Source organism: Myzus persicae, unplaced genomic scaffold (genome assembly GCF_001856785.1).
Source record: "Myzus persicae strain clone G006 unplaced genomic scaffold, MPER_G0061.0, whole genome shotgun sequence".
In the NCBI taxonomy this organism is placed as follows: Eukaryota; Metazoa; Arthropoda; class Insecta; order Hemiptera; family Aphididae; genus Myzus; species Myzus persicae.
This window is the reverse complement of record NW_019103964.1, coordinates 1-205,392: the sequence shown is the minus strand read 5'-3', so window position 1 is coordinate 205,392 and position 205,392 is coordinate 1. Positions and strand designations below refer to the sequence as shown.

General features: G+C 29.7%; 3 protein-coding genes across 5 annotated transcripts; 1 reads left to right on the top strand and 2 right to left on the bottom strand.

Moving 5' to 3' along the window:
- The first annotated feature begins 3,384 nt into the window (after positions 1 to 3,384).
- LOC111036978 (protein VAC14 homolog) lies at positions 3,385 to 8,961 on the top strand. The gene is made up of 14 exons (XM_022319315.1): positions 3,385 to 3,488; positions 3,556 to 3,706; positions 3,770 to 4,000; positions 4,083 to 4,303; positions 5,306 to 5,426; positions 5,499 to 5,625; positions 5,956 to 6,050; positions 6,115 to 6,240; positions 6,322 to 6,545; positions 7,587 to 7,761; positions 8,036 to 8,154; positions 8,287 to 8,366; positions 8,433 to 8,583; positions 8,707 to 8,961. The coding sequence occupies exons 1-14, from the start codon at positions 3,385 to 3,387 to the stop codon at positions 8,867 to 8,869; spliced, it is 2,088 nt and encodes a 695-aa protein (XP_022175007.1). The 3' UTR covers positions 8,870 to 8,961.
- An 8,148-nt stretch (positions 8,962 to 17,109) lies between these two features.
- Positions 17,110 to 186,848, bottom strand: LOC111036979 (solute carrier family 12 member 6). 3 transcript variants are annotated; one of them, XM_022319318.1, is made up of 20 exons: positions 186,755 to 186,848; positions 33,153 to 33,229; positions 30,285 to 30,548; positions 27,351 to 27,536; positions 26,209 to 26,444; positions 25,883 to 26,067; positions 25,180 to 25,341; positions 24,950 to 25,106; positions 23,184 to 23,322; positions 22,745 to 22,998; positions 22,025 to 22,144; positions 21,293 to 21,655; positions 21,006 to 21,195; positions 20,682 to 20,897; positions 20,484 to 20,591; positions 20,290 to 20,346; positions 19,372 to 19,488; positions 19,182 to 19,300; positions 18,947 to 19,086; positions 17,110 to 18,339 (listed from the first exon to the last, which is right to left on the bottom strand). In XM_022319318.1, the coding sequence occupies exons 1-20, from the start codon at positions 186,837 to 186,839 to the stop codon at positions 18,248 to 18,250; spliced, it is 3,267 nt and encodes a 1,088-aa protein (XP_022175010.1). In that variant the 5' UTR covers positions 186,840 to 186,848; the 3' UTR covers positions 17,110 to 18,247. The 3 variants fall into 3 exon arrangements, with proteins under 3 accessions (XP_022175010.1, XP_022175008.1, XP_022175009.1); XM_022319316.1 differs by lacking the exon at positions 186,755 to 186,848 and adding an exon at positions 69,151 to 69,361; XM_022319317.1 differs by lacking the exons at positions 20,290 to 20,346; positions 186,755 to 186,848 and adding an exon at positions 69,151 to 69,732.
- On the bottom strand, positions 46,928 to 48,064 carry LOC111036980 (nucleosome assembly protein 1-like 1-A). The gene has a single exon (XM_022319319.1). The coding sequence runs from the start codon at positions 47,870 to 47,872 to the stop codon at positions 46,964 to 46,966; it is 909 nt and encodes a 302-aa protein (XP_022175011.1). The 5' UTR covers positions 47,873 to 48,064; the 3' UTR covers positions 46,928 to 46,963.
- Positions 186,849 to 205,392: the final 18,544 nt, after the last annotated feature.

Below are 205,392 nucleotides of genomic sequence, written 5' to 3'. Positions count from 1 at the left end.
AAAAGACAAAAAGGTCATATTTTATTATTTTTAAATTTATATTAAGCGTTTGTTACTAGATAAATAAAAGTAATAAGAATCAATAATTAATCAAATCAATTTTATTTTTTTCAATTTTCCTTTTACCAATAATTCTATTATAGGGCCATGACTTCAGGATCTGGGACCAAAATGAGAAAAACTCCGCAAAGGATTGAAACAGTCTGGTGGCGAAAAATGTTTTTGATGTATCGACCTGACGTTTTATAATAAATGACGAGAACCATGAACCACGATTTCTAACTTTAATAATTAAAAATTAATAAAGTAAATTTAAAATGAATAAAACGTGAAGATCTGAAAAACATAATCTATTTATTAGCAAATCAAAATCAAAATTGTTATTAATTAATGTGAGCTCTTATTTAATGCCCACGAGCTTATAATATTCAATAATCCATGTTATGTTCCTATAAATGTAGAGTAAAAAGAATTAATAAATAAATTTAAAAAAATTAATTATTAATTTATGTTTATTGTAAACACGTACTTGTACCACTTATTAAGACTGTAAGGGTAAGAAACAATTATTCTATATTAAACGTATATTAAATAGAAGCCCGAGATATTCTGTAAAGCACTTCTGTAAGTAGTATATTTCAATTGTGTATTATATAATATAATTTCAAATTATATAATAAACTCTACCTACGTATAAGCACCAATGATTGGTGTGATTTTTGGACTCGAAATTATAAATAAGTTGACGGCTATTTGCAAAATGTTAGCAGTATATTTCAATTCGTAGCTCAAAAAGGGGTGTATCGTGAAGTTGCCCCCATCTTATATGTTTCATACATTGTAGGTAATTTATTTGCAAATTCTGAAAACCAATTTGCAAATTATTGGTAGTATCTTGAAACCGCTAGCTACATATTGGGTCACTGCGTGAAGTTGTCCCCCCCCCCTGTCTTATTTTTTTTTATTCCTGGCAGGGAATTTATTTGCAAATTCTGAAAACCAATTTGCAAAATGATAACATAACTTTCAAAAAAATTGGTCATGGTGGGGCAGCCCACTTCACGCACATGGGAGGGCGGGAGGCCATACTACAGCATAGGTCTTCCGTGGTTGAGACGACAACAATTATCCGCCATCCGCGGATTTGTTCTTATTTGTCTAACGCCTAAACGTATGGGACACCTACTCAGAAGATTCCATGTGCATCAATTTGAGCATTTAAGCCATTTGTATTCAGCAGTGAATACTGTATTAAACATTGTTTAACCGATGAAATCCGTAAGATCTGGCCATTATTATTATTGCATATAGTTAACAAAATAGATGTAAATATCACGCTATTGAATGCAAATACATAGCAATTTCTGTTGTTGTAAAAAACTAAAATATTTGTATTGCATAGGTACACTATTTATTATGCATGATAATATTATATGGTCCTGCATCAAATAAATAGTTCATTTATTTAGCATATATTTATGTGTAACCACAATTAAGATATAGGTACATGAATATATTAGCAATATACAATTTAACGTTACTCATTCAATTTAGAGTGTATTAATTATGAAATTCAATATTATTATATCATAACATTGAGCATTACTGGTCAGGTTAAAATATTTTCTTTTATTTATTATTATTTATTTAAATCTAACCTCAGATTTGTGTTTAACTTGTTATTTGTATATTATAATGGGCAGTTTATGTGAAAACAAATAGCAGTGTACATCATTGACATTTGTTTGATCTATTAAATAAATTACATTCATATGGCCGTCGATGAACTTTTCTGTAACTATGTCACATTACATAGTTTCAGAATTATTTATACTCCATGAAACCCAGAAAAATTATGCTGATTTAAAATGTATGATATCTCTATTTTCTTTATTTATTAACAAGATTATGAAATTAAAATGTACCAATATTATTTTATTGATATTGTAGAAAAAAAAGAGTATTATTAATTTCTTTTCTTTTATTTATGTGAAGGGTGTTCATATGTATTTTAAAATGTTGATTTATCGAGTATTGTAGGTTTAGGTGCAGGGGGGTGTGGGTGGCTCTGCCCCATACAACTCTGTGATGCATTCACAGATTTAGCACCCTGCGTTTTAGAGGTCTAGTTGCGCCACTGGTGTACGCTGTATAGTAACCATTTCTAATAGAGAGCACTGACCTAAAAACTAAAAACTTAGTTATTATAAATTAAAATATCGAAAAAAAAATTTATGTGAAAATACAGATAATATTATTATTTTTAAGTGTGATGGTAGGTCAATTCACTCTCTGATTAAAGGTTACACTCAAAATAGGAACTGCCGAACACAAATTTGGTATGTCGTATAAGTTTGTAAGATGGAGAGATCCCAATTTATGATGCACTATAATTGATACCCATTGAACCATTAAATGTATTGATCATTGAATATACATGTTATCATAAGGGTTAAAGCCGTAAAGGGGTAAAAGAGTGCTTGTAAAGATCATCTTTACAAGGAACTAAGGGAGGCAATAAAAGCGTATATGGAGGTCTACGAATTACCTACCATACCCGGTGACATCGACATTTTTACAACTATTCTATATTTTTAGATAAAAAATATATTAAAATCCAACTGTATCAATTTGTATTCAACAAATTTAACTATTTTAAATTTAGACTTAATTATCTCTCATGATAATAACATGTTGAAATAAGCTGCATGTATAAAATTATCAATTTTAAAAAATAAATATTAAATAGTAATAATCATCAGGGCTAGGATTTCCTTGAATTTTTAAAATGCTTTTCCTATAATCCAAACATAATAAGTCCATGATTTGGCTCATACTGAATACAGCGGTTCCCAAACTGTGAGATAAATAATTAAGATAATATCTTAAATCGTGGCTTATTCTGATAATTCTTATCAATTTGTTTTTGATAACTAAGAATTAATCTTAATATTATTTATTATTTAATGTGTTGTCTTGCAACAGTTGCAACTATAATGCTAAAGTTCATTGTTTTTAATTTTAAACTTAATTTTAATATTTTCTGTAATATAATACAATAAATTATGTAGGAATTGTTTTCTATTTTATCTATACACACATACATGTTATGTCATTTATACCGATCACTTACTGACTTAAATATAATACTGTACATATATCAGTTTAGTCATTGATTAAATATATAATATATGTATAATCAATGGTTTAGTTTAAATTAAATTAAATTTATTGGTACTGTAATAGGTTACTTTTAAAATATTCTCTACTCTCTAGAGTTTATATAGTTTTAATCTTATTATCAATATTAACAATATTATTCTTCCACTGTAAGTTCTTTTAAGAGTGAATTTCTATTTCTACATAAGTTAATAGATTTTAACTATGAGTATGGACCGTGATTATGCACCGCTCAGTGCTGCGTGCGTTCGGGCATTGAACGATAAAATGTATGATAAGAGAAAAGCAGCAGCGCTGGAAATTGAAAAGTAAGTGTTTGGCAGTTTTTTTTTGTAATTAAATTAATTTTCTTACTAAATAATTTTATTCGCTTAGGATGGTTAAAGAATTTGCGGCTGTCAACAATTCTATGCAAATACGGCGTTTGTTAAAAGTGTTGGGACAAGATTTTTCTATGTCAAAAAATGCTAATACTAAAAAAGGAGGACTCATAGGACTTGCTGCTATGACTGTTGGACTGGGAAAAGTATACACAGTTGTTTTCATCATATGTTTAATTTATTAATTTGTAAAATTCTTGAATTCTTAGGATTCTATAAATTATATTGATGATTTAATTATACCAATATTGGTGAATTTGAATGACGCCGATTTAAAAGTTCGATACTATGCAAGTGAATCACTATATAATGTTTCTAAAGTGGCTCGTAGTGCTGTTTTAAAACATTTTCCTGATATTTTCAAATCTTTAAGTAAACTGGCCACTGATCCTGATCAAAATGTTAAAAATGCTTCTGAGCTTTTAGATCGCTTAATGAAGGTATGTGTATCTATATAACACATAAACATGTATGAATTCTATTAATTTGTGCATTATAATATGTTTTTAATTATTTTTATAGGATATTGTTACGGATAATTCAAACATTTTTGATCTTGTTGGCTTCATACCATTGCTTCGAGAGCGCATATACACAGAAAATACTTTTGCTAAACAATTCATAATTTCATGGATAACTGTCTTAGATGATGTCCCTTCAATTGATTTAGTGATATATTTACCAGAAATTTTGGATGGATTGTTTAAAATGTTGTCTGATCCTACATTTGAAATTAAAAAAATGTAAGGAAAATTATGTATAATATACTTGAATCTTATCTATTATAATTAGAGACCGGATTTTTATATGCTTAAAATCTTAAAAATAAGATGTTTCTATGCTCTATAATCTCATCAAAATAATCTTTTATATGCAAACATTTTCTTTTTCATAAATATGTATTAAATACTGAACAAATAAAAGCAGCAGCTTATAAAAATTATAAGATAGTGAAATTACCTAATCCTAATTTTTAAAAAAATATTCAAACAGTCATATTTAATCTATAGTATGGTGATATACTGGTGTACTTATTTAATCATATTTAAGATTTTTGGTTGTAGAACATAGTTACATACTTAACATTTCAGATTTATGAATTCAAAAAACTAAATAACTAAATTTACCAAAATACTCACCAAAACTTGACACCTGACAATATTTTAAAACAATATTAAAATTACACTAGTAATTAGTACACCTGACAATAATTATTAGTCCCACATTGAACGCGAGAACTACCACCATGCTTTGTCTGTGGGTATATTAAGCTTAAAGATCTAGAGAATTATTGTGTTTCTTATTAATGTTATTTTCTTAATTTCTTATCAATATTGTTTTGTGTCATTTTCTAATGATATTATAATCAAAATAGTTTTGGATTTTTTTGTAATCCATTAGATTTTTTGTACAAATTATTCTTTAACCTTGAAATATTCTTTGTTATGCTCTAAAAAATGTTTTATATCAGTTCATGGTAAATGAATCGTTGAGAAAGCTTATCCAATTGGAGCTGCATACTCTCAGTAAAAAAGATGTAAAAACATAAAAATCCCATCTCTAATTATAATGTGTAAAATTCTATAAATATACTATGTCTATTTATTTTAAAATTATAATTTATAATAAACTGTTTGCAATTTTATAATAGTTAAATACATAATTTTTACATGTTAATTGACAGCAGTACAATTTAATAAAACTATTCATTTCATGTTCTCAAATAAAATTAAAGATCATTTCAGGTGTGATGCTGTATTAAAAAAATTTTTAGATGACTTACGTCATAATCCTGAAAAAGTTAACTATACAGATATGATAAATACAATTGTTATTTATTCATATTCTACTGATGAATTTGTTCAGGTAAATAAAAATATAATTTTTCTCAATTTTTTCTAACTAAAATAATTAAATATTGATTGTTCCTTTCTTTAGTTTACAGCAATGTGTTGGATAAAAGAATTTATTGACATGTACGGTTCAAATATTTTACCATTTGCATCTAATATTTTAAAAGCTTCAATGGCATCAAATTCGAATCAAGATATTGAATCCCAAATACGTAAATATTATTACTTATTAGTAATTACCATATTAAAATAAATATTTTGATAAAAACTTTATAAATAATTTTAAGTTTTAAAAAGAAGGCTTATGCTTGGTTATCATAGGTTATTTCGACATTTAAATGTCATTTGATAAGTTAATCATTTACTCTAATATTAAAAATAACAGTTTAACAGAACACTCTCAATGTAGATTTTTCTGTCATTCTTTTTTAAGATAAAGAATGTGGGTTTAACATCCTCTTAAAAATAATTCAAATTCTTCATTTATTGGTTATGAATATTATATAAAAATTAATACCTTGTTTGTGTTTTTGAATTATTAGGTATCAAACAAACAGCTAAATTAGTCAATTCAACGCTAATGGAGCTAATTAATGGTGTAGAAGATAATACTGATGTCATAGAAAAAGATGAGGAAGTAATTAATTATAATATTTAGAAAACACTAAAAAAAAACTTATTAATTGGCAATTGAAATTTAGGGGAAAAATCTAGATCTTGCATCAGTTATTACTGTACTTACTAAAGAATTGGGCGGATCTACAATCGAAACTAAAATTACAGTATTAAAATGGATTTATCATTTGTTTATTCATTTACCAAATAGAGTAAGTAGGTAAGCTACTAAATTACAAAGAAACTATTCAAGTACATAATTTTGTTATACATTGATTTATTTATACAAACAGATACTTATGTATATGGAATCAATATTTCCTTTATTGTTAACAACATTATCATATCCTAATGAAGAAGTTGTGCAAAATGATTTAAAAGTTATTGCAAAAATAATTTCTCCTTCAGCAGCTCAAACAAACAACAAACAGTATTTTGACCACTTTATTTTAAGCTTATTGAAACAATTTAGCTGTGATCGAACATTATTAAAAGACCGTGGACAATTTATTATAAGGTTTGTGTTTATAGTATGATATTTATTGATTATAAAAATGGCTTAAATATACTAGGATACTAGGTTATTGCAATATATTAACAGTATACAATATTTTATTTTTTACATTACATTACGGGACGAACCCTTTAAATATATGAATATAATATAATAAGTAATAGTAATTAGCTTTGTGGAAACGAGGCTCAGATTTAGAGGGTGAATGAAGGGTCAGTATTGGTAATACGCATGAGATGGATAATCGGTGAGTTAAAATAGTAGTTTGAGGAAGAGAATGGTATATGGAATGGAACAGATGAACGAGTACGACGGGAGGGGACTTTAAAGGAAATACGAGATAGTGATTGTTTACTGTCAATTTTAGAGGAGAGTAGATTAGATAGAAATTATATGTTTGCTGAGTGACGGCGATCAGCGAGACTTTCTAAGGAAAAAAGGCATTGGGTTGGCGAGTAATCGTGAGGTGGACAGAATATGTTTAATCACTTTAAGGAATTAAAATGATAGCGTAAGGCAGCGTTTCTTAAACTGTGTTCTGTGGAACCCCAGGGTTCCGCGGAGGTCACTTCAGGGTTCCCCGAAACGTGTGGTTTTTTATTCAAAATTTTAAATGTTGACACATACTTATAACTTTTATTGCAAATATTCCTTACATAAAATGACGCATGGAAAGTATTGAAACAATGTAGTGGTTTTAATTGTCGAGCTGTAATAATTTATTGTCAAGAGCTCAATAAAAAAAAGCTAAAAAAAGTTGGGGGTCCACGGTGAAAGTGCACATAAAAAAGAGTTCCACGGATAAAAAAGTTTAAGAAACGCTGGCGTAAGGGATGACCTATACTTGAGCAATTGATCGTACCCTATGCTGCAATTTTATTTTGTTTGATAATAATATAGGCCTATATGCAATAACCTTGTATATTTAAGCCACGGTTACAAGTATAAAAATAAAACCATTGATCATATAAATTGGTATTAATAGTAAAATGTATTAATAAATATTATGATTAACTATCCTGAATTCATATTGTTTTTATCTAGAACAATATGTGGTTTATTAAATTCAAATGATATTTTCCGAGCATTATCTACATTCCTGTTGGAGGAAACAAATATGAAATTTGCATCTGTGATGATAGGAACATTGAATACAATATTGTTGACATCTCCTGAACTTTATGATCTGCGAACTCAGTTGCGAGATGTTGAAAAACAAGTAATTAATAACATTATTTTAATTTGATAAATTGAAACTTATACTACTTGGCATGTAATAAATTGTCAACAATCCATGTCACAGTTTTAATTATGTAAATTATGCTCCAAGTTTCTTTAAAAGTAACATTGGCAAGTATATATTCTTTTGTTGCTTCTATGGTAGTGCATTTTAAAAGTATTCTGTACTTTATAATCTATAGCTAATGAATCATTTGTAATAATTAATAATTAATATAAAATCCAACAATTGTGAATTCTTTTTTTTTTTTCAGGAAAATCGAGAAATGTTTTTGTGTTTATTTCGAACGTGGTGTCATAATCCAGTGGCTGCTGTAGCACTGTGTTTGCTTACTCAAAATTATTTTCTTGTTTGCAAGCTGTTACAGACATTGTATCCTTTTTCAGTAAAATTCAATTGTACATTAATTTTATTTTAGAAGCGCTATATGGTGTCTAATATTATTATTTTTGTATTATAAATCTAATTTTGTTGGAAAACTTTCCTCAACCATTATTATGTTAGCGCATCAATGGATGTTACTATTGACTTGCTTATTGAAGTAGACAAACTAATTCAGCTACTGGAGTCTCCAATATTTATATGTGTGTTTTTATACAACGAAAAAGACATCAGTTATCAGTATTAATATTGCATGTTAATATTTTTAGATTTGAGAATGGAGCTCTTGGAAGAACCAGTAAATCAGTATTTAATTAAAGCACTTTATGGACTTCTGATGATAATGCCTCAATCAGACGCTTTTCATTTACTGCGGCACAGGTTGAAATGTGTTCCTCATTCAAGGATGGGATCTGAAATGTATGTACTGCATATTTATAAAACTATAGAATTGAATAATTATTCAAAGTTATTGAATCTGTAAGGATTGTCTTCAGTTTATCCAATTAATCATAGGTTTATATTTTCTTTTTATTATTTTAGGCCAGCCAGTGAAAATGTTGAAAAAGATTTCAAAGGAATGTTTGACACAAGTACAATGTTAAATCATTTTACAACACTACAAGAAAAACATAGAAATTACCGAATAAGTACCAATTCCATTCAGCAGATTGATAAAGCTATTGCCAAAGTTGATATACAATAGTTATTATTACATTATTACCGTTCAATTTATTACATATAATATTTCAATTTATATATTATGTTATTTCCGATTTCGCCATCATTAATTTTTAAACAAAGACCAATATTTATTTTAAGTGCTTTATTTTTTATTCATGTTTAAAATGTTGTGTATTATTATTTTAATATTATTGTTATTTTATATTTGTTATTTGTTTTAAAATAACAAAAAATGTTTTTAAAAAAAATATTAATTTAAAACTGGGTATTTAATTTAATCTAAAATTGTATACAACTACGTAGTATGTTGTATTTGTATCTACATAATATGATTTATATATTTTACCATAAATGCATTATTTATATTGTGTATGTGTATGTTATTGTATTGAAATATATTTGTGAAATTATAAATAAATAAATGATACTTATTTAACATTTTAGAATCAGATGAATGTATCTAATTTTCAAGGATGTGTGTTTTTTTCTGTTTGTCTTCAACTTTTGCCTTTTGGAGCAGTAAATATTTTTTAATTTTTTATTAGGATAAAGTTAGGTTATCTAATTGGTACTGTGGGGGGGTCAAAACAAAAATTCTTAATAGTTTTCAAAAACTTTTTTTAAAAAAAAAAGAAGAAAATCGGCAATTAGTACTCAAAATCAGTTTTTGATCAATTCGATTTTGGTTTTTGATATAGGTAACTCTAAAAAAGTAACCTTAAATCCGCATCATTTTCACTGAATGTCTATATTAGCATTTTCTATATATCATAAAATATTCAAAATATTTTGAATCTTTTTGAGCCATTTATACTTTTTATAGACAAGTAAATTCAAATTTTTATTCTCAAAAAAAAAAATTATTTTCGAATTCTTTTTTCTAGTCTACTGCGCTCAGCGAATTTATACGCATCCGTGGTGTGTCGGTTTGAATTGAATAGACTACAAGGGCAGATTAGGAAGTGTTTACAATTGTCTAAGATAGATTGATAATGTCTATGCGTATAAGCTCCAAATCATATAGGTACAAAGTGATATGAATCAAGCATGGGCGTAGGTAGGAAATATTTTCGGAGGGGGTTTTTGTCTAAATCCTAAATAATATGCGAGTTAATAATATTCTCGAACAAATTCACAAAAAGCTCAAGATTGTTTTATTTAATTTCGGGGGGTGTTTTATCCCCCCCCCCCCCTTACCTACGTCCATGGAATCAAGTTGAAAATGGTTTTGCTGACGTGTGCAACTGCAGTGAAAGCCAGTAATATTAATTCCTCTCGGGTCGGAGGAACGTAGAAACGACACTATATAATATTTTATTAAATACCTATTAAACTTACATATTCATTATACCACTGACCATCGGTGGCAGATGCAATACATGAAGAAAATATTGCATCCTGGGAGACAATTATATAACTCTATCGAAATAATAGCATTCGATCTTATGTATAACGTGTGAGCAGTGAGCACTCCATTTTTTTTGATTTTAGTCGTTATTTGCGAATATATAAAAGTATACTGTATAGGTATGTTTAAATTTTTGTCTCGGTAGTAATGGCAGATCTCCATAATTACCTACCTACATTTATAATGATATTATGGTTATTTTATTAAATTAAAAAAAATACTAAATTATGTGTATGACTATGCCTATCGAGTTTTTTTTTCAATTTTCTATATTGTTACGTTTTAGACATTTTTATCCAGATAACATTACATAATACATAATATGTTAATAATTAAAGACTGTAATAACGCGCAAAAATAGAATAAACAAAAATAAGGCTAAAATCTGATATTAACCTAAGGTATCTGTATGATTCTCTACACTTATAAGTGCTGGAGAATGATACCAGATGCCAGTATTGAAATCACGTTATTATCTTCCTCTCGAGGTTGCGGTGTATTTAAGAATTTGATCAAATACTGCACTGTACAATAATATTATGTGTATGTGGTATATGTGCATATAATGTAATATAATTCAGTCAAATAATAATATATTTTATATTATTTGTCTTACCTGACTCTCAGCCGTATTTCTCTGGGTTATGCTGTAGAAGTTTTAGGCGACACAAATTAATTACTCAAAATACTTGAATTAAAATAATAAAACACACTGATTATTGCTCGGCATAAGGAGTCCAGTTGTTGGTCGTACGATTCAGTATATAGAGGTTGTTACTCTGTTTAGTGGTGCTCGTGCACTGTCGAAGAGGCGACCCGGTTATGCTGGTCAGAGAGTGATAGGCTGCTTCATCAAAGGGTTGTTTTATGCATACGATTTCTCTTCTGCGACAAGGACCTTTTTTACCATACCTTTTCTCTGGCGGCATGTAAGAAAGCCACACGCCCTACGCTTTACCGCGGCAAACATAGCCACATAGGTACCCGCCGATTTCGTGATCCGTGATCGTATAATATAATTTGAAATTATTAACTAAGTATTTACTATTTATTTATTAATTTTCATACAATTGTAATATAGTGTTTACTAGTCGAGTTGTTAAAACCTAGCTAAACAATAATTGTATCTCTTTTAGGTACTAAAAGAATAATTTTAATGGTATAGTTAATTACTGTCTAATTATTGTGTATTATAAAGTGAATTATATTTCCTTCGTCAATGAACTGTAAATTATTATTCAAACATATCTGATCATTTTTATAGAACATTTTAATTTTTAAAAGTTGATTTATAAATGTATGTTCTTGATAAATTTTTCAAGTTCATATCATTTATAACTATTAGTTATTACATTAAAAACCTAAACTAAATTGGTATCAAATAGAGTCATCTTATATTTTATTGCATTTTAAACCTTTCAAAATATTACCCTAAAAAATTTAACCAATGACCCTCCCTATACTGTTAACCAACAACCATACATTCCATATACATCTTAGAATGATAGTAGTAAATGATGAAGTTATATTTTTCTATAGGAAATGTCACAGTAAACTGCCCCAACATACCAACCATCTTACTAAAAAATTAACGCCCTTTCCTTTTCCCTGGTATTCTAAAAGGTGCTTAAAGTGCACCTGGTGTTGCTATCTTTATAATAGCTAAAATAAATAATAATATTATAAGTATAACATTAATTCACAATAACTGAGTTTAAAATTGCTAGTGTTACCGGCAGGTGTACGGCTTCTTCCATCAAGTTTCACTTATATATATTTTAACCTATTCACAGTTGCTCATGGTTATCTACTGAATAGATTATAAATAATATCAATTAGAAAAAAGTCTGATGAAGTAATTCATGTTTACATTTTCTTGTTGAAAGTCAATGTAATCTCTAGGGAGTATGAACAACTTTAAAGGTTGGAAATGAGCTTTCGCAAGTCACTTAGTTTTAAAATAAATACCTAGATTAATTGTAAACAAAAAACTTCAGCAATTGAAATAATATTTAAAAACATTACCTAAGTTGAAGGAAGCGTAACCGCATGAGAAGTGACTTATATGCAAATGTTGATTATTGTTGATATGCATAGTTTAGGTATAACTGTTTCGTTAAAATGTTATAGATTTTACACAATTTGTTTTATACTCAAGAATTTTCGTAAATGTTAATAATATCATAAATATCGATAATATTATTTTATTGAAACCTTCATTGTTATCAAAATCATAATTGTTCAATAAAAATATATACCTACCTAGTTGTATATGAATCAAGAAATTATCATTTTAATTTTATCTGAACTTAAAGCAAAATTGATTAATTCTGATTATTTTATAAGCTTAGAGCATATTATTAAGAATTTTCCGAGAATATATTTTTAAAACGAATATAAAATATTAGGCTACAATAATAATTATACTACATCTAAATATGTTTATTTGATTATTTATAAATATTCTCTCTGTGTTTTCAAGAACTCATAGCGTAGCTATATAAACAGTACAATCAGTAGATTTTATAAATGTGTCATCTTTCATCTTTGGAGAATTGATAACTGATTTGGAAATAGGTAGTTGTATTTATAAAATTGACTAACAAAAATCATTTTTTTATTATAAAATATTAATCGAGATATGTAAATCCATCTCTGCTGATATATGTACTCGCATAAATCATAAGTGCTCGTACGACCATAACTGAAATGGAACATAAGAATATAGGTAACGCCAACATTGTGTAGTGTGTAGCTATATTGTCTATATGCATTGCGCTAGCCAAAGCACGATTTATTCAGGATGAGCACTAGAGATGTCTTCACTAGTGTGGCGTGTAAATCATTATTTTTTATTATATTCAGAGTTCAATATAATTTGAATTATTTTAGCATTAGAGCCAAAAATCAAAATTTGGGGTTTTCCCCAAAACTTAATAATTAAATATATATTTACTTATTTACGTCTTATTGGTGAATAAATAGATGGGTACACTGTACACATTAAGCTCAAACAATATTATCACATTGATTTTTGGGTATTATAATTTGTAATAAATGCGAGAGGAAGTGTGCCGATGGCTGCTGGATGGCTGATAAACATCGTTCGATACAAAAAAAACATTTACGCCCGCACGAAAATAACCACAACCTGACGATTTACCAAATCGAGTTCAAAAAGAAAGTATTTTTTCTCCCATTAGTGATTAGTATGTACATGTTCGTATTCGCACTTACATCAGCCTTACGATACGACTACAGTTGCAATTGTTTGCAATAAAACAATTTTCATAGTTTTTGGGTTTTTGTTTTTGATATTAGATCTTTCCGTTTCACATCACGTAGTTGACACCTTTTAAAATTAATAATAAATCAACGACATTTTGAATCATACTCTAATACACCTGATTCACACGAAGTCGTTGATATAATATCGGAGTAAACGAATATTAAAAACTTAAGAAAAAACATTTATAATATATGTATATGTTATTATTTTAACTTTTACCTCGTTTATAGCTTACAAGTCGTATTAAAAGAACATAATTTTGTGTTTGTGACATAAGTACTTTCTTGCAATAGGTACTCATTGTAGTGATGTGAAAATAAAAATATTTTCTATATGAAAGCACATTCCACTTTGCAAGCACCAATGTCGCACACATTAATATTATGTTTTTAAAATTAATATTTAAGTAAATAGATATTGCAGTTTTTGTAGTACATCAATATAAAAATGAACGTCATTTTTTTCATTACGTTAAAAACTATTACATAATATTTGACAGGATCGCAGCGAGAGGAAAATAAAAACAATTTTTTTTTGAAAATAACAAACGAATAGTCATAATCACTAATTTTACATTTTTTTTTTTTTGATTTTTCTTTTTACATTTTCAAAAATTCATACATAGGAACAGAATATTAAATTTTTAACAACTTACAACAGTGCGCCAACTACTAACATAAGTGCATTGACACGTATAATTTATTTGTATAGTATAATATATTATTTTATTATTCGTAACTTTGAATATATTAGGTATGTTATTATTATGTATGATATACAATTATTATTGTATTATAGTATATTGTGTATATATAGTACTATTATTGGTTACAGAATTTCAACTGGGGAAATATGTATGTATTTTGTACGTGTTAACTGTATAAGTACTAAAATGACTAAGCATATTGGCACATAAATATTGTTTTAAAAGTATATAAGTGTGTACCTATATTTAAATTTGCATCCAATTGAATCAGGCATGTACAACAATTCCAGTAACATTCTATTCGTTTATTATAAAATACAAAAAAAAAGATTTGATTCAGCCTCCGCCAAATTTTTTAGACAGAAAATTACGATATTTAAAATAATATTTCAAGTATAATCTAATTTTTGAGCTGGTTTTTAATTAATGTATAGTGAAATATCTCAAATACAATCGTTTGGTATTTTATTTATCCAACTCATATATTTATAACAGACTAAGGAGAATTGGACGTTTATTTAGATATGAATACAAAAAAAAAAAAAATAAGAAATAAAAATATAATAAAAACATTACATAATTTATTTTATAGTTCAACGATTTTTCATTTAAACAAATTATTGGTTTCGTTCGGAATACAATGTAATTTAATGCCACAAGAATTATGTTGCATAGCATTTTAATCTGCGTGGGTACAAGCATAAAAACTATATCACATATCAAAATAAGTGAATGAAATTTGTTTATTAGGGGAAAAATTTGTACTATGTTTCAATTTGGAAAAGGTATAACAGATAAAGAACTTTAAAATGAAAAGCATACCTTTGTCGCGAATCTGTGAAACACACATTTGGTAGGCAGGTCAATTATTTAATACATTAAAATATTTAATTTAACTGAAATGTAATAAATGTCTTAGAATATAATAGGCTACCAATGTCCTCGTGGAATTTTAATGTAAAATTCATAATCCAATACATATTTTTTATCGAAAGTCATAAATCTAAATCAGATCGAATATTTTTTTATAAATTGTAACTATAATTACTCTTTTTATTTATTATAAGATTTCAACAATATTTTAGTATTAAAATAAATATAGTTAAAACTATGGCCTAAAAAAAAAATTTCGAAAGTTGGGAACTAAATACCAATGTACATTTTAATATTGGTTGAAAACTTATTATGTACAAACTTTAACAAATTTGTCCTTATGAACTTCACATCGAAACCAAATTTCATTAGTTTTTATATTTTTCGAACTATGAATGTATAAAAAGAAGGATCTCATCTCGATAATTTTAAATTTGATAAGAAATATGTAATTAGATTTCAAACAAAATGATCGAGAAACATAATAATAATAAATATAAGTTAATAATATGATCGCCCAATATGTATATGAACATTATAAATAAAGTTATCATGATAAATTAATAATTGACTTACAAAAAATATTTAAAAATCAAATCTACACTCTTCAGTAATGATCTATTTCGACGACGTCTACGTCTACGTAGCGAATTTGTTAAGTAAATTTATGATTAATTCAAATTGTGTTTTTTTTTTGTTTTTGTTTAAGAGCAAAACGAATTTATATAAATATATAATATGCATTAAATGCGTGTGTACATGTGTACACGTTTTATGCAGAGTATAATATTTGTTGTTAGTATCCATAATAATTAGGTAGTATAACAATTAATAAGGCTGTTTGAGTTGAATTTAAATAATGCTACCTAATCATCATTTTTCCAACTCACTAATCTGTTCAACTGAAAAATGAAAACGAAATTTAAGCCTAAGCAACAAATGTATGTACATATTGATAAACATAAACAGACGAAAGCCAACGATGGCTGAGCCAGTTTAAATATAGTTGTATATCATACGATTTCACTAAAATCTTTCATCATAATAAATATTACGTAAAATATAATAATTATAATTTATAATAAAATTAGCAATACGTACACAGCGAACCTTCATGATTTATTGATTGCAATAATTTCGTTCGCTTTCTGTTATTGGAGCTTTTTCGATTGATTTTTTAGATCGATTGAGGTATTGAGTATTTTGATTCGTTCAATTTTATTGATTTTGGCATTATGTGAATATTTCGAGATATGTGATTGTTGTATGACATAAATATAATAGTAATAATAATAATAATGATAACTTATAGGTATCTATATGTTCTTACCATCCAATGAACAAAATAAATTAAATAACAAACTATAAGCTATTGCAATTAATAAATCATAAAAGTTACATTGCGTAAATTAAACGAACACAACACATTTCGTTTCAAACAAATATTTTGTTAGTTTACACCACCTAATTAATTATAAAAAAAAACAACATACAAGACACATTTCCAATGCCATAACTCGGTTATTTATTTAACAACATAAGGAAATCGATTACTTAACAAATTATGTTTTTTTAACCAATTAATAATATTTTGTTCATTAACATTATTTTTAAACTATTGTTTACATAATAATAACAAAAAAAAACAAACAATAATTATATAAATACAATTTGTTGTTACAATATTCTAAAAAAAAAATAATAATAGTGAATAAATAACCACAAAAAATAAAATAAAAATAAAAATGGTGTTACTTAGGAGATAAATAAAAAAGAAAAAAAAACATTAAAATAAATTATAAACGAAACATTATAAACGTAAACATTTTAATATCAGTAAATATTTGTTTTAACTTTAAATAGTATATTGACAACCATAACAACAATATGTTGTAAAATAATATTTCATTGGAACAACAGTAAATTATTGTGGATTACAAGAAGAATTTTTGTGTTAAGGAATGTCGGCAAATAAAAGTTAAAATGTATGCAACGACTCTATTCAAATAGGCTAATAACACAAGACACAGACGACAAGGCAAACAACAATATTGCTTGTTTGGTCGGTCTTAACGGTAACCATTACAATGTGTTCGTTTGGCGTATTTAACAAGATGGTAATTAATTGCTTGTTACGCATGAAAAACGACAACGTCTAATAATATCGAAGAAACAAAAGTATTCAGATAGTCTCTTTTCATTCACAATTCACAGGTGTTACAGTTGAAATTGGCAGTGAATTATTATGTTTTAATCATATCATAATGTTAATCGTAATAATGTAGGTAGTATGGTATTATGGTAGTGTTAGACATGTATGATATTTCGGGTCGACATGTTTAAGTAGAACGGCCCCGTTGGGTTTCGACCTTAAAATTTAAGTAGAAATACGCGATCGCAACTCAACATTGAAGTGTTAATGCGATTTCATGGTTTTAAAATTTTGAACAGCTGACAAAATGTTATGTTCGTAAATATACTAAATAATGATCGATTTGCCTTAAATATGTACAGCGAACAAAAAAAAAAAATAAACACAGCCTCGTAAAACAATGCTACGCCCAACGCACTATTTATTTAAGTTAATACTATCGAGAAGACGAATCACCAAATAGGCCGAATAAATTCCTACACGCTTTTTTTTTTTTCATTTTTTCTTTTTTTATTCGTCTGCCTAAATTAAACTAAGTATTAAAGCCGATTTTGATAAATTGAATGTAAAAAAGTCCGACAAACGTTGTTGGTGTCGCATTGTTTTTTAAAGGTCACATTAAATATAAACCTATGTAAATACATGTAATAATAATAATAATATATTTATATATATATTATATAATTTTAAGCTTAAGTGCCTATATGAGGGCATACGAGTAAATTATAACAATAACCATAATTTTAGAAAACAGTGATAATGATTTTTATCAAATACAATGAACAATTTTATATTATGTGCAACAATTTGTTTAACGTAATAATACTAAAAAACAAACAAAATATTTGAAATAAAAAACAAAACCATTCGATAGACGCCTGGCGTGTTGAGAAAGTTGCCGGCCAACATAAAATTAGTGTAAACAAGTATAAAAATTCGTACCTGACGGACGAGACGTGAGCTTCAGGTTACTTATGAATAAATTGTGATCACTTCGCGACCACCGCCCCTCACCATCAACACTTTGTCGAGGCCTTCGGTCATCACTTCTAAGAATTCCATGTCTATAATATGATGAGTCAAGGATACATTTATGTTAATTAATAACTTATCTACAAATAAATTGTCATTTGTTCATGATTATTTGGGCACAAAATTATATTTTTATCATTCCATAAAAACTAAAAGAGAAAAAAAACAGTAATACGTATATTTGACAAATCAGATGAGCCATATGGGTTTAAAGGTATTAAGATTTAAGGATAATTTTTATCGCATTTAAAATCAACTTCAAGTAGATTGGTTTCTTACCTTTATTATTGTTGTTTATTTTCAGTTTAATTATAGTAATTCTTTTCATTTTGTCAGACGAAACGACAATTAAGTATTTCTCAATAATCTAAGAAATAACATTTTTTATGGGGTGTAGAAAACATATTTTCAACATTTGATAATTCGTACTTTCGAGTCAAAATAGCCTAACATATATTATTTTAAAATCTGTCAATTTAAAAATATCACAGTAAAACTTTAGTATTTGAATTCAGTCTCAGATATACTATTCATGTAGGTAGGTTTGTAAAAATGTGTTGAAACAAAGTACAACGTTTGCTACTTGCTGTTTATATAATATCATAGTAATAAAGTATTAATTAATTAAAAAAAGGATACAGTTTGATTCTCTCTCTAATTTGGTGTCTTTAGGCGGTCCTGGTAAGTTGAATATAACCAATTGAGCGTCTCTCGATCTACTGACAATGACTTCGTTCAGTTTAACAGCTGTGTGCATTCTCCTCACATTATCTTCGTCTCTGAAAAAACACAGTAAGCATTTTGAACCATGGTGTAATACGTTACCGATTACCAAGTATATAGGTACCTACTATAATAATATTTTTATACTTACGGTCGCATTGTCGATGTAGACGAATCTGTTGTCTCCTTTGGCAGCGAGTCCTTTAACACTCCCGGTTTCTCGCCATTACCAGTTGCTCGTTTCTCGTCGACATCGAATGCATTTTCGGCCTACACGTTAAAGAGTTAGGGTTACTTATAATATAATTCACGTCATACGTTTCCACGATTGATGTACTTACAGGTTTTGATTTTTTCGCTTCGTCGTCCATGCTGGTTTCTTCCTGGAAACGCACTTTAGTAGCAGATCTCCCTTCCGACGCGTCTTTTCTGTGGTGCTGGTCTATAATGGATTGTACCTATATTACCGAAACAAAATGGTTATGATGGTTTGTAGAAACTATTGTGTATCGTTCAAGATGACAAAACGTTTCATGGTTTAAAATGCACAGCTATACTGACAAACTGGATTAGAAAAAACTATGTCAAGTACATAGCACAGCGCACGGTTGAAAACAATATTATAATATCAAGCTTCAATAAAAAATTTACTCTTGCATTAATAATAGCATTATATAGGTACATGATACAGGTAAAATATTATAATATGAAATGACAACAGCTATTACGTTGTAATGTTATTAATAAAACAATATGTTTATTAAACAAACTAAAATAGCGATAATGCATTGGTAGCTATTGAAGAAGTTATGTTATAATAATCACGGGCTTTTATCTAATATAGAAGCATCAATTTTTACATGTCTATTAAAAAAAATGTAAAAAATAAACCTATAATGTAATGTATTCATGAAAATAATTAAAACCACTTAGTTAATGTTGTAATAGAATTTTAATTTATAATACAAAATTAATATATTGATGAACATTCTATTCAGAAGCAATGTTAATAAGTATACAAATTATAAAGTAACAATACTGAATCGATAAATAAAACTTCTAATACCAAAATAATATTTTATACACATTGAAGCATTTAATTTTATGCAATCATATATGTTAATATTTAAAATTAATTATTTGCTTACTTTCTACACTACTCGGGTATACAATTAATATTCATCTACGAATTTCTAAGTATCAACTAAGGACATAAACACTCTAAAGCGTTCCTAGAAGTTAAATAAACTGAAACAAACCAATGGTGTATTCTCTCCAGTCGGTGTTTCTCGATTGAAATCTATGATATTACGCATCTTTTGTAAGCCAAAAAGATAAAACAACAAACCACAAGCCGTGTTTAAAGATAGTAAAAATGAAGGAATAATCGAAATTGAAGATTTATTAATTAATTATAAAATTTAACACACCAAAATATAACGTTTTAACTTACCATTCCAAAGCTTTCTTTCTTATTAAGTCTGAGCTCCCTTAACATTTGATTCCGTTGTTCCATCATGAGTGTTCTTTCATATGTATAAGCTGATATATCATTATTTGTCTGAAACGTAAAAATCGTTTTATTACGTATGTCATGTCCGTTTGAATAGGTATATTTTTTTCGAAACGCAATAGAAATAAGAATTATTACCATTTCAACCACTTCAACTTCTGCTGGTATTCTGAGTTGGTATAAGAACGTCTTTAGATCTTTTTTCATCTGGATGGAGTTGTCGTCGGTCTGTGCCACTGTGAATATTCTCAATTTGCAGTTTTTCCAGGTCCTGTGTTGTTTCAACAAGAAAGGTATGAGCATCAGAATGCCTCCGTCGTGTACGATCCACCAAATATCGATTGTGCCCGACAGCTGTTATACAATTACATACATACGCGTATACAGTTATTGATTTATTGACTGTCAGTCATTAAATAGCTATAATCATTGTTGAAAAAAATGTTTTATTTAAATTTTTACCTTTGTCGCAGAGTCTGGGAATGATCTTATGCCTTTAGGTACAATTAGAGCCATCTTAGCAGCTGTTACGATACGAATGGTGTGTAGGAAAACTTGCCACGATCGGTCGTTCTCAGATTGTTGCCAGCTGTTTGGCCAGCCTAGAATCACGGTGTTGGGTTTTAATCCTCCAAGTCCAGCGATTTGTATCCTATATAGGTACGAGAATAAGATACATGTAATCAAATATAAGAAAAATAAATAAACGACACTGGAGTGTTACTCCGAAATGAAATACTAAAACTCACAAATGACTGAGTCCCTCTGATGTGTTATTCGAGACTAAAACATCAGCAAATCCTTTGACCTTTTCTTCATCCATCAACCTTACTAGTTCTTTTTTGGTAGATTGCACGTCATGACCGGTTTTCTTGATGAAATCACCCTCGATTACGGTTGCGCTCACTGTAAGTCCTTTGCCCGCCTTAAGTTGGGAGACCAGTGAGAATATCTTACGGTATTTTGGTAGGTCCGCGTTGAAGTTGACCAACATGAGAATCTGTGGACGCCAGTTCTTGGTGTGCGGTGGCGCATCCTCCAGTCGAAGCAAACTGTATCTTGCAGCCGACAAAGCTAAACCACGCATACCGTCACCCCATTCCTTTTCCGCTCTGTGATAAAACGTGATTATCAAAACGAATAATACAAATAATTATGATTTATCGTGCACTGTGTATTGCATGCAACTATATATTTTATTTGGTCCCGAATAAATAACTCGCAAAGCCCGGGAGAGGGGGGGGGGAAATAATGTTTTAATGTTTAATACGTTCGATTAAACACGGTTTAAAACCGATAAACCGATTAATAAAAAAATAGCACTGTGGTATCTATATATTTTTATTATGCATGTATCTACCCACCAAATGTTATAATCGACGAAATTAATTATCGCTGTATTTTGTTTTTTCCCCGCGCGTAGGTATAATACCATAATATAATACATAGGTTCACCATAATAATTATTATTTCAAACTCACCCTCGATACTCGATGTATTTGTAAATTATTCCCGCCATACCCAGAGCTAACAGCGCGAAATACCAACTTGACATGAACATGACAGCAATGCACAACACGAGTCCGGTGAACGATAATGTCCTGTGAAACAATTCATACGAATTCGAATTACACTAAAATACATATAGGTACTGTGGTCCACGCGTGGAGTTATAAAATTAGGCTCGTAACCATTGGGGGGGGGGGGGCTCTGTCCATCCAAAACCCACCCGTTGGCACCCTAGCAAGTTTTTTAATTAAAAATGTTTATAATCCTATATAAAAAAGGCACAATAGATGTTCTATAGCCGAACGTATCATACAATTTCAAAAATAAAATAATACTATAATATTTACGAGAAGGTTTTCTCGTTATAAGTTTTTTTTGATGCGGGAAATTACATAATTTTTAATCACTTTTCCTGCAATATAATATGAGTAAGTAATTAATTATATAAATGTATAGCATCTAATACACCGTGGGTAATTTTTTAATAATTTATTAATTCTCAGATGTAAGTGTAGAATATTGTATTTGATGTAAATAAAAAAAAAAAAAAAACAAGGTGAGGTATTTATTGTTTATAATACCTACATCGCCTACTCCGAAATTCTGTTCTCTCCTTCTGGACACCTGGTATATGGTTACGGGCCCGTTTACAACATTGGTTTTCGCTTAATAAGGTTACTCATTATACATACCAGTGATAGTACTTAAACCTAGGTCTCCAGTTGGGTGTGCGCAACAACGTCTGCAAGACGCACGCCAAGTTGACGAAAGCGTAACACATCAACAGGAACATGGCCAAGAGTGGAGCGAGATTGTCAATATTTCCGATCAGTATGCCGCACTGACACACGGCTACGGTTATCAGCAGAGCCCTGGTTGGTTCGCCGGATGCCGAAGATTTGGCAAACGGTCGAAGAAACGGTATGATATCGTCCTTGGCAATGGCCTGTGCGGGACAACACATTTCGAACGATTGTTATTGCACATAATATTTTATTAACATTTGCATCCAATTAATATACACCAAAATAATTGACGGACTCAAGATGACCGATCTCATTATATTTTACCAGGATATCAGATAATAATATGTCCTACTCGTTCTTATTATTATAGGACCTAGTGACTTACCTGCAACAGCCTCGGCGCCCCGGTGAGACTCTGAAGTCCGGCTCCCAATGTCGATAATGTCGCGCCGACCAAAATAACCCATTCGTTTGGCCATGCTATGTTGGCCACAACCAGACGTCCTCCAATACTCTGACCAAACCTATGTACATTAGAAACACATAGGTGCAAGTTGTTACAACTGATTGACATCTCTCATCGAAAGACATTCGATGTCAGAAATGCGTATTTGTTTTGAATTATATTTTGATGTTTAACAATAACCGTCTCACGATATCATCAAATAGGTAATGAATAATATTATGGGCAACTATTAGAATATCATAATTGCTATGTACTGACGTCCAGCCATATATTTGTGTATAATAATTAGGGGAGACGAGGTGACCGAGTGGTCTGACGCGTCCTTTGCGACGCAGCTGGTCGAGGTTCGATCCTCGGCCACCGGGCGGCATTTTTCTACGGACAAGTCACGGTGACCGGAGAACAAGTGCCGCCATCCCCCAACCGGGCATGGCAGAAACCTACGGGTGCCCAATAGAAATTCTGCTAAAAAAAAAAACACACACGTGTAACCCCCTACAGTCCCAAACCCTACAGTACCACAACCTACAGCTATTGGCCTCAGTTGCCGAAGCTTAAATCAAAAAAAAAAAAAAATAATAATTAGATTGGGTATAGGAACGCCATATACGGTAGAACAAACCACATATATATAGTACAATTTAGTTGTTTCGATAAATTAAGTCAGAAGAAATGAAAAAAAAAACAAAATAATAGACCTATAGGTACCAAATCTAATGGCATGTAAGACACCGAGGAAGTTCGTTTAAAATGATGATTTAATATATTGTATCTACATAATAATTAATAGTTATCATATTGACGATGCATTTAACGTCTTAACCTAAATGTGGTCTGACGTGCTTAAAACATTCACTGTTTGTAACAGAGCCAGAGTAAGACATAGCCGAGTCACATACAACATATTGCAATATAGTTTTATTATATTATATTATGTATAATGTATTTACTTTCTATTATACATATTATCATATTCAGGCTCTACCCGTCAACAACTGTCCTAACTATATCCCAACACCCATATAGAACACGGCTGTAGATACCTACGTCAATATTTAACGTCGACGACGTAGCGGATTTAGTTTGGTAAAATGTTCTTCAAAGTTGGTGATTTGAATTTCCATCCATGTACGATAAGATAATGTCCGACGCATTATTATTTATTGAATCGACATTGTGCGTATATGGTAGAAACTACAAAGTGGACCAGACGTTGCCACAGTTATGCCTCACTTTAAGAGTCTAATCAAATACGTGGAGTATTACAATGCGTGGCGATGCTCGAAAATATTATTGTTTTTTTCTGAAGTATACAAATAATATAGTCCTTTTCAGACAGCTTATGCAAGAAAAAACAGCATATAAATAAAAATAAAAAGGGGATAACAACAATCCTATGGTACAGTATAATATAGTCAGTTCTTTTAGGACATTCAACTAAAATTATGTTCTATTGAATAAATATTGACCTCATTTTCCCTTCTTTTCATCGGTAAATTTGTTTTCATGCACCCAGTTATTTGATTGATTTTGAATACACTTGGAAATAATGATTGTAGGAAATGTATTTAAATTGAATGACATCAACACCAGATTAATATTCATTCAATTTTTTGATTTCAATAAAATAAGTGGTAAATGATATTGCGAGAACAACAAATTTAATTTTCGTAGAGTATGCTTACTTGTCTCTTAGTAGTAAATTATCAACCGTAGCTCCGAATAGTAAGACGGCAGACAGGTAAACCGATGATGTACTCAGAATAGCTAATATTGTACCAATAGGAATTGATTTTTGTGCATCTGCTAGATCTCCGGATCTGTTAGAGCCGGCCATGATTCCTAATTAAAAATAAACGAACAAATAAAGGTTAGAAGTTATAATGAAAATGATAATAGAAAAAAAAATACTAACCGGTTACGGACGGAAAGAATATGCCAATAAGTATGGTGAATGTTGTAGTGATATCTACCATTACCATATTATACGTATTCTTACTCGATGCCAGGATATCTTCTTGGAGATGACCTCTAGCTATGTACTGTCCTTTTTCCAAAAAGTTACCAAAGATATTTTCTGTAATATGTAAAGCATAGTTTATAGTTTACATAAATAATAATGATGATATTATTTTTATTTGATTCAAACAAAATAGTTAGGTATAAAGAGCCTAACTAATTATAATATCAAATAGATGTTTTTTTATAAACTGTTTCAAATAAGTGCATATCGTTAAGGCATAATAACTATATAAATGAAATATCTTAGGTTATTACAATTCACTTTTAGCGTATGTTTTACTTTTAGTTTATGAAAATATTAATTTAAATAATCGAAATTGATTTTATTTAAGTAAATAATGCTAACAATGTGTAAAGTCGGTATTTTTGCGTAAGTATACCGAGGTACCCGTTGGAGTCGAAACGTTTTACTGTTTACTTTGTAATTTTAGGAAATCCATACAAATTGCGAGTAATAGGACAGTAGGTTAGGTAGTGTTACATTATGGATACCTAACCTATAATAACTTAGGGACTAATAGGTAGATAAATAATATTACTCAATGCGAACTGCAAAATATGTTATTATTATTAATTTTCCGATAAAAAACACCAACCAAAGAAAACACCGCTGCTGATGCCCCGAATGCCTTTCACAATCGATGTATTATGCTTGCTGAAGTATTCGTCGCACGCTCCTGTTCCATTGGCGCAGTACATGTTGTACAAGTAACCGCCTATCGCCTTGTTGCAGTGTTTCAAGTCCATGTCCTTCAGCAGCCGATTTCCCAGCGAACACATGCTGAAAAGCGACACGCGCACGCGTACAACGTTAGGACGATCACAATTTTATGGTATATATTATGTTAATAGTATAACGATTAAAAAAAAAAACCGCGGTGACGGGCGCATGGCGACCGGTTCGGTATACTTAGGTGCTTACTAGAGTTTGTCGCTGCCATGGAAGTTATAAAAAATGCCTACGTATACAGACAATATGGACAGCAGCACACAGGCCAGGGCCACGGACGCGAATTTGTTGACGAACTTCACGCCAACGTACACGATCGAGCTCATGACCATCAGCAATATTGTCCCGTACACGCGGAAATTGTTGTACATTATGCTGCTGTCTTTGGAGAAGTCGCCGAAAATCGATAAGCTTGGCGCCATGTACGTCTGTCGAAACATAATAAAGTTCGACGTTTGAAATAGAAGCTGTCGTAATTTTCGCACTCATGTGACTTACAACATACGATGATATTATAACTATATTGATATTTTTGAAAAAGCGTTATTGTTTCGCCGTTTCTTTTATGCGACGCTTTAGCATCGATTTCAAATTGAAACAATAAATATAAATTATAAATATCCATTCGCACCAGAATAGTTTGTTTAGTTTTACCATGCATTATATACCATTAATATAATAGATAGCTTACTTATTATGCTTAGTAAATTATATGTGATATGGTAATCAACGGTTAAAGCTCCAGAAAGGGAACAAAATCCAACTAATACTTAAAACTTACATTTTCCATCCCCTTTAGTTCTAACCTGATCATGAGTTGTTTAGCCGTTGTTAACCTACTTAAAATATTAAGTATCATAGATACTTTAGACAATTTTGACAATACTTATACTTTTATCCAATTGTTTTTAAAAGTGGAAATTATTATAATTAGTATTGAACTTTTTAAAAATGTGTAGGTTATAATAAAGTAGGTAATATCATTATATTATGTCATTATATCAAAGATAATTGGAAATTGTATTGTATGAAAAATATACTTATTAAAATGTAATTTAATATTTTTAAAATAGTAATATTACCAATTACTATTAAATAACATTAAAAAAATTAGGTACTCAAATTGTTTACCTATTAATTTCATAATAAAATGTTCATAGCATTAACTTATTAAAAATGTTTATGGCGAAAAAAAATAATGGGATACTAAGTATTGTTTATAGGTATTAGGTATTTTGTAATGAATGCGAATCTCATGATTAGTAACCTTGCACATTGTCCCTCTCGAATTTTTCCACATTTTATCTAATTTGACTTAATGACGAGTTACTTACAAGTATGATTTCAACGGCCCCAATGATGTACATGGATGCGGCTAGTGTGATACCGGTGTAGAAGAGCATTCCGACAGCTCCTCCACACTCGGGACCCAATGACCTGGATATCAAGAAGTACGGTCCACCAGCAGGCACAACTCCGTTCGTGGCTATGGCACTCATCGAAATAGCAGTCAACATTGTCTGAAAAAAATTTAATTCCATTCGTTAAAATGGGCTGGGGATGAATTTGATTTAAAAGGGTACATGACCGGTTGGTGGAGGGGGCGGTTTTCGCGTCGCGTAATGCATTACAACTACGGCGTGTTGACATCGGAGTTCAATCTCCGAGAGAAAGAAGAAAATAATCGTTAAAATCATTGTTTTGTTATGTACGTTTAAGTAATTGGACGAGTGTAAAAATAAAGCGCTGCATACGCATACAGAATACAATAATAATGTATTATAATATGCATACTCGCGTTGGTGAATGGCTCAGAAAACGCACATATATATATTATATACATACATACATACGGTATAGTGCATAATGGGTTGCATTAAGATAATTAAACCATAAATGTAATAGGGAGTGATATGAGCGTTATGAATAATGGTTGTAAAATGATCCCTTCGTACGTATCACGGTTGTTAGATTTTCCGTTTAACCTATAAATGTAATGGTTTGTGTAACGAAATCTGAAAAATCATAAACGTTGCTTTTTAATGGCCGTTTCAATAGATTTCCGTACAGCGCGTCTAATTCAATAAATCCGTTTTTGCATACCCATCTTTATATTTATTTTTTAAAAATACCAAGCTTCTTTGAACAGGAAATTTCGAAAAATATCCTTGTATAATAATTTCTAAAGACAATCGAAAATGGGCAGTATCCTGGTGCAGTGTTTTATGGAATGGTTTATCTAGAGGCGAAACTAGAATTTATTTTTGAAGGGGATAATATGTTGAGTACAAACTATATTGGTATGGGAGAACTGTTTCTTGGCCATTTTCAAATATTAGAATATACCACGCATTATAAAACAAATTGAAGGGAAGTAGTAGGAAAACTGATTATATAATAAATCATTAGCCTATAATTATAGGCCGGGAATAATTTGTGTCCCATCTTTTGTGCAGTACTTGTATGTATGTGTTACACTTTTACTAAAATGATTTCAAAAAAAGATTTGTTTTTAAATTAATTTGAAACAATCATTGTTTCGATAATATTACGTTGTTGGTCTGCACGTCGTCGAATATTTTGATCACACGTAAAGACTTTTGACCTCGGACCTACTCATTTTCTCGATGGAATTAATGCGAATGTATACCAATCTGCCCTGCATATCATATAAAAGCGAGGAAAAACTAATAGCAGAAACTCGTAAGTATTTAATAGTAGCAGCGTATCATAATGTCTAACGTATGGAAAATATGCGTCAGAGGATAAATTAATATTTGAAATATTCGAAAGACGCCGCGCAGTCTTAACGATGTTCAAACCTGTAATTATTCATAAAGAATAACTTTTGATTAAAATACGAAATTCTGAAGCGTATAGAGTTTATAACGGCATGCCGAGGCGCATATAGAGACATCACGCTTGTGTGAACTTAATTCGAATTCTGTACACCTACTGCGTACATTATAACAAACAAGTTTAAAGAATCCATCACCCTGTCGTTTATGAGCGACCTTTTTAATTTTTTAGCTATAATAATAATGCACACGGGCAGAAATAAAAATTTCAGTCAAAACGCGCGATAACGTTCCTCTTAAAAGGGTTTAATATACGTATAACGAGCACGCGTTGGTGGTAAGTATACTTTTCGTAAAACGACTGAAGGGGCGGAGGATTGTATAACGGCTATAAAAAAAGCCCGTTAATTGATCGTTAACAACACAAAACAGTGGTCAGACCAGCTTGCGTATTCGAATAAGCAGCGTACCAGCTGTTTTGTTAGACTATAATTTTGTAACATTTAACAAACCGTTCGCCTGAAAACTAAAATGATTTGCAGAAGCAGTCAAATATGAGCAAACGAAAATAAAAAATGAATAAAGTTATGCAAATTATGAACAATTTCGAAATGTATTTGTTTTCCCAGAGTCTGTGAAAATGCATTACTTTAATAGTACCTATATAACTTTATAACTTTATGTGTATGAATAATTTATAATATTACTATGCAGTATTAATAATTTATTGTACATACAAAAAGGTATTTTTGAAGTTAAAACGAATAGATCATATTGTCAGATACGATTACAAAATTTTTAAAACTTAGACAGGCTATTCAATCATATATTTCAAATTTGAAAGCAACTACCAAGCACCAACCCAGAATCTTTGTATTACAGAATCCTAATCCAGCCCACTGATAACGATGTCAATACCATAATTTTTTTAATTATTTTGTTTGTAATGATTTAACTGTTTTCCATCCATGCAGTTGGTACTTGGTACCTATATAATAATAATAATATTTTTTCATGAGCTATAAGATAACAGCCGATTGCCTAATAAAATATTGTAACGGTTTCAGTTTTTTTGGTGACATTGAGTACATTAAAGGTATCTTTGTAGCTATTTAATAATAATAAAAAAAAGGTGATAAGAAAGGTAGGCGTATAATAATATTAGAAGATGAATTAGGAAGTGTTATTATTGTAAAGTCGCATGAGATAAATATTAAGGTAGTTAGCCAGCTGGTGTTGAGAGAAAGATGGAGTGATGTGGGTATAAAAGAGAGCAACGATTCTAGTAAGACGTGAGTGGGGCTGACGAAGTTAACAAGAGGTGGATCATTTTATGAGCTTGTAGAGTTACTGACGATTTGCAATAATATTCAATTACCACGGGCCATTTATTTCTTGCTGTAATTATTATTGTTGGTATTGTATTTTATATTTTTTTATATATATTAATTAATATCATATCGGACTTACCACGCAGCAACAGGTGAACACGATTCCGAACCCGTAGATGACTCCCGCCGTGCCAACCACCCACGACAGTCGAATGAACAAAATGACTCCGAAGATGTTCTGCACGCAAGGCAGGTAGACGCCGACCAGCGTACCCATCCTGGACGATCCCTGTTTGGCAGTGGTCGACTTGGTGTCTGACTCCGCCAAATTCGGGATGGTGTTCGAGTAATCGGCGATCGAGTTGAGGAATGTGGGCACCCGCGGCCGGTCATCCATTTCATCCTGCAATCAGACCGTCACACAATGATAAGAGCTCGTAATGTTATGTGTAGGTAGGTTATTAATAGTTATTATTATTTTTCTATTGCCGTAGTCTGGCCGATCATTTGGGCTGACTGTATAAGATGATTTTTTCTAAAAATAATTTTTGTATGGACGTTACACATTATATGTATACGGTATACCAATGTCGTATCAGTACACAATGATTTGAATTCGGTTTAAACGATTCCAAACAACTATTAAGGGAATGTCACATCTGATTTTGTGGCCTCCCTCTTACAAGATGTGCTAACATAACAAATTTACGTTTAGCAGTTCACATTTATCATTGATCGTCTCAATATAAGTGGTCATTTATCTGGTTTCAAACTTAGAGGCAAATGGTTTTTCGTGCTTGTACGTCATGCACAGTTTTTTTATGCAAGGAATTTTAATTTTTAAGCGCGTTATGAGCTTTATTAAATTAGATTATTTTATAATTTTGTATAACCTAATTGTATGACTAAATGTACGGTGCTAATCACAGCAACCACTGAAAAAATGTCTCCATATGATAAAATGAGGACCCATAAAGTCATACATACATTTATCTTTATATGCAACACCTCAATTGAAAAAAGTTTTTAATAATTTTACTAATTGTGTTACTAAAGGGTGAAGTTTGACTTCTCAATTCACTTAAACATGAAAACTGCTATAGCGAAATACAAACTTCCGAGCGTAAATTTGGTATGCTCTTCATTTGTAAGTCGGAGACAACAAATTCGGGTGTGGCAATTTAGTTCTCTTAATACACATGATTATCACAAATCAGATTTGTACTGAACACAGTAATAATTGATAATTTATGGATTTGTTATATTCATTGTATTTAAATAATATTAATGGGAGTTCTGTCGTTCTATAATAATACCTGGAAATATGAGCGGGGTTTTTAATATCCACGGGAGATCATTTTAAAGATTTAATTTATGTACTTAAAGTTTAGACCCTGTGCAGAATTTCATATTATTTCTGATACCAAGTAATCATTAAATATTATAGGTATCATCACATTTTGAGTCTCTTAAATTTTAGATACGGATTATTTTGAAGTATTAATTAGTAAATGGTAATATCATTTAAACAAAAATATAATGGATAATTCAAATTCCAAATTCCATTAATATATAGGTATAGCATCTGTGTGTATAATATTTGATACACATAATAATATGTGTGTTAAATGTAAATGTAAGCTGAAAACGTATACAGTAATAGTATGGAATTCAACGATTTAATTTCAAATATAATTAGAAATATTTAACATTCAGCTTAATGATTAATACAAAACTAGATAAGTGAATTTATCAATTTGTAGTTAATACTAATAACAGACCTTCTTTTAAGAAGAACATTGTATTACTATCAATTAGTTAGTTTTGTTCTATAAAAAAAATGTACTTAAGACTATAGTTGTAGGTATAACACTGTCATTACCTATGAAATGATATTATGTACTAAAAGGAAATCCAACCAATTGTATTCTAATTGAACTGGTACAAAATATTTATGAAAATTCAGCGAACAGTCTTAAAGAGTGATCTAGTTAAAATGTTCGAGGTGTCGTATAAATTCTAAAAATAAAATTTAAAAATATAAAATAAAGACAATATAAAAGGAGTAAAGCGTGTCCAAGCCTTGAAATATGACTTCGAAGTGTTGGGTTATTACGGTTTTTGGCAATAGAAACAACTTTTTTCATGCAATAAAATAAAGTAACGACTCCTGACTATTGATGTAGCCATGTAAGTACTTTAATTTTTCAAGATTTGTAAAAGGAATTAAACATTAGTTGTTCAAAGTATAGCAGACAAACAATAGTAAGTATACAATTTAATAATATGTATATTTTAAATCATTCAAGGAGCAAATTTAATGTGTAAAAGAATAATAATTTTGATGACATTTAACTTATTTAGTTAACATTAACTTATTTGGATATGTATAGTAATAATTTATCAGTAGGTATTATAAAAGTTTTATACACCACAAAATACATGAGATTTCATCTATATTCTGTGTGCGTACACTGTACATATTATATGTTTTTATTATTTGTTTGTCAATCACTTCTGTATATATTTCGTAATGTATAACATAATATTATTACTTGCATTTCAAAATTGAGGGCTTAATATGAAATTTCATTCAATTTTTAAAATAATAATATAGTTTATGATAAATTAAATAAGATGGTACTTATAAAGTCTTATTTAAATCAATATTGTTTTTTTCTGAATTTCTAAATATATTTAAAGAAGTTTTAATAACTTTATCGATTACCACAAGAAAAAGTTATGTTTATTCAATCCACTGTTTTCATTGTATTTTTTTTTATTTATTGGGACGTATACAATTTGGCGTATTAGCCCAGTTTCAAACAATGTCCCTTTAAAAACTAATTAATTTCTTTTGGAAGTTTTCCAACAATTATATTATCAGTTTTGGTACTGGTTAACTACTAGATTTTTTTTAGGTCCGATTGTTTAAAAAAAGATGTATAGTTTAAAATATATTTTATGGTTTTTACTAGAATATTTAATTTTTTATATTTATACTTACAGAATAGAGGTATAAATTCGTTTCATATCCAGAGTTTCTGTTATTTTCGGACGAGTACGTTTCATCTTTAACATCACCTGCAAAAAAAATTATTTTTATAATTATTGTTATTGAACATACATTTAAAAAAAAATTTAAAAATGTATATTTTCATAAAAACTGATATAAAATAGGTATGTGGATTATGTTGTGTGAATATAAATTTATTTTATAGTCACTAAATGTATTTAGACAACTTTCAACAAATACAATATAATATTTACAACTAAGTACAATTCGTATAAGAATAACATAGTTAATAATGAAAAAATATTGTACAACAATGTTTTATGATGTAAACGGTAAATGTTGTTTTAATAATAAAATAATGTTGTTCATTTATATGAAATAATAACACGTCTACATGAATATAATGTATCATGCTAAATATTATCAAAAACCAAAAAAAAGTATTTAACTATTAAAATGAATTCATAGGTGCCGTTGCTGCATAGCTCCTATACCACCAATTATTCATGTGAAACTTTTGTTTATACCTATGTATCAAATTGAACTATTGTTTTAGTTAACAAATTGTAAATATCTTTATAAAAGAAAAAAGTAGTTATTGCTTTATGTACTGATATGATGGATTTTACCCTAGGACTTTGAGAATATAAATATTATAGATTTATACTAGTGTTAAGTAAGGATTTACAAATTGATACGATAAGTGCTGGAAAATATAGGTTTTTAAAAATGTACGAACGACAATTTATTTATCAACTATAGTAAACAAAATACAACACCCACGGTCCATCGATTTAAGCCATTCAAGTGAGAGCTGGGAAATCTTCATTTGCGCCCTGACCCATTTTTGCAATGCCCGTTATTGTGGTTAGGGAGTGAAGGACAGTGGAAGCGGTTCTATTGATTTGCACTTCAATAAAAATGTAACGAACGTTTTTTTTTTAAAACTAGGGACAAAAAAGGCTTTTTACATTTTTTATTTGTATTTATTTTTATTGTAACTTTTCCCCAACCACAATTCACATAAAAACACCGATTACTGTCGGCTGATTACCAAATGGATGAATACAAAATAATAATAAACAATAAAACAAAACAACGAGAAAAAGATTTAAAAATATCCAAGCAAAATCCAATGGAGTAGGTATGCACATTGTACACACTCAAAAATCAAATGAGTAAAAAATGCAATCACATCTATAATGTGTTAAGTAGGTACTTAAATTAAAAATAATGTTTTGTTTTATAGCTATTGATTGTTTTTTTGTTGCGCAAAAGAAAAACATTATACAGTTAAATTTTTAAAAATGTTTTATGTTAATAAAATTATTTGTTTCGATTAATACTAATTGAAGCCCCGTGACTTAAAATTATTAAAATAATAAAGCAAGTAAAGTAGTGAAATTCAGTTAAATAAAGAGTTTAATGTTAAAAATAAACACATTAAATACTCATTACAGTTAATTAAAATACACTATAAATTATGTAAAATCATTTAGTTTCTAAGAAATAAAAATATCTGTTTAAAAACTTACAAACAAAATAAATTGTTCTAAAAGTCTAATTAATTCAAATATATAATACAAACTTTTCAACTAAAATTATAACATCAAAATAAGTCGTTAAATAATATTTTGTCTGTAGTTCAGAATAATGTTAATACATTTATATTTATGATGATAGAGGTTAATACAATTGAAACAATAGACTCACATGAAAGTAAAGTATAAACGATTCTTTAATTAAAGAAATAATATGGTACAGTTCCAATTGCTTGCCCTTGGTAATATATCAAGTATTTCCGTTACTGTATGTTTATTTTTTGATGAATTATCAACATTTTCGTTATTTTACTGCATAATGTTGTATTTTGATATTGCAGGCTGCAGCATTTAATTACGATGGTTAGGCATAAGTTATATAACCTAACATTTATTTATAATATTATTAATATTACATTCTATGTAATATTTGTAACGAAAATACGTAAGTTTGTAAATGTTTCTCACAAACGCATATTTTATGTATATTTTCTAAAATGTACAATTGTATAGGTGTATGTATGTACTGTAGTACCTACCTATTAACATTTTATACACTAGTTTTATATTAATACACCAAAGTATAGCAATAAATCATTACTTCATGAGTTTACGAAATATAAATATTTTTTGGTTATTGTTATAGTCGGAACAAATGTGATGTCAACAGCAGGAACTATAACCATTTTATGGTACAGAGTGTGTGTAAATATATTTCGATTGCCCTTGTTCAGTATTTCGTCGAACTATTTTGATCAATCGCTAAGCATTATTGGCAATGATTTAATTAATTTTCTTTCGTTAGCGCGATGCTATTAATTTTGAAATTATACTAATTAAACCGAAACGTTGCTATTTTGTTTACACGTCGTCGTAAACGTGAAATGCGATCAGTATTAATTGTTTCGTCCTTGGAGTACACGGATGTGGTTTCGTTGTACCTATACCTACTTACACACCAGTTGGCGAACTTTTAAAAAACCGTCAGATTCATGCGTTTGTCAGTGCCGTCATAAACTGTCTCTCCCAATTATTACACACTACTAATTATTTGTCACTTTTAGAACCATTATTGTAAACGGAATTCAACTCGACAAGCAAAAATATATACCTATGTATACCTAACGTTTGAAAGACTTGAGGTGCAGTAGCCACTCATAGTCTCCTCCGCCAACGTCATCGTGGCTATACATTAACAACAGTAGGTATTCGAAAAAGTCACATAAAAATAAAATATCTTGACGCAGTAGAAACTGTTCACATTTTTAAAAACCATACTCACGAGTCACGGGCGACCGTATATACGAGTAAATCACGCACGTCATCTCTATCGGAAACAGCCAGCTCTCTATCGGAAACAGCCAGCTCTCTATCGGAAACAGCTAGCTCTCTGTCATAAGTTTGGTTTTCTTTCACTAGCAATATGAGAACATAACTTTGAAGTTTTGTGAGTCGATTATAATAATAAACAAATCACGACTCGGATAGGGCGACCGTACTACATCTTTTCTCGAAGACTATACAGTCGGCAGTGGGCGTCACAAGTATATACTCACAACCGCATTTCGACGAAATCGTGGTCAGGTTTGTGGTATACGTGTTTCACGCCCTACCCCCCTCTCCCATGCAATCACGGATCACCAATTTCCGTCACATTAGTAATCTTTGTCGTGACAAACTCCGCTTGGTGGGAAATATAGGCGGATGGGTGGGATCTATGACGTGCGATTCCATCCGGTTGTGTACTCGTGTAGGCGACTGCAGTCACGAAAAATACATAAATATTAATGTCTGACTTATAAATAAATATTACAAAATAACGGGTGAAATGAGTATAAATCCCTCGGCCCACTTATTATAATTATGTTCAATCGAAAGAGGGTAGACACGAGGGAAGTGATAAAATATCCCGAAAAATAATAAAATAAATAAAATAAAAACTACCCAAAAATGAGAGAAAACATATATCCAATGCTTGGGGGAGTTTAGCACGACTTCAAACAGCCGACCGAAGGATGGGGTGTAGAGGTGAACGGAATACGAAAAATATATTATTTAAAAATAAAAAGCTTCAGGGATCCCCGTTACTCTCAGTCACCCCCAATACATTATATTCACTGGTGCACTGACGTTCACGCGCTTTTGAAATTTATTATCGCCGTTAATGACGACGACGGTACATTCATATTTTATAGTAGTTCATATAAATTATACCTATACAATATACAATATACATAATATATATAGCAGGTATATGCACGCCTATTATTATTATTTATTTCATCTATATTATTATTGTTGTCGTTGTTATTATTATACCATACTCAGATCGAAGTCTGTGCGGGGTGGACAATTATTATAAAGTGAGGCGGTGGCCCTAACCGAAATCGTTTGCACGACGACGGTGCGAGTTTGATATTACATATATTTTACTATAGGCGTACAGGTAAACGACGTACAAATAAATTATGCAACGTCCCTCGGTGGTAATTCGAGATTCCGATGTTTACCGTGCAGTCTTCGACTTTCAGTAATACACGAACGTACAACATATGTAATATGTGTGTACAAAACAAAATGAAATAACATATTCGTTCGACTTGTTTTTCTCGTGTACATACGTTCGGAAGGTAATAATGAGTGTACCAGTGCGGTGATTTACAAGGAGTAAAAACAACACTTTTCAAACAGAATAATATACTCTATTATTTATATATAAGTACCTACCTATATATACGAGGGATGTAATAAATATTAAAAATGCTGTACACGTTTCCCGTATTTCCCCTTATCTTTCCATAAAATTATATTTGAAAAATTGGACGTTTTATTGTTGGGGTTCTCTGCGGTCTAGAAATTCGGTATAATTTCATTTTCATACTATATTGTGACGTCGGTGTACACTGTACAGAAATAAATTGTATAGATGAGTACTCTCTATAACTATTTGCTTAAAACCGCCTATATGGTTTGTAGGTATGTACAAAACTACAGTATTATATATTATACTATTATTATTATAGGTACCTTGAAATTGTATACTTACGCACCAAGGATGGATTATAGAAAGCGCGGTCAATTAGATTAAAAATGTCTTACCGAAGGTTAGTATTCATTATTAATACATAGCTATATTATAAATGCAGCATTTTTAACCATATCGAGTCTGAAATCGTCCCAATATATTATTATATGTACAGGTCCGTTGAGTTAGCTGTCCAAGTTCTAAATTATTAGTTCAAGTTCAGCTCTCAATGATTAGTAATCAATTTGTAAGTTGTATATAACGCATCGAAGATCGAAGAATCGTGTTACCCATCTCTTCTAATTTTAATATGTTTTACCTATATTCAACTTCTCAAGTTGTGTGCACTAATAAAATTGATTCAAAAGCTTTTAAATTTCGTAAAATATTAGGTTTATTAAAATCTATTTGAATAGGAACCATTTTGTCGATACATTTCGATACATTTTGTACTTAAAAGTCGTACTTAATTGAAAGTTATTTTAAAGTTCAATTTCTCGATTTAATTTTTGCTATAGCTAAAATTTAATGGCAATATTAACAAAAAAACTTTTTTTTAAAATTATATCATATGCATTCCATTTTATTGTATTAACAAATCAACTATTTACTAACAAAAAAATCATCTCTTTTCATTTTTTTAATTCCGTCAAACAATTTGAATGTGTAAGTTTCAATAAATGGTTAATTAGACTGACCTTTAAAGTAGACCTCGAAATATCCAATTTATGCTTCTACGCATCTCAACGGAAAAATCAATATTTTTAATGCGCTTATTACATATGGAAGGACAACTACCTACTATTTATAAAGACACTTTGTAGTACAGAAAATGTTTGCAATATTTTACTTTTTCCTGGTTTTAAATTAGTAAAATAATAACAATCTCATAAACTTTCATATGTATACAAAAGTAGACCAGTATATTATATAAGATTTTAATTAATGAATGTTTAGACCATCTGTTTCATAATATAATTAGTTGCAGGTATTGTACGTACCTACAGCATCATATTAAAATATTTTATTAGATACGAGTTAAAACAAACCAGATGTAGATAATCTTAAACACTTTGATACTGGATATATTATTATATAATGATTTGTTATTTAAGTAAATTTTATTGTTAAGAGTTATGACAAACCACCAGAATAGAAAAATTTCAATAAGCTTATTTAAAACGGTGCTTGCTGACATACTTTCGATGTTTATAGTTGTCTGTATCTTTTCATAAGGATTAAAAAAATAATTACAAAATGTATAAAAAATTGTCGATCTAAAAGTCATTTTAATGAAATGTTTTGAACTCTTTCTACTCGAAATTGTTCACAGAACAAGACATTAATAGTAATAATAAAAAAAACAATTTACATCAAAATAATAGTGACGCATTCGTTAGAGCTCAGTCAAAATATAAAGTGTAGGTAGGTAAGGTGATTAATTGCATTGCATACCCTTAAAATATATACTATGTATTGTTTAAATATATAATTTAACTGCAGTTGACGTTTTTTTACATCCTATGGTCTATACTATAAACGATTTTTCAACTGTGTTCACTGAATATGTATGTGTCCACACTGTAGAGTGTAGGTATATACAATATGAGTTGTATATTTTTCTATAAAGAAAGTTTTTGAGTTTTTTTTTCCTGAGCGACCATGAAATAAAACGTTTTTTTGGGACACGTCGGAAAATCTACGGGGTTCCGGGATCGTAAATAACGGTAGCTCATACGAACGCCCTTCTCCAATCCTCCTACGTAGTGTTTAAACATCAAGGGCTTCCCTTCAATAGATTTATTACTTTTTTTTTGTTATTTTTTTTTTGTTTTGTTCCATTAAACAAAAAGGTCTTGCAGAAACCTGGGCAACCATCGGTGTGCTGGATGAACGCGTTGTGTACTTCTTTTAAAATCTCGGGTTCGAATCACTGACATACGCGTGAAGCCCGTCATTGGGAACGGGGCTTCGAGACGTAAGCATTCACTTGAAACTGTTTATCGAATAAAAACAACTCGTATGCAGATCATGTGTGTGTTTGGGGGGGCCCAACGATTCGTGACGATCGCATTAATTCGTTTAGAAGAACATATTGTAGTTAAGATCAAGATAAATTACAAAATAAATGAATATATCTGAGTGTTATAGCGCTATGATTTGATTTTTTAACCTGATTGAATAACATACAAATATTATAATGTATTGGTACACAAATACGATATTACCCGATTTACATGTTATATTCAGCCCCGTCGATTTCTGTTCATTTCTACAAAACGGTCATATTTATTACTATACATAATGTTACAGTCAACAGTCAACACGATTACGTCTTCAACATATTATTTTTAAATGTATTTCAATGGAAGAGGATCTATTAAACTGTTTGGTATTTTGGTCGAATTTTTTCATCCGTAAAGTCTAATGTAAATATTCAACAATATTTCTATAGCAGTTATATACACCTATGAAAACTATTGATTTTTGTTTCAAAAAGTTTATTATGTCTATGTAAGGATGTAATATGCAATACACTTTTATCTTAAATAAATAAGATACTTATATCAAATTAATGTTTATTTGGTTAAGCTTGAAATTCGTCAGCGAATGTATAAAATTGTGTGTGATGAAATAGGGATCTCTTGTTCACACTTATGGTTATTGAGGCTCTTGCTGTAGGTACCTCACCATAAAATTCGTTTATTCTATAAAAAAGCAAATGGCATTTTTCCACTTTATAAGATGTGAATTATACAAGTCCTCGAGGGCGACTTTAATACATACCATGTAGTGCATACGGTATTTTCATTTAAAACCAAAAAATATACAATGGTAAGTTAACTAGGCTTTGTTATTCTGAAAAAGTTAGCTCAGTATTATTATTTTGTGTTCGTGATGAAAGACAAATAATAACATAACCGCTGGCGGCTTGAATATTTTACGAGATCGCCATTATAACACCAGTCCCTATAACGTTTCCTGTCTTTCTCTTCTACGCCTTTTACCTGTTTCAAGTCCTTTATGACATTTTTTTGTATAAATGAAACAACCATGGAAAAGAGAAATTTAAAAAAGTCCCTTAATTAATCCTTAATTCGCCAGCCTTCCCGCGTTGAATGAATTATTCAACGTTTGTTATAGGGACGACTGTTTGTTCGTCGCCAAAGCGCGTTTGGTCCCCCTTCTTCATCAAAGTTATAACTTTGTTAGCAAAAAATTAATTATTTTCCATTGTCTTGTACGTTTTTCTTATCATATATATTTGTCACTCTTAAACTGGTATCTCGCATCCACTGTAATGTCCTACTAATCAGATACAACTGTGGCGTTGGAAATGAAAACAGGCAATTAGTTATTATACACTGACAAGATTCTTATTAAAATAGAAACATAATATTTTTATTATGGGAATAGATTTTAAAAATATTAAATTATTATTTGTGATTATAAACATAAACAATATTCCCATATTATGAATAAATGTATTATTAATCTATACCAAAATTAATTATATTCAAAATTCTGCTTTGGATTTCATATAATAGATCCCCCCATGAACTTTTTTTCAATGTTTGAGAGGTGATAATTATAAATTATATTTTTGGTCATCAAATAGGCAATATAACCCCCCCCCCCCCTTCCCCCACTTTTTATAAAATCAGAAGACCGCCACTGATTTCATATTATACTTTATATTTTAAAAACTTTATACTTTAACAAAGTAAAAAAACTGTTAAAAATGAAGATGAAATAAAAATGTAACAAGTACCTAATGATAAAATTAAGTTAAATTAATTTAAAATTTTGTACAAATTAATAAACCACTGTGGAACTGATCATTGTTATATGATATTTTCACATATCATTTAATTGATTTCTAAAATATATATATTGTTTTTTATTACCTACCTATGTATTGAAATTTCGTTAATGTACCTCAAACTGTTTTATAATGATAAATGATAAAATAATAAGTTAATACAATACACATCATACTTATATATTCACATTAAATTTTGTTTAGCCAACCTTATGTTAGGTATCATATTATCTTATTAATAGACCGTTTAAGCAATCCAATCAAAAACAACGGAAACAATTCATTAAAGTTAGTATGTAAGTATAAATATCGAGCTATTATTTTAATAAGACCAAAATCAAATTGTGAGACGAGCAAAAGGAAAGAGTTAATTGTGTTTGACAGAGATAATGAGTGTAGGTACTTATTAAAAGTTATGGACCAGTATAACTTACTGAGCAATTATAAGCTTAATGTAGTGCAAAACAATATTTTTGAAATATTGAATTTATTTATATCAAATAAACATCTAAAAATAAAGTTTTTTTTTCCTATTAGTCACTTATATTTAAATACGATTTGTGTTTAAAATTTTAAACATTTAATTTCTATACCTATGTGTTTACTATGTATACCTACTATACTATCGCAATAAGTACCTACCTTGTGATGTTAAAAAAAAACCAAAATTAATTATTTATGATAATAGTTGAATGTAGGTACTATGCAAGTATGAATATTACGAAATGAACATTTAACATGATATTATAGAGTTCAAACAACAATTGATGTTCAAGCATGTTATATATAGAGATAGCCTTATATATTATTCATTGTCAGTAGCTTCATACTCAACACATGTTGGCAATGTTCCGAGGTTAGAATCAAAAACAAAAGTAGAATGACACAGATTTTACTTTAAGATTCAGTCATTATCGTCAAACAGTTAAATAATATTATGTACACAATACTTAAATCTAAATTAGATTATATCTATCTAATTTAGATACTAAAAATAAAAATAACGGTAGAAAAATATTACCTAAAAATTAAAACTATGTAATTTTAATAAATTATTAATAGTACATCTATACGACTTGTATAAACTTTATAACAGCTAGATTGAATTTATATTAGGTAAGGTTTTTTTTTTTGTCTGAAGACACTTTTTATAATAGAAAAATACTTCGATTTTCAACTTTCATATATATTTTTTGATTTGAAAGTAAATCTAGTTTGTACGTATACAAATTATTAGTAATTGTCTCAATAATTGGAAAAAAACCAAAAACAATTTAGGGAAAAACGAGAATTTTCTCATTTTGTTGTAAATTAAAAAAAAAAATTATTTTTACAGATACTTGACATTTTCAAAAAATATTTAGATTAGCTAGTATATTTTATTCATGATATAATTTTAAAATTATTTTGAATCTTTTGAGCTAATCATAGATATTCGATATTTTTGACTTTTATATTATTTTTTCAATTTTCACCAATAAAAAAAATGTTACTGCGAAAAAAGCTAAAACATGTAGTATAAGATTTTTCATAAGTTGTGATTAAAACTGTAAAAAAATATTTAGTAAGATTCATATGCATGCTGTTTTTTATTGCTGCTTGAAGTTAAAATTCAGACAATTTCAATTACTTAGTTGTAATTAAAAATATTATTCATCGTATGACTAGTTTCTTAAATAAAGAATAAATTGCTTTAATAACGATATTAAAAAAAAAAAACGTATGAAATATACTTAGTAGTAATATTGCCTGAATTAATTTTGCCCTTTTTCTAAAATTTAAGATTAACACTTGCTAATAATTGTTTAACATATTATTATCGGATTGCATGAAAAATGTATTAATTTTATCGGTTCAATACAATTTTATGGACCAATAATTATTGATGACTAAATCATGATTCATGGTTAAAGCATGGACCAAAAACTCAAAATTGATTCGTTAAATATTAAGTAATTGTTTATAAAATATGGCATAAGTCTGCTATATCAGAGTTTAAAATATTTGAAAAAATTAATATATTACTATAATATTGAAGAAAGTATTAAATATTATTTGCTTAAGTATTTTGTCATTTAGTATTTTGTAAATGAAATCATTGGTATATTGATAATGTCAGTGATGCCTATTCTACACCCAAATATTTATGCAGGACATTTTGAATGTGGTAACTGTAATATTGCAAGGTATTCGTGAAACAAAAGATCAACAACTTTACCTATGGTAAACGAAGATACAAGGGTATTAGATAATAATAATATATTCAATTTTCTGATTCAAATGAAAATAATAATAATTGCATTAAGTTTAATAACAAGAGCTAATACAGTCTCCATGTAAATTACCATAACACAGATTTACCAAAGACAAGAAAGTATAATATCCTCGCACGTGGCCTAAATTACGCCACTAAATAATATAATACTATGGTTGTAATTAAGATTACAGGACGTGACTTTTGTATAAGCCATTAGGTATTTTAACGGAACAATATATGGATAGTATCTAGGTAATAATATATGGGATATAATAATATAATATTATAAATTACTTATTTTTAATTGTTTCACTCTCGAACGAGTTGAATATAGGTATTAGCCAATAACCTTAATACAAATAAGTGTCGTTATAAATTCGAAATCACCCAGTGTGTAGTGTTAATATAACTTCTAGCACAAACAGTATTTTATTTTATTTTTTTTTGATACTGAGCTCAACCGCAACTTGTGTGTTCAATGTGGTTGATAAATCGGCCACGTGCGATATATAATATATTATATTACATGGCGGCCAGTACGATTTTTTGGAGCAGAAAAGTCCATTTAACCATAAAAACTGTGTATATATATATATATGTTTGCCTATAAAATAATATGTACAGCTAGACGATCTAACGTTATAATATATACCTTTTCGCGGGGTTTGTGCGGCGTGGCCAGAGAAACGTGCGAAAACTGGGGAAGCGTAAGCCCCGAGGGTTGAACGGTCGTCACGTCAGCCGGAGACCAAACGAATGGTGTCGGTTTAGACGTACACATAAAATATAAAATAAAGGTCACTCGTCCTCTATGCACTAAGAACGCTGCCGAAAGTGGTCTGTGGTGAAAATTCGCCGAAATTCCGAAGTTGGGTCACCGGTCGATGACTGACGTAGCAACAATAATACTATCATTTATAATAATAATAATTATAAATTGTATACTATAATAATCCACACCTGTTGTTGTCGGCCCGTCCGTCTGTCGAGCTCGTGGTTCTCAAATTATCGCCATCGTCTATACTCTATCGATTAATAATAATATTATATTTTATCGACTCACTCGGCGCCTTTGTGTCCGAAAGGGTTTAGGGTCCGTGTGTGACGGTTAATACGATAATAATGTTATTATTATTACTATTATTATTATACAACGCGAGTGAGTCTGCACTCTGCAGTCATCACATTTTCCAGTTTTTTCGTGTTCTCCCTGCGAAAAATCACGGTGGCTCAAGTCCCAACCATAATAATAAAATATGTGATATGGTAAATGATTATAAACTCAACAATTGTTATTATTATCGTCACGTTTCCGGTTCGTTGTTTACGAGAAGGTATGTAATAAATCTTAATACCAAAATCATTAGTCCAAGTAATATAACATGTGCATATTAACGTAAAACGTTGATTACTCTTACTGTTCATGTGGTTTTAATGATAAGAATATAAGATACAGTATTTAATACGAAATTTAAAACACTCGAAATTTTAGAGACAATGTCATCGTAACATAATATTGACATTGTACAACGTCGTATGCTAATAATTAAGGCAAAACACCATAATTCGCATATATTTGTTTTCGAACGGCATAACAGAGTTTATGATATACATACTCATTTAATATAAAGAAACACAAATGGGAAACTACGTATTAAAAATTGGACTAAAAATCTCAAATATTCCAATTAAAATTGTGTTTCCGCATGTAACAGACGAATGCTGCAGTGTCCTAACCTTCTGGTTTCTGGCCTGAAAATGATATATTATTTAATAAAGGGGCCTGTCAGTTCCGCCAATATAACATCGATTCTGCCAGTACATCGGTATTTTATTAGTCTTCAAACAACCTTTTGGTCAATGGTTGTACCAATTTTTATTGTTGACCATCGTGGTTGCTCCTTAATTATATTACTTAGTTAAATATAAATTTAACAACATTTTTTTTAAGATGTGCTAATGAGAGAACAATACAATTGTTAATTTCTATACAAGTTTTAAGCAAGTAATTTTGATCTAATATGAAACATAGGTTTATATTTTTGTGAATGATTTCTCATATCTATATAATATAGTCAATATAGATAAATAAGAAATAGATAATAAGTGTATCCAAAATGTACAAGTATAATATTAAAAATAATAAATCAGGTATGATCAGTACATCAGTTTATAAAAATTAAATTTGATTTAGTTACTAAACATATGAAATTAAAATGTAATAATCAATATAATATTATTAGTATAAAATCAATAATAATAAATCATAGTTGACAATTTTTTATGAATTATTTTTAAAAAAAATTGAATAATTCTCAGTTTTTACAGTAGTACACTTAAACCAATAAAACTATATGAATATAAGATAATATCTGTGAGTTAAAAAATAATTGATGAAAAAAGGCTTACATTTTTATTCAGAAAGGATATACCTATTTCCATATACCGTTCTGGTCCCGTCAAACTTACAATTTACAATTGACGGAATTTATTAGTTGTTTCAAGACTACCTGTACTGGTGAGATCGATGAATTCCTATTAATACCTATGATTATTCAATATCAGTTATAAAATATTAGGTATACCTACGTAATCCGCGAGTCGCAGTTTTTACTTCGTTAACCAACGACCTGTTCGTAGAATAGTAGGAATAAAAAAAAGAAGGAAAAAATAAATCAGAAAAAAGTGGGCAGGTACCCTATCTGTTGTTCCGATGCATTAACAAAAGAGTTTTCGTCTGTTCACGGCAGAGTTGCGTTTAAAAACGTGCTTATAACGCACACCCACGGGACCAATCATCAGCTGTTGTCCGGTCACGTGGTACTGCCTGCAGGTCTTTCACATAATAACTATGAATTATGATTAAAGCAGGTAGGTATGTCAGGTACTCAGGTGTGTACAAACAACGTGACAGACAGTCATTGGCACGATGGGTAAGTACAAGTGCGTGTTATTGCATAAGTTTGAAAATTGAATTCATATTTTATTTTATTTTATAATCTTTTATTTAACTTTAACACATAGAAACATTATAATGTGTATCTTACACGTAATTTTCTGTTGTTTGTAATATTTAAATAATATACATTCAACCGAGTGAGACCATTGTCTCAGATAATACTTATTTCGTTAACATAGGCAAATTAAAACGCGTTATCAATCCGTCCCTTCAAAAGAATCGGACACTTCTGCTTCGTTATCGTCAGAAAAATAACAATTAATGGTTGGGTCTAAATAATATTCTACAGCATTAGCAATCATCTTTTCGCAGTATTCGTGATTAAAATATCCTAAAATATTCGATAAGGTTATGTTTTCATAAGTGTTGAATAATTTGAAGAATGATGGACCCTTAACAGTTTCTGTCACATTTTTCCCCTCATTCCAATGAATTTCACAGCCTGTACTCACGAATATGACTTTTTCTTTATGTGGTAATAGAACATACTGAATATTATGAAATATTTTGTGCAAATATGTCTCTTCATACGTAACGACCAACACGTTATTGGTGAACCACTCATTGGGTGCGAAGTAGAATTCCATAGTATACCCGATATATTTTTCCGACCGATTAACTCTGATATCTGTCAAATGACTGAGTATTGGTACATCGTGAGGTTGTATTTCACCCTTGTGCATATGAACTAATGAATTCCTCGTGAAAGTAAGCCAAAAGTTGGGAATCCCCGGCACTGTTTCTTTTTTGGCTTCGCGTACCATTTTCCGTCCTTTGTCATGTCTAGGAACTAGTTCATTGCCACCGTCTTCATCTGTAGATGAACCGTATTCTTCTTTAACAGGTTCATACTTGCCTTGAATTAGATCCCTTCGTAAATTAAAAAATGGCTCGTACTCTTTTTGAAATTTGCATTTGAGAAGATGAACTTCAGCATTAAATTTTAATTCAATTTCAACCTGCGCTGTAATAAGATTTTTTAAAGCACGCACCCGTCTTTTTATTAACGGTGAACTAATTTTTAATTTTGAAATCCTTTGTTTCTTCTTCAGTAAAGGATTGGAATCAATCGCTGAGCCATCAAAACTATCTTCTTCTGCAATCATTTTTCACACGACGTATTTTTTTATTGGCTTTTGTCAAAATATTACAATTAATAGCTGACAATCTATCGGTATGGCACGCTCTGATCACTAATAATATTAATATTACTTTCAGAAAAATAGATGGATCAAATCAAACAGAACACAACTTTTTGTAACCAAAATATTTTTATTATTATATTATTTATTTAAAAACAATGCATTTTATGTTGTCACAGTTATAATGTTCATGTATGGTCTATTGGTCTATGGGTATAATAATAGATATTATTTTTTTTTGGTAAGAGACAAAAAAATACCTCTCAAAATGTAAAAGTATTTAATTATTATAGGTATTTATAAATCAACTAGATAATTGGTATATTTTTATAATTTCGTACATTTCGGAAATATAAAAGAAGTAAATTCTAAATAAGACTATTTGGAATTGGAAATATTATATACAAACTGTATCTCATATTACAACATATAAATATTAAATAATATACCGTAATAATTAATAGCTATAATTTAAAGTTGATTGTATAAATAAACTAATTTAATAACTATAGAAGTTAACTAATAATAATATTATTATTATTATTATTATTTAACCCTGCTCTTACGCATTAGAAATTAATTTTTACTACATTGAGTGTGATTGTTTATATTTAATTGTATATTTATAATTTATAAGCTATTATTTTTTATTCATTGCGGCTTTCGTACATATTTTGAATTTCGTTAAAAGTTGTTTTTTACCGCTTTTAAATCGGCATCTCTCATTTAATCTGCAGGAATTCACGCGTAATTCTTTGGGTACCTAAAATTTCGGATAATTGGGCCCACAGAATATTGTATTTTAATATTTCGTATCACAGGAGAGACATCCACGTTTTGTAAGATGGACGAATAGTGTCTATTGTGAGGGAAAGATAAGTCTGTGCTTTCGACAGTCGTAGGTAGTAGTGGTGGACAGTTATCCAAGCACTAAAAAAAACGTCAAAACGATTCTCCGTCATATGTTTGAAATTTTAAAATTTTAATTTTATGATACCATGTTACTATGTAGGTAACCATTTGAAACTTGCTAAAATCAAAAAGACAATTTTATCTGACAGCTAACTGACTAGTAAAATATTCTTTTACAACCATACACACAACACACAGTACCTACACTATTACACACTCATAAAATATATTACATAATTATATAGACGCATCTATGTTTATACATACTACTTGGGTGTACCTACTTTATATAATTATTTTAAAATTTTATTCATGTTCCTCGTATGGTGTTACTTAGGTCCTTAGAGCCCAGTTAGAGGTAGTAAATTAACCAAATTTGTGTAATGTTATTAATTATTATAATACTATAATTAATAATATAAACATATTGACGTTTATGACGAGATATTTACTATGCTGTATATACAGCTTAAAAGTCAATTAAGCAGCCGATACATTAATATTAATGGACTGCCATGACAAGAGTTGCAACACTTAACATTAGACCAAGATATATAGTATTAGATCACAGTTCTGCACTATACATGTTAGAGTATTTTATTTTCCGACAACAGATATTATGGGTTTCTGTTTCCGGAATCCAATACTTTTCATTGGTTGTTTTACTTACTACACTTATCTCTCTTTAAAGATTCTAACGTGCTTTTAGCAGATGAAATCCGAGTATAATAGTGCACCGAAAGCGAAAACTAACTTCCACAAAGTTTCGTTGATCCTAAATGAACGGTCCAAGTTTTCGGTATCTTAAAACGTGCAACACCCATTAACAAGTGCTATTTGGGACTTTAGTCAATGTTTTGGTATGCTGGCTATGATGTTGCTGCAGTGAGTGTAAAATCGTATAAGGTTTATGATTATAGTTAATGTTCATTTTATGTATTTTATGTATTTATAGTAATTATGTTTCAAAAGTCAATAGAATATTACGCACAAATACACTCTAATGATTAAACTATTAATTTTAAGATAAATATTTTTGATGGAAAACTCGCTAGAGGTGACTGTTACCTACATTATTTCAAATTAACTCAACATTTTTAGATAGCATAAAATGATAAGGTAATAAATTTATCAGTTCTAACATCTTAATATTTTGTGGACGCTTACGATCATTTATTATCATATCATTTTATTTTAAAAGCTGATAGTATTGCAATCATTAGCAATCATTCTTAAATGTCGACATGTCATGTAACAAAATACTATGGAATTTGAATTTTAGGGTCTAAAAAATGATTTTGTTTGTATAATATAGTTTTGTTTTTTGATAATAATATAAAACATGTGAAATGTAATGTACTTATAATGTATATTTTTATCGTTTAATTATTTCATAAATACCCATGCATAAAAACAGAATTATGAAAAAATAGATTTCAGCGTCACAATTCTTATTCAAAATTTTTTTTATTTCGAAATTTGGCAATTGAATTATATTTACAGCAATGTTCAAAATTCAAAACCATAAATAAACTTAAATATTGGTAAAAATGGTGCTGTAAATGTAATTTGTTTTTTTTTCAAATATTATACGGAACTATGAAAACATTCATATTTTAAATAAATGAGTTGGTGAACATCGTCAAAATTATAAAAGGAACATTTAACGAACAACTAGTCATAAATAGTTTTTAATTTTTAGAACTAAAATATTATTTTTATTGTCGGTAACATTGATTTGTCGTAAAAAAAAAATAGATTTAGAGAATGTACGTGTGTAATGTATCATTAAAATACAAACGATCGGAGACACAGAATATATTGTATGTATTATAAAATATACTGAATAATAAACTTTACTCCGAACTGCGCGTTATCGTTTAACGCGAAATGCATTTGATAATTGAAAACCGTAACTATTAAAATTTCGTATTTTATGGCTAAAACGATATATATTGGCACACACAACCATAAAAACGAACAAGCACACTCACACTCACACACACACACACACACACATGCACACACACTAACGCACACACATAATGGCGTCTCTCGAACATTTTTGATTGATCATTCTCTGTGTGTGTGTGTGTGTGTGTGTGTGTGTGTGTGTGTGTGTGTGTGTGTGTGTGTGTGTGTGTATGTGTTGTGGTATTAGATATACCTATTATACATTATATTATGACGTGTGGGTATATTGTAATAATATATCCGGTGTGCCTCGACCTGCAATATATTATTAATATATAATATTTTATAAATAGCCGGGCATCGTCATAAATGTATCTCTGTGTAAACGACCCCCCCCCTCCCCCGTTGCTCTAAACGCGCATTATAATATAGAGACATCGACCACACCGGGATTTGATCGAAAACTCGATTCCCGCCGAGAGTGTGGTTGTCCTATTATAGCTAAATTATATGGTGCAACTGGCGTGGCTCGGACACATTTTAACACGGGCGTGCTCGCGTATTGCGCTTTGCGCGGCGAGGCTGTGTGGCGATGACAGTAATTTTCCGCTTTCATGTTTTTCAATGACAGTTAATTTTAGACGAGTGGGGGGGAAGCGGGCAAACGTGAAATATTTTGCACGCCCGTCGACCGTATTTTATTTTTAGATCGAATTTCGGTACGGGTGGAGTTCGGCTAAGCACCCGCCGACGTCGGTTTGCCAAGAAACGAGGAAAAAACAAATATTATATAAATATATAATATATATAAAATGTATAATATGCACAAAATACTATACAGGGCACACGAGAGTAATAAAGGTGCATAATATGGACGCCGAAATGATCCAGCAGGTGTAACAAAACGCCCAGAAATATGTTTAAATAATGCATTTGCCTCGACGCTCAATATCTTCTGTCCATTAGTTAGAAAACACATAAAAAAACAACAGTAACAATAATAATAACAAGGCTGGTAGGAGACGTTTAATGAAAAATTTAAAATGATACCCAAACTCTCTTCTTAAAAATAATCGGCGACCGGCGTACCTAGAAGTATTTCACTTTGTATCAAGCTCGGTGAGTGTTTTTTTTTTCATCACAAAGTAAAGACATTACATCTTGATTCTTGACCAATAACCACGGCTGGTTATTTTAAAACGCACATCAAAATTCATATGTATTAAGTACACGTTTAAATGGCAATGGCAGGGTTATGATAGTAGGTAAGAATTTTAATTTTTCCAAATGAACGACAAAGGCGTACAAATATTTTGTGCCGTATCCTCGGAGAATTCCTTTTTGATTATTTTATACCTCAATCAACTCATGATTGACATAATGTAAATTGTATCGAACACTAAAACATTTCCACAGGAAAAAAGCTTGACCGGAATTTTATTTTTCAGGGGCTACATAATTTGAAAATGTTCGATTAATTTAACACATTTTATTTTGTTTTTGATGTGATTGAGTGATAATATGATTGACTTTCTCGACCTTTAAATCCATCACATTCTTAAGTTCATATTAGGTAATTTAGTTGGCTTAAAAAAATAATTTTGGAGTCTAAAAGAGAATACATATAAGGCCATAGTGAATTATAGGTACAAATACTATTGTTGGTCAACAATTCTTAGATAATCTTGGTCTTACTCTTACACGTTACAAACTTAAGAAATATTATGTAAGCTAAACAAATTTTTATATTTAAAACTATAAAACTTAAAATATATCGAAAATACTTTAAATTTGGTTTTCAAGTGTTAGTACTTAGTAGGTATTTATAATTTATAAGTTCTTGAGAAAAAAAGTAAAATTATTATAATATAACATATGTACATGCATAGATAATTATTTTTAATACTACAAATAATATTTGCATAGGTTCTACTAATAACTAATTATACTTGAATTGAGTTATATATATTATATTTATGCTATAATTATACTGCTGGTATATTTTATAATGACGGCATGTCTTCCATGTGATATTTTACGGGCGATTAAACTTTGCGATATTATTATATCGATTTTGTGATATTTAAGTGGATATATTATTTTGTCGGTATATACTGAAAACAATATTTTATATTTTCGTTTTATCCCTGTTGTATTATGTAAACAATCCATATAAATATGTATGATGATGTGTAGTCTCTCTCTTTACTTAAGGGGGATATCTAGATAAATAAAAAAAAAATTATTTTTTTTTAAAGTTGTTACGTTATTTTGTATGATATAATATCTGTACGAAAATAAAAGAATCCCTCTAGAACCACCCGTTTTATTTAATGGTTTCATACGATTATCAAATTTGAGATATTCGACGTTACACACACACATGTGTGCACACACACCTATTATATGCATACAAACTGTATATAGAACCAAGACGCTTAATCAAGTGCTAATAAAAGTATGAGTATGTAGAGTGCATAATATTATTATAGGTACCTAGACATCTTATAAACGCGTCACCGTGGCTGATTTCCTATTTGGCCTCGGGCCCAACACCTGTTCCACGCGAAAAACTCGGTCACGACAAACGGATGGCCTGCTGTTCTTTGGACGCTCGATTGAAATCAACGGTCCTCGCCTGCATGACCGGCGATGTCATTTCGAAGCGTTTCGGTGTACACCGCTGTCATGTTTATGATTAAATTACATACGACGAGCACATCGATGATTCCGTCCCACGTCGCACTCACTGAGGAGAATACTGCGCGATGTAAGGGTCAGACCCCCTATGGCCATTTTCTTTGATATTATATATGCAATTTTGTGAAACAATGTATTTTATTATAAAATAATTTAGAAATATGAAAATGTTGCTTGTATGAAAAAATTTTTATAATATTATATAGTTTCAGTGTTTCACATAATATTGCACTATTATTGTACGTATAATACACGGCGCACGGCGGCAATTAATACGAACGTTGATAGTAAACTGCGATATTCCGAACATTCGACTAAAGTAATTATTGACTAATCGGCAATAGAGAATATTTAATTTCATCGTTCAATTATTTTAGCGATAAATGTTGAAACAAAATGATGCAAAATATATGTACGTTTTATCACAATGCACGGGTCATTTATATAACAACTTAAACATAGGCGTTTGCGTAACTAGGCATTTGAATTCGGGGGGCTGGAGTTTCATCTAAAATTATTTTTACACACTAATGACTTTTTTTTGTTCACTTAGTGCATTAACTATGTACGATACTTAGACCGCCTGTTTTTTGACACAGGTTAGTTTTTTTAACATTGGTACACACCACTGTCCACCACGTATATAAAACGTGTACGTGGTCATAGGGCGATATAATATTTTTCAATGAAAATACGAGACACGTTTGCTTTCACTGTAGATTGTCCTTATATATCCTATTCCTATGTTGTAAATGCGATTTTATCACCACGCGGGCATATCACTGCCGTTTTGCAAATAAATGACCACCGTATTTTATCATACCGGAGTTTTTTATGCAGCTCTTTTAAACAGCTGCCCTTTTAAAGAAAATTAAAATGTTTTCGTTCGAAAGTTCACTGGGTATAATAATTACACCACTACCCCTGCGTACGTATGATGGGGGTGGGAGGGGGGGGGGGGTTATATATTTTTAAACGTTTAAAAATAACTACAGACAATTATTTGTCGAATAATCGATATTATTTTTAACACCGGAATTCAAAAAAAAAAAAATTGAAAATCATTCGATCACCTTGTATTTTAATACCTATAAGTAATGCATATTAGCATATAAAAAAAAAACTTCAAATTAGTCTGTGATAAATAAATACACACATTTCGCTAAAATCACAATTTACACATTCTATACGCACACGAGGTTAAGTATGTATTACATATATATAATACATATTACACTGTTTGGCACAGGGAGTACAGCATAGTTTTTGAACTGGCCGAAGATATATAACGAACGAGGTTCGAGTGACCGTTGCCGGGAGGAGGTGAGTGGGGTCGTGACAGAAATGCGTATTATATCGTAAATACGAGCGAAACGTAGTGGACCGAAAAAAGACTCTGTGGCGGACGACGACCGCGTTATTCGTCTTTTGGCTAAATCAAACGGAGACGATAATCGGACTAACAGGAGGCTTACAGCAACTGCAGGCTTCGCAGCTATAGACATACAATATAATAGTGTATAGGGATGGATATGGTGCGCGCGTATTCCAGGGATTCTTTAAGGCAAAGTTTTAGAGCTCTGCAGTTCGCCAAACGGCATTATAGGTATTATTATTATTATTATTGCTATTATCGATACATCAGACCCTTATTCTGCATCGGTTGTCAATCGCAAACCGTTTTTACCAAGTCAAACTGACATGCACTCGCATTTTCCTATATCCGAGAACTCCAATATTTTTCACCGACACCTCCGACTGTTGCATGTATATACGTACGTTTATATACGTAATCACGCGTAATAAATTGTCGAAAAATCTTTCGTTCGATGTGTGACAAAAACGGTGGAGATTACTTCGGGTTCTCGCATGCTCGCTGTCTTTTCGAAATCCACAGGAAAATATTAAAAATTTGCACATTATGCTGTCGTTTAATCAAGAGGGACTCAAACAATTATAACGAGAAAAAATATTCGAAATATTGGGTCACAAAAAAATTATCATCCAATCCTACTGTCGTGGATCTATATTATTCTATTTATTGGCTACACAACTACTCGTTCAAAATTCGATTGACAACCATACAAATTAAGAGAAAGAGGTTGGTTCTCGTTTGAAAAATAGTAGTTTGTATCGCCACATACAGGCACTCATTTAATGGTATACATATAAAGAATCCAGAAATTGGAAATATAGTCCAGCCGAATATTTAAAATATTGCCAAAGATCTGAATTTGAAACAATTGATTATATTAATGAAAAATAAAAACGCGAGTGAGCGTGTTTTGTGAATCAGCCTGTACCAATATACAGATGGTAGGTATATACGTATATGCAGTATATTATATACGATGGACGGATTTCCGTCATTAGAGGCAGCCGTGCCACATTAACTGCACACAGGGTGTTAACTGCAAAACGCAATTATCTCCGTTCGAGTGTATACACGGTCGCCGCAGAAATGTATATATCACCCACGTATATAATTAATAATTTATTATATAGTACGTGTGCAGGCGGCGGAGACCTCAGATAAGTACAACTTTGAGCATCTGTAAAGGTGTGAACGACATAAGCCGCGTGCGTGCGTGCGTGTCCTTTTTGGATGATTAAATGTTATTATTTTGGTTCGCATCGAGTGCGCCTTCAAAAGAGTCGTCGGACGAAAATACGAAAGCACACGGGTAGTAGGTACCTATAACCTTATTTTCAATCCGTTTCGAGCCCGTACAAGACCCGCCGGAAAACATGCACCGCTGCCCTTCCCATTACATAATAATATAATATAATATAATATATAATACGCGTCTCTTACGGCTTACGAGAAATAAACGTTTATCGCATAATCCTTGTCCGTTAATAATTGCTTATTTTGTGTTTACAGGCGGTCTGTTATCGAGTTATCAATCCGATGACATGATTAATTTAAATTAAGTTTTATTTTTCCATACAGCCGAGGTTTTACGGACAAACTGATGATTAACCATGATGATTGCAATTATGACCATGATGCAATAATACGTATAGTGTAATAAGATTAATTTACTATTGTTTAGATAAGAATAAATGCTGAGGAAATAACTTACTTTCAGGTTTACGATTTTTTGATTTGTTCATATATTAGTTATCAGTTTATCACGGCGTAAATTTTACTTTAAACAATAAAAAAAAATTATGAATTTGTTGATGAACTTCTAAATTATGATACAAACATTATTTTATTACTTAATATTTTTTAAATGACTAGGTACCTACTTTAATTTTCATCTAGAATTCTTTTTTTTTATTAATATTTTCAATATTAATAGCTATCATGACGTATAAATTGATGTACAATTTAGTTACGATGTTAATATTATGGTTGACAGATTTTAATAACTCTTGGAAGTATTTATGGCAGAAATAAAAATTATGCGTTCAATATGGCTTCTTCGTAGGTTATTATACACAAGCTTTAGTGCATGAAGCTTATTTTTTCCCTCTAAATATTGGAGTTTCAAAAATTGAAAAAATCCACGACGTGTATTATATTAATTTTCTAAGTTATAGGACATAAAAAACGGGGTTAGAAGAAAATCAAACCCCGGCGCCTGCAAGCCGAAAGTAGGTCAGTGAATAATTAAAGCAAGGTGGCGAGATTTTAAACAACCTCCCCCGCTGATCTGAAAAACTGGTATTTTTAAGAACCCCGGTTCTGCGCTTGACTGTAAATATAGTCGACAAGTAATTATATCTGAGAGCTTCTGACCGCTCGTCATCTGGCGCCAAACTGGTCGTGACTTAAATGTTTTACGTCTTTTGCAAAAGAACGTATAATTTCGCAATAGCACACATCGCTGAATGCAGAATGTGCAACCATATTATTTTGAGACTATCAAACTTCTATACGAGTGACCGTGATAATTATTGCGAAAATATAATCATCGCTGTTATTTATGGTTTTTCGGAAATAGCGAAAAATGGCTCACAACGGCCTTACACTAAATTATTATTTATTATGAGCACACACCGCGTATTTAAATTTTAAATTTCATACTAAAATAAAATAAAATTTATTTTCGACAATACGATAAAAAATAAACGAGAACAGCGTTCTTGACCCTTGAGTATAGACTACAGAGCATAGGGTAACATTAATGATATTCTGCAGGTTAATAGAATGATTGTGGTTACAATTAGTAGGTTTAGTCGTAGTTTCATATTTTAATGAATAGCAATCGTGTTATTTGTTATATCCGGTCACACAGAGTTTATAAATAAACAAATTCGATTAAATTACTTAAATTACTAATTTTATCAGCTGCGTTAATCAAACAATGATTTGTGATTGGTTCTATGTACATTGTAGAATGTAAATAATACGGAGACAACCAGATAATGTTAAAAAGGAAATCTCATAATATTCATTGAATAGGTACAATCACGTCGAATAATTACTTGTATAACGATGCGAATAACATTAACATTGCGAGTGACGATTGTTCATCTATATTATAGTTTTATAATATTCGTATTGCATTTCTTATAACTTATAAGAATATAACATTTATAAGAATACGTTTTCAAAATTTGCATTTTGAATGAATTTGTTTAGATAAAGTTCCTGCAGTAAATACATTAGCTGTGTATATTTTATAAGGATGTAATTTTATTATAAAATATTTAATTCATTAGTTTAAAAAATGTTGAGTAATAATTAACTTGTATCGAGGTTAGGTAAGGTGTAGGTATGTTAAAAATTAGTAAGTATCTTCTAACGTATTTATTTATGAATAATTTTTGAAGAATTATGTAACGTGATCGCGTTTAAACTGTTTGATGTGTAAGTCCTCGGGGTCCTATTTTACGGGTTGAGCATCGTTATAATATTATATATTTATGTGTACGAATTCGTAATAATATATTGTAATACCTACCTATATATTGTATACATTTATAGATATATTTTATGAGGATCATTTTGGGAATGCGATTGTAAGCAAATAAAAATAAATACCTACAAAATATTTGTATGTACTAACTGTGTAGGTACCGCTACTACCTACAGGGTATTTTCATATAGCATAATATGTTCAGCAGACTATTTCGATCAGCTATAGTGTTTTGTGACTAAAGTGTTACTCGTTATAATGTTACCATGAAGACGTTTTAAATAAAATAATTAATGAAAAATTGAAAACTGATTGTTCAGTAACTAAATCATTTCTGTTATCAAACCGGCCCGAGGCCCTATGATATTAACGAAGGTCGGTATTAAAAACGTGTGGAAGTTGAATGAGTATTTTTAATTTACATTCGCGGATCAATGTTAATTGTACACCATATTTTTAGTGTTTAAAAATTAATTGACTCAAGGGTGTGCAGTGTGCACTATTTATAATGTAAATGCGAACACATTTTATAGCGTTTAATGTTCATTACGATGAAGAGATAATGACAATTGTTACGGTAATAAGGTACGGTTAATAACGCAACTTGAATAATTAACTTATTTTTTGAATCTATAATTATTATAGATATAATTTTAATTGAAAGAAAAACATTGTTAATAAATGTTAGTATCACTGTGCTTCAATTTTTTTACAATAATTTAAATAGCTAAAAATTATTTTTTCGTTTATATATTTTAATTCATTTCCAAATGTAGGTAACTTAAAACTTAAATTAAATAACTTTTGATATAATTACTAAATATACATTTGTTTATTTATAAACACATTTCATGTGCTTTTAGTTTGATCGCTAATTTTTCTATACTTATTTTTCAAAATTGTAAAGACTTGTATAAAAATGTCATTAAATTAAAACATTTTATAAAGTCTAAAACAGATGGATTAAAAAAATTTAAATTAATTCACAAAAAATACCGTTGAACGAGTTTAACATAATATTGCACTTAAGTCAACGTCCTGCTCATATTTTGTATTTAATTGGAGTCATTTTAGAGATTTTAAAATATTTTACCAATAGTCCAATTTAATTTAAATCGAAAAATCGATAGGTAGGTAACTCATATTATTATAATATTACAAAGGTACAGATAGAAGCGAATAAACAAAATGTGTTTCACAAAAATTGGAATTTTTAAAGCTAATAAGACGGTTTATAGTCTATTGTATATTTTTTGTATAAAAAATGCAAACAAAAAAATCAAACAAGCAAACCGACAAACAAATAAACGAACCAACATCGCGGGACATTACCTACATCTATACGTCGATTATTTGGGCAATTTAATATTACTGCGTGTACTTATATTATTCTTGTGTGTTTTACATTTCATGTTTCTATATACACTTTGGTAATAAAAAGTAGGTATACAACATAAATACGGTTAAAGCACTATATAGTTTTGCGACGATGGTGCGGATATTGACCACAGTCGTATACAGAATCGATGGAATTTATGAGCGTTATAACATAAATTGTATAATATTATATTATATTCAATGCACGCACGGAGAATGCGTAATGCATGCACATTTAGTCAGATACCTACTTTTTACATAGGTCATACACTCATGCCGCATTGGTATAGCTGAGAGTTCCACTTTGACCACCGAGGATTAAAATTACAAATTAAAATTATGAAACACCAGTTTAAACGGTTTCCAGTGCTATATATATATAATATATCTGTACACAGTTGTACATCAATACAGACGAGCGGTAATATATTAATTTCAGGTTTTAGTGCGTTCCCTATACATATACACAATATAATATATACTTTATAGTATAATACACAGTTTGCGCGACAGTTCTGAACGATGGCTCGATTTAATTTCCATGTATAATTTAATATATTATTATAATTATATGGATCGATTGGCTTCCGTCCAGTTCACGCATTGTTCTCGCGGCTAAACGGCAATAAATTTAAAGTTTTGATTTGGGCGGTTAACCGTTTTGGCTTCTCGTCGTAGTAATCGAACGCCGCCACACAGTCGATGATTATTATTATTATTATTGTTACTAGTATTATATAAATGAAGCGCCCCCGCCTGAGAGATACAATTAGCGAACACATTTTGCACTAAAATCGACATCGTGGACATAGACCGACCGTGGTTATTTTTATAATTTTGTAAATCCACACTTATTCTTATTGTGACGTCGTCCTAACTTTTCTTCACCTTTTTAGTTTTATTTTTAAAAATATTCTCTGAATGCAAATTCGGCGATAGGTGTGTGCACTACCGTTAATTTTACTTTCTGCGCCATACTATCTCTACGAACTTTTCATATTAAATCGAATTAAAAAGAATAAAATAAGCAAAGAAGGAAAATAAGGCAGAAGAAAAACACCGAGGCGAAAGTTTTTGGCAGTGTTTTACGGACCGCGAACGGAACAAAACTAATCGTATTGCGAATGTTTTAATCCTTGAAGTTTGATAAACAAAAGCGACTACGTATTATGTAATAGTAAGTCTATAATATTATACATTATTGTCGTATAATATGTGATGAAGATTTTTCCTCATTCGTCACTCGACATTTGATACATTTCCGGTTGCACAGTGATTACTATTTACGTGTAACCATACAAATATTATTATCATGAATCACGATTATTATTATTATTGTTATTATTACTATTATAAAGGACAGAAGAAATAGAAAATTACAGGAAGCAAAGTAAGTAATTTTTAGTCGGGATGAACGTATAAAAAAATTTCAAATAATAATAAATATATATTATTATAGTTCTTCGATTTTGTACCAGATTTGGAACTCTGTTGAATTGTTAAACTGCACACTATCCGATCGTTATTCCATCATAATATAATAACTAGGCAAACAATTTACTAACGAACAGTATGACGTCCACTCTACATGTCGTATAATTATTATACGAGGATTCTGACTCCGTGGTTTCCATACGTAGTTAAATTTAAAACGAAATATACTAATCATCCAATAGCTGATAATGTTTTAGTAATAATATAATGTTAATATTATAATACATACCATTATGTTCAAATTTACATTACTAAAACAGTATATATTACAAACGTATGCAAACAACGCTTGATAAATAGTGGTTGCCGTACGAATTACAGTAGACGATTTAATTAATTTAATGACAGTAAGATAATAATAATAATGTGATAAAGAAAATATGACTTTGATAACCTCTTGCGTTCTCAACATACACAAGTATAATAGTACTCTATGGTTCTCGACTATAACGACATGACTACAGGAGTAGTGGGCCCACATAATTGTGGTGATATGAAAGCGTTTAATGTTTGTATATTTTTGTTTTATATAAAATAAACTCGAATTATATTGGCGACCACAGCAATGAAAGTCGGTGCGTCGGACGAAACGTGGGCATATAATCATTATTAAATTGCAAGGTGGTACAAAATAATAATATGTATAATGCGTGTAGAAAGATCTAAAACGAAATGTTATTTAATAATTAAATTACCGTTTCAGTGTCATAATAACACTATTGTTTTAAAATCGTTATGCATTTTAATAATGGTCTTATGCAGTGTTCGTCCTGTTCCTATGTATTTTTCTGAAACCGTTACGGTGCCAATTAATTAGTACAACCGACTTAGACAATTTATAGTGACGTTGAAACATTTCCTATTTTAATTGATTCCCAGCTAGAAGGACGTCACGACGTAATTACATTCGATTTTTTTTCATATACATAACATAAGACGTAAGTAGTTAATAATATTGTGTGCGACCTACATCGTTTTTAAAGGTTGAAAGATAAAGATTTTCAAACCTATCAATATCATGTTGACAGCTAAATGATGTACAAGCAAATAACAGAATATTTAAACGGAAAGTAAAATACTATACAGTAATAATCGTTCAAATGATATTCCTAAAGAAGGACGTTGGGGCTGATTAACATTAATCTAATAAGTGCGATAAAAAAACCCATAAGTCATTAAAGTGAATCCTTTTCAAAATAATTGTATGTATAATATAATATAATTGCTTAAAAGAAACATTGTTAATAATACAAACCGAATACGATTGAAACTATACGTCTTAATAAGTCTTGTACTTCCAAAATATTAAACATTCAAAAACCTTACACGCCGTATAAGCGTAATAATTATTTTAATTACTTATTTACATACAGCCACTAAATTATGATCGTCCAATTTCGGATTTGTTGAACCTAAACGTTTAGAGAATGTCCGATAAATGAAAAAACACATTAAACGTAGACCCGGTACACTATTTTTTTTTTTTATGATCCTGTGGTTATGTTAATCGCTGGCACTTAGGTAATCCCTCGTGTGACTGCTGGTGGGTGTCCGGGTTGGCGAGCACGGTTAAAACGCAATTTACATTTTGCGAGGCAAAAACGAGATAAATTCCCTGGTTACACCTTTTTTCTTTATTTTTTGAGGAGGGATTGCAGGAAAGGTTTTTTTGGACCAGTGCCCGCATTTGTCAGTTTACTGCAGATTTCGCTTTCAATTTGCTTCCAAAGCGCTCATAATACGTACAACGAGAAACCGCGGTAGTACCTAACTGGCCTTTTTCTGGCCGTTAAGCACGCTGTTGTTTTCCCGGCCGCCACCGGCCTATCCGTTGGCTGGGGCCCAGTAAAATCCTTCACTCCCCGACACCACCCACACCCAAAACCACCCTTTCGGTGGTACCCGGTACCGTACCACCGACACTTGTCTGCTGTAGTAGTATAGTTATACGACCGAAGGAGGAATTGTGTCGGTGCGTGGGGATTTCATCTCGACTGTTTTTCTCTAACAACCACGACCAAAAGCAAAACTCAAAATCATTTGCGGTTTCCTGCCACTAGCATTGATCGACGTTATTCATAGCGTAGGTTTAATATTGTACAGAATTTTATAATGTAATATGACTCGTCGATATTATTCTGTACACAGGGTTGGGTTGGCTCGTATGCGTATAAAACGCACGATGAGATATAGTTCAATGCATCATATCGATAGAATTTAGTGATATTTTTATATATCTTGTCGATTAACGAGCCTCAGCCAAATGTCAAGGTTTCGAGTGGTCATATAAATTTATCGATGTGAAATCCGCAACCGTTATACGTAACACAATGTAACACAACTAAAAATGACTGTACCGACTGCTGAATTTGCATAGTAAATTCGACTATTGCTCGTTAAAATTTCGGAATGAACTTAATTAGTATCGTAGTGTACTTGTGTGCCTATGAATTGTGTGTTGCAAGCATTCGCGAATACTGTTTGATTATCCAGTAGTTCATTTCGGGTTGTTTTAGTTGATTTGTAACAATAGTAATATTATACTGAGCCAAAAATATAACATAGGTACGTCAAAATGTGGATAATTGAATCCCCAAAAGTCCATTTTCACATTTGGTAATAACAGCAGAGGGTTTAATACAATTTATACAGGCGTATAGCTTTTTGAAATGTATATCTTTTGTAATGACTATTATTGTTGAGTCATTAAATACAGACATTTCTCGCTTGACGGCTTTATTTTATTACTGTAGTAATACGTTATTAAAATTCGATCTCAACAGCGAACATTTTGTTTAAAGTACAATTATTTAATCTCGAATATAATCATAAATTATTATGGAACTAATTTTTTTTCGAAAAATATATTTTTACTTTCATATTGCTGTCTCAGATTTTTGAAATAAATGTTTTTTTTTTATGAACCTAAGTGTATTATCTTATAGTTAGGTATAAGCATTGTAATTTTCTATTCAAATTTATTGAAATCCGTAAATTTATCAATTGTTTATAATAACGTAATTTAAGTTTGAATTCTTATTTTTTAAATTATCCAATATATTTTTGACAGTAAATTATAATAATAGTTATATAATTCATACTTAAAAGGTAAAACAAATTCGACCAAGTACAAACTAAATATCGAATATAAAAAGGTTTTGACCTTTTATTTGTAACATTTATCTTAATGGGTTAAAGAATTTTAAGTAAGTTTATTATTTTGATCTTAAAATTATCCAAACAATATTTTTAAAGATCTTTTCTGACACGAGCTGTAAGATAAGATGTACTTGTGGCCAAGTAATTACTATTGAAGTTGTTAATGCCATTTACTTGCTTACTGCACAGCGAATACCCGACACTGATATAGGTACATCATTTTCTCTGATCAATAATGATATTGATATGAATTATGGTCATTAATCATTAGTCATTACTCATTACTTTTAGGGATTCATTTTACACAACTCCTAGAATGTTTCTGGATTAATTTAAAGCATAGATATTATGAGTCTGAAACCTCCCGTTGTAAGTTGTAAGCTTCAGCTGTAAAAGATTAAACTTATAATTACTGGCGTTTAAACCAGCAATTTACTGTGCAATACATACGATTTTTTTCTATAAAAATCGTATTTTTTGTTGATTACCGGTACTTAACTTTTACGATATTTTTTTAAAATGTAAATTAAAATGATAAATTAGAAAGTATCTAACAAATGCTTTAAGTATTTTAATTTTATAAGAAACTATTCATAAGTTATTGATCGTATTTGGTATTAGATTATGTAATATGAATTTATTAATAAATAGGTGTATATGTTTATTAGTTCATGTCAAAATATGAATAATATTATAACTACTTATACTGGTGAGTAGTTATGACGGTTATAATAATCACTTTGCTAGTCATCGACGTCACTAGACGTCATCGTCTATAACTATAAATAAACTATAGGGAATAAGGGAAATAATTTAATAATATCAACATTTATAACGATGGGTTAATTACCACGGACGGGCGAATAACGATTAATTTATTAAAATGTTGGTTACTAAAATATATATTTCATAATTTTCTGATTCTTTTAATAGATAGAAACAGTTATAAATCTAAGTAGGAAATTATGAAAAAATGTAATGGATTGATAATTATTACCTAAATAAATAAAATATCTAAATAATAGTTGAATCGAATGACACAGATAAATTCTCTACCAGCAAATATTGGTACCGGTTCCTGAGAAAATCAAAAAAGGGTTCAGCTCAACAGTTTTCAAAAGCTTGAGAAGGTTCCAGTTCCGGTATTTTTGATTTCGGTTAAGAGCTTTGAATTCGTTTTCTATCAGAATATTATACTTGAAAAATAATATTATACACTGCAGTTAAACCCACTACTTTGTGTACAAAAATTTATATACCTATCCAAACTTATTACTTTTTATGGTGATTTAGTTTCCAGGAAATTGTAACTATAGTTTTTGAAGTATAGAATGGATTGGATTCCAACCATATACCTAATATTGACAGGAATTTTTTTAAAAATTAAAAATTATCTGTATAGACATTTGACAACGAATGTAAAATACTAAAATAGTTTCTGTTTAATTGAAATGTATTAATTGATCGGGCGAAGCAAAGCGTATGACTTAATAATCATGTGACAATTGTTAGTTGAATTTTAAACGAATATGCGTGTCGTACAATTTTATCCACAAAAAAGTATGAAAATGTCCACATTTTTTTATTAAAACTGTAATTGACATTTTTGAATCTTTCCTAATTAGATATAATTGTAACTTCATGTTGCAGTTATTGTTATAATTTATATTAACGCTACCAACTGACATAACAATTAAATGGTATAAATTATTTCAGTTTTTTAGTCACTGAAATTTTTTTAGCTAAATATGTTTTGTACTTTAAAAATACTAATATAAATATATTATATTATATGGTTACAATATAACCTGTTATAATATAATATTTTGTTTAAGGTAAAATTAGGAGTAAAATGGAACGGAATGTTTTCATCTTACCTATAAATAATGATTTTATTCTTTAAATATTATGATATATTTTCACCAATCTAAATTGAATAAATGTTAGTAAAACATATTAACTGTAAATCGCAACTACTTTTTATAAATCTTAAACATATTATTTAATATTTTACTACTATAAAAATGATTTTTATTAGTAATTTTCAATAATTTCGTGTGAATATGCAATCAAAGAAAAATTAACATTTATTTTTCCATTGATCACTATTAGTTTTGACTAACTTTTTTCGAATTTAAAAATAATAAAAGTTATTAGAGAAATGTTTTAAAATTTAAAATTATGTTGAGAACATATTTTGATTGTATTAAACAAAGTTAGGTTTGAGCAAATTGAATTATTATTGAACGTCCTTTAGTCTTATTATTCTTTGAAGACTTAAACAATTTCCTTGGCTACAAAGTTTGAATTTTGTTAAAATATCTTTCCTGCAGTTATAATGCTGCGGGCACTGGTTTATTGATGTTACATTACATTCGGTAATTAATTATTAATTGAATTAATATGGGTTAATGTTTTTACCACAATTGAATTGCATTACATGTAGGCAGGTGCAATAATAAAGTACCCTAAGTCCGTAACAATGAATAATTTCCCGAAAACTGTCCGCAATTTGCGAATAAATTGTACAAATATTAAAGATGACAAATTGGCATTTATACTATTACCTGTTGTAGACCATAAATGATACGAATTTTTGTAATATAAGTTCGATGGAGCATACAGACAAGTGCTACACATGTCATACTTAGATATATGTGTAGAATAAAAACCATGTTATTTCCAATTAAACGATTGTGTCCGTTTAGTACAGGAAGAACAGAGTAGTTATACCTTGTACGAATAATGTGTAATTATATAATAGTTGTATCGATATTGTAAATCATTATTTTCACACTTGTTTGCAAACGCCAATCGCGAGGGTGTAATTGAACTATTTAAGGACTAAACATCATAAAGCCTATTCGAGAAAGATAGTTTTTATTATATTAATTATACGTATAAATGTATCCAAAACGTCAAGTGTGACGTGTAAATTGTAGGCAAGTACATATTTTTTACTGTAATTTGCATAATTGTATCAAATTATTATATATATTATAGATGAACGGTTTACTTCAAGGTTTTCGGCCAAACATCGTTACAAGTTTGTAACGATAACTTTATATTTTTACTATTTACTTATACCGAGAGAACGGTGGCGGATCTACGAGGTTAATAGGTGGAGGGGATGGGTAATGGGTAAAGTGGAATTTGCCTCCCCGGACAACTTTATTACCACTCTTCACCAAAGTTATGTGTTTTTTATCTCTTATTGTATTTTCCTAACCACAACGGAATATCAACGAAATACTTCGCTATATTATGTTTTTAAAGTTGTATTGTTTATGATGAGGGCCCCGGATATCAGTTTCAAAAATATAGTTTTGACTTTTAATATACTTAACCAATGTGTTCGGTTTCTTAAAAAAAATTCAACTTTGTTGTATTGTTATAGTAGTTTAAATTTAACTGTAATGTCGTTGTCGATTATCTAATAATACGCTTGTTTATGTTATATTTTTGTAACACTAATGACACGGGCAATACAATTATTATGCATATAGATAAATCTATACAGACTATATTATTATAAGTACATGTAATCTCGTGATTTAATATCATAAGGTGATTTTTCGTCTTGACGCGTATCTCTCCGACCGTTCTCGGAAGTCTTATGGTGACATCGCAATGCGAACACACTATGCGAAATAATAATAATAATAATAATAGTAATAATGTATTACTTAACATTATATTATAATATTATGACAGCGTGCCAATCTACGCGACGGAGTATATATTGATATGAATGTGTGTAACAACTAATATTATTATGCGACGATATCAGCGTAATATCGGTGGTAATAATAGCAAATTTTTTGATTTAAATTTAAAATATTGTGCCAGCACGACGACGGCCGTGGCAATGACGTCGGTCGGATACGGAATCAATCGATACAATATACGCATACGTGTAATATATGCGTACAGGCCCTTTGCGGAGACGATGATGACCGCCGCGATCGCATGTAATGTAATATAATTTTATTGTTATTGTTTTGTCGGTTGTGTTACAGATTAGCCGGTAAACTATATGATATTAATACGTGCACACGCTGTCATCTTCCCGGGCTGTTTCGACGGAAAACAATATTAAAATGATATGGTACAGTCGCTGTATAGCAGCTGTGTACAGTAATATAATATTATTATCGTCGAAGATTCTCATTACTATTGTCCGCCTCCGTTCCAAAGATTTTGCACAGTTTTATAATATACCCAATAACTTTAATAACAACGACGTTTTCTCGAGAAATTCACATCAACTTCATATGAATGTTGTTTTAAAAAGTAAATAAATGTAATCATTTCTCTCGTTTACGGACCACCGATCGCTATTAAACGGTGTGTTTCACCGACGCCACCGACATATACGACTAAATTCTGCATGCGGCCTTTGGGAACCAGTTCGACCCAATAATTTTGACTTAACTATAAAAAAAAATGCCCCCAAAAATTGTTAAACGGTTTTTATGATTTAAAATGCATGTAGGTATAAAATTTGCCTGTTGGTCAGGATGTGCAGTTGGAAAGAGTGACATTGTGGAATACACCAATTCATTATACTTGTCCCATGATTTATAATTGCTCACAGCAGTTGTTCGTGGACACTCGACGTACGAATACCGTTTTTTATGAGTTTATAACAACTACCTATTGACTTTGGTTTGGTTTCTAAATAAAGGGATGATCCCCTGGTATGGACACCCCAAGATAGGACTGCCTTATGCCTTACAGCTGCGGTGTTCCTATATAGATATATACTTTGGTGTCATCGTCATTATGATAACTCGCCTGTCTGGCGATTCGTACCTCTCTTCCGCGGCGTGTCCGGCGACGGGACGACCGTGGCCATGGTGGCGGGCGAACCACCGTTCTGGTGCTGTCTGGCCGGTGACGATCGGGAACCCTCGTCGAGCTGCTGCTGGTGCGGTACCGGCACTGGCGCCTGCGGCGTGGCTTCGGCACAGACCGGTTCGTCGGCAGTGGCGGCGGTGTTGGCGGCACCCAGATTGTCGGACATGTCACGCGCGCGTACACCCTACACGGCACGACGACGACGGCGAGTAAACGCGATGGTGAAAAATGCCCAGCGATTAGAACGTAAATCGGTACAGGGGATGGATAGAAACGTGTTCGATTCCGGTATTATTTTATTGATAAATATTATATATTTATACATACACACACGTTGACGTAGTATATTATTTTATAGGAACACGCCTGATCGATTGCAATATTATCAGTATATCATATAGATCGCCATAAACGGCAGGTGTTTAGTATCAATCGGCGTTTCGGCGCGCGCGGCGGTGTCTCGTCGGCGAGACGACGACGACGACAGCGGTGATGGGTCGCGGGCGTCTGTGTGTCGCGCACCGCACGGCCAGACTGCGTATTCGTTTATCATCAACACCACGCGCGGCGGCGGCGTCGGCGGCAGCGGACGCTGGGGAAGCGCGCAGCACACGCTCTGCCTCGCGCGTCCCGCCCCACTCCCCCGATCGCGGTGGTCCCTTCGCCATCGCCCGGCGGTTCGCTCTCCACCGCCGTCCCCGGCCCGCGCCGCGCCGCCGGTCGACGCTCGCCGCGTTCGCTCTCTCGCGGCCCAGGCGCGCCGTAGCGAGGCTGCGGAAAGCGCGCGCTTCGCCCCCGTCATAAAGGTTTCGGGGCCGCTGTTCGATAATTCCGAGCACCCCTCAGCCGCTACCATCCCGCCCGCCGGCCTATCCCGTCCACCGCCCGGCCGCTACGCCCGCTGCCACCACTATCACCACCACCGTTGTCGTAGTCGTAGTCGTCGTCGGAGTCGTCGTAGTCCTCGTCGTCGTTGTCGTCATCGTCGGTCCCCGGACGCCGTCGACCGGACTATGGCCGGGGGTGTGAGGGAATGGTCGTCGGGGCGGAGGGAAGACCTTTTGCACCGGAGGTGGTGTCGACTGCGGCGGCGGCGGCGGCGGCGGTGATGGTGGCGGTGGCGGTACTAGAACGCACCACGCCCGCTCTCGCGCACAGCATCCGCCTCCTCACCCCCCTCCCAACACACAAACCGCGGTACACACACGCACGTAGACTTATAATAGTGCATACAACCGTCCGTCGCGTGCTCTGCCATTACCACTACCATGGTATGCGCGAGCGCTCGTGTGTGTGTGTGGTGATTTCGGTATACAGTGTCGGCGATGGCGGTGGTGTTAGAGGGGGGGGGAGGCGCCGCCGACTGACCCCGATGAGTGTTGTTCTTCTCGCGCGCGCTGCCGCCGCCGACTTAAAGACGACGACCGGCGAAGAATCATTTTTATTTATTTTTTTGCTCTTCTCGCGTGAGACACACGCCTATATACCTGGATGCCGATTTTTCGGCAAGTCGAAGGTAGATCATCTTTTTCATCTCACCTCCTATCGCATTGTTAACTCGGTACCTTTCATACATTATCATTAATCAAATTATATAGGCACCACTCACAACCACCGAAATCTTTATCCAGTGCGTTGAGGACGATTTAAAAAATATTATACGACGGTAGTAAACGGCTATGACGTGTTTACTCGTCTATCTCCACCACTGCCTCCATTTCGTGATTTGTCATGAGCTACGTGACAGCCACGCGGGGGATTTCCCCGGAAATGATTTCCTTGTCCGTCGATGCAGGGTATCAACGTCACGGCGCTCGATAGTCATGACACGTGTCTACAGACACGGATCTACGGCGATGTACAATAATTAATAGTCATCCATACTGCGTATAGATATATCGACGGACGAAAATCGAAATTTTCGATTGACATAGTTTCCCCCGAGCCTTTAACAGCTGCAGTAATCGGTCCGATTTACGTTTCCGCAGTATAGGTATAGGTACCATCGTCTATATAATATCCATTTATTATCGTCTGTAAATTGGCCATTAAAACCATTACTCCGTCGTACGTACCTACGTATTTTCTGCCAGTCTTCACTATCTCCAGTCATCGGTAACTCCGCAATTTTATTTCCTCACGATAAATGTTTTTCGATTCTACCTCCTCGCTTTGCTCCCCTCGACACCTTTAAGTGGCCAACGGTGTTTTCCCCCGAGTTCGACGAGTATACACCAACTTGATCCGCGATCATCGTCAATCCTTTACAACCACTTCATTGCTCCTTACAATTTTTTTTCGACGGTGCACTTGGAATCTTTCGTACTCTTTATACGTATTCCCCAGCCTCACTTGTATTATATTATTTATGTACCGTGCCAATGCGTAAACGAAATTGCACCTTTTTTTTTATTTTAGGCTTATGAAAAATAGGCGGACATCTCCCGTCATCGTGCGTTCCTCATTTTCAACATCAACCTGTCGTAAAACGTAAAGGTTATAAATGTAAGAACCGGCCGCTTATGTGCGGTGATGGGTTTGGCCGAATCACTCCTAGGTTCTCATCTGAAAAGTTCTCTTGTAAATGCCATATAATCCTGTTCCGCGTGCAGCAGTTTTGTACCTGAATTAAAACAGAGCTATACCTCGGAAGTCGTTAAATTCCCCGTTTGTACTTTTACCTTTATTAAACGTGACGAATGATCTTGTATTCTCATTGTGTCCACCTGTCACTGTAATTTCGGAGCATTAGATATACTGTTTGTAAGATTCCAACTTTAATTTTGTGTAAAAACATAGTCACCTAAATAGTATATATAGTATTGCACGATACTTTATTTGTCAGTTGTCACACACTTCCACGTACCTATTATTTTTGTTGTAATCGTAATAAATAATAGACTATTTCAACAATGACATATTGTTATAGTTAAATCAATTTACTGTTTGACTATTATCATATATTAGTTCACAGTACGTCATCTATGCTGTAATAGAGAAGAGATTTTTATTTAATCGTATACTACTATATGTTGTTTAGATGTGTTTACCTTTGTAGTAATGTCAAAATTGAAAACGTATCGTATTCGATTAGGCAACATAATAACTTTAATTACTGGAGATATTTCATTATTAATGGACACATAAATCACGTGCAGAAACCGGGGACTTACACGGGGCCGAATGTAATTTTTCCCGATTCTTGTTTAAAATAATATACGTTCACGTGTTGTAGACAAACATAACAGACGTAAAAAAAAATTTGGTCATTTTTCGACTGTGGTACCTTGACGTTTATTATTCGACGGAAATTTATGCGCGTGTTTTCACATTTACCTAAGCTTCTTCTCTTTACCGTCAGTTTACAAATCGTTTTTTTCGTAAATATAATCTCATCCGTCGTGGATTAATAGTGATCCCACGTATTTTATATTTCTTCGGAATAGATTCTATCTTCAGAATTACGAAACTGAGATAATATTTTAAAATTATTGCGTTCGCTTATACTAATGGATTTTTGTACATTTAAAATTATATTTTATTTCATTCCTGGAGTTGTTGGTTTTTCGTATATTTCCGTTAACATTACTTTGTTTTTTAGTAAAAACATTTTATTCATCGACTATAATTATATTTTTTAGGGACAGAAATTTATTTTATACACAGCTCTCGAAATTTAATCAATTTTCAATGTATAAATCTTTAACAAGTCGAATTTTGTTAGACGATAGTACATATTATATAAACATATTCCTTTTTTTACTTATTGGAGTTTCTAACAAATACATTATATTTATTGTCTATCGTATAAAAAATATTTTAAATATGATACGCCATGATCTCCTATTTATGCGAATTAAATTTGTTAATAAATTATTTAACTTTGTATACGTTTTTATATTATGGCTATTAAAAATGATTATAAACGTGAAACGAACAAGAGTATATCAAACGATATGAAATATCTACTTTTACGTTATCTTGAATACAATTATTTTCAACTCGAAATGTTCTTTTTTTAAAAAATGAATGTAATAAATTGAATTTTTGACATGTACAATTTTTATTTCATTTCCTAGACCTTTGAGGTATTGAAAGTACAGGGATCGTAATTGAACTTTGTTCTCACAATATTGTACAATAATTACGAACACTCGATGGACTCATGAATATTATCGAAATATTAAGGTAATGTGGTAAGGACAAACTTTTCTAGTAAAAGAAAATCAAGCACCCAGATTGATTTTTATGGAGGTCAACTTTTTGATTTTCTCTGTAACTTTTAAAGGATATACGATTAAAAAATAGATTGAGTCTTGAGTGTTTTTGACTAAACTCTGCTCTAATCAGATAATCTATATTCAAATGTTATAATTTATCAATACTTAAACATTCAGAAATTTATAATTTATTGCTCAGAGGTAAATTTGCTCAATCTGCAGTTATATTTTGTACTTTTGTGACGAATACCCGGAACGTGTGATATTTGTATGTTTTTTGGATTTTCTATAAAATTATTTAATGCGTCATGGTAGTTCTCAATTTTAAAAATACAACACGAATCTACAATACTTGCCTAAATGGCTTAGAATGCTTGGTTCTCAAAACTAGTGACCTATTTCACGTACGAATTTTTTATTGTGCGGATATTTGAACGCTTATTATTTTTTCATCGAAGGTCCAGTATTATCTTCTAACGCTAACTGTGTATATCACGTAATAAGTAAAGATAATAAATCGTATATCCAAAAAAACACGGTACGCTCTATAACTTCGTTACTTGTATATTACTCAGTACCCTACATATTATATTTTTGAATTATGCTTGCGGAACATGAGACTAAACTATTGGATCATAAATTTCTTAAACTTAGATAACTAAACATTTTTAACTCTTGTATTTTGAGCATGCGCAACTTCTCTTTTCTGCAGTGTACCCTGTTTTTGCGGACATATGGTATTAAAATATTTAACTAGTTGGATATTAAATGTTATTTGCAAATTAAGTTAACTAATATTAAAAATGTGTTCAATGATATAGAACAATTTTAAGTTGATAAAATGCAATACTAAAAATATGAAAGGCATCTCGTGCATAGTATGTACATTTTAATTTTATTCTTGACCATTTCTTAGGCGTGATGGGCTGTCGTTATCGCCTCTGTTAATACCTAGTAAACACGATCATCAATCATAATCGGTTTTCAAAATTAAAATCCGTCAAACTAAATTTCTGCAGTTTTGTCTGACTTTTAGTGGTATAAATATCACTTTTTTAATTTCCTAGAGTCTTCTTAACACATTTTTGTATTTATAAGAGGTAATTATTAATAACCAATATATCCACCAGTCATCACATTCTTCCTTGTGTCGTAGAAACCGCGTGGTCGACTAACTATAGTTTCAATATGGTTTTATTATAATATAAGAAAAATAAAGTACATGTGCGTAACTTAATACCCAATTTCAGGTCAGTATTTTGTAGAAGATAAATGAAATACCTAAGCACAATAGACGCTATTGTATATTTAAGAGGAACACTAACCCGACCAATTTTATATAGCCACCGTCGTACAGCAAATTATAAGCTGTATTGAGTCGATAAAATAACATAATAATATATTATATAGGTAGGTATCTACATTGTGTGTAATATAGTGTATGCGACGGGTATTGTACTCGTATATTTAAAAAGATAAAAAATTACCAGTTATAATATACAGGTAAATAGAGGCATACCTTCACATATTATTTTATATATATTTCAATATGTCGTTGTCTCCCATATAAATGAGACCATATTATTATTCCGAGCCAGTCAAATCGGGCCAATCGTCAATCGTCAAACGCCTCTCTCGTCTATCCATTGTCATAATATGTCAAACCAAATGGTTTCCACGTAACTATATATATTATAACACCCAAAACCCAATATATCCTAACCACCCTAAACCATGATCAGCATCACCCCGATAATTTAATAATTTAAATAATTTCCATTATCATATTATTTGTTATCTACGCCGCATCCCCTACATTCGGTTTCCACGTTCCACAGCAAAAAGTTCACATAATCATATATCGGCCGGCCATCCGCTGCAGCAACTTTCCACGCACGTCTGCACGTCTGCAGGTCTATAGATCATATTTTATCGACTTTTATAGTGTAGCCTCTTTCGTCGCACGAATTCCTTTCCGAGATTCTATATATTAGGATACAACTATAACTATAACTTTGCTTTGTATCGGTTTTCATCTACAGAGGAGAAGAATTTTTTTTGTCCAATAAACAGTGCCGTACAACATTCTCATTCGGTATCGTTGACACGACCCCACGACAATACCACTTCGCAACGTTATAGGTATGTAACGAGTATATGGCAGAGTTTGATTTAAGTTTTTCTCGGTGGTATTATTTAGACTTGTCGGAAGTGACACGAACAGAAAATAGCACTTATTACCAACTGACACACCCAGCACACAGGCCCCGTGGCTATTTGTTAATAATAAAATATATCTTCTTGAAAAGTATTCCTAGGAGTTCAATTATTACAGATATTGTTAAAATGTTTTTAATAGTTTTATTTTATTTTCTTATTTCAAAATATTTTTTTGTCAATTCGTCTAGGTAATATATATATATTTGTGTGCAATGATACGACATTTATGAAATTAATTAAATCAAATATACTCCATATTCAGTAAGAAGGTGGATACATTTTTGAAAACTAATTTTGTTTACAAATATATTATACTAGATATACTATCAGGCATCAGCACAGTCATCTATACGTATAACAATACAAACCAAACAACCATAATAAATTTCAGACGGTAAGTTTTACTTATCTATATTTACTTTAAACTTTAGGCAATAATAATAACCTATAAGTAATAATTAATAATCATACAGTAGGTATACAGTTGTATGTATAGCCAACAATATCATAGTACGATGAACGGTACTCCGAACAATTTAAATGTTGTATTTTTTAATTCAGTTTTAATTTTAATGACATTTTTTTTTAATATGGCATTATAAATAGCATTTTATACCGCACAACAAAAATAATTATTTGGTTAATTTTTAATATACGACAGCAAGAAATAGTTTTCAACGGGTTAAGTAATTTTTGAAGTAGGTTTTCTGGAATTATTTAATTTGAAATATTATTAACAACATGCCATTTTTCTCTGCGAGAATTCCGCTTAGCACTATACCTTCAAAGACACTTAAGTAAAATGATGATGTCAACTGTAAATTTCCTGTAATCGATAATACTTATTTTCGTTTTCTTCTAACAACTTCCTTTGACCTCTGTAACTGCGTACTTTAGAAGCTCGTCCACCGGTATTTAATTGGCGAATCACATTTCTACCATCTTGTAAAGGCTAACTGCCTTTGGGTCGAACGAGTTTGCAATCCAATTTTCATTCTTATTTTCTCGTAAATGAGTTCAGCTAAGGCGAGCAAACTCATTATCCTCATTCCGATTGACTATATTCACCGGTCGTCGAGAGAACTACTGTCAAGGCGCATAAATGGGATCCATCCTGGTGAGATACCAATCATCTCAAGGGTAAAAGTTTAGGCGATTTCTATGTAAGTATTTGGAAAATCTACTCATATAACTTTAAAAAAATACTTTTGTTAAATAAATATCGGTTAATGTTTTTATTGGTCTATAAAAGTAACACTGTGACAGTCCTTAGCGGTTTACAAAAAAAAAAATAAAACAATGCCCTATAAGGTTTTTATTTGATTTGAAGTTTTTCGGGTGTTTTTTGTTTGATTGCACAGTAAAGTACAAAACAGATATAAAAGCGCCGTGCTAATTATTGTAAGCACGAATTATCATAACGAAAACCATCGAATTGATGTGTACACAGAAAATACAGTAAACAAATGGATTCCTACAAATTGTCTCACGCACATGTTATTATATTATAATATCTTATAGTTAACTTAAAGTTATGGCTAACAAGTCGGTTTCAGATGAAGTGAAATGGGTTTAAAATTACTTCGGACTTATGGGTATATGATATATGGAGGAGAACTAAATGCACATTCGTAAATTCGCTAAGCTAATAATAATAACTATCATGGAAAAACGACCATAAGGGGCGCTGTACCGCAGACGCCGTTTTTCTTCGAGTGTGCACGTCGGTATAATGTACGGAATATTTATGTAGCTATATTTATATTTTGAGGGCTTAAGTTGTAAAGTCGTGAAAGTTTTGAATAGAGCTTTAACACACAATCAGAATTTAGGACGATTATAGTATAACAATCAGTACACTCTTCCAGTTCCAGAAACCTATTCAGATGAACACTTTTATTCTTTTGTTTCGAAATTCGTCAACTAACTATTATATTATTATACATCAACTCGTAGCTTTTGTTTATTAATTATTTTATCAAATACTGGTAGGTATTATCTATTTACGTGGAACTTTATTAAAAACTTAAATAAAATAAGTGCTCATGGGAATTTGAAGTGCAGGTAGGTACTATAGTGTATTAAGCATGTGTCAAGTTCAATTTTACATTTTAATCCGAACAAAGAATATAATAGGCGGTGGATAATTATTGGTCATAAATTGTAGTATGCACATTTTCTTTTGTCTGTAAGCTTGATTAAATTCAAAAATTTTAACAATATTCTTTATAAGCAGTTTAACATTTTCGACTTAACAATACGCAACACTATTTTATTGTTACCAAAATGATTACAATTACATCAACCGAATTCGGTATATAGGTGTAATTATCATTCGTTCCTAATGATTTTAAAGTGTATGACATGACTGGTTATGATAATTGGTAATTTCGTTGACTATAGATAGTGATATCGCAATAAACATATATATTTTATAGACTACATCACTTAATTTTATGATGATCTCTAAAAAATGCGATACTAACAAATTGTTATCATAATTCAATCAACGGGTCTATTTTATGCGAATCAAGGATCTAAATATGTATTAGGTCAATCAAACTAGATAATATATGTATTGAAATTTCAAAAATATCAGCTACCATAGGGTATTTTACTATACAGTATGTATAAGTATAGTAAACAAATGAAAAGTAAAAGAGTAATCTATTTAATATTCATGATTTATAGATTTTTTTCGGTGTGATAATTTTAATGTAAATATAGGTACTAACATACATTATAATAATGTCACGTAAAATCATTATGGTTAATAATTCATTGAGGCCCAGACTTTAACTTTAGAAACCTAAACAATATCCTTAAAATTCTTTAAATAAATTAGGTATATATTTTTATTTTTTGTTGTTGATTATTATAATTAGATTTTACTTTAGAAAATTGAATATTAAATGTAATATAAATTAATTTATTTGTTTTCAAACTTTTATAGAGTATTCTAATATATCAATTAAATTACAATTTTTATACGGGTGTCAAATTGACATAGTCGAAGAAAAATTTAAAAAAAAACATAGAAAAATATGATAATATTTTTATCAATTAGTTAAAAATAGTTAAAAATTACTTAAAAAATACAAAAAAAAAAAATTAATTTCAAACTGTCAATTAATGAAAAATTAAAATTAGTTACATAGATTTTTGTTTTTGAACTTATTTTAGCTGGTTTTGGTAGCTCGTGACTCTAAAAAATGCAAACTCATCAATATCTGGATCTTCAACATTAAATATATAATTGTCAAGTATAAGAAAACATTTCAAAAAACAAAAATTATTCAAAGGCCAGATCTGCATACTTCAATGGTCTGCACACTGCAGCACACATTCTTATAATTTAAATAAACAGTGAATTGATGAAAATACATTGAGTTTTACCTAAAATATTTTAGATTTTGAACAGGAAAGTTACAATTAATAATAAATAATTTATCATTTTAAATATTGTTTGCAGCATTTTAAATGTATTAGTATGTATTTTAGATTACAATACTCAGTAAAATGTTTTTTTTATAGGGATGCGTAGTTCAGCCACAAGTTACTGCATAAATATGAAGAATAATAATTCATGATTAAATTTATGGTTGCTATTTTAATTTAAAACCCTGTATTGTGTTATAGGAAATTAGAAAAAAATGAATAATTCAACAAAAAATAAATCTGCATACGTATAGTACACAAAAGAACATAATCTATAAGGTATATTAAGTTTGAAAATGAATTTTTTAATATTTTCCTTTTCAAAATTATCAGATGTAACGTATTTTTTGTATGGTTAAGAGATACTTTTTAGAGAGCGCCAATTCCATTAAGTTTTTTTAATATTATTTTTCAGTCGTTAAAAATTAATTATAATTTATTTTAATTGATGATTACAACATTATAAGCCTCTGGTTTAAGTACCATAATATAAAATATATTATACATTTCATGTTACATAATAATATATTATACAACTATTATTAAGTATACTATTGCTAAGCTTGAATTTAAAATATAATATTATTATGCGTATTCTCCAATCGATTTCAATGGGCAGTACAATATATTTCATACGGTAGGTATAGACTAAATATAATGAATTTTTTTTATGAGCGTACAACTACCGAAATTATATTATGTTCATTACTGTATTGGTGGTATGGATACTCGAGCCGATTTTAAACTGTGCATTACGTAGGTGGTTACCCTTAAAATATATAGTTGACGGGTTTCGCACTAAGTCTCGCTGGGTCAATCAATGAAATGAAACACACACACGCACACACACACATACGCTCAATTAATACCGATATTATAGATACGTCATGAGTATTTTTTTTAAACAGTGAAGAGTTTGGGTTTAGTACTTATAGAGCTAAGGGGCCGGTGTAATATTCGAACACAACACAGGAAATCGATGTGAAGTAAAATATTCTCGGAGGCTCTTCTGGTTACACGAGCCATTTTCAGAACGCACAGTATAATATACGGCATATGCTCTCGTGTGGTTGAAAAAGCACATTATTTTTTTCCCTCTTTGCGGATATTCCACTTTTACCAACGGACTTTGTCCCACTTCACCGTGTAGACCGGACGCTTTCCGGTACCATAAACGCTTTTTCTGCGAACCGTTAATGACGCTCATACGATTCGGCTTGGCGCCCTATTCTAATATGGGCAAAGCTCGGGTAGTGTTTGGGCGTTAAACAGTCAACACAAAAAAATAATAAAGAATTAATATAGGTGCCTACACTATAAGTTCGCTTTAAACAATGAAATGAAATAAATTAATGAATGCCAGTGCACTGTGCACGAAAGCAAATGTATCGCACAGTTTTAATTTGTGTTTTAGATTTTTCATTTATGAAAACAAACCTATACAAGTAGGTTTATTATATACATCATTTAATTCAAAAAGTCAGAAAAAAACCTTTCAGACAATATGCTCCAACAATAATAATTTAAGTATTGATCAATAATTTTATTTTAATAACATACGGACAATAGCCCAATACAATTGTAATATAATGCTGGGAATTAAAATTATAATTTATAAGCTTATAAAAAAAAGTATAATAAGAAAAGATATTTATAAAGATAATTATACATTTATACATTCGGGATATATGTATATAATATCAAATATATATATATATATATGCATGTTCAATTAGAACATTCTTTAAAACTTTAAAACAATTTGACATAATTTGACGAAAATGATGTTACAAACATTTACAGTGGACTGTAATAATATACTGCTAATTTGTATGAAAGTAAACATTGATAATCTCGAAAACAGAAAAGTATTATCGTTGACACAGGGGTAAGCTGAGAATTGTTGGTTAAATTACTCCCCTTAGTCCACTCATTTAAACCTTAAAATCTAAAAACTTAAAACTAATTAATTATTACTGGTTTGAAGTTCGATTTTTATCCATCAAAATTCTCAGTGAAAAATATTCTGTTTCATAATAAAAAAAAAAAAAAATATACGCTATCATTCAAAAAAGTAATTACCTACTTAAAAATGCGACAATGAAAAATAGTAAACAAATTACTTTCTTAAAGACTTCAAACATTTTTAAAAACGTTAATACTTTTTGAGATAATGAGTAATTTTTACTGTTAAAAGAATCACTCGGTGTAAATCTCATAAGTTTTTGTTTACAGAATAATTTCCGTAAACGATTATTAATACCAGAGACCGCGGAGTGATTATATTTAATACAATATTAACATCAATTTTAGCTGGTAACAAACGCCTTACAAGTTACATGTTATATTCAATATTTATCTGTGTTGGGATTGCTATAGAATAGATGACGTGATATTTCGAAAGCAATACATGGAATCTCCTATGCATAATATTAAACTTACCAATTTAATGTGGTGGTATGTTAAAGACATTTGTGGTTCAATTTGATACATTAGTTAATACTCATGAGATAGCTACTATATAATACGAATAAATATAACAATTGGTAAACATTTGTTACAAAGAGAGTGAAGATTAATACCTCGTTATATTATGTAAGACATAACACTAATAATATTTTACTCTTATAAATATTATACAACTATCTATACGCTGCTGTACAATATTATGTATTTCAATTATGTATTTCATACTTATACTGTCATTGTTGAATTATTTTAAGGTACCAATTATATATTATGTGTAATTTCTAGTCACTAGAGAGAGACTATACGTACATATAATTATATACCTAATGAAACCTTTTGGTGCAATTATTTCTACTTAAAAGTATAATTACTAATTAATAAACATAATATTAAAAATTATATTAATAATTTCATTGCTCTACTTAGAATATACAATTATATTGTATTACATCAATATTTTGATAATATTATATTTTCAGATTAATTAAGTTCAGTATTGCGGTATTTTCTTTAACGTGAGCTTATGAAAGTATATAATTTAAGGTTGTTAACATTATGTATGGAACCATATTACCAGGAAAGGTAGTAGTTAACTATATAGTTTATTTTTTATTATTATTTTGTGTGTTTTGATTGTTATCATTTAGATTAAATTCAGAGTTCAACGATTCATAGTCTTACGTATATATATATTTCGGGATAGTCGAATTGCACTTATTACCTACAAATGAATGGTCGAATTGCACTTGGATTAAAAAAAGGTAATGGTCGAACTGCACTCAGGTAAAAATCAGGTAGTAGTCGAACTGCACTCGTTCAAAAAAAAAAAATTAAAATGGAAAACCCGTTAAAAATATTGTGAATCGAAAATAACGCTACGGTGTACTTATTTAATAGCATTATATATAAGTTCGTGCTATTTAGATAACGCATATAAGATTAATACTTTTATTGTATACCGTATGGCGTGAACTATGTGTCTATGTAGGCTTATGCAAAATACAATTAGTACACACTTTTACGTAGCTGTGTAAATATGAACAGTTTAAAAATTATTAAAAGTGAACGAGGCCGTGACTTAATCGTGTATCAAAATTATACATTTTAAAAAGAAAAATATATAAATGATAGTGTTAAATGGCGTTGTATCCATCGTAGTTGTCTTTCAAAACTATATCTAGATGAATTTTCTTAAGTAATTTTTCGGTCTGAATTGATACATATTCATGAAGAACCACTTAATTTATCTCGGAGAATGATTTCAAATTCAGCAAAGAAAAAAGCCCATCAAATGCATGATAATTTCATTAAAATACTTTTTTGAGCCCAAGTGCAGTTCGACCACTACCTGTTTTTTACCCGAGTGCAGTTCGACCATTACATTTTTTAAACACAAGTGCAATTCGACTAAAATAAGTGCAATTCGTCCATACCCATATATTTCAATCCATAATCAAAATGCATGATATATAATAAATTAATTTTGTTACATTTGTTACCTAATCATTTTTGAATGTTTTATTGGTGTGAATAATTTATTTGATTATCAAAATAATGATATGCATTAAGCCATCATTCAACGAGTACCTATATCATTTTATCACCAACTGCAGTCTACAACATTGACAATGACATTCATACACAGCTACAATAATACTTACAACTTCAAACTAGTTTAACAGTTCCATTATCAAAGTAAGTTCTTGTGGGGAGTAACAAAATATATAGGTACTTATCAAATATCTACTGAATAAAGTTTGCAAATTATTCAACACAAAATTTGATGCGTGCTCGTGATAGTAGATAAATTGTTTTGAGAATTGGATTATATAACATCTAGCAAGAATAAATTTTGTTTATAAACTTCTACACAATTATGATTTACTGTATACTGAAAGTGTATGTATTATGTATATTATATTACTTTTGATTTATAAGCAAGGCGAGATAAGGATTATACAGTTTTACGTACACGAAACATTAAAACGGGTGAATTAACGATTTATAAACACCAACAAGTTTTATCAAACTGTTAATTGATATTGTATTTCACAAACTGTACTACAACACTGTTTTGCTTATTTATTTGTTTTGTAACTTTCAAGGCTTAAAGTATAGGTACCTGAGTAGGTATATAGTAATATGTTTTACCATAATTAATTGTTAGTTTGACGAATTGAAATTATTATTTGCGTAAGAAAAATAACGTGTGTAGTATATCGAATTATATTAAAAGGCTATGGGCAGTTAGTTGAGTTGTATTTTTTATTGAAATGCATTCAAACTGAAAAAAGTTCATGTTCAAATTGTCATCAATAAATGCACACATTGTTATCTCGTAAAAAAAATAAAAGCTTATAAGGAATAGAATTGTGTCATAAACCTTAATCAGAATTTTATAAATAATGTTAGAATATAGTTGGAGAACATATTATTTGTGGCTTGGTATGGTGCATTGGCTGCTATCAGTCGTGGAATGCGACTGGTGCGATTGGGAGTAAGTAACGGCCACAGCTACTAGCTCCCGGATGGGTGACCACCCGGGTTCATAGTAGTTAAAAACCTTGCCTCACCTACACGTGTTTGCTATTTACCGTAACAACTGTAACAATCGAAAAAACAACTTACCATACCAACCTCACCCCTACAACAGTTCATCCCTACAGCAGCTAATGGCCTTAGTCTCCGGGCTTAAGTTCAATAAAAAAATATATTATTGTTAGATTATTAGAAAAGATTATTATTGGTTGTACAATGGAAATCACTTTTAGAGGTGTAATTTTCTAGGGTAATGGTGTATAAACTTTCACGCAGCATCATTAAAGTTTAACAATTTAACATAGATTAAGACCCTATTATGTCATTATATTATATACAATATAAGCTTAATCTTATTATGCGTGAACGTTGATTTTTAACTGTTTTTCCTGCTTAAGTTAACATTTGTAATCGTTAACTACGCTTATTTATTTTTTAAACACTGTTGCAGTGATGTGTTCATTTAAATAAATGAACTACTTATTGGCACTCTTCAAGTATTAAGTTGTGACTGCCGAACACTTTTCTAGGAAAATTACATTCTTACAAGCTCAACTTAAATCAAAAATCATACATTTCATGAAACCAATAACCTATTGGAATCTTATAATAAATTATCCGGTATAGAAATCGTGTGCAGTATAACCACAATCTGTTTTAATTCCTAGTTCAATAGGTCTAAAATAAGTGCGGTTCTTCAAACTACTACTTTACTCGCTCGAGAGACATAATTAAAACTCTTGATCCATTGTACATAATATAATTGGATTATTATATAGTTAAAATTAATATTAAACGAGAACATAATATTATATTTTTTTTATGTCCACAAGTCTTGTTGGTGAAATAATAGAGTAGGTACAAAATGATAGCTTAGTATATGTAATCGAACACTTCTAGTAATATTCCATTTATGTTTCTGTTTGCTCGATTCTACTTTCACCTTATTTATGTGACTACCTATATAAATACTACAACTCTACAATATGCATTGTTAAATAGTTTAAGTATACAAACACATATTATCAGTGGTTTAAGTGGGGGGGGGGATACGGAGGAATGACATCCCTCTACTTTTTTGTATTTACATTTTTCATCCCTCTACTTATTTTGTCTAAAATAACGCATTCCTCCTAAGACTTGTGTTTTAAAATGAAATAATTATTATGATTTTTATATTTATACCTATGTATAAGAAAACTTTTTATTTTTCGTATAGGCCTAAATCTGAATTGTAATTCATCCCTCCCCTTATCTTGAGCCATTTTGACCACTGCATATTATCATATTAAACAACACTCTCGTGCGATATTAAATATGACACATATTATTATCAATTGATTACATTATGATAATAGGTACCTATTATATAGTATAATGTTAAATTATTAAGTACAGCAGAAAGAACTTTGAAATATAATAATTATAAGAAGGAAAATAAGTCAAATTAATTTTAATATTTATATTGGTACGTACCTAACTAGAATAAGTTAATGAATGAAACCGTATTTAAAATAATAACTTTTTTCAGGTAAAATAATATAGGTGCTAAAGGTATGTATTAAAGTTATTAGATACTTTATTTGAAATGGTTTCAAAAATATTTATTCGGTTCATAGAAATATTGTAAAGTACACTTAGGTACAATATAATAATAGACTACACAAATATCGCATAATGCCTATGGTTTAAGGAAAAGTTTTAATGGGTTTAAACTTAAATTACCCTTAGATATAAATATAAAAAATTAAAAGTTTAAGCAAAAACCAATTGAAAATAATATTATGAATTCTTGTATATCTAATAAATAACTAGGCTTTGACACGTTTAAGAATCATCGTTTTAAATTCATTTTCATGATTACAATTCGTACATATCAACTAACATACCTACATCAGTTGCATACTTTCATCGTAACTATTTTAAATATATTTAATATATTTTATGAATTTTATACTTATGACAATCGAATTAAGTGCAACTCTCATACAGCAAAACTAAATGATAAAAATAGTGATATAGGTTACATATTAGTATTATAAATATATACTCTTAAATGCTGTATAAAAATAAAATGAATATATTAAAATTTGCTCGATGATATTATCTGTTCTGAATTTCAGTTTTTAATATCCATCATATAATAATATATATGTATCTATGATATATATATATTTATAGTATATATTATCTATGTTTGTTTAAAATATATTTTAAATTTTGGTATCGTACCTTTATCCGTGAAAAACATTGAAATTTATAAATAAGTGTACTTATGTATTTTTAAAAGGTAAACGTTCTTTTTTAATTTGACAGCGATTATTATCGTATTATAAATGGGTTTTCAGTCAAATTGTGGTTTTAACTTATTCCATGTTATTTTTAGGAATAACCAAAATTGTGTTTCCAAACATAAATATAAGTTTTAATGATTGGAGATGACAAATATTCGTATCATTCTTAATCCATTAGCTTAATATTTTTATAGGTAGCGAAATCCGATACTTCCTATTAAATATTATTATTTATTATATAAAAAAAACCGGACGAGAAATACTTCGTTTCATTATTTGTACATTAATCGCGTCGTCAACTTTCAATGTCAATATTATTTAAAAAGTCGTTTGAATACAGAAAAGATATTAAAACCATAAAACTTTGATGTCGCAATCAAAAATCTCTTACGTACGTCGACGGATTTATATATACATTATACATATATATATTATATACACAAAACTCTGACAGACGAAAGTTTTATTTGCGTGCCATTAAAATCTGAAGTTATTAATATAATATTATTGACATAAAGTGAGTGGATATTTTTTTTCAAGATATTTATACTTTGTGCGGTATAATAAAAATAACAGTCGATATATAATACCATATAATATATATGTAATAGTTGATATACGGAGTGTTTGCACAGTTCATCCATGTTTATCAATTATTGCAGACGTACTTTGAACATACCGTTAAAAATGATTACACACTTGTGCATAGAATATTATATTTCAAGTAAAAATATATAGTTATTTCAGATTTGTATTCAATTTATTAGTGAAAAAGTTACCAACTGTAACGAGTCCAGTGTAAGTTTCTTAAGTGTGCATCATTCAGATTATTGTTTAATATTGTTCACCACATAACAACAATTCATTACTTCGTCATCTAAACCGGCCCTTGCTGGCCGATAGACGAGTTCAAGCAGACATATCGGTTTTGTCCAAATACTTGTCGATGGTCATATCGACTCACTTGTCGTATTATTAACTCAATTTTGTACTCCCGTAGTTTTTTCCTTTTCAGATGCCTTTTTGTTCTGCAAATATCCTATTCTATGAATGACGAAAATAACGAACGAGGATCAATCGTTCGTGAATGGGAATTAAACCTGTCACTGCTATGTAACTAAATATATAAATAAGTATGCACATAGCCATATAGGTTAACTGATGCGGGGCAGCGTATAGAAAATATACAGTTCCTACCAGTTTGCCAAATTTTTCGATGGTTTCGTCATGAGCGTTGCGGTCTACCGCTATCTGTTAAACTACCTAATTGACAATTTGACAACCATAATAATATCGCCATAAAGGTCGGACGAGAGTAGAGTTATTCACTAATAAAGACCTTTGGAAATACTAAAGCAGTGTCGAGTATACGACTGAGATTATATCAAAAAATAAAAGGTAACGATATTAAATATAAACGATAATACCTAATCTACGGGGATACGCATGGATGTCTTGTTGGAGGCGACATAGTAATTTTCGAAAATATTTTAATATAACTCGCGAGAGATATTATTGATTTCTCGTTTACTCACTATTATTATGTATATATCTTATGTCTCATCGTGTATGTCCTTGTGCGTGCCGAACGTTAACTTTATGTATATACTCTCTTTTTGCCCAAACTTTAAAACTTCCATAACTATTTTAATATTAATGGAAATAAAGGTAATATTCAACTTTTAAAATGTTTTAACTAATTAACTGCTTCGGATTTTTAACCAACACAAGCACATATATTTGAACCGTTGTGTGAAGTTATTAAGCTTAAGTTAATGAAACTACCTGACTAGAGTAGTTTATATCTACCTATATCAATTGTGATCCTCTAATAACATCGGTCAATTATTATGAAAACACATGCTTCAAAAATAATAATAAGACAACTACTTGATGAAGGCAAGACTGACTTGATCGTACGAATTATCGAAAATATATCATAAGTTCCATTAATCAGAACACTGAAATTAGTTCTATAATAATATTGTATTAATATATTATAGCGTATACGTGCAATCTATTGCATACGCCACATCATAAAGCCACAGTAGAAAAAATTATAGAGCACCTCGGTCCACTGTCACGGTATATTAGAGTATGGGTCTGGTTTAAGGTACATACCCAGTAGCGTAGCCTTAGCCTGTGGGTATATAACAAAAAATGTAGCAATATATTCCAGTTCGGCAGACCAATGACGACGGTGGCTTGGTGGCGTTCGTTCGTCAGTTCGCGGAGAAATGAACAACATTCGCGGTTTCTCCGCCGTCAAACCGCAGCTATACATATAACCAGAGAGTTTAAAAGGAGACGTTAAGGGTGTGGTTTTCGGGCTGGGGCTTACGGACCGCCAACGTCACCAAGTAGGTAGTTTAAAAGCAGTTATTAATTAGACCGCGAACAGCGGTGCATTATTCACTTCATCAACCCGGCGTAAGGGCAAAGCCACCGCCACTGACGCCACTGACACACTTGCGAAAACGTTTCTTAGCGTGCAGACTTTTTTCCCTCTCAAAACGGTTGGCTAGTTTGCGAAATTGCAGATATTGCCCCCATCTCTATCCTTCTTGGCCAGTTTCACTTCATCAGTCCCTTCCCTAAAGACGCTCACCAAAGTATTCTCGAAAAACCTCTGCTAATAGGCAGTATAATTTGTGGTCTCGCTTTTCGAATTCAATAGACAGTTTCTTTCCGACGGAATTGCACCTTAGCATCTCTCTCACTCTCTCTTATTACTCCACCAAACTTTTGTTAAATCCAACCACAAGAAATGGATACTTCTTAGAGCTCTTTAAATTAATTTTAATCGCTAAGGTAAGATTCTGGGTACGTAATACACATATAAAGTTGCGAAGAACACGCTTCCGGTTATCGTTACACTTACAAAATTCTTATACTTGGTTATTTGATGGTTTGCTTATATACAACTCCATATTTTGAAATTGATGAAAATAATTTAAAGCTTAAATTACTCACATTTAGTTTTTATACATAAAACTTATATCATTAAAACAATTCATTCAGATACATGCTCGTAAAATAAATATTTAAATCATAAGATGATTTTATAAAATGTGTTTATGTATTTTTATAGGATAGGAAATAATGTGGGCAATAGCAAATAAAGACTAAAGAATAGTACACAGACGATGCATTAAGTATCGTACCAGCTAGACTAGGAAACTTTATATAAATTTAAGAATAATATTTTAGTAAATGAAAATCCATTGAATGTTTTGTTTGTTAAATTATTGTTTTTGAGCCAAACTTGGAATGTCGGAAGATTTTTAAAAAGATTTCTCGTCTAAGATAACGTCTAGAAAACCTTTATAAAAAACCGATGGTTGGAAAATATTTCAAAATCCTTCAATTTATTCGAGAGGAAAAAAGATAATAATAAATAATAATGGATTTTCTTTGTGTAACCGAAATTGTACTCTGATGTACTTTTTTTGTTCTTTATTCCGTAGTTAAATCATTGGAAGACAATAAAATATATTACAATATCCAATACTTATATGTAGAGCTAGGATTTATATAAAATGTAAAATAGTAAAATAATATGCATTTCATTTTGTTCAGATATGTTAAAATATACAATAAAACATCAGTTAATTTACCAATATTTTTTAAATTCTAATTTAAGTGAAAGAATCTTATGAAAAAGAATTTTATAATTTAAATTATTTTGGTTACTTTTAAATAAATGTACAGCATTTTTAATACATTTTTACCTTTTTTTTTGTCTAGAACAAAATGTCTGGTTTTTAAAATTGAAATCAGAAGCGTAATAAAGGTAAATGTGGCGTCTAGTTTTTCAAACTACGTTCGTTTAAATATATAATATAACTTGCATCTTTCATGTTTATACATTGTAAAATATGTATTATACTTGAAATATGCAAGCATATAAAGCAAAATATAAAATAGATAATGCGTATCAATATGAGGACATTCTTGAACACACCAACAACATTTGCAAAAGGGCGCTACAAAAAAATAACATACCAATGCAAATAAAATTTAGCCTTAAGGTTTTTACCTTTTTTTACCTTTGAAAACATGTTTTTTTCGTTTCTTGGATGGAACAGTTTTGTTGAATAAATCATGTATGGTTTGATATTATTGAAAATTATTTATAATAATTATTGAGCAGAACTTATGATTTGTATAATATAATACTACCAAATTAAAAACTACAACATTTCGTTTGTTAAAATTATTCTATGAATCGGAGTAGAATGGGAGGGAGGCTAAGGTGGCTATAACCCCGCTCCAGAATTTTGTTAAGCAACCTCGGAATTCGAAAGAAGTTCCGGCAGCGTCGTTAATACCACAAAGAATAACCAAAGGCTATACACAACTCTCCCCCTTTTTTAAAAATTTTTCACTATATGCCTATGATTCTATGCACAGCAAAATTGTGTGAACGACGAAATAGAGATATAATAATTGGTTTCTGTGAAAAACTATTTTGTATATTACAAATTAAAATCAATAATATATAATAAAAAATATGTTTAAGTTATAAGTTATAACTATTGTTATTTTAAAAAAAAAGTGCTAAAGATGAAATTATTTCATATAAATACAAATATAGAAGTTGTAATAAATTAGTTTTGATATGAGCTTCGATGGTGAATTATTTGACTGGAAATGTTGTGAAGTTATTGTACTTTGAATTTAAGAAAACGAGTACCAAAAAATGTATGAAAAATAATTTATCTAAATATAAAGGTAATATAATAACATATACATAGACGTGCTTGGAGTTTATTATTTGTTAGTGTTTTGTAAATTTTTTTGTACAAACAATAAATTTGTTTACAGGAAAATAACGCTTAAGACATTCTGTTGTGGGTCTGACTTTCAAAAAACGCCCGTCACCTCGGATTACATACATATTATATCGAAATAATAAATTAACATAATTCGTATAATATAAGGTCATAAAAAGTATTATAATATAATATATTATGAGGTCGGTAAATAATTGCAAATCATGTCAAATAAGACTATAGTATAATACTTTTTATGACCTGATAATAAACGAATTATGTTAATTTATTATTTCGATATAATATGTATGTAATCCGAGGTTTTAGATTTTTTTTATACATACACAAATTGGATAGTATTGATTTTGACTAAAAGTCTAAAAATAAAATATTTATCCGTTGTTTCATCGAATTAAATTTTGGAGGATTCATTAAAATAAAATAAATTTGCATAAACTCGTATTTTTTTTCAATATTTTTAATTTTCATGAAATATTAATTTTGTTTAGATCTTTAATATACGGTATAAGTATATAAATACTATTTTTTATTTACTTTCGTATTTTTCAGTAAACTGTTAATACAAAATATAGTTATATAGTTTAGTATTATAATACTTATTATTTAAATATATGAATGGGAATATTATAAAAATAAATTGGACTAGCAAACAACTATAGAGTACCTATATTTAAAGAGTAAAAATTTCACTCAAATTGTATGGTTGGTTCTATCAAGGTTTTTTTTAAGTACACAATAAAGATTAAATATCATATTGTATTATACTTCAGTAATAATTTGTATTACTTTGTTGTTATTTACTTTCTGCATAATTTTATGACATTAATAATTAAACACATAATGTTCTTAAATTTGGTTTTGAATATACCTAGTTGGCTTTATTAAGTTTAGTAAATGTAATTTTAAAAGTATTCCAGTATTTAATTATAGCATTGAAAAAAGTATTAATCATAACAAGAAGAAAATCGTGAGAATAAAATATATCTCCTTAAATCATCATTAGATTTGAAACCTAAAATTATTATAATATATAAAACAATGATAACACTTGTCTGGATTCACAGAATTAAGATAAACATTTTTTTTTTGTTTTTAAAGCTTTAAAAATATTTTGCATTGTAACTGGCACTAATGGGACTCTTCAGTCCTCAGTATATAATAATTAATGCAGTTATATGCTATAGTTTAAGATTTAAATTCGAAAATAGTAAATTATACTTTCAAATATAATTTTCATAGTATAAGTACTCAAACTTAAATACTTTTATATCTATCACCCAAATTTTAGTGAGTCAAAATCGAAAAATAATCTAATTTATATTATTTTATTTGATTTGAGAGTAAATATAATAAACTATTGCTCCAATGAGTAAACGGATGTAACTCTCAAATGAGGAATAAAAAGGGCAGTTATTTGATAGACCTATCGTCATTTTTTTTTATTATAATAGGATATTAACTGAAACATATCAATCTGCTCAGTCTATGGAAAATAAAATGCCATCAAGAACAACCCTCTAGCTGCAGCTTACTAATGTTATTAGATAGACCTAAGACTTACACACTGTTCAAAAAACCTACCCAAATAAACATCTCATACCTCCGTATGATAATTATTAGAAATATCAACATTAAGATTTCTATGTTTTTTGTTATTATTATTTTTTATGCGATTTCGATAATTGAAGATTATTAGTTAATGCACGTATATTTAATATTTATAAAATGGTTCCTAGAAAGCAGTTACTACCTAGTATTGTTTGAGATCAATATGTTAATCAAAAGCAAACCGACTTCTACAATATTATAAAATTATACAATATATCTTCGTTTAAAATCTATAACTGAAAATAGTTTAGTGGATATTAGAGGAGGAATATTGAATATTATTTAATATGTGCTTCAAATAGTATGGGATAGTAAGCCATGAATTCATAAAATATTTGTTAATATTGGAGGATAGTAGGCTATTTTTTGAAATATGTGTTAATATCAGTTAAATCAGACGAAAATGTAGTCTATGCCCTATTGTACCTATGTTAATTTATTAATCATGATATATTATGATTATATTTAGTCACTGAGAAAAACGTAAAAGAAGTAGCTACTATGATTATATATGAGTAGGTATAATAGGACTATTGTATTAAAATTATAAACCACTGAATATTAGTTACAGTAATCTGGTCACCATTGTTCATTTCAAAAACAGAAACAACAGATTCTCAAATAAAAATGCAACTATAAAAACCATTATTTATACAACTTAAATAGCCTAGAAGAAGTAATCAAAAATAGTAAAATACTATAGAAATAGAGATAAACTAACAAAAAAAAAAAAAACTTTTTGGTGCCGAACAATAAGCGCTTTCTGAATCTATATTCGGGCCTACATAGTATAGATTAAATTAATATTACGCTTATTATACGTTTTTATCACTGTAATCAAAATCTAATTTTTAAATACATTTTTTTTTAAATGTGTTAATTAAAATAATACATTATTTATAATCCATACAAATTTAGTATAATGAGTGAGTCTGATGACGTTAAATTTTACAATGACATTTAGGTTTAGAATATAGGAATTCTTCTAGCGGTGTCACCTGGCAAGTTTAGAATTATAGTTAAAGGCCATCATTTTTTAATACTTGATATTTGTTGTATCACTCTTTACAATGCGGTGCGGAGATACTAACTTTTATTTTCTGAAGAACAAAAATGAAAACTCTCATTTTTTGCTGTAAATTATACAGCAGGCAGTTTTTTTATTTAAAATTTTGATGTATCTTAATCAGCATTTTAACGATCAGTTTTTAAAAGTATTAAGCATTATGTACTTTTTAGTAGAATAAGTTTGGAAAGCATGGTTGATATATATTATTTGAAATTATAGTTTTTTTTTTATTGCTCTAACAACATTTTATTGTTTGTCAAAATATAATTGCTCGAGTATAATAAATACTTTATTCAATAAATTATTATCTATTATATAATATTTTTAAGGACAAATATCCTAGTGTACCTTTTATTAAGTGAGCAACTATATTTGTTCAAATTTCAAAATGTTCAAAAAATGATCGAATGAATAATTTAAAAGTAAAAATGAGGTGTTCTCATATGAAAAGCAGAAGAAAAATCTCTAGTATATAGAGGGGGTGGGACATGCTTACCACTTGGTGAATCGATCTGGTACCAAGTTATATCATTTTATATTAAGACATATACAATACATAATTGGATATACTGACATAACTTGAACACAACGAATGTTGTTTCCGTGTTTCTGCTCTCTGTAGCATTATAATATTTATACATAGTACACAGTATCGTATTCTGGGAGTGTTCGAAGTGTTGAATCACCCCAAACGACCGTATTTATGCAAAAAATATATGTTATTTATATACTTCAGATTTCTACTGATTATTTTGTCTAATGGTTCTATTTCATATTTTATACGTCATAACTCATAAATATGAAGATTAATGACTGCAATTATTAAGAGTGTGTTGATCCGGACACTACCTGATCCCTTACTAAATGTTATGTACTTTAAACACACAATTTTTTTTTTTTAAATAATTTATTTAAAATCTATAGGAACACGGTGTAATGGGGTAAGTCTAACTTAAAATTGGACGATTACGTTTATATTCAGAATATATGAAGGATTCCAGCTATCCAACATGTTTATAAAAAACATACAATTAAAAACAATTCTGGTTACTCTTCGGATTGCGCAAAGCATACAATATACAACTATAAACAAAATAACCAGATATTAGGTATGACAACCCTTGGAGATGTTATACTATATCGTTGAGCAGGTGCATCAAGGCCAAACACACTATCGTCGTATCACATAAATCGGCGAGTTATACGCTCGAGCCGGCTATAATAACGATAAAGTATATACAATCATCATATCTCAACAACGCGTTCTCGTTAATTCGAGTGCGGACAATAAGACAAGGATTAAAACACACATTGTGCACAGCGAGAATACGATGACAGCTCCTTGCGTACACACATAATAGTATACGATTCACAGAGGTACCTACAAGCTTAGTGTTTGTCCGCAAAACCAACACGGCAGGTCAAACTTTTGAAGGGGCTTCTTACTCACACGTGCGCGAGCGCATATTATTATGTTCGTATGCATTATATGAGTGGAGAACTCGCCGATTCGTAGCGTACCGATACAATAAATATATTGTACATTATTATATTATTATCATTGTACGATATACACAATACGCGGTAAAGTAAGTCCGATGGTCGACGAACACGCTCCATGCTTTATTTGCTTACACGTCAATTGAAGATTTGCACTGATTTGATTTTCAAACGATCGGTCAGTTTATTGTAATATTTCTTCATAAGGGTGTAACTGAGTAAGGTGCATCAACTGAACATGTTGAATAGCCAAAGTAAATAATACCGATAATATAAATAATAAGCATGTCACAAAATATAATATAACGACGATAATGAATAATTATATATATTGCTAAACAAATACGTGCCTACATTGTACATAACCCAAACCGAATTGGATTGTAGTCGTTAGTAGGTAGATGTGTGACTCGAGTAACTAAATTAAACAGTATACCGTTATTTCAAAGACACACTGATGTGATGATGATTACATGGCGTACCTAATAGAAAGAACTGACAAGTAATTAATAATAACTAACTAACTAGCTAAATAATATGTAATAATGTTTAATCAACTTGAAAAAAAAATTATAATTTGAAATTATTATAATTATTGTTAGGTAACTGAATATTTTAAAAAGCAAATCAAATATTATTTTTTATTAAGGAAAAGAGTTATTAAATGGTAGTTGGTTTATGAAATTGTTAAATTTGTATGCAGTCATTTCTGTTAGTTATGTCCTTTATAGCTTATATCATGGTGAAATTACCTATAAACGATTGCTTGTACTATAATATATCATTTCCATACCAACAGCTATTCGGTGGTATTTCTTTATTCCCGGTTTTTGAATCGTTATTTTGTCACCATTTCTAATATTATATTATGATTAAATATTAAAATATGAACATTCCCCAACAATACATTTTACCCTTTTATAATTGTTTAAAATGAAGAAAATATAAATAATATTATTAATAATAGCAGCAGGAAATATACGCATAATTGTTATCATAGTAAAACTAAATTACCAACAAATCACGATGATGGCCAAAACAAATGCTGAAGCTTCTTTTTCAACAGTTGTTTTGGAAATAATCGTGTTCGTAAATCGATAAACTTATCTTCATTTTTCGTTGAATAGAAAATGTGAAAATATCTTACGGTTTATAGTAATTTTAAGAGTAAAATATCATATCAGCTTATATTATAGTATTTTATGTACATATATTTAAAAAAAAATTCAATAGTGGTTTTGAAAAAAAAAAACGAAATTTAGCTGATTCAAGAGTTATTGTGAATCTTCAACAAAGCTGTCTATCATCTGTCCAATTCCAAGCTTTTCTACAGATATAATATAATATAATAATATATATATAGGTATATATTTTTATATACAATTCACGTTGCTATGAGTACTTTTTTATCCACGACTTTCGTCATATGAAAACTCTGACACTTATAAGACGCATAGAATAATATTATTAAGTTATATACAATATCTCTAGATGCGGTTAGGTTATCCACGAACGTTCGGATGAAATGACCGTCGAGAGAAAAGTTACAGTTACTTCCACAGACGTAGGTAAACGGTTTATAATCTCATCCGGAGTTTTTTTCGGAGTACGCCCAAATGTTCTAGGTCAGTGTGTGTTTTTTTGTACGATTCGATATTTATTACAATGCTTAAATAAATGAAATATGAATTCCGATAAAGAAACGATGGTAGGTTTTGCGTAAATAAAAAATCGATGAGCTAATTGGTTATTACACAGTATAATCATCGACAGACAACAATCCAGAGCACGACAGTTGTTTTCAACTATAAAAATAAAAATGTAAAAAAGTGTGACAATTTAAAATATCTATAACCAATTCAAAAAGTGACCAGCTATTTCGAAAATTATACATAATTTTTTGGTATAGATTTCAAGATCATAAGGGTTTTTTTTAAATACCTAACAACAAAATAACAAAAATAAATTTTGTCAAAAGTTGATGTTTTCTAAATATTCCAGTTTTTTTATTATTTTGTACTAGTTTATTTGAAAAAGTATCTGGAATTTTTACTTTTGACCTATCAAAGTAACAACTAAATCCAATTTTCTAGCAGAAACCACCTATGTACTTGGATATTAAAAAGTTTTTACTGTTCAAAAGGGTGATAAATGGAGTATAAAAAAAATGTATTGTTTAATTCAAAATCTACTAATATGGTTATATTTACAAGTTTTAGACATCATTACATGTATTATTTACATAATATTAAGACAAAACCATAGGTTATTACTTATTAAAAATGTAAGGTCTTAAAAATTGTAAAAAAAAAAAAAATGTCACAATATTATAAGTATTAGTAATCCATAACGTGTATGTTTTGATTAAATAAATAAATTTGACACCTACAGTCTACATACTTTTCTTGAATATCATGTAGATAATTTGATCAGAAAACTCAAAACAACATATTGCCATTCATATATTATTATGTTTGCACGTTTTTTGTTTGTTAAAAAAATATTTTGGAAAGAACAAGGTATTACAGTTTTAGATTTAATGTAATATCTTTAAATTTTCATAAGTCATTTTTTACTTTATAAATTGTATAAGTATACATGGAAAGTGTAATATTTAAGTACAAACAATTCTACTCAACATAAAATATTTTTACTTACGTAATAACTGATTGGATAAAATATATGTTCTTCAAAAATACATACCTGTAAAAACAAGGTAAAAAATATAATTACAATAGTTTGGTAGTGATAATTAAAAATAATACCAGCTATCACATGTAAAAGAATATGAACATAATAATATAATATAATATATTTTATATTTATGATTAAATAACGGATAACATTTTTTAAAGAATTTTTGTTGAAGTTTAAAATTGAGTAATGTACCTAAATTTGAGTTCGACACAAAGTAGTTTGTTAAAAATACTGTTCCTTTTTTACAGAAAGCAGTTTTTAGTCTTATTTACACTTATATAAGCACATTTCACGTCAAAATTTAAATTAAGTATTTAATATTCGTATAAAATAACTTTTATATTTTATACAAAAAATAACTGCTACAAAGTGAATATAAGTTTTAATACTACTCAATATGGACATTTTACTTAAATACCAAGTTTGTATTTACATAAATTATTCAAATGCTTTCCTTACTTTGGTATTAAAATTTGAATAAACATAAACTTGTGAAGTATTTGTTACCATATATACTTTACTTTGTGCTCAATACGTTATTTTAATTTCCAGTATAATTCTTAATATTATCAACATAAAGCATTTTTGTGAGAATATTTTTATCAAACAATCTCATTCATAAGTCAGGACATACAATATCTTATTCTCTTTGCTACAATATAACTAACTTGTAATATGCTAAATAAGAATTTTAAGTTTAATTTTATCATCAGATTTTTCAATATACCTTATATAATATAAGGTTAAACTTGTATTTATATTTAAGATAGTTGCTATACTCATATTGTATAATCAATTGATAATCTATTTAAACAAGTACCTATAGATACCGATGGTAGAAACTGAAGTATATGTATTTATCGGTAAGCTACAAAATATTTAAAAATAATATTTTTGTAAAAATTAAATTACTTGTACAAAGACACACAACAAAAAGAAACAAAAAAAAGACACGATTAACAGTGTGAAGATGAAGAGAAAAACTTCCTCAAAAAATATTATTTTATATCTACCAGAAATTTTATTTTTAAATTTTTACATAACTTCAAAAATTAATCATTTTATGACTCGAATTGAGTCGACAGGAATTATTTTCATTTTTTTTTTGTCATTCCTTGTTCGTTAAAATAAAATTAAAGGTAAATGCAGGATTTAACGTTGATAAATAGCCTGAAGTGATTGATATGTTGATAATTTAAGTACTTTAGTACAGAATGAGACTTCACAGTCGATAAATCGCTTTAAAAAAAAACCATCGAAATTAAACGAATTTCTTCTTCGTCAAAAATTCAATTTCATCGGTGTTAACATTAAATCATTAGTTAAAAAAAAGTTTTCTATCGATAAACTCATTTTAATTACAAGTTAGTAAATAAATTAAATTGATTTTATCGATTAATATCAACATTTAAAATATTTGCTATTTATTACAACAAATTCCGCATGTACTTTACACATGTTGGGTATAGGAAAGTACTTATACGCTGTACAGTGTAGTACTCCTAAAAGGCTTAAGAGGACTCCACATCCGTATGTGTTGTCTCAATCTTACAAATGTAAAACATAGCAAAAACTGTTTCATGGGGGAAAGGACCGAGAGGGCTACATTTATAACTAAGAAACCAAATTTTCACTATGAATTGAAGAGAATTTTAAATGTGTCGTAGTGGTTTTTTTTTTTTTTAATACGACCAATATATCAAGTTATTTATGTTTGGAAAAGGTAAAAATTTCAGATGTTTAAAAGTATTTTAACTCTTTCTTATTAATATATCAAAAAAATAAAAACACTTTACCTACGACACAGACAATTTTACTTTCTATATTTCATACAATTTTGGTGTCTCTACTAGGACTACTGACTGTGTGGTTCTATCCCGAACAAAACAGATTTTACTATGTTGTACATTTGTAAGACAGAGACAACCTTTGCGGGTGTAGCGTCCTCTTAAGAACATTTTTATTTTTGAGCTTTATTTTATTTCATTTTCTAATTTAATGAAATAGCAATTTTTATTCATTTTTTCCAAACACCTGCGAATCATCTTTGTTGTTTTTGTAAATTATAATTATTGCTTAGAAGTGTATGACAGTTATGTATCTTGTAATTTTAACATAAACTGTCAGCGATTGAACTGCAGGTTTCTGAAGAAGACTTGAAAATAAATAAATACCTATTCATGCTGTCTTAAAGATTATATTTAAAGAATTAAAACGGTTGTGAATTTGTTTTATTTTTTAGAGTGTTATTTTATTTTTTATTTATGTTGATATTATGAGCTCGAATCTTATATAAAATACAATTAATGATGTGCAATCAATGATTGGATTGAAATATACATTCGGATGAGTTATCTTATTTGAACATTATTGTTCTTCTGGGTTATTGGACAACTCGTTAGAAACTTCGAGTAGGAATTAAGACATTTGAAAGCCAAAACTATGGACAAGAAATTATGTTGTTCAATAGTTCTAATGGTAGACGCTAATACATGATTGAAAATAGTCTGCTCATTGTTTTTGTCCAAATCTCCTTTTTTGTTTAAGGAGTATAATCTGGTTTGCTAGACAAAATCCGTTCCAAAGGTTTGAGTTTTGACTTTACATACGAACACATATTTTATTAGAATATGCTGTGTGTCTTTATTAAGTCATATGTTGACTATAATATTTATCGATTTTCCTACTTTATGATTCAAAACTTATTTTTAAATTATAAATCAAATCCACTGTATTATACAGCATTTTATGTCATAATTGATATGCGTATAATAAAGGGTCGATGTGAAAACATTTCGTGCTTAAGATATTTTTATTTAAGGCTAAACTCAATTATCTAATGTATTTAGCAGACCATACATTTTTGAAAAGTTAGTTAAAGCCAGCAAGATGTCATTAAATTTGTATAATATTTGAAATATCATAGGTCTGTTACAATTCACAAATAATTAACAAAATTTACTAAATCAAAATTTAAGTAGTTCATGGTAAAATAAAATAAAATCAATGAACAGAAATTATTAATTTGTAAAAATTAACTCGAAACAAACCATCATAGTTTTGTGAATACAGCACTCATTGAAGGAACTAAATTTCTATATATAACCTATAGCTATAAATTCAGATAAATTATTATTCATCGTGGAAGTCACTTATTGTTATAACTACTATATAAGTCTCCGCCGTTCCAAATTATTATTTTTGTTTTTATAGTGATTATTTCGATATCGCTAGCCGGTCGTTTGCCTATACATTTATGTTATGCCGTCGACTACTGCATGCGGTTTTGTTTCTTTAAATGCAGGAGTCCAACAATATTGTGGACAGATACATCCGAATTTTCTGGTCAAGGTGTAGTGCGTTGATCACATACGTGGCAGGACATGAGGGGGCGAGTGGTCCATCAACGCACAGTTTCCCAGAATTCGGTTTCTCGATCGGTCCGCACATAGCCTCAACTTGAAGGACCTGACGACGATCCCATGAGAGCGAGCGGAATATTATTTTGTATGCCGTCGGCGATAATGATTTATTATTGTTGCACCCATCTCGTACCGTGGTTACCGTGTATTATATAGATCGTCGGAGATCGGTTGCGCATTGTTGAGTGAAAATAGGAAAATAGATCGTTGGCCGGCGATGCTGATGCGTGATATATGGATGAGCGCACGATTCATATACCTATACAGTAAGGTTGGGAGTCGAGGGTAAAGTGGCTTAGACATTTTGTGACTTATCGTCCGCTGCCGTTTTTTTTTTTTTATCTGAAAGGACGTTATAGGTAACCCCGGATCCAGAATTGTAAATAAACTAAAAATAAAAAACAAATGATTTTTTTGTGGTATAAATTGTAACATGAATACTAAATAATATATTCAAAAACAGATAGATATGTATCATTTTATCTAAAATATTATGTTTCCACTCTCTTCGAACTCAAAATAAGCAATATAAAAATAGTATATATATTATGATATATGCGGCTACATGTATTTATGAACTGTATGGATATATATTTTTGTTATCATACATTCGTATACAAAAACCAACTACGGAGATGTCATAGTATATTACCACCTATACAATACTTTGAATTGGAATTTAAATTTTTTTATAAACTTTGTAGGAATTTACCCCTTGTAGAACCTCTAAATTCAAGGAAAACCACTCGTGAAACTTGGCGATTCTATTTGATTCGACATCAGCGTCCCTTTCGAATCAACTCTAATGAGTTTCTACCGGCCACACACTTTCTGTTTTAAGAATTAATATTATAAGCAGTAATCGTCTTCTATTCGCATAATGGTCAGGTAAACTTACTTCCCAACCAGGGCGGAAATTCCAATCGAGTCAATAAGCGTTTGTCACAACGCAGTTGCCAATGTACAATATATATACCTCCACAAATGAACCCTTCCATCAACGCAGAGCTGACGCTGCTAATTCACAGATTTGCGCGATTGCATTTTAGACGACCCGTCCAACTATTAAAGGTGTAGGTACCTGTATTTTCAATGATGGAGGGTTTCTCGAACTTAATGACGTATCACTTATTATTGAGACGCATTGTTGACTTTTTCTCGCGCATCGTCTCATTCGGGTGTCAGAAAGCACATCACAGCTGCTTGTCTCATTTTCAGGCCAACTCTAGTTTTACTTATACGATATAATATCGTCACATCTATCGATCACGGTGGTCTGTATCATACTTGCAATTGTTTGTCGGTCGACCGTTTCACCAAAGAGGATGTTTACTGTTTTAAACTTCCCAGTGTAATAGGGTCGGCTTTGCAAACAGATAGTGCGTGACTTGACAGAGAAAACGGGTCCAAATTTGGTCAGTCCTTGAACGGCATTAGTTTTTTTCCCTCCATATATAGTTATCCTCGATGTAAGCAGATGGCAACGTTTTTCACATGCCGGTCAGGTCACACGGTTCACCGGGGCTCCGGCTTAGTTTTTAATCGGCAATCTCGCTATAGTTGAGTGTCAGTGACCGGCTGACAAAATCTAATGGTCTGTTTGGACTCAAGGACCTAGTGACCACCGACGGCATTTTGTCCGTTCCGATTTAACCTATTTACTGAATTCCATCCTGTAGTAGTGTGCGTGTAGCTGTGAGGGTTAGGTTAGGTATAAGTCCGTCACCAAGCTCAGAAATAAATTGTTATTTTTTTTTATTTATATTTTATTATACATCGGTCTGCGTAATATATATCACGGGTCTGCAGGTCTCGGTTGTTTGTTCGCAGTGTTTTTTCATATTTTTTTTTTGTTTTACCCCTCCGACGACAATGATTTAATACCCGAGAAAAACAGCGTGTTTTGGTGGAATAATTTCATGGGCATTCCGTATAAAACTCGGCGGTAGCTGTGCAAAGTTTGCGCACGAGGTGCGCGTGGCATTGGAGCACGCGGGCCGGTGACAAAAACCGCAATCTTCCTCTCTCTAATACATCTCGTCGGCTGATTGCGGCCACGGAGAGGTGGCCGATGGGGGTGAGCCGACGTTTGCGGTGGCCAGAGGGGTGGCAGTAGGGATCCGTATAGTAGGGAGGGAGGGATGATGGGTGGATGGGTGAGCGGTGGCGCATGGACGACCCGGCAGTGTTGTTATTTACGATTCACCGTTTTGTCTTGCTCGTCTAGAACAGGCAAAGCCTCGCGAACCGCCGATACAGAGCCCTTCAACTTAGTCGGTTTTCAAGCTGACTACACCGTAATTTCAACAATCAACAAACATAATATAAGATAAGATTAAAAAACATAAAAAATGTGATCTCGATTGCACATATAATATTGAATACGTATATAGACAAAGCGCACATCACGTATTAGCCTATAAATACTGCTAAAACCTGCTGATAGCAGCTCGTACCGAGTCTTCATTTGCTATCTCGAACTTGTATTTTTGTCCGAGGCCGCCGTATGTAATTTCGTGTTTGTGAAGCCAATTAGTCACCATTTATGATACAACACTGCAATAATAAGTGGTTTTCGTTTTGAAAATGGATGCTATTTTTTTTTTGTTCGGTGATTCTGCAATGCAATACGTTTTATATAGTGTTCCATTTCGTAATTCGATTTCAATGTTCAACTCGAGTTCGTATACAATTATGGTACATTCATAATGTTGTCATGTATCGAAACATATAGGTAACCTATATATTATAGTATATACCTGCACAACGGTACAGTTACATTTCGTTCGATAACAATATTCACTCACAACGTTATAATATTATGTAGATGAAGACTGTTCAGGAAAAATAATATACACTCATAACGTCATTACAAATTCGTTATTTTCCGATATAAATGCATGAATAACGTTACAGGTTCATTATACGTTACTGAAAGCAGCTCATACATTACGTAACGGATTTTTACAAACACGTTTTTAAAATTGTATTTTGGTCACCAACAGTGTATTTTGTTTGTTAATGAAATGTGAGTATATTTTTTTAAAAACATTATGAATTTATAATTTTTTTTGAAACGTCATTAATTTATTTTATTTATTGTACAAGAAATTATATAACATAGGAACAGGAAAAAAAATTGTCAAGTATACTTTATTAAAACAAAACGTAACAAATCAAATGCGTTTCAAAGGAATCGTTTTGTTATGTTAACAATCTCTGACTTAAACAGATTGATGGAAATTTGTATAATATATACTTTATAAGTCGCGTTAAAGACTTTTTTTACAAAGCAGTAGAAACCCGGTAATATTGTGGTATTCAATTTGAAACTCTAAACAAAATAAATATTCTATAAAACTATCGTAATATAATTATTCACCCACGTTTAAAATGTATTCAATAATAATAATAATAGCTTTTTATTTTTTCCAGTTATATAATACATTGTATCTGGAAATATGTTATTCCTATACAACTTACATCAACACTTACGTTATTATCAAAGCATAGCTCTATTGAATTATTCAACAAAATAGCAAATATTTTATTAGGCACCTTGAACCTTTTTTAACATTCTTGGAATAAATATAGTATTTCTACAGAAATGTATTGTATATATATTTCGATTCAATCTATTATGGTTTACGCTAACAATTTCGACTTGAAACTACCAATATATTTAATAATAATATTGAGCATATAAGTTATTTTTCCAAAAATGTCACGTACAGTGCCGAGCTATTAAAGCTACAAATTGATTTCCTCTCAGTTTTTAACTCTTTTGGCCATTACTGTGAGAATACAAGAACACGCTTGGCTAAGTGGTTTATGCTATACTCCTGCAGTTACATTTTTCCCCCAATTTATTTGAGTTTGATTACTTTTTTTATAGGATATAGACCCATCAAAAACAATTATAATATAATTACACTGTTGTCATATTATAGAAGATACTTTAAGCGTACACGAAAAATGGAACGTAAATAAATGTGGATACAAGAGTGAAGTTAACACACGCGGTACTTGTAATGTTAGAGTAAGTAACTATAATATAATAAAATTAATTTTTCTTTTGGTGTAAAAATACGGGTAATTTGTCTAGTAAAAAATGTTTCAGTCATTTTAATATTTTTTAAGTTATGCGCTCATTAAAAGAAAAAATTGACGGACTAGTGCAACGTGAACTAGTACCTATTTCTGTTGTAATGGAAGTCACATCAAAAAATATTTATAGATAACTTGTTCCCAGAAATATGGGATGATAAAAATCACCATTCACCGTTCATTCGTTAAAAACAATAAATGCATTGCACGTATCTGACAATCAAATCATTATGTATTGATTGTTAACGTGACGAGAAGACGGATTCAATCAAAAACACGCAACTAAGTTTATAATATTGTATTAACGCTTACATTTTAAAATAATATGTACATATTTTAAAATGCGAATTCGAAATAATATGTCAACGATAACAGATTGGAGTGCTTCACATTGTAGTTATATAGAATTTTTTTTCAACAATGAATGTCAAAAATATTAATAAAAGATACATACAACAACAGACACTCAATTAAGCGGCACACGTATATAATATAATGTATTATTTAGGTATACAAAATAATATTTACACTTGTATTTTTTATAAAAACTGCGTGTGTGTGTGTTAATTTAACGAATTGTTTGATTCCAGTGAAATGGTATACAGCAGTAATTAATACTGCAGATACATTTGTGACCCATTTACGTTTGTTTTGAGTATTTCGGGATTCGAATAATGGAACATTAGTTTAAACTATTCCCAGTGTACGGGGATTATATTACATATACCATACCAAACAAAAGCCAAATGGACATCTAGAACAAACAGCGTTTGTGTTAATATTTGGATAATCTCTAATGCCGCAGAATAATGTGATTTCAGGGCGGGTAGAAGATGACGGTGTTTGAACAAGATCGGCGAAGGACGTTTGAAAAATATGTAACAATTTAATAGCGAGACTATTGATAGTGGTATTATGGTAAACATAATGGTATTGGTATCAAGAAATACAAGTTTCGCGAATCAGCAAAATTCAGTTTTACACAGAAGATCTGTAATATTGTTTCTGTACTGCGGTGTATTGGACAGGAATTAAAATATAAAAAAGCGAATTGTTAAAATGTTAATATATTTTTGAGCAATTCATGAGAATATCTGAAAAATTATCTGTAGTAGTATCTGATATTTTTTTTCTTCAACAAAACCCGTTTAAGAGTTTTTAGGACCTGATATTATGACAGTTAAATATTACTTTTGTGTTTAATTTTTAATAAAATCAAACGGCAACTTGAATATTATACATACAAACATATTCGTATGACGAACGTAATAATGTATTTTATATGCTTTAAGTAAGTATAGGCTCGAATAAGCTGCAAGAATAAATAGGTAGTCAAAATTACTTAAACTGACTAAAAAGAAATAAAACATGTTTAGTAAAAAAAATAAGAAAATAAGAAATATGTTTTTTTCTCTTGAAAGTAGTAAATGCAGTAAATGCAGACAATTTTAACAAACTCAGTTGTAGAATACAAATCATTATGTTCCTCTCCAGTGGTCAGTGGATTAGTTGATGCCTAATGGGTGAGCGCAAACAGTATAATATTAAAATATTAAAACAAAATTTAAAAAATATAGTAACTTATAATACCTAGTTATTTTCTCAGAATAGCTAAACTTTTATTTATTTTTGGTGTATTCAAATACAAATTTACTAAGTTATATCAGTTGATACAAATAAAACAAAAAAATTATACTGTTATTAGATTTGTAGGTATAACTTTGGAACTAAAATATTATAACGAGACAAAGTTGGATCAATATACATGATTCATTCATCAGATCACTTTAAGAATATAAAATTAAAAAATCCACAAGAGCTGTTTGTAAGTTGACAAAATCGAACCCACCAACGTCAAACAATGAGTTTAGTTCACTGAATGTTCAAAAAACCATTGAAACAATAGAGTCAACTCTGGGTATTGTACCTAAATGTAAGTATTTATTGTGTTACATACACTACACACTTTAAAATGTGTGCATGGTATATCTGATAAGAATACTTGTTAATATGAACACATTTGTGTAAATATAAACTTGCAGCGAAAGTGGGTAAAACAAAAATTTTCAATTTCCCTCAGCCATGTCTAGATGTTGTTTTTATTTAATTGATATTTCATAATTCTGTGATTGCACTAGATAACTTGAAATAATCGATGGTTCGAAATTTATTTCTATAATATTCTGAACTTCTAACTAGAGTTGACTGTACTTTATATTATTAAATATTCAGTCTCTAAATACCTATTATATTCGTTATGACGATACTTTGCTATTTATAAAAATAGCCTATTATGGAATTTTACAAAACGTTGGTACTTATATGGTGATGTGACCAAAGTACACACATCACTCTTATAATCATCACACGCTATATAATCATTATTGTTTTACAATTAAATTATTACTTTCGGAAGAATATTCATACTTGGGTTTGGTTTAAAATAAACAATTCATTGAAAGTTAATAAAAAAATTTGATTAGTTAAAATTCCAATGATTAAAAGACTAGTGATATTATATAGTAGTTCTTATTATGATTTATTATGATATGTATGTATCATAATATGTACCTATAGCTGTACCGCATAATAGGTTAAACGAAATATAATAAAATAAAATAATGCATAATATATATGGACATATTGCTCCAAAAAAAAAAAATATTTTAATTTCAATGTGATAGAAATGTATACAACAATTTATGATTTATGAGTATGTATACTATATAAATTGTAAAATATAATATTAACATACATAGGTACAATAACAGTTTGGTATATATCACATGCAAAACACAATATTAGGTACAGTGTAGATCATAAGATTTTGTTTTTTAAGTGAAAAAAAAACTAAGATTATAAAATCCAATGAAAAGGTAGTATGAATTTTGATTTATCGTCTATAAATGTATATATTATGTATAGGTTAGGTGCACTTGTATAGGTATTCATGGTCTTTTCATTGGGAAAAGTCAAGTAAATTGCGTCACGTTTTTTTTTCCCAAAAGGCAAGTGTTGTAGCCAGATTATGCTGTTAAAAAATGACCGGAAACAAAGACGATAATTAAATGTCAAGAAAGAAAATAGATGATCTTTCTATACATATAGATATAATATATGTATGTATATCAATAATACAAAAAGTGACAGTTATAAATAACAATAATTCACAAGAAAGGTTTGATTAGGTAGTACAGTGTAGGTAGAATATATTTGAGTTTTTTGTATTTCACATTAGACACGAATATTGGTGTCTTGCATTAACAACTGCCATATGTTATCATCTACATGAATAAACAATGTTCGGATACCGAGAATACGAACAATATTAAAATAATTGATGATCTTATTAATATAAAGAATTATCGTTCCTTTCACTCAACATTTGAAAACAAAAAAATTAAAAAAACAATAGAACGATTTTACCTGGGCATGAGTTGTGTGTCTTTCTTTAATATTAGGGGAAAGTAATTCTTACTGCAGCGTACGACACGTTTTGCAAGTCTTTGGACGAGTAGCGTACTCGAGTGAGTCGGGTAGAAATCGAAAAGGCGATTGCCAAAGAAATCATCGATTCCCGATATAAGGCCTTATGAATAAAAGTTACACGACGCGTAATGGATCGCATTATTTTATCCAGAAAGAAGCGAACTCCGGTTGAGGGAGATGGGTATAAAGACACTGACAGAGAGGGGTGGAGAGAAACAGGGATAAAACAGTTATTTTCCACGTGAACAGTATATATTATAAAGAATCTATATTACATTGCATATGCGTATGTGCGCGATGGAGTTTTACGTATTATAATAATTTAATGTGTACCTATTGTGTATTGATTTCAGTAGTGTTACCTACTCGACTGAAACATGTACCTCTGTATACCTACCACGTCGGTGACCTAAAAATAATTGTGGGAGGGGGGATGGGGGTAGCAAAAAATCCCGGGAAGTAAACCGCGGCGGTGACGGTCGAAAAATCCGTAAATATAGTGTACACACGCGCGCGCGCCAGCCCACACACGCGCACACGTATATACACACACACTTAAAATGGGTGTGGTGACGACCGCTGAAGAGTTCGTACATTTATGTATTATAGGCAGTGTGTATGAGAGAGAGGTTTTTCAGTTATGTTGCGCGCGCGCCTTCGAACATTATTCATTCATCCTGTTACATATAGGTACCTGCCATTTTAACAGCGCACACACACACACACACACACACACACACACACACACACACACACACACACACACACTGCGAGGCTACGTTAATTCCGAACAAAGATACCGTCACCGTGCATGGAGGTAAACCGTATTATTATATAATCTGTACACACGCACGCACTCACTTCCGCCTCCACTGTAGTATACAACAACAGCCTCGGCGAGAGCCTCCTGGGAAAATTATTGTGTTTTTCTTTCGGCCGCCGCGCACACAATACCTGCACCGACAACACTTTAATATAATCTAACCGCCGACGGCGACGGCTCTGTACATAAAAGGAGGTACACAATATTACGTTTCGAGTATGTTAAATATGTAACGAACGAAAAAATAATAACTTTCGTGGTACACTCGTGACACTACTTGATATTTTAGGGGGCCAATGGGCAAAAATTCACTGTGTGCTTTTTATTCTTAGCCCCTCGGTTATGCGTTTGTTCAAAAGTATTAGTACCCAATGTAACAATAAATGATAACCAGGTATACAATATCTTTGGACGGGAAATCAAAAAAAAAAACTCATTAAAATACCGAGTGTTATAAACACGAGCCTCGTACCGGGGCATTTGAGAAACCCTTTAACGGAAGGAAGGAAAAACTGTGCCTACGATTGATTTCGAAGAAACGCCCTGAAACTACGGCGGTTCCAAATTATTTACAAACTCTCAAATTGGTTTTCATAGAATTCTGTTGTAGAAAAATCCGTATAAGTATGTTATACTATGACACTATGAGCTGTATACTCGTACATTATCATAACTTATGAGGTATAAGTTTAATATACAGAACGTTTTTCAAAGAGTCTAATCACGGGGAAGCACAGTATGACTGTGATGTATAGATAAACCCGATCGAGACGTATTTTCGGTTTCAATCGATCTGTTTCAATTCCAATCTGAATAATAAATATTTTAAGGAATAATTGCATAAAAACGCTGAGAGGGCTTAGAGTTTTTACTTATTAACTCCTCAGTTAACACTAAACCCAAAGCCACACAAAGCACTAACACTATATAAACGATTACTTAAAATTCATTTTACTAATAATTAATTATTAATACATACATTATTTAAAACTGCGTTAGGCCCGTTAGGATGTTTGTAGTATAAAACATAAAATTATGGATTTATTTTTAAAGAGAAATATTGTATATAGCTTGTAAATCCCTACTATTTATATTATAATCTATACATTATAAGTAGGTAGTATATCATTAAATATTACATAGATTATTCTATTATTATTTATTATACATATATCACACATATATTATGTACAAAATTAATTAAATTGATAGGACTTGGATACGTGCATTATATAATTATAGGGTAATGTAGTGTCATAGGCAAATAATATATCTGTACATATAGTCCATATATTGAAATTGAAATTGAAATATTAATCAATCATAATATTATAACATTAATATTAAAATATTTTAATGTTAAAACATTTGCAAGTATTTTATACACAATTTAACTGTGCAATACATACATGCATGGTATTTTTTTATTTAGTATTTTTAATGACAGTGTTTTTAAACTTCAAAGTTTATGTATAATTTGTAGTTTATACCAATATCCTTGAATAATGTTTGTTCAGTTTAGAAATGCATTTAGCTATTATATTATATTATGAACTTAAATTTCCAAGTTAGGCACTTCTGATTTTTGCTCTGGTTGATGTGAACTTACCACTTACTATGTCTTTGTTCTCAGTTAATATATTTTAAACAGCTACATGTTACTTTGGATGAAACTTTTGTGAACCTGTCTAATCGTCAGCTCTAGATATAACTACCGGGGATTGGGTTAACCTCGATTCCTGTGAAAATCTAAACTAGACGTTAATCTTCTTGAGTTTGGATACGGTTCGTTTATGCATATCTGGTGATTTTGTGTATGTACAACAGTGTATAATAACGTCAAGATTATAATATAATTATATATCTAAATTTAGAATATTCGTAGAAAGTGATCAATTTCAGTTGGTATTAATATAAATAAAATTAAGAATATTTGACAGAACTGAATCGTTACAAAATAAAAATGAGATTTCTGGTTGCACTACTTTAGTTAGTAAGACATAATAAGTTATGACTGATGTTTTTACTTCTGATGTTATAAAAACGTGTTCAAGATTTGGTGTTCGAAATATTTGACACGTAACATGTTACTTACATACACTACTGTCTGCAAGGCTGAATGATTAAGTTTGTATGATCATAATACCTAATTCGATAATCTATTATGTTAGTTGTTATTATATCGACCTTGGGTTTCAAAAGCTGTTTTTTTGATAATTAAGTAAGTAAATATGTACAAATATCAAAGAGGTAGAAGATATAACGATACATTAAAAAAAAATATTAATTCTAATTATTTTATATGGATCTCCAACAAAGAATAAAAAACATACATTTACACATTTTGAAGAAAATGTAAGAAAATATTCCTATCATTAAAAATATCAAAATTTCATCGTAAAACACAGAAAATGAACTTTGATATTAAAAGTCAAACTAAGTTCCAAGAACATATTCTAACCATGATCTATACATTAGTTTGCATCAAATTATAAACCGAAAATCTATGTTCAAACTTTGGAGAAGTTATCGTTAAAATTATAACTTTCATACGCTAGTATCTACTTATTAAATTATATAATATTATGTATGTGAAATAATAAAACAAAATAATATTTTCACTCGACAGAATATTTTATTTTTTTCAGAGTTTTATTTAAACTACGAGTATAGCATGAAGTATATTTATTATTTTGAAAAATTTTCCTTGGAGTTGTTTATATCAATATTTGCTATTATTTTTGGCAAAACACTAATGTAGTTCGACGCACGTCACAGTACTTATATGTATACTCAAAAATACAATGTATTAAATATATGTTTTAAAGAAAGTGAATTATTTTTATTTAATAATTTAATATTTTTTTTTTACCTTCTGTACGTCATAACGAATAGGTGCGTCTAATGTTTGTTTAGTTAATGAAAAGCATTAGCAAAACTATGCATTTAAAGTACATACATTTAAAAATTGTACGGCATATCATCTTTATATTATGATATTATGGTTAAACAATATTTTTTATATTTAATACTGTACTCTTTGTATCAATATACATTTTGTGAAAATAAGGTAATTTTAACTCAATTCCTCATTTTTAATTCGTAAAAAAAAATTGTGAAAATTGTAATATACATTGGAGTTGATGGCACGACATTTAATTGAAATATTAAGCATATTATAATATTGAAATTTCCAATAGGTGTATACATTTGTTGAATATAACTTTACGTGATAAAGTATAATGGGTTTCTTAAAGGGACTTTATTTAATATAATAACTGAATATAAATTAGGTTCAAGAACTTTTTTAAGGTAACTATTCCAATGATTTACTTTTGTTTGAGTAAATTATCTTAACCACTAAAATGTATGAATAACGAGAAATTTCATATATTATTGGAATTCAAAAATAAAAATGTTTAAAAACATATAACCATGACCATAAAAATGCCTTAAGATTGATAGTTAAAAATTGTGTATTTGTAATATAAATAGGTTTTGTACTGCGGCCAGTAGCCATTAGTTCAGCCTTTAATTTTATTGTAAAAATTCAAAATGAATTCCATTATTTTTTTTTGTTAAACGATATTTATATACAATATTTATATATAAAACCATGAATAACATCAATTATCATATGATTATACTGTCAAAAGTTATATTAATAAGAGTATAAAGAACTAAAATATCATCTGTAAATGTTCAATGGGGTTAAATACGTATTTTATTCTACCTGCTAACTAAACCGACACTTTTTAATTAATTACAATTATTGAAAAATAATTGACGAAATGAGCTTAAAATATAGAATGTATGATTTTTTGCATTCACGAAAAGTTTAACTTACACATGTTAAAGAAGAATGTTGTTTCATTATAAGAATAAAGAGATGTTTAAAAATTAAAACAATAGATGTTGTAACTTTTTATTTAATCTAGGCTTTGGAATTTAAGTGGAATTTTGGCATTGTAAACATCAATACTGAGTCTCTGGGGATTGCCATACAGGTTGCTAATGAAAAACTAAAAGGACTTTTTATAAATAGCAAAACATGATGAAGTGGGGCACACACTGTTTCTGATACATACATACACGGGGGTGGTATATTTTTGGGAAACAGGAGGAATGTGTTCAAGAACTAAAGGAAAGTTTTATGAAAGTCGATCAGAGGACATTGAAAATAATGCTATTTGATGAGAAAGTCCCTGGGAAAGATAGAATATCAAATTGAATGATTAAGATGACAAGATGTTTGCAGAGAAGCATTTACGCTAAAGAAATTTAATGCATATTTGGTACACAGTTCTTTTCAATCAGCTTTTTAGTTCACATAACTTTGACCAGAAAAGGAATCAAACATTGTGAACAAAAGAACTCTTTGAGGTTACTCTGCATATTTAATACGATGAATAAAGTAATTTATAGGTTGATACTAGACAAAAAGACCATCAGAGAAAAATTTGGAGAGCTCGGAAGTAAACACAGAATCACTTGGAGGTGAGATTTATGTGTACCTTCGTAGCACTAACCGTATGAAATGTATTCGACACAGTATCCTGGGAGAGGATAAACGTGACACTAGTAAGTTAGTAAAGTATTTCCAGGGTTCCTTTCTAGAAGTATTGGGGACTGTCTGAACGAAAGTTTGGTTTAGCCCGCCTGAACTGGACAAACTATCTTGGCAGTTGGCCCTCAACAAATCTTAAATATTTTTAAAAAAAAAAAAAAAAACAGTGGTCCGAAGTATATTTTTTTTCAATATAATATTATTTTTAGACCGTTTTTTCTTTTAGATGGTTTTAGCCAGAATCATACTTACTGGATGATGAGAGAGTGAGAGTTACTTCAAAAGAGGAAAAGCAAAATCGGGGAGATTAGCAATAGATAGCTGGCATGAAAGTTGGATACAATGAACCAAATGTAGTCATATCGTAGTCATGACTCATGGATATACATACAAGCTCTTATCAGTCATGAAAAAAATTGACTTAGAGTCACTTCTATATTGGACTTGAGTGTGTCACCTATCATAAATAATCAGCTGGCATGAGTGATTCTTACATGACCTGTACCAGTGTAATAGGTCATAATCCCTGGTGTTTACGTACTGCATGAAAACAGAACTTCAAGGTGGAAATGGCAAAATCGGGATAACGATGTACTTTGGACAATTAAAATCAATTATTTTTCTCAAGAAGACCACCGGTGGTAAGGAAGAATGGGGGATGATCACGGACTTTGATGGGTATGGTCGAATTGCACTTATTTTAGTCGAATTACACTTGGGTTTAAAAAATGTCATGGTCGAACTGCACTCGGGTAAAAAACAGGTAGTGGTCGAACTGCACTTGGGCTCAAAAAAGTATTTTAATGAAATTATCATGCATTTGAAGGGCTTTTTTCTTTGCTGAATTTGAAATCATTCTCCGAGATAAATTAAGTGGTTCTTCATGAATATGTATCAATTCAGACCGAAAAATTACTTAAGAAAATTCATCTAGATATAGTTTTGAAAGACAACCACGATGGATACAACGCCATTTAACACTATCATTTATATGTTTTTCTTTTTAAAATGTATAATTTTGATACACGATTAAGTCACGGCCTCGTTCACTTTTAATAATTTTTAAACTGTTCATATTTACACAGCTACGTAAAAGTGTGTACTAATTGTATTTTGCATAGGCCTACATAGACACATAGTTCACGCCATACGGTATACAATAAATGTATTAATCTTATATGCGTTATCTAAATAGCACGAACTTATTTATAATGCTATTAAATAAGTACACCGTAGCGTTATTTTCGATTCACAATATTTTTAACGGGTTTTCCATTTTAATTTTTTTTTTTTTTGAACGAGTGCAGTTCGACTACTACCTGATTTTTACCTGAGTGCAGTTCGACCATTACCTTTTTTCAATGCAAGTTCAATTCGACCATTCATTTGTAGGTAATAAGTGCAATTCGACTATCCCGACTTTGATAAGCACCTGATTAAAAATAAAGGGATCGACGACCGATAGGGCTCATATGTAGAAATAAGACTAGCTAACTTGATACGTATGTGTACCGAAGTTTTAAGTTGGTAGAGGCAGAGCCCTCAATTAATTGATAAAGTTGTTGTAAGGGACTGGTGAGGGTGTGTATACGGTCATGTACTACCTAAACCAATGTTATGTTTATTCTCCCCGTAGGGCAGGAGATAGTAATGGACACGTACAATCGATTCCTGTTTCTTGAACAAATAAAAAAAATATGGAACATAGTTATTTTAAATTTTTAGTCGAGTTTATATATACTTTAAATTTATTGCTCAATCAATTTAGTTTTTCACAAAAACCTTCGAATATTGTTATACGTATCGAAATACTTGCGGTCGTGGATAATGTATTCGTGAAGTAGGGATGTAGGGATATATAATGATAACCATGGTGCGGTATTTTAGGTTCCATAACGAAAAAGATTTTTGACCATAGTGATGTATGTCAAATGACATATTAAATGCATAATATAACCAAAATGTGTTGAGTATATAAGTGCAGAATTGCTTAGCGTTTACTGTCTGTTTAGGTTAGGTAAGTTAAATACGAATCTTATTCAATGTCATAAACTCATAAAATACGTTTCATTTAATTCCCACGATTTAATACATGGCTTTGAATTAGAATAAATTGTAAAAATCTTTTAGCCGCCTGTTTACTGCTCCAATTTATTTACATAATATTCGTGACAGAAATGGAAGAGTCCGATTTGTAGAATGGACTGTCCGAGATACTTCAATATTTAACTTTGTTAAATTAGTTTTTATCTTATACATATTGCATACACTTAAGGTTTCAAATAAAAATAACCATAAAAAATAAACAATAGAAATAAATGGCTGTGATAGAGGAGCAAAAAAAGTAATGAATGATTTGTCGGATGGTTTAGTAAGTTGGCTGAAAAGTGTTGGGAATAGATGATGGAACGGTCCCTTGTTGAACATTATATTGTATTTTTCTTTTATTTATAATTTATAAAGCTTGGAAAATACAACAATAATTTAAAAATTGTAGGAAACTATTGATTTTTTGATACTTTAATCCAAAAAATAATAATACCGGACAGACATAAAATCCAATGAACATTTTTCATTGTTTACAGAGTATTATGTAACAGTCATTATACGCAACACAATATCAATACCTATAAACAATTGCAATGTATTTTATTTATTATGGCTGTGCTTTTTTTTGTGAAATTTGTAGTAAGTAAAATTTTCGTGCATTATTTATTCATTTAAATATTTTCATTTTAAAACATGAATATTTATACATTTTAACAATAATTTACACAATCAACATACAATTTCAAATAATAATATTATATTGAGCTATTTAACTTTTGAAATACAGTTATTTTTAAATTAACATTTAAAATTTAATTTTAAGATAAAGAATTTATTTATTCTACAACTATAATAATTAAATAGTTATGTTCAAATATTTTAATCGTCTGTAAATATATTATATATTTGTATCACAAAGGAATTATTCAATTAGTGAAAATTCAAGAACTTGAACACTAAAAAAAATGGTCTGTAAGATAGATATTTAAATTTAATGAACACTTTTAGATTTAGAACCAGTGAATTTAATGTTAAGTATTAAGTTAAGTTCACTTTACTTAATATTTATATATATATATATATATGTGTTTATTCTGTACTATTTATTTGAAAACTATGCTATATAATATTTTTATATACTCGATTAATAGATTAATCACAATATTCGGAAGATCAAAAATTAAATACAAAGTGTTTCGTTTATTTTTTAATTAAACTATAATACCATAATTGTTAATATTATTGCTGTCATAAACTTGAAAATATATAGGGAAAGTTTTAAAATAAAAGTTGATAACAATTTTAAACTATTCTAACTTATATTAAATTATGTTGATAGCGAACTAGTATGCAAGAAAATGTCTAACATTTTCCATTCATCAAAATATGACCAACACAATTCTATGGAAAATATCGCCTGTTGGGTTTACAAATGTGCTGTGAACTTTATTCGATTAGACATAAAAGTTTTTACTTATTTCAAGCCAGTAAACAATGACCTGTTCTTGACCAACAGCCAAGAAAGTCAAATTTATGTTTATAGTGGTCTGACGATATTTTTTTCCAACCCAAACTGTTTTTCTAAAATAAAGAAAATTTAGTATATAATATATAATATGGTATATTATTTACAGAAACATGGCCTAGTGCATTTAATCGAAATTTATTGTTCAGCAATACCTCTCATAATATGATCAATAATAATGTTATCATTACTGTACAAATATTTTGGTGGTTATTTGGTCAGTTTCCAGTCAACCGCTATTATCATTGTGGCATCAAGGTAATGATATGAATAGTTAAATTTTTGAAGTTACTGTACAACTACTTATTAATACACATATTTTTTTTTTTGGATCACCACTTAAACTAGCGAACTTGTGAAATATATTTTATCATCCGTTATTATAGCCTTACTATAGTTACTACACAATCGTTGAGTCACACAAGTGCAAAGTTAACGAACGTGGTAGTGTGGGTTGGCCAAAATAATAATCCATATAGGTAGATTATTGTGGATAGTGTGGGTCACTTTTGAAATGGAGAGATCGCTTATACAAGAAAGTGAAAACTTAATGATATAGAAAAATAAGTTTCTGTAGAAAAGTTTTACAGTGGAATATCAAACGATCAAATTACACGAAGCTAAAATGGGGAAAGTAATAATGCCGAAAACCATTTTTATATTCTGCCTGTAGGATCAATAGATGCGTGTTTATATTTTCCCAAGTGATGAATTTTGTGGTTTAAAGGTGATTTTTTTTAAGAAACCATTTGGAAATTCTTACCAGGAAAACGGCCAATAATCGACAATTTGCCTGTAATGACGTTTAATAGCCAGGCGACAACACTAATAATGGGACGTCTATAGAGAGATCAAAGTTGTGTAAAAAAGTTATTTTAGATATTACCATCTGAACATTTAAGTAACGTGCATGATTTTAAAAACTACGAAATATTTAAGTTTTAGCTGTCGTAATGAAAAACAAAAAAATACAGTTTTTAAAATCTCCACAATACAGTTAAATTCATACTATTTCAATTTTACATAAAAAAAAATTAATAAAACATTGATTTGATTGAACTAATAAAATAATGTTTAGACCGGCTGATTACCGTAGAAAATATTAGTTATTTAAAATGTGGTTACTTTAATATCAAACAAATAATGGTACATCTATATTGCAATTGAAAGAACTTTATATTTTATGAGTAATCATAAAATATTTTATAAGAATATAAATATAAATTTCTTCATGATTTTTTTTCAATTTTTAACATTCATTTATTATGCAATCAATAAAATATCGGTTCAATAAAACATGTATGTGAAAATACTAAATTCCAAAATTGTTGTAACTGTTTGAAAATAGAAAGTTTTTACAGCAACAACTTAAAAAAAGTAACAAAAATAAATCACGAATATTTCCTGAGACACAGTCTAAGCGGGATTATAAAAAAAGAGATGCGTATTCTCTGTATTATTAAGAAGTAAGGACACACAACGTACATCATGTGACTGTATTTCAAAACAACGATGATCTATGTTTTTGAGTAGCCAAACTATTTATTTGTACTATGATTTATACTATTTGTACATAAAAAAATAATATTGCGTTTATTGTGTTTTTAGACATCTTGTTATTTTATCGAATGTACAATATGTCATGTTTTCTTTTAAAACAATACAGTTTTTATTGACCCATTACTTGAAAAAACAGAACATCATCAACTATTATTTATAAGGGATTATTATTGTTTATACACATTTAATATTTAAAATCTGATTTATTGTATTCACTTATACGGTAACTAAAATACCCATTATCGTATTAATCTAGGTTCTAGATGACAATAAATTCCTGTATAGGTACTTGTGAGCGGTAAAAATAAAAGCGTCTCGAAGTTTGTTTTTACTGGCCAATTCTTATTGTTATTATTTTTGATTAGTTTGTTCAAAGTTAATATTTAATGTCTGATAACACACACATTTTTTATTAATGCTTTGTCATTATTTGTGATGTCGTTCAATGTTTTATCCCGAGCTTACTTCTCTGTAACGGGAAGTACAAAATTTAGCTGATAAACGAAGAAGAATATTTTATTATTTTATCTACTGTTATTATTTGAACCATTTTTGTTATAAATTAAATTATACTTAGTAAATATATTTTCGACGAAATACATTGTATATTAAATTTAATAAAAAAATATGTTAAAATATGTGTATAACTATGTGTTATTAGGATTTACTTATGATCATTAACATTTAATTAGGTATAAGTAAATTTACCCTTAATTTGCTTACCTAGTTAATATTAAACAATAATACATATTATTTTTCATAATTCACAAATATGAACTTTCCGACCTTTTGCAATGTAAATTTATCAAACTCTGTTAAATGTAAATGGGGCTCTTTCAATTTGCATAATTAAATTTTAATTATTTATATTATTCACAACCAATGGCCTAAAAGGCCAGAAGTCAGAACTTAATTTAACAATAACAATAAAGAAATAATTATTTGTAATTAATCTAAAATATTTGATTATTATTGAGAAATTAGATTTAATTATATACATATCAAATCATAAAAATAATCTAAATTAAAAATATATAAATCTCTTGTAAAATGTATGTGTTATAATATGAGATCTTTCATTATGACTCATATGCCATACAGTTAAAATTAATACTTATTGATTGACAAAATTTAGTAGTAGATGTTACGTAGTTGTTTAATATTATAATAAATATGTCAAATATAATGACTTCACACTTTCTCTTCACTATGAACAAATTTGATCAAATATTTAAAATATTGTAAAACGTGATAAATGTATTTCGCCATTGACCTTTTGATAGATAGATTATCCGAACAGTTGTATTTTAAAAATGATGTTTTATCCATGTTGAGATTAATTAATCATAACTTGTGTCTTAAATGTAACTGAGTATTATTATTTTGACGTGTCATAGTACGTATATTTTGACACTAAGACTCTAAGTATAGCTTCTTTTCGTGTACGCATGGAAATGTCATTATAGGTAGGTATACACAAATATTATGCAAACTATGATTTTGTTTTCCGATAAATGGCATAAATTACAAGAAACTTTTAAAGCTCATTAACTATACTGAAATTACTGTTCTAGAAAAGCATAAACTTTCAAAGAACGTATCAGCATCGTAATAATTTATAGATACCTACTAGTATTTCATTTCAAAATATCCTGCCTTAAGAATAATATTGTATTTCAGACTACAATCTATCGTACTACTATTATTAGGTACATAAAGAAGTAATAATAATCCAGCATTTTCAATATATTCGTCGTCTAATTGTTACTTAGAGTACCTGGATCAATACATTCCACCATTTTCTTAATTTTGTTATATTATATTTAAAATTATTTTCTCTTTTTTACTATGTACCTAAAATCGGCGGTGTTACGCCTTGGTTAACTAATAGATGAATAGAATAACTTTTTTTAATATATAAAAATTAATACTTGGAAAAGAAAACACATACTATTGCACATAAACACAAACATGTACTCAAATCTTCTTGAGGGTTCAGAAAAATGTTCTACAAATGACCCTCATAAAACAATTTTAACAACTTTCCATACGTTTTATCGGTTTGTCCATAAAAATAATATTTTATAGATTTTGAACCGAGCATTAAATGATATCTTTTAATAAATGTGTTTTTAAAAATTTGATTTTAATTTAATTTAAGAATACATTATATTTTATAAAAATTAACAGTTATTGATGATAGATGTTTTGTTATAAAAATGTGTTTTGAGCCACGGAGAAGTAAATTGAAATCATCAGATTTATTATGCCATTTTACTCTTCAGTAAGCCTTAATTTTAAATGTGTATTAATAATAATTTAGTAGATGGGAATTTCATAGAATGACCGATAATCTTAGACCGAATGTGTCTGAAAAATGTTCTGCCTAGTTGGGAAATTGAAAATCAAGGTCTGTAGTTTAAGAAATAAAATATCTAAAAATATAAAAAAAATAAGGTGTTATTTCTCAACAATAAATGATGTGATGTCAAAAATCGCTATATAATAATAATTTATATACTGTACAGTCGTATATAATATAATATATAAATAAACACGTACGCATACATGACGTTTATTTGTCCGATGCAGCACTACCTATAATACTATTCCCGTGCCGCACGAGTGTTAACGTTAATTGGGAATATGATTGGTGGATTTGACGGTTACGAAATCAATCAAAGTGAAAAACCGTTGTCACGTGACGTGTGCAAACAGTAAGTACCTACATTGAATCAATAACTCATAAGTCATAATATATTGTATGGGCCGTATTATACATACAATAAAATATATATTATATTGTATAAACCTATACGATGGCAGGCTAGAACGCGTACAGGACTGTCAACGATATCACGCCAAATCGTCTATGTATTATTTATATTGCGTAGCTCAAACTGAGAGACGGAATACGAAATTATTTTTCGCACCCACGCCCCCGTAATGTGTCGGTATGGCGCTCCCGATATATTTTTATTTTGAACTATACATTTTCCAAGACGACTCGCAACTGTTTGGTTAAACCCGACTTGGTTGCGGCCGTGTCGGTACGTGGTGATGGTGGTGGTGGGGGGGGGGGAGTTGATGGGGCGAGTGCGACACAATAAGGTCTACCATTGTATTATACACACAGCATTAACCACCCCCTGAGCATCAGCATCGTTGACGGTGACCCGCACGCTGCTACCGCGGGGTTAATACCACGCGTATAATACATAGGTACATATATATACATAGGTATAGCGAATTACGGCTGAGACGTGGAGTTTTTGTTGTTCTGACACCAAAACGCGTGAGGGAAAAAATGCTTCCGATCGAATTGATTAATGGATAGAACTTTTAATCCCACTACGCGAGATCAACTTTTCTCTTGGAGAAAAAAAAATGAATTACGAACAAACGACAAACACATATAACCGTTAAATGGAAGATTAAAAGCCGGGATTATTGTTTTTAGAGAAGTCCTTCTATGTTTAATTAAGAAAATACGATTGATACGAGCCTGGTGCCGAGTAGGCGCTTTCTGATAATAATCAGAACAGGTACTTAGTTTAAAATGAAAAACCATCAAGCAATTGTTTGTAGAATATTCCAATGCTCAAAAAGTATAATTAAACATTATGATTACAAATGCAATTTGATATTATATTATCAAGTGTAATTTAATAATTAAAAACTATAAATATTTAATATATAGATAGTTAAAAAATGTTACATAATTTAAAAATGTTATCTTACCACTTCTTATAATGTTCCACGAATTAAATATAAACATTATGCACAGGGCTTAGAAAAATATAAATCATAACATATATTTACTTTATATAATATCTTCTATAAAAATGAAAATGATTATTTGTTTGTTTGTTTGTCCCCTATAGATTCAAAAACTACTTTGCTGTTTCTAGTAAAAATTACATAAATAGGTTTTTAAACTGGGAGACAGATTAGACTCATAGGGTGGGTCCTACAGCTGGTCTCATCTGTCTTTATATTTTATTTTATTTATCTTATTTAATAATATTCCATAAATTGTTATTTTAAAACATATTGCATACAAATATTTTTCTTGAAATTTTGAAGGTGCTTGTACAGCTTATTTTTTTAACTCCATCAGGTACCTCACACATGCATTTAGTTTTGGCTCAAAAAAAAGTTGAAAAAATATTTTTAAAAGGTTGCTATTGGTTACAGATTATATTAATAATATAATTAGAATAAATAAGAAATCTAAACATATTTTAAAAAGGGTGGAAACCACTCTGTTGTATAGTAGGAGTAATCACTATAATTTTATAATTCTATAATATTATATTCGATTTCAACAGAAGCTAAACGGAAAGATATCGGAAATCAGTGAAGCGAGAAATAGAGCTATAATAAATAAAAGGAATATTATAAATGTTAAGTTATAACTTACAACTTATTACCTAGTAATTTGATTTTAGACCAACGCTAACATAATTTATTAGTTACTAGTGTAATTATATGAATTAATTATATTTTACAATTTGACTTTATTATTTTGAAAAATCTACAAAATTTTTGTTGTGTTCTGGGGCACAATATTTTTAGTTGACATGACGTTTAGGGAGTTTTAACGTTGGATAATAAGGCCTTGGGAATATCAAATAATATTTAAAAAAAATATATATATCTTTATATAATCTTAAAATTGTTTAAAGATTAAAGTATAGTACTGTAAGACTTTAGCGGAAAGCTATTATATTTATAATAATATCTTTTAAATTGTTTGAATATTCAACTATTGCAAATAAAAATCAAAAATATTTTAAAGTTTAAACCCATAATCGATAAATATTGAGTTTTGTATTACAAGAAATAAAATGTATAAAAGTGGACATTCTTGGCATTCAGTTTGAAGTGTTTTATAATTAAGGCTAGTATTTTATATTTAAATCAATGTTTTTTTTTGCTACATCCAAATACTGTTTTGGTTAGTAATGTAAGCGATTTGCATCGTATATAAATAATAAATATAAATGGTATGATTTTTTTTGCATATTTTTGCATATTTTGAATGTACTGCTTATTATATTTGCATATTCCACCAAAAACTCATATTTTGCTAGTTTCTCTGTTATATTTCATATGTTAAGTGAAATATTCAGATATACATAGATATACTCTCATAACTACTCATCAGTGACACACAGACCCAGAGCGTATTTTTATTTATTATAATTTGTATTAACTAAATGGTGATATAGAGACTGAGTAATTTGAGAATAATTTGATAAGTTTGAATTTAAGTACTTATTAAAATTGGATGTTTAGCTAAGATTCCATAAATAACAAAAATGCCATTGAATCTTGATAAAAAATATTTAAATTAGAAAATTGTAGAACAAATTTACCGTAGTTTCCTATAATTCGTTTGATTTATAACAACTTACTCTTTACTTCCATCAGTGATTACTTAACAAATTTTCTCTATGCTCTAATACACAATGCAGATAAATTCATTGACCTTATTGTAACATGTCATTTTGACTCATACTCTAGTTTTATCCATATACTATCTAAATATTATTATATAATGGGTGATTTTTAACAGAAAACGATCAATATTTTGAGAACATGCTAGATTATTTGGATTGTTTTTGATGTGTGCCAATTCTAACCTATTATAATGTCCTTGTATTTTTCACTCTGATGTTGGTTGGTAAATCCATAAACAACTTTCGATTTTAAATATCAACTTAAAGATGATTTATTTAATATACCAGAGCATTCTATTTTATTTTACTTACGTGAAGGTAATGTTTTTTTGGGTGCACTGAATATTGAACAAACAGATTTTATTAATCATTATTTATAACTGAATTTAATAGTGTTTAGGACACCAGTCCAAACTCAAAAAATATTAATATTATTTATAAAACGAATTTATGTTATATAAAATAATTTAATTCAGACTATAACCCCAATTTATATACTTAATTATTGAAAAACTTAAGAATGTTTGATGTGTGCAATATGGAACACCTAACACAATATTTTTGATCTGAATGCAAATAACCATTAAATACTAATTTATGTAATATATTTTTTAATAAATACAGTATTTATGAAGATATTTAGGTACTTATTTACGAAAGTAAACAATTAAGACGCAGAACATGTTATTTCAATATAATTGGCAAGAATTTCGGCACATCGTGATCATAAACTTACATAAAATCAGTTTGGTTGACATTTTAATTTAATTTTTAATTATTTTCATATATTTTGTATGTATGCTTTATTGATAAAAAAAAACGAGTCTACATTTAACTGTGTTTATAATCGACTAAGTACATATACCTACATAATATATTCAATATTTTAGTAACCTTATAATATATACTTATATATCATATATTATACTTATACTTTAAATATCTATAGTCTTATAAAAATCTAGACATCATGAACACACATTGATATATTGTATAAAATACCTTTAAGAAAAAAATTGTTTTCACATAATCGCATCCATAATATTACTGTCTAACATTATCTGTGAAATATAAACACTATTTTGCAGTATATTATTTAATATGTACTAAATACTGGCTTTGAACAATAATAAATAATATATGATACGTCCTTATACCATCATAAGTTCACTATAGTTATTATAACAGTCATAACATTATACGTTTGCTTCTGAGATTGTAGTTTGTGATTACGGAAATATTACACGCGAAATCTAAGTGGGTTTTAAAATTTAAATACTCAAACATTGCAATAAATATAATATATTAAATCGATTTCAAGATTGCAAATGCGATATAAAACGTATGACACAGTGAACAGTATAAAACAACTAACAAGTAGGTATAATATAGATTTTCAGCAAAATGAAAGTTGAGGGAATTTTTTATTGTTCATTCTTTTTTACCAACCAAGTGCAGAATACCTAATAGCATGCGCCCATTGTGTTCATTTGTCATGACATTTGCTGACACGGGTTACCAAAACCATTGTTGATTTTGCTATATTATTTTTTATTCTACACTCTTGCAGCAGCTATTATTATCTCTAAAAGTAGGTATGGTACCTGGTATATTGTTTAGTTTTCATTAAACTAATTAAACATTCTACAATTATATTTTGAAGGGCTCAACTTTACACATAATATTTATCAAGTGCTGTTTCGACGTGTTTACCAGTATAGCTGTGTCAATAGGAAACATTTTAACACTAATTAATGGCTAAACATTTTAATTTTAGAGTATGTATAAGTCTGGTTCGAAAAAGAGAAAATTAGCATGGTCATAGAGTGTGATTTTACTTGCTTGCATTTCCATTAAGTTAAGTTTAAAACTAACTACTGGCATTTGGTATTTACTATTAAGTAAGACAATTTATACTTTGTATAATTAACACCAACAGTATTACATATTTACAGATAACATTATTATTATATGATGGTTTTAAGGTTAGCAATAATTTTAGATTTTCAGTGTAGCGGTGGAATATAATATAGTGTTATTTTTTTCTTTACTAGTTTTTATTTTAGAAAGAACGATCAACAAGTTGATTTGTTATCTATCAATTTAACAATATCTGCAGTGATTAACACATTTTTTGTAAATCACTCCACAAATTTGTAAGTAAAAAAAAAAAAAGAAGTTCATATAAGACGTTTTGTATGAGTAAAAATTACTTTTTGCTTATTCTGAAATATTATAAAAAAATACTTATGAACCCATTATATCTATATTTATCGTTAAAACTTCAATGTAAAAACTTAAACTTGTTAAATTGATAGACATTGTTTTTTTTTTCAAAACTAATTTTGATTTTATACAGTAAAGTTCATGATTAGATTCTGAATGGAGCAAGAAATATTAATTAATTCCCATTAATTAATTTATTAAACTATTTAGTTTGAGATATTGAAATGACTTGGATAAGGTTTATGTATAGCTACTAGCTAGGTGTAATAATATTATAATAGCTTTCAAAGAGTTAGATATAAAAAAAACTTTCGTAAGATCATAATTGAAATCATTTTTGTACATATTTATTTTCTTATACAGGGCGATTCTCCATCGATTCCTCAATTTCAAACGAGCATGATTTGTGAATCATGCTGTATATTATGCTACATTTAAAATAATATACTAATTTAATTAGCTCGTGTGTTAATCGATAAATATATTAGGTCAATAATAATGTGGACTGAATAAGTATAACTTTATAATATTTTAATAATATCAATGAGCATTCAATTATAACTTATAGATATCAATTGATTACATAATGTCAACTAGACTGTACAGTTGGCGAATATTCTATTATTAGCTCGTAGATATTTTAAATCACTAGTGAAACGGAGACTTATAGTTAAAGAGTAATTGTATACAGTGTGATTTGCTTCGATACCAGGATTAAACCTTAGAGTAGACATGATGCGTGACTCAAAGATTGGCCTTTTATAAATAATCACAATAAAAAACAAATTTTAATTTAACGACTTTCTTGAATGGTCAACTTTTCTAATATACTCGTTTACTCTCCATGCATAAATAATGAGGAAAAAAATAGTAATGAATATTTACCACAGCAAATATGGTCTGCAATATAATCAGGTTACGTCTTTATTACTTATGTGCTTCTGTATTGGGTTGAGATAATTTTGAGGAAGAGAGAAGGATTATAACTATTTGCGTGATCTCGTGTAATTAGATAAAGGGAAAATGAATAGGGTAGTTATTATTAAGGGTTTCGATAGATTTACAATAAGCTTTAAAATTGAAAATAATAGGATAATAATATTAACTTTTCAAATAAATTAAGTTTTCATTTCATTTTTCATAAAATATATTATATTTCAATTAATTTATCCGTTATAATATCTCAGTATTCTTAATGGTATACACGACTATTCGTGAGTTAATATTAAAAATGTATAGGTAATTATATACCTACTAATTATTATAATATTCAATTTTAATCGTTATCGTAATCTATGTATAAAATAACTTGTCCTGGCTGACTGATTCATCATCACTTAGCCGGAACACCCTGAAGCTATGATCATGAAAATTCATCTGCAGTTTCTTTTTATGATTAAAGACCCACTAAAAAGGGATTTTCCGACATTCGCATTTCACAAAAAGGTCCACGAACAAGGATTTTGAGATTCACAGTTTAAAATGAAATTTTTTCGCTTATGAACGATTGCCATTGGTTACTCACGGAGATGAGATAAAAGTATTCATAAAATCGTTAAGTTTACATGGCCTCGATAAAAGAAACTATATTATATTAAAACATTTAAAACTAAATGTATGTTTATAGCTTATATACTCAAAAACTACTCGATTGATTTTAATAAAAATCTCAGAGATTTTTCTTGAAGATATACAAGTTTAGAGAGAAGTTTAAACCACAAATTGACAAAGTTCTAAAGCCAAAATCCACGATTTGTGGTTGTCCATCTAGATCGAATTATATCACACAGCTAGGCCCATTAACTTCGATTTGACCATGAACTGAGATACACTCAAATGAGATACACCATACAGTTATTATTATTTAAATAAACGAAGTTTTATATTTTATATTTGTTCATTTTTTACAGGCTGAAGTCAAGGTTTACAGCTAGCATAGTATGTGGAAATCGTGAATTATAATATAAGAAATAATGTATTTAGTAACACGTCTACAAGAGGTTGATTAAAATAAATACAAACCATCTGATATAATAAGAAATAATTTATTATATAATTGATAAATATTTTGAAATGTTGAGTGTTAAATCTTTTAAATCTTTTAAATCTTTGTTCGTACCAAAAATATTATTTCAATTAATTCAAAATCAATCATTTAAGGAGAGTGTGAAGTAATTTTTGGTTTAAAATCAGTATTATATAATATTATCATTTAAAAAGTTTAATATAATATTATAATTATAAAGCGTAATGTACCTTTCTACATTGGTTAAAGTGTATTCTTCTAGGTATGGAGTAAGGTAATGCAGTGAGAAAAATACGGTTTTCAACATTTTAAAAAGCGAGTGAAACATCTGTGCCTAAGTAAATTTACTTGTTAAAAAAATAACGGTGTTCCAATTCAACCATATAGTAAACTTTTTGAATTGCATGTGCTGAAAAGTTTTTTGGCACAATCTGTATTATTATTTTATTTTTATTTTTATTTTTATTTTTATTTTTGTATTTTTAAACGAAACTGTTCGTTTTGGTATCGTTTCAATTACGTTTCACCCGCCTGATGGTTTTTAATTAATTCCCACTATTTCCCCTTTGCCTACAAAGTGTTTGGCAGCCAGTTAGAGTCAAGCTCCTCCCAGAATTTTCAGTTATTGGTTTTTTTTTCTTAACCACTATTCCTTTTAACCACAATTTAACCATATTTTCAAATATGAAAAGTTTCAATTATGAGAATTTAGATTTTAGTCATTATTTAGCCCGTTCATGTTATCACTTATGGATTATATTTATTCTTTTAAGTATAAAAAATATACAATAATAATGCAATCATGTAGAAATGAGAAATAAAAGAGGTAATCATCAAATTAATGGTTTGTATTTTAAATGTAGATAGACACCTTCTAATCTCTCTAACCTTTAGAGAAAATTATTTTTTAATTTTATTTCGACTACATAATATACTCCAGGGTTGTGGAAGTTGAAAAAAAAAACATTATAAATTGATTAATTAAGTAACAATTCATAAATGGAAATGATTTTCTATTTTTAACAAGTACATCCTGGTAGCTGACGTATCATGTTAATTACAATTCGAGGAAAATAATAATATAGTCTGAGATAATATTCATCACATACTGAAATTTAAATCTTAAAATGTATATAGAGTTGGTTATTAAATATTTGTGAACACTTGAAGACTTATCGTACGGTAGGTATTAGTTATTAAACAAAAGTACTTACTGACGAACTGTGTGTATATATATATATATATATATATATATGTTAACAAGCGAATTTATTTAAACGAAATGCCGTAGTAAAAGTAAATAATAAATATTTAGAATTGTTAAAAAGTACGTTCCCAAAAACTACAACATGCTTAAGTTCCATTAAATTATGGGTACCTTTTTTGGAACACAATACCTTTAGTAATACCTACCAAACTATATATCATGTCGACAAATATATAAATAATTTTGGTAGATCGTTAAAAACCGTATAAAGCTTGTTGAACTATTCAAAAAGGACTGCTGAAGACATGTAAGTGCATCGTTAGTCGAAAAAAATAAAATGTAGTTATTTCAATAGGATTTTCTCTTACGTCACATTTCATCCATTGTCATTGCCAGTGTATCCGATATGATTTAGAATTGAATTTAAAATCAAGTATGTGTATATATTACAATATTTTAAACATTTTTTTTTCATGTATGCTTTAAATGCTATACAGCATGCAAATATGTAAAAGAATTAATTTTGACAACAAAAAATGTATTATGATTTATATACGACTTATATACGTTTTTGTTCAGGTAATTTGTGTATATTTCAATATATAGGTAAGTTAACAGTTCCAACAAACATAATTTAATATTTTACCGTCCTTGACGTTCTTATATTACTTAAAAACAATATTTAATAATGTTTTCAGCGACATACTTTGTGACAACTATAATATAATATAGTTACTGTGCGTTTTTCGTCTCATGATAGTGATCATGACCAAACATAATAATATTATATTATTTATAAAAATGGAATTTAATACAAAATATAATTGATTGTACAGTATCATTTGTAATGTAGGTATACGTGATAAACCGAAGAAGTAATAATTATTTAACAAGGTATGCAGTATTGTAGTACATGGATATTATAAATATTAGGTACCTATACAATATATATTTTAAAGGGTAATAAGTTTTAAAATTCCATAGAAAAATATATTAAAAAATGAGATATTCGAGAGTTTTTTCTTCGCGGATGGACTCCGTTAGGAATAAGCGGCGTACATATTATTATTATTATTATTTTATTATTATAATACTGTATAACGTTTCGGGAAATTCTCGAGCAATAATCGGCATTACATTGGGGCTTGGTGGTAGCAAAATTTAAATTGTTGGCAACGTTTTCCAGTGCCGCCGCAATGTTATTATGTCCGCCCGAGCGAAAACACAGTTCGGTGTGTTGTACACAGCACGACGTCGGTCTCTGCACGGGCGCGCCACAATTATGGCGGACGGGTGTCGTGGAGTTGTGGTGAAGGTCGCGGTTGACGTCTCCGGAGTCCGGAGATACACTGATGCGTTTATCGAATGGAATTATAATAACCTTCGGAGACGGAAATCGTGTCAAATTCTTTGGCACCCGAGAAAAACCATCATCGTATACGGCAAACAGTACATAATAATAATAATAATAATAATAATATATTATATTATATCGGTCAGGTTCGAGTTACGCGTGCGGGAATAATATATTATAATGATATGTTGTTAATAAACTCAAAAACATAATATTATTATGACGTTTATAATACCATGTATTCTTATTATAATATTCAATCGATAGCTCCGGAGATGTCCCCCCCTCCCCTGGGAGACGAGATTACACACATATAGGTACTCGATATAATATATTATATCATATCGCATTTTGCAATTTTCATAATAATATTATAGTCGTTCGTACACGCACGTTTGACGTATTTTATCTCGTCGTTATTATTTTACGTACTCATTTCGTTTTTATACCTTTCGTTCATGTTACGCACGCATATATGCACATTTATGTGCCGTACATACACATGGGTGTCACGGAGAAGAATATAATAATATACAATATAATATGTAAATCAAAGTGACGTTTCGGAATCGCGACGTCGTTTTATGTCGTGTTCGATAATATACACATAGTAATTTTTGCGTGTGTGTAATGTGTATGTACATATTATATATGTCATTGTAAGCCGGCGTTCGTGTGTGTGTGTGTGTGTGTGTGTGTGTGTGCGTGTGCGCGCGAGTGTGTGTGTGTGTGTGTGTGTGTGGCTCGGAGGGTTTATTGATCGAGGCCAGGCCACGCGAGCTTTACTGGCGCTGCTGCCGGTGGGCGAAGGGTATGGTCGGGCGGATGGGGCACGGTGACGGGCGGGGGATGGGTGGTTTTGCCGTAAGATGAACCGGGTGGTGATGGTATGGGGGTGGTGGTGGTGGTGAAAGTTTCGGCGTCGTCGGCAGCCCCGCGAGAAGGGCGCGCGCGTTGGGGACGACGACGACGACGACGACGACGGGGACTGCGAGACGACGCGGACAGAAAGGAGTAAAAACCGACTAAAGGTTAATGGCAGGGAAGAGGAGGTACGCAAAGGTGGTATCGCGATATCGTATAGCATTATAGGGGCACATCATATTTTTACAGCGGTTGTCGGATATACGAGCACTCGGCTGTGCAATATAATTGACGTAAGCCGACCCCGTGGCGGACTGCTGCACCGGTGCATTGGACGTTGCACTGCGCTTATTTCCCGACTAAAATTTCCCGCGATGGAGGTTTGATGACGGACAATACGCGTGTTTAGAACGTATAGAATCTCCTCGGCGAAAATGTCATATTATCCCTCGCCGACCACCAGACCGCCGCGGAGGTCCCGGACTCGAGGCGACGAAAAGCCTCCACCGTGTGACGCTCGTTGATTTCCCCGCACATCCGGTATCGCTTGACGTGAGTGATGCGAAATCGATGTTAATGACAACGCAACAATAATATGATAATAATAACGATAATATTATGAGCCCGCGTAAATAATCACATTGCACGTACGATATTGTTATGTGGCGCATCACTCGTTCCGCAACAGTTCCTGTTTCGTCACGGATATACGAGTGGGTAGGTAGTAGGTGGGTATATAGATTATATTATTATATTGTTATATGCCGTGTTATTTCAGAATTTACGATCGGCGGTCCAGTGCCGTAAGGATTACGTTTCATCGGTTGTCGTTTCAACACCTCCATAATATATTACAGTAGGCAATTTTACTATCCACTTGATGTGCACATTATAATATATAGGTACGTTGTGTTAGGTCGATGTAGCCGTCGTTAAAGCTGTATCACAGCTGCAGCTTACGATACATGTGTATTATATTGCAATGCGCCATCGTCGAATGCGATGATTTAATATTTCATTTTTACTGTTATAACGTATTGTAGCAATTACTAAGGTCGTTTGTTGGAAACGAAAATATCGTACGATTTACCTACAAGACAATATATAGTCAAGGGAAACACGTTCCGCGTTGTCGATTTATCGGTATCGTTATCCTTAGCCATTTATTTTACACGCTCGTCGAAAACATCATATCGTGCCGGTCGTAGGTACTTGTTCATACTAAAATATAATAGGTATATCTGACATTTGAGTCAATCGTTTTAATACGCACGATGAGAAATAACGGATATTTAAATATAAAAATATGAGGTTAACTGTAAGTTGTACGTAGACGTGTTCAAACATTATTTTTGATATGCCTGTATATTTGCACACCAGAGAAATTGAATTGCAATGATTTTTGAAATGTTTTTAAGTGTACAAATATCAATATAATATCCATGCAAAATTTGATGTCTTTGTAATATTGAGTCATATATTATTTTATCTGACACGCATAATAATATTACGCTATTTCGTCAAAATAAAATTCTATTCTTTAGATATTTCTTATTTAAACAACAAAAACAAAATACACACATTCACTTTGTTAACGTTTTTAAATTAACTTTAATTGTGGAAATTAAAATATCTTCTTTTTTAAACAATACTCCTACTTACACAAAATTAAAGCACACACAAATCGTTAGGTACTTACTAGTACGACCATAAAGTATATTTGTTTCACGAAATGGAATTCAAATATTTAATTTCACAAAGTTTATCGTTTGAAGCAATTAACGAATTAAAGAGGTCACGAGCTGAATTTATTAATGAGACTCTCTCGCATTCAAAAATATTTTCTGTAACTTGTTATTTTAAATTTCCCAAACATTTAGCAATGGTATTTGTGCTTTTCGTGGAAAACAAATATTTCACTTTGTCTTCTATAATTTAGTATTTTGTAATTTTACGCTATCTTACGCCTACTTTAAAATGTCGATTCTGATCAAATTTGAACACTATTCAAAAATTTGTTGAATAGGTAGTCGTGTCCCCATATAATATACACTCCATACGATTTAATAAGCCATAGCGATATTATGGTTGTTTTAAATAATATATTAAAAAGTATACTCCGATACACTGTATTATACTTTGTAGGAGCGTCAATACTTACAAGGTTGCGACGTTTTATAACTTAAACTGTTTGTTTCGATGTTCTTACCTGAAACAGAAAATATACAATTACATAAATATATAGTGTAATGGCATTATTATTTTCAGTAAAACAAAACAAAAAGAAAACAAGTAGCTGCACCGCCATCAGACGAATATAATACTGATATTGTTAATATGGAGACACTGTGGCGGCGGTGTCCCTTTATCGCCGTAATAACCCCATCGAATAATCATGATAGCCATGTCCTTGCGGTCTCTCGTAGTGACTGTATATTATGCGTTATTTTATCGTTTAAAAAACTTGGTCAAGAGGTTACCGACGCGCCGGCGCGTATTCAATCGGATAAGTCTCCTCGCGTATTCGAGCGTTCTCGTAATAATATAATAATACGATGCGTATAATTCGTACGTATATATAATGTACATATATATATATATATATGTATAATATACCAATTGCTGGTGTACTTCTCTAGTTTTCCGAGCGTCGTCGTCGAAATCGTCGAGTGGAATTTCGCCGTAATAATACATTTTCCGTTGACTTGACACACTCGTGATATTACAGTGTAATGTCACCGGCGACCCCATGGCCCATTACTGTCCTCTCGGGATTAATATAGCAACACCATTGCGCACCAGCATTATTATTTTACGGGCAATATATATGGAGGCGAGGCTCCAGTCGGTCGAACCCAACCCACTAATCGAAACGAAAAGTGTAAATTGTTTCCAACGGGTACCCGGAACGGCGTTCAACTTAAGCGATAATTTAATCACGTGCCCGGTGCCCACCCGATTACGTTATTATTAATTATTGTACAATGCTACTGTGTGGCTACAGCGTGATATTATAATAGCATTATATCATTACTATCATTATTATTACACCTCCCCCCCAAACCACATTGGCCTCATCACGGATGACTCTTGTCGGGCATCGCGTTGTCCCTGCTTATTGTTTTCCGCCAAATATTTTATACATTTTATTTTATATCGTACACGCGCACACATATAATTGTGCTCATAAAACGTTGCAAGTTTTTTATGATATTCGAGTGTCGAAGATTATGTATGCTTCGACGTGATTACGTCATAAACACGACAGTCTGAATACTGCTCGTATACAAATATATATATTTTAGTCAAATCTAACGAAATGCAAATAAAATTCGCTGTCTGCGCAAAATCCATCGTATGAAGAATAATATGAAATGTTAATATAATAATATAGGAAATCGAATGATTACTTTAGGTGTACCACCCAGATTGATGTTTCCTGACAATACAGTAGATACTACAATGTTGATTGTTAATCATTAAAAGCGCTGCTGCTATTGACCATTTGATCATTTTCATAATATACTAATATTTATTTATGTCCAATGTCCATACTGCAGCTTTTATAATCCACGCAAACAAATCAGGTAAATATTAGATTTCTGTTCGAAGCGGATGAGCTGCAATGTACTTGTTTTTTAGTAGATATTATGTAATTTTTTTTCTGAAAACTCTTTTTTTAATAGGTACATATTTTAATAAAACTATATTTAAGCGATTTCATTTTAAATTGCAGTACCTCATATTATCTACCTTGATTATTATAAATTATAATATGCATTTTAAAAACTGCAAGATTTCAAATTTTTTCGAAACTACGTCATAGCCGATGATAATTTCTTCTCATACGACGCTATTGCAATTTTTTATAAATGTCTTTAATCTTTAGTCGACAATTTTTTTTTTATGCATATTGTGCTTATTACATTGAATTTTTAACTATACGAAACAATAAGTAAATTGACCTAGATCAGATTAGGTTATTCGAATGTGATGATTCATTGTTGCTTTTGAGTGTACAATATTTTAATATATAATACACTTTCTTGTGCTAAGGCGAACAAAAAATAATGTAGTGCTTGACATCCATAGTTTTTCTATACATTTTCCGTACTTTTTTTTTCAATTAAAGATTCAATTTCGAATGAATATATTATTTAAATTGTTATCACTTAATTGTTTTTGTGTATGTCAGACCTCCATTGTTTCTGATTGCATTTGAATAGTATTATCGTCTTATTTTTCAGACATAAAACAATGTGATAAAATTTAAATATATATATATATATTTCTACTTAGTAATCTCTCTTTTTTCTTTTTTTTTTAAGCTACTTTAAATTCTCTGCACGGGTTTTTTTGTGCGGGATAAAATGTGTAATTATTATGGATTTAATAAATTAAAAAACAATTCATGAATTTAAACATGAAATTGCCATTAAATGTACTTTAGTAAAACAATTTATAAACCTAAATAAGCTAATCCGCGTTGTTTAGAAGATGTATATTATTTGTATTACTATACAAGTAGCAGCGAGATAAATACATAATTTATAATTTACATGTTGGAAAAAGCATTAAAAATGATTAAAGAAGTGACATGTCAGGTGAATTAAACTACTGTTGAGATTTCAGATACTATTATACATTTATACCTATACAATATATACGCGTAGGTAGGTTGCTAGACCAAGTTATAATTTATAATCTTTATTTTTTTATGCGACAACAATTCTAATAACTATAATACTATATATATAATCTTTGAGTAATTAGTAGAGATATTAAGTTTTATTTCTATTCAGTGATGTTTGTAAATAAACAATTCCAACGTTTTAGTTTGCCATTAATGAAAAAAAAAAAAAATCTGAAAGAAGTTCGGTGGATTTTAAAGGTTGTACGTAAAATAAAATATTAATATTTCAATTAAATTCTTATTCACGTGTTTTTTAAATTCAAGAAAATAAAAACGATGTTTGCTATCACTTGATTCTTTTTCATGAAAAAGGTTTAGAGTTTCATTTTATTATTTACACAGATATTTATATTCTAAGATACATTCATATATACCTACATATATATTTGATACTATAGTACCCCCAGAAATATATTCTTTAACACTAACTCTTTCGTAAAATACTCGGACAAAGCAATAATATAGAACCCTCCAGAAAGTACAATCAATGCGAGATACAACGTCCGGTTTCTGTTTGAAGAATAAATAACAATCACATAGGTACCATAATATTTGAGTACATATTTTACACGGAACTGAGCTCAATAATAATAATAATAATAATAATAATAATATTAATATAACGTCGACGACAATAAACATCTCGTTCACTATGAGTGCTGTGCATACACGGTGTGCGGGATAGCCGGCATTTTGCCGTTTATTTTCTATTCGTAAGGTGGACCGTACGGTAAAAAGAAGACGGGAAAATGGTCAAGACACGGTGTGCAGCACTTCACGTGTTTGCATATCAAAGTAGGCACTATGACCTTTTATTATAGCATAATATATTATTATACAACGTACATATGCTATTGATTAAGCCGTAGGCTGACGTATACAAAGCAAACATCTTAACCCGTTGCGGTCCATTATAATTATTATGCACTTGACTACATTGCTAGTGCGGCGGCGGCGGCAGTCGCAAATAAGACCTGATAGTGTATTATGCTATTATATTATACATGCTTGAACGTTATGGGTTGTGGGAGGAGGGGGTGGCGAAATAATAACAAGTTATTATCTGCAGACCCGTTTTTGCGAGTGGATTTGTACCTCCACACTGCTGCCGCACAGTAATGTTTTAGAGCACACTTAATTCGTCGTATAGCGAGGTGTTTCATAATTTATTTTAATGGTCATAAAAAAAGGACAGTGTAAAAAAAAATGTCTATACACAGCTGTATTGAAAGTACGAAAGTCGGATTTTGGACGACGGTACGGGCTACGCAGCATTATATAAATTGGAAAAAAACGGCATAAATCACTGCGTTCAAAGTAAAAAAAAAAAATACTATTCCGAGAAGAGCTCGATTCGTGCAGGAAAGTTCTTGTCTTGTCTGTGTCGCTGTTATACGTTTTCGGAATCCGAAATAATGAAACAAACGCTTCCCTACCCCCACCCACACACCAGGACAATGAAAATATTTACATAATATAATTTAATACGCAGAAACGTAAATATAATTCAAAATGATTTTTCGCCATTATATCACATTATATTACTGTCGTAACGCGGCACATAATATTTATTATAATAATTATTATAAGTATTCTTATAGTTTGAGGTACGATTTATGGTATTACAGCGGTTATAATTGGGTCGGAATATTGGGAGGAACCATCAAATGGCATGGTGCGGGTAGGTGTACTTACCTATATTCAAAAATTTCATGCTAACGAGAGGATTGCGAGAGAATTCTACATTACCGTGTACGTTTACATTAAACCAGGGTAAGACATAATATATTTTCATCATAGACAGCTTTTCACAATTATACTTACATTTGCAAAACTACCTTTTATAGCGCCGTATAAGCAAAGTCTACTTACGTTTATAAAATTTCGATATCTATTTCAATATTGGATATCGTTATACTTTGTATCCAAAATTATTGTACTCAATGGTTTGTTAAAATTGTTTCGATATTTATTTATATCTATTAATACTCTGTATAACATAAAACTATACAAAACGGCTAAACTAATATAAAATAATTCTTTCAATGTGAGTATTTCATTTTGCATAAGGGTGTTTCCCAATATTTCACCCAGAAGAGTCAAGATGTTTGCCATTTTACTCGATAGTAATAATTTTTTGTTCGATAAAACGATTTTAAAACGTTTTCCGTATAAATATAACGTTTTAAACGAGTCCGAGTAATCGTCCGACCAAAGCAACGGTTGTTGGTATTTTTAATTGTTTTTTTTGTAACCATTAAGTAATTTATTTTTGATCTTGAGAGCGTCGCGCTAAAATTACTCCCTCTTTTATTCGTAAAAATAATATTCTAATGGATTTGCGTTAAAGAGAAACGATAATAAATTATATATATTATACAAACAACAAGTGCGCTGATAAAAGCCGGCCCGACTGAAATAACTGTAATATTGTGTACAAATGACGTCAAAAGCGGGCACAAGAGAAAAATAAGAAAAATATTTTAAGCCGGTGCACAGAGAGTCAGAGCAGTGTCGCTAAATTTGCTCAAAGGGTCACCGTTAAAATACTAAAGTACACAATGACAAAAACGACAAAGAGAAATTGTAAAAATTTAGAGTGAAAAAATATATCAACGATGTGTGTTGCAACAGTGTTGTTATAATGTAATAACACAATGTTCGTTAAGAGCATGTCGCGTACCATTTGTTATCTCTCTCTGGACCTCACACAACGCACCAAATTTGCGTTCAGTAGATCCAATTTTGTGTCTCAGCATTAATAATAGATCAAATTGTTCTATTATAAAACAACTCGAGAGTAAGAATATTTTTATCTAGACACCTCTCAGGTTTTTAATGAAATTTCAATTTGAAAGTGAATTAGAATTAGAAAATATACAACTTTAAAATGCCCACGACTTGTTTTAAACAAAATTATCAATACAAGTTTAGGATATTGTGCCCTTGATATTATTTTTTCAGTTTGATAATATTGATAATATAGGTCAATTCGCTTAAACCCAACACGAAATTAGATATGCTGAACCAAAAAACGCTCTACTTATGTTGCGTGACAGGGAGAGAAATAAAATGGTGAACTGACATCATTTTATATAAAATATGTTTTTTTAAAAATAATTTCAAAAATTACCTATTCAAAAATGTATGTAGTTACCTAATTCTAATACCATTGTTCAGCGACGTCTCCGAAGTGGGCGCAATTACGGCACCTATTTATGGTTGTCGGTCTTCGTTTTAGATCCCGAACAACAATATTACTGTGTAGACGTTTGGTTTTACGACGTTATTATTGCGTTGTTCTTTTTTTATGACATTTTTTTCTCCGATAAGCGTTTATTGACTCAGAATAAAAAAAGGTTATGTGCAAAACATCTACAGAGGTTGGAAATAGTGAATTTAGAAATTTTTTTTCTATTAAGAATGTAATTTAAAAAAAAAAAACTTTTATATAGTTTTTCAAAAACCTCAAAAACATAATATTTTTACGTTATTAATAAAACATTTGTACATGATTTTTACTCAACAATTTCCAAAAAAAAAATTTGATTCTTCCATAAATCCAGTACTAATCTTAATCATTTGTCGAATAATATTTCTTTCAAATTAAACGACGACCGCCCACTTTTCAGAGTAGATGCTCAACTACTATTGTATCACATTGTGAAATTTATTTTACTTTATGGACATTTTATATTTTATAAACGTCACTGTTAATAAAATAGTTAAAATGAGACGACCGGAGTATATACCTCAACGAGGTCGTTTGGCTCTCAAGTCCATTCCAAGTAGCTATGTTTCGGAACTACATAATTTACAATTAGCAATTACACAAAACGAAATAAAATTAGGTAGGTACTGGTTTAATTATACGATTGTAGATATGTGCTGTATTCATTATCAATCTGTATAATATAAGGTTAATGGTGGGGTATGGTGGTTAAGCCTGATTGGTTAGTTTAAAAATGCCGAACACGTCTATCGATCACTCGAGACTCCAGTGACTATTAAAACTAATTTTTAACTCTGTCTGAGATATTTACAACACATTTTATCTTCGGAAAGTTTTGATTTCGTCGGAAATGATCGTCACAGAATAACGATATTCTATTGTCTTTAACTTATTATCGGGTCCGTAATTTATGCGACTGATTGTGAACTTGATGTATCTATTAGTTTGCGTTTGACATAAATAATAAATCAGAAAGTATAGGTAATGTACGTAGATTATTTACACCTAAGTATATTTTACTACTAAGTAAATCATTTATTGACGCTTATCGTGCTTTTGAATAATAGCCTTTTAACCATCACATTAAGTACCTATACGTTTTTAGTACTCATATTGTTGTATTGAATTTACATTTCTTGATCTACCCACACCAAAGTTGAGTTTGTTTTCTTACGACAAACCCAAGTACAAAAGTTCAAAAGAGCTAAGGATTTACAGTAAATGTGTAAGTTTGTAATTAATAAATTAACGCTCGACGTTATATGTATAATATAAATCAACAAAAGACAATAATACTTGTCAGACAAAATTACACTATAATATTATATTGTATATTATAATACATGAGTCATATAAATATATATAAAAATATAGACACTCATATCATCCTTTATTCAAAAAAAAAAAAGATTATTATGTGTTTGATGAAACTTTAGATTGCTCGATATATGTGTCGTATTCACATAGTGTAATCGAACTTTTCAAGAAATGGATATCCATCTCAACAACTTCGATCATAACATGTAAGTCATTTTAGGTTCATGCAAGGAACACAAATTTCAACCATTTCATGAAATGGAAACCATTATTTTATACTGTGTTATTTCATTTTTATTTACACAATAGTATTGTATGTTTAACTTTTTGTTTACTGGTCATCGGGAAATAGCAAGTGCAACTGCAGTTTACAATCCCACCCAGTGCAAATCAATTTAGTTTTATTATTACTGACATAAATAAAAACGATTTTATCCTAGAAATATTTTACTAACTACATATGGTACGTCATATAATACTCATATGGGTAATATTATAAAACTACATACAGTTTAATATAAAAGTCGCAGGGATAATATGCAATGGTCTCTTTGAGACCCCTTTGTGGGTCCCCTTGGGAAATAGCATTGTGTTAATATAGCAAAATTATATACTAATGTACTAATATTTATTAGTACATGAATGATAAATGTAATGTTTGAAATAATGTCATAAGTCTTATGCATTCATGACGTAATAATTAAGTTGATAATTATTAACATTAATAAAATACCCACACATATTTTATTTGTATTCAAGCAGGTGTCTACTATGCACAAACTCCTTTTGATTATAAACTAATCAATAAGATATTTAAATACGAGTATGCAGATGTATACGTGTTTTCATGTTTTCGACATTTGCATCCTTATTCTATTTTTTTCCCAATTCCAGCACTGCTCTTCATAATAAATGTCATAAAAAAATAAACAGTTTTTTTTCGTTTTAAATATTCTATATTATTTTTACACATATGATAATTTAACCATGCAGTGAAATATGATTATAATAATAATAAGTATCATGTTTGTATCACTCGAATAGTATAACACTGTCAGGATTGCATGCCATTTATTTGTCAAATTATAAATTGTTTTCGTCACAAACACCGTGTATGAAATAGCACGTGATATTGTATTCTACGTCTATCGTTTATAATCGTAATATGATTCATAACGGTGATTCAAATTAATTTTGTATGTACCGCTGGCTGAACAGAATATTCATCGGAGTGGAAAATTAAATTTAAACGTTATAATATTATACGATATAAATTGGATATATTATGTTATAATATGACTTAAATTCAAAACAGTTTTTTATGGCTATCGTCTTTAAGACATACAGTTTTAGGGAGGAGTATAATTACAATATCTTTTGAAACACTAAAAACTACTGTACTCGGACGCTCAACGATATTAGAAACTGTAAGGATTTTAAGCTTTTTTATCCAAAGTTGTCTGCTCAAGAGGAAACCAGTAAACTTTTTATCTTCAAAGGAATATTAGTGTCATTGTGTAGATGGCAGCTTTAAACGACTTTAGGTCTGAAAAATTGTGTTAGTATGAAAAAGTGCTCAATTTTGGATACGCGGCATTTTTTAATAATAACTAAATATACGAGTACAATATAGTAGGTACCTATATTTATTCAGATAATAAAAATAAAATTATAATCGTTCTTTTTAATAATTTTGTAAAATGTTTAAAATATATTTTTATACATTTTAATTATTTTCTTTCTCTAAATAAATAAATTAACTCAATTTTTTATTACCTACATAATTCAATTATTAAATATTGATTTTGCTGTTAATCAAATAACTACTTGTATTAAATATTATTAAAGTCAAATTACATAAGAAAATACAAAGCTTGTGTACGTTATCAATAACTAAAATACTCGATTTATAAAACAGTAACTTAAAAATAATCAGTTAAAAATATACTTAATTTTAATTTTGCGGCATTTGTATTTAATTAAAATTACTTATATTTTATTCTTATACAGTATACGAATGTATACGAATTTAATTGAATTCATTGATCATAAAAAAACACTTAATTTTAATACCAAGCAAGATAAATAATTATCTAAGTTAAATAAAATATAATTAATTTAGTTGTTATCTCGAGTCAAATACTATTACAGTTACACGCGATTTAGAATCACTCTTTAGTCTTGGTTGCTTTACAAAATTGATGCAATTAGTTTCCTATTGGACTTACCATGATTAAATAATCAAGAATATTTACAAGAATAAAATTAATTTGAAGACGAAGACAACGTTAGGGTGCTCGATTGACAGATATTTTATAGTTAATGGTATCGGGATCAATGCTCGACGTCGTTAATTCGAGAGAGGTTGAGTAATTTGTTATAAATCTCCAAAATGTTATGTACATTTTGATTCATAATTGAAGCGAATTGATTATTGGAATAGTGTAATTTACCGATTAATAACCAAAACAGTATTGTATAAAATGTGAATAAATGTCAGTCATAAATAATAATAATATTATAATAATGGTTTAAAAATAAGAGTGACACAAAATACTTTTATTTTACATAATATAATTTTTGCGCAATACTTGGAATATTAGAAATTCATTATTGTTATAAAACATTTTATCATAATTTTAATAATTTTAACGAAAGTGGACGTTTAATCTGTGGACAATAACAAGCATTACCTATTTTTGAACGATCAATTATGTAAGCTGTCCTAGAAAATAAAACCCAATATGTCAATTCGTTTTCTGAAATCGCTCATCAAATACAGAGAAAATAGTATACATGGAAGTATTTTTTATAGCAGTGAACATACATTGAATACCAATTAATGTTCTACATCACTACACCAATAATAATTAATTACACGTGACCGTACCAATGTTGACACAGAAATGTATTGGCTACCATTACGCATTATTGTTTACAGTACGCAAAATGATGGAATTGCGTCAGTTTACTTATGTGAATAAAATGTAAAATTAACATTGTGCAGACAAAATAGGCAAAATGGCACACTTAAAGTGTATGTAATTTACTTTTTAATTTTATCGTTTGATCGAATCGAATCGAATAGACTGTCAGTTATTACCTTTATGACGTATATTATGGTATGGGACTTGTCACCACACATCATACACTTATCAATGACTATAATCGTATGTTTATTGATTATGTAGACTTCACTATTATTTTACCAATAACTTATTCACAACAGTAAAGTTTCAACAACATGCAGGCATAGGAACTAAAACCTTTACGATCTACATATTTTTATATTGATATATTTGAAAACAAAATAAAGTATTTATGAAAATCAAAAATATCCATTGACATTGGTTTATTAAGATAGTGACCATTCAATACTTCAGAATCGTGTGTTTTCGACAGATTCTGATGCCGATACATTACGCTGTTTTGCCTTCGATTTTCTTGGGTATTCATAGTTTTTTACTATCTCCAATGTGCCATATTGGGCTAACCTGCAGACTACATCGTCTGCAGCATCACAGTGAACGATGCCACTGCTTATACTCTAGAGTTTCAACTACCAAATAAGTATAATATAAATGTACGTCGTTTTTCCGATTAAAATTATTTTATCTGACTGCAATCATTATTCATTGTCATTGCACTTCGATTTCGGAAGATTATAACCATTACCGTTATGTTTCATCATTTCCAATCTCACATGATCCAATAATTTTCAACTCCCATTTTATACGATATGAACGATAATCGGGTCATTCCTCCCGTGAGACTTAACGAGCATAGCCAGTATGTGCCAGTTTTACAATGATGTTTGTGTTATATTTAGTTATGGCTCTATACGCGTGGAAAAAGCTAAAACGTTAAACGCACAGAAATTGAAACCGAAGAGGTCATTTTTTTCTTGATCGTTACTCGGAGCGTAAATAAAAACTATTGTACCGACAGCCGTCGAAAACATGAAGAAATGCAAGCGACGCGGTTTTGTACAAAAACAGCGTTGACGGAAATCTTACTAAAATTATTTTTTTAATTTGCAGATGATTTATCATAGTTTACGATTTTAATACTAAACAGTGTACACATTGCTAATATATATTTATTTAGTACGTTGGAGAGAGCGGAAATAAACGAGAGCCTAACACGCCCAGAACCTCTCTATATTTCTGCACGTCCGTAATTGTTTATGTATCTCTAAATCGCACCTTATTTTCTTACTCTTTCACTTGACAAGTTCCTATATATATACATGTGTACGTTTATTGTCCATCTCTTATATACTCAAGAAAACCCGCTTCTCAAGCTAATTTTCTTTCAAAACCCTTTTGTTTCATACGCTTCCCGGTTATCTGACGTATCTTTAATTAAATCTATAGTTGACGTTTTTTTCTTCTAGAAGGCGCATTTCGCTCTAATGTATTGTTGTTTTATTCTAGTTAATTTTTTATCATTTTGGTTTAAGTTTATCTTACCTTGTTCATGAGAAAAGTAAGTTAATATTAAGTGCTCACTGAAAAATGTACGAATAAAATATGTGATAGGTAATATTTAAAAAAACCACATTTTACAATCAAATATTAAAGCGAATTAAAAAATAATAATATCCTAATTATTATATCAAACGTTAATATCTCGAATTTTCCGTTATCTCGAACACAATTGAAACCCCTTGAAATAATTACCATTAAAATAAAACTTGATATCTCGAACTTAATTCTGTTCCATTTGGGTTTCTACCTAACAGTAGTTAACTGTGTTATACTTGTACAATAATGTTTGTTTGTATAATAAAATCAAATATACTGAAGGTATATTATACTATAGAATGCATATTTATTATAGATGATATTATTAAAAATGTGGCCCATAAAATTGAAAAAAAATAATAGATTGCCCACCTGCTCAAATATACTGAACAATTCTTACCCTATAGAATAATAAAACAACATAGCACGAATGATATCGAAATAATTTAAATAATATAACACATCCAAATCTTGACCATCACAAAATAATTTTGTTATGTTTCCCAGAAAAAAAAGGGTTAAAAAAAATTGATGTCCTAAAAAAGTTACACACGAAACAGTATTATAGAAGTTTTCGGCACGATCAGAAAATTAATAATTTATTATTTATACATAGCTTATTTTCTAAGAATCTAGATAATAATATTATGATCTATTACCTATTATATCGCCGTAGTTACATAATATTATTTTTAACTCAGTTAATGTTGTATAATATTATAATATTTGATGAATGTAGGTATTGTTTTTTTTCCTTTTACGAACTGCCTGCACAGATGTATTTATATTAATAAGGTAATGCGTATAAGCTTAGGGTGACATGGCGTGGTGGATTTTCTCATCACAAAATACTTACGAGATATCTAGTTGCATACGTCATGATCCCACAAGGAAGACCATCTGGGAGTTTCAACAGAGCACTAACCGTATTGGTATGGTTTAATTGAGCAAAGGCTAAAAAAAATATTATGACAATTGGAAATGAATGATATACCGAAAACGGTAAAAGCAGTATTAATAGAGTATTAAGTTATTACCGTCTCATCATATCTAGTGTTGGGGGATTTAAATAATGACCGTTTTTGAATATTAAAATATTCATATTCTGACTGTCAAAATGTCATGATTATTTTGACCTTCACTGACTTGTAATGTTAAATCAATATTAAAAATACAACTTCACCAAATAATGGATAAAAAAAAATAGTTTTAATGAAGATGTGATTCCATTTTTTTTACAGCATAGGTAAGTAGATCTGATTTGTGACAAATACATTTAATAGACAGCATCCAAATTTTGCGTCAAATAGATACATTTTAAAATGCAATAAAATATTTTTTATTACTTAAACATGGTTAGAATTAAACTATAGACTATATTTCACAGTGAAATTAATTATTAAATGAAAACATGGGAGTGAGCATACTTGGTGAATCACCCTGTATAATATATATATGATTTGTTTAAATTATTAATTCTTGACGATAATGCTATATTTTGTGTTTTGAAATGAAAATATAATATGTTGTTAAAATATTAAAATATTTTTATACTTGAAATAATTACCACAATATTGTGTACGTGCCATTATTTTGACTGCTATATTTTTACCTCAACATTATAACGGTTTACAGACGCTATGCTTAAATTGATGAATATTGATAAAACCAGTATAAAAACTTTCTACCTATTATGTTATGCTTGTACATGATCTATTAATGGAAACGATATTGAATATTAAAGTTGGAAATCAAATCCTCCACCACTCTGCATTGATAGTAATAATAGTAATGCATAATCCATCATTCTATCGATGTCATACGAAAATTGTATGAGAACCTCTTATCATTTTCACTTTTGACCTGGTATTTTTTTGTATTAAAAACAAAACATAATTTTAAAAAGGAAGGAAATTTGTTTTTATTTTAACCTCCCAACAACAACGCTGTCAAACTCCGTTGGGAAATCAAAATAGTTTGCTAACAAACAAACAAACAAACAAACAAACAAACAAACAACATACTCACACACTTACACGGTTACACAAGTACAATACCTCACACATATTATATTATGATGGTTTATTTTCTACATATAGAACACAATACTTTTATGTTAAATTATTAAACAAAAAAAAAACAAAAAACATAGGTAATAATGACCTAAATCACATTCAAAGTTACGTTTAACAAACGAAGACATATTTATTTGTGCAAATATTGTAATTCACATATTTGTTGCTTTCCGAAAAATCTATATACCCTTGAAGTATGGACACATTTTTTATGACAATGAAGTAAAACAATACTGTATTAATATTTAAAAGACCCCAAAACATGATTATTTTATTTGTTTTTTTTTAAATAAATCACAAAACTGCATACATGTAAATTGTAAATATTATAAGTATTTATAAGTTATAAAGTCCACTAAAACATTCGAGGGATTAGGTTCATATATATTATAAATCTAATATACATAGTGCGTGAAAAGTTATAAAGTTAGTTTTTCACATGGACAGTTCGACTTGATGAATGTAAGTATAGAATATAGATGGTAGAACAATTGTCAATTTGTTTAGGTAATTTGTTCATTGTGCATGATTATAGAATAATGTATATATTAAAACATTGAATAACATTCCGATACGGGATTTACATTTGAATAAATTTCTATAAGCAATATTTACTAACAGATTTGCTATATCAAACTTATTGCTAAGGAACATTTATATATGCGTTTTGTATTCGTAATAAGACCGTCATATCTTTAAGTGATTGTAAATTTATATAGGTAATTAATCAGATATTATAAATTAAATGTAGGTTTAAGCGGGTTGGTTAAAATTATTTAATATAAATAAAAGAAATGAAAAAAAATATCTCACGAGATAACAACGTCTCTCGTCATGTCACTTGAATATGATGCAATTTAAAAAAAAAAATGATAAAAATTTAAACGCTGAAACGACGAGATAGGACTCTACAGTCATCGCGGACTAGACAACATGGCCCGTATAATAGATAAAAGAAAAGAACGCAAATGAAATGACTGAACTGCAGTGCCAATATAACAATATGAGATATACCATCTATATAACACGATCTCAAGTATTCATTTTCTCAGACGATTGAAAAAGTAATATGTTTGAGATAATCCTATATATATATATAAATAATATATTTATTTGAATTTTTATGTGGAACTTGAATTCAAAAAAAGCGTATCGCGTGTGCCGAAACGCGAAAAAATATCTGCTTCGCAGCAGTATGTTAAAAAACATTATTAGGTGTTATGCGTTCGATTGGCACCGGAAACGCAAACATCCGTTACCGTCAACGATAGTGCAACAATCGTTGTACACCTTCACCGTCGGGACCGTCTTCTGCCTCTTACTATGTATACGAACATACCGTTTTTTGTACCTCTAAATGATTTTCAAACGACTAGATCAAGCGTCAAATCTCAAATTTGGGTCATAAGACATGTGCGTGTTTTTTTATTGCAGTGTGCAACCGGGTTTCATACTCAATACCGATGCGTTTTATAATAATATATTATACAAGTATCAAATTTATCTCTTTTTCAGACTTAGGAATGTCGATCGTTAGACATCAATGTAACACCGATGTGGTTAAAAATAGTACCCACTACACTCATTATTTTGTACTGAGTAAAATATATTCATGTCCATTGCTTTTTGTCGTTTTATTTTAAATTTTTAACTTATGACAGTTAAATGTTATAGTCGCATATACAATTTTATCAAGATATACGGATAAAGTAAATAAAGGAAAAACCCGTGATATTCTATTATTATTGTTAGTTATCATTAAAGCCACACGCAACTCGGGTACGCCAAAAATAAATCTCTAGTGCAAATCAGTAGTGTTATGATTTTTAATCCTTATACGCCACACGAAAATGTTTTCATCATACGGACGGGCAGTTTCCAATACTTAAGCTGAATGTACGAATATATCTATAGGTACTTTAACTGCAACGACATGATTATTATTTATCGAAACGAGTGGTTATTATCGTATCGATGACGTACCTGCCCGACTTACATTTTTTAGCCAATCAAACATGGACGGTAAAACATATTATTATTTTACTCGGGCTGGGTAAGCGTGTTCGCACAGTTGGGTATGTTACTCGTATATTTGTCTTCGGTGTCGTGGTAAACGCGTTAAGCCACGCCGGATTACAATATTTGAAAATGTCTGAGTAGGACAGCAGCTGTAGGGATTTGTGAAATGCATTCCTCCTCTCAACCAAAATATTCGAACTGCATTCCGATAAAAAAAAAACAGCTATAGTCTGGAATTGCACTCGATCCGATCATTCCTTAGAACTTATAAACACTGATTTTTGCTGACAGTCACATGTATGTGTGTGTGTGTGTGTGTGTATGTGTGTGTGTGTGTGTGTGTGTGTGTGTGTGTGTTGACCGACTTAGTACTCTAAATAAAAACACAAGTTATTATGCACGGCTTAACCATAACTTAGAAATAAACGTTAACAATTATCTTTTGTAAATTGTTACTATTTGTTAGTTTTGAAAAAATTAACATATTTTTAAATAATAATTGTAGTTATATGGCCTACAAATGAGTAATTATTATAGTAAAAACAATAAACTTTAACATATTAAAGATATAAATTATTCTTTTGAGGGTCGTGTGATATTATAAGCTAGTACATGGGTTTTATGTTTAGTGACTGGAACGAGTAAAATTTGAATACTACCTTTTTATGCCCCGAGTGCAATATTATGCTAACTTAAACCTGATGTTATCCCTTTCGCCATTCTTATCAATACAACAACATTTACGGAGTTCTCTGTCTTGTCCAACTCCTCGTAACATCCTCACCAAGCACAACAGCCAAATTAAATTGTGTTCCATAAACAGGTTCACATAAAACGCGTATCACACAAACTCAATCTCACAGCGAATATATCCTATATTGGTAGTGTATTACGAATAACAATAGCCTGCTGCGATGTATATAGGCACACGACTTGAAACGAATCTCACAAAAAACCGATGATGTTTCATGTCATAATTATTATATTATTTATTATAATTATGTGACATTGGTTGGCGTTGGGCTATACAATTTTGAGGCTATGTTATTTTCTTCTATTGTGTTGAAAATGTACTTCGTGAGAAAAATGTATTTAAGGTACCACTGCTTGTTTAAATATTATTTTTATTTTTAATTCTTGATCAATTTTAGAGCATTTTTTTTATGGTTTTTTCTGAGATTTTTTCAAGGGTTATTTTTTTTTTCTTCAAATTTTAATTTTAATTTTAACACTCGTCAATCGTCGCTCACCGTTCTCGTGATACTGACGATACTGTGATACGTATCTAAAAATAATTAAAGTGGCGATAATAATATTAAATTTGTATTACTTATAGTTAGTTAACTATTAGTTATAGTTTTTCTTACACATGCGCTATATGTTGTAGTTTTTAAGATCTTATAGAAATACACTAAACATTTTTTATGAATAGAAAGGTTTAAGAAATTCCAGCCCACATGAATTCACCTACTGTGTCGTAAAACGGCGATGGATAAACATCACAGCGACCTAGCTCGTGTAATGATGATTAAAAAAATGCAGAATATTATTGGTTGCGATAAAGTATTTTTTAACTGTACTCGGAAATCTGGAAGTCACATATTATGCATACAGGTTCAGGGACCTCTTAGTTCACTTTAAGTTATAATGAACTACATGCATAGTATTGTGTTATAAAAATAACTTGGATTTTAATGATATTTCAAATCGTAAAAAAACCCTTAAAAATGCAGAGGTGCCATAAAAATCTCAAAAACTGAATTATACAAATCCGTTTAAAAATGTACATAATGCAAACGTGTTGTATAATAATGAATTGTTTTTCTAGAAAACAGTTTTGAAAAGGTACCGATGACACTAAGATAGATAAATTTGTATCACCCCTTTAATTATTTGTAAATATATATGTCAATGGTGGTCAGCGTATGTTGTACAGCACTATTAAAATATGTACTTACCTCTATAGTTTCTACTTACCGATGTTTGTTTTTTTTACAACAATACATTTTGTACTGTTCGCTACGAAAATAAATTGTGAAAAGTGTGCAAATAAATTTCAAAATTCCCTAAAAACATCTGTAAGTTTCATAACATATTTTGTCGAAAATGACAATTAAAAGTAACTTTTAACTTTTAAGTAATCAGTACCGTCCAAAACAAATTTTTTATTTAGAGCCTCGCGTTATACGTTATAATATGGCAAAAGAAAAAAATGACATAACATAGAAATCCTAGCACTAGATTACTAATAATATGATGCATCCTGTTTAAATCAGGCATTTCAATCACGATTTCTACGCTTGCGGGATACTGTTGTTTACCACGGCCACGTGCTTTAATAATAATATTATTATAATACATAGATGATAATAATGATGCCCTAATACGGGTTCGGGCATATTAAATTAATCAGCTATAATATTATTTTAATTTCGGGTTAGTTGTTCGGGATAGATAAGTATTGGCGTTTGATGTGCCTACGGCCAGATTCAATTTTATTCCACATGTACGTATTATAGGCGCCCATTGACGTGCAGTGATTGCACATGATATGTGCAATAAATTGCATTAGCAAACCAGACAACGGGTTAGGGGAAATAAAACAATCGAAACATTAAACAAACAAAGTAATCGGAAGATAATATTATATACCGAGCGATGAACGTACATGAGGTGTACGAATACATATTATTATTATTATATTACTATGCACACAAACTGCACATAATGGGTCGAGTAATGTATACGACCGAAGTTTCCACGGATAGAAATATGAAATATTATATATCTCTTTTTTTTTTTAAATAACGGATTTAATAACAAGTAGCAAGAATAGACATGTATTATCTTAATTGAATTTCCTAGAGCTGGTATTAAATTTCAGAAATTTAACTTTTGTGAAAATGAAATGTAAACATGTACAATGCACGTCATTTTTGGTACACAACTTATAGAAATTAAACAATTAGCTAACTGAATATTATGACGTGTACCCTATTATTCGCTGTATAGTATTTATGTACGATAGGTACCCATAGAAAAAGGATCGGTATTGTTTTGGGGGGAATTTCCAACAGTCAGGAATGCGGACTAACATCACCGCTACCTGTATGTGCTCGTAACACTGTATTGTCTAGAACACAATATAGTGTCACCACTAACACTGTTATGGTAACAGCAATAAATCTGTCAACACCTCAGTACTCGGGTACCAACAATAACTCTGTAAAGCGCATACATCATCGATGATAGAATATTATGTATTATTATGGTCTCGCCACAACATGACACATCAACGTGTCGGGAGTTTAAGTCGAACGTTATTATACGAAATAATAATATAATAACCGTCTGTATTGTGTGTGTTGGGATTGCAATAAAAAAAAATACGAATGACTCCTACGAGTACCTACGCCATAATAACAATATCATTGTGTACTATGGTGCCGACGTGATTTATATTATTCCGTTTTTGCATTCGGCTGAATGCACGCACGCATGTAGGTGTTTTGCATACATAATGCGCCGTCCTACTCAGTGTTAATAATAATAATAATAATAATATTATTATAATAGCCAGTGTTCATCGGAGTGATAAAATAATTATTATACAGATATTAATATTAATAATATCACGATGATAATGTAATCGGTTTTGTGTACAAGTGGACGTTCGGACGTTTTAAATTTATATGCAAAATAAAGACACGTTTGGTTTGTATAATAATAATAATAATAATAATATAACCATAATTATTATTCATTAATCAGTCGGTATTGACGCTCTTGGTAAATATTGATATCCCTCTATAGAGATGTACATCAAGTTATACGTATGATTATCCCATTTTATTTTAATTTTTAAAATTTTTTTTCGTATAAATCAGAGCAATAACTAATAACAAACATATTTTGACGTACATTATTATGACAAATCAATATTTATAATTTGTTTCGCTTAGCCGGGAAAATTCGTTTGTTGTTTTTGGACGAGCTCAATAATTTTTAGTTGTTTTTAATTTCTACGAATTATCTATCTTTTTGAAATAAACACAATTTTAGTAGACAAATTCATCAATCGATAATTCATTTTCAATACTGCGACAATATTATATGTCCGTCCACGAGGTTATTATTACGAATTAATGCATATTGCATGTATAGAAATCCCATGACACTGAGCAGGACAGAATATTTCACGGCACGTTTTCCATGTGCTACATGGTTTTTGTTTAATGCAATATGGATACATAAGTATAATAATTTGATAAATTCACATATTTTAATCCTGATAAAACACTTCAAAATATATTCTGTCGTTCTATAGATTTTAGCAACTATATCACGGTTGGTTTTATTGTATTCTAAATAATTAGGAGAATTAAAATGAAACACCAGTATTGCTGTGTCCCATTGATCATGGTGAATTATTTTAATGAAAATCTAATGCTAAAAATTTAACTAAAATTTCAATTAACATCTGAGACTTTTTGAATGGCTCGTGAATAGTAAGTTCTATCTCGAATACAGAACTTTTTGTCGGATACGACTTATAGCATTGGTTTTATTTTCATTATCATCACTCTCTCATCTACTCGAATGGGTTTTCCGAAACAATGCACACTGTGCGTTGAGCAATTATGTAAATTATAAAACAAAAAAAAAAATACGCGAAATGTAAATTATACATGTAAATTCGAATACATTGTAAGTAATTCTGTACATAACTAATGGTTATAACGTGAAGTTACTTTTTTCGTTTATAAATTACATTAGTTTTCATTTAATAACAAAGTACTTTTAGTCTATTTTGTCAATGTATAAATAAATCTGTGTTCTCAATCTTATTAAAAAATAAAAAAATAAAAACTAAGATAAAAAAATACAAGCGAAGTTTGTTTTGTTATTATTATTTTTGTATTTGATATGACGTTAGATTTATGTGAATACTTTGTACCCGGGATAAATGAAATGAAGAAAAATAAGTGTTTGGTATACAAACTTTTTTATTTTAATAAATATAATATTATTAATATTTTATATTTTATACTTAAATCTGCTGTTATTAATATTTTGAATAACGGAATTTATACGTAAAATATAATAATAATAATAAAATTATATTTATATTTTTCTAAAGATTGATTATTACCATTCATCGCATGAATACATTAAACACAAGTTATTGAAACTTATTTTTTTTAGTTATATACAATATTGTCATGGATGGTTTTATTTCACATAATTAGTTAACAACAATTTATCGTAATATAGTACAATTTAAAAGAAAACTTGGTATAAAATTAAAATCACTAACAAATACCGCTTTTTAGTTGTGTATAATTCTATGTAAGGACTATATACAATATACGCCTTGCAGGAAAACAATTAAATTTGTACGATCAATATATATTATATGTACATATGAATCAATACACTTAATAAATAGGTTATTTTTCCCAAGAAAATAATGATTTAACATAAGTTATAAAGAATAGTTTGAAATGTATTTAAGTAAAAAGTATAAAATTAAAGTTATGTATGTAGTGCATAGTTATTTTTTGTTGTAACGTTAAAGTATCGTTATAGTTTTCCGATGTAACTCTGTAATAATATTATATGCACAAACAATCATTAATGACGAAATGCACTAGAATATACTAATAATTAATAGATTATACTTAATTTAAAATTTGATTTCTATAAAAGTCATATATTGTATAGACGTTACTCCGATTGTAAATACTTATACCAATGTTAAATCGGACGTGTGTATACATTTTGACCAACTATTACCCAATATCGTGTTATTATGTGTACGATCCATGATTTGTATTATATAGGTATACGGTATAAACAACAATTAAATACGCAGCGTATATGCAATCGTGTATTTGACATCATAGTGTACGCATACATGCTAATAATAATAATAATTATAATACTAATAATAATTATTATTTAATAATAATATATGATATTCAGTGTAGACTAGATGACTGTTGTAGCGTGCACGGTTTCCACACAATTGCACGTTAAACCGTACACACCATCCGAGGATTACACAAACGTTGCGAATTTCAAACACGACTGTGGACTGAATCCTTTTGAGAATTGAGCCTGGGTAGCCCTTGGTCACGAGACGGTTGGTGGATAGGAGGTGGGTGGGAGGAAAATAATACTGCAGACAAATCGGGAGGCCGTAGTTCTCGAGATTGAGAATATAATATGATCGTCTCGTGGTGACTACAGAAATAACTTTTTGGAAACCGGATTTATACGGACTGTTTTTTCTTTTGCATTGTTGCGATATAATTTTTATACGTCACACACAAATCAATTAAATTATCTAAAGCTGACACTCTAACGATATATCCCAGATTTTTAAGGAAGAACTCTGTCCTCCGAAATGTATCAAACCTCGGTAATCAGTTTCTTTTATTCCAGAAAATATAATAATATAATAGTACGCACTTACACTTGTTAATAAATAACAGTATAGAATAAACGCTCAATGGTGTGTTAAAAAATGCAAATTTCATATTTTTTTAATGAAAATAAATTGTATTATATTATACTCCAAATAGTTTGAAACATTGTTGCTATTGATAAGCATACAAAATATATTTTTTGTTAAATTTAAATTTATTTTAAGTATTGGTATTTAGTATTTTAAGTAGGTGTTTTATATTTTGTAGTTAATATGTACACAGGTTATTATAACGTAAAATGTTTTAGATTATTACTGTTACTATGGCATTGGTAGAATTTACATTATTTAGTAAACCAAAGACATTCCATCAAAATATCTACTATTTTTAATATTATTTAATATTACTTTATAAGACAAGAAATCGGCCAGCTATATTACATTTTCAAACGAATATATTAAAACAGGATTGAAATAAATAAAAGTGGTTCGATTAAAAAAATGCATTGACTGAAAACCTTAATAAAAAAATAATCCATATCATGTTGGAATGTTTTCTATGTAGTTCATATTTATTTGTTTCTTTAATATAAAAACTCCCATTATAAACTTCATGTGTAAATTAATATTTTGTGAATTGATTTACATATATTATTTTATATATTTTGTACTTACAAAAATGTTATAATTTCTTACAGACGTGTTGGATCATTTATAATAAATCTGAAGATTATTTCATCTCAATATAATAAATTGTATATTTTTAAGCTTATTATAGATGTGGTTGACGACGACACGGGTAATAACATGACACTTTTCATTCTTTATCAAATCGTAATTATATGGTACGGAATTTTGATCTTCAACAAGTATATTAATAATGAACACAATTGCATTCATGATTACAAATATTAATGGTGTTTGAAGTTAAACATAAATGATTATAAGTGGTCACTTTTTTTGTCTTAGAAATATCGTTTGACCAACCTCACGATACTTGTACGGCGTTTAGAGAAGAATACGAATACATTTGTGTGATTGGTATTTAAATAGCTCGAAAATCATCTCTCGAAGTTATACAGAGTTTTGTGAAAAAATATTAATATCGAATTACATAGAGTGGAAGGTAAAACGGAAACGGTTTGCGACCCGCCTAGGAAAAGTTTTCAGTTTGCCAGCGACACAGACGCGCGAACTGTGAGAACTGTACGGAGAGCCGAACCAACTTTTATCGAGGTAAATTTTTACCACTGTCGAACCCCTTCCACTTTACCCTCTCAGCTAGCAGCCATTCCTTCCGAATTTCACTCTTTTCAAACCCAATTCTAATCCTGTTCTTATCCTACTATATATAGTGACATATTATACTTGCCAAAACGAATGCATTGACCTCAACGTATTCCATCACCCGAGTATATGACTTTTGAAGGAAAAGAGCTGTATTCACTTTAAGGTTAAAAAACAAAAATAATAAACGTTCGGTTCATGAACACAACGTGTTAATAATTTAATAAAATTAATTTTATAGCTATTATTGTAATAGTCATAACAAAAACGGACATGTTCTAAGAGTTTGTGTAACCTACTAATATTTTCAAAATTACTTCTTGGTCGGCTATTGTGTCGCAGCAGTAAACAAATTACAATAATACAGTAGAACCAAATATTTTAATAATATCCATCCTTTATAATAATGATGGTCATAAGTCATTATTAGGTAATATTATAATTATTAATATGTACCTACTTAAAAATATACATATTTCAATTATTACTAACATTTTAGTTTTAAAAATTGTTTTTTCAAACGATTTATTATTAAGAAGACACAACAATAATATAGTAATTATTATAAATATATATATATATTTTTAAACAAATACTCAAGAAATAAATATTAATAAGTAACGACTACCGTGCATTAGTAAATACCTAAGCGATATTATGTTTATTATCAAAGTATTACTATTGTGAAAATGTTCATTTATTATTTAAAAAGCGATTGAAATAAAATTATAATAAGTTTCTAGTAGTCAAATACGTTATAGTTTAGACTTTAGACTTTATTATAGAGAAATATTTTAAAATGATTTTTTTCTCCCTGAAATATGCATGTGATAATTTATAATTTATATCTATATAATGTGAAGCAAAATCCCAAATAAATCAATAACTGTGGACTATAATAACCCAATATATAACTCATATTTTGTGAGTACATAAATTCATCACAAACCAATTTTTGTTTTTAGCAAACTGACCAATTAGGAATTTACCATATTTCAAATAAAATTTTAATATAAATACGAAATAATATGTACAATTAGTATGCCTAAATGAGTAAACTAAACAAATTTAAAATTGTATATTTTATCCCGAAGATGAATTAATTAGTGTAAAATAAATAATAATATTTTCTTTTAAAGTTTTTTTAACTCATTGAATATAAAAAAAATATTTTTCTATAAATAAAAGATTTTATATACAAGTATATAGTTATATAACGTAAGTTATATTACGTAATTAAAATATATTTATAGTACACATGTATATACCTACTGATAATATTATTGTAATAATTGCATTCAAACATTCTTTATTTTTTATTATTTATTTATTTTAGTTTTAGTTTTATAAAATCAACGCAAAACAAGATAAAACTAAAACGGAAACATAATAATCGATAGTACAGGAGCCTGTAGGAGGAGCTTAATAAAATGGAACAACTAAAAAACGGATGAATCAAAATTACTGTAATGTTGACAGGAAAAATAGATGAAAAGAAACAGATTATTAGGGGAAGGAATTATTATTAGACTCGGGTACGCAGAAATTCGATCGCTATCCAGGTTGTTTTAAGGACTTAAGAGTAATAATACTATACCTACTATAGAATGTAGAGATCACAATAATTATTATAATACGATAAACTTGAAAGGCAAATTGAAGTATTTTAATGACCTTAGTAATAACCTAATTTAAAAGAGCTATAGTCGGACCATTTAACTGCATGACAAATTGTTGAAATTACTTTCCATAAAATACTATGTTAGTATCATATTATATTCATTTAAATACAAACATCTAGAATAATGTTTGAAAAATAGACATGGGTTTTTTTACGTTCTAGTTGTGTGCCTTTTAAAAAAAATAATTACCATTCACATATCTATCTTAGAAACTATTTCATAACTGAAGCTGAAACGACGTTCTCAGCTTTCAGTAGGTAAGAATATAATACTCCAGGGTCGGCTACATATCCCGCCAACATTTTTTCCATGTACATTTTGGAATCTCAAATTATTATTTTCCGATTTAAATAACATACAATTGCTTTTTGTAATGACAAACTTTAATGTTAAATTGACTTTTTTAATGTCATTCAATATTATTATTCAAACTTTTATAAATGTTACTCATATCATAATTTCTGAATAATGTATTATCCTCCGACTGGAATTTCAATAGTAAAAAAAAAAACACACCCTGATAGCAAAATTATTTATACATTTTTGTTAAAGTACACGAAAAAAAGTATCAATATTACATTTATTAGAAGTCCATAATATTATATTATATTGATTTAATATCATATTTCATAAGCCAGTTTAAGTGTTCTTGACTGAAATATATATTAAATTGATATACAACGTGATTAACAAAAGCACCCGTCAATAACAATGCAAAAAAAATAGTGTTGATAATATATTTTTACGGACATTAAGTCTATTTTTATGACGTATCTTCATTCAAATAATTATGGTTGTATAAACATTATCATACTCGGTAGGAATTATAATTATGTTCTACCGTTATACGGAAATACGTGACACTGAAATCAAAATGAAAAATTTGCCTTGTCTATAAAATTAATTTTCCCTCAATATTTTCTTCATTTTTACTATTCATATTTTCGTCAAATGGTTTAAATTGTATTGAGTTGAAATAAACTTTTCGACAGACCGTTTATATTCATAGGAGCTTTTGTTTATGGTTGGTGAGTGGTGACTGTTCATTCTATCGTAATATACCAAGACAATCGAAGCTTGTAATTCGCTGGTATACGATTTTTCGAAAGAAATGTTCATGTTTCGCATCCAGTCGACCGATTTTACAGCAGAGAAAACCAAAAGGTCACTATAGTTTTTTTATGATTCACAATCAAAGTCTTAAGCCATCTTATTTAACTCTTGTATTTATATATTTTCTTCTTGTAGTCTGTTTCGTAATCTCTCGCCTTGTCTTTCCTTTTAAAACATAAAAACTGACTGAGCATATCTTGTTTGCGGTAGGTGCCTACCAACGTTTTCCTAGTAATATTATATTTTATACCTTTGAATACAACGAAACGTTATCAAATTTTTATTTATCAAGACTACACGTATTTACATCATTTCTCGAATAGATTTATAGAGTGGATATTATGGTATTACCCATAGCAATATAGTTGTCTTAACTCTTAGTTTTGAAGTATAGACATAATTCACGTTTTATTTGAATCAAAAAGAAACAAAAATAACAATGCAATAAACATACTTTTGACTACACAAAAAGTATACTTTGCAATGCCTTAACAGTTAACATAATTAATTCTAGGTTCTGAGAGTAGTGAAAAATATTTGGTTTTACAAATTACAACACGAACGATTCATTATCTTAAATTAATTTTAATAAAAACGCTACACAAGTTCAGTAAGTTATTATTTACTTTAATTATTGAACAATTTTTGACTAGGGATTAATATTTTAGGGTTTTGATTATTTATACATAGGTATACTACGAGTAAAGTAAGTTTAAATTGAAACATTTGAAACATATACCTGAATACCTCTATTGGATGTTTGGTCGTTGTACAACATTTTATGGAAAAGTATTTTTGTTTTAGATGTATGCAAAGTAATGTGAGTAAAAAATGTCAACAAATCATAATTTAAAGAATCTAAAAAAAAACTTTTATCATAAAAAGTATGCATATTTTGTTGATACGCAAATATATTATAAAAAAGTATATATATTATATTACTATACACTGTTTGAAAAACCTAACTTTAATAACAAATTCTTATACATAGATGTAACGAATGTATTTTTGTTTAAAACATTCCAAAATATTTTTTTAAATAGTTCATTATTTCATGTTTCATTTTAAATTATATTGCATTAATAACATAGTACACTGATGTGTTGTAAAAGAAGTTTTGTACTTAAGTAATTTTGTTACAACCATGTTTAATATGGTTAAATTAAATAAGAGTACATATTAAGTTACGAAGAGAATATTAAAAGAATATTTTAGTGCTTTTTAAGTGAATATTAAAAAAAAAAAACTATTTTAGTGATCCTTTTAAGTGCACATTAACATTATAATATTTTATTTATTTAACAAGATCAGTGTTTTTTAGTAAATAAATGGTCAAAATGTGTTTTATATATTAATTTTGTATCTGAGTACTTAGTAATAATATGACAAAAAAAAAAATGTGAATAATTCAATATTTTATTTTTCATCATGAACATAATACTAAATTTACAACGGTTAAAATAATATAGGTAATATGTTTAACTGCAGATAACAGAATATTTTAAGTAAAGCCTATAGTCTTCAATATTTAAATAATGTACACGGAAGTGGAAATATTTAAATATAATTGCACAATTGTTAGTTTCATTAAATACTATAAAAACATTTTTTTTAAATATACAATTCAAATTAAAGTATAATTAAATACTTGTATAAAATACTCTTACGATCATTAAATAACATTTAAATATTATTCGTAATCGTTTAACAATTATTGTTATTATTATTAAACAAAACTCACTTTAATATGACTTAAGTGAAGTGGGTTTCAAGTTTTCAACAAAATTTAACTTAATTAATAATTATATGGGTTTATTGATTTGTTTATTGATTCAATCACTATCCAAAGTTAATTGCGTTGTTCTATGTTATGAAAAAGTACTTATACAATTTCTTTATTTTGTGATATATTTTACTTATTTTGGGTACTTCATCTTTGTCATAATTTCATCTTGCTAAACATTTTTGGAAACAATAATAGTTCAGTAACTATCTGATCAATTATCCTTTCAAACTTGATGTATCTATTTTTTAATGTAGATGATTTAATTTTTAAAACGGATAAGTTTATGTTAATTTATATGTTTATTCATTTTATATTTTCTGCATTCTGTTTGAAGAGTTCTACAGGATATATGGGTACACGATTTTATTAGCATTTTAGCATTTGTGCATAAAGTATAAGTAAACATATTGTTATTTTTTTTATCGGTTTTCAAACGTTAACGTTTATTTTTCATTGTATTTCAACACAGGGAATATCACATGTTTACATATACAGCTTAAAAGGATTAAAAAAAACTCTAGCTGAATCGATAAAAAGGAAATTTTTTATGAAATATTACCCAATATTCTGTTTAAACTTAAATAATTAAATATGATTAACGATTTTTGGTTTGGAATGTTTAAAAAATAAAGTGTATATATTATAATAGCATTGCAGTTACAGGGGCCAAAAGAAATGTTTAATGCTTAAATAATAAAGGTTTAAATTACCAAATGGAAATAAAAGTTGAAACTGAAAAAGTTGTAATTTTTTATTTGTAAATAATTACACAGCGTAAGTATCTAAATAATGTATGAAGGTGAATAAATTGTTTATTTCGGTGGTGTCCATTTTCATTAATGATTTAATAGCACGATTAATACTTAATACTCAAACATCTTATAAATTATAAAATGCCTATGAACAAGCCACAGATTACTGTATACAAAATTGTATAATCTGTTCAAGTCGGCTAGTCAGCTATGTTTACGATTACGATAATACTAATGTTATTAATATTTAGTAGTTATAACACGATACGACGACAATACAATTTCAAAAAATTTAACTAATAGCATAATATAATGTATTTATGTAGTATTAAGATTTAACTGTACAAAAGCAACAATTTCATGATTTATGAAATTATAGTGCATGAAAAACACTTTTTTAAACTCCAAGTAGTATTGCTATCATGTATTTTTTTGAGGGAAAAAATTATGTTATTAGATACATATTATATTATAATACATTCGTTAAACCCCCAATCATATTTTAACATTACATATGTATTCGAGAAATTAATAATTTTAAAATATTTCGATTATAGAGTATAATATAGGGTTTTAAAATTGTTTTAATGAAAATTATTTTACTTATGTTTCAATGGTGATTCCCACGAAGATATCATATTAAATTAATGGCAATTTTAGTGTGAACACGGTTGACAGCTCCCATCCCCACTTTTATCTTCGTCAGTGTACACGTGACTTCTGATCATTGAATGGACGGCGATAGAGTTGTAATTATTATTACAGCCACCGACCGTCGCGTCGTTCGCGATACTTATAAATAATTATTATAATAATGACAATAACAATAATAATAATAATTCGACTGAACTGTGTACGTGAATTGCATATACGGAACGCCGCGTGACCGATTAATTTTGTCATTTGAACCGACAGCACGCGAAACGTTTAAACGCATCGTCACACACTCACACCGATGGCAGACAGCAGAAACGTCAAAGTTTATATTAAAAATTAGGACCATCGACCGTAACAGTAAATGCTATATATTGCATAGTAATAATAATAATAATAATAATAATAATAATAAGAAGAAGAAGAAGATGAAGATAAACTCAAAAATAGTTTTATTAAAATCTGACGGCGAAATTGTTTTCAGGATATATTACTGTATGACTGGGGCTGGAGTTCCGGAATTTTCCGGAAATAATCAGAGGCCTTATCGAGCAGCGTTATCCTCCGATTGATTGTTAGTCTTTTGCCTTCTAATATTTTGATCCGTTGTCGTATTGCTAGATGCTCTACATACGTAAGGCGAGCACAGACATTTTTAAAATCGACAATTAAAAATGGCCACTACTTCAAGATCTGTTTTACTTTTTTAAATGACGGTTTTGTTCCAATACTCATCTTAAGCTGCTCTAGCCTTGCAATAACTCCAATTTATCAATTCGCTTAAAATGTTTTACTTTTACATGTAAATGATTACATAGAAATATATTATTATAACAAACGAAGTAATATCATTTTAATTACGATCAAATGTGTTTTCTGTACTCTAAACACTTGAAATTAATTCATATATTTTATTTCACAAACGTTATGGCGTATCAGTCTACGGGAAAACATATTATATGAATATAAAATAGATTTTATGGAATAACCATCGGCCATGGATATACCTTAACTATATATCGATGTCATCAAAGACGTACAATTTCATACCTTAAGCGATTTTGTTGCATAATATAATATTGATTTTAACGACGGCGGTGCTTTTTTCTTCCTCAATTAAAGCTGCTGACAAACATGTGTTGTAAATATGTACACGTTTTTATCACATCATATGCCACTGTAAAGCTTTTCTACGTTGTCATATCTTGCACGCACGTGTGTATTTAATGGTTTAAGGTATTTAAGCTATAATTTATTATATATATTTTATTATTATTATTAATTCCCAAAGTATAAGAATTTTAAACAAGAACATTTTTTTTTCATTTTGTAGAATAATATGTTGTATAAGTATAATATAAATATACTGTGTTAAGTTTTATAATATTTTGTACTATATGCAAGTGTATTACCTATTTATTACTCTTAGGCTTTTATACTATCTTTTAAATATTTTAAAACCCATTAGTCTTCTACGTTAGCTGTTAAAATAATTTGTATATTATAATTATTTCATATCGTAGTTCATCATATCTGTAAATTAATTATAATTATATTCCACCTTTATTATTAAAACCGATCCTAATACTACTTAAACCTTATCAAATAACCCACCAGCTGTATACTATATTATACTATGCAGATACCTTTAGGATGTAAGATATAATCTTGGACCCTAAGACTGTTGGCTTCCACCACGTCATGACGTAACGTCACCTCTCTTATCCAGGAAACGCTCTGTATTTATATCGTTTAAATCGTAGTCGAGTCGAGCTTGCAAAGTTTCCTTCATTATTGAGGCTTATGAGACATACGTGGTACACGAGGTCAACCTTTATACTTTATGGCTTAACTCTATGTACATTGTAAATAGTTACTGTGCAGACTTAAACAAATGTATAATATTCATATTAAAATACATATTTTACTCATCATCACTGAACTAATACCTACTGTTTAATTTATTATTATTACATTAAAATAAATTAGTAAATTATTTTTTTTTACAACAATAATGGATATTTTATTGTAGTTTTCCAAGGCTCAAAAAATTCCATCGCTTCCTTAGGCTACGTCTTATAGGTCACCTGGTTCCACACTTTGTCTGGACTGATCTTGCATTTGGTATCCATGTCTATTGACAAGACTATTAATTAAAAGTACTTTCTGAAAATCCTACGTCGTCTAACATTGTCACCATTATAATTGTGTTTGTCGTGGCAGAACTGCAAAGTTATGTATAATACCTCAATGATTGGAGTAATTTATTAGGATTTCACCACAGTTATAATTTGCATCCTAAAATAACTATAAATATTGAATTTGAAATAAGTTATATTTATTTATAGTTTTGACTAACTTATATTTTAAAAATTTAAATTTAAATTTATAATTAAAACTAGAATATACTCGCTACTCGTTTTACAGCGCTAGTCACATTATATAATTATTAAATTGTTATTTATTTTCATATGTATTTACTTTATTTTGGGTTAATTCGTTGAGGTCTTAAATAAAATCATTTGAATAGATTTAATCTTCATGCGAAATGAATATTCCTATTGCGCAATAAGTGGACTGCGTTCCGAAGACGGTTGGCGTCAAAAAGTTTAAGTTTTATTTTTTTTTTTTTCATCACATCGTCATACTGGTTTTTAAACTTGACATATTAGCTTGATTATTTCGTTAAAAAAGCTGCTGCAAATCATTAAAACTACATCATACAAGTTACAACTACGAACCACACAGAGCCACAGCTGCCAAAGTGCAGTAAGCTGCAACAGCAAACCAAAACAAATAACAATTACTTATAACATAGTGATATAATTGCGACACCTACATATTATTACATATAAATATTGTGGCGAGTTCTGCGTATGATGTGGAGGTTTGAGTGTGAAAGAGAGAGACAGAGCGTCCTTATAAGGTCTTTCGGCAATGAGGCCGAAGTCTTTTGGCGACAAATATACATGAGAAATAAATCGTTTATCATTTGGTATGCGTAGCTGAAAGTTATTCAATCATTGTTTAGCGTGGTTCGACAGATTTTTTTAAAATATAAATTTAAACGCCGTTTGTAAATTGTAAGTATATTTATTTATTAATATTTATTATAATATTAGGTACGCACTGGATAGATATATACCAAAATTTGTAAGCAGTCTGTGTTGAAAACCTAATATATATTGCAAATTATACACGTTCAACTAATGCCAACTAATGCCAATTAATGGTATGTATAATTTAAATTGTACATATTATATAAAAGGGACAGTCGTACTCCCGTTCTGACATCACCTGTTTCATTACATAATATAACGTGTTCATTTGGGAGGCAATTATACGATTTACCAAACGATTTTCAATTAGAAATTCAAATTAAACGAGGACGTGTCCCAATAAATCATTCGGATGAACAATATTATCGTTTAGGAGATTTGAATTTCCAGGATGAATATTTCCTTAACTTTAAATATCTTTTAATAAATTATTATTATTATTTAACTATACGGATTATAATCTGATAACCTACAAAAAACACTTATTTAGTATTCGCATATTTAATATCATGGTTATTATCTATGGCTTTAAAATATTCTCAACAGTAATTAAAATCAAATTAACATAAATTAACTAAAATAATTTTTTTGTTAAGGATATCTTTTAATTTTTTACGAATTTTCGTTATCAGCGTCCAGCCAATTTTTCGAGTGTAACGAAAAATTTCAAAATTAAATTTTATGTTAAATTCAATTTCTATGATTTTTATAACAGTAGATGTACATCTTTTTATAAGGTTGCTATAATTAAGTATAATGTGAAATTTGCGTGTAAGCATACCATTTTTGATTTAGAAATGTGTTAGAACATAAAACTCATAAAGCAACGCTTCAATGTGTTATTATGAACATATTAATAGTTTAAGGGTAGGTATAATAGGTTTTCCCAAAACGTTAATCTTATACTTAGTGAATATAGTTTATCAGCTATTAATCAACTATCGTTCTGAATACATTTAAAGTTGTTGAATAGTGAAAATACAGTGGTGTAATAAAAAAAAAATTCCTCTTGGTTTTCCTTTTTTTTTAAATGTTCTACATAGTATATGGTGATGTGTTATTTAAACATGGCACGAATCATACTATTATTATATTATTTTCACATGGGTAAACGATAAAAAAATATATATTTTATATTTTATATATATTTTTTTTTTTTTTTTTTTTTTTTTTTTTTTTTTTTTTTTTTTTTTTTTTTTTTATAATTTTTATATTTGATATTAGTTCCCTAACAAATCACGGCACCATCNTATTTTTTGGGACGGTAGGGGGGAACACGTGTGTGTTTGTTTTTGGCAGAATTTCGAATGGGGCACCCGTAGGTTTCTGCCATGCCCCGGGGGTGGGGGATGGCGGCACTTGTTCTCCGGTCACCGCGACTTGTCCGGAGAAAAATGCCGCCCGGTAGCCGAGGATCGAACCGCGACAGGCTGCGTCGCAGCGGACGCGTCAGACCACTCGGTCACCTCATCCCCCATATTCTATATTTATATTCATAACAAAAGAGATTATTAAATAAAAAAAGCTTTGATTACCTACTGATTAGTGTTTAGGATGCATACCCATTGTTTTTTATTTTTTTGTTAGATGGGCTGCAAGAGTTATATTCCTGCTGGGACTGTTGAAAAATATAAGACAACAATAAATTTTGTATGGAGTCATACAAAAAAATACAAATAATTAAACAAAATAATGAGACATTTGGAAAAGTGCTTAAGTTAAAAAAAAAAGAAAGAAATCTCGACCGTGCTTTCGATGAACCGATATTATTTGCTTCAATCCGCGTTATTCGAGTACAACAATTGAAAGAAAAAATTGCTTTCAAGTTTAAAGGGTCAAAAACTGGCCTGAAATATTTCATACATGCGAAATATAAACTCGTATCCTTAGCCAACGAGAGAAGTTCATTATTCCGCTTTACGTCTGCGCAGACCAACGCTGTTGTGCCGTATAGCCCAACATAATATTACTGTTATATTAATAAATTGTTACGATAAAATACGAAGGCGTAGTACAAACGGCAACATCACTTATTATGTTGTACAGCATTAAAATATTATATTGTACGTGCGTCATAATATTGTTGCTGTTGTGTTAATAACGGACGTCGAACGGTAGGCATTATATGGCAATGTCCGTGCGTGTATAGACGTTATATTTACAACGGTTTCGACTTACGAACACAATCGTCTTCAATACCTTTTCGTTTGCCTACAACACATTGCAAGTAGATGTATATCGATCGCGTCCGACAAATTATCGTTAGGTGCTATACATACACGATATAATATTATTGTAACATTAAATGATGTTTATTCATTAAGACTTGTGCCTGCGTAATGCGATGTGTGTTTCCTACACGGGGACTTATAATATATTATGTATATTACCTATATGGGAGATCGATAAAAAAAAAAAAAACCAAGTCCGGCTACTCTTTTTTCTTTGGTATTTTTTTTTTTTATATATATACTCTTTATCCGAACACATATATTAGCAGTTTGTTACTAAACACGCTGCGGGCACGTAATCCGCGACGGCGGGCGGGTCGGACCGGCGTGAATTCGTTGGAGTCGAACGTACGCTCGCGTATACGTCGTTCGCGCCCTCGTCCCGGATACCCTACCCACCGTCATCCGTCCGACGGTAGTCCGTCCGGCTCACACTCCGTCAACCCACACCCCTTCAACCACCCACCCCATATACAACCACCCATCCAATCAACCACACACCCACCAGAGCACTCGCTCGTCCGTTCGCGACTGCAGTAGCGGCGTTGTTCGCGGATATAATATTGATTCATTATATACCGGCCGCCCCGGCCAATGATGGGCCTAATAGCACATTCAGATAAATAGACTTTGCGTGCTATCCACCAGCTGCCGCGACGCCTTCCGCCGGAAAGAGGACTGCACTTCTCGTTTCGTAGGATACCACTTAAAGTGATTAAAAATAATGGTAAAAATGAAAATAATAAAACGAAACAACGAAAAATATCCACCCGTGTACCTAAGCCGCATGAATCGATTGATTTGGGTCCGGTGGGATGATTTCATTCTGCTGCAAAAACTACATCGAAAACATTTGCGGCGGAAGCAAATTTAATGATAACAATATATCGCACCTAGGAGAGCCATCGTGGAAATATGACTTTTGGGAACTCGGAGTTTTTGATTTTCCTCTCTGGTATTAGTGTTCTATTTTTTCCTTCTTCGTAGTAAATCGTTATTTATTTGAACAAAACAATATATTCTTTTCAGAATTCATCGTTCAAAACCAATGAATCCAACAAATGATTTTATATTGTTAAAAAAAAAAGGTAAAAGACATTATTTCCACTACTGACTAATGAGTAACAATGTAGTTAGCACGACATGTCAGTTTATTGATACTCGACATTTAACATCTCTACACTGTGTACTCTCCTAACCATAACTGTTTAGAGTTGAAAAAGTGACAAACATGTGTCGCAGGCGTCTAGGTCAAAATGTAGCTTCTCCGCATTGATCCACTTTTCTAAGCTTTATGTGATTGTTTCTACTAATTAGTTATTTAACAAATATTGAAATTCAATAATACCTATAAAGTTATTCGTTACAATGAGTTGATATGATAAAGATGGAGAAAAAGTATCCTGAAAGTCAAAGGTATATAACATGAAACCTATTATAAGACATGTTTTAAGGTTTGTTTCATCCATTTTACTGTTGTACTAATAATGATTATGATTGTGAATCATTAATTTTTGTAATAAATACTACCATAATCAATTACGAAAGACGATTATGAGCAAAACCCGGTGTAATGTAGTTTTTAAGGTTTTGTGAAATCAATCAAAGGACAACAAGTGGGATAGTGGAAATCTCTAGATCAGTGTTTCTCAACCTTTTTTAAGTTTACCCCTTGGGTATAGCAATACATTTTTAAAGGTCCCAAATATGAGAATTCTATAATTAAGGGTATGAGAAGAAAGATAGAAAGGCAGTTGATGATTCGTTAAATTAAAAAAAAATTTAATGATCTAATAATTCATGTTTTTATTTATTTTTTTATATTTCACATATTTTTTATTTGTATAATACTTGTAAATTAATAAAATTATACATTTGAAAGAAAAACTTAATAAGCAATTTATAATTAGTTTATATCAAAAAAATTATTGCTAGGCTTATTTGTTTTTGTAGACATGATTTTTGATTGTTGGATAAAAAAAATGATAGTATATATATTATAGATTATATCGATTTAATGAATCTAGCCGACTGCATATTACTTACTTAAATTGGAAATAGTAACAACGTTAACAAATAATAATACAAGACGTATATCAGGTCCTTTCAAATGGTGTTCTAAAAGGTTTTTTTTTTAATTAGCTGTTACTAATAATTTTAGCCCAATAATTATAATGTAGTAAAAGGTTGGTGAAGACAATAAAGATTAACAAAATATAATGTGCCTTCTCAATCACAAAAAAAAAAAAATTATACATTTGAAAATAATCAAAGATAAGTTATTATGCATTGCTCAACATTGTAGCTATTAGTGACTGCTATAGTTATTATATGGATTATCAAGTATGTATTATTTTTAGGTAACATGTACAACGTTTTTATGTGAACACGCTCACCACCCTTCTTTTGTCCAAAACATATTTTGAGATTTTTGAGATATTTAATTTTAAAGCTTATAAAATTTGGAGATTTGAATCTTTTAGTCATTAATATTAATCTATCAATATTAATAATTTGTAAAATGTGGTAAATACTAGTTCCATACGTTCCAGTATTACGTATATTTTATATTTTTGTTAAAAAAACCATTTTATCCTTACTTCACTGTTAAATTTATTTAAAACATTTTAATAACTAAGAAACTACTCATTCAAATATCAAATTGGGAAAATTATGTATTTTATTACATCAACATTTTCAAAATAAGTTATTCACTAAATAATTTACAGTAAAAAGGGAGAGTTGAAAAACAGACGTTTGTATCACCACAAGACACTCCTCAAGTAGTAGAGAAAAATAATTTGAAAAAATTATCTTTCGGTAGGTATATTAAAAAATTAAAATATCAGAATTTTAATATATTCATTATTTAAGAAAAACGGGGGTGAGCATGCATGGTGAATCACCATACATATATTACTGGGATGTGTACCTATACATTTTAAAAATACGCTGTTTGGTTAGACTATAAAATAACATAAATAACTGGTTTATACAGCATACCTTGTATTACAATAATTTACAATAGTACTTTGCGTTATTATTTATTTATGTTTTTTTGTAATAAATTGGAAATTTTGATCACCTCTCATCATGATACCATATTTATTATAAAGTGTTGAAACAATATTTTTCACTTATTTTATTTATTTGATGAAATTAACATCTAAGCGGCCGTATTTTTCATCTGGCAGTACATTAGACCTGGTACATTCATCACCGTAGACGATCTGAGCTAAACGAGGCTTAAACACCGATTAAGCTCCCCCTGGATGGCCAAGAAGGATAACATAGCTATAATGATATTTACCCGCTATTATCATTTACCATATATTGTTGTTCATAGGTCTTGTCGGATTTTATAAAAGATAAATAGCATACTTTTCGCTCGTTGTAACATGTATATTTAGGTATTTTATTTTCTTGGAAATTTTGAAATAGTTTTTTTTTTTATTATTTAGATTAATATTTCTAAGAAGTTGAGTTATATTAAATTATAATATATATATTTTATTTGTGTAAATACAATTTAATTTAAATTGTTTTAAATTATAACCAACTATACGTATTAAAAACCTTTTGAATAACTTATCAAAATTGAAAATTGAATTAAAAACAGTAGTAAATAATAGTAAAAGAACATGTGAATTTCGAGAATTTCGTGACTTTTATGAGCTTATTAAAAAATTGAATTTCAAACGCATTTAATTCAAACTAAGACTATATATTTATTATTTTCATTAATTTATGAGGACTGTAAAACTTACGAAGAATCATGTATCAAATCTATTTTTGTTGCAAACATAATCAAAAAATACATTACATTTATTATTATACGCAGGAATAGTTAACAAATTTATAGTTAATGATATAAAATTAATCAAATTCGTAAGCCGTGCTTCAAAAGCCAAAATGTATGTTCAACTTTCTCAAATACTATACCAATTGAAAAAACATAATATAACCATTCATCAACCACGTATTTTTAAAACAATTAAAAAAATATTAAAAATAAAAAATAAACATGAAATATAGCCCCTATGGCCTATAGTACTACAAATATTCACCCTTTTCTGTGCCATATCACTATGATATATATAAGTTAAACACTGTGTTCATAAAAATATAATGAATCTGGTGAAAAAAGGATATCCGGTCACATTTTTAATTAAATGGTATACATTTTTTTTTATTCAAAGCAAGTAATTTCATTAACTTTTGTAATTTTTCATGATAAGTACAACATTTAGAGAATACAGTTATATAATATGGAACTCTACGTGACATTATAATAAATACATTACCGTTCCTTTAAAATTTTCTGTTAGAGAATCTATGATATAATATATTTATGGTACACTCGTTAAAGTGAAATCAGCTTAATAAGTATCGTATTAGTTCGAATAAATATGTTTCAGTTTTGTTGAATAATAAAATAAGCTGATGAAATAAGATCATAAATAATTATGTTATCATCGTCAAAACAATATGTTGTTTTCTTATAATACAAGTTATAGATATAGTTATCATTTGGTGTTCTACCATCAAGAAAAATAACCTGAAAACTATTTCTTTGAGACATTTTAGATTTTATGCGGTCGAGCTTTAAATATAAGTTATCATACTAAATTCGAAAACAGCGACCATTATCATCACAGTTTAAAATAGATACAGAGAGGAGTTCAGTTCACTAAGATGTTGATGTTTTTTTTAGACTTTAAAAACTTATGTGAACAAACATTTTATTTTTAAGTTAGAACGACTAAATGTATATGAGTTTCATAAAAATTATCAAAAGTATAATGTTTTCATAAAAGAATATATATAGTTCAAACTTTTAGTCACAAACACTTCCATATACTTTAATTTTAAAGATTTTCTAATTGTTTAAGTTTAAGTTTATACATGTATTTAACAATTCACATTTTACGTAGGTACATGGTATTGTTAAATCTTCAAAAAGTTTAAGTTTTATTTTTTTTTTTTCATCACATCGTCATACTGGTTTTTAAACTTGACATATTAGCTTGATTATTTCGTTAAAAAAGCTGCTGCAAATCATTAAAACTACATCATACAAGTTACAACTACGAACCACACAGAGCCACAGCTGCCAAAGTGCAGTAAGCTGCAACAGCAAACCAAAACAAATAACAATTACTTATAACATAGTGATATAATTGCGACACCTACATATTATTACATATAAATATTGTGGCGAGTTCTGCGTATGATGTGGAGGTTTGAGTGTGAAAGAGAGAGACAGAGCGTGTTGGGGGGGAGGGGGTCATGTATTTTAAGCGAGACTTGTCCAATTATAATTTATGTGGGTTTAAATATATTATATAAAAGCGGACTCACTATTATTTTAATGCTGTGATTTATAGTCGGGTCACAATTATTATTGTCATTTAAGGGACTACGCTTCGGTGCAGCTGGTATTCGAGTTTTCGGAAAGGACGTCCGGATTACTATATAGTGTGTATACAATATAGATGCCTATATGTGGACGCCATTATCGGTACCATTGGCAACTGAATCCTCTACGATTCCACTATACATTGGAGGATACGAGTTTAAAATTTTGATATATATAGGTAAAATTCAAATTAACAACAAATATATTTCAAAAACATAGCTATATAAAAGGGTAGAAGGGCAGTGTAGTTTATAATGTGTCAGCTATAAGTTATACTAGTTTAATTCATTATTATATTTGTTCGTTTTATTTAGGACATTTAAAAGGTGTATAATATTATTTTTATATGTTTAAGGTCAGTTAAATAACATATTTTATTAAAACACAAAAAAAACTGTCACAAAATAAAAATGTTTACAGATACGATATTGGTATTTAGCTGGTGTACTACTACGATCAACATTCATTGTGCCTGATATCGTTAAAAAATATAATGTTTATGGAATCAATGTATTTTTATATTATCACACTTGAAACAAAAATCAAATAATAAGAACATTATTATGTCGATTGTTTTCTATTTTTATTTCAAAACAATTATTTCCACAATATATATATATATACTTATTGTAAATTAATTAACAACGGAAAGGGAGAAATACCAATTAATGCGTTGTATAAGAGATTCTATATCGTCCATTGATTTATTCGTTCCAAAATTGTAATCTCCTTGGGCTTAGAGGACCAAGATCGTGTATCTTATGGATGTAAAAATAAAAATAAACCTATGTAGTCATATGTAGAATATATTTTTGTGCTTATTGTTTCCAACTGACAACACGATATAATGCGTTATTTCTTCAATTGTACTTTTGTAGTTTCTCCACCATACAATTCGATACTTTAAGAAAACGCTACATCCGAATTCGTTGTCCATGACACATAAATGTTCAACATGGCGGAATTAAAGTTCAGTATAATCTATTTAATTTTATTATTGGATTAAATTCATCTACTTCATAAAATTTAAAGCTATATGATATAAGGTATACGGGTATGTGTTACCTCGTCTGATTTTTTCCTATACTTTAATTTTTAACCGAACGATGCGTTATTTCTTAAAATTACATCACTTTACATTCCTACCGATGTACCTAACATACTTATTAAGCTTAATAATTCGTACGGTTCCAGAATGTGGCTGCAGATATTATTACGAGTACGGAACGAATGGAAGTGCAAACACTTAAGACAATATTAGTATAGTGAAAGACGAAATAATTCTCTTCAGTTGTATAAAAAATTAAAATGTTCTATTTTTACGAAATATTAAACTAACATGGCAGATGGCAGGGACTTGGAGGGGTTGGGACTTATACAGATCCAACATCCGCTTTAGACGACTAATACACCAGATACACACACACATTTATTTATGTATTTATATGACATAGTTATACAATATATATATATATATATATATACTGACACGCCAAATAAATAAATAAGCACAACTACGTTGCAAAATCAATAGGTTCGTCGCTCCACTCGGAATTTTTGAATAAGACCGAGTTAAATATGCATGCACAACAGGTACAGCGCGGGCGCGTGCGTCCTGCACGGCGCGTCTAACCGAATTGTATGGTGAAAAGTCACAAGGTTAGGTGCTTATAAATAAACAAAGTACGCCTTTTGAAAAAAAAAAATCGTCCCCGAGCTAACGTTAACGACGTATCCCATAATAGCTATTCCATAATATATACATAAAATATTTCCGTGTCGTTTACGGCGTAATACGTTTTTGCCGAAAAGGACGGGACAGCTCAACCGGCAAGATGACGGCCGGCGCAGCATCTGTGGCGCCGCTTCATATACTTGGATATAATATTTTGTATGACGACGCGTGCCCGCTGCAGAGGTGAATCGTTGGAAAATGTAATATATAATGTTATATTATATACGAGGCGCGCACAGCAGCGTCAATTACGGTACGAGCACACTGCACAAACCCGAGCAACACTGTTCAGGGCGATTTTTTTCCCAAACTTCCACATAGCAGGTACTTGCTGGAATAATTAATTAGGTATTGATTCGCCGGTGCAACCAAAACAAAACATGTTAAGCACTGTTTCCAACGATTTAAATAATAGCTGGTCATTTTCGATGAATACAGATACAATTTGAACTCTGTGCAGGTATATTGTGTAGTTGCAACTGTTGTGCACGTGTTTTAAAACAATATGCTTTATCATTGTACTGTTAAACATGTTTTTGAAACCAACCGTAATTATAATTGACGTTTGATAACGAGAAACAAGAAATGAACAATTTGTGTTTCTAAAATACAAAAGACCAAAATATTTTGTTCAAATAAATTACAGACAATTATTGATTATACATTAATATGAATTAAAATGAATGTTTAAAGTAAAATCTATTTATGTACATTTTCCTGTATAATATGGTTTACAGAATAATTCTATTTGATATTGAAAAATAAGAAAACGAGTGGTGTACAATTTTTTAATTTAAAAATAATATTTCCAAGAATACATTCTAAGCTACACAAACAATTATTACAACTACAATATTCACAACACACTAAAACATTGAATAAATATGGTATAATGTAGTTTACATACTATTAAGATGGTCGGTCATAGATAATGTGAGAATGGATAGGATATGCAACCTTGTGTTCACGGGCATTAATTGAACAATTATTTGAGATCCCAATACACATATTATTATAACATAACATAACAAACGACCCCTTACGGAAGAGATATACCACCCTTCTCTCTGATAGGTACCCAAAAGACCGTTATCCACTGAGTTGCATGCATTAACTTGGCCAATTTATTCTTGTATTGTCTATATGCAGTCGCAGCATAGTTAATAAATATTTCAGAAAATAGGGAACTGAGCAATAAGTATTAATTACACCGGTCTAGAGTTTAAGACACACAGCGAACTAATCGCCTTACCTACACTTGCACTAAGACAATATGGTATAAAATATGTATTCGTAGATTAATTAGTATATTAATAAATTTATCAATTAAATAGCATTACAGTGGTTAAGGGGGGAGGGGGAGCTGGTGGATACCTCTGGTTGCCGCTTAGAAGCCATTCCCGTAAATCGTTCTTCCAACAGTACGCTGAGGTACGCTCAACACTGGTACGCTAGTAAGTAGGCTGAGGCATCGAAGCTTAATCGAAATAACTTTTCTACCGTTAAAATTAGTTGAAAAAAAATGAATAATTTTATATTTTTCAGTATTTATAAGCATATTTTTTTAGTGAAATTAAATATAAAAATGATTGGCTTGATGAGCCTCGCAACTTACTATCAAATTATTATATATTTAACATTTTATGCAATACAGCTTTACTTCCTAAAATAAATATGATAAGAATCTTCATTTTGATAAATGAAGATAAATAGGTTCATATATCTAGATGAGTTTTAACACTGTTTGTGAGTTGTGACATACCACGCAGGTATACGCGAACATTTGGCATTTTGATATAATATAGGCAGCGCTCTAACTTCTTAGCCATAGATATACTATAGAACAATGTAAAGTACATATTTCCATAATATAGGTATAAATTTATTTTCAAAGTTTCACCTTTTTCTTCTAGAATTGTCGTAAATTGCACCTTTTAAAAAAGTAGGTCAAAGGCAAAATTAAAACCGTTAAAAATAACAGCCGTCGAAAATTAAAGTATCGGAAATAGGTAGTTTGAAACTTATTATTATACTGTCCTTATACAATTTGGTTTTAAAAAGTTGCATTGACCTATAAAATATCCTCAAATGTAAAATATTATCGTTTCTACCTTATACTTATATCATGACGGGTAACGTAGAAAAGCAACATTTCAGAAAGTTATTATTATTATTATTTTTAAGTATAATAATTATAAGACAACATCATTTTTTAAAACTGGTGAAAAATATTAAAATATTAATCGGGAAAGATAGACGCTGTTATTTTTACATGATTCAGAATTTTTGAACAGAGTACGGACAATACTGTAATATGTACGACAATTATATAAGTACACGAATTTATCATTGTTGGCCTGGATAAATGATTCGGTTAGTTTTTCCTCCATGAACGTATATACTTGATGATTCACAGATAATACTCACCATCATGATTTATTTTTTTTTTGAAAATTTGTATACACCTAAAATCAAATATATATATTTTGATAGTTTAATTGTATACATTAAGATTGATAATAATTGATAATAGTTTTAATCAAAAAATATAAAATGTATGTAATATTTTGGTGCAGTACTGATTATATCCAAACAACATAAGGTCCAAATTATAAAATTATAATAAATGCATACTAATGAAATAATGAATACAATTTTCAGAATCTGCTTAGTATTGTTCGATAAACGACATTGGTTCGTATTTAAAATAAAGATTTTTATCACAACAGAACACTATATTTTAAGTTGCATAAAAATCTAAGTAGGTACTTATTTTAAAATATGGTTCTCAAGTTAACTTTTAACTCCGTAGTGAATCACCCTTTATAATAAAAATATATAGATACTTTTATAACGTTTTTAAATTTTAATAATAGTGTAATAGACCTAGTAGACGATCTATAAAAACAAAACAACAATTACAAATAGATAGGAAATGCGAATGCGTATGAATATTTCAAAGTTTTGATGTCTTACTCGATAGCAGTCAACTTGTATTTTATTATTTCAATAAATTCATTTAATGATCAAGGTAAGTACTCATGCCTACTAATTTCTCAAGAAATACTAATTTTAATCAATTTGTATATATTTTCTAAAATGTTTAAAAAAAAATAATATCTGTGATTAAATATTCCATACCTATGTGCAATTATACGCAATTCTTTATTATATGTACATGTCGACGTCTATATGACATAACCAAATCAATAATTTGTATACATAATAAAAATAGTTACAATTTTTTTAACTAAAATCAAAATCAAACATTTTTACACCCTTCAAATATAATTTGAAATATTTTATTTTAATTTCATAGTATTCGGAAAATGGTTTTGGTGAAACTATTAAAAATAAAAAAATAAAAAAATAAACATCACTTGCTGATATATTTTTTAAAAACGTATTGATGATCGTTTGGAAGTATTTCCTTGAATAAACAATAGAGAAGATTAAAACAAATAACTTTTTTAAGTTTCGCCATAGCTCGATTTCTGATCTCATCAAATTCCGATTCATAAAACTTTTTGATCACTCTTTCCAGTGAAAAAAAAAAAATAGTAAAAATATATATTGCACAATCAATAAATATATCGCTTTACTCAGATTCTAAGCTATGGTATACAGTCTTGAATATAAAAATAATATATTTTAGATGACTTTCATTGCATATATATTTACCTTCGAGAATCTCATTCAACTATTTATGGAACCATACAAATTAAATCTCAATGTTGAAAGAAACTTACATAATAACCGGAATCTAAATAATAAAATGAAACGTCCAACTATGGTTGTACAATTTTTATTTAAATTCGTTATAATTGGAAAGTATTAAGTGTAAATAATTTTTACAGCGTCATCGGTATTTTTTATATACTAAATCTAATAAGAAGAAAAACTCTCAAAGAGAAAAGGTACTCACACTAATTTAGAACTTAACAAAAAGTTTATTCTAGATGGCTGTTTGAGTGTCTTATTAATAAACTTAATAGATTTTTTTTGCCAAGTAAGTTTCTAAAGATAACATTAAGACGCTATTCACGTACTACTTATGTAACTTCATAAGATATATTCCGTCACCGAACTAAGAAAGGCAGAAAGTTAAGAAGTCATAAAAAAAAATCACCTTGAAAAATTAATAGTATATAGCTCTACGTCAAATAAAAAATAATACTAATCATCAACTATAACGCGTAAGTTGTGGGCGAAGGAGGTAATACTTACACAACATAGTACCCACGGGTTTTAAAAACTAAGTAATAAGTAATAACAATTATTTAAGTTTAAAAAAACAACAAAATAATAATATAATTGTGTATGTAGTTATCCATGTACGGGTTAAACGCTTAGGTGACGTCAGTAAGTCGAGAAAAGACTTTTAGAGTTGAAAATTGATAATCCTGATGTATACTTAAAAATTCCGAAAACCAGAATTCTTATAAATTTGTGATTAAAGAAAAAAAATTGAGTGAGAATGCTTGGTGAATCACACTGTAATTACAAGAAAATAGTTACACGTGTTACAGTCAATATATTTGGTATGGTAGTATTATGTATTATTTTTAAAATATGATTTTAATACAGATAACCTTGATTTTAAAGGAGCGTATTAAAGACCAAAGTTCAATAACCTTAAAATGGGGGATGATCGCAATAAATATAGTATACGCTAGGCGAGGTAACGTGTGATTAGCCATAGCTATTTTTATTTTTGTGTTTTTCTACGTTTATTCGTTTTTGCTCAAATGTTGCTTCGTACTATAGCGCCCTGCAGCGAGTAAGACACACCTGTGCATCCAGTGTTTATCGATTGGTTCATGTGTACCCTTAGTTCCAACGGTTGATTTAGACACATTTCCCAGATAACGCAGAATATACGAGTATATTTACAGTGTACTTGACGTAGATGTAGTTTTCAAGACAATTGTGTGTTACAATTGAAAATGTTGAGATATTGTTTTTTTTTTTTTTAAATTTATTTTAATGATTTATTTGACACTGTCTACATATTTATAAAATATGTTCAACAAAATTACATTATATGCATTTACTAATTTAACAACTATGTACTAGAGCACATGGTTTATACTTATTGACTTAAATAAATACTTATTAGTAACTCATGACTGGTATGGGATATATTTCTGAAAAGTAACCAACACAGAACAGTTAAATAATAACGTTACCTACAACTGTATTATATATTAAAGTGCATACTTCTATTATTATTATTTTTTATTATAATTCAAAATATTCATGAAATTATTTTTATCACCATAATTTATTGAAAGTTCCACTGTAAAATTGAATTTTAAAAAATCTCAAATTACTTTGACATTGAACTTTATTACACTCTAACTTGCAATGACGGATGTACATACTTTAGTGCATATACACTTATTACATTATGTAAAGACAATGAGGAAGAGTGAAGAAGGCTCAAAACATACACAGCTGCACTGAATGAGTAAGTCAGTAAAACAAGTGAAGCGTTTTTTAGAGTTATCTTGGTGACGAAAAAAAAATGATATATTTCTCTGTGTCACTTGCAAATACACTAATACCACTCACGGAGCTTTCTACAAAATGCGAATATATATTACATATAGGTATAATGCATATACATTATATATTATACATACACATTGTATATTTCTGTATATTATATTGTATAATTTCAACACTTGAATGAAATATATTGAGAACTCAAAGCATCACATTTTGCACCCGATTATTAATTCTACTCTAAGTACCTGTTCATTTATAATTTTAAGACATGTTGGTAAAACGAAAATGATAAAATATGATTTTATTGGAAACAGCATTATACATATAGGAAGTGGATTTAATTATACTTTTTTGTATTTACTATTGATCATACATTTCAATATTTATTAAGATACTTATCCATTATAATTTATAAGCCCTCAAAGTAATTATAACTCGGCTATTTTTTTGTTTATACACTAATAAACAGTATAAACACTATAAACGAACATTGGATTATACTAAATTGTATCGTATTGTACTGTATTATGGTAGATGTATAAACAAAGATTTAATTATAGTCATAATAATTAATGTAAATATGAGTTGATATAGTTGATATAAATTATAAAAATTATCAATTTAGCTTCAAATGGATAATGCTAAGAATACTTCTTCGGTCTTCCACAGAAATTCGACAAATAATAATCCACGAAATTATGCGGTCCATCTCTCGACGTCTCCATCTGTCCATCACAATAATATCCCATTGGTTCTATACTTTGAGTATATCTACCGTATTCCGTCCAACGTAATTTATTATATTATTATGCCAATATATTATGATTTATCGTACTGTGAGTAAAACCCGAAATGCTTAAATTGTTGTAAGACCTCCAACAATCCGATATAGTTGTTGATTTTGTATATTGTATTGGTTTATATAATCATCCTTACATAATTATACTTATATAATAATGTTGGCATTTGACCAAAAAAAAAAAAAAAATACAACGTATAATAAATACATTTTATGTCTATTGTATACTATTTTCCATAGTAAGAAATGTAAAAACCAATTCCAGGGTTTTAATTATTTTGCGGACTTATACACGGGTTTCTAATCACTTAAATATTATTGTGGAATGGTTTTAAATTGTTGATAAGATGTGCACGAGCGGCTGTCATTACTCGTTACCTAATATTGTATTCTGTATAATATATTATTTTGATTTTTGGATAGCACAAGTTCCGTTATTAAACTCTATAGAATTCCGGGAACAATATTCAATAATATATGATGCATATTATTTAAATATTATTTATACATATATACATTGCGAAGATAAAATAAGTACAAAATATAACCATGAAAAAGAATACAATTAGTGTGGAATTCAAATAAACTTTCTACAGAAAAATTGAAAAAAGACGGATAAGGTACAAAGATTGCGTGTTGTTCGTTGAAGCGTATGGTGAATAATTGAATAAATTTGAATTCAATGGCAGATAATTGCATAAAAAAACCAATGGTCGTTTTTTTGTCGTTTTTCCTTACGCTTTAAGAGCTAAAAAGATATTTTAGTATAATCTGTAGAGCTTACTAATTAATTTCAAACGATATTGAATCTCAGAATTTTTTTTATTCTGATTAAACTCACTTTTAGTTGAGAATGTTCACCTTTTTAAAAAAAATTGATAAGACATTAAGACAGTAAGTATTAAAATATTAGTAAAATGTGTATCCTTTTAAATAATATAATTTTCAAAAAAAAAAAACAAAACATTGGTTGTTTAACAATTTGCAAGGTAATATGTATGGGTATGTGGTATAGATTACCTATGTTCAACATAAATAGATTATTTAAAACTAAATTAGGCTAATTTATCACATGATTTACAAAAATTTTGCTCAAAATAAACATCATGCAATTTCTACTGTAATACATTTTATTCAGTAATGTATTAAACATAATTTGATTTGTTTACTATATTAACTGCGGTAATTAAAATAATTTAAAAACTAATATACGAAAGTCATTTTGTAGTAACACAAATAAATTCAACGCATAATTTTTCTTGTTGTTCTTGTTTGTTATAAAAAAATTTTATTGTTCATATAATTCATTAAATGTGTTGCTAATGGATCAATTTGATTTTATTATGCTACATGTTTTCCAAATCTATAGTAATTTAAATAAACTGTAGAAATAATGGTTTTTTCAACAACAAAAAAACCCGTAATAACATCATTATGATTTATGCCACAACTATTTTAAAGGCCTACATTTTACCGTACATTTATGTAATTTAATAGAATGATTCTTCAAGTAGATATCCTGAATAATAAAACTGATGAGGCCATTATTATTATAACTAAATTATAGAAAATAAATGGAGAAATTCTTAACGATCGTATTAGTGTATCACTTACATACAATACAATAAAAAGTGAGTTATTTAAATAACCAGTAAATAAATGTCATAGATCATAATGTACCAATAAGTGATTATAAACAATTATCTCATTTGTGGTGATAAATACATAATATACGGTTTATCATAAATATATACGGGTACAGTTATGTTTAAATGCCGCTTCAAATCTACAATCGTTTGTCGAAAAAAGGGTAATTTGGTACTATAATATAGTATAATTTACAGCACGATTTTATCGATTTGTATTCGACTAATTATAATACAACTGTAGTAATAAATTATGTATGATTTTTTTTTATTATTCCAAACAGCTGTTCTAACTATATTATTATATTACAATATATTATGTTGCATTTGGCTTTGTTATTAAAAACGTATAACTGAAATTTCAATGATTGTTTTTCAGCCGTACTTTGGCCTGTTTTTGATATACGGGTCGTGTCGTGTGGTCGGGGAAATTGATTGTTCCGCGGTGCGGCCGCGCCGGTGGTTGCCGCCTTTGCGGGGGGGATGAAATCGAACAAAGCACATATACATGTCAAGTGAAGTGAACCCTTTGTATATTCATTACTCATTAAATTGAGCACGTATATATCTATACCGTTCCGCGACTAGGTACGTCATTCGTTCGACATCTATTACTTAACAGCCCACGAGAAGCTACTAAAGATAATTTGTTACTGCTACAACAACTCCTGTACAGACAACCAAGCCTAACCTAGTGCGGTGTGTTCATTAGACAGGGATTCATCGTCACTGAATAAATATATATTGTTGTCAAAACAAATACGTCCAGGTTTACTATGTGATTCCCACTGCCGTTTTCGGCCATAATCGTCTAAGTGGTACCTACCTGTATACATTATATAACATAATATATACGAGCTATATGTGTATTTATTATAGATACCTAAGTATATTATTTATGGTGCGTGGTGTACACATCAATAACACTTCAAAGGCACATCACTGCATTATACAGTACCTAATTCGTCCAAAGTATAGGTAACTAAGGCGACTCGTAGTACGGTAATAGTAAGTATAGTACCTATTGCATTTTAATTGTAAGAGTTTATACACTTAGTTTAATTTTCTGGACGTCACGGGAGTGCGTGCCAATATCTCATGAAAGGTATCCAGTAGTTCCTGTTTGATGTGTATTTCATTGAACTTTAGTTCGAGAACTATGTGTTTGACCGTATTGGTTGTTCTACATGCAGAGCATCAGGGTGGTTCTTCTTTGGCCATGAATTTAATATTTTATACCCATTTGATTTAGTTAATGAGAAAACCTGAATATTTAATCAATTAACAGAGCGACGTTATTGACCTCATTATATGTATAATATTGTAAAAATTAATCAAGTATCATTTTTGTCATTTTTTATTTTATTTTATAGGAACGCTATTTAATTAGTAATAAAATTATTGACGAAGCTCTTTTAATTAATTTAATTTTGTAAGCATATTTATTATTTAATAAACAATACATTTTGACGTATTTGACGACGACAAAAAAACTACATTCATTAACCCCTCAATAACAAAAATTAAAATGACTGTACATGATAGGATAATTTTTTTCACAATTAATCATCAAATATTAAAAATTTATAATTAATTTAAAAGTACTTATCAATGTTGTTGAAACTAATACCTAATGTAATTGAAACACCCATTTTTACACACATACAATAATTGTGTTCAATATACTTGTTTATGGTCTTGACAAAAAAAATCTTAAAATAATATTATTTTTGTATGAGAGATTTAATTAAATTTTGTTGGTTTTAAATTTAGTTATTTAGGTACAATTATTCTACTAAATGTTTCTCAAAATTAAATAACTACAGTAGTCAAATCGCAATATGCAATGCTTATTAATTTATGGCTAAGTATTTGTGAATTTTACTTACACTATAATCGTCTCAACATGTTATTACTAAGACACATAAAATATACAATTTGTCAATGTATATATTGTCGTAAATATTGCATATAATTTTCAAGCAATTATTCAAACAAATAAATATACGTAAATTGCTGGTGTTTTATTTTAAGCTAACTGAATAATTTCCATTGTTTACCTTCAATTTCGATATCAGCTGGGGACAATATAAGTGGCGTGGCTCCTTGAGATTTTGATCTTTTTCCACTAGTGTTGGTTGTCATTATTTAACACTGTGAGCATAAATAACACTAGGTAATTTAAGCGTTTACATATGTGTATACAAGACAAATTATAATACTATTGAGACAAACTTTAAATTGTACTCGCGCAGTTTGCATTTCAAATAAACTTCAATTTTTTATGACACAACTTATTCAACATTTCAGATTTAAATCTTTGTGGACAGCACTTAATTGTAAAACTAGTCATTAAAATATAAATACTAAATTAATTTGTTAATACAATTATATTCACTTCGTGTATTCAAGTCATGGCTAATCAAATGTACGGCTATTTATTTAACTGCATTGTCTATACTACTCTAAATTTAAATGTTTTGTTTAAACATCACAAGTATAACATAGTATTATGAATTAAATTTAATGAATAAATTAATATTTTATTCAATTTATTTAAATGAGTATTTTTAAACGTGCTTTGAAAATTGTATCAGACCGAACGATTTACATGTAACCTAACCTAACTATTACACAATTACAAAAAATGTGCTATTAAATATTCTGTGTACAAAAATTCAAAATACTAATCTAAAAAAAAATTAAAAAATGTCAACAATAAAATTTAATAAAAATTCGTTTGCTAGTTTTGTAATTAAATATACTGCATTCTATAGGTTATCCAACTAAATCAGTCGTTTTAAGATTAATAAAATTAATTTAATTATGATATACTATATCATAGTATGTGGGTAGCTAAGTAAATAAGTTATTTATTTGATAATATTTTGGTAGGTATACAATCTATTAAGTTTTCAAGTCAGACTTATTAGTTCATCAGGTTAAGTTCTGACGGTTTCAAATTAACCTGTCAATTAGTATAAGTGAATTAGAGGCGTGTATAGTTTGACTGTTCGTCAATTCGCAGTTGTAGCGTATTAAAAATCGTAAAGTTCAAGCGATCGACCTACCACGTTGAAATTTTATTTATTATATGAATAACAACAACAATTTAAAAAAAAAACTCAAAACATTTTTCAGTATCGATAATATTCGATGTAAATATATAATGATGTAGTTCTTAGGTAAATCAACATCACGTGTAAGCCACTTTTTACAAAATAAAATAAATATATTTAGTGTACCATCCAGTCGAAAAAATCGTATGTACCAACACTATTTCTTAAAAGTGATATTTCAACGAAAAAAGGGACGTGACCGACGAAATTCTCGGAAACGCGCCCTGTATAATATATAGGCGTACGTCCTCTTCTCGCAATATATAATATACCTACCTAACCTATCCACTATCTCGGTGAAATGAAATATTTCGTCCGTACGCACTTCGGTATAATTTATGCGGTTGACGGACACTGGCAGTTCATCGCGAGACATTTCCCATTATATTATATTGCACATAGTACAGTCGTGTACGCGTATATTGCACATAACAAAACTGCAAAAGCATCAGACCGGCTGAGCAAAATTTTATATTACTCCGCCACCGCCGCCGCCAGTAACTGCGCGTTATATACGTGTCTGGTATGATACCTATGCACTGTTAATAAACAAATATGTATATTATACACTACGAGGCTAATGTAGTTTCTCCGTTTCTCTGTCTCTATCTCCGTGTTCACATGTGGATGTGTCTCACAATTCTCTTTCCCTCTCTCACACACACACTTCCTCAATTTCTCTCTTTATTTCAGTCTCTTTCAGTCTCTCTCTCTTTCTCGGCTTTCTCTGTCGCTCTCTATATCTCCCCTTTCTTTCCCTATCTCTTAGGTTAGGTTTGCCCTCCCCATCGCTCTTCGCGTTTATTTCCTCGTGTATACCATAATATATGTATACCTACCTACGCTCAGAGTATATACTGCGTTTTTAACCGTTCGCGGCGGTTATTGATGGGGCGTGGCCTACTTTGGTCGACGACGAAAAGAGCTTGTATTACCCTTATCGATAAATGCGAATAAAAATAAGAATGTAAAGGAACAATAAAAAATAAAATTGTTTTAACGGCATCAATGCAATACATGCACTGGACGATGTAATTCTGTGCAATTCCGCGAATTCTCGGACGGTATTAGGCATAAAGTGTTACCTTCTAAAATAGATTGTTTTGAACTGCGTTTACGAAAATGCTTATCATTAAACAGCACATTAACTTGTTATTACCTACCATTTGTGTTATTTTTATGAAATTGTAAATATATTATTGCCTACATATTTATTTTTTTTTTATTATTGATCCTAAGCATCGGCTACTATGGTCATTAGCATTTTGTAGTGGGATTATGGTTGGTAGAGGAACACGTGTATGTGGGGCGAGGATTCGTCACTAAAAACCCAGATTGCCACCTATTCGGGATCTATAGACGTCAGCTGGTGTTTGACCACAGAATATGTTTGTGGCTGAGACCAACCACCGAGCTACAACAGGCCCCAGTAGTACCTATTTATATTTTACAGTAAATTAATTGTATACGGAATTTAAGTATTTGGTGTTTAATACGTCGAAAATACTTCATAATTTGCATAGGTACTTCCGTTTCTTATTTAATTATAATTATGACATTGACTGCATTTTAGAACCAAATAGATACCACCCCAGGTATTTAACTTGAATGCTTGATATTATATGACATTTCGTCCAAAAAATATCAAACTTAGGTAAATGCACATATTTTTATCGGTTTTAAAGTATAAATAAATATTAAATTAAATGTTGAATTTAGATGTACCCCATATGCCACAACAATTTGCAATTAAATAATTAACATTTATCTATAATCTATAAGATACGTATTACAAAAATGGTTTTATAATAAAACAAACACACAATTGTTACTAAATAAAATGTCCAGGAAAAACAAAAACAATGATATTAATTAGTTCTTATATTTATACGACTACTTGCGGAATAATAATTATACTTGAAACTCATGAGTTTTGTGAACTGCCTGGCAGTAAAAGGTGGGGTGTTGTTGTCCACTTTTACTTGGGATAGGTATATATACATATATTTATGATGATGGCTGGGAGAGTGGGGAAGGGCCGAGGTCAACAATAATAATTTTCACTATTGTACACGCAGTTTGAATGTGGAAAAAAGATAGCGCTCTCAGTCTGGGGGCATTTTGATTTATTTTTCACATTGTCCGCCCGTGATGTAAAACACACTTGGATACTAAAGCTACCCAAACCATTGTGTACACCATTTTCCGTCTACACTATTTTGAAAATGCGGTCACGCAATTTCAACCTCTTATCGATCCGCACTGTACTTGGGCGTCATTATAGTGCTTACCACATCGAATGGTCAGTGTCGAAGAACGAATAATGAATGGGTGTAGATATTGTCGGTGGTTGTGAAAACTGTTTATCTATGTTATTCAATAAAGATGAAAACGTACACGATAAACATTAGACAATTTTTATATAGGCAATAATAAGTTTCAAAAGACTTTCGACACACATTTCAAACTATAATATACTATGCAATTAAAATATTATCTAATACGATTATAAAAATATATTTATCAGTAAAATATGATATAATAATATATTACATATAAGACATGCAAATACTAAAAATTCCAACCATTAGATTCTTATTATATTCAATTGTTTACCGAATACCTACGTGCATTTGATATACGATTGGCTTGGTCAACTATTACGATAGGTTAATGACATTGTAATATTAGGAAGAGTTCTACCTCACACAATTTCAGTTGTCAAACCACATCGCAAGCCATCTTTCGTTCAGTTTATTTAAACATCCATCAGATCGTATCTAAATCGGCTGCAGTAAAGCGATTTTTCATTTTGCCACCCATTATCCACGGTCTCTCATGCAAACGGTTATCGAAGTATACTTTTTCCCATGTTTTCTAGCTATATAATGGAATTGGAAACCGTCCCTTAACTTTGTGACAATGTCCGTTACTTGACAAGGGCATTTTGATAATCCCCACCACTCCCTTATTCCCATTCGACGACATCTTAGTCGTAAATCAACCAGGCCAGCTTCTCGATGATGCCCACACTAACACTCTCAAATGATAAACACCAGTGTCTTTTATTCCATCGCATTAACACTACACTATATTTCTGAGCAAATGGTCACCTGTCCACTCTGTTTATCACCATTGGAAATAATTGTTCGCTTTGCACGTCAAAGACGGACCATTTAAACGATTAGGTACCACTATCACATAATTGCAATTATTTAAATTAAATTATTGTATACCATTTTTGGTAAGCATGCATTTTAGATATGTATATACCAGATACCTATATATTATATTGTGTGTGTGTGTGTGTGTGTGTGTGTGTGTGTGTGTGTGTGTGTGTGTTAATACTTAATTTAACATGTTATCAAATGAATGTTATCAAATTTTTCCAAAACTTAATTCAAACAAAAAATGTATTGATATTTTACATATATTTTAATGAATAATATAAAATAACAAATATTACGCTGTTGTGTATGTTAATTTATTACAAGTTATAATATAGAGCTAGTTATTTGAAAATATATATTTAATATTTACAACAAAACTAATTTTTAAAAAAAGTTGCATTCATTTAAAAAGTAACATTATTTTTAAAATGTATTACTGAATTAAATATGGAACTGACAATTTGTAATTACGTAAACATATATTTCCTGCAGTTAACACTTTAAATTGCATTGTACCATTAATTATTAACTACTAAACTAAACAGATAACTAGCAATTAGCACAGTGTATACTTTTACTGTTATAATATAAAATAAAGGGCACTTTCGTTTAATACATGACTTCTAAATGTTTAATGACGATCACTGGCATTTCAACTAGCTCACTTAAATTAACATTCACATAAATAATATACGTTAACCATATTTTCCTCAAATATATGATAGTACACATACGAATATTATTCTCAATATTACACTTATTAATTTCATACCTCAGATCTACAAAAAGTAAAAGCAAAGTCAATTTATTTGTAGAAATCGCTACAAATGCAGTTAATTTCGGAAACCTAATTAATCGTCATTGTAATTTTGTAATATTTATTTTTAAATTTGTTTTTTTGAACGTAGTTCATATAAATTGTATCATGTACAATAAATTTTTATGTATTCAAACAACAAGCCATCGATGGACAACAATTTAAGGCTAGAATAAAATAAAACGTATAGTGTGATAAAATATCACTATAAATAATCATTTCATAGGAAAATATATGCGTGTTTTATGTTGTATTGTGTTGTTGTAACAACCTCAAATTATGTGAAACATTTTTAAATTTTTTCCACATATAAATATAAAGAAATAACAGTTTTGTGGAGAAAAAAATCCTTTTACATTTTTTATTGTAGCCCAGAATTTTTCGGCCATTGATTGTTTTTTGATTGCTTATACACGACTTTATAAATATATAATGTTTACTTTATATATGTTACAATATTTATGTATTTTAATGCATAAATATAAAAAGCACTGATGGTATTTTTATAGTTTGTGTTAACTTGATTAATTGCGTTTAAATTGTTAAAACTGCGTGAATAAACAATAAATCGCATTTTTATTTTAACGTCAACATTTGTATAATATGTTTAATATACGTCACAAATTCGAAAACGTAATCGAAAACAGCAAATTCATATTCTATGCATAGTGTACAATAAATTTAAAAAAAAAACTTCCATCAATTTAATTCTAGTGAAAAGTTAAACCAGCTCGAGTAGAAATATTAATTAATTACAGTCTAATGAAGTATAAATTATAAATCAACCTACCAATAATGGTTTTTTTTTTAAACAAATTTACAATATGTTACACCTACGAGTCAGTTTTTTAAAATAATTTTGTAGTGTTTGTTATCACTTATCATTGCTTACCTAAAAGTAAATATTTCATTAGTTGTAAAGCATTGTAAATCGTTAATAAAACGTACCATTAATTTTACGATTCACATAATAATATATACCTTAATTTCAATAGACGGAATAGAAACCCGTTGAAGTGTATAAAAGGTTAGGAATACTGAATACAAAATTATTAGTGTTCCGGAGTGGAGGGAAAATAGCGCCGTACGTGCATGATTTATCATAGTACGTAATACGTCACTATGATAAATCGAGAAAAACTTAAGGGAAGAGTCTCGTAATTTAGAAAGAATGAAATGTGTATACACACTTTGAAAAATCCCACCATTTATGTCAATCAGTATAATGGTCACATACAATTTTACAAGAGTAATGAAATTAGAAAGACATAATTAAAATCCTATTTAATATTTATTATTTTTAAATCACATATCTACTGCTGGTACCCAATATAAATTCGATTAATAATAATATTTATAATTAATAGTAATAATATATAATCATGATATTCGTATATAATGTACATCCACTTAAATTCAATTTAAATTTTATTGTAAAACTCTACCTATAGGTAATACAATTTGATTTATCAATTAAATTTGATTGTTAATTAATTTTTTTTTTTTTTTAAGCTTAAAATCGAGAACCGGAGGAAGAACCATGTTGCCAATACTTCTCCTCCGGAGATTGTTAATTAACTATTTAAACAGTTTTATCTGGTATACAATAACATTATAACACCTATATAATATAATATGTAATATTATTTTTAAGATACCATCTGTCACGAATTTTACGGTATTGCCATGTATGTGTATGTAAGCTCTCCGGTGTCCCGAAAAAAGGTCCAAAATAACACGTTAGTCTCGTATTTTAGATAATCCGTCTTGTATGTACCTTATTTTAAAATAATTTAAAATATTTATGTTTTCTTAGAATTTAGCATTTATAAATTCAGGAAAAAGAAATGTAAATCGAAGCAAAATCAAATTTTAAATAATTTTTGTTTACTAAGAATTTGTATACGATATATCACATATTTAATTTTGTAATATATTTATATTTATTGTTCATAGGTTCTTATATCCAATATAAAAATATTTTTTCAGTTACAAAAACACCTTCTACCTATTTACAAATTAAAATTAACTTTTATATGGTCGAATTATAATTTTTAATTTTGAAGGACACGCCTTCGCCTAATCCTTTGATTAAAATCCATGTAAATTACAAGTATAGGTATAATTTGTACCGTATTTTTAAAAAATTGATCTGAGAATCCTAATTATATTCGATACAACTATTTTATTTTTTGATCTTAATAATTTTGTAAATTAAATATAAACAGTCTACAATATATAGGTATTTATTCCATGTTATGATATTGTGAAGAAAATGTAAGCATTTTGTTTTTTTTTTAAGAAAATTTACAATCTGTATTTGATAACATAATAAGTAAAAAAAATGACTAACATAAATACATACATAATATAAAAACAACGCATGAAGCACAAGATAAGGGAAATCATCCAGGATGGAACCCTCTGGTATTTTTAATCTTAAATCAATATTAATTTAATAGGTCACAGCAACAACGCCTATTTGGGCGGCGTGGTAGATTGCAGAAAGAGTACGGGATAGGTTGGACACTAAAGGTTGAGATGGTGTTGCAGTTTAGAGTGAAATTTACCATAGTATAATTTGGCAAGTTGGTCAACTGTTGCAATTCTTAAATATTTGTGTAGAGTTTCCTATGTTTCTTACCATTGTGCTAGAGAGCCAAGGCTATTAACCGAAGAGTGATGGACTGGGAGGATTGAATGGTGCTGACTTGGTAAGGTATGGCGCATCTCCAGATTTACATACCGTACTTCCAAATGAGTCTGAGTAGAGACTTGTATAGTGTGAATTTTGTGTAAATTGATAGTTTAGATTTGAAAATTGATCAAAGTACATGTAGGTGGTTGTTAAGTATTTTACGTTTGGAGTTTAAATTTGGGAGCTAGGTTAGATATAAGTCTTTTGCCTAGTGAAATTCCCCATTTAAACATTTAGAAAAAAAATTGAATAAAGTCTAGGTATTACAGAGGTTAGATAATTTTATGAACTCTTTCACTGATTTCGGGGGCATCTAAAAAAAATTAATAATAATACTTACATATGAATTCTTTACAAATGAATGAAACAAGTGACAGAGCGCTTACAGATAAATCGTAGAATTAGACTTGGCAGTTAGAGTGTTAAAAATCACAAAATACAAAATATAATATACATATTATAATGCAGTTATTGTTTGAAAATTATTATACACAATATGTAATAATTTCTGTCTATAATTATTTTATATCATATACTCTGTATTTATTATATTTTTAAATATATTATATCTTTAAAGATTATTTCAATTAACAAAAAACAAAGTAAATATGGATTTTTATTGCAATATTATGTTAATAACCTCAGCATTTTAAAAGGAAAATATTATTAAAAAATCTATTAATAAATATTTTCACAAGTCAAGGTCAAGTATCGACTCATCACTAAATAAACTTTAAAAGAAAGATACTCCGTATTCTGTAAGTTCAGGTACTATTTGTTATTAGTTAAGTGTATTTCAATATGTTAGCATTTCAAAAGGCATTATTATATTCTGTATATTTAAATGTCAATATAACAATACATTTTAAAATCAGAATACATCGAATCAAATAATATTATTTAATATTTTTTTAATAAAATTGCTTCATTTAAAATAGATGATATTGGTTCATAATATTAGTCACTTAAAAGTTGAAACTAATTTAACAATACGGCTGTTTTCAAAATGAATAGTTTTTCAATCCAAAATTGACAAAAATATTGTATCTGAGATAAAGAACTTAATAATGTATCTGAGGACCACGTCTAACTCTTAAAATATTTCGACAATATTATTATGACTGACTACTGAGTGCCAATATATCTTATATTATAACGTGTTTTATTATTTGTAATTATAACTTTCAGTCGCTTACCTACTCAAAATATTATATATATAATATTTATATAGTTTATCATATAGGTTGGTATGTAAAAAAAAAATGTAAAAACCTCATTCAAAGTATTAATAAACAATAAAAAGAGTGTCAGATAAAATGCACAAAAGAATGAATGAAATATAAAGAAACCATAGAGGAATAACATAGGTTAATACCCTGAGTACCTAAAATGTTCGGTTCTAAAACGCATATTATTAAAAACCAGTAATTAAAATTCTCAAAGAGGTGTGCAGTTCATCTGAACCATATTATAATAAGTCATAAATCCAAACAAGAGTGAGACATGACCTGTCTTATAAACACGGCTGTTGTACTATCTCGTTATCAGCAGCGATATCGTTATCAGCGGTACGCGAGCGCGGTGTCTACTACCTACAACTTACTGTCTAAATGCAAACTGCGCGATCAATAATATATTATTATTATTATTATTATTATTATTACGAAAACGCTACTTAAATATTATAACATATGATGTGCACTGTTACGTAAATCTAATCGATAACTTACGATGTATATTGTGTATATAAATGCAAAGCCAACGGCTGGTCCGCAGGTGTACGCACGTAGTTCTGTGTGCGCGTTCACTAAGCTCGAGTTTTACGTTTCATTTTTGTCGGTCACGCGCGAAAGTCGTCCGTAGGCAGTCTGATTCTTAGGTTGGTAACTGGCTGGTAGACAAATGGGTAGGTAGCCGATATAGATAGGTACTATAGGTATACGCACAGACGCGATGACGGTGTTCAGTCGTGAGTTCGTCGTCTGGCGCTCGTTCCTCGGCGGGTAAGACGCGTAGGGGTATTATTATACAGGTAGGTAGGTGTATATTATTTTGTTGCGAATGGTGCGCACGTGAATTGATAATATTTCGAGATATAAAAATGTTTTAAAAAAAAATTCGGGGGTGGGAAAGCTGATTTTTTACAATGACATTATATTATTATTGTTATTCGACGACAACGACGAGAAAAATCAAAACTGAACGCGACGGACGGACGGAGACCGCGTGTCTCCGGGGACGGATATGCAGTGCCGGGGGACTGGCGTGCGCGTTTTAACCGTCCGGCGATTTTTGTTGGCTTCGACACGCAAATCTATAATACACAATTCACTGGCGCCTAACCCGGCTGGCGGCAACCACCCGCCCGCGCACGAAGAGGACCTGCGGACGGACAGCGGTGGATATTGTGTTGGTTGCGGTGTGTGGGGAGGGAAGTGGAAGGGGACGTGAAAACAAACGACCGATTTGATAGCGCACACACACACTTACATAAACAGTAAATACGTATATATTGTATGGCGATAGAGCAATTAAGTATGTATTTTCTTCGTGGGATGGTGGTGGTGGTAGTGGCGGCCGTGAGTTTGGTGGGGTGTCGGTGGCGACTTTTGGGGGGGAGGAGTGGGTGAATTTGAGTACGATAATTATTCGGGTAGCAGGCACCTGCCTATACCTGCGCACCTGTATATCGCGCGGCAGCCTTACGCGTTTTAAAGTCCCGTTACGTTAATACTGTTTACGAGTACTACCTAATATTTACTACAACCCTTTCCACCCCCCTAACGTATAAAATAATGTGTAATATGAAAGTTTACGTACGAACACGCCATCTATCAATTCAAGCATATAATGAACGTATATGTTTGAAAACGAAATGGTATATTATACGTGAGAATATTATTATAATATAAATGGATCAAAACGTGTGTAACAAGAGACAACATATAGATTTTTACAAAATTATGACTACAGAGCCATAAATATAGGTAAATTGTTTTCTATGTGCTTATTTTTGTTTTACTCAAAACAAAACAAATGTAATATTTTCGTTTTTTCGAGGATGGGCGGGGTGGAAAAAATTGTGGTTACTAGGGGTAGAAAAAGTCTAAATACGGGTCCGGATATATGGCAACACCAAACAGTATACATAGATTGAGGTTCGGTTAAAGGTTCATAAAGTGCTGGGAACTACTCAAGCTATCTGCCTAACTTTAGTTTCTGCCTTTGTATTATTACCGGAATGTTCTGGCGTGTATCAAACGAAACCCTTCGATTCGATCTTAAAATCTGTTCAATCAACGAGTTACAATACTCTTTTTTCAAACGCTTTCAAGCAAAGCTATTTATTCAAATCCCAACTAACTCGTTTCACAACACTAGCCACAAACATGCCTTCTGGGAATCTACCCAAACGATTGATCCGAAACTGGTGTGGTTATATTTGATCAGTGATCAGCTATAACGAACCAAATCATCAAAATGTCTCAACTGAAAGACTATTTTCAAGTAATTCACAACGATATTTTTGTGAATCATCAATACATTGCGGTATAATTGAATTGATTGTTATTTTTCAAAATAAATATAATGATAATATGTCAATATGCAGTTATTAATATCAACTTTGCAATTGATATTCGTTAATTAATAAATACTAAATAATTATGTTATTGTCATTACTGGGTGGTAAGAATAGTTTCAATGTGTGAGTTGGATGTATAATATAATATTTTTATATTATGTACCTACAATTATATTATTGTGTAAATGCTTAATAAAATGAATGTGAATTGAAATAAGGTGATAATTAGTATCACGGTTTTAGTCTCAAATTATTCTAGAGCGTGTAGTAAACTAGTTAACGTTTTTAATAAGTAATAGCTGGTATAGGCATCCACTGTTAGGTGTGTAATAAAAAAAATAGGTATTCAAATTTTTGTTATGTAATTTAACTTTTAACTTTTTTATATGTCGTATTATTTTTAGTAGCAAACAATAATTGTACGTAATTAAGCTTCAATCGCTTTCAAGTATGATGAGTTATAATTTATAAAAAACAAAAAATTAAAACAATTATTCAATACTGTTAATAATATAGGTGTTAAGGTTGCAAAACTAAACACATTTTACAAGTCAGTAAAACTGTAAAATAATAATCCTGTATCAACTATTTGCTTGCTATCGTAGAAAAATAACTACGGCTGCAAGGTTCACTTACATCAACATAATTTTCAGAAAACTCTGATGAAAATACTCTCAGGTTAGAGACGTGTAATAATATTATGATGATTTTCCGTTTGAATACCTACGCATTACGCATTCACTGCAGCGCAGAAGTGGCACGTCAGAGCCCGGCCGGGGGGGGGGGGGGGGGATGCTAGGCGCGGAAAACGCTGAAATAATAAATTCACAAATGTGTCATCGGCATCGACACCCTCTCCACTGTCCGTTGGTGATAATAAACGTAGGTATATCCGTATACATTACATAGCAGGTTTATGGCCACCGTCCACGACAATTGTCGGTTGCGATTAATGAGCCAACTGCCACAACACGGATTTTCCTTGTTTCACGGCCCATCGCGTGCCACCGTAATATTATAATGATACGGACGACATTGCGTTATATTATTTATATATTATGATTAGGTATACTATTTATTATACGCATGCGAATCGTCCGGTTTATTCGCGTAGAAATCATTGCGTGTGCATTTTCCAGCAGTGCTCGACAATACGCGTCACACGTATATTCCTCGACAATACGACCCATTCAAATAATAATAATAATAATATTTAGTACTGTTATTACGATCATTATTATCATTATGTGTATGGTCTGTGCAGTACAACTCAGAGGAATGTATACGAATACATATATTATAATATATAATATTGTGATGTATACGAATATTGCTTACACTGCAGAAAATGGACGAGTTTCCCTGGTCCGTTTTTTCCAGTTTTCTAAGGAATAACTAAATAACTCACGAAACACCAATTTAAGATATCATGTTACAATCATGTATGTCGGCATTTTTTTTCCGTGTTTAAGCAATTGGATTTTTTCCGCCCCGTCGAAGTAAATATTGTGTTTTCGTTTTCTGAATATGTTAAAGTATTCAAAATAAGATTGATAAAAAATAGCTTTTCCCTTTTCTGCTGCTGTAAGCGGTTCATATAATAATATATGATATAGTCTCAAATAGTCAAATGATATTCGTATTCGTCACGAGTCGCGTACCTATACAGCTCAACGCTGTTTATGCTTTACTGCAGACTTATTCAACGAGTTTTCAAATGTAGGTAAAGTATAATTAAATATTTAATCGATATTTTTGACGACTCAGGTAGTATATTATATTATGTTTTTGTAGATTTGTCTTTCATATTTCTAGAAGATTAATCCATTTCTAACCCGAAACTGAAATGTACCCTCACTCTCTCTCACCATATCATTAACGATGACAAAATGGAATTTGACGTGGCTATTGAACTCAATAAGCAAATCTGTGGGCGTCGTATTGTGTGCATTGTAATATTGCATTGAATACTGAACGCTAATTATTTTCCGTTTATTTACATTATTCGCCAATCCATCAACAATCTCCATAATAATATGGTAGAACTGTCGATCAGTGCTCTAACATAAATTGAATTTTTAAACTTCGATCGCAATTATTTTTCTATCGTGGTAACCGGCCATTTCGAGTTGAATTCGTGATCATCGTAGACTATAGGATCACCAAATTTACAGTACATGTCAATAAATTGTTCGAGTTTAAGCCAATATAATTCAATATAATAATAATTGTTGATATTTGTTTCCCAATTTGTTTTGATGAACATTTGTTGCAATCAAAATTAATATTATCATGAAAGATTATTATCGAGTGAATTTAAATGTCTTTATCTTCTAAAATTTACTAAATAATTCATCTCTAAAAATTATACTTACATTTTAAACAATTAAAAATTAACTGATTAAAAACAACTGAGTATATATTTCTTTTGTAATAAGAATACCTACTTCATAATATTATAGCCTTAAGATTTAAGCCATGCGTATTATCGATTGATTTACAATATATATTTTTTTTATTTAATAAAATATTATTATGATTGTATTTCTTTACTTATAAAACTTATAATGGAGATTCAGTAAGTGGATATTCAGAAAGATAATAGGGCAACGATACTTTCAACAACTTTTACACTCACTAATTATTTTAATAATTAAAATTTTTACTCAGAATGCTGTATAGAAAATAATATCGTTAAATAATATTATATATGACTGCTAGTACCTACACATAATACAGATTATCAAAGAAATGGATTGAAATTTAAAACATGAAATTATCACGCTGAAATAAATTATTGTTTATGCAGGTTTTTATTTACACCTATATTGACAGCATGCTTGTTTGTAATTTTATGTTGAATTAATATGTATATAATAGTATAATCATTAAAGTATGACGTAATTATAACTATAGTATAACTATTCAAAAATCTACAGCAAACAGTAATATAATAAATAGGTCTTTGAATTTGTATCCAAGTTATATTAATAGCTTATTGTAAAACGTAGGATCCGTAGAAGATAATTTAAATGATTTCAAACAATTTAAATTTATAAAATATTATTTTGCATTTTTTGTCATTTTCAATCATCTCTCCTTTTGTCATTGCATTTTATGGTATTTTTTTTCCAATTTAATTCAACTAAATTTGTCTTATACAGTTATACCTACGCATTTTATGAATTATATTTTAATTTACATGGATTGTATAATGTATATACATTATTCATAACAATTTTTTTAAATATTTTAGGCTGTACATTTATATCGAAATGCATTTTTTTAATTTACTTTAAAACATAGCTATTTTCACAAAAATATTGAATTTTGTTACAACAAATTCAAATTTGGTATTATTATCTTGCAACTTTTGCAACTTTTGATTTTTAAGTCTTTAAATTTTTAATAATATTAAACTACATTTATAAGGACTTGGAACATTTAGTTCACAGCCCTAGGTTGCTGTAAACGTATTTAAAGATGTTATTATCAACTATAACAAATAACGCTGTAAAATATATCAAATTAAATTTAACGAATTCGAATTATGAGATGTTCTAAAATTGTTAGCTTATGAGAATGATATTAATTCTATAAAAATGTGGACTTCAACACCGGATACTAGGTTTTTAAAAATGTATGAAATTTGAATGTGTGGTTAAAATTATAATTATGTAGATTAAGCTAGTTTAAGCAAACCATTAAGTCACGTATTTATACTAAACTACATGGTACTCACATAAAATATTTTAAAGGGTCTAATCAATGTTAAATCATGTTAAAATTATGAAATGTGACAAATTTTATTATACTTAGTTAGGTCATTTTAGATGTAGTTATTTAATAAATTCATAATTATTTACCTACTGTTTGTATAATATTGTATCATTGTTATATAATTTTTTTTTTTCAAACAAAACAGAACGATTTAAATTAATGAAATATTTTAAATCAGTTAAAAGAATTTATGGGAGAAATTAATTTCTTTAAATAATATCCCTGCAAACAATGCGTGTGAAAAGTTCGCGAGGTTAATTTATAGTGTGAACAGGTATGTGCATTTACAACAAAAAGAGGTATAAGTGAGAAGATTATAAAAAAATATATATTTAACCCTATACTATGCTTAATCCGTACATGTACCTTGCATTGTTATACATCTACAGTCAGTAGTCACGAATAGAGTTCCATCGATAGTAGGTATTCAATTGACATTTAACATTACAAGTATGAAATAGATAAGAAAATATACTATCTAAAATTAAATTGAAATTGAATGACCTCGTTTTCAATATCAGATAACATGAAAACGGTTATAAATCAAAATACGAAGATACATTTGGAAGACATGTAATCAGCTGGCAATAGTTTATATCTGGTATGATAAATCAAATTGGTGATTTTGTTTGTCATTGAAAAATTATCAGATTGTTTCATAAACAGTAACCTATACCGTTATATTTTATTTTTAATTATCCTAAAGGTTAATATTGGATAATCTGCTGTATCGCTATTTCGTTGTCTTGATAAGTCACGAGTCTTAACATTTGGCTGATAATTTATACTACTTAATTATATTTTTATCATTTTTAGTACAAATAAACTATATTCCCAATATTAAGATTTTATGCATAATATTCAAAAAATAATATTTTCTAAAAATGCTTACTTAATATAAAATTGTACAATATTCTGCATATTGAATGGGGAAAAAAATTTATGAGTACGGCAATTATAATATCTATTTATCAAATGAATAAAATATAATCCATACGTTACAAATAAAAAATCAAAATCGGAAGTCGTGTATATTAAGAGTACAAATATTTTATGAACGAGTATTTTTGAAATGTACGAAGAGAAAGTGTGAAGATTCATTAAAAATGTATAAATGAAGATTAAAAATATAATATCTATAAATAGCAATTTATTATTCTTTGATAATTTGAAAAAGTCCCGAAACATTAGGTTAGCAATTTATTTTGTAAATTGCTCATATCGAAGTAAACCTGCAGATTACCTTCTACCAATTACCTCGAAAGTTTGACATTCATGTCACGAGTCACGAATTCTAAATAGAAGACAATAATTTCCTTTAGTTGGTACATCTATTATAAACTTAAAATAGGTCATATTATTATTTTGTTAAATTAACATTATATTTATCGCAGATGCATCAATAACAGTTGATAACTTATAAATGATTAATAACTGCGATCAAAATACATATTATTTTCTCAAATTAAAGTCATCAACGTCTTAATCGTTGTTTCTTGATATAAAACTCAATTTCGGTAGTTTACTGTGCATAGGAATGCAAAGCACGTAAAACAAATAATAACTCGGTTGCGGAATTCCAAGGTGTGCACTACGCACAATGTTAAGGTGTTGAAAAAGGAAAAAAAATGAAAAAAGCTATTCGGGTGTATCGAAAAATATATATGAACACAATGAAATGTCGTGTTTTATATTTCCAATATACGTTTTTATTATGCGTGATTTTTTTCTCCTTATTTTCCGCTCAGAAAACCACACATATATTCTGATGATATGCAGGTATATTAAAGGTGCCTAAGTAAAATATTATTAATATCATATCAACGCAGATGTTGAGACATCATTTATCATAAGAAATAAAGTAATATAGCCTAACGTGTTTATATCCTGCATACTGTTTACACATTTTTGTATAATATCACGTTACAAATAAAGTTAGGAGCTCACAGATAAACAATTTGCTCGCATGGCAAAAGAAACCTTGGAAATCCATCCCCTTGTGAATGACACATCATTGTACAATACAATATAACATATTATAGATACTATAAATTAATTATTTAGTTGTAACTATCTTATAATACCCAACTACTAAAAAAAATTTTTGACATATTCACTGGTCTGAGGAAAGTTAAGTTTATAATTTAGATTGTTTAGTTATAACGTACATAGTTACCACTATACATTTATTTACGATTTATTAAATAAAAAACCGGGGAACTAAGTTTTGAACTTAGGCAGGAGTGTACCTCGTAATTGAGTATGTTACTGTAGTAGATTTATTTTTTAGATTTCATAAAAAAAAAATAATGATATTTAGGTCAATTATTGATATATTCAATTGAATTAGAATTAAACAATAATATTGTGTTTAAATTTTGTGTGTTTTTCAGAGGGTTTTGTACTTGAGATTATTTTCCTGGAATTTCTCCGTGTGCATTTTTCCGCGATTCAACCTTCATAATATAATAATTGATAATACATTTAAGTGCTTTTAGTTGTGTATTTCATAAACGAAAAGAAAAAATTATAACACTATAGAAATAACATCGTATAATTATTCCACGTTTACTGCAAATTGCAATAGAATTGATATTTTCAGAGTATGTTTTTGTTTTATGAAGCATAATATTTAACCAAATTTACTGATTGATACATATAGTACTTTGTACGAATTTAGACATTCTATTACTCGTATGTGATACTGTTTTACTATGAGGCTTCACTCTCAATAATTTAGGAGCAGACCCAATAGGTGTCTATTGAGATAGTGTTTACATTACTTGCTATAGATAATTACGCACTGACATATACACTGTAATTAGTTCGATTATTCCAATTAATTTTACAGCGAATAAATAAACATAACTCATTCACCTAAAATCTAAATCAATCAACACAGGTACCTAATAATATTATACCTTCAGAAGTATTCTTCGGATAACAAATAACAATATAATATCCAGAAACTTTTGAAAAATACACGTTTAACATGCTACATAGCAGTCTTGCAAGTTCAAATTATAGTATTTTACCAAATGTTTAATAATATCATACAAAGTACAAGTTACAATTGTGCAGTAGATACTTTAATACTTAAATACAAACAAAATAAGCTACTACAAATGTGTAATGAACGGAACACATATTCATTAAGATTAAATATTATTTATTGTATTAGCATAAACAAATTCATACAACACAATAAAACATAAAATATAAAATATAATATACACGTAGTAATTTAAATAGGAATATAATTCAATTGTAGTAGTTTATACAAACAAAATATAATCTGGTATAATTGGCAATAACCGAACGGAGATATCACGATATCTTATAAACAATACAGATGATATAATAACTTACGGTTTTCGCAGTGGTAGCCAATAGACTAATATTTGCCGGCACACTAACAATGTAATATATCGTGCTTCTTGGAGCAATAAGAATAAGTTATTTACTTCGACTCTTTTCACATCAACCAAAATCTCGTATCGTAGTATCTACTAATCGTAAGTACGGGGTTTT

What these genes read in the sequence shown, in the direction of transcription:
- LOC111036979 (XM_022319316.1), bottom strand. Translation starts at nt 69,361, where the DNA reads ATGTCCGACAATCTGGGTGCCGCCAACACCGCCGCCACTGCCGACGAA. An exon ending in GGACACGCCGCGGAAGAGAG is followed by an intron (nt 33,230 to 69,150) that starts GTACGAATCGCC and finishes TTTTTTTTGCAG; the next exon opens with GTGATGTTAAAGATGAAACG. An exon ending in GGGCCGTTGAAATCATACTT is followed by an intron (nt 26,445 to 27,350) that starts GTAAGTAACTCG and finishes ATGTTTCGACAG; the next exon opens with ACGTACATGGCGCCAAGCTT.
- LOC111036978 (XM_022319315.1), top strand. Translation starts at nt 3,385, where the DNA reads ATGAGTATGGACCGTGATTATGCACCGCTCAGTGCTGCGTGCGTTCGG. An exon ending in TTTTAGATCGCTTAATGAAG is followed by an intron (nt 4,001 to 4,082) that starts GTATGTGTATCT and finishes TTATTTTTATAG; the next exon opens with GATATTGTTACGGATAATTC. An exon ending in GGAGTCTCCAATATTTATAT is followed by an intron (nt 8,367 to 8,432) that starts GTGTGTTTTTAT and finishes TAATATTTTTAG; the next exon opens with ATTTGAGAATGGAGCTCTTG.
- LOC111036980 (XM_022319319.1), bottom strand. Translation starts at nt 47,872, where the DNA reads ATGATTGCAGAAGAAGATAGTTTTGATGGCTCAGCGATTGATTCCAAT.